We start from the raw sequence: 285,082 nt of genomic DNA on the forward strand, positions 1-285,082 counted from the left end.
TTGGGATGGGGATCTGCCCTCCATCAGCCTCCAGGGAGGGGAGGAGGTGCTGGAGCCCCGTGTCGGGCGGTGCCTGGGTGTGGGAGTATTTGCCGGGTGCTTGTCAGTGGCTGGGTCGGTCCCCAGATTGGGTGCTGCAGCAAAGCACAGCGGCAAGATGGAGCTTGTCTCCTGGAACCTCCGAAGCGAGGGGTGTGCGGGTGGTGTTCAGACACTCGTCACTGGGGACTCCGTTGTTCAGAAGGAAACGTGCAACTTGAGTCACCGAGCGGGCGGGCTCCCATCTGAAAGGAGGAGACAGCTCGGGGAGAAAATGCCATGCTTCAGCCTTGGGCTTTTCAGCCTGTGACAGCAGCAGTTTCTGACACGCATTGGGCTGTTCTGGGAGAGGGAGGGGGCTGGCACCCAGGGGAAAGCCTTATGCAAGCAGGAAAAGCTGGCTGTAAGGCAGCCATGCCCTGCACTGTATTTTCAGTACGGGCCCAGTCAAACAGCCCAAGATTGTTCCGGCAGGAGAGCATCTCCCACCGCCCCAGAGCCCGCTGCAGGCTTGGGGTTGTTGGGATTGAACAACACATGGCACAGGCACCGCCGACAGCGGGTGCCTCCCCTGTGCCGGCACTTGCCGACGTGCCAGCACCGAGAGGTGCGAGAACACGGCTGGGACCTGCTGAGTCCTTGGCGTCCCCGAGGAGTGCTCCTGCCAACGCCACCTGCTCCTGCTCACGTGGCTGCGGTCCTGGTGCTCCCCACAGCGCCAGTGGGTGCGAGGGTCGAGGCTGGTGCCACAGTCACAGAGGGTCTTTACACCCCATGTATGTCCCCAGCCAGGGCGCAGAGGCCAAGGTTGGTTTGCTGCCTCCCAAACCTGGTGCTTTTCCCTTCGGTTTCTATGGCCGGGCTCCAATTCAAGCACAGCCGGGAACACACTTGCAAGAGCTGTTCTTCCACCGTCCCCCTGCTGCCGCCTGCATCGTCACCTCCAGAAATCTGGTCAGCTTTTTACAAAGCTGCTGAAGAACAGAGCTCTCGCTCCCCAGCCCTAGGTGAAGGACAAGCCCTGGCCAGCATGCAGGGTGCTTTTGAAGCCATGAAGGACCAGTTTGTGTGTGGCCATTGCTAGTGGCAAAAGTGACTCCAGCACGGTAAGCACATGTGCTGGGGAGGGATACATGCTTCACCACTGCCACCAAGAAGCCCTCAGAGGTAGGGCAGCAGGTTAGGAGGAGACCTCTGCAAAGAAGGTTCAAGGTTCTGTGCTTGAGGAGGGATGGTGCAGGTGTAGCAAGGGGGACCTCACTCGCTTCTCCAAATGCCAAGGAGGCAAGTGTGGTCCCTGCGTTATTGCACAGTTACCATGACCTGGTTGAGGAGGGTTTTTTGCTTACTTCTCTTTGCCTGGAGCAGGCTGAGTGCTGAAGGAAGCAGATCCGCAGGAGGGAGCGTGTCCCTCCCCCTTGGCAGGGTGTTTCCACCAAGGACAAAGTTTTCCTTCAAGTGAATCAGCCAGAAGCTGCTAGCAAAAGGTGCAGCTGGGGCTTGCATCAGGGAAAAACAGGAACACCAAGCTCAAAATGACCTACGTAAGGTGATGTGCAAGGAGGGCAATGGGCGACGTGGCTGCAGCAGGAAATGCTTCTTTCATGGGCCTCACTTGCAGAGCTTGGCAAACTCATGCGAGGACCAAGTAAGCAATGCTTTCCTCAGCAACAGGCAGTTTGTGCTTCCTGATGTTTCTGTGGGTAGGTTCAGTGTCAACACGTGCTGCCCCGGGATCCCACAGAGGCCTGAGCGATGTCTCAGCAGGCCTCAGGTGCCTCTTCAAAATCTACCAAGGTCACGTCCTGTCCCTGCATAACATGAAAGAGGGGAGACTGAGATGAGATCTGAGGCAGAAATTCTTCCCTGTGAGGGTGGTGAGGCCCTGGCACAGGTTGCCCAGAGAAGCTGTGGCTGCCCCATCCCTGGCAGTGTTCAAGGCCAGGTTGGACGCGGCTTGGAGCAACCCGGTCTAGCGGAAGGTGTCCCTGCCCATGGCAGGGGGGTGGAACTGGGTGAGTTTTAAGGTCCCTTCCAACACAAACCATTCTGTGACTCTATGAAAGGAGCAGCAGAGGTGCCTGGAAGACACGAACACGAGCCAGGGAAGGACCGAGGAGCAGAGGGAAGTAGGACAGCACCCTGGGGACATCGAGGTGTTTACGCTCCTTGGAGAGGCGAGGGCGGGTGGAACTCCTGCCTTCACCACCGGTGGAGTGTTCCTGGTGACCCAGCATGGGCAGCAGCCGCACAGGCTCCCTCCCAACCCGCCTGCCTCCCCGCTGGCCACGCTCGCACGTGGGATCATCCTCACACTGCCTCTGGGCTGCTCCCAACAAGGTGGTTCCCCTCTGGGGACACTGCCAGCTCCCGAAGGGTGCCCGTGAGTCACCGAGCTGTCACTGCCGACAGCACAGACATGGAGGCGCCGAGGCTCGGGGTGGTGCCGCGGCTCCTCCTGCTCATGGGGAGCACGAGTGCTGGGCTGGCACCCATCAGGCTCCCCTGCCGCCTCCACTGATCCCACCAGCGCCAGCAGCTGCTCCCGGTGGGGCAGGAGATGGTGCCGTTGGAGGGGATGGAGACACGCCAGGGAGGACGGCTTATCCCTCGCAGCCATGCCATTGCCGGCCTCCACCGAGGAAGGGAAAGGGCTTGACAGACTCAGACAAACATAGGATCCAACAAAATAAACCCAGAAAGGGCACAGGTGGGCTGTGATGCTCTGAGGCAGAGCTGAAGGTGCCCAGTGGTGCCAAGGAGAGCAGTCTTGTTGCGCAAACAGTTGCAGTTGGACAGGGTGTTGAACTCTACAATCCACCACCTAACACATCAGCACAGGGAAGGAACCACAAATGGCTGATTTTGGAAGGAAAACCAAAGAAACCATCCTATATTGCAGATTATAAATCACAGCACAGATCAAGTGTATAAAACCTTTCAAAAGAGACCTCACTTGATTCTTCAAACTAGAAACCTGCCCATTGAGACTAACTGGTTGATACCAAGCCAGCTAAGAATGCTTATTTTATTCTGATGAAGCTTTATTTTTAATCTTGGAGATACTCCTTTCTCCAAGACACAGCGCTCTTTGAAAAATGTTATTTTCCTCCATGGAGATACTTGTTCTGAGAACTTTTTGACCAGCCAGTGCACGTTAGTAGAGAATAATACAGTACCTAAGCAGCATGTACTCCATCAAAGTCATATTAGACCATTATTTATCGCAGGAGGAAGCCAGTGACAGCATCTCTTTGTCATTCAGACATCCAGCACACAGACAAGATCACAGCTGAGGTTTTCTGACTTTGTATTTTTAAGAGAAAACCACAGCTTTCCCAATGTGCACCACAAAATGCCTCAAAACGACTCAAGTCCGTCCAACCCTGGCCCCAGTGTTTTACATCATGGGGTGCCTGAGACCGAAGCCTTGACTCCTCTGAGTGCATGGAGTAACTGCTAAGAGCTGCTGTGGGGACCCATGGGTCTTTGAGCAGCACAGGCCTGATCTCTGCCCCCTGTGAGGAAGTGTTCCTGGGAGGGGATGAACTGGTTGAACGAGGTTGCCTGGGGACCACAAGAGTAATCCGAAAAGCATCACTAGGAAGTGGAGGTCTGTGTTAGTAACTGTGTGCTGATCCTTCCCTTGCCTGGCCAGTAGAGCTTCATAGTCCAGAACTGGTTGGGGCTGGACATCTGCCTTTAACATACCTGGAGCATCCTGCAAAGTTGCGCAAGTGCCTTCCCCAGAGCTGCTCTGCCCAAGTAGGGCTGCATGAGCTGCTGGGAGCTGCCCGTGGCCATGAGGCAGCCACAAAAGCAAGACCACGGCACCCCACTGGAGTAGCCCATGTGGCCTCAGTGGTGTGGAAAAGCTTCCTGCAAATGGCTGGAGGTGTCTTTTGGCTTCCACAGCCAGGGAGGTAAAGGCGGGGAGGTCACCGTGTTGGCCTGGTTGAAAAACCCCACCAATTATATCCAGTCTTGTTGACTGTGACAGAATTGGGTACGGGGAGCTGGCTATGATCTCACCAAAATACCAACCCCTCCACAGGTATATTTTGGTGCTACAACTCTGTTGAGGAAGGTACAATTAGCAAGAGGACCCCATTTACTTCACTGTCTTTGATTTTACTCCCTCTCCCTGCAAGGTCTGCAGGCAGAAAAGGAAGGCTGTGCGAAATGCACAGGGAGCTCTTCCTCTCCTCCCGTGCCTGGAGAGGCTATTGGCAGCCCTGTTCTTCACCTGAAGATATTGGTGTGGGAATTAGGAGCTGCTGCTCCTGGAGGGAGCCACGTTTCCTCCAGAAGGTGATTGTCACTTGGCAGGATGTTACTCACCTTGTGGTGGCAGTGGCTGGCTCTCCAGGCTCTGCCACCGGCAAAGCAGGCTGCGGGGCCATGGCTCTCCGCTTCCCGCCCAGGGGCACAGCTGGATTTGCTGCTGCCTGGAGCCTGCCCTGACAAAGCATTTGCTGGCGCTGGGTGAATGCTGGCCTCTTCACACCTTGCCACGCAAACAGGTTGGACTCCAGGAGTTAAACGCTCACGCTGGCCTGCAGCTGAGTTTGCTCTCCCTTCCAGGTGCTCTTCACCAAGCAGACTAGAAAGGAAGATGAACAGATGGAGCTGCATCCCTATAATGTTTGCCATTACAGACATCTGCCGCCAGAGCCTATAGGAAGACCCCGAGAGTGTGGAAGCATTTCCCAGCTTATTGGCTATGATACCAGCTAATGTCACCATGGGTGCTGATATTCCCCAGGTGGGAGCTCATCCACCTAGGAAACGTGGGTAGCATCCTTCTCTAGAGCCCCAGCCTCTTCTCCTTCGCCTCTCTATCTTCCTTGCTTCGAAACAATATTTTCCCTAGATGCTATGTCCTGATCCTGGGAGCAGACAGCAGCCAGTAGTAGGGTGCAGGGAGAATCCTGCCACCAGTGAGCTGCCACATCTCTTCCCACAGTACCTTTTCCTCCTGCTGGACCCATCTCCCCTCTGCCATTCACCTGTGATCGTCTGATTCCTTTTTCCCCTCTCTGCAGCACCTCCTGGTCTTCTCTACTTCCCACACGTTCCCTGCCATGGAAACAGCTGCCCTCCATGCAGAGGAACAGCACTGGCAAACAGACCCCCAGGGCACGTGGCTGTGGGAGCCCATCACTGCACTGTAGTGCAGGGGCCTCAAGCGCAGTGGGTGCCGGCTGCATGTTGGTGTACCTTGGAGCAGTCAGCTCGGCTGGCAGAGGTGTCCCAGCGTGCCAGCGCTGCTGCCATAGCACAATTAGCACTTCAGGTGTTGCCACGGCCTTTGGCTAGGGCCCAAGAGCTAATGGGAGAGGAGGTGGCAGATGCGAGAGTTGCAGAAGCATGGATGGAGATGACGGGAGCTTGTTCTGACCAGCCTGTTGAGACCAGTCTCTGCTGACCAGCTGGGACAATGGGTTTTGCAAAGTGGATTCTTTTTATTTCTCACTTCTGGCTTTGCAGATGTCTCCAAACCCCTTCAGCCTTTGAAGGTGTGCTGCAGCCACACTGGGCTCTGCCGCCCCTCCCAGCATGTCCAGAATTGTGTTAGGATTACCGGAGTGACCGTCCCCATGACCGCCGGTTTACAGCCGGAGGAAAACTCATTAAACCCCAGGGGTGTTTAATCAGAAACAAAGTGGCAATGCGGCTTTGACACACCATGCGCATTGAAGCAATATGGTGGTACGAGGGCATGGATGTAATTGTCTGATGGAAGACAGGCTTGTCTTACCAAATTCCTGTGCTGTGTGTCGACCACAAATGGCCCGAGGCACTTGGTTAACTACTGACCCCAAAGCAAAGCTATGGAGGGAAGCTGGGACAGGAGAGGCTGAAGAGTGGCAATGGAAGCTGTATGGAAGCGTACAGGCAGTGCAGCGAAGAATGTGCAACGTGACACACAGCAAGAGCTTGAGGAGGTTTTTCCAAGGAGGTTGAAGAACTGGTTAAAAAGAGGCTTAGAGCTACAGGCAAAGAAGCTGTTGATGCAGTCTGACTCCTGCTGTGCTTACAGAAGCAGGAGTTTGTACGTTCTTTGTAGGCAAACAGGATTATGTCAAACTACCCAATGCCATCATTCAGTTCACTTACTAATGGAAACATTGAGTACGGGCTAATTGCTCAAGCCGAAAGGGAGGCAGGTTTTTGTGATCACCATGCTGTGTTATCTACGAGTACAAACTGCTCCCGCGGTGCTCTGTATAAAGCAGGAGTACAGACGCAGCTCTGGCTTGCTTATGCACACAGAGGACTCATGGATACATGGACCCTCGGAATCTTTTCCATCTCTAGCTCTTTTTGTCACTGTCCTTCCCCTAGGCCTACTTCTGATTCTGTTGTGCTCAATCTCAGACTTGACTTCAGTGGGAGCATTACACCCCTTGGGTGTGAGCCCCTAACTGCAAAGAAAAGGGGTCAAAAGATCTGCTCTTGGGTCTGTGCCCTCTATGTTGATGCTTTTTTCCTCCAGTGACTCCAAAAACACCTTCAAGACCACCCGCTGCTGCTGCAATACAGCCCCGTCGTGCAGGGAGCTGTGTGACAGGGCAGCCATTTTGTACTAATAACAATAATTTTGTGCTAATACCGTGTCACAGGAGGGAAGGCAGAAATGACTAATTAAAATGTTGGGGAGATAGTAAAGTCATGAGAGCATTACTCAAGTGCAATTTAGCTGGGAAGCTGCAATTCACAGCTCTGCTATTACAGAAATACCACAGGACTTAATTCACCAGACGTTGTTGTCAAGGTATCAGGCGATCATCCCACCTGAAAGCAGCTCCAGGCTACCCACCACCCATCCCAGGCATCGGCTCAGAGCCATCCGCCGAGAGCAGACCCAGCTTCAAAGTGCTTGGTGCCATCTCCAGCAATCAGCATTTCTCTGGCCTAATACCAGGCAGGCCCAAGATGTCTCAGCTTGCAAACAGGCTTGTAGCTCTGGGTGACACTATCATCATCAATGGGAAGCAGAATCCCAAAGCCCTCACGTAAATACTTCATGCCCTATGTAATTCTGCAACTGTTGATCTCTGCCCTAAGCCCTCTCCAAATCCTCTAATGAAGATGATGAAGAAATTACTTCACAGAAGGGAGAGACCTGAAAGAACAGTTTGGTGCTTGTTAGCTGGAGGTCAGGCCAGGCACACAGTGGACCCTACAAAGCCACTGAGCGTGTCCCATCACTGCAGCGGGGGTCCCAAGTTGTGCAGGGTCCTGTGGCACATGGACTTCATGCAGCAGAGAGAAGACAGGCAATAAACATCAGCCTCTGTGGGCTTGATATAGATTAACAGGGGAGCTGGCGCATGAAGCACGTGTTTTAGCAGCTGCGATCCCTCCCCTGCTGTGTCAGTCCCTGCTTTTACAGCTGTAGCAACAAGGAGCGGAGGTCTAATGTAGTGGAGCTGCGTAGGAGAAGGGCTTAGCTGAGAGAGGTGTGAGCTGCAGATGGGCCTGGAGCCCACGGTCTCGGGTAGGAATGGTGTTTGGGGCTGTAATACAGTCTGTAGGAGTTGGAGGGCCCTTTTATTGACAGCTCCGGCACTGCTTTGTACAGCGGCCACTGCTGACTGGTGAATGAAGGGGAAGAGAGAAGGGGCACTGGTGGGGAGAGGGAAAAAGAGCAAAAGAAATGTAAAGATCAAAGTCTAGCCAACAGAAAATTTAAGTGTAGAAAGCAAATGAGATGGAGCGAGGGGAAATCAAGGAGTAACACAATGGGAGAGATGGAAGAGAGACAGCAGCCCTCCAACAGGCCAGAGAAGGAGCTGGGCATGGAGAGGACAACAGCTCCCATAGTTGGCACATTTCTCTCCTGCTGTTGCTGTCTTGGAAAAGATGAGCCTGGCTGTAGCTGGAAATGCTTAATGAGCACTTAGACAAATACCTTCCTTAATACCTTTTGTGATGCTTTGAAGCTGAATGACGTATGTGACAGGAGAGAAAAGTGATCTTGTGCAAGCTCAAGGAGGCATCGCGCCCCTGTGTAAAGACCCTCCCTGAGAGGTTAATGCACAAGAAGCAGCAAAAGCAGCCAGGATCTGGAGAAGGGCTGCCTCGGCCCAAAGAAAGGGGAAGTTTGGACGCGTCCTGGCAGGTCGATGCCCTGCAACCAGTGAGAGCGGCCCTGTGCTTTTGCTGCCTCAGGTTGGGAGATCACAAGCACTTCCCCTGCTCTGAGCCAGAAAAAATCTCTTTGGTGAGGAAGCAGAGCTGAGATCTTCCGTATAGCTGGCCTGCACGTGGTGGCCCCACAGAACTGCTCTGCTCCTTCAGCTCCTCATGCTGACTGCCAATGCAGATGTCACGCTCACCAGTGATGCCTCCTTTTTCCTACGCCCTCTCTTGTCTCAGCTTGGTCAGCAGCAGCTCCTCAAACCTCTGCCAGGGCACAACGTAAAGGGCTGGAGATTGTTACTGCCTCTCCTCAGCAGGGCAGGATGGGGTGGCTATGGTGAGGCTCAGCCTAAGCACGATGTACGCCCAGGACCTCAGCTGTTGAGGGCGGGATGCAGAGGAGAATGAGCTTCCCTAAGCCTGGACTCATTCATAGGCCAGTGGCTTCACAGCGGGTCTGGTTGAGTGATGCAGAGCCAGGGAGGACATGCACCGGGACTTACTCATTACTCTGTGATGTCAGTCCTAATGGAAAACAGCAGGGAGTAGTTAGAATACGCCATAAATATTTACTAGCTAAGACATCCATTGCCCCAACATTTAGAAGTCCATAGCTGCCTGAAGGTTGGACTCTGGTCCCTGTTCTAGCACCAGGAGAACCCAACCACCATCCCAGCAGCTCCGGGTCATGCCTCCTGTGCAGCAGGTGGCTGCATGGCTGCCAAACCAGCCCCAGGCCTGCTGAGCCCCAGGGGAACAACACAGTCACCTCCTGTGAAGCACAGCTGGTTTGTGGTCATGGAAATAGCTCAACACTGTTTGAGCGTGAGATGAGCTGCATTGCCCTCCCCTCTTTGGGGGGGTGCGTGTGTGCTGACAAATGCCAAGGTTTCCCTTTGCTCTGGGAGAAGCTGACCAGGTACCAGCCTTTTGGTGTCCTGCTCTCTGTGTGTGAGCTCTGGGGTCCGACTGTGCTTCCCTTGTCAGCCTGCGCAGCACAGGCACGTGGGTAGCGCTCAGAAGGCACACTTTAAATAACCACAGTGACTCATGCCTATCCCAAGGCAGTCTGGCTGCTGGCATATAAAGCGTGAAAGCCAGTGATCTTTGGAAGAAGAGAGGATCCTACAGCGAGCAGGCATATGGCTCAGTTCCTGGCCAGAAGGTGGGAGGGGTGGAAGTGTTCCTAGATGAGATAGGCTGAGGCTGGTGTCCCCACTATTGCCCAGCTCTGTCCTTCTGACCCGCCACCACACACACAGCCCCTCATCTCTGGAATTTTCCTGAGTCAGCAGTTTTTGGAGCTGGAGCTTGGGGCAGTAGGGAAGAGGCATGTGGGAGTAGTGCCCGAGCCCAGTGTGGCCGACATGGGAGGATGTGGAGTGCTCTTTTGCCCTTTGCAGTGTTTGGCCTGTTGCACTCAGGAGGCAGGCAAGGATAGGCAGTGTGATGGCTCCAATGGACCTTCACCTTTCCCTCAGACACGTGAATCATCCTCCATTTCCCCAGCCCCGCCAAACCCAGCAGTGCGCTTCTCACCCTGCCACCCTTCCAAAACCCTTCCCATCCACTCAGCCCCCTCCTCACACCAGCTCCCCTCAGTACTGTCCTTCCCTGCACTGCTTCTCACTCCCCTTCCTCTGCAGACCCATCCTCCCATGCTCTCCCCTTCCCAGTTTCCAACCCCTGGGAGCTGCTCTGCAGCCCCTGTTCTCCACCTTCCAGTACCATCTCTGCACCCCTCCTCCTCCTCTCCCTGTGCCACGTCTTCCCCTCTGACAAACCCCATATGACCTACTGTGGCATTTCGCAGCCCTCCCCATAGCCTATGGCCCCTTCCCACAGCCCTTTGCACTGCAGCATGCAGCAGATCCTGCCTGCTTTTCTGCCACAGGGCCAGCCTGTGCCCTCGGGCTGCCCCTGCTGCCCTTGCCTCCTCCCCAGCCAGCAGGCTGTTTCCAGGGCCTGGGCACCCGGGAGCTGCCCATGAGCTTTGGCAGGGCAGCGTGAATGTCACGTCCCTGGCTGTTCCCATCCCGAAGCGATGCCTGCCTATCTCCCATTATGTAAGGCGCAGTGTGGATGGGAGCAGGGAGGCCTCGGGCTCGCTTACGCACCACGAGTGACAGATACAGAAATGAGAAGGGGACTATTTTTAAACCTCACCCCTCCTTCCTTCTTCCCCACTGTGCAGATGTCCAGCCTGTGGGGCAACTGGTACTGCTGGGATGTGCTAAACTGGTGCTGAGCAATGCTTTGTACTGCCACAGAAGTACATGCAGCACCTTGGAATGGGGCTGGGATACCTGGAGGACATGTCCTCTTCCAGCCCTCCTTACCCATTAACAGTCCCCTGACAGCCTCTCCTTCACCTCTCATGCCCCTGCTTGCACTTTCCGCCCCGCAGACTCTCCCTGTAACTTTAGAAAGGTCATTCCTTCCTCCTTGAGCCACAGGGTTATCACAATACCTCAGAGCAGAGTGGAAGGGAAAAAAACCCTACCTTCTGTGGAAATGCAATACCCCAGCATCATCCTGTCCCTCAGAGCAAGCGCAAGAGACACATGGTCCGGAGCAGGGGACTGCATAACGTCTCATTTCCCATTGAACACTGCTGCACAGGAACTGGCAGGGGACAGGCAAGGAGAGTGAGAAGGTGGTGTTGGTCACAGGAAAAGAAGAGTTGTCAAAACTGGCAGTGTTTTGCTCCAGAATGCTGTAAGACAGGCACCCCTCAGGCTGGAGCAATGGAAGAAGACAGGCAGTGGGTGGATGCTGCCCATGTGCTGCCACTTTAGGTCTGAATAAAGACACTCAGTTCAAGGACATGCCCATCAAAGAATTGTCTGGAGAGACCAGCAAGTACGAGGTTCCGCTTCACCCAGCACTGTAAGTGCTGCTCTAGACATCCCTCCTCAGGAAGGACGGAGCTGACCTGCAGCAGGTACAGAGCAGGCTCTTGAGTGGCCATTGTGAGTGTGCAACTTGTTTGATCTGACCCAGGAGAGGCCGAGGAGGGACAGGATCCATACACCATAAACACGTGCTGGGGCAAAAGTCTAGTCTGTTCTCCTAGAAGCTCATCTGGATCAGAAATATATTTAGACTTGAAATCAGAAAGCAGTTCCTAGCCAGCCATGGTATCAACTTGTGCGACAGCCTGTTGGGCTGGAAGGTGGGCAGAAGCAGCCTAATTTGGTAAGAGATCCAGCCGGCTGGTAGTCACCGCATGGCAGGAGAGGAGGGTGCCCATAAGGAGCCATACACATGCCTGAAATAAAGCTTACAATCCTGTCGCCAAGCTGGTCCCCAGGAGGACTGGTACAGAGCTGAAACCTCAGCGTGTTGCATCCTGTTTAGGTTACACGTTATGAATCTGCTTCAGGGTCTTTGAAGAGGCAAGGAAGAGGTCACCTCTTTTCCTCCTGGACTTTCAGGAAACTCTTCCATTTCCTTCATCCCTGTAATCCCTGTGGCCAGGGCTAGCCACAGGGTTGGGCTGACGCAGCGAGGAGGTACAGGGCAAGCCCTGCTACTCTTAGTCACGCTCAGGGTGTGCTGGTTTGCCTTGCTCACAGGCTCAAGACAAAGCCGGCTCCAGGGCCAGGAAGGCATTTCCCTTGGGCTTGGTGTGCTGGGGCAGCCTGGGGAGCATGAGCTGCTGCCCGCTGTGGAAAGCAGTGCCCTTCTGGGGCTCCTCAGCTCCATTCTCCTTGGTGCAGGAGCTAGAGGCACTTCTGCTCTCTTCCACTTGCTCCCTCTGCTGTGTTCCTATCTTTAGGCTTCTGTGGAGCTTCACCACGGGCAGTGAAAGGGTCTCTTCAGGCTGAGGTTGTCAGGACGTTCTCTGGATGGTCCTTACACGTCCCGTATGCTGCCCTGTGCCCAGGTCAGAAGGACAGGAACCAAAAGACCCAGGACCATGTTTCCATATGCACAGCGCCTGTGTTACCACATCACCATGACAAGCTCCTAGCCGCGTGACCAGCTATTTTTGCCTGCTCCAAGCCCTCCTCCGTGCCAGGGGCAGCTGGGCAGCGCCGTCCTGCAGCGGGAGCCTGGACTGGGGCTCCGGTGGGCTCAGCTCAGGAGGCTGTGGAGAGCAGCCACAGGACAGCAGGTCCCTAACAGGAGGGTAAGGCTGCCTCCTCCACATCAGTTCGAAGTTACTCCCAGCCGGTGCCTGTGTCGCACCCAAGCCCTTCGGTGTGTGCGGGTCCCTGCCGCTCCGTGGGACCCTCCGCGGGGCCGCCCGGGACCCCCAGGGCTCTGCGCCTGCGGGCGGCCCGGTGCACACGGCTCGGCTGAGCGCCTGGCGGTGCTGCCGTACGCGCTGCCGTAGCGCCACCTCGCGGCGGCCGTTGAAACGGAGGTGCCCGGCCGCCATTTGGGGCAGTGCAAGCCGAGGGGGGGGGGCGCCGGGCCGGGGCTGGTCACAACTGCGTGCAAGGCGCCGGGCTGGAAAGCTGCTCGTGGAAAAAGACCTGGGGGTGCTGCCGGACGGAGCTGAATATGATCCAGATTGTGGCCAGGCAGCCAAGAAGGCCAACAGCATCCTGGCCTCTATCAGCACTAGTGTGACAGGGCAGTGATCATCCCCCTGTGCTGGGCACTGGTGGGGCTGCACCGTGAATCCTGTGTTCAGTTCTGGGCCCCTCACGACAAGAGGGATACTGAGGTTCTGGAGCAGGTCCGGAGAAGGGCAATGGAGCTGGTGAAGGTTCTGGAGCACAAGTGTGATGGGGAATGGCTGAGGGACCTGGGGGGTTCAGTCTGGAGAAGAGAAGGCTCAGGGGGGACCTTATCGCTCTCTACAGCTACCTGAAAGGAGGATGGAGAAAGGAGGTGTCTGGTCTCATTTTCCAAGTAACAAGCAATAGGTTAAGAGGAAATGGCCTCAAGGGGAAATTTAGATTGGATATTATGAAAAATTTCTTCACCCAAAGGAGTGTGCTTTTGCAAATGTCCCCACCTCATGGATTCTGATGAGGCTTGTGCTGCACCAGGCAGTGAGCAGATGTGACAGCATCTTTAGGATGAGAAGGACTTAGAAAATGGTACGTTTTCATGGGCTGCAGCAGTGTCCCCCAGCAGGAGAAACCACTGCTGCTGGATTGAGGCAGTGTGTGAATCTAGGACAATCTGAGGAGGCTACTTCTCCTCAAATTACCTATTTTATGTTTATAGATAGCGTAAGGAGCCTTAGCAGCAAAAAAGCAGCCAGCAGGATAAAATGATGGCACTGCTGACTGATGACATAGACTGAAGCTGGCTGCAGCAGGCAACCTTCACAAGCAAGAGTGGGTCAAGGAGCACTGCAGCCCAGGGTGTGTTCACAGCATGAAGTCTGGAGCAGGGCAGTACCTGCTGACACTGCACTGCCACCATGGAACACGCACAGGGATCAGGCTCCAAGGCTTGCTGCACCAGGGTTGAAGCAGGGGCGAGGTGCAGAGCCTGCTCTCACAAGCTGGAAGCACATTTCAGGATTAAAGCATTCAAGAGCTAGTTTTGACTAAGGACAAGAAGGGGTAAGGTACATGAGCTCACCTCTTGCCACTGCTGGAATACTGCCACCACCTTTCTGCTGTACTCCACCTAGATACCTCATGAGCCTGCCTTGTCTGCCTCCTCCCCTTTCCAGATGGGAGGAAGGCTGGTCCCACATTGGCCTTTTGCAATTATTCCCCAGGGACACCCCACATACCCACCTGCAAGTCTATCATACCTGCCACTTCTGGCTCAGTTCCCTTCTGGTCACTTTGCTCACACTTTCCTTCCATTGCCCTCACTCCTCAGCAGCTTGCTCACGTCCGATGTGCACAGCACATCCCTCCCAGCATCACAGGCTGAGCAACTGAGGCAGGGCAGAAGACAGCCTCTTGCTCTGTGAGAGCTCTACACAACGGCATCTCTAGCCCCTGTGTCCCCTACTCCCCAGGCAGGAGGGGGGCTCTAGTGTCATGCTGGATGGGGGTGTCTGCTTTGTACACAGGGTCTGTGGCCATATTTCACCCACATCCACAAGCCAGACCTGTTGCAGGTCCCAGCCTTGCACATCAGCAGAGAAGGTGTTAGCCTGCTCTCCACTCATCTCCGTTCCTTCTTGCTTGGAACAGTCACACAAGGATATGATGCCATGTGATGCCTGAAGGGGAATTCAGGGGCAAGTGGAAGCTGAAACCACTTTTGCAGCCTGGTCACCCTGCAGATTTAGCCTTTCAAAGCCCAACCATCTTCCCAACTGTAAGGGAATTGTATCACCTGAAAGACACATAAGACACTTGGAAGTGTTTTCTCAGTGGCCATGTCTAACCAACAACCACAATCAACAGCAAGCAAAAACCCAGAGGAGCTTGGTGGAAGCACTTCTTGCTCATTTCTCAACCAAGGCATTCCAGTTGCTGCTACAGTGCTACAAATCAAAGAGCAGACAGATCCCTTCCCCGCTCTTTTGTGGATCCCGTGTAGCCAAGAGGAGCAAAAAATGATTAGAAATGCATTTAAGGTTCTGAGGTCAGCAGATCCCCCCAACACACAACAGGAAGGAGGTTGAGTAAGAGATTGCCATTTTTTCCATTGCCATCTCCCAGATCACCAACGGCTGCAGATTTTCCTGAAGGGAACTAACAATACAATGTGCAGAGTTAGCACATTTATAAACTCGCTCAACACCCACCCAAGAGAATACACAAGCTCCCTGAAAAGAAGGCACTGTATAATGAACATTGGTGCAGCTACCAGATGCCACCACAACAGGGAAAAGATACCAAATACCGTCCAGTCATTCTACTTTAAGGCAACATGACATGAGAAGGATACATCCAACACATCCTTGTATCCCCTCGGTTGCTACTGCAGTTCCTTGTTTCAGCTGTGTCAAACTCTTGATCTTCAGTACATGGTACAAGTCAGGCCTCTCCCTCTAAAGAGGTGAGCTTTTAGCTTTCATACAGATTGCCTGGGACATTCATCATACCATGGCTTTGGAAGGTAGCCAGAGAAAAAACACCCAACTAATTGACACTTAATTTCTTCCTTCTGCAAAACCATATTATTTCTTTCTTTGTCCACTATGGTAGGTTGCACGTACTCATCTTCATACATGTTTCAGAATTATACTGCTGAATAACCAGGTGAGATACCAACCTGGTCTTCATAGATCTTTTACCACCTGCCCTAGATACTTCTTCCTCGAGTGTCATAAAATGGCCACTGTCCCTGCAGGAAAGCCCAACCTGCAGAGTCAGATGAGAAATTCCATCTTCCCCCCTTCTTCCTGTTCAGAGTTTTATTTCCTTGCACCTGCATCACTAATTACACAAGATACCTTTTACAAAAGCAAATAACCACAACAAAATCTGTCTTACTACCATTTCTAGATATGCTAAAACACTTCAGAGAAACTGAAACACCAGTGACCTCATCTCCCTTGAGAGCATGTGGCTCAGAAGTATCACAGACTGTGAGGAGCAAAAGAAGTGAACACAGCCTTCTCTGGAAGCTGTCCTTTCCACTAAGATGCAATGAATATATAGAAGACATACATTTCTTACCAGGTTGATCTTCACCTGTCAGCTCCTGAAAACAACACAACCAACCACCTAACCAAGGTTTAGTAAGAAAATGGAAAGGTATGGAGAAAGCTGCCCGCACGGTCAAAACTTATTTAAACTTTATTCTTCTCATGAAAGAACTTAAATTCTGATTATTTTGTTGTCAGCCGCAAAGTAACAGACAATGTGAGGTCCAACTGTCTGTGGCTGACTACTAGTTCTCAGGATTTTTCCTCCTACCTACCTGAAAGAGCTCAACCTGGAGTCACTGCAGGACAAATGCAAAACCTTGCAAAGCTTTTGAAATCAATTAATCAAGAACTTAGAAGTAGGGAATCATGTACCTGTTGCCAGCACACCTAAGAGTTCACACATGGGAAATGCACAGCAAGAACCTAATCCTGAAAAGTGATCAGCTGCTTTAGCATCTTCCAGCTTTGTGCAGATCGCAGGTGCAATGCTGGCAGTTGAGGTGTACAGCAAAGAGTCTGCCATCTAGAGAACAAAATTACTGGATCTCAGCATAGTGGAATATACATTTTATTTCTTAAAAAGGAAGGGTACTAACAGAATTTAATACAGTCAAAATTTTACATTTTAAACAAAGCTTTTCTTTTTCTTAAAAACCAGTTACGAGCAGAGAGGTGAGAGGATTTAAACTACTCACAAAATCCAAGCTGAAGACTTTGAGAATTCAAATCTGTGGTTTATACATTTAAAAAAGTGTAATAAATGGAAATATAAAATAATACCAACTCTGCAACAGTGAAATGCCCTTTTCTCATTTGATTGCTGTTTAAGCACCTTTATTTTCACCCATCAGCTGCCAGGAGTGTGTAGGTTTATGTACAAAATAAGCAGTTTGGGATAAAAGATTCATATATAAATTAAAACCATTTATGGCAATACAGTTTTACTCAGCTGCTTTATAATCTTTATTATCTCTTTCACATCTATAGAATCTCTCAGTCAAGATAATCTCAAATGCACTTGATGGACTGCTTCAAAAAGCAGCTACATTTACAGGAATTATACAGACAACCTCAAGGAACAGACATCCAAGAGATTAAACTTAACATGCAGTAAAACTAAGATCAGATATATATCTTTAAATATAAAAACTGTGCAGATTTATCACCCATCCCATTGAATGAATGGGACAGATCAGTGTCACATCTGAAGCCAAGAAAATACTTCTATCCAAGAGACATCAGAATTTCAGGCCAAATATAGCAGATAGGAGTTCCCTCAAACTATTTAGTTAAAAAGCTTTACAGGATCAGTTTTCTGAATAACTTGCACATATGCTTAGCTGTTTTATAGCCGTTTTACAGCCAAGAAACACTGAGAGGGGAGGAAAAAAAAAACATAAAGGAGAAAATAAAAACCAAACCAGAGATGCCACCATCTCTGCCACCTGCAAAGGATGTTGTGGCTTTTGTCATTTATGGAACACTGCAGACACAGCTGCTGCTATAGAGGAGACTGCTCCAGTACAGCATTAAAGACAAACATGTTACATTACGGCTGGATAAAGCATCATCACAGCCTAATCTCTTTAGATGAAGGCTGATGGATCAATCTTACCTCCGTCTCAAAACCCAAGTGTCTGTATTTCCTAGCAGACTGCTCATGATTCTCACTCCACTGTTTTGGTTTTTTTTTTTCCCTTTTAACACGAGATAGAAAAGGCCATGAAAGCTGATGAAAGTTCCAGCTGTGCAGCATCCAGTGAACATGTACTCAGCAAAACCTCAAGTCATTAATCACTTTCTGTCTCTCCACACCACAGCAGGATACCTGCCTCATCTATGTGCATAACAGAACTAATGAAGATGTAGACTATCTAGGTTACAAATGAGCTTCAGTAACAGTCACTCACTGTTTCATTGCAACTTGCTGCAGTCTGGCTGAAGGGTGAAGACAGATCTGTTTGAGCCAAAAGAGAGAATAGTTTAACAAAATAAAACAAAACCAAACAACTTCAGTTTTCCTCAACCACTAATCTTCACAAATGATTTAATATCACCACTTTCCAAATACTACTCACAAACAAATCCACTGTCCAGCTAATGGGACGAGAAGAGTACAATTATGAATGTAATCAGTAACTACTGTTAAAAAAAGACTGGAAGAGAATCAATTCTCTCAAATTCTCAGTTTCTCTGCTTAAGTAGGTCATTATTATTTTCAAAACATTTTTTGTTGATAGAAAGCATCACAACTAGACTAGAATTCCACAACATCAATCTTTGTTTTGATTTTTGTAGTTCTCTAGGAAAAAAAAAATCCCAAATCAAGCTACATGAAGCATTAACAATATTCAGATATTACAATGGAAGCACTTATTTATTACTTCATAGAACAGATTAGTTTTAAAAGTGTATTTACATGTTCTAGGTTATACAAAATACAGTATTCCAATAATCATGTTAATCACCATATTTCAGACAACTTCACATGAAAGTGCAGAGGATGCATCCATCCATGATCCTGGCCAGTAGCAAGCAGTCAGCCACAGCGTGACAGATGAGAGCTGCTATTGTGCCCCCTCAGGAAAGCAAATCCCACCAGACCTTCTCACCTAGACATAGCTGCAGATCTAAGAAAACATTCAGGCAGGTACACGAGAAAAGTTTGAGACCCACAGACCAAAATCACATGCCTTAATTTACTAGACATATGTGAAGTACTTTTTTTTAATACACAAGTTGCACAGCAAAGGGCTTCTGCTCATGCCTTAGTTGGGAACATGAAGTAACAAGGGTTTTGGCTATGTAACAGGCACCCAAATTACATTTATTATCAACAGCCTTATAACTACAACTGATCACGTGTTAAGGACACAATTCTGCAGTGGACCGCCTGGGCAGAGCTTCACATTCAAAAACAGATCCTGTGAAGTCCACATGGTTCTCTATGGATACCGGGCTCATCCCACACAGAAATGATAGCAGAATTAAGGCCTTGAAATACTGGGGCCTCAGATAGTAATTTCCTCACAACACAGCACTATCAGTTCACATCAGCAGGTCAACCCCCAGTGCAGCAGCACAGTTACTTAAAGCAACTGCTATTTTTTCATGCCCTTCTGCAGCAACTCTCCTCCCTATCTGTATATTCCTTTCACCTTCTTCTGGACTGTGGAAGTGAAATCAAGAAAAGGAGATTCCCAAAACCTGAACAAATACCTATCTTCTGTATGATGCTAACCTGAGGGGATCCAAATTGGCCTAAAATAAACAGTGAGCCTTTAGTTTTAGAGATCTTGCTCAGATCGGACTCTTGCATTATTCTTCTCTTCCTGCTTTCATTCCTTATTCTCCTTGCCCAGTATCTATGTCTGGCTATACACGTATCTTCCTCAGAGGATTCCTTTTTCCCCATAGCTGCTTGACCTGTAAGAAGTCTGCATTCTAAAAGTGACTAACAAGGGGATAGCATACTATCCAACTGACAAATTACATTTTGTATGACAAATCTGCATTATCATGAGTTATTGTAATTTCTCAATTAGCATTTTGTTAGCATCTCCACAAATGTTAAGCCTATTCTTTCTGCTTTTTCCCTAGTCTTTCACTGTGAGTTTATCTATCCTCACCATGTTACAGTGGCAGATATACAGATCAGAGTAATTATCTGAACATCTAGAAAGCCGCTCAGTGTCCTGCAGTACTGCAAATGCAAAAGACTCTAGCATTAAGAAATGATTTTGCTGTTTATGGATTTAGATGTAGGCTGCCAAAATTATGAGATTTACGCATTTCTTCATCTTGTGCTCAGCAGCTAAAACCGTAAGGATGAACAAAAGCCTGTGTGGATTTTAGAAAGGTCCAACATACCTTCACTCTTAGTGAGGGCATCTGATCACAAGGAACCCTCTTATGCTGAGGAGGCTTACAAGGCTGAAGCAGCAATATTCTCTTCTGTGCAAGTCCATTATTTCTGCTGTCTACACAAAAATATTTTTCCACACGAGTGGTTTCATTACAATATTCCCAAAGCTGCTGGCCTTCCACCGCTCCCCTCATTCTTGAAATTAATTTTGTACAATTAGTAGCAGTCCTGCAGGTAATGCTGAAAGCGATTTTTACAGCTAGGGCACCTTGGGCTTTCCAACAGCACAGCAGGGAAATAGAGAATTGTCAGACCAGACATAATGTTACCAGATGAACTGCAGAAAGCCACATTTAACTTAAAAACCCCAAAATAATTCTTCTCCCAGTGCAAGCTTATAGTGCACTACTTTTTCACCCTGTCCATGCAGGGTGGAAAAAAAGAATTGAGATTATCTGAATATCAAACCCATCACTAACTGTGTTAATGAGAAAGGGATAGGAGCAGTTTACTAACATTACTCCTGCAGTCTGAGATATATCCACCTGATCCCAGCACAGAACACTTCAGAGTAAAGCAAAGGCACCCATGACTCCAGTGCTTACTAAAACTTTACAATAACCATGTGAGAGTACAGACTTTCCTGCAGGAGTTAATGAGGTCTTTGTTACTGGTGTCAGTGGGAGCAGATCTTGGCAACTGGTGAAAGATTAAGCTTCTAGGGAAGTTTTAAATGCAAGCCCACATTATTATAAGGAAATACAACTATGTGTAGACTAGAAGACCGTGCACGAAAGCAATACTGTATTAAATGCTGCACATCATTTATTCAAAGTCTGTTTCTTTTGCAGAGTAAGACAATGCTCATTGAACACAGATCTCATCAACAGTTTATATTTTCGAAGTTAGTACTGTGAAATGGCCATTTGGTGTCAATCCACTTCCTAATGAATGTACAGCTCTGTCAAAACCTGCTCCCTTTACTGGCAATCCCCGCAGTGATGCTGAGAGGTGGACTCCCTATATTCTTTCCCCTTGGAGATGGTCCCTTTATGGCTGGAATGGGGGTACACTGGCATCAGGCACGTTTATGGCCTCTAAAGAGCATGTTCCAAGACTAGAGAACTTCAGACTCTAGCAGTGTCAATTCAGTGTCTTTTAATGTTCAAATTGAGCTAAAAGAACATCAGTTGTCGTATGACCACTATGAAAATGTACACAAGTTACGCCTTACGGATAGGATTGTCATCCTAGTCAAAGAAACGAGATTATATAGTTAATCTTTCTGAAAGGAGCAGAGAGCTCTGAAGCAGTAAGCTTAACTTCCTGAGACTGCAAAAACTGAGAAAGGAATTCAGCATTGCACATTATTTTTTGTCTGGCAATACCTATACTCCTTTAAATAGTTGCTACCTTCTCATCTATCTTTAAAGATGGTGCTTCTTCACAAAAAAATAAATCTCCAACTACAAAAGTTAAGCCACACTCACCCTAAAGTGCTAGTTTCCAGTTTTGCAACCCAGACACACAAATCACAGAATGTGCAAATCTGCGCTACAGGGAAGCACAAGAGATTGCTAACAGTCTTCTCTGAAAGAAAGGTCTGATGAACATTCACTGTTCGTTTCCACTGTGGAAGCTTTTAATACAACAGAAAAAGCTAACAGAATTGCACATACTAATCTCACTGACTATTTTGCTGTTAAAATAGCATGATATACTGCAAACCCAAATCCTGTATACAATATGTAAGTATTTATAAGATATTCCTAAAGGAGTAAGACAGCAAGACCCAAATAAAGGCCCAGCAACTCCTTCCCCAATTACAATACCCTTTAGCTTTGTGATTTAAACAGGAAGACATTCAAAGTTAACTGAAAATTTAGAAATGATAAAATGCAAAACAGTTGCTACATTTACATGCTGTCAGGGTCTTTTTTTTTTCTTTTTTTTTTTTTTTTTTTTTGGTCTTTTTTTATCTTTTTTTTTAAGTCTACGTTTTAACGTTTATCACCAAAATAAAAACAACAACAACAAAACAGTACATATCAAAAATATCAGTCCAAATCAGCAATACTTGATAGAGATATATGCTGACATTTCAGCAACATGGAGCTAAACTATTCATCTACTTGAAGAGAATACCCCAAGATTATCTCAGAGCTTTAGAATCCCAAACTATATTAATACACTCGCAAGTATACTTTTGTAACCAGCAAAAAAGTTGAAAGCGCTTTCTTGACTTCAGAACATAGTTCATTAAAAATAATAGCTCAATAAGTACATTTAATGTATACGCTTTTTACAAAGGTTGTATCTTCAGAAAACTGGTTACGAATTCTGGGGTTTGAGATTTTTTTCCTTATATTTTAAGTGAAGTTTACAACATCACCTGCTGCTTTGCGCTTTTTTGTCTTTCCTTACTGCTCTGAAATTAGAGGTGGAATCTCTTGGGTAAATGCAAAGTCAAAATACTTGTTCAACATGATAGTGTTGAGCTTTGCTGGTAACAAGTTGTGCCTCAATTTCAGCACTTGTGCTTCTGAAAGCTTTCAAGATTGTTTTTCTTGAGGTGTATGCTGTTTATAAATCTCCAGACATGAATACGCTCCTGTCTTACAAGCTCCATTTTGGCTACAAGCTTGGCCCTGTACTACTTGCCCAGAAATTAAGTACTCTTTTTCTTCCCACACAAATTTAGCTCCTAGGGTTCCTTAACATAAGAGTAGATTCTTGTTATGCTGATGATACTCTTATAAAGGAACTTCCACCTACTTCCTCCATTTTCTGCACACAGTGAACATCCCCACAATCTGTCCAAGCTTTCATCTACTCTCCCACACCAGCACTAGGGTCTTGATACTTAAGATGCCCGCTGTAACTGTGAAAAATCATTGGCTGTTTCAGTTTCGTAAAACAGATGAACAAAGTACTCTTCCACCACTGCAGTTCTCATGTAGTCAAGAGACAGAAAATTGTAATATGGCACCAAACAGCCATTGTTTTGCTGGAGCTAATACTCATTCGGTAGTTGCAGACTGCCAAAAGACACAGGCATCAGCAGCTCAGACTAGCACCTTTTCTGTGATTGCTGAATTGTTAACAGGAGAATAGATCTGGTTTCAGCAAGATACCATAGAAGAAAGTGAGCCTCATGAAGGAAACAAAGGGAAAAGCAGGTTAACAGCAGTGGAGCAGAAAAGCAACTGAAGTGTTTTACTATTACATGGGCAATAGAGGTTTATTACTACTCTTTGTATGGCACACTGTGATGCTTTCTGGATTGTTTCAATACATCTGCTGTACTTTTCTGCACTGGAAGTCTCACACATCACAAACTGCTGCTTTAATTCTGCACTCACAGTACTCCACAAGATGCTACACTGTACTAGAAGTGAGCTACAGTATTAAATAAAATTCATTCTACTGCAGGGAAAAGAGTCTTAAAGTATAACAGTTCTTAGTATGTACAGACACTCTCATTTAAAGCTCCCTATTTTATTCCACTTCAAGTGCCAAAAAGTCTCTATTCACACAGGCTGTCAACAAACCTTGAGACATGAACTTTGAGTGTCTTGACAAAACCCCAGTAAGTAAGCTTATTGTAGCTCATAGTTACAGTGAGAAAGACAGATAAGAAAGCCATTTACAGAATTAAGGAGACTTTGCACTTTTCATCATGCCCAGCCCTGGGTAGTTCAGATGGGGTACTTGCAGGCAAGCAGGCAGGCAGGGTCATCGTCAGTTGTTTGAGTTGGGACACCTCATAGATTTCACTGCTCACTCTGAAGACTGGCGACTCATGTGTGCTTTTTAGTTTCTTTGTTTTTAAAAGTCTTTAAAGTTGCATCACTCGGAATCAGATAAGTCACTTTAAACAAAGCAAAGCATTAAGTGTGACAATTTATTTATAACATACTTCCCACCATCACCACCACACACCACCCTGTGAAAGAAAAACCCCTGCTGAAAGGGTGACAATTTTTAGTATGCTTGAAAGAAATTAGACCAACATTGCATCGAGAGCCACTCTAATCAAAATAAGAGCATAACAGAGGGGGAGATAGGTCAAAGCATACATTTAAGCATTCTATATTAGCCTGCTTCTCCACTTCCTTAAAACGTCAACACACAATTGGTCTAAACTCATACCAATTTCCACATCATGTTTAAAAGACAAGCTAGGCAAGTCTTTAGTATAGAAAAGAAACTCCAATGCTTTTTTAATATATTTTTCAGATTTCAATGGGGAACTGGAAACTAGCCTAAACATCATCTATCCCACATTCAGTCCCTAATATAAATATTTGCCCAGGAAGTACAGCTTGAGAGTTCTGACAAAGCCACTATCTTTAGATAGCTTCTCTTGTTAAGAGGACTTCTAGACATATACTTCTGTTAAAGCTTCTGGTTCTTGCAGTTGTAGGTCACAAAGAAGGTCCCAACATCACACAACATATTTTTTCTTTTAACACCACACAGTGTTGAAGAAGTGCTTGGTGATGAGAATGGATTACTTCCAAGAGGGCAAGTCTTGTGTGCTAATTTTATAACAGGAAGCATGCTGGAAAGAGAACCAGCAGGCATGGAGAGGCCAGATATGCTGCTACACAGGAGACAGAGGTAAAATGTTCATGTTTAGAGTGGGTGTAGTTTGTTCCATAGACTGTTCACGAGGCAAAGGACCAAAACTCTTTCCTCAAGCTCTTCTACAAGAAAGGTACAGTAAAGTGAAAGTGGCTTGTTTGCTTCTTAAAAAACCCAAATCAATTTCTTCCAAAGCATAATGTACCGACAATTCCTTAACAGATGGGACTCAAGGTTCAGCCTAATATGCCAGACCTCTTTTTCTAAATCTTCCTTACTTCTCAGTTAAGTGTAATATGCTGCTTTATCAGCAGTTAAAGAGGGAAGTCCCTCTAAAGAAAAAATAGGAGGGGTGGTGGTAGAAATTCTGAACCCCACAGAAAATTTTTTTGTCCATATCTAAAGTGAGAGATTCCCTACTGTTCTCTCTCCTTGACTTCTGGAAGCTATCCAGGATTAGAACCTACCAAGACATTTGAGCAGTATTTTAATCAACACTGCACCGATTCTGGTGCAAGTAACACTTGTGCATTAACCTCAAGATACCTCCATTTTTACAAGAGATTGAATATTTTCCTGTCTTCCTGTCTTAAACATTCCCCTATTCCTCTTCAATAGGAACAGAGTTCTATACAACAAGTACTTTCTAGTGCCTCTGAATGGGAGGGGAAACAATTTTATGATGCTGCCCAGCAACATCTACTTACATTTTAAAATTATGTTTTACGATTTGACTGGGAAGGGTGGGCAGGGAGAAAAGAGCAGTAAAAAAAAAAAGGCAAGAAGAGTCTCCTAAGCTCTTCCTCCACATAAAATGGAGATTAGAACAGATAGCAAAAGCCCTGTCCAGTCAGGAGGGATCCACATCTATTCCTTCAGACAGGTGAATCTGTTCTATTGTATGACATCAGAAAATGCTCTATCAGTGTTAAAAACAAAGTTGTAAATATGGACACTAAGATTTTGGGCAACACAATGATCAGGAAAGGGCCTGAACAAGCTGTGCCAACAGAAACAGGGTTTGATGGTGTGTTTTTTCTTTTGTGTAGATGCAAAATAGCAAAGCCTCACAAACTTTATTTCTGGAAGTCTCTACAGAAAGCAGAGAAGCCTAAGAGGCTAAACCAAGGAGCCCTGACAAGGAAAAGGGGTGTGCTTACAAGGGTCCGTATCTGGTCTCGTATTTAGAAACAATGTTCTTGCATCGTCCCACTTCCTTGCGCAGCTCTGCAACCTCCGTCCTCAGGGCTGTGTTCTCCTTCTCAAGAAAGGCTGCCCGAATCGTGATCTGATTCTCCTTTAATCGCCGAGCGTCGCGGGAGCGCTTTGCTGCCACATTGTTCTTCTTTCGCCTTGTCCAGTATTTCTCATCCTGTAGCAAAAAAAGGAGAGGGAAAAAGAAAAAGACAAAAAGAGCCAAGCTGACAACTCTATCAAGAAAATGCCTCTTCATTGTATAATGACGTTCACACTGACTGCTGTATTGAAGAATCTCCTTCGCTGGTTTGCAGGGATCTGACACCAACACGCAGGCAACAGTAGTGTAAGATTTCATCCTTACACAAGTCTCATTGGAGCATAAACCAAGTGTACTGCTAGAACGAGGGAGATTAAGAGACTTAGCTACTAAGAAGCAGTCCAACTGAAATGCTCCCTTTACTTATTTTCAATTCAGGAATGAATTTTCACAGAAAACGACCTGTTCTGTTGCCTGGGCTGCTTAAAGCCAGATCAGACCTAATGCTGATACATTACTGGCAAATACATACAAGGGCCTTTGAAAGTGCAGTTAATGAGGATGTGATTCAATAGTTCTTCTAATTTCCATGTATATCATAAGTTGCTCCTGCCCAGTAATTATCTCATGAGACCAAACCAGCAAGAACAGCAGCTGACTTGCCAATTCTATTCTTCATGGTACTTCTGCCCAATCACATAAGTGCATTCGCTTTATACGTCAGAATGTTCGGACAAAGAATCAGGAACTTTGATCAAGGCCTAGAGAAGTTTACAGCAATAAATCTGTTACCTTTTGCTCATCTGGGACAAAAACCTTCTTGGCTTTTTTAATCATGGGTTGTGGTTTCAGGTCCTCTTCAGTAAACTTGTGTTTGCGAGGATTGAAGAGCTCACCACCAGGCACACTGGACAGCACTAAATCAGCAGGGTCAGGGTTAAAATTCACCTCAACTTCTACGCAGTCAGGATCAATGGGGCTGGGAGTATTTCTCTCATTTTGTGGTGGGGACTCTGGCAACAACAGGAGAAGTTACAATACATTCATCAAGATGAAGAGAATTAACTAAGAAGCCAACTTGGGTATCTATTTATTGCCCTACTGTGGGCAGTATTTAACAACATTACTTGGTATTTCCTTAAGGTGTGCTTGGTGCTGTACCACTGCTGGCACAGAGAAAAGCTACACAGTCCAGTTTGTAACACAAACTCTAGGAACATATGCCAGACTAACAGACATGAGCAGACAGATGCAGGACGAGAGTTAATACTTCCTTGGCAAAAAACTACATGCTTTGCACACTTAAGCAGCACCTTCCACAGCAGGAAGAAGTACAAAACTTGTATCAGCCCGAGTTTTGCACCACAGAAAGCCTTACAGAAACAAGCCTGCCCAATGACCCCCATCCCTGGGACACTCAAAGGTCAGACAATTTTATTTCCAAACAAATGACTAAATAAAGGTGGGTTTGTTACAAACGCAATAGTGTTCTACTTTACCACATGGAGAGAAATGTTCCAACAAGTTGTCTGACACTGACAGTGTTCATATGAACTTTGTTAATATTTATCTCTTCTTTGCAAACTTCATACATGTGAATTGCAAATACCAGTCCATTTTGAAGTAGTGATCAACAAGCAAGCTTTTCCATATACCACCTAGAGAAAAGCCACACCCTCTGCCTGACTGAGGGAGTTCCACATTGACCTTTCTCTTGCAGATTACTCAAAGAGGCCCTGAGCAAAATGTTCTGTAAAGTCTGCTCATAAAATAGCACTGTCAAAGTTCAGTGGCTATGATGTTTAAACTCCAAATCCAGGGCAAAATGTGCTGCTGAGTTCTTTAATAGAGAAGATCTCCATATTGCAAATGAAGAGTAGAAGTTTCCTAGTACCATTTAAGAACAGTTTTGTTTCTTTATTCCTCAGTTCCTACTTCAAAGCACTACAGAACATCGAACTGCATCATTAACACCTTTTCCAAGTGTCTCTTCTCACACTTCACAGGCTAGCGTGAAAAACTGCTTCATTGTTTTTCTGTTAAGCATTGTTATTTGAAGCACATTAAGTTAGCTCACCAAAGAAGCAGAACAAATCACCAAGGTAGCCCAAACGACTTCTCAAAAACTATCAAATCTGTTGTAAAATAACCCGAGAAACTATTTTCTCAACATGCCTAACTTCTCACTATACTAGCAATACCAAGAAAGCAAATACTTGGTGTTGGTGGTTCAGCTCTTCTAATTTAAAGAGAGAGACAAACTGCACACTGAGACACTCAAGTAATTTTTTTCAGGAAAGGGAAAGGGGAAGAAGAGGACAGGCAACATCTTCACAAACTGACACACACAGACTAAGGCTCTAGATTGAGTATGTTTGTACTAATTAACCTGCCACAGCTACCCCTGACAGGTTAGCACGTCTCCTCTTTGATCTAAAGAGGCACCTTTTAATAGAAGAACAACAAAAGTCCCTCACAACCCCATATTATTCCATCTACCTGTGCTGGAGGCTGCTTCAGACTGCTGGTAAACTGCAGTGGAAGAGGATGATGCAGGAGAACCAGTGGAAGCACTGGCAGACTCCTTTCCTTCCAGCTCAGCCACAGGCAAGAGTGGATTCTGGTTCAAATCCAGGTGAGTAGGGCTGGAAGGAATTCCATTCTCCAGCAGGAACTCATCCAGATCCATGTACTCCAGGTGGAAAGACTCGCCATCGTAAGGAATAGTTTTGTCCCAAATGGGTGGCATAAGGGAAGCTGAGACTGCCATAGTGCTGGCAGCTGCTGCCTCATCTTCCTCAAGCTTTATCTTCTCCTTCTCTTTATCTGAAAGATACAAGTAGGTCACTGTACAAGCTGCAACACAGGAGAGACTCACGGTTTAAGAGCCTAACAAAATCCCCATGAAAGGAAATTCAGTAAGCTATAGTCCTGCCTCATAACATGATCTGAAAAATCAGATGTTGAAAGGCAACGTTCATATGTAACTCATTATGGAATGCTCTGACTCCCTGCGACGGCTGGACCACAGGCATTTGAGTATCCTTGAAGACCAGCATCCTTGCTGTGGTAACTTACTGAAGTTTGATACAATACTGCATCTAGCTTATTAACTAGTCACTGCAAAATAGCCTGTTTTTCACAGGTTCATCTTGGAAGACATTACAAGGGAATGTCCATAATTAGGATTACATGGGAAGCCACTAAGAAAGCTCCAAGGAAGCAGTTTATTCTATGCACAAAGAATGTGCAGAAGAATAATCTAAATACAAACAAGAAAAGAATATGGGTTTCAGATTATGTTTGAAAATTAGTCAAAAGGGCCACAGGACACCAGCGACCTGGATGTCTGCTGTTCAGTATTTTAGAAGCTTTTCTTTCTGAAATGACTCAGCATGTCCACACAAAGCAATAGCTCCAAATGCTGTTCACTGTAGATAGCTCAGAGTACCTACATACAATTTTCACTCTTTGGGGAGATGTCTAATAAGGCATACTCCCACATCCCACCCCCAAGCCACAAAAGACTGATGAGATTTTCTCCATTTACCGTGCTACAGTGCACATATTACAGGAAAATGGCTGTTTCTATGTTCCTCATAGCTACTGAATCTTAACAATTGTCTGGGACAGAATCCAAGCAGAAAACTCAAGTTATGGAATAATTACATAATTTAAGAGACAAAAATAAGCTGGCAGAAAAAAAAAAAAAAGAAATCCAAGTAATTTTCCTGATCCAGTTCTCCATGCAGCCATGCAGCTCTACCAGGGCTGAAGAAGGCATTGCAGAACCAGCACTAGCACTGCCATCAAAAGGAATGTTCACAATCCTACCCCAACCAACTGCAAATCGGGTCTTACCATGGAAGCTGATAAATACTGAGTTCAACAGAACAAGGACTTCAGGGACATACACTGGACTAGTTCAGATCTAACTGGATCCAGCAGCCACACAGGTCAGCCCAACAAAATGCACAAATCTTTGGCATTAGTTTTCTAGACTGGCTAAAATATGCTAAAGGAGTATTTTTCTTTATTGGGGGTGGGAGTGGGGGTGAAACTCTGCTCTAAATCAGAAAAGTCTATTTATATAAAACCTATTCCAATAGAACTGGCATTCCTTCCGCTGTTGCCTTGGCTGGTGTGGAACTGAGACTGAAAGAGCTTTTTATGGCTTAAAGAACAGTGCTGCCATACAAAGTAAATTATCATTTTAATCTACCATACCCTGAACATCTTATACAAAAGATACCGATTTTGTACTAACCAATGGGGAAAACATTCACCAGTCACCAACTTGGGACTAAGAGCACACGTTAAATTCAGACCAGCGGCTCCTGAACCTGAGCTTTGTTATCATCTTGCAGCTTTTGGTCTTCCTCTTTGCCACTTCACACTGCTTCCTCTGAACTGCCATCTTCCAACTCCCATCCCTGCTATAAACTCCTTTTTTCAGGGAGTTCTGCAAATTTCCTACCTTTTGCTTAGGCAAAGCAAAAGTACACGTTAACAGTCATGATCCAAATAACCTGAATGTTTCTAACCAGCTTCTACTTGAAGCTAGGAAAGAAAGAGCATCCACTCAACTTCACATACATGAATGATTCTGGTTACTATTGAAAAACACTCCACCAAATTAGAACCACCATTTTACATCTGACTTCTGAACCAGGGATTGTGTATTTTCCCAAGGTTTGCGCAGTGCCCAGCACAATCAAACCCAGACTGACACCGGGGCTTGTGGGTGATATCCTAGCAAAGACATCACCAAAACAAATGCAAGTAACAATAATGAATTTTTGATAGATCACTGTTTTTTAATCAACAAGATGAAAATTGTGAATGTTGCATCAAAATGTTGAATTAAAAAAAAATTCTTTATCCTTGGAAAAAAACAGTATTCCATTTTAAGTTATGCCAGGTTTAATGCAAGCCAGCAATGCTTTTGTTTTGCAACATCTAATACAACACCTCCAGGAGGAAAAAAGAAACCTTAAGTGATTAACAGAATAAACATGAGGATTAAAAATACTTGTCAGAAGGCAGTGCCAAAAAGACTATACTACTGCTGTAGGTGGACCTTCTTACATCTTTTAATGCCTTTTACACATACACCATCATCCTGCTGTACTGTGGTCCCCCCAACTTCCTCTTGCTATTCTCCCTAGCTCACACCCAATTAAATCCTTCCTTCACACGAGAAGAACATCTGAATTTTTCTGTCCTTTTGCTATAAGCTGACAACTGACAAGCACTGGGCTGCCAGTGCTGTCTTTGCTTCACCATGCTGCCTCCCCCTCTCCCTCCTCACTTCTAACATCTAATATCTGAAACATATTAAAATAGCAGAAGTTAACATGCACATGTTAAGAAGTTAACAAGTCCATGGGACCTGATGAAATCCATCCGTGGGTCCTGAAGGAGCTGACAAATGAAGCTGCTGAGCCACGGTCCATCGTGTTTGAAAAATCATGGCAGTCAGGTGAGGTTCCCGATGACTGAAAAAGGGAAATATAACCCCCCTTTTCAAGAATGGGAAAATGGATGACCCAGGGAATTACAGACCAGTCAGTCTCACCTCTATGCCTGGCAAACTCTTGGAGCAGATTCTCCTGGAAGGCATGCTAAGGCACATGAAAAACAACAAGGTGCTTGGTGACAGCCAGCATGGCTTCACTAAGGGGAAATCCTGCCTGACCAATTTGGTGGCCTTCTATGAGGGGGCTACGGAACTGATGGACAGGGGTAGAGCAGTTGATGTCAGCTACCTGGACATTCGAAACTGTCCCACACAAAATCTTTGTCTCTAAATTGGAGAGACATCAATTTGATGGGTGGACCACTCAGTGGATAAAGAACTGGCTGGATGGTGGCACTCAAAGAGTTGTGGTCAATGGCTCAATGCAGAGCTGGAGACCAGTAACGAGTGGTGTCCCTCAGCGATCGGTGTTGGGACCGGTCTTGTTCAACATCTTTGTTGGTGACATGGACAGTGGGATTGAGTGCGCCCTCAGCAAGTCTGCTGATGACACCAAGCTGTGTGGTTTGGCTGAAACCCTGGAGGGAAGGGATGCCATCCAGAGGGACCTCGACACGCTTGTGAGGTGGGCTGATGCCAACCTTATGAAGTTGAACCATGCCAAGTGCAAGGTCCTACACCTGGGTCGGAGCAATCCCAGGGACAGCTTCAGGTTGGGCAGAGAAGAGATTCAGAGCAGCCCTGCGGAGAAGGACTTGGGGGTGTTGGTCAATGAGAAAATGAACATGAGCCGGCTGCAGTGTGCGCTCACAGCCCAGAAAGCCAACCGTATCCTGGGCTGCATCAAAAGGAGCGTGACCAGCAGGTCGAAGGAGGTGATCCTGCCCCTCTACTCTGCTCTCGTGAGACCTCACTTGGAGTATTGTGTGCAGTTCTGGTGTCCTCAACATAAGAAGGACATGGAACTGTTGGAACAAGTCCAGAGGAGGGCCACAAGGATGATCAGGGGACTGGAGCACCTCCTGTATGAAGACAGGCTGAGAAAGTTGGGGCTGTTCAGCCTGGAGAAGAGAAGGCTGCCTGGAGACCTCATAGCAGCCTTCCAGTATCTGAAGGGGAGCTATAGGGATGCTGGGGATGGACGCTTCATTAGGGACTGCACTGACAGGACAAGGGGTAATGAGTTAAAACTTAAATAGGGGAAGTTTAGACTGGATATAAGGAAGAAGTTCTTTACTGTAACAGTGGTGAGGCACTGGAATGGGTTTCCCAAGGAAGTTGTGAATGCTCCATCCCTGGTTGTCAGGTTGGACAGAGCCTTGGGTGACATGGTTTAGTGTGAGGTGTCCCTGCCCATGGCAGGGGTGTTGGAACTGGATGATCTTAAGGTCCTTTCCAACCCTAACTATTCTATGATTCAATATTGGGTGCCCATTTATTTCAAATGTGATACATAAGATAAAACCTTTTTATGATCATTTTTGCACTGACATTTTCCCACTGGCTTCCTTTCAATTCATTTTATCTTTATTTCTGCAGCACAACATCCTGCTGGGTGCGCAATATCTAATGAAACACTAATTAACTTCTTTCATCTTGAGGGGGAAGTTTCCATCCACCCCAGCTCAGGGACCTGAAACATTAATTCTCTTAAGATATTTATAGTGTAAACAGGTATTACCTGACAGCAGAGCTGCAGTATCCTAAGAGGCTCCATTTGCAGTGATTCAAGGTCACCCTGATAAATCTGGCCTGTACTTTTGCAGCTGATAGCTGTATGTCTGATTTAGCCCCCTCATTCTGCTCCTGTGACCTATTAGCTAGGCTGTACATATGCTGTTAACAGAGAGGTCACTAGTTCATGCTAAGTAATTTAGGCAGAGCATTCCAGTTCTTGAACTGTTGGAAATATTGCTGTTTGAGCCAAAAGCAGCAGCCTGTAAAAAGCTTTAGTCCACATCCTGGTTTTTCCTCAAGAAAAAAGAACAAAAACCAAACAAAAAAACCCAGCCAACCAACCCCAGACCAAAAGACATTTTGGCCACAACTGTCAAATGCTATCCCAGCCACAAACAGAACAAACATTTCTTTGACAAAGTTCCCCTCGCTCATCAAAAATATTGTCAAATTGTACTGAGCACACTATACAGACTAAGGCTGATTGCTCCAGAGATCTTCAGTCCCACTGGTGACAATGCAACAAGACAGGTCATAGGGTTCTGTATTCCTGATGTCCATTACTGTAATGCTTGTTGAGGCATTTCTCTGGCCACAGCAGCACGCAACTGGTGATTAAAACATCCTTTGGAGAGTATGCAGCAGCTCATTATTACTAGGAGAGACCTATGCTTCTGCTCTAGAATATTAAATCTCTTCCTTTACCCCACAGGGCTTTTTTTATTAAGAGATTATTTTATTTAACCCCTACAATGTATGTGACAACAACTTACTGCGAGGCCGGTCTGACATACTTGGTACATTGCAGGGCATTTCAAGATGACGGTGTTCAGCTGGAACTGGATGTCCTCCTCTGTTGCTTAGAAGGATTAGAAAGCCTACTTGCTTACTGGGTAGTCAAATTACCTATATGTCGAATTCCAGCAGTTGGAAAACCCACAGGTAGCTCGTGGAGACTATAAATGGACACTGCAGCTAGTTGATACAATTTCTTCTTGCAGAGTAAGACAGAACATTGTATTTTCATCGACAGGCATTACAGGCAAAAAGAATAGGGTCTTTTCTCAGAAAACTTGCTGAACACACCACTGTATTAAGTGAGTTAGCAATTATTTAACGTTTTGGCTGTCACTATAATGGAACAGAAGATAAACACAGAACCTCTGAAGTCAGCTGAGTCACAAGCCTACTGACAAGTCTTTTGTAAAATTAGGAGTAACTACCTGCTAACACAGAAGGCATTCTTTCTTTTGTCTTGCAAATACGCAAGCAAGAAACTCAGAGATCAAAATAAACAGAAAGCAACAAGTTCCACAAAGTGTGAACTGAACCAGTACAAAGTGAAGTAAGGAAACCCATGGAGAAATTTAAGAATGAGAACCTCCTGAACTTCATCACAGCATGAATGGAGAGGGGCAATCAAGATGAAAAGGACTCGCTAGCAAGCTTTAGAGAATCAAGCTGAACACCTCCCCAAGTTAGAATGGGATCATCTAGTAAAAGTAGCAAATGTTTCTCATTTTAGAAAACGCAGTACCTCAAAATGCCATTAATCTTAAAATTTTACATCTCCATAGCCCAGATCACATGATTCTGGACAAGAAAACCAGCCCCAACAAAAAGTCACCCTATCCCAGTCACCTACCATCATAGCTTCCACACATGAACTTGAACTGTTTCTGCAGGCTAACAGCACCTTTGAAGAGGACTGGGTGCAGAAATACCCTCAGAAATCCCATAATGTTGCAGATTCAAGATTCTACATACTGCAGCATGCTGCACCATAGCAACATAGCCAAAACCTTTATCAAAGGCTCACTTTCTTCTTTTTTTTTAAACAGAAATGAGAAAAAATGCTTGCCAGTATCACAAGATGGATACATTTACACAGCATTGTGCAATGTTACACATACAAAAGTAAATGGATCTGAACTAGGATCCTCATTGGAAACAATCTTGCCAACCCTGCTGGCACTGTGTTCACCCTGGATATTATCTGATGTTCCAAAAATGATTCTCAACCTTTAAATGCCCAAATGCAAGGGCTAATTTAATATACACTGGTACACTGGGCACTACAGCAGTGGAGATAAACTTAAGGCTTGCTTAAAATCAGACATACTCAGGCAAAAATACTCCCAGGTGAAAGGTGAAAAGAAACCAAGTCAACAAAAAAGACCACTGCCATCAGCACTGAAGACTATAAGCACCAGCCCTATTATTTACACAGCTGTTGTCTGCATAACGAGTGGGAGACCGACAGCTCCAGCCTGTACAGGACTGCATGTGCAGCGGCAGCCCGTCATCCCCTCACGGATTATCACCAAGCCTAATCTGAAGAGATTTGCCGTTTATGCGGGTCCTCGTACAACTTTTCAGCAATTTTAAGGTCAAGGAATTCTCCAAATCTTTTCGTCGCTGTTCCCAAATCAGGGTCTAAAGGTAGGGGAGGCTGCTAAGTGAAGGAAACCAGCGTGTCACCACCCGATTCCTGCCTAAACCTCGCACCTGAAGCATTTAATTTCGCCCAACGCCGGCACTCAAATACACCCGAGAGGACGACGGCAGCATCTAAATTTTCCAGTCGCACCGGATCACCGGGGAGCTCCAGCCCGCGGGGCGGCCACCGCTGCCCTGCGCCTTTGAGGCGGGGAGAGGGCAAGTGAAGCCGAGCCCTTTCTGCCAAGCCCGGCGGGCCGGTATCCCGTGCTGCCGGCGCTTGGCACAGCGGGCCCGGGGAAGAGGAGGGAGAAGGGGCGCGGGGCGTACGGGGGGAGAGCGCCAGGCCCGGGCATGTGGCCTCTCCCGCGGGGACACCCGCCGTTACCCGGCGGGTCCCGCCCTCCGCGGCAAGGGGCGGGAAGACTGGGGTGGGGAGGGAGAAGGAGAGAGAAGCGGGGGGAGAGTGCGGCGGGCTCCCGCGGCCCCCGCGCGCGGTCCCGCGCTCACCCAGGCGCGCCTCCCGCGGCGGGTTCTCCATCAGCTTCTTCAGCACCAGCGGGAAGGCTCCCGCCAGGCCCCGCTGCTCCTGCTGCGCGGCGGCCCCCGCGCTGCCTCCGGCTGCAGTGGGCTCCGGTCCTGCCGCCGCCGCCGCCGCCTCCTGGTGCGCGGCGCGGCCGGGCATGCTCCCCGCGAGCCGGCGGGCGGGCGCGCGCGCTGTCAACAGTCGCCGGCGAGCCGCGGCGCGAGGCTGCGACAGCTCCCCGGGACCTCAGCGGCCGGCAAACGACGGTCTCGGACCGCGGACGGCGCGCGGGAAGGGCGCTACGGCGCATGCGCGACCGGCTGACGCCTGGCGCGTGCTGCAGTATTCGTGAGAGCCGAGCCGCCCCCCTCCCGCTCCTCCCAGCGCCGATTGGCCAGCGCCGCTCGGGGGGCGGAGCCCCGGGGGCAGGACCCGCCCTCCCGGCCGCGGCGGGCACGCGCCCCCCGCCCGCCAGGGCACGTGCAGGGGCAGGCGCCGGCGGCTCGTTTGCATGCCGTGCCCCGCCCCCCCGCCTCCTCCGGGCGCTGCGTCACCGCCAGCTGCTCCGTGCGCCTGCGCTAGAGGCGCCGCACACGCCAGCCCCCCTGCACGGTCAGGCGACCGTTAGCGCTGAGGGGACCGCGCGGGGGGTCCGCGCCGCCGGGTGCCAGCGCTCCATCCGGCCCCTCAGTACCCGCCTTTGTCCCCACATCACCCTCCCATGTGACACGGAGGTAATCTCCCTCTGTCCTACGTGATGCCTGCGGCGGCGTGCCCTATATAATGTAAGCGGGCAGAAGGGCTTTACTGCGGATGCCGGCATGGCCCGGCTGCTGCGGGCGGCGGGAGGGGGCAGACTGTCCAAGTTTTAATGATCACAGGCAACCCTTGATGATTCTCCAGCCAGACTCCCCTGTTCCAGCAACAGGGATGCTGTGCTGGGATTTAAGGTTCTGAACATACAAAGGGAGCAAATGTTGCCAAATCCATCCCCAAAGAGCACAGGCTGGGGAGCTTCTCCTGCTAACAAGTAAGTCTGATGAAGTGACAGAAGCTACAGCCACAGGCTTCTCCTGTCAGCAGCTGCTGCCTCTTAACGCAGCCTCTTGACTGCAGCAAGCCCGCTATGTCTAGAGCTACGGGCTGGAAAGGAGAGGAAAGGGTGTGCAATCTCCCTGTCATGGTCCCATCCGTACCCAACTGAGCCATAGGTGTCAGGGTGGAGATGTCCTCCTGAGTGCCAGCGGAAAAGGGTCCTCCTCTTCCTCCCAGGTAGACACTCGGGCATCTGCTTGGTTCTGCTGCCCCTCCACAAACCTCAGGCATTTCATTCTGTTGGCAAGGCACAGGTTGACCTGACTCTTGCCAATAAACCCTGATGGTCTTTGTGACACAAAATTGGGTCTGGAATCCTCCCCTTGCGCCCCAGGAAAAGGAATGTATTGGAAGGCATGTGGAGTAGGTGCTCTCCCCCGTTGCCTTACTGCAATGAGAACCAGGGGATGTCTTCATGCAACGTGGGCAGACAGAGAGCTGCCCTGCCTGCCATCTACTTCTCTTGCTGCCTCCTTCACAGAGGACCAGAGTGGAACTCCTGGTGCAACTCCTGTGCATGTGCTGCCTGACAGGGAGCTTGGGAAAGGGCCATCTTGTGAATACAGGCTCGAACAGTGCAGGTTAATGAATCGTTTGTCAAGGCTGATAAATGCAGCTGCAAGAAGCAGGCAGAATAGCTCATGCTCCACTGCTCAGCATGCTCCAGGGCTGCTGCTTGTGCTCCACAGACTCCCTCCGCCTTGCCAAGCTCAGCTGGCGGAAGAAAAAAGCACATGCGTGAAAGGGAGATGCCACTTCACACGAGGCAATGAAACACAGATGTCAGACCACACATGAGAGGTGGACCACGCAGCTCGCAGCAACGATTTTCCCTGGGAAACAGCCAGTGGTAGGTGGTAGATAGAGAATACAGCCAACTGAGGTCATGAAGGAGCAGTTTCTAGGAACAGGGAGAGGGGATGTAGCCAAAGCAGAGCAGGCTTCAGTTATGGCTCTCATGGTTGCTTTGTTCCATTATTGTTGATGCTGGAGGCCCTTGGGATGATGCTGTGTCTCAGTACTGTACAGTGTTCCTTCAAGGAACAGGCTATGCATGTATCCCCCCCTCCCCCCCCCCGAACTCAATGGAAACTGCTTGCTGGGTAATGTCCATATGAATGGAGGTTATTAAAACCACTCAGCAGCCTCTACTTCAAGGCTTTTCCCTTTAGATCAACCACATTCTTCCTCCAGCCCATTTGCACCCACACTCCACTCTGCTAAGGATTGTTCTGCACCACCACTGGGTTGTGACTTCGATTGGAGAGAGATTTTAGCCCGTACAGTGTTAGCTGCTTGGCCTGAATGCTGGGGAGCATTCCTGTGGGTTCCCTCTCACATCACCCTGCTTGGGCACCAGCTCTGCCCTGCCAGCTAGGAGGAAGGCTACTCCAAGAGCCTTTCTTTGCTGCCTCTGGGGATTAGAGGCTCAAACCACTGCCAGCAGAAAGCGGGCACTGCACCATTGGCTCTACCTTGTTGTTTAAGCTGAAATCTGCCTGGATTTTTACAACTTCTCTTTTGCTCTGCAGCTGAGAAGGAAGAGAGGAAGACAATGAGATGTAAGGAGAGGAATGCAGCCGTTACTGCTGGGAGCCTTGTCAGGGCCAGATGATGCAGAACAGCCCAGCTCTGATGCAGCAGGGAGGCGAGAAGCAGCCCAGCGCTAGGCATGGGGGAAGGGACACACACACACCAGCCTCTCTGGGAGGTTTGAATTGCAGAACACATTTCAGACGGAGGCCTGAGACCCAGCAAATCCAGACGAGTGGTGCGTAGGTCTGGAGACCCAGGAGGGGTGAACTCATCTCTGTGGGAAAGAACGCTGGTCTGGGGAAGGAGGCAGCATAGTAGGGACAATTCTAAGGATTACAGGAGGTGATGCTGAGAGGCAGGGTGGTCCTGGGGCTAAGGAAGAAAGTGCCACAAAACAGTACCCTCAGCAGCCAAAGCCACAGTGAGTTAAGGCTAAATTATTCCCTCTGCAAATCACTGATCTCCCCTCTAAACCCCCGCTCCAGTTCTTGCCAAACAAATACATCTTGCCAGCACTCCTCCCTTGGATTAATTCAATCCACTTGGCTGTGGAGCCCAGAGATCCCAAAGCGGCAGCCAAACTTCAGCTTAGCCACAGTAAGGCTCTGCACCACGTGAGCCTCCCTTGGCTGTTACTGCCTCCTGCCAGCCAGGTCCCCGTTTTACCTGGTATCAGTCAGCTCAGAAAACATGCCCTGTTCCCCACACGCAGCTTCATACTGTGTGATGTGTAAACACACCCGTCAGTGGGCAAAGCCTCAGCAAAGGAGAGAGCCAGCTCACAGGTGGCAGCAGCAGATCGATGTGACAAAAGGAGCCCTTAGGGCGTATGGCAGCTACCCTTGCCCTCCTTCTCCTTCCCACAGGGAGCTGTGCGGATGCCATAGGGTTCACTATATGCAGCTGCCTTTAGTGCCACAGCAGCAGCCTTTTCTCCCATTGACCCCAGGGCACGAGCAGGGTCCCTCTCCACATGGTGTGTCTGGCTCTTCTGCTCCTGGGTCATGCTGCCCCTCAAGACGACAGAGCTGTCTGCATGCCCTGGTTGCAACTCCCTATGGAAGAGCAAGGTCCAAGCATGTTTGTTTCTGTGAGTTCAACTCACTCATGCCTAGACATGAGCTTGTTGAACCAAGGTGTTCCCACACACCTCCCCGGCACTCAGCAGCGAACATTAAAACACAACAAACAAAAAGCAGCTTGCCAAGGGCTTGTGGCATCCAGAACCAGACTTGTGTGATGGGCACTTGAAGCACACCCAGCAACGGAGAAGTGGTCAGTTCAGCAAGGGTGAAATGTTCAGCACAGCAGAAGCCCAGACTAAATAACCTCATGGCTCCTTTCCATTTTTTTTTTCTAGGATGCTGCACGGAAAGCAGGACAGCCCCAGAGTACAGAAGTGCTCGTGCAAAGAAAACACCACGTTTGCTATGTTCCCTGCTCCAGCTTCCCACTGATAAACAACTGCAGCATCAAACACAAAGTTTGCACAGAATCTGTGGGCTGGGCTCCATGGACAGTCTGCGTCTGGGAAAAGGCAATGTCTGGAGGCTAAGCAGTTGTTAACCATGGGACAACCCAAATGGCAAGCTTGGAAGTCACTCCTATTGTGAGCATGGAGATTTGTGCCCAAGCTGCCTCTGTGCACAAAGCTTTGAGTGTTTCCAAGAAGTAGCTGAACCTGGAGATTAAAGGGATCAGGAGCTCAGCACTCTTGATTGATTTTGTAATCAATCCATTGCTGCTGTTTTTACTCCTAGCTGCACAACACACTCCGAGCCAGAATCCCACATCTGACTTGGACACATGGGAGAAACACACCCTTGAAGGGCTTGCAGCAGACAAGATCATCTACCCCCTTCTCGCCTTGCAACTTAAGGAGGGGAAAGAGAAATCAAAACAGAAACCCAGCGATGCATTCCCTCAACCCTACCTGTCATCTTGTTGGTCCAGGGTAAGGAGTACTCCAGCAGGGACTTCAGGACTTCCGGGAAGTCCAGGGCGGCAGGGCCCCCAGTGCTGTTGCAGCTTGACATGTCCTATGCTGAGTCTGTGCCAGCACTGCTGAGGCAGGGCCAGACTCCTGGCTGCCAACCCTGAGCGTGGCAAGGAGGGCTGGGGGGCACCCGGAGCAAGCTTCCCAAACTACTCCGGCTGAGAGCAGGAGAGGAGGAAAGGAAGCAGCAGTGTGCCCAGCTGTCTCCACCTTCCCCTCTCCCACTCTGAAGTGGCCAATTGTGGAAATGGCTCCAGGCTCACAGGGCTGGGCCGGGCTGCTGGCCAGCTGGTTTTACTGGGCCTCTCCCAGCCAATCCGGCAGCAAAGAACTGGGCCAGTTATCTAACTTTGCGAAGGCAGCACCCTTTTCCTTCCTAAGGTGTTATAACAAATGTACACGACCGGGTGGGGGAAGGAAGCAAGCAAGCACTGTCAGGAGTACACATGTCAGCTGCAAACACAACAGCAAAAGGATCCTCAGCATGGCTCTTGGAAAACTCTGAGGAGCTCTGAGCTGTGCAGGCTGCCCCTGTGGAAATGCATACGCTGTCTGCATCTGCCTGCTAACTTCATCTGAGATGCAGATAGTGACAGTATTTGTACATCATGCGACAGTTAGTGTGTGTCCCTCCTAAGCCAACACTGATAACAGCATAAGGCATTTTTCTCATCAAGTGTGGATCATCCGCAAAATGCAGAATTTCTTTCTGTAAGTGGCACAGAGTTTCCTCAGAAAGCCAACAGCCTCCTCTCAGAGCAGTGATGTAAGGCAAGAGTTCATGCACCCTGCAGATACTCTAACACCTGGTTAAGTAAGATCTTGAGCATGCAAAGCTCCTCCTCTCTCATTAGTGTCACTTTTAGTATGGAGGGAAGGATTGGAACCAGGAGAATAAAGGTCTGGTCTTCTTTATCAGTGTCTGTCTTGGGAAGAAGCATCTTACACATGCTGGGGGGTTCTCTTTTGCTGGGTATGGTAATTAGAACAAAGTGCCTTTATTGCTCGGTCTGCTCCTGTCCGTTTTGCCAGGCTCAGCCTTACAGCACCAGTATGTGTCAATAGCAACCAGGTACTCCTACATTGCTCTGTGAGCCCCAGCTACTGGGGACAGCCCAGCAAAACCTTGCATGGCTCTAAGCATGGAAGTGGCCTGAGCAAAGTCATTAGGAATTTTCTTGTGCCTGAAGTGAAGCATTTCACTGACCCAGCATTTGAGGTTTTAAAAAGTGATAGGGTTTTGCTCACTCAGAAAATGCATTTGATTCAACCCAATAGAAAACAAAAAGAAAGAATTACCTAGCCAGGTTGGGTGTTGGGAATTTCAGATTAGCTGGGGTAGTTTCATGATCTAGATCCCAATCTAATCAGGCTCAGAAATCACACAGTAGATGCTTTGGCAGAATTCTTAATTATGATAGAACTATACTACAAACTCTTGGGATTTTCCCTGTTGTTTGCTCCTCCCTGTTCCCCAGGGAGAACATAAGAAACCAGCCAGTGATAACCATCAGTGGTGAGGCCATTCAGGGAGAATAGTCCCCTACTAACTCCAGGGGTTCTCCAGCCACCCAAAGCTGGAGCCAGCAGACAGCCCCTGCAGACCAGTCAGTGCATCCTGGCTGCTGGCAGCAAGAGAAGTCATTGCATGTCTCCCTCCTGGAAGAACTGCCTGCCAGCCAGGAGGTCCACGTCCTTTCCCAGAATCTTCTGGTCCATACTGGCTGGTATCACTAACATTTGGGACAGCTACCATCATATATGCCTAGGTAAAGTGATTGGGAGTGTGGTAGCTGCCCAATGCCAGGTGCAGCTGGACCTCCTGGTTTTGCCCCAGGCTCAAACTTGTCCTGAAAGCTGGAAAAACATCTGACTACATGTTTGGAGGAACCCAAGGGCTTCACAGCAGCTGCTGCAGCAATTGACTGACACTTATGGCTTCAGAAGATTAAGTTCACTGAGTGGAAATTCATAGAATCATGGAATATGTTAGAAGGGACCTTACAGATCACCCAGTCACTTAGCATTTTGGATTATCAGCCTGTGCATCAATCCAAGTTGCCACCTTTCCCTCAGCATCAGGAGTGCTCCCTCAACTCCTTCAAAGAGCCACACCCAAAGTTTCTGGAGCTGCCTTTGCACTACCTCCCCTCCTACTGATGTCTTGGCAGGGTCCTCCTGGACCCTCAGACCCAAAACAAGAGACGGTGGCACACCTGGGTGCCTCCTTGGTCAGAACTCCTGCAGATTGTTGCTGTGGATCTTGTACTTGGTGGCGGCACTTGGCTGCACACCGGCTTCTGAGACCACCATTACAGAAGGGAACTTAGTTGTTTCTGAAAGCACAGCCCGTGGGGAACCCACCAGCAGCAGTGACACTTGACCAGAGAAAGTCTTTACTGGTTACTGTTACTAATGGCTGTTAGCTTCCTCCAATGCGATGAAAGCTTGGCTTGATTATCTAATGGAAAGAAAATAAAACCCATTTTTTGTCTGATTTTCTAAGGACACAAAGCTTACACAACAGTATTATCCCTCCTTCTCTGCCTCTTTGCAGACATCCATCACTGGTTTTTGTTCTTGTACTAGGTCTGAGGACGAATGCACACTCCACTGACAGCTTTCAGGTTTAACTCTTTCTTTGTGTAGTGCATTTGGTTTGATAGGGATGTTTTTCACCTGTGCAGGGCCCAGCAGGCTGAGTTTCACCATGGCCTTTCTCAAAGGACGCTTGCCCTGCATCCCACCACCTTGTCTTCTACAGGGTTGAGGTGCTGCTGCTGGTGGCAACAGGTATCTACAGAGCAGCAAGAATACCCAGAATGGCAGCAGCAGGCCCCACCTCTGAAGGAGCTGCCCCTTCCCAAGGCAGGGTGCCACATGCGTACTCCTACGTATGTGTCCGTGCGTGCCCTTCTCCCTACGTGGAGCAGCAGTGCTTGGATTGCCGAGTGTGCGGCGCAGTTGGGTGGATGGAGGCACCTGCACCTCCCCTCCCACCTGAGGTGAAAGGATTTCTAAAAACTAATACCCCCAAAGGAGTGCCAAAAAGCTAATGAGCTTTGCTTCCCCACACACCCACCCCCCCCCCGGCCAAGACATCTCCCCCTTCTCAAGACTGCTCACGTGGCAGCTCTACTTCTCTGCACGTGGCCTTCCTTTGTGAGGTGCCATTTGCTGGAAAACTAGGTGCTAGGCAGGGAGAAAAGTGAGAAAGGCTCTTGGGATCACCAGGAGTTGTGCTGCCCTCGGCAGGAAGGACACCTAGAGCTGCCTTTGTGCATTTCCCTGCTCTGGAAACACTGGAAGCCTGGGCAGAGCTGGCTTTGGGAGATCTCTGAACAAGCCTTGGCAGGAAACGGGGCCCAGGAGGTGCCAAGATCAGCAATAAACCGAGGTGTTTAAAGCAGGATGGAGAAATCCAAGGACAGTGATTGCTGGGCCTCTGCCAGGGTCTATGGGAGACCACTGGGTGGGACAGCAAGGAAGACACATGCTGCTTTGGCTGCTTCCTTCTCAAAACGAAGTTGGCTGTAAGGACCTCGGCCGTCCCTTGGCTCTCCCTTCCCAGGCTCAGTCACCTCCCCAGGGAATGACGTGCCTCCCGGCAGGAGCAGGGATCCTGCAGCGTCATAGTCCAAGAGGTCAGAGCTTGATGGATTGATACAGGGGTCAGCTGAGCCTGGGGAATACATGTAGGACTGAAGAAAACAACCTGTCCTCCAAGAAGCATGGGCAGTTTGGCTGCTGCTGATCCCCCAAAGCCAAGATATGAATGGTCTCGAACAAGAGAAGATCCAGCCTGCCAAGAGCTTCTTTTGAAACACTGCTTCTACTGAACCCCCACCACAGCAACGTCTGGTCCTGCTGCAGTTACACTCAACCCGTTTGGCTGAGGAAAGCTGAGGCTATCTCACTCCCGTGGAAGCAGGACTCTCCCTCACTGCCTCTGAGCTTTGCTGAGGTACAGACGGGGGAGCATGCGTTGGTATTCAATTAGAGAAACTATGCAGCGCTTCACTCTTCCCAAACGTCTGCTGGAGGGCCCCAGCACTACCCAAAGCGCACAGCTAAGGCAGACAGAGGAAATCCACAGAGAACAAGGGAAATACACCAAAGAGCACCTCCAGCATTATTTTTCCAGTTCCAAGCAAGCCAAACCTACTCTGGCATCTGGGTTTAGAGATTTCCATTCTAGCCCTGGGTAAGTGTCATTTTTGGAAGGATTAATCCAGCTTGTAATGAATGAGTCTATTTCCCGGGACTCTGTGCAGTTTCTGTGCCTTCCAAAGCTCTCAGGAGAAAGTAAGAATTTCTTGGGGTGCCGCCATCCATAAGCTAAACTGCAGAGAGGAGAACCCCTGAAAGGGGCAGTCTTGGGAGCTGCCAGCGCCAGGACTGTTACAGTGGGGAAGCAGTCGGACAGAGCTGTCATCTCTCCTCATCTCCACTCTTCTTACTGCATCTGGATCTGCTTTCAGGAAACACCAGAACCTCCTGCTCCTGCCTGGAAGGGGACCCACAGAGAAGCAGGAGGAGACAATAAAGCTGGGGAGGGAGGGAGGTTATTGGGAATGGATGGGCCCCATCCTGTCCCCTCCCATCCTGAGGAGAAAGGGTTGAAGCTGGATGACACATGCTGCAGAGCTCTGAACAGTGCCCATGGCTTTCCAGGGAGCCCAAAGTGCTCCACAGTGTTACCTCCTCTGTGCCTTCCACCCCAGCCAGTGGCCAGCACTGCTCCCCAGGTTACAGCTCCTGCAGGACAGGAGCTCTGCTGCTCTCCATACACAAGACACAACACAACATGATGCTGTTGTTGGTTGCAACAGCTGCAGCGACACAATTAAGAGTGATGACAGCATTTGCACCACCTGCTGTCACTGCCCAGAAACGTTCCCCTATAGTGTGGGCAGACAGACTCATTCACAGAATTGCTTGGGAATCTTATCTGCAGCTTGCATGCTTGGCAAGGCAAACCCTCTGCCAGGCTGCTGTGTGATGCCATTAAAGGTCTTTAGGATAAAGCCATCCTCCTATCTCTCATGAGTCTTTACGCTGCTACTCCCAATTCCCCACTGGACCTGGATCCTTCCAGGGCGAGCTGGAGCTTGTCCCCTTGACTTTGTATCTGCTGAAGTTCCTGTGAGGATCTGAGTACTGAAATCACCACTCCTTTCCCTGACTCTTCAAAATACAAGTTTATTTTCTTCAATGAAGAACTGCCAGTGAGAAGGGGTTTACATCAAACCTGCAAGGAAAACACTGTCGTTTTTCTCTTCATGCTTTGTCTGCCTCGCAGTTTGCTCCCTATTGTACTGGAAAACTACCCTCACTCTTGCCAGCATGACCTCAATCATCTTTGGAGCATAGAACTAATGCCTCTCACATTGTGTAGATGCACCTTAGAAGTGCACTGGGTCCTCATTCCCTCTGCACTACAAGCTTGTATTCAGGCCTCTCCTTTGACCAGAAGGACATCAGTCCTTGTGGCTGTAGCTAGGCACATGGGGGAGATGCATCATAAATCTCCTCTCCTCAGGTCTGGCTGCAGATCACCTTCTGGTCACACAGTCAGTTTATGCAGTGGCAGCAGGGTGTCTCCATGGGACCCCCTTGTCTTTGCACATCTCCAGTTTTGGCTTCATCAGGAATCCAGATCAATCTGTATTGAGATGGATTTGAAAAATTAAGAAAGTAGTTTTATTAATAAATGTTTTCACCTTGATCTGTTCCCCCAGATGCAACCAGCACTGCACAGCATCCTCTGCAGGGGGATCTGCACAGACACTGCCTATGACTCGGTGGGTAGGGCAAAGCAGGGAACACACTGGTGGGCAAAAGAACTGGCTGATCCAGTTGAACAGAGCAGCCTACACACTGGAACAACCTCTAAGTGAAGGTGATGACAAGACCTGATTACTGGAGGTTTCAAAACACGGGTTACCCAAACACCTGAAACTGTGCTAATGCAGAGCATATAGATTCTTGATCCTTGGGGGAATGAAAAATAGAAAAAGTCTTAAATACACCTAAAGCTCACAAGAACTGTGCACCTGATGGAGAACTGCAGAATCTCTTAATGCATGAAGAGGCAATTTTCCACTCAGCAAGAACAGCAGTAGCTTATACTTAAAAGATGGGAGAAAGCAAAAGCAATCCAGTGCTTCAAGTGTTCCCTTTGCTTCCCTCCTTACAGCAGGGAAACCTGAAACCAGCACAAAAAGCAGGGCATTTGAAAAATGCAAACACACACTGGATCAGGAGAGGGTTTAAAGTGCACACTTTTATTTTCTATTACAAAGGCTAAAAGAAGCAAGTTTGGTTGTTGGGTTTTATTTATTTATTTCTTTAAGAACAAAACCAAAAATGTTGTTAAAACATCTACATTATTATCTTGATACTAGACCTTATGAAAGATACTAAGTTCTTTTTTAATAGTAAAGCGTGGTATTCTTAAATTATATTAATACAAAGACATATTAAAGGACTCGAAGTCATTACTACCCAGCTCAGAACTGCAGCATCCCCTTGCTATCTTTTCCTCTCACTTGCTAAAACTCTTCCATTTTTGACATACAGTTTCATACACGCTAAGTAGGGTATTTTTTGGTTTTATACTTCCCCCTGTGAAGGTCAGGTCAGCTCCAACACCAGTGTCACTGAAATCCCTGCCCCTACCAAAGGATTTGGGAAAAGATTTTCACTAAGTCCTTCAGCATTTGACAAGCCCCTGCTCTGAGCAAGTGTGTGCGTCTGGGGTTATTTTACAGGATATGAGATTTTCTTCTAATGTTATAAAATTAAACCATCACTTGTTTTGTTAATAACCCTCGACTTTGGTTCTGTGCTGCGAAATCTTTTTCTCTCACGTGAATGAAGAAGAGAGAGCTGTCACAGGGTCAGCAGCCCTACAACGCGTGGTTTTTCTGCAGCTCTGCTAAGAGTATATAACGTGCTGAAGAAAACTGTCTGGGCTTGGTAAAGCCAGCCTGGGAAGTCAAGTGTGAAGCTTCCTGCCCTTTAAATAATATAAGCAAAGCCTTTACCATTAAAACTTTACTCGCTAGCTAGCAGTATAATCCTCTGCCATCGAGATAGGACTGCGAGGGCATCCTAGGGGGTTTCAGAACGTGAACAGGGAAACCTGTCCCATCTCAAAGTTTATACCTATCTGTATAAACCCTCCCCTCTTGGTTATTTCCCTTTCCCTAACCAAAATAAAAGTCTTCATATTTAAAATGGAGATGCTGCGTTTCCTTGCCCGAGTCCTTTTCCTTTACCCTCATTTAAAAGATTCCTTCGATACCACACACATATAATATTATATAGAGCGATATATTTAATACCTGTGTATATATGCTTCATGGGAGGGGTCACATATATACACACTAAAACAAGTCTGGTGACAAAGTACTGCAACACCACAGACCAGGTTATCATACCAGGGAAAACATAAAGAGATACTGGACGCAACCCCCATGACTGTGGGCCTCCCTCACATCACCTCACCTCACACACCTCTCCCTGCCTAAGCCCCGATCCAAACCTCTGGAGCGACAGGGAGAGGGGACAGCGACCCACTCTGTACCCTACAAAGTTACTGTATGAGAAATCATGGCGCAGTGAACACTAGAGTCACACTAAGAGATGCAGTTTTGATTTAAAATAAAAACACATCCCAATGTTCCACGATCCAGATCAGCTTCCTTGGCATCTCTGCCCGAGAAGAGCAGAGCAAGACAACCTGGGAGCTGATGCCAACCTCCTCCCCTGTCTCTCTCTGTCTATGAAGCTGACCACTTAAGCACAAGGAGCACCAGGAGAAGGTATGATCCAGACAGCTACAGTGAAGGGCAGAGGAGAAAATACACCACCTGACCACTCAAACTGCCATGTTTGATGCTGCGCCACTCTCTCCTCGCACAGCACTACAGATCCTTCCCCATCTTGTCCTTCTCCCCACGCATGGGCAGAGATGGAAATAGCCACTTTTCTCCCCACCTCTCCCAGTGAGCCGCCTGCGTATCATCAGATCTTATGGTCCTGTCCCCTTCCAAACCAGATCTCAAGGTGCTGAACAGCTGGGAAAGGAAGCTCACATCATTCACATTTTAAAGGACAGGAAATAAGCTCTACAGGGCAGTGGCTGAGTTGCCATCCCTGGAGGTATTTTAAAGACGTGCAGATGTGGTGCTTAGTGACACAGTTTAGTGGTGGACTTGGCAGTCCTAGGGTAAACAGCTGGATTTGATGATCTTCAAGGTCTTTTCTAATCTAACCAATTCTAAGCCCAGGGGCACATTCAGCTTACTTAGAGCATAGAGTATCTCTGAAAAGACCCAAGACCAGCACACTCTGCTCCTGGCCATAACTATCCCAGTGGAGCTGCTAGACCCACCTGGAGGCTGGTTTAAAAAGGTGCAGCTGCCCCCACAGCAGCGAGGGAAAAGGAGTACCCAGCAATGCCAAAGCACAAAGCAGTTCATGGCCAAATTGTATTTACCACGGATACAGCACTGCCAGCCCCAAGGGCTCTGAGCCTGCTGTCCTGGGAGACTCTATATGAAAAATACATCCCCTAGAAATGCTGGGAAGGAGATGTGTTTGTGTTTGAGTGGATGGTGCCATCCATGCATGCAAAACTGCAGAGCGCAGCTGGACTGTGGAAGAGAGAAGGAGAGGGAAGCTCAGGACAAGACATGCTTTTTACTGCCTATGGGGTGAGACCACCAGAAAGGACAAGGCTGGCATGCAGAGCAGTGCTGCCTCTCACTGCTGCCAGTATAAAAGCCAAAACTCCTGGCCCAGAGCTCAGCATCACTGTTTTCCATGATGGCACACATCAGGTGAGACAGGAGCGGGTGCATGGCTGGGTCCCATTGTGCCACACGCTCCACCACAGCCCCTGCCCTGGGTCACACCCTGGCTGCACTGTGTGTCTGCAAGCTCCCTGCCTCAGCTCTGAGAAGAAGGGGGATAGACCTCTGGTGCTGGTAAGCATCTTTCCAGCTGGATTCCCATCAGCAAAGCTCTGCCTGTGCTGCTCACTGCTGTCCTTTTGAACAGGTCCCCAGTTCTGGCAGTGCAGGTTAAAATGCAGCTCTAAGTAACCCAGAGTAAGAAGGGAACCCCATTACCTCCCTACCTCCCTTCAGGACACAAGAGAACACAGACACACAGGCTCCTTTTGGTTACAGCCTTCCTCCTGACTAATACTGCTGCACAGACTGCAGTGACACAGGTTGTGCCACAGCCTCCACTACACCTTCTAGATGCCTTCAGTCCTACTGCCACCAGTCACACCAGCCAAAAAAACAAACCAAAACCTGTTGCGCACTGAGAAAGACATCTTAATGAGGAGTCACCAATTTGCTTTCTGAGTACAGTCAGCTGAAACAGTCTTAAGTCATCTACAATCCAGTTCCTGCTGCTGCAAGTGGTTTTATTACTTTGCTGCTCTTAGCTATAGTCTTTATACGACACGGCTGTTACTTCAGCCTCAGTTGATGCCTCAGGGCAATACAGACAGCAGAAGCTTAAGTCTACATGTTTTAAGCCAGATCTAGTGGTTTTCCCTCTTTGCATCTCAATTCCTGATTTTTCTGGTACAGAACTCCCAGGAGAGCAGGCCAGCCGCAGCAGTGTTAAGTGGGGCTTGCTCTGCAGCACTGAGAAAAGGAGTACATGAACTTCATGGTCACCTTTTCACCAGATGTCTGGCCCTTCCTCTCAGCTTTGTCCTCCAGGCCTCCGCAGCCACATCCTGAGCTGAGAGGCAGAAGAATGATACAAGGAGAAGCTCTCAAATTTGCAGCCCAGTTCAGACTGGATTCGTTTCTTTGAATGAAGGACAGTGAAAACAAGAAGATGAAGAGGAAGGAGAATTTGGAGGGAAAGAAGAGAGAGGAAATGGATCGCAAACTCGGTGAGCACGGTGTTCGCTGGCCAAGGAGAATCAAATTCACGATTTCATTCACCACTAATAAATCATCATTTCATAATCTTAAAACAAAAGAAAAGAAAAAGTTCTCTTTGAGAGACACAGGCCTCGCTCTCCCTGCTACTGCCACCCATGGAAAACCCGCCCTGTGTTTCTCCAGCTGACAGGCTCTCCCCTAATCCCTTACTATACGCCATCCCGCAATAGGAAGTTGTATTTCCCAAAGTCGTCATCCCTGGGGCACAGCAGCATGTCCTTGCGGGCTTTGGCCAGTTTCTGCTTGAGCACCTCCCTCCGGTCCAGCCACTCTGTCAGCTCATCCTGGCCGTGGGCAAAGCGGCATTCCTCTCCCTCGGGGCAGGTCTTGCTCTTCTGGAACCTGCCGGCACAAGGAGAGCGATCAAGAGGGCACCCCTGGGACAGGGTTTTTTGCTCCCCATCTGGGATACCCGCTTGGAGCCCACTGAAACATGCTGCCAACTCTGCTTTCTAAGGGTTAAATGATTCTCCTAGAAACCCATGCACAGCCAGGGAAGGCAACATGGAGGTTGTGCAGAGAAACAGAGCAGCAAACACAGCAATGTCTACGAGGGGATTTAGTCAACAGAACAAAACAGTGTGAGCTGGAACTGGACCAGCAAGGATGAGGAGAAACCACCACACAATGCCACATGGTAGCCATGAGAGACAGAGCCTTCCCTTGAACCAAAATGGCACTTCTAACAAGCCTTCTGAAGACACCTCAAGGCACTGATTTGGAAGGTGCAAAGCACAAACTTAATAAAGCACCTGGGATTCCCCAAGGATCGGGCCAACCAGACTGTTCAGCAGCCAGAGAGCCAAGAGCATCCTGGCTACGGAGGGCACAGGTGCAGACATGAAACCCCCTCTCCTTTTCTAAAGACGTGCTTGGGAATGTATTTTTACCACTCAGTAGAGTGGCTGAGCATCCCTGGGATCCAACTGCAGCCTCACTGTCACCCAAACCTGCCAGTCTCACTCCTCCTCCAAGCAGAAGTCCCTGGGGACTCTGTGAGAGGAGGCGGAGGGAGTGAAGGAGGAGGAAGGATGAGGTCCTTGGGCCTGTTGCCCCATCCCTGCAGCAGCAGCACAGAGGGGAGATGAGACAACGGTACCTTTCACAGAGCCGGAATTCACCCATGGGGAAGCGGTAGTTCCAGCAGCTGGAGTCACTGTCCGAGGTGAAGACCTTCTCCTTGTGCTTCTCTGACTGGATGTGCTGCTGCCATTGCTTCTTGCTGTTGCTGTTCTTCCCGCAGAGCCAGCAGTGGTAGCCCATCTAACCGGTGCAGACATGGCAAAGGGCCAGTCAGTGCATGAACAGTCACAGCCACAGCCACCGGCCTTCCCCATGCTGGCACTGCCTCTTCCCCTCTCTTTCCAGAGCATCCTGGAAGCTCCACTCAGTCTAAGACCTCCCACACTTCCCTGCCATGTCATCTTTAGGACATCATGCTGCTGCTAAGGGGGAGCAGAGGAGATACTCTGTCAACATCTACCCTACACCTCAAATAGGCTTAGAGAACAGTTCACTGACATGGTCCCCATGCCCCTGCTGATGGCACCCAGGAGCACAGACAATGCAGGACTCTTCATACACCATTCACAACTCCTGGCCTAAGGAGACATATCTGCCTCTAGTTTTCCCAGGCCTCTATGCTCCCAACCCAGTTCTTCTCCAAGTTTCTCTACCTTTTCCAACAGGCCAGCAATGACTTTCCCAGCTTTCCTAGGAGCCGGTAGGAACCTTGTGGAGAGGCTGAGCCCACGCAAAAGGGAACCTAAGGTAGACTCCTACTGACTCGAGGATTAACAGAAAACCCATTGCAGAGCCTTACTGATGCCAGGTCAATCTCTTTCCACCTCATCTATGCTGCCCTTGCTGTGCTGCTCCAAGCTGCCCACCTAACCTACATTAGCACAAGATCTTTCCCACAAAAGCAATGCAGCTCCTGCTGTCTCACACCTGGAGTACTGGGGAGGGGCAGGCTGTCAGCACAGAGGAGGAGGGATAAAAGGTAAGAGATGAGCTGATTACCATGATGTCAGCATAGTCAGTGGGCATCTGGATCTGTTTCTCCCCTTCTCGCGAGGTGAGTGGTGTCCCCTCTCCAGGCTTCCCAGGATTGTGTTTCTTCAGCCACATGTCGTAGGTCTGCTGCATATCTAGTACTGCACAAAGGCGATCCACGAGGTCACTCAACCTCCCGCACTGCACACAAACTACAGGACAAACACTGGGGCAGCCCTTCCCTTCCCTCCCCGTCCTCTGCAGCAGCACCAGCCACCACACTGAAGGCTTGGGAGGCCCCACGTCACCTCCTCAGATCAGACCCCTGGGGAGAGGAACCAAGTTCGCACCACGACCACATGGGGTAGGTGTCTTCTGTGAGTCAAGTGGCAACCTTGACAGCTTGAGCTATACAGAGTGTTCGGTAAGGAGGGGAAGTGCCCCAAGATCTCCATGGATTTCCCTCACCAGCTGGTTCTCCATCAGGCCTGATGCTGCTTGACTCAGCAGACATCTCACTCCAGCCAAGGAGCGAAGGCAGGGGCTGGATTCAGACCGGTTCCTTTTCCCTAAGCCTCTAAGTGCTTCATACTCAGCACTTGAGAGGGAGGAGAGGCCTTAAGCAAGCTGGCTACAGGAAACACTGGGGAGGGGAAGAAGACCTAATGATAGCTTGCCCCAAGTTCAAAACCTGCCCAGAGGACTGCAGTAGATGTCTCTTGGTGCTTTTGTTTTAAAAGCCACTCAGCACACTAGTGGGAAGGGAAATTTTGGGTGGAAGCTTTGAGTGCACATCTCCTTTTTCTCCTCTTTTCTCCTGAGAGAGGCTATGGAAACAAATGTTTGCAGCACCAACATGATGCTGTAAGTGTGTTGGTAGTGACTTAGTCCTTTCTAAATGGGTAATTGAGGAACTTGTGGCAATTTGGGATAATGAATGCAAATTCCCCCAAACTGAAACAACTCTTGTCATGCGAAGATTCACCTTCCTGCTTGAGCAAACACACCCAGACTGGTCTGATGTGCTTTAAAGGCCTCAATAACAAAATTACTTGGACTGCAACAAGTAACAGCATCTGGCTGGCAAAGACTCTGCATTCATATGCAAAGACTGAAAAAAACTCAGGGCATGCCTGAAACCCTCCAAGCTTTCCAGCATCTCCCAACAGAAATAGGTGAGCACCTGGACAACTGGGCTTTGCAAAGAGAGTCTCTTTTCCCAGCTCACTGTTGGGCTGAATAAACAAGGATTGCTGCCAGGGAGCTGGCTGTCCAGAACATGGGTATCCCACAGAAGGTAAGCTGGGAGCCTCCATAATTAACTCCAGACAAACCACTCCACAAAGGCACCACTCAACGACGTTCTCATTCGGGATCTCAAATCCAATCCAATGAATACAATGCCATGAGCAGGGAGTGCCACAGCCCAGGAGGAAGGGATAGGAGCAGAAATGAGCAAGAAAGCTAAGGCAGATACAAGACAGACAAGAAAGATACAGGAGCAGCTACAGGTCAGGACGGGTGCTTTGGCAGAGCTCCATACGGAGTCAGGCCTGGGACAGTACAGGCAACCAGAGGGACAGCACAGCATGGATTCAACAAGCTGCAGAAAGGAAGGGCAGCAATGGAGCAGTGCAAGACATGGAACCAGTGTGCACTAGTCCAAAGCGAGGGACTCAAGATATATACATGTATGTTTCAGAAAAGAGCAGCTCTAAATTACTATAGACAGACCTGCCCCATAATCCCACCAAAGCTCATGGTACCAGCTCTGTCCAGCTCTCTGCTGGCAAGAATACATCCTAACAAACCCTGCATTCATTGCCCAAATGCCCTCTTCCCTCTTCCCAGACTCTCTGGTCCGTGTTTCCCCCACTCACTTTTATTTTCCTTCATGAAGGTCCACATGTCTCTCTCCTCAGGGCTGTGGGCGAAGGAGCAGTTGCCCACATACTGGCATTTCCTGCCATTTTGTGCATGGATACACAACTGGTGAAAGAGAGCAAAAGTTAGCATCTGCACAAACACTCCTTGCTAAAGGTAAAAGTGGGTTCAGAAAAACAGCTGGGGCATTAAATTGCACACAGGAGAGGTTGCAAACTGGACCCTCCGTATGTTAACTCATGAGTTTCTTTTCCTCAATGATGACATGAAGGGTAAGTTTCCCTATAAACATGTGGGTAGCTCAGTTCAGCCCCTGGCCTCTCTCTTGTTGCCATTGCCAAGGTGACTGGGTGCAGGTACACTCAGTGCTGGCCCTGGGTGAGGCAGCAGGGAGCAACCTGGATGGACCCAATGTTGCCTCCTGCTGGTCAAGTTGCTGATCCCAAAAGGTGCTCCGTTGTCCACCCATTTCCAAGTGGATGAAGAGTGGCCTTACAGGTTGCTCAGACCACGCTATTGCACACACAACTCTACCTCACTGCTACCAACAACATCATTGCCAGGGAAAATGAGCAGCTTTCTGAGCATCGTGTTTACTGATGGTTCCTTCTCCCCCAGTCCTGTCACCAGAGAAGGACACCAGTGTGGACACCAGCTTGCCCATTCACACCTGGGGAGAGAAGACAACGCTGCTCCTCTCTGGCTGGGGCTGGGTGGGAGCTCAGGCAACGCACACTCAAACTGCTTTGCTGCATGATCTGTGACTCACCTGCTGGCTTGTTGCCTGCTGTAGCAGCTATAACTAACTCCTGTTCCCTCACACCAGCTTCTAGCAACTGCCCTACAACTGGAGAGTGCTCAAGGCCTTGCACCTGCCCATGGACTAGGGACCAGCAGATCCCATAGGGTAGGAGGAGAGGTGCCTTCTACTTTCAGGGAGAAAGGAAAGGAAGAGAGAAACTATCAATTGCTGTATTTGGGGCTGGGGTTGGAGATTGAGTATCTGTAGCTCTCAAAGAACATGGCATTTTAGCCGAGTTCTCAGTTCTGCTGTCAAAATACACTATGAGGCAGTTTCACAATCTACAGCAGCACAGCCATAGAGACAAGGCCTCTCAAGTGCTCCGTTTCGCCTCTCACCCACATTGAGAAACCCTGACCTAAAGCGAGAATCAAATTGCATTCCCAAACCCCATGCCATCCACTTCTTGAGATGGTCACTGCATTAATAGCAATGTCAGAAACTCCCATATGTGTGCAAAGTGGTTTAAACAGGTGCTGCTCCTCTTTCTGCTCCACCCTTTTGCTGGATGTGTTTGAAATCTTGATGCCATCAGTCTGTCCTTCCTTTCCACCTCAGCCAACACATGCTTGCATTCCTACCAGGTCTCCAAGGGACCAGCCCTCAAAGCACTGCACCATGGTGAGAGGGAAGAGGAAGGGGCACCTGGCTGTGCCAGGCATGGGGCTTACATCATACTGCTGTGGGAAGTTGCGGATGGAAGGCAGTGGTCGGACAGACACCCACTTCTTCTTTGCTTTGGACATCACCAGCAGGACGCGACGTTCCTTTGTCCAACTGAAAACCAGAGAATAAATCAAGAGAGGCAAAGGAAGAGCAGAACAAAGCTTTGTTTTCCTCAGGGACTCTTAAATACTGAGAGATGACCAGATCCTCCTGTCCAGCTTGTCACTTCACTATTCAGCTATTCCTAGACATGCACATCTGTGATAGAGAAGCCTCAAGAAGGGTGTTTAGGAGGATTTTTCCTTGTATGTGCCACATATTTCCTGGGGTATCTCTTCTCTTAAAGTCACTAAAGTCTTCCCCAAGTCTTACAGGGCATCTTCAAGGATTACTAAACAGCTGCTTTCCACCCTTCTACACAGCCAATTCTTGTGCAAACAGATCCATGAAAAAAATTTGGGAATATTTTCTGCCTGAAAGATGTAGTAGAAATGCAAGTCATTACAAGCACTGTTTTATGAACAGGTGCCAGGAAGTACCAATTCTCCTGCAGCTCCAGCAAGTGATCACCAGGAGATACCCTGGGCAAAACCTCAAGCTCAGCTCAGCAGCTGCACAAAGAGGTGCTGTCCTTCCCATTCCAGGAAGCGATCCTCACCTGCTCACCTCTTCCAGCAACTGCTGCTTCTGTCTTTTGTTCAACAAATGGCTTACATTTGCAATAGGATGCTGGACTGTGCCTTTGCGGCTTGTGTTATGAGATGTGAAGCCCAATAAATCCTTCTATCCTATCATGCCAGGCTGCCTTCGTGAGATGGGCCAGCTTCCATGACCCAATGGTGATTTCCAGCTGATATTCCTCTTCTAGGGGGCTTATAAGAAAGATGGGGACAAACTTTATAGCAGGGCATAGAATCATAGAATCATAGAATAGTTAGGGTTGGAAAGGACCTTAAGATCATCTAGTTCCAACACCCCTGCCATGGGCAGGGACACCTCACACTAAACCATGTCACCCAAGGCTCTGTCCAACCTGGCCTTGAAAACTGCCAGGGATGGAGCATTCACAGCTTCCTTGGGAAACCCATTCCAGTGCCTTACCACCCTCACAGTAAAGAATTTCATCCTTATATCCAATCTAAACTTCCCCTGTTTAAGTTTTAACCCATTACCCCTTGTCCTATCACTACAGTCCCTAATGAATAGTCCATCCCCAGCATCCCTATAGCCCCCCTTCAGATACTGGAAGGCTGCTATGAGGTCTCCAGACAGCCTTCTCTTCTCCAGGCTGAACAGCCCCAACTTTCTCAGCCTATCTTCATATGGGAGGTGCTCCAGTCCCCTGATCATCCTCATGGCCCTCCTCTGGACTTGTTCCAACAGTTCCATGTCCTTCTTATGTTGAGGACACCAGAACTGCACACAATACTCCAAGTGAGGTCTCACGAGAGCAGAGTAGAGGGGCAGGATCACCTCCTTCGACCTGCTGGTCACACTCCTTTTGATGCAGCCCAGGATATGGTTGGCTTTCTGGGCTGCAAGCGCACACTGCAGCCGGCTCATGTTCATTTTCTCATTGACCAACACCCCCAAGTCCTTCTCCGCAGGGCTGCTCTGAATCTCTTCTCTGCCCAACCTGTAGCTGTGCCTGTCATTGCTCCGACCCAGGTGTAGGACCTTGCACTTGGCATGGTTCAACTTCGTAAGGTTGGCATCAGCCCACCTCACAAACGTGTCAAGGTCCCTCTGGATGGCATCCCTTCCCTCCGGCGTATCAACCGAACCACACAGCTTGGTGTCATCGGCAAACTTGCTGAGGGCGCACTCAATCCCACTGTCCATGTCACCGACAAAGATGTTGAACAAGACCGGCCCCAACACCGATCCCTGAGGGACACCACTCGTTACTGGTCTCCAGCTCTGCATTGAGCCATTGACCACAACTCTTTGAGTGCCACCATCCAGCCAGTTCTTTATCCACTGAGTGGTCCACCCATCAAATTGATGTCTCTCCAATTTAGAGACAAGGATGTCGTGTGGGACAGTGTCAAACGCTTTGCACAAGTCCAGGTAGATGACATCAACTGCTCTGCCCTGTCCATCAGTTCCATAGCCCCCTCACAGAAGGCCACCAAATTGGTCAGGCAGGATTTCCCCTTACTGAAGCCATGCTGGCTGTCACCAAGCGCCTTGCTGTTTTTCATGTGCCTTAGCATGTCTTCCAGGAGAATCTGCTCCAAGATTTTGCCAGGCACAGAGGTGAGACTGACTGGTCTGTAATTCCCTGGGTCATCCATTTTCCCATTCTTGAAAAGGGGGGTTATATTTCCCTTTTTTCAGTCATCGGGAACCTCACCTGACTGCCATGATTTTTCAAATATGATGGACCGTGGCTCAGCAGCTTCATTTGTCAGCTCCTTCAAGACCCGCAGATGGATTTTATCAGGTCCCATGGACTTGTGCACATTCTGGTTCTTTAAGATGGTCTCGAACCATCACAGTGGGCCTAAGGTCTTCATTCTCACAGTCCCTGTGTCTGCCTTCCAAGACTTGGGTGGTGCGGTCAGAGCCTTTGCCAGTGAAGACTGGGGCAAAGAAGTCATTAAGAACCTCAGCCTTCTCCAAATCCAGGGTAGCCAGTTCTCCTGATAGCTTCCGGAGAGGGCCCACGTGGTCCCCTACCTTCCTGTTATCCTTAATATCTCTAGCCAAGTTTAATTCTAACTGGGCATTAGCTTTCCTAACCTGGTCCCTAGCTTCCTGGACAACATCCCTGTATTCTTCCCAGGCCGCCTGTCCTTGCTTCCACCATTTATAAACCTCTTTTTTCCCCTCAAAGTTTCCTCAGCAGCTCCTTATCCATCCAAGGAGGTCTTCTGGCCCTCCTGCTGCACTTACTTCTAATTGAGATGCAACAGTCCCGATCTTGTAGCAGGTGATCCTTGAATATCAACCAACAGTCTTGGGCCCCCCTGCCCTCTAGGGCTATATCCCATGGAACCTTACTAAGCAGGTTCCTGAAGAGGCCAAAGTCTGCTCTCTTGAAGTCCAGGGCAGTGAGCTTGCTGCACGCTCTTCTCACTGTCCTGAGGATCTCACGTTCGACCATCTCATGACCAAGGCTGCCTTGGAGCGTCACATTTCCAACCAGCCCTTCCCTGTTGGTGAGCACAATGTCAAGCATGGCACCTCTCCTTGTCGGCTCCTCTATTACTTGCAGAAGGAAGTTGTCTTCCACATAATCAAGGAACCTCCTGGATTGCTTGTGCTGTCTCTCCAACAGATATCAGGGTGGTTGAAGCCCCCCATGAGGACAAGGGCCTGTGAGCATGAGGCTGTTCCTATCTGTCTATAAAGCACTTCATCCACAGAGTCTTCTTGATCAGGCAGTCTGTAACAGATCCCCAAATGTCCTCCATTGCTGTTCTCTCTTTGACCCTGACCCACAGACTCTCTGTTGACTGCTCACCTGTCCCCAGACAGAGTTCCATACTCTCCAGCCTATCCCTAACATAAATAGCAAGTCCCCCTCCCCGTCTGCTGGGTCACTCTTTCCTAAAGAGCCTGTAGCAATAGAACAAGGGGTAACTAAAAGAGGGGAGTTTCAGACTAGATAAGGAAGAAACTTTTTACAATAAGAGTGTTGAAACACTGGAACAACCCACAGAGGTGGTAATGCTCCATCCCTGGAAACATTCAAGGTGAGGCTGGATGGGGCTCTGAGCAACCTGATCTAGTTGAAGATGTCCCTGCTCATTGCAGGGGGGGTCTGGACAAGATGACCTTTAAAGGTCCCTTCCAACCCAAACTATTCTATGATTCTATGATATTATCACACCGATCATCCTCATGGGCCCCAAGGAGCTAGGGGCTGCAAAAAGACAAGACATGCCTCAGAAAAGAGCAATCAAAGCAATGCAAGAGCCAAGGAAATGAATTTAAAAGGAAGCAGAATACCTTGAATCATTGCTAATAGTGACCTGAAAGACATCTGCAAACAGGTAGGAGTATAAACAAGTGCAGAGGAAAACTATATTAGTGACCTTTCTAAGAAGAAATTATAGCAACTGGGAGAAAAGGGATTTGTGGGAGCTGGACTGCATGCACCAGGAGTAATAGCCTGCACAATGCTGGAAGCAAATACAAACAGTAAAGAGAGCTGGAAACTGGAAAACAGCTGTTTGCGATGCTTGCTGTAGTGACAAACACCCTGAGCAGAGAGGCTGCAAGGTTTCCTAGCAGCCTCTTCCAGAGAGGCCAAATGAAGCCCTGGAGAAGGTAAGAGGAAAAATTTCTGCCCTTGGGGAGGGGTGGGGGAAGAGAAGGCAGCATTGCTCACCAGTGGCGGGCTTTGGCACTACAGTACTTGAGGTCTTTGTCTGGCTCCACCAGCTGCCCATTCCTCCAGCACTGGCCACACACAAATTTCATCTGGAGGTCGAAGGTGCTTGACGCAGGAGCCCGGGGAGAAGCCTGAGGAAGAGAACCACGACCTCAGGCAAACTGATCCAAAATGCACCCCTCAAGCTGCATATCAGCAACAACTCAGGTTAAATCAGAGACAGTCCAGTTCTCCTCTGCCAGTGTTAGCTGCTGGCCCATTGACATACTGGACAGGAGCAAAACCACTGCTTGCTTCAGCATTATTTCTTGAGCTTTGACAAACGGCCAAAACACAGCCACCCTGGCAGATTCAAGCACTGACCAGGCCCGGCTGTGAAAGGCCTGCAGCATATCTCCATGTACAGATAAGCTCTGTGAGACCTGCACCAGTGCCTAATCCCCACCTCCCTGAAGGGAGAGCAATCCACGTCCCCTTGCTACCATGGCTAGAGCTCAGTCACACAGCTCAGAGAGCCCTGTCAGGCAGCAATCAGGCTGTGCCACAGCAGTCCAACACCACCGCTGCTGGACTAAGAGGCACATTTGACACCATGAAGTCAGAGCTGGGTCCCCTTCCAATCTCTTTCTGGGCAGGTTTCCATCTCTCACAGTCCCTTTGCACCAGGTTTCATAGGCAGTTAATTGTGATCACTAGGCAGAAATATACAATGCACGTATTTCAAATCCTCTCAGCCACTTGATTGGCCTTCTACTTGTCCCCATGAAAAAGCTGTTTTGGGATTATAACTAACTGGCTGAGGATTAAAAAGGAGCCAGTCTGCCCATCCCATATCCCTGCTGCCTCATGTTTTCTGAACAAATCTCTGGAAAGCTGTTTGCATTCTGTATCCCCACTGGAAAACACGTGACTGGTGTCTCCAGTTTATTTCCAAGCCAAAGAGCAAACCTGGCTGGACACCAGTGGTCCTGGGCATGGAAATATGTGAGGGTACAAGAGAACACCCCAGTCATCAGGCTGACCAAAAGCACAGAAGTTGTCTATGGATGAAACAGGTCTCTGATTGCTAACACTGCCCATCCCAGCTGTCATGCCTTGACTTCTAATCCTGAGCATCTAACAAGGAGAAGACAGGAAAACCACATCCCCCAGGAGCAGGCTTCTGCCAGCAATTGATTAGCCGCAGCATGGACCCTATGTGCATCCCTTTGGCACAGGGAAAACAGCAAGCATATGCAGTGCAGAATCAAAGCATCTCCCAGGAAATGCCACATAAGCTATTGACTACCACTCTGCATCTCCAGAGCTGACATGTGAAAGGTACTCAGTTGCTGTGAAAAGCTGACCAGAACGCTGTGCTGACTCCAGGAGGCCATCACTGCCCTGGATGTCCCAGGAAAAGGACTCTTCCGGAGAACCATCATCTCTCACGAAAAGCAGCAGCAATTCTGTCCTACTCACCTCCAAGATGGCCTTTCTGGTGGCATCTGGCACATGACTTGTGCATCTGTCAGCTTTCACCAGTGCCGGTGACCACAAAGAACCCATCAAACTGGCTGGTTGTGGTATGAGCAGAGTTGAGACCTGGGATATCAAGAAGGCAGCAGGGTACCTCCCTCTCAGATGCATGGCCTCTGAACACTAGTTTTAATCTGCATTTGGTCTCCAAAGGAAATTACACTACAGCTTGCCTCTGACCCACCAAACTTATAGATAGGCTTAAGGTAATAAAATGGCACTGCTGGCATATTCCTTTTTATCAGTCCCATGCTATCTGCATGTAATCCTCCAGGCAACAGATCTCTCAGCACAGTCAGGAAGCTTGGCTCAAACCTACTGACATAGCAAAACCAGAAACTGAGTGGCTCCAGAAGGCACAATAGATCAGAGATAAAGAGAACGTTTCCCAGGTAATTCTGGTGATCCTGGCTGCTTTTCCCACAAATCCTTAACCAAAAGAAGCCTTTCTGTATGCATTTCTTCATCAGTCATGCAAATTGCTGGTCAATCCAGTGGCCATGTATGTTCCCAGGGGATCAGGAGCCAAGTGAAAAATCAAAGCTGCTGCTGTTCTGTTAAATGACTGTATTTGTAAATGCAAGACACATACCTGGCAGGCTGCTGATAACCAACAGTGTGGAAATTATATCACATGAGGCTCTAGCAGATGAAGCCAGGCAAAACTGCCTCAGGCTGGGGCACCACCCCTTGCTATGGAGCCAGACAATATAGTGTTAGCTATGCACCATGGCAACCAAATAAATAAAGGTCTTTAGCACGACAGCTCTCCACTTCAGGCTTTGCAGAAAGCAACAGCCCCAGCGTGGCCACTCGTGTTTCCTAGCTTCAGGAACCCCGCTCAGCAATACTTGAAATGCTCTCTGGAGGAGCCACATGTCTCAGGGGACTATATGAGGGGCCCAGGTTACTCAGCCACCTGACCCAGTGAGCTCTACTCAGGTGCAGATACCCCTTACTAGAGACTTTCTGCTCCATGCTGAAATTGCTGCTTCTGAGGCCACTTTATTTTTACTCCAACAAGCGGAGTAAAATGAGGATAGTCCTCGAAAATCAGATAAAATGAGCACTAAGTCCCCTCAATTCCTAAGGAGGTGATGGGAGGACACCCAGCTACCTGCAACAGTCTCTTCTGCTCACTGCCTCTTCAATCTGCAGCCACTGGTTTTACTCCAACAGCAGCCTTTACGAGGCCAAATGCAAGATCCCTGACAGGTCTTTAGCAAGCAGCATATCTTCATTTTCCACTTCTTGCTAACTTCCACTCTCCTGACCTGCAGCATCACAGCTGCTGGGTCCCTGCATGCTGCCTGCCTCTTTTCTCCAGAACTGGATAGCCTCAGTTGGTCCAACTGGAAGCTGTGACAAAACTGCAGCAAAATCCCTGGGAGTGACTTTGCTTCCGCTGACCAGAGGGCGCCGGGGTGACCATGGATCACACGGGATGGTGGGAAGGAGGGGTCTGCTTTTACAGCACTCCTGGGAAATTGTCATTGCCAGGCAGCCAACTTCGAAAGCTGAGAGGATGCTGAGAAAACTCTGAGTCACATCAGCCTGCTTGGACGGGAGAAAATAATGGCAAAAGTAAACATCTCTCAACAGATATGTTAGTCCTGCCCCTGAGGTCTGTGGCAGCAAGCCAATGTCTCATCCCATAGCAGAGCCCTCTGGCTGAGTACGTGCTGATGCCAAAGCCATGGTTTGCTATTGCAGATGCATGAATTTGATTCTGTCTCCCTGCACAGTGTCAGTGCCAGGCTGCCAACCCCTACAAACCATTGATGGTGCTGCTGGTAGGCACTTTCTGACTGTAGCAACAAGGCTGCTGCTTTGCCTCCGCACAGCATAACAACCTGGAAGGGATGGAGGGTGCAGTCCGGCTCTGTGAGCGGCATCTGTGAGGCACAACCAGACTTCGTCATTGTCCATCAGCCCTAATACTGCCCAGAGGGCCCAGAAGCTGTAGCTCACTGCTCACCCCCTGACAGCTGATGTAGCAGGCACTGGCATATCTTTTCCTGATCCACTGCCCCCTGCAAGCCCCAAAAGCCAAAACTAAACCCTTGCTCAGCATCCAGATCCCAAGTGCTTCAGAGGACACGCTCTGACCGTGCCTGCTGAACAACTTGTTCTTCCAACAGCAGCACCTCCAGACAAAGGTGAATTTGAAGGTGCAAGGGTTGCAGGACAACAGCTGTTCACCCATCTTTCTTTATCCCCTGATTATGCACAGAGAATGGCAAGACAGAGCTTTCTGGAAAATGCAGATCCACAGCAGGCAGTACAGAACCAGTCTCTAGACTTCTCTCTCCATGCGGCAGGGATTGCTGATATATATCCAACTACTGTCACAAGCTGCTGCAAATTCACACTTTGTTTCCTCCACTATGAGGATGCAGGCAGCTGCCTCTGTGCTCATATCAGGCAGAAAGAGATCATAGCCAGCTCTGTCTGCAGAGGCCATTCAGGTCATTCAGGCTCACTTCTCATACAATACAGGCTGCTGAAATTTGTCCTCTCAGCTTCCTGAGAGGCTAGAACATATTCCTTAAGCAAGTCAGACAACTTTGAGAACTAGAAACCTTGGTTCCTCTGGACTGCTGCTTCACATTCTTCTCCACCAACCATGTCAGACCACAACAGCCGAACAAGCTGCACAGGTACATTGCTGAGCATCTCCTCAAAGATGACTCCATCTCATTCAGCATGATGTGGACACAAAGCCCACTGCAAGCATCAGTGCAGTCACCCAAACTTTTCCCGCTGGGCTTGCCCATGCCCATCAGATCTGCTTTTCCTCAGCATCAGTGCCCTGGAGCCTTCAGAACACTTCCGCTGGTCCACAACCAGCAAAAAAAAGCTGCTACCTGCCACGCTGAGTGACTCATATACCTTTCCTATGAAACACCTCCTCTGCAGGGTGCTCACAGGCTGCACTCAGTGCTGTTCTCTGCAGAGGGACTCCTGGGTGAGGGGTCCCAGACAAAGGTAACGCACCCTTGTTCTGACAGTAAGGCACAGGCCAAGGGGTGGCAGCTCAAGCATCCACAAGGAGAAAGAAAGCTGTCAGGTGGGAACAAAAAGGATTCACAGCACCTTCCCCAACATTTTGCAGGGGACAGAATTGCTCCTATGCCTAAAGAGCTTGCTGAGAGGCATGAACTTTCTCATGTCATCAGACAGATTTTCTGAAAGTAATGAAAGAACAACAAACTTCCTGCTCTAATGGCAGAACTGCTTTAGTTCAATCTCAGGGCTGGGTTGGAAATCATCCTCACTGGGTGGGCTCTGTTCCTACACTACAGAATACCCTCTTGGGGAAAAAATAAAAAGGGATGAGGCAGTGCCACCCATAGCAAACAGGTTGGAAGAAAGCAAAGAGGTACCCTTTGCTTGTCACACACCTCTCCAGAGAAAGCTGTTGGCAGTGCTGGTGGGTACAGGCAGAGAGGCACATTCTCCCACACTGAGAGACCGGTGGCACAAAGAGAGGCAAAGCTTACAGGCTCCTCCTGGCAAGGCGCTGCTAAGATCTCTGCCCAGCTCCAACAGCACCTGAGCTGGAAGTTCCAGCCACTCCTGCGTTCAGAGCGGTCCTGAGGATCATTTCTTAGAACCCTTCAAAGTGTCCTGTCGTCCCTTGGCCACTGAAGGGCAGCAGGACACCTTTGGTCCCCTTTCTGTGTGGCCATGGTCTCCAAAGTCTCTTGATTTCAGTAGCAAGGTGTCACAGGAAGCACCATGCTCTGCACATTGCCCTCCATCCTCTGGAGGCTTCATCCCACCACTGAACAGCCCAGATAACAGTGCTGCAAGACAAGGCACAAAGCACGTCACTAGCACTGCAATCAGGAAAGCTCTCAGGTGTCCTGCTCCTCAATGGCCAGCCTGGTCTGCCTGGGACCTGTCATGCACTGCACTGGAAGTTAAAAAGAGAAAGTGCTGGAACAGCTGGGAGCAAAACTAGGCTGCAAGCAATAGACGCACCTTACTTACCATGCTGTTGGCTGGTTTGCTGGCATGTGCCTCCATCTGCTGCCAGTACTTCTTTGATTCCTGCACGATATCTTCATGGGTCATTCCTGGGAACAAAAGGGGACAGAATTGAGCTACCCTGTCTTGGCCAAGAGAGGGAGGGAGAGGTTTCAGGACTTCCTATGTTGGGGCTTACTAACCCCTGTGTGACTGACAGCTCCCTATGCACCTACTAGTAATGTCAGGGTTGTAAGAGGACCTACCACAGAATGTATTTAAGCTGGTCTTAGGAGGACCAGCTAAGGAAGGTCCTCTCTCCACACAGGGCAAATAGAAGGGGTAAGAGTTTGGTCTCCTAGGCTCACTCAGACCTGATGTTCTGCACACATTATCCACAAAGGACCCAGATGTTGCCTCCAAGATGATGATTCTTGGCATGAGGTCAAGAAGCCGTCCCTCAACACTGTATCAACAGATCCTACCCAAGACCTTCAAGACAATGCTTTGTTACTGTTGACCTACTGCATATTGGAGTTTTGGGCACTAGCTTGGAAGATCACAGATATTCCACTGATATATCTAGCATCTCCAAGACCCGAGAAGTCTCACCTAATCCCTGCTGGCATTAATTAACTTGTTACTTCATTAATCAATAGGTGAAGAGGAAAGTTGAAATTGAACACAGACAAACACTAAGTGCAATCAAGGTAGCAAGGAAAGATCAACAGCACAAAACTAACCAAGGAACAGCTACGAGTACGTAATCAGCAAGGAAAGATCTCCAAGGTTTCAGAAATCAGAAATGCAATATCAGACAACAAGAAAAAGGGTTGTTCAGACCTTATCTAAGGAATTAGCTCCTGACCAATTCAAGTGGTGAGGGAAAAGCCCCTGCCAGCACCAGTCAACTAGATGGGCAATATGAATCTCAGAGTGCTAAACAGCAAGAGAAAAGTATGTAAGAGTAGGAACTGTCTGGTCAATGTGAGGTCTCTGTTACAAAAAAGCCATGTTATTTAACTGCTATGAAGACCTGAGGTAGCTGCCAAAACAAACTGAAGCAAGTATCTTAGAACAACCAGCTGATTGCAACAAGTGGGGTGCTGAGGGTGGCCTTGATGCAGCACCCCTGGCACAGAGAGGTTGCAAAATTGCTTGCTTTGCTTTTGCCTATAGCTTTTATTATTGAAGTGTTCCTCAGAAATGCCACATGGACATGATCTTTGATCTGAGAGCCAGCAAGTTGCAGAACCTAAAGGCCAGCAAACACAAGTTTTCATCTCGGCTTAGGCTGTGTGTAACTTGGGTAAGTCACAGCATTCCTGACCTCAGTTTCCCCACCTGTGATTTCAGCTGTCCAGGTCCGTGCCAGGCAACAATACTGCTGTTTGTACAGGGCTTGAAGAGAATGAAAAGCATTCAGGGAACTTTACCATTCTTCAAGAACATTTGCTCAGGCCTCCAAAATGGCAGCTGCTGCAGAGCCAGTACTACTCCCAGATCAGAGCTGTTTGTGGATTTTCTTCTTCTTAACCATTAATTCCAGAAGAAACTGTGCAAAGTTAGGAAAACTGCAACTCCCTCTTCCGTGTCCAAGTATTCCAGAGCTGGACACAACACTTATCTGTACATTTTTTTGGGACAAAAACTATAAAGCTGGGAAAAAGCACAGTAAAAAGTTAACTGCACTGGACCTGGCCCAGAAAGGGCCAAAGCAGCTCCTATCTTCTCCATTCTGTACACCTGTGATCCTTGGGGTGCAGAACTGACAAGAGAAGTATATACAGCTCTTGTCAGAGGACTGAATTTTAGGTCAAGTTCTTAGCAAGTGACTGCCTTCTTCCAGTCCCAGAAATCTGAATTAACTCAACAATACAGTCTAGAAATGTGGTGTCTGGGAAAAAAAACAACCCTCCCAAATATGAAAGGATGTTTTTCAATACACCAGCTCACAATAGCATGAACTGTCCCTGAAGACATGATCTGGGAACCAAAAGACCCATGTATTGACTACTTATATTTCAGCTTCTTTTGCAACATCATTAGTGAGGACAAAGACCCTGTGATTTCCACTGATGGAAGAAGATAGTAAGATATGTCTGTGAAAAGCCACAGTGAACAAGAAAACAGTCCTGCCTGCCCACATTTTCATACCTTGGGAACCTTTACTCCACTAATACAATCCTTTATCCCCATGAACAAAGCCACAAGCTCTGTAAAAACTCAAATGGCTGTGAAATGCAGCAGACCAGAGGTTTTAAATGCAAGCTGCTATGAAAGATGCCTCCTTCTTAATCTTGCCAAGCAATGGTGCCCAAATCAAACTCTCTGCTCCAAAGCTAAAGCATTCACTGAAAATAGCAGCAACTACCTTTCATCTCTGTTTCCATCATGAGGGATATACTTAAGAGAGGTAATAAATTACCACTCCAAGAAAGAAAACTCAGACGGAAAGCAGGCTCATATATACAGCCCTGCAGAAACACACAAACAAATAAAATCACACAACAAACAAAAGAAAAAATATGATGGCTCTCCCGTTGTTGGAAAAGATGGGAATTAAGTACAAGGCTTACTGACCACCTCTGCCGCTAAACTCATGGCTTGTTTCATCTCCTCAGCTTCCTGTTTGGAAATCATTCTTCAAGCAAAGAAGGCAAAAAGCAAAAATCAGTCTAAACAATTTCTTCCTCAGTCTGAGAGGAAGGAACAGGGAAGGAGGGAGCACAAACACTTTTTCTAAAAAAATTAAGTAAAACATCACAAACATAAACCAACCATGGGGTGAGGAAAAGAGCAAGGTGCTTGAATGTTAGAGTGCCCAGGTTACTACAGGCAGTATCATAAGCATGTAGGGCCACAATGGTGGCTTATGGCTCACAGGCAACATAGTCTTAGAAACTCTGGTGGTGTCATTTTTAACTTCTTGTGGCCACAGGCAAGAAGAACAGAAGATGGCATTTGCCACAGCGTGGTATTTGTTCATCTGTATCCCCCAGTGAGTCAAGCCAAGGACAATGACTGAGCTAAACAACAGTGACAGGCACTTCACAATAAACTGAAGAAGTTGCCCCCAACTGTATCAAAGAGTGGTGAGAAACATCCATAACATGTGTCCTCTCTGAAGTACTCTGGGCTGGGTCCTGCACTAAACAAGACCCTGTGGTTAAAAAAGATGTAGGTAGCATCGTGGGTGGACCAGGACCTACTCAGTTAACAGGAGAGCAGTAAATGAAACCCTCCAATATGTCAGAAAGAGAGAGAGAAAAAGAGAGAAAGGACTGAAGGTGCCAGATGTGGGATTGTCATCATATGAGCGACCTGAATATAATTTCTGCAATAACCTCTTCAGAGCCATGTCATCAAAGCCTCTCTGGGAAACACTGAGTATCTTGTCATTTTCCACTGGTGGTGAATTTGAAACTGGAGATGCACAGCCTTCATTTGTATAACTGCTTTGTAACCTATGCATGCTGCCATTCTCACTGCACCAGATGCTCACTCAGGGATCCAACTGCTACTTAGGGTCCTGCACAGGATTTATGCACCAAAACACCTCTGGGGATTCAGCCCTACCTAATAATCATTTCAACTTATGCAGCTGGTCCCAAGGGAAAGGCTTCCTGGTCTGCAAACTACAATAGCACATGTAAAGTAACAAGGGCCAAATCAGAATCACAAAATGGTTTGGAATGGACCTTAAAGATCATCTACTTACAATCCCCCTGCCATTGGCAGGGATACCTTCCACTAGACCAGGTTGCTCAAAGCCCTGTCCAACCGGGCCCTGAATACTTCCATGGATGGGGCAGCCGCAACTTCTCAGCCACAGCCTCTGGTGCCAGGGCCTCACCACCCTCGTAGTGAAGAATTAACCCTAATATCTAATCTAAATCTACCCTCTTCTAGTTTAAAGCCATTCCCCTTGTCCTATCATTACATGTCCTTGTAAAAAGTCCCTCTCCAAATCATCTCACAGAACACCTTGGTCCTCTTTTCTGTGTCCCTGAGGACAAAAAGTATACGCACAAGTTGAGTGACAGCTTCTCAGTACTCCCAAATCACTCTTTTCCCCTTTCAAATGGCATGGGGTACACACTGGAGGAAACTCAAGTGCACACATCACCAGCCCTGCACCAAGTCACACTCACCTGAATATTGCTGCAGCAGCCAGACCTTGAGCTCGATGAAACTATGAGCAAAGTGGCAGCTGTCCTCGCGCAGGCAGCCGTACCGCACCTCATGCCGGCACACATCAAACTGGAAGTGCTCCTGGAACTGTCGGATTTTGGAGTACTTCAAGGAGGTGGAACGTACGATGTGGACCAGACACCTGCCCATGCCAGAGAAATATGAAGCACCTGAGGAAAAAATCTTCACTCCCTCCTTGTATGTGACTTTCAGACATTAGACTGGGCAGACAAAGGTCCTCTGAGAAAGACAGACTCCACTGGGAAAACCAAATCCCTGCCCTCCTACCCTATCAATGCTAGGTAAGTACTTTCAATCTTCTCAGCCCATGGGTGATACTCCGCTTAAGTTCGCAGATCAGACACATTTCAAAGTATGCAGCAAAGATATCAACACCTCTGGCTCAGCAAGTCCCTAAGTCTCAGGTTGCCAGGAACCAGAGGGTTGTATTACTGTGTACTTGATGTGTTTCTTATACTTGTTTTCCTAAACATTCATCACCAGCCAGAGGTAGGATTCTGAGCTAGAGGATCTTTGGTTTGACCTTTATGTAAAAGCCAAACTGAAAGGCAAATTAAGTCAAAGGCTGACTTCAAAGGGCTTTGCCAATGCCTGAAATCCCTTAGCACCAGGAAGAAACAGGCAGAGTGAAGCACACAGTGCTATTTATCATGCTTTGAGCTGCCCTATGATTGGAACCCAAGGGGAGGAAATAAAGAAAGAGACCAGTGCCCTGGAGTTAAACTGGCTGGACTTGTGAGAGATTGCTCCCATCAACACAAAAACATTCACTCACTTGTTGTCATGGAAACTGTGTTTGGCAGAAAGGTTGGAGCAGACAGATGGTGTGTCCTTGGTCCCTTTGCTGATAATCCGGGGTTTGCTGTCAAAGCAAATCTAAGAGAAGAGAAGAATTAGCATGCTGGGAAAATCTTAGAGAGCAGTGAACCAGAGCCACTTCACTTGGAAAAAGAGCCAGAACCAGCCTATTCTAATGTTCAAAGTCAGAAGCAGCCTGGTGAAAACTTTGTGGTAGGGCTTTAAAATAAAGCAAGCAAACTTTTGGAAGAGCTTCCAGGCAACATTTTTTGGCTTATTCTCAACAGTATTTTCCATTGTGGTTGGAAAACTTTTGGTCAGAGCCACATATTCTTTCCCAGTTAGCCAACACAGCAAGAACAAGGGGGAAACGATGGGGAGAAATAAAAGAACAGCCAGTTCACAGCAAAGAACATGTCTCTACGCGTACCGCTGCTAATGTGGGGCACTTTCTCCTGCAGAACATCAAGATGGTACAAGTCAATCCTTAACTGCCCCTCTCAGTTGCTCAGCAGACATCAAGCTGGAATTTGCTGATTTACAGGGTTCTGGTTTCTAAAGTAGCTGGGGCTAAATTACAATTCAAAGCAACATCTCAAGACAGAGAAAGAGACGGGTGATCCCATGAGGCTGTGTGCACCTGGTTCAGCTGCAGGAGGAAAACTACCTCTCCTTCTACGCAGCTGTATCCATTACTCACTGCCCTTCTGGGAGCAGGACAATGGCTGGGACATATAAAATCATAGAATTTATTAGGTTGAAAAAGGCCTTTAAGATCATTGAGTCCAACTGTTACCCTAGCACTGCCAAGTCCACCACTAAACCATGTCCCTAAGCATCACATCTGCAATTTCTAAATGCATCTACACCTTCTAAATAGCTCCATGTATGGTGACTCAACCACTTTCCTAGGCAGCCTGTTCCAATGCTTAATAATCCTTTCGGTGAAGAAATGGTTCCTAACATCCAGTCTAAACCCGCCCTGGCACAACCTGAGGCCACTTTCTCTTATCACTTGTTACTTTGAGAAGAGATGGACTCCACCTCACTACAACCTCCTTTCAAGTAGCTGCAGAGAGTGATAAGGTACCCCCTGAGCCGTCTCTTCTCCAGACTAAACACCCCCAGTTCCCACAGCTGTTCCTCATCAAACTTGTGCTTCAGACCCTTCACCAGCTTCATTACCCTTTTCCGGACCTGCTCCAGCACCTCAATGTCTCTCTTATAACGAGGGGCCCAGAACTGAACACAGGATTTGAGGTGTGGCCTCACCAGTGCCCAGTACAGGGGGATGATCACTGCCCTGGCCCTGCTGGCCACAGTAGTGCTGATACAGGCCAGGACGCTGTTGGCCTCAGCTGCATGGGCATAAACTGCTCATATTCAGCTGCCTGTTGACCGACACCCCCAGTTCTTTTTCTGCCAGACAGCTTTCCAGACACTCTTCTCCAAGTAGCATTGCATGGGGTTGTTCTGACACAAGTGCAGGACCCAGCACTTGGCCTTTTTGAATCTCATACAACCGGCCCTGGCCCAATGGTCCAGCCTGTCCAGATGCCAAATTGGTGCTGTCTGCAAATTTACTGAGGGTGCACTGGATCCTCTCATCCAGACCATTGGTAAAGATATCAAACAGAATGGGCCCCAGTACCGAGCCCAGGGAACACCACTTGTGACCGATCACCAATTGGAGTTAATTCCATTCAGCACCACTCTTTGGGCCTGGCCATCCAGCCCGTTTTTTACCCAGCAAAGACTACACCCATCCAAGCCACGAGCAGCTTCTCCAGGAGAACCCTGGGGAAAGTGGTGTCAAAGGTTTTATTGAAGTCTCAGCAGACAACAACCACAGCCTTTCCCTCATCCACTCAGTGGGTCACTTTGTCATAGGAGATCAGGCTGGTGAAGCAGGACCTGACTTTCATAAACCCATGCTGACTGGACCCTATACCTTGGTTGTCCCGTATGTGCCACGTGATGGCACTCAAGATGATCTGCTCCATAACCTTCCCTGGTACGAGGTCAGGTTGACAGGCCTGTAGTTCCCCAGATCCTCCATCCAGCCCTTCTTGTAGATGAGCATCCCATTTGCTAACCTCCAGTCAACTGGGACCTGCCAGGTTAGCCAGGACTCCTGAGAAATGATGGAAAGTGGCTCAATGAACACTTCCACCAGCTCCTTCAGAACCCCTGGGTGGATCCCACCTGGCCCCATAGACCTGTGTGTATCTAAGTGGTGTAGCAGATTGTCGATCATTTCCCCTTGGATTATAGGGGCTTTGTTCTGCTCCCCATCCCTGTCTTCCAGCTCAGAGATCTGGGTACCCAGAGAACAACTGGTCTTGATAATTAAAAATTGAGGCATTAAGTACCTCACTCTTTGTCACTATGTTTCCTCCCGCACCCAATAAACGATGGATATTCTTCTAAAGGTCATAAACTCTCCTTATTTACCCAAGTTCCAGCCAGAGTTCTGTTCAGTCAGACTGTTTTCTTCCCCACCAGCCCAGCTGTCAGCACATGGAGATGCCCTGCTCCTGCACCTTAAAGATTTTCTTCTTGAAGAAGGTCCAGCCTTCCTGGACTCCTTTTCCCTTCAGGATTGCTTCCCAAGGGACTCTGTCATCCAGGTTCCTATACAGGCCAAAGTCTGCCCTCCAGAAGCCCAAGGTGGCAGTTCTGCTGACCCCCCTCCTTACTTCTCTGTCATTTTGTGATTGCTGTGCTCAAGACAGGCTCCAACCACCACATCACCTACAAGTCCTTCTCTGTTGAGGAACAACAGGTCCAGCGGGCACCTTGCCTAGTTGTGTCACTCACCAGCTGTGCCAGGAAGTTACCTGCCACACACTCCAGTAACCTCCTAGGCTGTTTCCTCTCTGCTGTATTGTATTTCCAGTGGACATCCGGTATGTTGAAGTCCCCCATGAGAAGAAGGACTTCTCCCAGCTGCTTACAAAATGTTTCATCTGTCTCTTCATCCTGGTTGGGTAGTCTGTAACAGACTCCTACCATGATTCCTGCCTTGTTGGCCTTTCCCCTGATTCTTAGCCATAAACACTCAACCCTATCAACACCATCATTAGGTCTAGACAGTCAAAATACTCCCTAACATACAGGCCTACCCCACCACCTCTTCTTCTTTGCTTATCTCTTCTGAAGGGTTTATAGCCATCCACTGCAGCACTCCAGTTGTGCAAGTCATCCCACTATGTTTCTGCGATGGCAACTATCAACGTATCAACGGTTCAGACACATACTAAGGAGATGATGAAAGATGCCTGCTCCCTCCTGCCAGCTCTGTACCTCACAGAGGAAGGTGAAGATTCCTTGATGTTCCTTGAGGAGCTTGGCAATGGTGAGGCTGCTTTGCTTGATCCCACCTAGCGGGTCAAAGAGGAGGTCACGGTTGAGGGTCCCCTTCCTCTCCTCCGTCCACACGTCGATCTCTTCCTGGTGGTACGCGAAGGTGCAGTTATCCCCGTACTTACAGTCCTGCTTGTTTAGCATATCTACAAAGCAACAAACAGCACACACCACCACACAGGGAGGGCGGCCCAGTCAGAAACTAAACTCTCTCTTGTCTCCTCCCACTGCCCACACCTCACAAGGAGCTGAAAGCAAGAAAACACAGAGTTACAGAAAAAAGAAAAGACATCTCCCCCCGAGTTTGCCTATACCCAGGACATTCAGGAATGTTAATGCAAACTCCTGAATGGTGACAATCTCAAGTAATGACATCTCCTGTGGAAACTGTCTCAAGATGGAGGCCTGCTTTAATGCAGTGGCTGGCCAGGGACAGACCACAGTTTAACCAACCCCTTTTAAAGCCAATTTCGATTAAGCTCTCCTAGCAGCCAGCACTGAGAAGCCCTGTTATCTTGGCTCTTGCAATCTCCCTACTTCTTTAGGTACTTTGTAAAGACACTGCCTTAGTGACCAGTCTGGTCACATTGCCTGCCCATACAGAGTGATAGGCTGGAGCAAAGCAGCAAGCAGAGCGAGCTTTTACCTAGGCAGAACCACAGCTCTGCCACAGGGCTGCTGGGTGGAGCAGGACTAATGCAGGCACATGTACAGGAGGCAGGTTCTCAGCAAAGCCCATGTCGACAGTGCAGCTCTGAGTGCCTGGCTCTGCACAGCACCTCACTATGCCTTTGCAACATTTCTGCTCCACCACTTTAAAAGCTGCTTGTTCTCCGCAGCAAGGGAGCTCATTGCCTTTCATTGTACTCAGCCTCCTGGTCCATGAGCTACTGATGGGACAAGAAGACCCCAAAGACAGCACATGATACCAACTGAAGTCCCCTCCCAACCTCCCCTGGCACATGCCAAACAGTCCCTTCCCGGCCACTGAGAGCCCTATCCCCTCCAGATCACCTTTGCACAGGTAATAGGATCCTACAAAGTTGGTTTTGGTTGGGCGAGGACGGATCCTCTTCCAGGTCTTGTCTTCGGAGCTCTTCAGCCTGCCCAGAAGAATGTCCCGCTTGCACTTGTGCTCCAAGCCTTCCCGATAGGTGTAATCACCAGCCTTGGGTCCTGCAGGACAGAATAACCCTATCAGCCCAGGCAAAGGCAAACCTTAGCCTGGGCCAGTGCTCTGGGTGGCAGAGCACACGCATCACCTGTTTTGGGGTAGCAGATATGACAGGCTTGTTTGAAGACGTGAGTAGATGCCAGAGGGTTCTTCACCAGCAGGGCTGTGTTGGGCATTACTGGTTCCGGCTGGGACAGTAAGTGCTCAGTGACCTTGGGCACAGCTGGGTGACTCACTCCACCAAGGCTGACCTGAGCAAAACCACACATACCTCTGTTTTCAGTTTTGCAACCACATGGAAGAAACCTCTCCAACCCCCTGTCCCATGCCAGTCTCTCAAAAACCCTTCTTGTTTTCTCTCTTATCAAAATGCTTCCATCTGAAGTAGCATTTCCAAAAGAGCAGCATACAGCTCTTTCAAAGACGATAAACAGTGTGGTATGTTCACTCTTTCTCTTTTGGTAAGGGACCTCAGTTTTCTATTGTGAGTCACAGAACAAAATATCCCACTCGCTCCCTCTCATACCTTCCATCACAACCAGCTCTGCATTGGAGGACTCTTATATCAACCCTATCCCAAGCTAGGAAAAAGCCAAACCACTTATCAGTGAGTCTTCAGGAAGCAGATTAATTTGAGGACAGAGACTTTGCTTCACATTGATGTTAACAGGACTAGCAGATCACAGGAGCTTATGAATATAATTCTTGTTCCAAGCTTGCCAACCATAGACATCCCTCCCCCTTTTCTCCAAGACTGAAGACATGGGACAGAGGTACAAAAGTGTATATAGAAGAGCCTCCTGATAGGTGCAAAGAGCCTCAGTAGTCTGAAGACAAAGTTGGCTTACTCTGCCTCACCCTTCAGTGTTATGCGGCTGTCGGATACAGTGGACACTGGCCTCCATGATCCCCTGTTGACCCTACAACCTAGCTCACACCATGTTTACCTTGGCAACATGCAAAGTGGCAGATGAAAATGAAGACGGAACTAATGTCTTCCTACTAACTCTAGGGAAATCTTTACCTGCCTTGCCATAACATGGGAGACAACACTCACTGGGGCAGGTTAAGAGGAGGGGCCCAAATTACCTACATCACTCAAGTCACTACTACCTTGGCTCCAGAGCACCTTGGGACATCAGCACGAGGGAGCGGGTCACTCACCACGGGGGATGGTTTTTGGCTGCCAGGTGGGTGTCGCAGTTCCTGAGGACTAGTTTCTTCTGGAAAAAAGAAAGGAGAAAGAGCTCCACAAAACACTCATTTCACTTTGAGAGGCAGTTTTGCTCACAAAAAGACAAAAAAAAACCTATTAAAGCCATCTGCTTCATTTCTTTTATAACATTTTAGTATTTTTTTCCCCAAACAACCAGTATAAGTCTGAAAAACTCCAAGAAAGGCCTTCTTGTTCCCCAAACCTTACTGAACCCAAGTATAGGCTGCTGAGCACTGGCATTCCCAATGTGGCAACTCCAAGGTAGCCCAGTGCTGAGATGAATCTGAGTATTGAAGTGCTGACTGGCCAATATCTACTCTTCTCAAAATACTTCTGCTGACAACATATTGCAATACTGGGGTCAAGTAGGTCAAAAAGCCTGCCTTCCCTCTTGCGACAGGAGAGGACAGACTTTGGCCACAGTCCTCCAAAACTTTGCTCCTTGTGGCATGAGAGTGCAGTGCCACAAGCAACAGGACACTCACTGCCCTGAAAAAAGATGTGAGAGACCCACCTTAGCCTCTACCATTCTGTCCAGCGCTACAAGGTTCCATATCATCAACAGTCACCAGGAGTTTGCTCATTTGGTCCAAAACGTCAAAGAGTTGTTGGAGGAATCGTGTTATATTCTAGCAAACTGTACCAAAGGAGGGGTCCTGGACACCAAGCCGAGTTTAAATCTCATCACTCATCATTATGCACCTTTGTATTCCTTTCTCCTCTTGAGATTTCACACCATGCACATGCTGTTTATCTGGGATTACACACCTATAGCCTTCCTCATTACTCCTGAGCTAGACATACTCAGTTGCTCTGTTCAAGACAACTCCCTGCCTTACATGTACACTCCCATTCAGCAGCACCAGCAGACAAAGCTATAGACAGATACCCCCAGCACTGAAGGAAATAATTTTGGCATGCATTCACAGCTAAAGCAGCATAAAACTCCATCAGTCCTGCACTTACCAATGGCAAAGGAATCCAAGGCGTCCAGTGACCCTCTGCTTGTCCCAAAGGAGTCCAGGGCATCAAGGCGTGAGTCTGTGTAGGGGAGCAGATCCAGGGAATCCAGCGAATCTAAGGTGGAGCTGGCACTTCCTCCTGGTGGGGCCTCGAAGGCATCCAGGACAGAGGAGGAGGAAAGCTGCTTAGTGGGATCCATCACCAGCCCGAAGGAGGCAGGTGGCAGCGGGGTGGAGACAGGAATGCTGGCTGTCACAACTGGGGGCAGCAGCGGAGTTCCCCCCGGAAACACAGGGATCAGCTGAGGCATCTCTGTTGGCAGGTTGGTAGGAATGGTGCCCTGGACCAGAGACTTTGGGGAATCAGGAAGGGAGAGGATAAACAGAAATTAGGAACAAGGAGCAGAGAATGAGTGAATACAGACACAATAGGCTCCCACTCAAGTGTGTGAAACAAAAGGATACCCAGCAGCTCCATCCACCTGCAGACTTCCCACAGACCTTCCAATCTACATCGCACATGGACTGGACCAAGGTTCCGTGGAGGTGCTGGGTTAACTGAGCTCATCAGTCTGCAAGGCAGAGCCATGTGCTGGGCACTTAAACCAGCTCAGGTCAAGAAACAGTGCAGCTGAGCACACACAGTGCTGAGGTCAGGTTGACAACCGTTACTCGTGGCACCTCTCATCTGAGCTTTTTGGCTGCATGAATATGAGTACATTGCTTCCAGACTCAAGCTCACTCACATAACATCAGCAACACCAGCAACCAAAATCCAACCTAAGTATGAATACAGATTATCTCTATAGCTCCCAGACCTGTTCAAGTATCTTAGGCTGAACGCGGCCTGCACAAAATACAAGGACATTAGAGCATGCCCACTGTATAAAATACATCTCATTCCTGCTTCAGCACACTCATTTCTACACTCAGGCCTGCTGCAACTCCATGGCCACCAGAGTCCAGGGGAGAGGTGATAGTGTGGGAAGGCTATCTTGGGTACGTTTTGAGGGACAGCTCCATGAAATTGCACACAGGAAAGCAGGCTTAGCAGACTCTTTAGATACCCCCAAGCTGACTGCAGAAGTAAAGGAAGGAATGAATGAGTTTTGCCAGAGGAATAGAAAGAAGGAAAGAGTGACAGAAAGAGAGAGAGAGCAGCAGCACACATATTCACATGCTCCAAGGACCTATTTGGAACAAGAAGCAGGGGACCCACACAGCACCCACTCTTACTAGAGGGTATGGTGACCCTTCAGCGAGGGAGTCCAGGAGGGAGTCCAGTTCTTCCCCAATGATGTCCCCATCTGTGAAGTCCTCCACGCTCTCAGGCGCTGGCAAGGACATGCAGTCTGGAGACGGGAGCAGGCTGGCAGCAGGGAGCGAGGTAGGCAAGCCCTTTGCATCCAAGTCAGAGGGCAAAGGGGCCAGCCCCTCACTCACAGGGATCGAGGTGGCCACGGGAGCTGGGAGGCACTGCAGGTCCATAGAGCAGTCTATGATGAGGGAGAAACAGAGCCAGTCACCCAGGAGAGCCTCTTGCAGGGGGCAAGCAGAGCACAGCCTGACAAAAATAATATTGTCCAACTCCCTCAAATCACAAAAACCAAGTATGAGGATTTTCTGAGAGGAGAGGCTCTGGTCTGAAGATTTTTTGCCTTTTCATTCTTGTTCCCAGTCTCTCATAGCTCACTGATAGCTGGAACACACTCTAAGGGGCAGTGCCCAGACTGACTACCTGGATTTGGCAAACGTGAACAAAAGCATGTACAGTATTTAGGAAAAACACAAAACCTACAGTTGAGTAGCTACTGAGATCACTGGGTCTAGGACTAAAGGCCAGGGGCACATAATCCGATTTCTCTATAGCCCACCACCTGGTGTTTTCTTTAATGTTCCTCATTAATGGATTTGGCAGAGATCACTGCCTTCTCTACTCCTTGAAGTTTCGATATCCCAGCTGAAAGCTTGCTTACTCGTACCCTCTCTAAAACTTCAGGCATCCTAAATGGCAAAAGATAAAAAACACAAAGTCTTGCTGGGAAGGAGTCAGAGATTAGGTGCTCAGACCAGGTTGTGCTAACAGTGGGTCCCCCAAAACACCCATCAGACTCACTCAGCTGCCTTTACCCAAGTAAATTCCCTGCTCGAGTGCTTCCTGATGTCCGCAGGTGGGAGAGTGCGGCCCACACTCCCTCTCAACACCTCAGCAACAAACATCCTCCTGGGAACTTGTGTGAACCAGGGTCAGGGCAGGAGAGAGGCAGTGATTTTCCCTAAGGCTTCCTTGCCTCTCCAATACATTACTGAAATGGTAAGATGTTCCCACCATGCAATATAAACCTCTGTTAACTGAAGTTAAGGTTACAAACACATATTCTCCATAGAAGAGCATTTTATTCTCAAAAAGAATAAAGGTTAAAAAATCAAAAGAAGTTCAAATGTTAGAAATTCGGAAAATGCAGCGTTACACTTGCGGCTCTCAAACCAAGCACCCAAACTACCTTAATTCTGCCCCTGTGCAGATGTCCTGGAATAAAAGAAGTAAGACAAAGATGCTGCTTTTTCAATCCACACAGCAGCGTCTGCACCATAGCTATGATGGTCTAAGGCTGTAAGAAAGGCAAAGTCTGGAAGGACAGACATTAGCTTTTATTAGAAAGACTGATAAGAATGGGAAAGAAACTAGACAAGCCTCCCAGACACAAATCCTCATCCAGTGAGAAATGCTGCATCCTGCCTATACAAGCTCTGCTCACTCAGCCCCCACAAGAACTGAGCCATCCCTTTCTAACTGGGACTGGGTGAGTGAGCTGTGTTGCTATCCTCTACACTGCATGTTCACTGAATGCAGACTGTGTTGGTGACCTTCTTAGCTCAGAGGAGCAGCAGTTCCTGCAAACCCCCAAGTCCTGAACAGAACAACAGCAGAGACAACACACACATGCAGGCCCCCTTATCTCTAACCCCACCAGGAACACACTACCTGCCACCTTTCCTCTGGCTTTTGTTGTGAGTGGCCCACATGGATGAACCACAGCCAAGGTCACTATGCAAGGCACTGGAGGCAGAACCATGACAAAACACAGGGAAAGCAGGGGGAAGCAGCAAGGGACAGACACAGGGCCCTCCCCACAACCTCATGCATGCAATCAAAGGAAAGTGCATGTTGTACCTTATGGGATCCAACACAGGTTTTCAGTGCTGCAGCTGGAAACATTCCCCACAGGCAGCAGCAGCTCAAAAGAAGCCTGTAAACGTCCTTAGTTTTGCAGCTGCCCCTCAGATCAAGCTTAGCTCCAACCCCAAGCCCCCTTTATGTTCGCTTCTCTCAGCTCACCTCCCTTTGTGCTCAGGAGCCAGCCATTGAGCCTTCCTTGGTGATGGCCTCATCACTGGTAGCTCAGCCAGATTTCCCTCAGTACAAAGGGATGGCTTGTGCCTTCCCATTTTTCAGATGTTTAAATCTGAAGTATTGTCAAGATCCCTCCTGGGGCAAACAGGAAGTTCAGAACACACTGGAAAGGACAGGGACATGTGCAGGGCCGAGCAAAAGGGTTCACAATGACAGGGCCCTAAAGGATCCAGAAGTTCAGACCTTCTTTGAAGAATGAAAGAGGCCCCCCAGTTCCCACTCAGACTGGGGAGCAGAGGAAAGAGGCCCTCACACACCCTAAGAGGCCCAAAACCCTGAAAAAGCTGAATGTGCACAACAAAAAGGCAAAGAATGATATGGGACCCATACACACAGCTCAGTGCATGTGAAGGGCGAGAAGAGCAGGGACCAACAGGTTCCACTACTTCTAAGGGGCAGAGGGGAGATGTCTGCTCCCCTCTCCCTGACCACAAACACTGTCATTCCTTCAGTCACTTCCGCCCATTTTCTGCTGTCCAATCTTTTCACCTCTCCCTCCTTTCCCAGTCCTGCTTTCCTCTGGATACCCCATCTGCTGACCTTACTCACCAGCCACCATACCCACATCTCATGTATTCTCCTTCCAGAAAGCTCATGCACTTCCTGCATTCACCTAAGGTTTGCTCCATCTTAAAATAATAAACCAGCCTTCTTTGATGGGCAGATCACAAGCACGCACCTGAGTCCCTTTGATATCTGCCACTGCTATAACACTAAGCTCAATGAGAGTCTTGTCTATCTGCTCCTCCATCTCTCATTCCATGCCCTCCACTTGGTAGCTTCTCTGGCCATACATCTGCTTGTCCCAGAGAGGCAAGTACAGTACTTTTAAAAGCCCTGTTTCTAGCTCTGCTTTCCAAACCAGCAGTGGTTCCCTAAGCGCATTATCTGGCCAAAGGCCATCTGAGCCATGATCTGTGCAGGGCCAGGCTGACTTAACCAGATGACTTCAAGCAAAGCATGGGGGAAAGGGCTTCAGGAGTCTGCATCTCAAAAACAAACTACCAAACCAACAACAAAAAGCCCTTGCTAAAAAAGCTTTGAATATGAAACTCTCAAGGTACTCAGCATGCACAGCCCTCCTGGTGGCACACTGCTCCCAGGGCAATGGAATACCATGTAATTTCAGTGCTTTTGAAAAGATTTCCTAGCAGTAAAGGTTCTCTCTGCCTGAACAAAGGTGGTATGTTGCTCTTACACCAAATCCTGATTACATAAAGAGCTTACTGGATGCAGTCTCTCTTAACTCTGCAGTAGGAGTCCAGTTCATTTTAGCACTACAAGATAATGTGAAAAACTCTCCTTAATTCACAGAACTGGGACATGATTGCTCGTAGCATTTAGTTGCTGAGCTGATATTCAACAGAGAACTAACACATTTTCCAAAGCATCCTAATAATGGAACTATTCTTGTTCTATAAGAGCAATTGCTACTTGCAGTGATAAGTCTTCACACTTACCTTCACACACAGAGCTATCTTTCAAAGGAACAAAGACTGATGTGCTCAGAGGCACGATTTCAATGCTCCAGCACACAAGAAAGGGCAAAGCACGTAAGAAGCCTTTCTACAGGGGCAGAGTTAAGGTCACTTGTTTCCCAGCATAAGGAAAGCAAGCCTGTAGCCCTCCTTCTTCTCCTTCTGAGTGCCTAACTTTGAACACAGCTCTTCCTGGGTCCCTCCAAACTCCCTTGGTTTTCCTTCACCTCAGCACCTTGGAGGACCATTTATGCTCAGAGCACTGACAGCTGCCTACAACCTTAACTTCACTTTATCTAGACTGTTTTGCCTAGGAGCAGAGTTTCAGGAGCTTTGCCAAGCCCAGCTTTAAGAAAGCACAACTGGAGAGAGCTGTGTGCCTCAGCAGACCTTTTCAATTCCCAGATGTATCTCTCACTGGGACTGGACAAAAAGCTTTTCTGCAGGAAAACCACTCCTGCTTCCCACCACCTTTTCCTCCTCCTATTTACAAAAGCCAGGAGTACACAGAAGAGACACAAATAATGACAATGAACCCCTCAGGCCTGCCAGCCTGGTGAGATACCTTACCAAAGCCACAAAAATCAGAGAGAGATATCTTTACCTGTTTCAATGTCATCTATTGAACCCAATCCATTAGAAGTGGTCTGCAAAAAGAGTGTAGGAAAGGAGAGAGAAAAATATTACAAGATATTCATCTTTAAAAAGATATTCACACTTCACAGATGAGACACTTTACTACTTTTAAATGCATCTGGCCCCTTCTTTTCCTTTATGGCCTCTTTCAGTGCAAGAGCATTAAACCCAACAAACTTTAAGACGCCATTAATCCTAGGGCCCTATTCATTTCTACCTCCAGCAGTGGACAAACCCTGTTGCTGCAAAGCAATACCAGCCCTGCACAATATCCAACCATGTGAGCAAATCTGTACACAGACTAAGGTTTTTCATGTTGGATGAGAACGCTGTGCCCCGAGTCCCAGGACACATTAACCAGTCAGCCCCATGCTGCGTAAGATCTGATAGCCTGATCTTACACAACGTTCCTTTTCTCAGTTCACATATTTTGCAATTTAACAATTTCCAATTTATAGCAAACTCAAAACAGGAAAGGGTTTCTGCCAAGACAACTGCTGACTTGGAGCTCCAGGCAAGGAATAAAATGAGCCCATATTTTACAGAAACATAAACAGAGGTAAGTATGCGTGCCTTCAACTTAAGCTTAAAAGACACAAGTACAGGATTAATCTTGAGATGCTGCATCTACTGCAATAGTTTTTGCAACTTCTAGTTTTTCCACTGTTTTCATTTATTGCAAAAGGGAGTATTTGCAAATTAAAAGCTTGGCTCAGCTATTAAAGAAAGCTGACTGTCTTTCCTAGAAAGACGTGAAGGCAAGTTGCTGAACAACGGGAGCTAAGCTAATTCTTTAGTATCCCATCTTGTACAAAATGACAATTTTTACAGTTTTATAGTCTGTTTGCTTGAAAAGGTAGTGTGAAGTACAACACAAGGAATACATAAACTGTGTAGGCACCTTGGCTTGGTACATGGCACAGTTTCATTTTGTATATTTCTTCAGCACTTGCACTTTCTGACTTATACTTAGCATTGCCCTAACTACGTAAAAAGTTGAAAACTAAAACTTGTTTAAAATGCAAGAGAAAGCAAACATTCACAATAACTAAGGAAAACACCATCTTCAGCAACCTAATTACCAACATAAAAATGTTGCCATAAGAAGTACTTTCAAAGAAATTAATTTCCTTGGCAATATTCCTTATAAGTGGAACACACTAATTAACACATTTAAATCCTAAACGACAGTTATAAATTTGGAGGTAAAACAAATCTGTGAAGCATTCTAGTAACAGTGACATGAACAGTGACAACCACACAATGCAAACTCTACCTGGTTTGATAAATTGATTGACGTGCCATTACTGAGTAACGAGAATGTTTCCAATTCCTGCTGCAAGGAAGAGAGAGATCTTAGAACAGAGACAGCCTATGAATGCTCATAATGAGGTAAAGTTGGGTTACAATAAGGTTTCCTTCCAGGCACTGCCCTTAAATGACAGCCACCCCAAAAGGCATACCACTGTGACACAAGGGTACAGTTTTCTGAACACTGAAAGGGCCATATATTAGTTCTGGACACCTCAGTGCAAAACACCCAACATCCAACACACAATCAGGAAGCAAAACAACTTCCCTGAGAAACAGAAGTTTTTGTCTTTTTACCAAGAAATTACTACTCTGGGAAGGCATTACAGCACTGGAATGAAAGCTGGAAGTCAAAACAAGAGATAGCAAGGTGTCATCAAAATACCAATCACTACATTTCAAATAACAAAAAAACATTCTGGAGTTTTTAACTTTTATTTTTCTAACATCCAGGTGGTTTAAGCCCATCACAACTGAGTAACGAAAAGGTAGCAAGGCCAACACAGTGAGCAGCTACAAAAAGTATTTCTGCATAAAACTTCCCTTTCTTTGAGACAGAATCATTTTGGAGTGTGAGAGCTGCTACAATGCCAAGGAGTTTTTGGGGGTTGGTGAACCACAGGCGTGGTTGGTCAAGGAGAGAAATAAGATGCTACAGTGAAATTTACTCCAAAAGCTCTCTTGCAAACTGGATGCCCAAGTGATGGGTCACTTCACAATGTACTGCAAAGGTGCCCCTCTTGAGATGGAACATGCTGCCTGTTTAACACACCACTGCACATGTGGCTGAGGATGCAAATGCAAACACAAATGTAAGCCTCGACTACTATTTAATGTTCCCTACTCCTGAAAATGTATCCTGGGATTTTACGAGACCAAGGCAGCTTTGTCCAAGAGCGGATATCCAAGAGACCTAACGCCCTCTAGCTCCATCCCAGGGTATACATTTAAACACCAACAGCACTCCGGTTACAGCAGCACTTTCTTGCAGAGTCAAGTTACAGATTCAGCCATTGGCATAAATTAATTGGACCTAAAACTTGGTATTTGCTGCCTTCTTTCCTAGCATCTGACCAGATGTGTACCTGCTCTCCCAAAGCGGAGGCCTTTCCCCCACCACAAAAAAAGTTTATGCCTAGATATGGGGCAGGAACCTTTCATGACCCACAGCACTACAATGCAGCAGAGGCTCCCACCCTTCTCATCCTATAACAGGGAAAGGACTGTGATGCAAAACCTCCTTTGGGATCAGGCTATACGTCCCTCTCCTCCAAAAAAACACAGGCTTCCACTGCACCGGAGGCCTCTCCTGCAGCACCAGCCCATTTCTGCCTGGTTTAGCTAGGAACTCAGGGAACATCCTGGCAGTAGACAGAAATGGGGTTAGAAATGGATCAAGACAAAGTGAGTCAGAGGGTCAGGACAAGTAGGATAGCCAGCAGCATGCTAGAGGGAACTGAACGGTACATATGTCTGTAACTGCAGAGCAGTACCTACCACATTTTCAAAAGTAAATATGAAAAAGCCAAAGAATAGCCTATGAGAAAAAAGAAGTCATACCTGAGGTCTTTTGTATGCTTTGCGAACTCTCAGTCCCAGCTTCTGGGCAAGCTCCTGCCCCAGTTGCGTGACGCTTTCATCCTGGGGACAAAACCATTGGCAGGACACTTTCAGTTTTGCCTCTGTGGCACACACAATGAAATAAACAGGAACCCAGTTATGCACACTGGGCTGCACCAGGAAGCCTCACTTGCAGGCAGAAGCAGGTGGACAACTGCCAGAGCAGCCTTAGGAGAGTTAAATGCAGAGCTAAAGAGCTCTTGTCATCCAGTCCCACTGAGTTTCTGAGGCTGCACCAAGAGCTCTCCCCAACACTCTTTCAATGCTGCAGAAAATCAGAATCAAGTGTCTGCTTCCAAGAAAGCACCCACTCTCCACAAACAGGGTTCTTGAGTCTTGCTGGCAAGACAGATGGAGGGGCTGCCATGGCTGGCTGCTGGGGGCTGATACAACTTCCACAAGGTCCCCATGTCTGGGAAGAAGCCTGCATGCCTCCTCTCTCTGCCAGCCAGAGTTAACAATCAGTTTTGATATGAAGACAGTATTCACTAGCCTCTTTTGCTTGTTTGTTTGTTTGTTTTCAAAGCTGAAACCAAGTCTCAGTTTCCAACCTATTAGCTACAAGGCATTTTCACTGTCTCTGGCTCTGGTTAAATTGCCTCAACAGATCCTTCTGCTTTCCTTATCATGTGCCATTTACCATCCTCCTTGCTCACTGCCCATGCCCACTCACACACCACTGTGAGCTTTAAACAAAGGTCTAGGCCATGCTCCATTTCCCTTCTCCATCCTCTCCAGTTCTGTCTGGACTAACAACCTGCCATAACTTTCTTCACTTATTTACCACCATCAACTCCTTCCTTCTGCTTTCTCTTTCTCCCTGTTTGCAAAAATACTAGAGTACTTTCACAGTTTCTTCAAAGCAGAAAAAAATATCTGCCCAACCTCTTCTGATATCCCTCCTTCATGTCCCAACATCTCCGACGTTGAAGCTTGCTCTCTTCTACTTGCTATGCTGGTCTTTCCAACCTCCTTCTCCCTGCAGGTTCATCCTTTGCCTTTCAACCCCTCACTAGCCTCTGGTTCTTCCAGCTTACAGTATCAGTAACTTTTCACTTCAATTTGGAGTGCCACTTTCTGACTGTACTTGCTCCCCCACACCCTCAACATTGGTCTTGTCACCATCTTCTCTGACCTCACTGAAGACAAAATCTTGTCCATTTCTTCTCCTCTCCCCATCTGACACCTCTTCAGCATTGTACCACCTTCTGAAACTGTCCTCTCACCCTCCAGAGACTTCTTCTTGGTCAAACCTCATGGTCACTCTTTCTCCCGCCTCTCAGATCTTTCTAACGCCAATCATGCTTTCATTGCTCTGTTTGCCTTTGGTGATTCTGCCTTTCCAAACACTCTCAGGTGTCTTCTTCTGAAGTCAGCCATTTTCTTGATCCCTGTGAAAAACTCACCAGAACTACCTCTGATGTAATTTCTTTACATTGATTTCGTATTCATGCCTACCAGGCTTACCCTATCCAACTTCAGATGCTAACATAACTCTGAGATGTCTTCTCAGATTCCTGGACAAGATTAAGAAAGTATTTCTCTCTAGACTGCCTCCACTTCCCTTCCCAAAAACACATGCTTAATCACTGTCCTTTTTGTCAGGAGGCCTGAGGTTTGGGGTGGGGGGTTATTTGCTCTTTGTCATCCCCAAGATCTTCCTTTAGCTTTCCCTTCCCTCAGAAAAATGCCACCCTCAGGTGCTTACTACGTCTCACCTAAATGAAGAGATGCTCAACAAGGGTGTGCAATATGCTCTCCTCCAACATCCTAAAAAATAACGCGCCATGCCAAAAAAAGCATCCTACCAAGGAGTATCAACTTCACCAAACTGGAAACCTCTGGAAACGAAGTTACCTCTGCTAGACAGTGAGTCAACTGAGTGGCAAGTCCTTCATCACCTGAAGTTTTAATACCTGAAGTTTTAAGTGGCTCAACTGCAATGTGAAATAGAGCCAAACATGGCTTTACATGAACACATATATTAGATGGTTTTGTTTTTAAAGGGTTTGTTTAAAAAAAAAAACAAAACAATTTTTTTGAATTCTCCTAACATGACACCTTTAACATGTTCTGGTCACCCTATTCTGCCAAGTCAAAGAAACCAGAATTTACAAGCTTTACAAAAAGAATAACTAGTTGCTAACAAGGCTTCCAAGGACTGCTTCTGTAACACCAATAATAAAGGCAAATTAACTTCTCCTGCTGAAGATGTATTTTTCTTGTATTACTATGATTGATCAGAACCAAATTTAGCAAACGCAACCAGTGCTCACTAGAATCTATCTAATCATAGCCTGTTTTCCTGCTCAATACTTGGCCTAAAAGGACATGAAACAAAAGCATTCACAGGAAAATATCTACGGCCTCATATATGCAGACAGTGCCCTCTGAATGCAAAAGTTTACACACCTGTGAGTACAAAAATAAATATGACATGTGATGTCAAGGACACTTTTGCATGTCCCTCAGGAATTAAAAGCTTTATCAGCTTGCCTTAGTAATCAGCAAGTAAAATGTGAGACATTTTTATGTAAAACATTAAAAGTACGCATGTTTTCCTTCCAGTGCTCCAGTTCCCATTTGCCCCATGCTCCCAGTCACTCCTATTAGGCATATAAACCCAGCTAATTAAAATATTTTCATGGCCTTAGTTCACATTTTGCTAGCGTAGGGTTTTGCTCTTCACAAATAGGCCACCAAACCTGTTGTTTATCTCTGGCTGGCACTATCCGTAGAGGGTGACTTGGACTGAAGAAACATGGGACGCCAAGTATCTCCTTTGAGTCAGAGAGACAAAATTTCTAGGTATAACATGTTCCCAGTAACAGTCAAGCTTTCTTGTTCACTATCCTCTGGCCTCATTCGAAGCATGTTATGGAGGAGGAAGGTAGTGAGCCACGTAAGGCAAGATGAGTTGTATGTCAAAAACTTACATGTGGGAGGGACAGCAAGCATCGGCTATTGCACTCATATGCTTCTTTGTGTCTTCCAAGTTCATTTAAGGAGCGGGCTTTCCGGAAAAGTGCTCGGATGTTCTCCTTGTCAAGACTTAAAGCCTTCTCACTGTCTTCCAGTGCCTTCTCATACAAGCCCTGCATGGAAGAGATCACCTTGAATCAGCTGAGGCACAGCAGACTAACCCCTCCTTCTGTGTGAATGCTAACGTTTTATCTCTCAACAGAAAACAGGAATGTAAAAGGCAGTTGGAATGAGGTGTATTACCTCATACAAGACCAGAAGACAAATACACAAAACCTTTGTTAAGTCATGCAAGACTGAAAACACTTCAAAGTCAGTAAACGCGAGAATTGAGGCTGCTTGAGCAGCGTTATCTCGTCTCTCCCTCTACCTTGGGCATGTCACATTTGACAGTCTTTAATTATGTGACTGCTTGTTAATTTTTTTGTCATGGGACTCAGCCTCATTATGAACAGGATGGACCTGCTCTGGGGTTGTGCATAAGGGAAAGCTGTTATATTCCTTAGGAAAAGGGAAGCACACAGCCGTTTATAGCCTAAGTATTTCAGAATGCTTCTCCATGTGTGTGCCGAAAGTTCCAGCAAGACCCAAAGCCTTCTCACCATCTTCCAGTGCCTCACTTGAGGAGGCAGGAGCCTCCAGAGCAATGCTCAAACAGTATTCCAGAGAAATACTCAGGCAGTACTGAAAGGCACTGGATCATACTAACTCGTCACCAACAAGGACCAATACCTGACGCCTGGCCCCCTCTCCTTCACATCCTTCCTCAGGTCTCATAAGATACAGCGCAATACTGGGGAGATACCAGAGTGTTCTGCATCATCATCTTCTCCAGTGTTGGAACAGGGAGCAGACAAAACCAGGTGAAACCCCTCTTGACATCTTTTCCAATTGTATGGCAATGAAACCACAGCATTTTCCCTGCCCTGTTTTGGGAAGGCACTCACCATGGCAAAGTAGCAGGCAGCTCGGTTGACATGCAGCTTGCACAGGAGCTCCTTTGGGATGGTCACCTCGTCGGAGGCTGCATAATCCGCCACAGTCAGACCTTCTACATACTGCACGAGCGAAAGCTTGAAATCCTTCTCTTTAAACAAATCATTGCCCTCTGCAAACAGGTTTCTCACCAACTTCTGCAAAAAGGCCTGGGCAGCAGGGAGAGAGCAAACAGACTGAAGTGGCTATTTAAACAGGAGAGGCTTCCCAACTTCCCATTCCTTTCCATATGTTTTAGCAAACTTCCTTTCCACTAAGATTATCCTGCCTCCCCATCCTCCTCCAAAACATCAGTCTCCTGGTTAGAGGAGAATAACGCAGTCAAATCTCCTTTCTTCTTAAATACTCAAGTGTCTTCTCCTTTTCCTGACAGTTGTCATTGTCAGAACCTTAGAACTTTACGTTACAGGCAGAATTGTGACAGACCATTCCACGATCTTCACTTTTGGTATGTAAACTAATAGCTGTGCAACAGAACAAATCTTGCTAACCAGTGGGTTCCCAACTTCAGAAAACAAGTTCTTCATTACCTCATAATCTTCTTGGCTTAGGGGTAATGTGGACCTGAAAAAGAAAGAAAATGCTCATAAAACAGGCATCCATGCAAACAAGGGCTTTTGTCTGGTGATGAAATAATCTTTCTGGTCCTGTGCTGTTGACCTCAGTGAGGTACTGAACATTTTATCACTTCAAAGGCAGCTGGAGCAAAGAGAACACAATTAGGGAGCATTATGCTAGGTGATGGCCACAGTAGTGTCAAGAGATGGTCAGGTCCCAAAGGGATTTGGGACTACAGGAATCATATTCTCAGCTATTTCCTGCACACACATGATCATCTGTAATGTGCCTTCAGAGAGACAACTGAAAAAAAACATCTTTGAGAAAGTCCCATGAGAGATTGTCATGAAAAATACAAATGTATTTTAAGTACATCTGGCTCTAATGAGAGATACCAGAATGCCACTCCAAGACCTTCTCAAATACTTTGCGAGACTAAAGACATACAGTGACAAATGCAGTCACTTTCCTCCACATTAACTTAGCCAATACCTTTAGGTTTACACCACAAAAGGAAGGGAGAAAGCAATGCAGGTTCGGGAGGCCACTTAACTCCAGCTGTCTTAGCCAAGGCTGCTAGGCTATGCCACAGAACTGACAGTGCTGTGCGGATAACACCTACCCCACAACAACACTGAGACTCAGAAGAAAGGACCATTCCTCAGATCAGACCAGACAAGTCATCCAGGCTTGGTCCACATATATTTAATTTTCCTCTTCAAGGAGAAAACAACAGGCTTTGGAGAAATCCTTCACGCCTTTCATAGCCCTCCTCACTTTTGAAATATATCTCATCTAATCATCATCTACTCCTTAAGTATAGGAAATGCCATGGCTTTGCAAGAAACATTCACACTGCTCATAAAATTGGACTACCTCTTTCACATCAAAACAAGCCAACAAATGACACTGCCCCTGGTTCAGATTTCAAGATACACTCCAGAAGCATAAGCAACACACTGTCTTTCTGAATTATCGTCTTTCCAGGAATATTGAGCATTTTTATAAATGTTACCAAAATAAACCTCACAAATGCCTCTCTGAAACTGGGTTGTCAGCCCCATACAGTCTCAGACTGGGGGAAAATATCATTCCCATGCTACAGGATATAAATATGTAACATGGAAGATTTGGTGCTTTTTTTTTTCCCCTATTGTAGAGGCACAGATTTCAGCTACAATAACTGCAGACTCAAAGCAGACCTTAAAAAAGATCCCAAACCAATCTGACTACGATCTTGTTGGTTTGTTACTCACCATGCAACCTGGACCCGAGTCTGAGGCCTTTGCAAACTCCAGTACTGGAGGGAAAAAAAACTACTGTACTTTATAAGGAAGTACTTGGACTTACAACTGTTACCTAAGCAATCACTTCAAGCTCTAGAAGGCCACATGATATTCACAGAAGACTGACCTGCGCACCTACCAGGCTGGCAACTGTAAAAGAGCCCAGGTCATCTATTTCTCTTATAGGCACCATATGGGGTACCTGGCAAGTCATTTACCTTGCTTTCCCCACCTACAAAATACAGACAATATCTCCCTTCCCAAGAAAGGTGGGATGACCTTGTTGAAAGAGCACTTTGAGATCTTCATGCTGAAGATGAAGTAGAAGGTCCAAGTACTGTTGGTGCTATGCTGACTATAAAGATCATCCTGGAACTGCAGTGAAGAGCAAAACCAAAAGAAATTAAAATGATAGATTTTCAAGGTTAGAGAGCCGGCAGGACAAGAAACACCCTGAAGAATGACAGTGAAAATCCATAGGAAAAATATCTTTTTCCTATGCAGCAGACTCAAAATCAGTGAATAGGATGCACTCACTTCCAGAAATCTTTGGTACAAAGATAACTGCTTGCAAAGCCACAGGAAACAATGAGGTTGTCCACTTACTGAATGAACTGAAGTCCTTTCTCTATTTCTTGTTTCCTCTTCTGTCTCTCCATTATAGTTGCTGCAGAGGAAGAAGAAAAAGAAACAACACAAAATGAGTCATTTTAGGTCTTGCTGGCAATTAAGCAGCACAGCATTTTGTGTGTGCCTGAATTTACTACTAACAAAATGTTCCAGACCAGATGCCCTGAACACCAAAGTCCGTGATTTATTCACACTGCAGATACAGAACAGCAAGCAGCTCAGTACCAAGTATCTGCTTTTTCTCACATGCCACCACCAAGATACATGGGCAAAGAGGAATTACTTCAGATTGAGCTCTCTACTTAGGCTGTCAGTAAACAAAGCAACGTGAACCAACTGTTATCATGGCTGCCTTCTAGGAAAAGGGAAAGAAAAAGAATCAAGGTTTCCTCTGCACTGGCAGGCATTTCAGGAATTTGTGCTAGGCCCCTCCCATGATAAGGAATTCTGACCACTATTTATCAGGGCCAGATTTAAACTGGTTTACTGCAGAACATATGAAACAAGTCATCTATATACTGTATACAGAGGCATATCACAAAGAAACATGAGAAGGAAGGAGATGGAATTGCTTGCCGTGGGCCACTTAAAAGGACAGCCATGAATCTATGCAATGGGAATTCCATGATGAAAATCAGCAGACAAGAGCAGCACAGACTTGGGAAGGCTCCTATACAGAGGGAACAGAGCCCCATCACACAGTGTTTGAAATTGGAGTGGGCAGTGCCTGAGGATGGCTCAAGAGAGAGTTACCCTCACTTAGCCAGGGAAACAAATGGGCATAGTAACTTGTTTGCATTTGACCAAATCCAGTCTGGGTCTCTGTAAGCACAGACAAATAAGTAGAATGATGGAGCCATTTTGGAATAATATCCCTTTTCTCAACTAAAATGGGTTTGAATTATACCACTAGATACATGAGCTTCATCCCTGCAGTATGGAAGCACATCTTGGAATGGATCCCCCAGATGTCTCCCCAAGGTCTGACACACAACAAAAGGATAAAGAAGGGTAAACGGCATGGCACTTTGCAGCAAAATACAGTTGCTGGCAACAGCAAATTTCCCAGTCTTGCCATCACCCAGCTGTGATCACAAGCAATGCTCAGCATTTGAGGGATGGTAACTTGGGGACAAAGGCAGCAAGCACAGAAACACTGAGATGAGATGGAGCTAATGACACTGTGCCTTCCCAGCCTGGGATCACCTCTGAAGAGATCATGAGAAAAACAAAAGTAATTTCTCTAACTCTACACTACAACAGCTTTGAGAGCATTATGGCCTGGGTCTTTTTTACATTAAGACCATCCCTGTCATTTTAAGGTATCTTACAGTATCTATGGCACATTCAGTCTGGAACAGGGTGAAGTAACCTTTAAAGTACACGAAAATCAATCCTGACAACTCAGCAAGCCCTTATTGATTGTGCTCTGTGCCATGCAAAATGCAGAAGAATTGATACCTGCCCTTTACCAAGAAAGAGAGTTGGGGGAAGGGGAGAAGTTAAGAGCAAGCAAAAGACCAGAACGAAGTGGTAGCACAACGAAGTAATAGCTTGAAAGTGACACTGTGCCGTTTGTAAGTCATCAGACATTAAATTTGAGAGCAATCTGGTCCAAGCAGCAGGCAGAACATTTTAAGCAGCTGCATTTGGAACAGGATGGGCAGTGCAGCAAGAAAGGGAAAGCCAACAGACAAGGTGAGTGATGATCAGCACCTCTACAAAGGCTTTTAGCAGAAGCAACGGAGAAGAGCAGGTAGACTTCAGTAAAACACCAACAGAAGGCCTGGAATGATTTATAAATAGCCTGGATAATGAGCAATCAGGAAGAAAGAAGGAAATTTAGCAAGGAGACTGTGAGGTTAATATGATCACTAACACTACAGGCAGACAGGCTTGAGGGGTAGAAAAAGAGATAGAGATAATTCATTTGATATTTCTCCTTGTGTGAAACTCTGCAAAGACAGAAGAAGTAAGAGAAAACAGACAAGGGGAAAGGAGCAGTAGGAATCATTTCCACATAGACAGCACTGACAGGCACAACAGAGGACGGAGCAACCACAAGCACTCCAGGAGAACTGTGAGGGCTATCAGAGGCAACGGTGGGGAAAAGAGCTACCCTAAGAAATTACAAGAGATAAACTGGGTGGGAAGTGGAGAGGGGAACAGAGTAAAGCTGTCTGGTTCTTGAATGCAGTAACAGGCTTGAAATGTCTCAAACAGTCTCCCCTTGAACCTTACCCACATACCCTCTCCCCATGGTCCATGAACTCCACTGCAGCTTCAGTCCAGGCATGTTGCCTTGTCTGAGCTATACTGTATGTGGACCTGTCCTCAGTTCTATCTTCCTGGACAAACCTTGGACCTACACTGTAGGCAGCTTGCATCCAGTCCTGTCTCTGACACCAACTCCTACCGCTGGATTTGCTGAGTGGACCCAATTCACCACCTCATCTTCTTTGGGAATGTTGATGAACCCCTGCTATTAGCATCTTGTTCTGCCTGCACTCTTCAGATGAGGTAGGACTGTGCCCCAGTTACTGAGGGCACCGCTGGTGGCTGTCAGCACCTTCAGCTCCTAGCTTGTCTTCCCCAGAGGAGCAGCCCTGCTCTTGCTGCTCCCTGACATGAGCCATGCTAGGGAGAACAAAAGTCAGGGGAGCAAAGTGGCAGCCCACAGATCTGCTGAAATGGGAAGATTATTGGTGACTGTGGGGAGAAGAGTTAACACTGGCTAGTCGCCACAAAGACAATGGCTGCACTCCAAAAATCCTGTGGTGCACCTTCACAATTCTGTATGTCCACAAAACAGATCACCTTGAAAAGCTTCTGATATGCACAGCCTACCTCAACCTCTGCTTCTGAGCTCAACTTTTGAAACACTACTGCAAGGAGGGGAGATCAGTGCTTGTCCTCACCCCACTGCTAAACCACCACACACAGCAGGATGTGGCCATGGGTTACAACCAGAGCTGGTTACTGTTGCTTGCCCATAGAGAAGGGTATTCAAACCTTACTGATCAAAACTGGAGTGGAGCCAAAGGACTACAGGGAAAGGCTCCAGAATGTCTCTTTCCTGGAGTTACCCAACTCTTCTTTCCTGCTGGAGCTCCCTTCTGCTTTTGTTCTCCTCACCACCATTGCCACCACATACAACATGTGTATCTCTATCCTTGCTTCATGTGGATGGCTGACCAAGCTGCTCCATCTCTGTTAAGCCCCACAGCAAGACCCCCATTAAAAAACCCCTCTGTGCCATGCATGCCATTTATTCTCTGCAGTCCTACCCTCGTCTTCCACAGTGAACATTCTGCAACTGAAGACCCTTCATTGCTTTCTTTAAACATAAACCAGAAGCTTAATCACCCCTCCAGACTGTTGCTCCCTGATATTGCCCTGATTTCCCTTCCCCTTGCAAACGGGTGACTATCTTTCTCCACTAAAGCTCTGTCACACCTTCAAGCTTATGTCACGACTTTGCACATAAGACTCGTCTCTTCATGGCAACACCCTCAAAATGCACAACACATGCTGCTGCCCTAACAACGTCCTTCACACCTCCTTCACACCTCCTCAGGTGGCAGACCTCTCCCCTGTTCTGCCTGCCCCACCACCGCTGGAGCCTACCATTTGCACCCCTCCTTTTGCTCCTCACACCTCTTCCCTGACACCCCACCATCAAACTTGGTCACTTCTGTCTCCCCTCATTGCTCCAGCCTCCTCACCGTGTCTCATTTGACCCTCAGACCAAGCCACACGCTGGTTACACCAGCAAACCCAACACACAGCCAACCACCCGTACATGCAACACTTCTGCTGCACACCATTCCACGGCTACCACATAACTCATTTTAAGCACAGAGCCTGTTTAGCTTTTGTTTTCTCAGTCTTTTGAATATTTTTAGAAACACAGTGGAAAACGTTAAATGAAGCAGTATGTCTAAGCGCCCTTCCCCCCCAAATCTGTCTGTCCAGACTTGTCTGCTCAAACCACCAGCAGAGTTTGAATCCAGAGTATTTCTATCCACACTACAAAGTTCTTATCCTTTCAGTCCGGAGATGTTTATCCTCTTTGGTCCAGCATCTAGAAAGGACTTTATACAGAGTTTGTCAATGAGTTACAAACTACTTGCCAGACAGAAGTGCTGCAGACAGGCAAAATGGTTTTTTTGTTTTGAGAAGGAAGCACAAGCCAGTAAACAGGGTGACTCAAGCACAAACTGATATGCTCTATGAGACACTATGAGATGAACTGAAAGTCTAGAATTTACCTTATCAAAGACCTGGGTGTTATTCCCAACCCTGCCAGAGCTGAATTTATGCAAAGTTTTTCATACTATATTTCTGGGATGGCAATGAGTTCACACTTGATGTTCTTCCAGGCCTTGAGTATAACATTTCAGCCAGAAATAAGTGCACCAAGATGCAAGTGGCAGGTTGTAGAGCTGAGACAGGAGCTCAGCCCCAGGCTGTGTGTGCTCTCCTCCAGGCAAAAGACTCCAGGATGTACTAGCCTACAACATGAGAGTCTTTCACTGGCTGCAGTTTGGCCACCTCAGTGGTGCAGCAGAATGGGTCTGCAGACTCACGTCAAGCAGGGAACAAACCACACAGCCCACTACAAACATGAGCTCCCACTTGCTCCTGCAGCTGTTCTCTGCCAAGCCCCACTGCCTGGGCTTGAACGCTTCTCACAGCCATCAGCTCTGAGTCCCCACCACCACAGTGTGCCCACTGGGTCCAACAACCCTGCCCGTCCACACACAGACCACCCCAAGGTACCTCCGTGGCCACTCTCCCACATCCCAGCACCCCACTCCTGCCCCACAGCACTCTCAGGGCAGCTGTCATCCAGGTGCCACCAGCTTCACCCAGCAATACTTTCAGTGAATGCAGGGTGAGGTGGTGACAAACCCCTCACCCCCAGCTGAAAATAAGAGCAGTGAGCATAAGGTTCCCCAGGAAGGTGTCACAGGTGGTGGCCAAAGCCTCAACAGACCACCTCGGCGCCCATAACCCCATTTTTCACTCCCTCCAGCCTCGTGCCCCACACATAACACCGTTAAGTACTGCAGGCCACTCTTCCTCCTGCCCCAGCCCACCGGACCCTGCAGTGTGACGAGAGGGTGGTGGGGTGACGCTGCCCACCCCTCGGCCCCTTGCTCTTGGTTTCGTGCCCACCTCGTTTGAAAATTAAATCCCGAGGCTGGTTCCCACACGGGTGTAGCGGGAAAACCCGCTCGCCTCCTCCGCCCACCCCCAGCACTAGGCCCTCGATCCCCGGCCTTGCCTAGCGGCCGCCGCCGCCAAAAACATCACCTCGCCCGGCCGGGGCGGAGAGGGGCCGCCGGCGCCTCCCGCACCCCCCGCGGCTCGGCCAGGCGCCGGCACCCCGGCATCCCCGCCACCCTGGTCCTGCTGGGAGGGGTCTCCCGAGGCAGGAGATATGCAGGCTTCCCCAGGAAAAGGAAAACAAACCGAAACGTACTCTTCCTGCTTCCCCACCCCCCATCATCTTAAATAAAACCCACACATTTCCAGGAGCCTGGGAGGCGGCTTTAAGATTAAAAAAAAAAAAACCAAAGATAACCTCCCTTGCCACCCGGAAACTGAATAAAGCATAAAAGAATTGGGGAGGGGGGGAGGAAAATAAAATATCCCACAACCTTATTTGATAAACTTTACAAGCCCCAACGGAAAGGTTGCATCTGAAAAGCTATTTCACAAGAGCTTCTCTGCTGCTTCATGGGGTTTACACCAAACAAGAGGGGGGAAACTGCAGCCTAAATAAAGACGTGAACACAGCGCTCAAACCTACAAACCACAAACAGGCACAAACGCAATTAATACCAAGTTTTTCATATAAACCCAGGGGCTTTTCCCCCAGCTATCCACTTTTAGACCAGTGCCACATTTTTTTCCAGGGGGTGGGATTAGGATCTCTGACAATTATTTTTTTGCAAACCCCACATTTCTGGCGGAAGAGAGGGTTTGCTTCAAAATCTCACCCATATTATTTTTCTTTTTTTTTTTTTTTTTACATTTGCAATTACACAATGTTTCATCCATGCAGCTACTATTTGAAACCTTTACTTTCTAATGAAGCAACATCCAGATTTTCTCGTTTCTCAAGTCCACCCCTTTCTACATACACAAACACATACACACACACACAGAGAGAACTGGTTTAAGACAAAAATAATCCCCCCAAAATAATAATAAAGGACTCACCTCTCCTTGGGTTTTCCCTCCCACACTATGTATAAACTTTCCGTGATAAATGGTATTGTATTACTAGAGATATTATTAATGTATTATTACTAGAAGTAATAATAATAGTAAATGCTATTTAATTACAGAAGGCAGCATTCTGCTTCTGGATCGGCTGCCCCTGCAGCTCCCTCCATGTGCCTCCTGATCCCTTTACTTTCATTTCCAGGTCTCGCTCTCGCTCGCTCGCTCTCAGCAGCACCAGCGAGAGAAAATGCCTCCCTGCATATCCTCTGGGCCCTAGAGGCTCCCGCTTTCCATTACAAAAATTCACAGATTCGACCCTTGTGGTTGGTTTTGAGATTCTTTAAGGTGAATTAGGCTTAAAAAAAGGTATATTTAAAAAAAAAAAAAAATACAAAAATGAAAGTGCTTAAGCAGTCGAGGCTCCGTTCTTATTTTAATGCGACATTTTTCTTCTTCCTGTTGTCTTTGCTGATGTATAAAATACACCCCAGAAAAAAGCCAAGCTGCCTCTGCAGAGTGATTGCATGCATGTGAAGCGCAGCAATGAACTGAATTACGAGACTCCCCCCTCCCCATGGGATTATAACATATGTGAAGCAGTGACCCTGCTGCCCACCCATACATGTTTGCTGGAAGGGGGCCAGAGCCATTGCTTGCGGCAGAGCAATTATCTGTTCCAGCCAGACCTTACGTATTCCACCCCACCCTGCAGAGGGGGGTCCCTGTAAATAAGATCTTCTGCAAACACAAATCTTTAGGTGGAAAGGAATATGCAGTGTGCGTGTGTATATAACATTGTTATTACATACCACTGTGCATTACACAATATGATATTGTGTAATATATATGTATTACATATATATATGTATTACAATATATATGATATATATGTACATGCATATGTATTTTTATATTTATGTTTACATATATGAGTTTAGGCACTTCTTTGAACCAGATTTTTGCCTTGTTTTCATCCCAAATCCCTCAATATTTGCAGAAAGTGCACTGAATCCCCACAGCAGCCCATGCCATCAAAGCCCCAGGAATGAGATGCTGATGGGAAGTGGGAGCCCAGCGGCACGTTGTTCTGTCATGGGGAATGGTTGTGAAGACAGACATCCACCGACGGCCTTAGACCAGGGATCCATTCATCCCTGTCCAGCTGCACTACCATTAACTTCAAAAAAAACCCTCTGAAATGAGTTTTATGGGGGTTTTAGCTTCCCGGGTAGGATAGATTTTTCTCTCCCTAAAGGATTCTGTCTACTGTTAGGTCGATCATCTCCAAACTGACACTGGTTTAAATTATTACTCCTTTTCCAATGTAATCAGTGACATGTTTACTCTTCAGCATCTTGCTTCTTGTATTTACAGTGACCCAAGAGAGTGTTGCTTTGTGCTATGCAGCTAAGCAATGCTGACAAGATTCAGAGGCAGGTAGAAGATATCATCTGAAAGTGTACTAAACTTGATTAATATTTTAAAAGTTGATCAAAAGACAGAAGACTATTATACTGAGTAGGATTGGCTTCTGTCAGCTCTGTCAACACAGTAAAAAGATAATTTATGAATTATATTATGAATATATATTATTGTATAACGTACCATATGACACTGGAGAGCACCTTCTTATGCTCTTCACAATATATAATCGCATTGATATTTTTTTCTAGATATTACAATCCAAAGATTGATGGACACAAGCAACCATTGTGTTACAATAACCTTGTTCTGACATAAGAAAAAACACAGAAGCTTTTGTTCATTAAAAACTGACAGTACAGGTTTTTCAGATTGTGCTAAATTCCAATTTAGGCAATAAAGATCTGCCTACCAAGGCACACCCTGTGACATGAATTCTATATAATGAATAAAATCATAGAATGGCTTTGTTTGGAAGGGACCTTAAAGCTCACCCAGTTCCACCTCCCTGCCATGGGCAGGGACACCTTCCACTAGACCAGGTTGCTCCAAGCCCCATCCAGCCTGGCCTTGAACACTGCCAGGGATGGGGCAGCCACAGCTTCTCTGGGCAGCCTGTGCCAGGGCCTCACCACCCTCACAGTGAAGAATTTCTTCCTAATATCCAATCTCAGTCTTCCCTCTTTCAGCTAAAATCCATTCCCATTTGTCCTGTCACTACCTGCCCTTGTAAAAAGTTCCTCTCCAGATTTCTTGTAGGTCCCGTTTAGCTACTGGAAGGCTGCTGTTAGGTCTCCCCTGAGCCCTCCCTTCTCCAGGCCAAACAAGATGAACAATGAGTAGAGTCTATCCTAGCTGGGCCTCTGCTGTAGAAGCTGCTGAGCAAAACATACGTGAAATGGTGAGCCCTGTCAAGGGGTGTCTTTGGACCAGGTGTGGGAAAGTAAACATGGGGAGACCTGATATGCCCCAGACCACACAGGGAGGGCAGCCTTGCAGAGCCATTATGTACCAAATGATTCAGAGAGCCCAAGACACCTCCAACTCTGCAGCACTTCTGAAAGGTGAGACATCACAGCTGGGGGAAAGAAGAGGGCTTAGGAGTTGCTGGGAAAAAGAGAAGCAAGCCAAAAGTCTACACACAATTAAGAGTTATACTGGAAGAAGCACTAGTGTTTAATTCAAGAGCATTAATTTACAAGACTGCATTTCCCAATTCAATGTCATGTTATGCTTCCCTCCAGTCCTATATCCTTTGACCTGTAAGACTGAGAGATGTCCTGCAAGGTCATGGTCCAGCACACAGCTCTTCTCATGAAACATCTTGTCTCAGTGGTTAGCACAAAGATTTTCACCATTTGCAGGAGTGGTTATCGAGGTCTTGTGTGTGGGAAGTCAGCAGAGCCAGAACACTGCCAATCCCTGCTACAAAATACTCTGTCATAGAAATTACTTTGATTTGTGAAGCTATTCCTGTAGGGAGAATAAGTGTATGGATCTATGCTACACTAACAGGGCACAAATTCATTCCAATTCCAACTGCATTCACAGTTAAAGACTTTATTCTCGCTCCTCCAGCCCACGTAATTAGTATTAGTATTTGTGAGGACAACAGAGAAGGGAATCAGATATATTTGATATGATCCTGTTTATTGATAAATATTGTGAAGAGCTAATAACAAATGCCAAATTCCTTGCTTATATTTTCAAAGTTCAAGCTCCTTCTTGAGATCACCCTCATTTATTTCCTGATCTGATCTGAGTTTTCTGGCAGCTTTATGCTTCTCACATACAACCATAATCTAGTCATTGCCTCATCTTCTTGGTTTTCTTCAGTTGCAAGAGAAACTCCTCTTATTATTTCTGAGTTAATTTTTGCTCAGGTTTTCCATCTGGTTGCTGTACCAACTTACGACTTTTATTCTCTCAGCTGTCATGCTCCATAAAGAAACTTCATTGCTTTTTGTATTTCCCCTGAACAAAGGTGGTCTGTCATGCCATTCAACCTAATGCTGTCTCCCATGTCACGCAGCATTGCCAATTACTGACAATCTTGTCTTGGGTCCATATAAGCATTTGATATAATTTCTTAAAACCACAGTTTGGAGAACTGTGAGAGAATAAAAACGCCTCTTGTAATATTTTGGGACTAAATGGCAGAATAAATCCAGGCTATTACTGACCTCAATACTGATCTCGCAGGTATCTGTACCTGCCACAGGAAATGTACCCGTATCAGTGCCTGCAGGTTGGAACTCAGAGAGAACGAATTGCCTCAAGAAGACCTGCGCAATCACACTGCAGTAGGAAGCAGGTTTATACACAGCTCACCTTGTCCCACCAGACGTACTTTTATTTCTACACTCAAGAAGAAAATGTCACACACACCATACACACGAAGCAGTCAAGCAAACTGATGCTTTTTGCATCCTGAAGTAGGAATGGCTGCACACTGCTGGATGAAACGCTTTCCTTAGCGGAAAGGTTTGACAGTAACACCTGAGTACAAGATGAGATCTGCAGAGAAATTATCTAAATAAGGCTTCACAGGAGAAGGCACTCGTGTCTCATCTGTGGGTATCTGGGAAGCCTACAGAGCAACTCTGAGCTCCTCTGACCACATCCTCCCTGAGCCACTGTCGTGAAAGAGGCCTGGCCGCACACCCCAGATCAACTCGGTCCTGCGACACCGGTGGCACGGCTGCCTCGGAGCCCGAGCGGCAGGAGCAGTGGTGGCCGAGGGCAGGAACAAGGGCCGGCGCCACACGTGCTCTCTCGAGCCACAGAACACAGGTACTCAACCCAAACCCTGGTCTCCTCCCCGCACGCCGACTCCGCGCGAGGCATGCCGGATACTCCCCTCCTCCAGGACTACATATCCCGGCATGCCCCGCGGCTGAGGACGCCGCCGCGCAGGCCCTGTAGACGCACCCACACGTAGCGAGGCCGGCCGGCGGCGGCACGCCGGCCGTCAGCACCCGGCGCGGGGCCGGAGGGGGGGGCTCCAACGTCACGACGCACAGCCAATCCCTCAGCGGAGAGCAGAACTGCCGGCGTTCAAATCCTCCGCCTCCGCCGCCCGCCCTTCACCCATCGTCCCCGGCGGCAGCGGCGGCGTGAGGGCTTGTGCCGGCGACACTCCAGCGCCTTTTCGGGCTGGGCGGCAGCCAGATCCCTCGCCGAGGTGAGGCGAGGCGGTAGCCGCCTGCCGCCGCGGCGATAGGGGGCATCGGTGCCGCGACCCGGGGCGGTGGGGCCCGTTAATGGGGGGTGGGGCAGCGTGGCCGGCGTTCGGCAGCGTTCTCGGCGGAAATGGGGAACCCTCAGCCGTCACCGGGGCTCTCTGCGCTGGAGGCCAGTCCAGGACCGGCTGGAGGGTAACCTTGGGCTGTCACCCAGTGCTCCCGGGTGCCGGGGGAGCAGAGCAGGCCTCTCCCTAGGGTAGCACAGCAGGTTGCACTGTGTGGTCTGTTGGCGTGGATAAAGTGGTGTGATTAAAGCAATTCCCGTTTGGTTTTTTGGGGTTTTTTTCAGATCACCGGGCAACTTACAGTTTCATAGATTCCTTAAGTAACAAGGAGACCTCTCCAGGTGTTTCCAGTCTGTGGTTGTAGTTACTAAATGTACTAACTGCAATTTTTATTATGATCTCTTTAAAGCTTTTTCTCTGGAAGACGTAGCAGTTCAAGAGACTTCTGGTAGGTTGACAATTGGGTGTGGTTGGTGTGCTTGCAGTAAAACATGCTTCAGGATGTGATGGTGAATTTGTATGTTGAAATTGGGCAGTAGCCTGTGTGTAAGTTGAAGAAAGTAAAAGGGGATTTAAGAGAAAGAGAAGCAACGAGTGTGAGTACACCTGTAGAGTATTGAAGAGCATCAAAGTAGAACAGAATTTATTTTTTAAACAGTAGAGTGATGGGGTATTTAAAAGTAAAGTTAATAATTGAGCTAGCTGAATAGTCTGAATTCTTTGGATCCTAGCTTTTGTTCCTGTTTGGTAAAGCCTTTGTGGGTGAAAGGATGTCCTCTTTGGTAGGTGTTGGAAATGTCCATCAGTCTGGTGTCTGTGTGGTAGAAGTGGAGTAAGTTATGTGAGCGTCTTTCTACTGGCAGTGCTTACCTGAGATGACAGTCATCCTAGAAAAGTGATGTTGCTAACCTTGGAGATCTTTTTTCCCCGTGTTCAAAAGCAAATCTGAAGTTAATGAAAGTTGGAGGGAAGTTGTACTTTGTGAAGCTGAAGACTTCACAACTAGGTATCAGGAGGAGAGTATGAACATGCAACTTCTGTTTAGGGGGAGTTTTAAAGTCAGCACTTTAGAGCTCAAAGAGCTGCAAGGGTGTGGGGCCATTTCTATTTCAGACAGAACGGACAGGAACCAGTTTTCTGTCATAGGAATGAACCTTCATCCCTTCTGATGCCTAAAGTCTGTTTTATAAGTGTGTTGCTTCTAAGCAGTTAGTTGTGTGTAGTCTTTTATCCCAGCAGAGGTGCTGGGATAAGAAACATGCTCTGTTTATCCTGCTGGATGAATGGAGGCCAGTTACTTTGTGCAGTGATTGATATTCATTAAATAATGGTATGCAGATTCTACTAGGCAAGGCTAGCAAAACTTGCCTCAAGGCAAAATATTTGCTTATCCTTCATCAGTGTAAGACCATTCTGCTTAATGTGTGATGAATCTGTGTGGGATATCTCCAAAGAAAGAGGGCCCACAAACCTCAGAGAGTTTTAGATGCAACACATGATGCTTTCAGCAACGCAGCAGTTCTAGAACTGTGCTGACAAGGGCACTACTGGGGACATCACTGGAAAGGAAAAACAATTGTTTTCACTCTGGCTTGCTTTGGAGGACAGGGCAGATGTGCAGCAGGTCTAACTAAAGATTGGGGTTTGGGGAGAGAGGAATAGGATAATGGCAAAAGTATTGCCCAGAGTAATGTCTTAATGTGGCCTTAATTCATAGTTTTAGCAACTGATTATTAAGTATTACAACTCCATCAAAACCCAAGTCCTGTCAGTACTGGAAGAATCAATACCATGTGACTGGCTTTGGAATATTAATCTAGCCTACCTAGCTGCAATAAGCAAGCTACGGGGAAAATGCTAATGATTGTGGATTGTAGTTTGCTTTCTGATTTTGATAGTTTCTTTGAATTGGCAGCTCAACACTTGGAAAAGCAAAAAAATGGCATCAGAAGACATCACTAAGCTTGTGGAGTCACTTGCCAAAACGAAAGTGGGTGGTGGACAGTTGAGCTTCAAAGGCCAGAGCCTTAAACTCAATACAGCTGAAGATGGTAAGAGAAAATACCCTTGTGTATGGGAAGTGTCTCCCTGAAATTCTAAAGTCTTGTGGTAAACCTCCTGCTAATTCTGCAGGGACAGGTTTTCATATTAGCTGTGATGCAGGGGTCATTCAGCTATAGCTGCTTCTGATAGTGATGCTTCCTTCCATTGTGCCCTGGTAGTGCTACAGATAGAATTGTGGTTTACCTCCCTGGTGTATAATTCTTGTTTCCTTGGTGTTCTCTCCAAGTGCTTTTGGCAGTCACTGGGCATTAGAAGTCACTACTTTTAAAAACAGTAAGCAAGTGAATGACAGTTTACTTACTGACAAATAGATGCCTTAAAGACCTACAGAGGGAATGGCTGACAGTCTATTGCAATGGTCCAATGTCTTCCCAAATTGTGACTAATTTGTTAGACTCCTGCCACTTTTTTTCCTGGATTCTCTCTTGCTGGTATATAATTCCCAATAAAAAATGTCTTCCAGTGGCTTCTAATGTAGTAAATACCTGGAGAATATGTGTGTATTTAGATCAACATTTCTGCCCCCCCAAGAAACAGCATGTTCTTCAGAAAGGTTTTGTGTAGTGCATACTTCACCTAATTCCAAAGGTGAGGCTTTTTTTGTATACCATTTTAATAGTGTGAAGCCACTGAACTATGGGTAAAGGCTTTGGAACTTGAGAATAACTGACAGGAGAGGGTCTGTAGCCTGCTCCTGTGTCTTGCATAGAATTACTCTAAAGTTAAATTGCTCCACCCTGACATGTTTGCTAGGCAGGCATCTTCCTTTACCAGTCAGTGGGAACTTCTTCCTGTTGATGTAGCACCCATCAGCTTTTAGCTTAGTCCTTACATCTTTATGGTCACATGCACTCTAGCTCCTAAACCATGTGCTGAACACCAGAGGCATCTTTCTTAGGAAGTCAGGGAACTTACTCTTGCAAATAGGAGGATGGCTATCTGAGAATAAAACTAGAAATAAAGTATGAAAAGGCAGGATGAGGAATGGAGAATGTTCTTTTTAGTGACCTGACACTTTAGCTCTGTTCCCATTGCTGTTTCAGGATTCTTTCAGATATTGTTCAGCTGTTTTCCATAAGGGTAGAGTTGAGTGAGTATTGCTGCATCAAAGTGTTACTGTGGTACCCAAGGTGACAGCTGAAAGACCTACTAGGCTATCTGCTTTTTGCAGCTGAAGGAGTTATCAAGCAAATTGAGGAGTTTGATGGCCTAGAAGCATTACGTCTGGAAGGCAACACAGTGGGTGTGGAGGCAGCAAAGGTCATTGCCAAAGCCTTGGAGAAGAAATCGGAGCTCAAGGTGAGATCCTCAAGTGGGGGCTAATTGAAGGGGAAGTAATGTTGAAATATTGAAGGCCTAGCTATGCTTTCCCTCCAGTAGCCTGTCTTGAGTTAGGCCCAGAACTTGCTTGGTGGTTCTTCCATTAGGAAGAACAACCATATGAAAATATGGCAGAACTCGGGGACTTCAGGATAATGGGAACACTTTCTGCATTCCTAACTGTTCCTATTCAGTGGGCTTCCAATTTTAAAGCTGGAAAGCTGTGCAAGGAAGAGCCTCACTGCAGAGGCAGAATCTGTGAACAAATGACTGACAACAAAACTTAAGTTCTGATGGAAAAGCTGGGTCATATGATCTTGGGAATGATCATATTGTCTGAAATGTAAGTCTTCAGGGAATGCCTGAATTGGGAAAATATAATGAAGTGCACCATGAGGTTTTTCTGTGTTCAAGATACAGTTTCTCTACTGTGTTCTAGCCTAATGCTAGGCACTGGAACAGTTTGTCCAAAAAAGTGGTGAATGCTCCATCCCTGACAGTGTTAAAGGCCAGGTTGGACAGAGTCTTAGGTAGCATGATTTAGTGTGTGGTGACCCTGCATATGACAGGGGGGTTGGAACTAGATGATCTTAAGGCCCTTTCCAACCCCTACTGTTCTGATTCTATAATGCTGTGCTGCTAGAGGCACTGTCCTTTGCAGGAGAGGAGTGGGAAACACTGATTCATGTTAATCACCCAAGTGTGGCATTTCAAGCAAATTCAGATTGTTGAGCTTCATACCTTAGCAAAATCTGCATTCCTAATGTATCCTTCATTTTCCTGCTGCTTTTTTTTCTGTGGTAATCATCTCAGCAGAAAAGTATTCCAGCTTGAATTAAAAGCAAGAATTCTTGTATAGTGTTAATTTATGATGTGCATTTCAGTGGGTTTATGTCCTCACAGGTGAAGTAATTGTAACATTGGTTGTTGTAGCTCTTAAATACAAACAAATGACAAGCCCAGGGGAAGGCATATACAGTATTAAGATGTCCCAGTGATGTAATGCAGCTTGTATGTGTAAATTTCTGTATAACTAGTGATTGTCCTAAATATTTTAATGGTTTCTACCTGTATGTTTGTTATTTTAGAGGTGCCATTGGAGTGACATGTTCACAGGAAGACTAAGGTCTGAGATTCCTCCTGCTTTGGTAAGTGAAAACTAGATCTGAGACTGCTGACTAACTTTTTTCACCTGTCATGCTTTTTGTGGGAGTGTATTTTTTCAGCAGAGCTGGTCTTTATGCTGATAACACTGAGTGTCTCAATAGATGAATGATTCTTATTTTTGCTCCCTCTATATAAGGTGGGAAAGTGTTGGTGCAAGGTCAAATGCAAGTCCATGCTAGTGAAGCAGCTTGTCACTTGGGAAAATACCTTTGTGATAGAATGGGAGTTCAGCTTTCTAAAGCATGTGGCTGTCTCTTCCAAGAGAATTACGGAGCTCCCTGCCTCCTTGAGTCCTGTGAAATAAAAAATTATAAACTCAACAGAATGGAAATAATATTTCTTCTAGCAGCGCAGAGGGGGAAAATCACTTTGAAAGATGTGTTTGACCTGAAGGGATGGGATAACTTCTTGGTAACTTCCTTATGATTATCTTCAGCTTAATTTGCACAACTTCTTCTCTGGCCTTAGGTGCAAAGTTTTATTTCCCTGTGCAGTTTTACTGAAAGACTTCAAAGTGGAAATTTTTTGCAGCATCTCTGTCATACCTAGCCACTGCAGTGATGCCATCACTAAGAGTCAATCCACTCCCACTCACTGCCATCTGTTTCCTTACAGATCGCTTTGGGGGATGCACTCATTGCTGCTGGAGCCCAGCTGGTGGAGCTGGACCTGAGTGACAATGCCTTTGGGCCAGATGGAGTGCGTGGCTTTGAGGCACTGCTGAAAAGCCCTGCATGCTACACCCTGCGGGAGCTCAAGCTCAACAACTGTGGCATGGGCATTGGTGGTGGCAAGGTAAGGATTATCTACTTTTTGGGAATGAGGTTGGAGCCAGGACTTGGCTTCACACTGCCCTGCACAGATTCACATAATGCTTGAGGTTGGAAGGGGTCTTTGGTAATTGTCTAGTTCAACTCCCCTGCTCAGGGCAACTTGACCAGGTTGCCCTGGGATGTGTCTAGTCAGGTTTTGATTATTTCAAAGGATGGAGACTTTTGATAAGCTCTCTGGATAGTCTGTCCCAGGGTTTAAAAACACGCACACACACACACAAACAAAACAAAAAACAAAACCACTTTTTTGTGGGTTCAAATGGAATTTTCACTCTATCAGTTTGTGTGCATTCATCTGGCTTTCCGTTTAGGCCACCTTATCTTCCCCATCCTGTTATTCTGGCTGTTCTTACACATGGATAAGATCTCCCCCAGAGCCTCCTCTTCTCCAGCCTTAATTCCATCTCTCAGCACTTTCCCAGTATGTAAAATTCTTCAATTCCTTAATCATCCTCAGGACCCTTTGCTGCGCTCACCCAAGTATGTTCAGGTAGGACCCTGAAACTGGACACAGTACTTGGAGCAGAGACTTCCCTTGACCTGATGGCAGTATTTTTCCTCAAGGCCCAGTAGATTTTCTCCTCTGCAAGCACATCTTGCTAGCCGACAGTCAATTTCTTATCTACTAGGATGCTCAAGTTCTTCTCTGCCAAGTTGTTTTACCCCAGCTTATGCTGGTTTATGGTGTTATTCCTCCCCATTTGCAGGACTTCCCATTTCCTTTTGAACTTGAGATTGTTGTTGGCCCCTTTCTTCAGTCTCCAGATCCCTTCCTTCTACATGCTTTCCTGGATAAATTTCTCAAGTATGAAAAGCTTACCTGTTTTTGTTGAGCATAGGAAAACATTTCTTATCCTAAATGTTAGTTTCCCTGTCAAGGGAGCTAGTAGACTGTAGATTTGAGAATACAGTGTTACCAACCCTAGCACTGAAGGAATGCCTGTTGGAAGAAGCAGAAAACTGGGACTGCTATTGTTAACATATATATGTTTACCTGTTTAAGAATCAAATGTTCTTAGTGGGATCACTGTCTTCTAGTTTTGCGAAGTTATCGTGTCTTGCCGAAGACTGTACTGTGAAAGTGTTGTAGTTAGACAGTTTTACTGTATACCCTATTATATGTAGATCAGGTACATATCAGTGGTGACAAAAGTGTTTCTTGAGAGCAGAGTTCTCAAAACACGTTTGGATTCCTTCAGAATGGGATGCTGCGGTAGTATAAACTACTTGTTTTATCTTTAGATATTGGCAGGTGCTCTAAAGGAGTGTCACAGGAAATCAAGTACCCAGGGCAAGCCTCTTGCTTTGAAAATATTTGTGGCTGGCAGAAATCGTCTGGAGAATGATGGTGCCACTGCTCTGGCTGAAGCTTTTGGGGTAAGTACCAAACCAGAGCTCCTTAACAGCAAATAGCAGCAAGGTGTACTTAAGGGCTAATGTTAGAGGTAGTGTACACAGAGCTTGCTTCAGCTTTGAGACAGTGGCTGGTTGCTTCACTAAAGTAGCAATGTTGTTTGCTGAAACTGGAGTCTTCAACAAGTGCAGGTAGAATTGGTGAGTGTTTCTGTGACCCAAGTTTCCAAACACATAATTAGTGGCTGTGTAAAGTAGTTGCTTGAGGGAGAAATAGCTATCTCCTGAGTAATTTAATAATAGCCCTATTCCTTCTCCTCCCTCTGTGGTAATTGAGTTTATCTGGGGTTAGGTGTACCAGCTGACCTCTTGAGTGCTTCTTTGCCTAGTTGTTCAATCATCTGGCAAAAGTAACCTAGTATTTTCACTAGCATCCTCCTTTAAGGGCTCTAAATGCTTCCTGAGTTTTTTCTAGCTGTCACTGGCCAACTTGCACTGTTACTGGGGGAAGAGAATTCATTGTAGTTGAGGGCATCTAATTCTTTCTTTCCTCCATTGACACTAAAAGTGATTTCTGAATTGTAATGCATATTGTCAGATATATTAATGATATAGCAGGTTATAGGTTGCTTTTTTTTTTTTGTAAAGAGCTGTCTGGATGTGACTGACTACTCAGTAATCATGGCAAAAATAAGATTACTTAGATACATATGCATAAGTGATTCATAAGGAATTCAGACTGAATGGCATTACAAAAATGGGATTCATTATTGTGTTTTGTGACATGCTGTTTAGTCCATAAATAGAGTTCATACTGATTTTCTTATGGGTTTCTGCAGTCAAGGTAAAATGTAGATCTTAATTAGAAAAATACTGTATCCAGTGGTGCTGCTTGGTCTGTTTCAGTATTATTGAATGAAGGATGAAAAACTCCTGTCTTAAGGTATCTAGAGTAGGTGTGCCAGGAGGATGCTACTTGTGGATCTTAAAATCAGGGCTTTGTGTCAGTATGACACTTGTCATGAGCCTGCAGTTTCACTTAAATTTGTGACACATAATTGCTGGTAAATAATACTGTGTAGAAGAACTGAGTTCTGAGTTGGAAGAAGACAATTTTAAGCAAATTCTAAAGAGTGGAGCTCTACTCCTGAGTTGAAATATGTCCACTGACAACTTTTTTCATATGCAATCCTTTCCCAGATCATTGGGACCCTAGAAGAGGTCCATATGCCACAGAATGGAATTAACCATCCTGGCATCACAGCACTGGCCCAGGCCTTTGCCATCAACCCACTGCTTAAGGTTATAAACTTGAATGACAACACCTTCACAGAGAAAGGAGCTGTGGCCATGGCGGAGGTGAGTTATCCTAAGCAGTGGTTTTGGGTTTGTCTCTCTACAGATATGGCTAGCCTTAGCACCTCTGGGTGGTGGAGCCTGATGCCATGCTGTGTTGGGAAGGGATGACCTTCCAGGAGTGATAGGACATTTACTCACTTGCATATCTGTACTTTCAAATTTGTGCTGTCATGCAGACTCTGAAGTTACTTCGGCAGATTGAAGCGATCAACTTTGGAGACTGCCTGGTGCGTTCAAAGGGTGCTGTTGCTATTGCTGATGCTGTTAAAGAAGGGCTTCATAAATTAAAGGTATTGTAGTCTTACTGTTCAGCTTTGAATCTCTTTAGAAAATGCCTCTTTCTGTGTCTTACTGTCCATTTTCATACCACTACTGATTATTTTAAAGTGGGATTTACTTCAGTGCAGGCTCTGTGCTCACAACTCAAAAGCAGCTAAGCCTATTCTACATAGAGTTGTACCAGTGACTCAGCTTGATGTTTTTGAAGCTCTTGATTCAACTCAGCAAGTTGCTGTTCGAGAAATCTAATAACAGAAGTATCTGCTTTTTTAGAACCTCTCAGAAGGTCTTGAGTGAGGATTGAGTGTTACTCTTCATGAACAGCTTCAGCATTTCAAAGTTCATGCAGTTAATGCTTTTTCTTTGTTAGGACATGTATCAAAGGTCCAAATATTTTTAGCTTTTTTGGCAATACTGAAGCCTCCTACGTCAGTATTTGCATTTGACAACATTCTAGACAAGCTTAAGTCCAGTCAGTAGTGTAAGTAAGCCAGGATCTCTAGAAACACCTGCCATGGGTCACAACTGCACCAGGACAGATGCTGAACACAATTCCTTATCTTGCAGGCTTAGTCAAAGACAAAATTTCAGCCCAGTGCTAATATTTATTTACATATATGAATGTGGTACAGAAAGAAGTAGGTACTTCGTGTTAGATCACTTGCTCAGATTTCTCTTGGTTATACTGAAACTGGTCTGAATCTCCCAGGAAGCTTAAGTAAGGATTCTACTGGGAGTATTGAGATGAACTGCTAGAAGTGAAATCCTGTTTTCCAGAGGGGAAGTGGTTAAGGGAGGGCAGCATGAAGCAATCATAGCTGATTCATTCTGTTCAAGGACTGCTTCGCTTTTGCCGTTAATATTAAATCCCTTCTCAGCAAAGGATTGAGCACAGTGTGGAATGGTGGGGGATGGTATCTGGCTGCTGGATAACTTTAGTCTTATTAGTCTGTCCACACCGTTTCTCTTCTGGCTGTCTTTATCAGTAGTAGTGCCACTTACAGTTTCTTTTGAAGTCTAACCTGTGACCAAAGTGTCCAAAAGCAAATGTGTATTCCACTTTGTATAGTGTTTACCTTTCTTCGGTAAGACTTACTGGTGTGTGAGTTCTGGAATGCTCTCCTGACCCTCGAATAAGTGAAGTTCACCAGTCAGCTGACTGCTAAGGACTGAAATGTCTGCTACCTTTCAGGTGATCAGTCAGAATAGTGTGGTCTCTGTGGCTATTTTAGTGGAGTAGTACCTTCAGTAGTGCTGCTTTTAACAGTAGTCTGTATCAAAATGCCCCTTTTAGGTATATGAAGTAGGGAGTATGTCAGGTTTTATTTCCAGTTAAAAATACTTTTTTTACTAAGATCGTGTTAAGTGCGTCTTTCCAGAACTCTTCTGAGTACATGAAGCTTACGGGAATGATAGATGTTAAGAATTCTGCAAACACCATAGAACAGTGAGTTGAAAGGGACCTTAAAGCTCATCTAATTCCAACCGCCTCTGCTTATGGGCAGGGACACCTTCTACTAGACCAGGCTGCTCAAAGCCCCATCCAGCCTGGCTTTAAACACTTCCAGGGATAGAACAGCCACAGCTTCTCTGGGCAACCTGTTCCAGTGTCTCACCACCCTCATAGTACAAAGCTTCTTCCTAATATCTAAATATACCCCTTTCAGTTTAAAGCCATTACTGATTCTTTTATCAATGTTCTTCTGCTTCATAGGAACTGAATTTGTCCTTCTGTGAGATCAAAAGAGATGCTGCTCTGACTGTTGCTGAGGCTGTTGAAGATAAGACAGAGCTGGAGAAATTGGATCTCAATGGTATGCAAGTTTGCTGAATCAAAGTATGTCTAGTCTGATCCTAATGAGAAACCACTAGGAAGAATATAGACAGTATCACACATTCTAGCCTTACAGTTGTCAGCATTTAAGAAATGGAAATCTGAGAGTTGCTGAACTTGGATGACTTTACAAGAAGTAAAAATTAGGGGGTTGGCTTGTCTCCAACTGTTGTGTAATGCTGCTGAAATGGGTTTAACATCTCTGATTCTCGTAATTGAAGTCTGCCTTGCTGCCTGTAAGGTCTTGTGTAGGAATAAGTGATAATGGTTCAATTTTAGAAATGAGAGAGACAAGAATACACAGCTAAGTCCTTAAGGACAAACTTATGTGCATCTATTAGGTCTACTCTCTTCTATAAACCTAGGTAACTGTCTGGGAGAAGAGGGATGTGAGCAACTCCATGAGATTCTTGAAGGCTTCAATATGGGAACTGTGCTGGGATCTTTGAGGTAGGCAAGATACAAGAGTTTGAATTGGAAATGTTATGAAAATTGCCATAAACACTTTCATTCACTTATCAGTTTTAAGACAAAAACTGTAACATTCCACATGGATGTCGGACTGAGCATGAAGTGTGGAGCACAATCAAGGGATTCCATAAGTAGGATAAACCTTGTGTCTTGTTTTAATTGATGGACTTGGTATTGACTGCATTTCTTGCTCTGCTTGCTGTTGTCAACTGGGTGACTGAAGCCTGAATCCTCTCAATCTGTAGCTGGACATGTACCATCTGCAGTACATCTTGCAGGGGAGGCTGCTTTTTTTGCTCTCGAAAAGATGTTTCAAGTTCCAGTGTACAGGAATTGCAAGTGTGTAATGTAACATGTAAATCTCAAACCTTAGTGATGATGAAGGGGAGGAAGAAGATGATGAAGAGGAGGAGGAGGAGGATGAAGATGAAGAGGAAGAGGAAGAAGAACAGCAACAGCTGAAGGAAAGAGGACAGGGAGAACAGGAGTCACTCACTCCTAAGAAGATAATTGATTCACAGGTAAGCTTGCTTCCAGATGCATTCCTGTTTCTTCAGCTGGAGGAAAGTAAAGGAGGAGGTGTGATCTGGAGTGAATCTGAACTTGGAATGCTGGGAGGTGTTCATGTTCCTGTGTGAACAGGCAATGTAGTAAGAGGGAGATAACATGCAGGAAATAGGTGACTTAGAAACATGCTTTGTTAAAGTGAACATGTGCACCCCCGCACATGGAGGGAAAGGCTGAGTAGTGGTCATAACAAACATGAGTAGAAAAAATCTTCCCATGTTCAGAAAACAGTGGGCACCTTGTATGTGCAATACCATGCAGTTGAGCTAGCGTATTTTGTCTCTTTCAACTCTGGGCTCATTCCAGCCTCAAATAGATTTCAAATAGAACAAATCCTGACCTGGTGTACCTGTGTCCTGACCTGTCCTATGTGCCTTTGCTGCTGAACTGATTTATTTACTTTGAAGAGTAAATTGATGGACTCTGCCTGTTTCAGGATTCAACTCCAGTACCATCTCCTCCTGTGGATGTTGCCACATTCCTTGCTTTCCCTTCACCAGAGAAGTTGCTGCGGCTAGGACCAAAGTGCTCTATGCTGATAGCTCAGCAGGTAGGTGAGCCAGTAGTCTTCTGTGCTTGTCTTGAATCATTTAATCTCCAGAGGTGGTAACTTTCTCTAGAGACCTAGATTTGCATCTTCTCCCCAGTGATCCCAAGGAACCTAATGGAAGCACAGGATGCAATTAATGCTTATACTGGCACCAGAGCCTCTACCTAGAGTAATTTTGTGGTGTTTATGCCTTGTGATATGGCCAAGGCAAAACTGATGTCAGTCAGCTGAAGGCTGTAATTCTTGTCGCAGCCTTATGGGAGACCTGTTTTCTGTAGCTGGTGAGCAGTGTACTGAATGGCCTGGTTTTTGTTTTCTTTCAGACAGATACATCTGATGTAGAAAAAGTAGTTACAACTCTTCTAAGAATATCATCAGTTTTCAAAGATGAAGCCCCAGTGAAAACAGCAGTGCATGAAACAACAGGTGACTGGGCGTTTTTCCATTTCATGGTATGATCTGCTTCAGTATCAAGGACACCAGTGTGATGAACAGGGCCCTGTGGGCCAGGCCATTGGACTGTTTTGTCCCTGGGAGCAAGAAACCCAGATAACAAAGTACCAAGCTGTGCCATGCCATTGTGTGGAGTGAAAGTAGAGGTTCATTCTGAACTTAGTATACCTTGTGCTTCTAAAGCTTGATCAATGTCTGTTGTAGTTGCTGTTATTGGACCTGTGTTGCCCTTTGTCTCCTTGATACTAGGCTGTCAATAGACAAGTCATTCTGTGTTCCAAAGGCAGTTACTTTTTCAAGGCTGTTTACTTGGAGTATTTTGTACAGAGTAGCCTCACCAATGTGGTATCAAGAGAGCATGAAGAGAGGCCTCTTAGTGTCTGTTTTTATTGCTCCGAAACATTTTTAGTTTCTTCAGGAAGCAGAGATTTGCAACATGAAACAAGGCGCAGAAGCTAATGTACAGACAAGGGACTATATATTGTGGAGCAGTGATTTGTCTTAGGTCATTTCCCTATACACTAACAGTATCCCTTTGTTTTCACTTGGAAATAGGAATTTCCAAGTGCTCCTAGGCACCTGACCATTGACTTACATCGTTTTCAAATCCCCTGGCAGTTCTGTCCTACATGAGCTACGTAATGATACTGTGCAAAAGAACTGGATCAATTACTTTTAAGACCACTTAGTGATTTAATGCTAACAAATGTGCACTTCTCTAATTTGAAGTACATAGACATGGTGAAACTGTTAGCTGTTGTCTGTCACAATAATGTGTGTTCTCTACAGTTGACTATGGTTCTGATCAGCCAGAAATAGTCAGTTGGCATGTCACTAAGCCAGTGCTGGCCTTGACTTGTGCTCATTGAGTTGTCTCAAAAAATGGAGCACAGGATATTCCTGTTGTCTGAATTGTGCTTGTAAGTGCATTTATTTCAATAGCTGTTCCTTACTACTCTTACCCCTTAGGGAAATGGAGAACCTGGCAATTACTTTCCTTCCAGGAAAGTAAGCATAAGCTGACCTTGAGGTCCCTGGTTAATGTCTGACACTGTTCTACAGCTGCTCTAATAGGTTCTGCCTATTCCAAGAAACCAGAACAGTCATAGGTCAAAACAGGTGCCTTGCCTACCTTGTAGACACGAGAGGCTAAAGCACTGGTTTGCCTATAGCTTGTGGCAGAATGTTGGTCCTGAGGAAGCCCAGAAAACAGCTAAAGAAACTTTTCTCATTGTGTTCTCATTCCCTTTGGTTTCAAATGAAAGGTGAATTCTTGCTGACCTTTAAAATGTCAAGCTTCTAACTTGATGCTTTACTTCATCTGATTGTATTTATATGTCTGCACATAGCATGCATGTTCAAATGCATTGAGGAGAGCATGTTGTGGTGCAAAGGACTGAGGTCAAATAGCATTTGAAGCTTGGCAGTGTGGGGATTTTGGGGGGTTTGTTGTGCTTTTTTGCAGTTTTGTTTGGGTTATTCGTCCTTTGTATTGGACCTTATACTTGAGGACTGGGTTTTCCTTATCTCAGTGTTTCAGAGATCATACCTACTCCCTGAGGGACAGCTGTATCTTAATGGATATTGCATCCCAAAACAGATGATGCTCCATGAGATCCTGTATGATCAATCTCTACCTTTAAAATCTGTTACAGCATCCCTTTCTCTATTGTTTAATATGTGTTTATTTCTTTTTAGATGCCTTGATGAAAAAAGCCTTCACTTCTGCCACATTTAATTCAGATGCATTTGTCACAAGCCTCTTGGTCCACATGGGACTACTTAAGGTGAGGAAGCAGCAAAGAGTTAAGTTATGATCTGTTTATGCTGTTGAAAACCAGACTGGTTGGGTTTTGGGTAGTTACGCTGCTATGGAGGCAGTTGGGTGCCAATGCATGCCTGATGCCCAGGGACAATGGAAGTCTGCAGGTCCAACAGAAATTGCAAATGGCAAGGTTGCATTAGGATGAAGATGTCAGCCCTTTGTACCTCTTCTGCTTAATGTCCTGTGCATCCTTAGTCATCCCTTAAAGGAAGGGAGGGTCAGGTAAGGAAATAGTGCTGCTGTTGGACTACAGTGTCTATAAAAAGCCATGTTCAGGAGTTAATCTGCTATGTTACTAATGTGACTTTAGGACATCTCTTAGTAGCATGACTCAAAAACATGTATCCCAACTACTCATGCTAGATCAGCAGCATTCAACTTCATGCTTTGGAGTATCTTGCCAAATACTAGCGTTAAATGTGTAATTACAGGGAATAAACTTTCTTGTGAGAAAAGATGGGGGCATCAGGAAAGTTGAATGGATGGAAATTAGAATACCTACAGCTTCACTTTCAGTGAGATGGCTGGGGAGAGGTTCTGTCTGCAAACTTAAGTACTTCTGCCTATTTGTGCTACAAGGGCTAGTGTTTCTCACTGCCTTCAGACCTAGGAGCTGAGAATGGACCAGTGCTGAAGCTTTCTGTTTCTCAGAGGGGTAAATAGAACCAGAGAGCTTTTTTGGCTCAGTGCCTGTCTTGGGGACTACCAACTCCCTCTTACAGAAAATAGCAAATATGTACAAAGTACAAAGAATAGACCTGTGCTCCTGAAGAACTTTCAGGCCAGGAAGAGGTATTGATGAAGCCCTTGAGGGTTAGCCAGCTGATTGTCTTCTAATATAGAAGGCTGCTCATGGATTAAGCACATGTGGAGAGGAAACATCTTCCATAATTTTGTCCCACATAGCTGGAAGCACATGAGCAATGGTTATTCTGGAATGAATTCATGATCATACGTGTAGGAATACAGGTTTAGCTCTATAGAATGCCTGTAGATTGAAGGACTTTAGTTGAAACAGCAGTGGAGAAATAAAGGGAAACAATGTAAGAGTTGGGACATGTAGGTTAGCATCACTAACCTACAGCAGGAGTAACTTGTGTATCATGTAAGCAGTGGGATTAGCTTTATCTTGTACGTGACTGTGAGACCAATTCTGGGAATACTGCACCGAGTTCTGGAGGAAGCCTGACAAAGAACAGGAGATGGTATAAAAAGGTGCTACAGAATAATACAAGAGAAATTATTTTAATGAAGGGAACTGAATTCTTTATGAAGTCTGGAATTCCTTAAGAGAACACTCAAGGCCTCTGAGAAGATTTTGTAGTTTCACTTGCAAGTTCACTACTTTTCTTTTTGCCATTATGACTGCTGCCACTTGATAAGTAGTAGAATGTTCTTGATGCTGCTTTATTTCAGATGATGGTGCTAGGAGGCTGTGGAATTGGCTTTGTCTTGAGAAACACTGCACAATTTAGTGACCATCTTTCCTGCAGAAAGAAAAGCACTTCGTTCAACAGAGTTTGTTGCCTCTCAACTACAGTGGATTAGATAAAATAGTCATTTTCTGATGTCTGACTTCATCTTGTTCTTTTCTCAGAGTGAAGAGAAGGTCAAAGTTGCCCCAAGCCTCTATGGTATTCTTATGACCCTGAATCATATGGTCCAACAAGATTATTTCCCGAAATCTCTGGCCCCAGTTCTCTCTGCTTTTGTGACAAAGTGAGTATTGTACTTGCCATGCAGTCTTCTCCATGGGAGCTAGTGAAACTGAGGGTTATAATAGCTACATGCAAGATGTTCTGTTAAAGCCTACGAAATATCTGTTCTGAAATTAAGGATTAATAGTATAATAGGCCTCTACTTTTATCTTGTTTACTGCAGTATGCAAGGTTTAGAGTAAAAAAAAAAAAATCATCTTGATCTTAAAGAAGAATTAATGAAAAGCTGGCTTTGCAACCAGCTGGCTCTGAAACAGAAACTACTAATGCTATTGACAGAACAGCTGGTTTTGAGCTAAAGGAGACCTGCTGGGTTTCTAGCCACTAATCTTGGGTGAACTATGAGTACACTGGATCTAATTGTGCCCTCCAAATCGCCCTTCTGAGTATGAGGGTCAGCAGAGCTCTGCCTGGCTTGCCATGCTGTGTAACACTGCGAAACACAAAGGCTGAATTTGTTCCAAAATTAAACTTCCTGCTGTGACAGCAGCAAGGTTAGCAATTTTTGAGAACTAAATTGGGAGCATGTGTGCTGAAGAAGCTGCTTCTACTGCCTGCCTCTGTTTTTTGTAGTATAGGTATATAATAAATGTCCCACTAGCTCTAGGGTTTTTAATGTGCTAATGCCTATTAAGTGCAATAGCTGTGGAAGCTGTATCTGTTCTGGATGAAATTGATGTGAACTTCAGCATTGATGGGACTTGTAAAAAACACACCAAATAGACCTTTCCTCAAGAGAGGAAGGGTTAAATACTACTGTTCAGCAGTCAACAGGAAAAACAGTCTGAGATTGTCACCTAAGACAAAACAGCTGCAGCCCAAAATCCATTTGGAGCTTAGTAGTGCTTTGGTGTGAACCCTGTGCTGTGTAGGATGAGAGTTCCTTTTTAACTGGTTAGAGGATGAGCCTTAAGCCTTCTTGATTTTCATGGTATATGGGTAGCATGCAGATGCTTTGAATCTTGCTGATAAAAGGTAGAGGCATCAAATACTTGTGATCAGCACAAACTATGGGTGATTAAGGATGCAGTTAAATATTGGTAGTCTTTTTGTAGTCTGCTGGGATTGGAAGCAGGCCAGTTGCGATAAGGTGTTGGTGTGACTGAAGCTGTTAAAGCTGATGTGTAACAGTGGTACGTGGTCAGCAACCACCCATGCTAAGGTCAGTTTTGGACAATAAAACCATGTAACTAGCTTGCTTAGTGGTGTAAATCCTAACCCTAGAGGCTCTTCTGGTGGAACAGTTTGCCATCTATCTCTTTGGCTTCATTAGGCAATTACGGGCCAAGGATCATATACTTTACCAACTGAACAGCTATACCTCCAACTCTATAGGTTTAAGCAGGAAGTATCAGAACTTGCCATGTGAAGTTGTCCAGATGGATCACATTATTTCTGCTGTTTCCTACACTGCTGCCTGTGATCTTGCTTGCTGATCAAGTAAATGTGTGCAGTGTAAGGATCCAATACCAGCCCTAAAATAAAAAGGTGAAGAAAATGACTTTATCAGGTGTTAGTTATGTGGAGATCCAGCTTGATCATAACAAGTGCTGCTTGTCACCCCCCAGCCCTCCATACAGGATTTGAATCACTTGAAGCTGGGAATACAGAAAGGGGACTTTGGTTCAGTGTGTTTAACCATTCTAATTGCTTATGTTGGGTTCTAGTTCCCAGAGTAACCTTATAACTCAACTTTACATGTCCCTCTAAACAAATTTGCTTATAAAAAACACTTGTCTCCCTTTCCCTGTGTGTGTGTAGGCCTCTCCCAGGCTTCAGTAAATGTTTCTCTCTAGATGCTGCTGTACATACAAAATAAGAGTAGGAGTCTGGCCTTGTTTTTTTTATTTTTTTTTTTTCCTTTGGTTGAGGAGTTGATTCCATTGAATGTAGAGGCAATATTTCACTACAAGCACAAGAGGGAAAAGTGAGATTGTTCAAAGCTTCTGTAAAAGCTGTGTGAGAGTCAAGGGCCTCTCACAGTAGAAAGCAGATCTCTCTGCCTGCCTTTGGTATGCAAGGGTGCTAGTACCAAGTCTGCAGTGTCCCTGGTGTTACAAAATTCTTGGAGCTGAAGCGTTCTCTGATTTGCAAACCCTTCTGCTGCAAGGTCTGGTGATACCATAAATTTCCCTAGGTCCTGTGCAGCATAATGATGTCAATGCTATATATAAGCAGTATACTTGTGTTTTATAAATACATGTATTTCTTAATGTTTTCCTTGAGGGAATAAGGAGAGCAGCTGTTGTATTCTTTACAGTTGTCTGGAGAGAACAACAACAGTTCAAGAAACATAAAGTCCAGTTAAAACAGCGTGTTGTAATTTTACCCCAGCTAGCAACTAAGCACCGTGCGGCTGCTTGATCACTTGCTGATAGTGAGAAGGGGGAGAGAATCAGAAGAGTAAAAGTGAGAAAACATGGGCTGAGATAAAGACAGTTTAATAAGTAATGGAAAAGTTGTGTATGCAAGCAAAGCAAAACAAGGAATTCATTCACTTGTTCCCATTGCTGGGCAAGTGTTCAGCCATCTCCAGGAAAGCAGGGCTCAGTCACACATTACTCTGACAACTGCTGTAACTCTGAATGCCCCTCGCCCTTTCTTCTTCCACCAGCTTTATATGCTGAGCACTGTATGGTACAGAATATCCCTTTGGGCAGTTGGGATGAACTGTCCCAGCTGTATCCCCTCCCAGCTCCTTGTGTGCCCCCAGCCTACTCACTGGTGGAGTGAGGAGCAGTAAAAAGTCTTGACTCTGCCTGCCTAGAAATAAGGAGAATGTCCCTGTATTATCAACACCGGTTTCAGCACAAATGCAAAGTGTAGCTTCATACAAGCTACTGTGGAGAGAATGAACTACCCCAGCCAAAACCAGCACACAGCTTCTCAATTAATCTACGCCCCTTGTCTTTCCTTGGAATTCAGTCATAATAAAACCGCATCCTAATCTTAAATTACTCCACTCTGTCAGTCCCATGCTTCATTTACAGCAAACAGGTATGGGTTGTTTTTTTTTTTTTTTTTATATACTTTCTAGGTTTTTCTTTTGGGGTTGTAGTTCCTTTGAGCTCCTAGAGCTGTAAACTTCTTGTAGCTGCCTAGACTGGAGCTCTGCTGCCTTGTGCTGTAGAGGGCTTAGTGCTGGAAGAGTAATTTGCCTTTCCTTTGTGACAGTTTTTGATGTGGGTTATGTTCTCCATCCAAAAAGAAGAATTGTGAGCAGCATCCATCTTGCTCTGCTGCTGTCAGGCCTTATTTCCTATTTTTTTTGGACACAAGAGGGTGCTGTGAATCCACATGTGCTTTTATATAATCTTTTATGTGAAAACACTGAAAGGATGTGGATGTCTACCTGCCCACTGGGGGAGGTGGTGTTTTTTTTGGGGGGTGTTCTGCTGCTCTTTGCAGTGGGATTGGATCCCATCACTGGCCTCTTTCAACAGTCCATAGCATGGAGTGGCAGCAGTTTAACTTCACAGCAGATGAAGAGGCTCTTGGTGTTAGAAGAGGCTTGGGGTTAGGAGTGAAGGTTGAGGGAGCTTGGCTGTGATCAGCAGCAGCAGTTTAGATTCCCTATTTCCAAAAATGGGGAGCTGCCCAGACAGAATCAGCCTGCTCATTACAAACAGGGCTGTGTCTTCTGAAGATGACTGAAATACCTTACCCAGCCACTTTGAAGATAAACTGTGAGTTGTGTCTGTTCAGTGTGGGGCATGGAATGGCTCTTGGAGAAATAAAAGGGGTTAACTCTCCTTGCCAATACTTCTATTAAATTGCAGCGGACATGGAGCCCTATACTAACCAAGCACTGCAGCTATTGCTTCTTGTTTTTTACCTAGGTATTCTAATCTTTATTTCAGCTCACCCTTCTTTCCCAGGTTGAATAGGCTTCACTGCTATTACTTTTTAAAGTTTATTTTGATATGGTGGGAGAGGTAAAATTGGGTCATAAATAGCAGATGACTTGGTGAGTAAAGTTTTGAGTAGGAACAGGCTTGTCTTCTGTGGTTTAGGGCCTTGAACAGTGGATCTATATGGAAAATCCCGTTGCAAGAAGGGAGGGAAGGGGGCCTTCACCCTCACCTGTGGTGTTCTACCAAAAATGAGATACTAGCATGCAGAAGCCAACAATCTGTTCCTGGCTTGTGTACCTGTGGAAATAAATGGTCTGACTCTTGGTTGTTGTCTTCCTGACCTGGACGCAGCAATGGGAGAGTGTTTTCTGCGAGAAGCAGTGATTTGTGCAGTGGTGAGGGAATTGTTTCGGAAGAGAGAACCGAAGGGAAAAGATGTAGGCTTTTGGATGTGCAAGCCCAGTGCCTTTGAAATACTGTTTATTTGCTCACTCAAAGTCAAATAGAAAGCAGTTCTTAAATTTAGTGTTTTAAATCTGTGTCTCTCGTCTTCCCACAGACCAAACCGTGCTCTTGACTCCTGCTCGTTTGCTCGCCACATGCTCTTACAAACCCTCCACCAGCTGTAGGAGAAAAGAGACATGCTGCTGTGCCCTTCCCTCCTCGTAGGACTGTCATCAGCAGAGAACGAAGAGCTGCATGGTGGGAGAGGATCCCAGAGCCCATACAGACACACTGTCCATTTTTCTTTTCCCTTTCTTTTTCTCCTCCTCCCACCCCCTGTAGCTCTGTCCTTCCTTCTGCTTTCATAAACATGGACAAATCATGCTGATTTTTTTCTCTTTATACTCTTCATGAAGTGACTCCCTGACCTGCAGGGCAGGTGCTTATGCTAGAGTATGTCAGGGCTGCTCTGAGCTCTGCATGAATTGAAGAGTTCTCCACTTTGGTCGCATTGGCAAGGGTCTGTCAAGACTAATACAGGGCCCAGAAGTGCTGTCATCAGGATCAACCCAGTTGTGAATTTTATTTTATTGGACTGTGACTCCTGTCTGGTAGCATTCAGCATGGTGCAGGAGGGAGGTGATAATGTTCCTGCTTCTCCAGGCTGGGGGAGTGCTTGACCCCCTTCTGCTGCTGCCAGGTCAGAGGGGCAAGCTGTGCTCCCCTTTGCTACTTCTTTCAAGTCCATTTGTCAATGGCAGTGTGTGGCTGGTTTGTATTTTAATATACTGCTCCCTTTCTGCTGTGGCTTGGAGTATCTGTGTAGTGTGGCTAACACTGGTGGCCATTGCTTAGGGAGCAAGTGTATTTTTATTGTAAATTTTTTTGCCATTGCCTGTGTTCTTCCTTCTTCCTGCCCTTTCCCTGTTCCTCTCCCTTCTTTTCCTAATTAGATAGGCTTGGCTTGGAAATGAATACAAAAATCCTTGTGGAATACGTGTTTGCTTTCTCCTGCCTTGACAAAACAGTGGGACTGCGTGTGCTGTACGTGTGTTTGAAAACTGAGCACATGCAAGAGTATGAAGAATTAGGGCTGTGCTGACCATTCTTGGGTTGGGCCGTTCTTACTTCTTGCAATGGAGTAGCAGCAGATGCCCCTCAATCTGGGTGGAGGATTGTCCATGGGCCTGCGTGTGTTTTGTGGCATCTACCTGTACGACTTCCAGGCACCCAGGCTCATCCTGCTCCCTCTTCATTCAAGCCTCTGAGAATCAACTCATCTCTCTCTTCAGGTAGCAAAGAGTTGTTCCTTCCCTTTCTGTTTTCATTTAAAGAATATTCACCTCCCTTAACCAGCCTTGCAGTCAATGTGTGCAGTATAAATGGGGCCAGTGCCAGGAAAGGAGGCCAGGAAATGGAGTTAGGTGCCCCTTCCCTGTGAGAAACATAGAATAGTTAGGGTTGGAAAAGACCTTAAGATCATCCAGTTCCAACCCCCTGCCATGGTCAGGGACACCTCCTGCTAAACTGTGCCACCCAAGGCTCTGACCAACCTGGCCTTGAACACCACCATGTTCCACAGCTGGCCTAAATGCAGGAAAAGCTGGTGTCAACTCCAGGGTGTGCATGGACAATAACAAGGCCTTGGGGTACTGCATTAAAATACAGTATGCGGTATGTGCAAGACCTGCTTGCATGCACTCAAATTCTTCCAGATTGTGGGCCTGTTCAGGGCAACCACTGATGTAATGGGGGTGGCTGTGGGAGGGTTTTTGTGGCTATGATCCCATCGGGAAAGTAATGTCTAGCCTGAGGTGTAAGAGATGCTGCTCTTCATGTAAGAGCAGTGTCCTTTGTTAAAACAGGACAAGGCTGCCCCAAGAGCACAATGCGTCTTTTCCTCATTTCTGTCACCGAAGCTGGGAACTCCTCTGTGTCCAAATGGGTGAAAAACAACTGAAGTGAAGGTACCTGCACCTACAGAAGGGAGCTTCAATCACTGCAAACTGAGCCCTGCCTCTTTCACCTCATTCCTGGCTTGTTCCTTCAGGTGATGCACAAGCAAATCTGTAGTTTTGCCCTCAGTTTCAGGGCAAAACTGGGACATAACAAAAATCTGTGTTTTCTGTAAGTCTTGAACACAGCTTTTCTTGAGGCTCCTTGGTGCCTTGCTGCTGTTCGTGCCCCTCTGCTCTGGAGGAGGGTCATGGAGAAAAGGATCATGATGCAGAGACCAAGCCAAGGGGTTATACTGTACAGGAGGTCATCTGCAGTGGGTCTGGTGGAGCACAGTGTGTGCGTACAAAGAGACTGCTAAAGGTCAGAGGGATGATGCTGCTCGCACACAGACCTATGGGCCAGGTTGTGGGGCGAATGCGTGCAGGAAGCTTTGAGTAGAACAAGTTTGGGATGCTGATCCCTAAGTGTTTTTCAAAAGCAAGCAATATTTAGTAGCAGGATTTTCCTGGTCCTCAGTGTCAAGGTCAGATGTCTATAGGAAAAAGGGGTGTGTGAGGGTAGAATTTATGGTCTGCAGAAACCAGATTGCTTCTAGGTAGGACATGGGCTCAGAAGTCCCTCAAAATTGGCTTATGCCTCAAGATTAGGAAAAAAGAGGGTGGGAATTGTTAACTGTTGTTTCCAGCAAAGTTGGTCCCAAAGGAGGACTGGTTCCCAGTGGTACCCTGAAGGAAGACAGGGTCATTCCAGTACTGCTTCAGCCTGTCCTGTGCAACTATCTGACCCCAAAAGCACTGCTGTTGTCAGTAGCATTTTTAGTTTGAACATAGCCCGGCCAGGCAGCAGTGGTGCAGAGCTTTGTCTGCATGGAGCAGTTTGGGGTGTCGGACTTGATGATCTTAAAGGTCTTTTCCAGCCTAGTTGATTCTATGGTGTGTGAGCAGTGAAACCCTATACTGGTAAATAGGATTGGCCTCCGTACCAGCAGAGGTAAAACATTTTCTTTCATGGAAAGCAAAAGTATCAGACCTGGTAGAGGTGGGTTAAGCCACACCAAGTGGAAGTTCAAGTCTGCTGCCATGCCCCATCAGGCAGAAAGCAAAGGCTGGCTGCCTCTATCCAGCCTTGGTAGAAGCTAAAGCTCTGCTTTAGATCACTGCTGGGTAAGCAAACAAACTAAAAGCCTGGGTGAGGCTGGGGAAAGGGCAGACATGGCTCTTGGTGCCAGGGTGCTTGGTTACACACCTCGACCTCCCTGTGGTCCTCCAGCAGAGCCAGGGAGGTGTTAGTGCCTTCAGTCAGCCATGCAGGGGTGGGAGGACTGGGCCAGGATAACAGGTGGAAATGCCACATGGTGGGGAGCTGGGTGTGCTGGGCAGGGAGCTCCACATCAGCTGGCAGATGGTGTTCCACCGAGGTGCAGGGTGGTCACAGCAGAGGCTGTGGTTCAGGTTCCCCAGGCACCTCCAAGTGGCCCTTAGGCAGAGGGTGGTGATGCTCATCAGGTCTGTGAAGAAACCAGCCTCCAGCATGGGGAAGAGGCAGTTCTGCAAGGTCATCTGCAAGGTGGTAGCGCTGGGATCATACTGTTAGGTTTGAAATGGCCCTTAAAGCTCATCCAGTTCCAACCCCCTGCCATGGGCAGGAGCACCTTCCACTAGAGCAGGTTGCTCAAAGCCCTGTCCAACCTGGCCTTGAGCACTGCCAGGGATGGTGCTGAGGCACCGAGCACAGCACTTATTAGTAACAGCTCAGAGGGGCACAGAGTGAGGACCACCAGCCAGAGCACCCAGAACAGACACTGCTCCCTTCATGTGGTCCTCCACAAGGCCACCATCACTTCAGGGCGGGTCTTGGTGGTTTGGTGCAGGCTCTGAGCTGCCCAGGGTGACTCCTGCCAGCCTGAGGCAGATTCATCCCCTCTAGATCTACATCCCCAGCGGTCCTCCCTGTGTAGCAGAGTGGAGATGAGCACAAAAGCAGTGCCACAAAGGTGCAGTTGGGTCACTCTGTGCCATGGGAGCAATAAGCACCCTGGGAGCTGCAGGGATGAAAAGGATGCTAGCCCAAGGCCACAGCTAGGAAGGCTTTGGCCATCTGGCAGTGGGGAGGTTGGCAGACCCCATCCAGCATGTCCATCACCCACAGGTGGCACCAGGATGGGATGTACTGGTTCTGGCAGCTGAGGTGATTGGTGAACAGGGGAAGGGCTTGAAGGGGAGAGAAACATTAGTATGAGATTTTTGTCAGGCTGCAGATCTGCTCGGGTTCCCTGGGGGAATGAAGCCTGGAGCCAAACAAGGGAAATGAGAGTCGGGGAGGAGAATGAAGGCCTCCGTGCTCTTCTGCAACTTGTTTGTTTCACACAGGCACTGCCACCCCTGGCCTCTTGGAAACAGGCAGAGAAGCAAAAGGAAGAGATGGGGGGGCTGTAAATGAGGCACAGCCCCGTAGCCAGCCCTGCCAGCTCAGGCTTACTGCTGCTGTTGCCGTTTTGGCTGGATGTCACCTTTCTGCCCCGCAGCTCTGTAGCTCCTATGACTTAGGCAGCCAGGAAAGAAGAGGCAAAGCCTGGGCAGCAGCAAGTGCAAACCTCATGTGGGCTCTGGTTGGGCTGGTGCTGGGGTGCTCTGGGCTTGGGCTCCCCTGTGCTGGTGCTCCTGGACCCCTGTGATACAGGGAGGGAGGTGATGGCTGGGTCTCTGTCCTCTCTCCAAGGTTGGCCTCCCCTTCTTCCCCACCTCCTCCTCCTTCTCCTCCTCCTGTGTTTCTGGCTCCGTGCGGCGAGCGCTGCTGGGAAAGCGACACAACGGGCCCCTTTCAGCTCTTGCTTCTGCAGGGAGAGCAAATACTGGCACAGGCGCTCGGCTGCTGCTGCACAGGGTGGCCGGCTGCTTTTCCTCCCTTTCCTTACCACTCCTTGAGGTCCAGGTACCCCCAGGCCCCAGGTGGGTGACCCCCCAAGGTGTGTGGGACAGGGTGGGGGGTGATGCTTGGCATGTGGATGGGGGCTGACATGGGGACATTGCGTTGGTGACACTGGCCAGTGGCTGCATGGAGGGCCTGGTGACCCCTGTGTGTGTGTGTGGGGCTGAGGAAGGTCTGGCTGTGATGGCGGGTGAAGGGCAGATTGGGGATGGAACAATTGGGTATGAGGAGCCAAGCTGGGCAAGGGGATGGGCACCGTGTGGCTCTATGAGTTACAGCCTTGCAGACCCCACTGCTTCTGCTCCGCAGAGCTTACGGGGTGTGCACTGACCATAGCTGCAGCCCCACCACCCCCTCTGTGTTCCCCCAGCCTCGGCCTCTCTCTGGCACCTCCACCCCAGGGGCTCACGTCTGCCTGGCCAAACCAAACCCCTCCTTCCTGCTGCTGAACAGTGGTGATTTATTGCAAACCCTGCTATGAATAGCTTGGAGAGGCACAGGACTCTGAGGTGGGAAGTGGCCAGGGTGACAGAGAGGAAACATTTGCAATCAAGAGGTGGCAGCTCAGCGTGATCACGTCCTGTGAATACCTGCTTGCCTTACACAAAACCCAAGCTTCTCATAGGGGGCATGTTGATACCTTGTACAGATCAAGGCCATTTTATGCTAGAGCAATACAAAGAAAATGGGGTGGGGGTGTATCTGCTCCAAGCCAGTTCCCCACAAGTGACACCAATGTTCCTGCCAAGCCCCTTGTAGGTGCTCCCAGATGTCCCTCAGGGAGTTTAGATTTCAGGTCTCCAAGTGGAGCTCGGCTGTCTGTGCCCTTCACTCTTCATTCTAAATGTTTCTTTTCTCCTTTTTCCACTCTCTTCCTTGTTTATGACCTGTAAAATCACTGCGTGAGAGCAAGAGGCAGTGAGACCTGCCCCACTAGGTCACAGCAACAGCCTCCTTGGCACCTGGTGCTGGTAGACCCGGCTGTCTGGGGATGCTTCTGGCTTCACCACCCTGTCTCCACAGCCACAGGTGCCCTCTGCCATGAGGCTGTCCTGGGGGCTCTTCCTGCTCATGGTGGCACTGGGGGAGACGGCTGCCACCCGCTGCCCCGCACCCTGTGTCTGCGACAACCTTCGTGCCCATGTCCTCTGCCTCAACGGGAGCCTGACGGCTGTCCCCAACACCATCCCGCAGGTGGGCAAGGGGACAGGGAGCGGGTGGTGGTGGCAGCCCTGTGGTAACTCAGTGTTTGTTTGTGTGACCGCAGCTCACCAAGAAACTGGACCTTCGGGGCAACAGCTTCACAGTCATCCCAGCGGGAGCCTTCCTTGGCACCCCGTACCTCACGCACTTGGACCTGCAGCGCTGCAAGGTGGAGAAGCTGGAGGAAGGGGCTTTCCGAGGGCTGGGGAGGCTGCTCTACCTCAACCTGGCCTCCAATGACATAGCCATCCTCTACCAGGAGTCCCTGGATGGGCTGTCCTCTCTCCAGCAGCTCATTCTGGAAGGGAACCGCATTGAGGAGATCCAGCCAGGTGCTTTTGGCCATCTGGGGTCCCTCACTGTCCTTGACCTGAGGGCAAATGCCTTGGTCTACCTTCCAGACATGGTCTTCCAGGGCCTGGTGGTCCTCAGGTGGCTCCGGCTGTCCCACAACACCCTCCATGTGCTGGGCAGTGAGGCCTTCGCCGCCCTGCCAGCGCTGCACAGGCTGAGCCTGGACCACAATGAGCTGCAGGCGTTGCCTGGCGAGGCCCTGGCCAGGCTGGATGGGGTGACCCGGCTGGACATGGGCCATAACCCCATCACCTGCCTGGCTGAGGAGGCGCTGGCCATGGCCTCCCTGAAGCACCTCTTCCTGGACCACGCAGCCCTGCAGGATGTGGCGGCTGAAGCCTTCACCCGCAGTCCCTGGCTGCGCACACTGGACCTGCACGCTAACCAGCTGCAGGGGCTTCCAGCCCTGGCTGGGGCTGGGGCACTGGTGAGGGTCAACCTGGCCAGCAACCCCCTGCTCTGCTCCTGCCTCCTGCGCCCCTTCCACAACTGGCTGGTGAGGGAGCGGGTACAGGTGGAGGGGACCTGTGCAGCACCCACTGCCCTCCGCGGCCGGACCCTGGACTCGCTGAGGCCCCTCGAGATGAGATGCGGCCACCATGAGCTAACCCCCACCCCTGCCACACCATCAGAGCAGCCGAGGGCAGACGGCAGCCCGCAGTGCCCCCGCGGGTGTTCCTGCTCCCCCGATTTCCACCACGGGTCCTGTGAGAACAGGGGCCTGCAGGAGATCCCCCAAGGCTTCCCCAGGGACACCCGCCTGCTCGACCTGCGCCGGAACTCCTTTGGGATGGTGCCACCGGACGCTTTCCCTGGCCTGAAGGAGCTGGTGTCCCTCCACCTGCAGAGCTGCAGCATCAGGGTGCTGCACCCTGGGGCGCTGCGGGGACTGGAGAGCCTGGTCTACCTCTACCTCACCGACAACCGCCTCTCCACCCTGGCAGCCACCGCCTTCGAGGGTGCCTCACGGCTGGCCTACCTCGACCTGGACCGTAACGCCTTCACCCGCCTGCCCACAGGCGCCTTCCAGCTCCTGCCCAACCTCATCTCCCTCCATCTGCAGCACAATGCCATTGGGGAGCTGGCAGAGGGTGACCTGGCTGGGGCAGGGGGGCTGTGCTGGCTGTACCTTGCTGGGAATGCCATCAAGCACATTGCTCCCACCGCCTTGGCTCCTGCCGTGATGCTGGAGAAGCTGCACCTAGAGGGAAACCAGCTGGCAGAGGTGCCCACGGCAGCCCTGCAGGGCCTGCGTGCCCTGAGCGAGCTGAAGCTGTCCCGAAACCCTATCAAGCGCATGGGGGACGGAGCGTTCCTGCCCGTGGCCTCCAGCCTGCAGCACCTCTACCTGGACAACATGGGCCTGGAGTGGGTGCGTGGGGCTAGGGACCCCTGAGAGGCAGAGTCACCACAGGGCACAGCCACTGGTCCCATCTTGTTCCATTGCCCTATAGGGGCTGGTGGCCCCTATAGAGGCATCCAAGATGTGTCCAAATCCCCAAGGCTTCAGGGTTTGCTCCACAGCCTGGCTGGGAAGGCTTGCCTGAAGCATTGCCTTGCTCCTACCTTGCCTCCAGCTCTTCTGTGATAGAATTATTGCCTCCAGCCCTGAAGGACACCCTATTTCAGTGGAGTTCAGACCATTCCCCAACCCCCATTCCCCCATCCCTAGCCATATTTCTTCTTATGGGCTGTCCTGTGGCTTCATTCACTATTACTCTGAATATGTCCATTCTCTCAAGAAAGTGGTATTAGCAGCACTCTCATAAGGGACACGGAGCTGTAGGAGCAAGTCCAGAGGAGGGCCATGAGGCTTGAGCACCTCCCATATGAAGACAGGCTGAGAAAGTTGGGGCTGTTCAGCCTGGAGAAGAGAAGGCTGCGTGGAGACCTCATAGCAGCCTTCCAGTATCTGAAGGGGGCCTACAAGGATGCTGGGGAGGGACTATTCATCAGGGACTGTAGTGACAGGACAAGGGATAATGGGTTAAAACTTAAACAGGCAAAGTTTAGATTGGATATAAGGAGGAAGTTCTTTACTGTGAGGGTGGTGAGGCACTGGAATGGGTTGCCCAAACAAGTTGTGAATGCTCCATCCCTGGCAGTGTTCAAGGCCAAGCTGGACAGAGCCTTGGGCAACATGGTCTAGTGTGAGGTGTCCCTGCCTATGGCAGATGGTTGGAACTGGATGATCGTAAGGTCCTTTCCAAGCCAAACCACTCTATGATTCTATGAGCTTAACAGCATGCAGGGATCACTTTAATACCTCTTGCATGTCACCTTATTTATTTCCAAGAAGGCTGAACAGGGTCTAATGAGTCCTAAAACGTGATTGAAACCAGTTGAGTTTTCACAGTCCCTGCTGTTTAAAATGGCTCTTTCATGTGGCCGCCAGGTTGAGGAGAGGCTCGCAGCCCCCCCAAGCTAACTGGTAGCTGAGGGGCAGAGATTGGCTTTCCTGCACCTGCCAGCACCCCCTGACTCACTCTCTCTCTTCGTTGCAGATTTCCCCCGGTGCCTTCACTGGCCTCGGCCCCAAGATCCGAAGCCTCTACCTGGAGGGCAACAAGATGAGCAGTATCCCCAATATGAGCAACTTCACTGGGCTGGAGATCCTCAACCTGCGGGATGTGCCTTTCCACTGCGACTGCCAGCTCCTTCCCCTGCGCCGGTGAGTGCCACAGGGGGGGAACGGCCCCAGGGGACATCTGCACCCTGCACACTGGGGGCCTGTGGCACGTTGGCTGGTTTGGGTCATGGTGGTGAGATGGAGCATGTGCCTGTGTGCAAGGATCGAAGTAGCCTGCGCTTTCCTGGCACATATTCAGGTATTCAAACGTCACACGGGTGAGACCCTGAGCAACATGGCATGGCTCTGAAGTGACCTGTGCCCACTCACAGGCACTGAGTTTCATCTCTCCCTTTGCCTCATCCCATTCCCTTCCCTGATCTCCTGCCATGTTTCCAGGTGGATCGACAAACTCAACCTCCGTGTAGGGGCTACCTGTGGGTCCCCTACAGAAGCCAGAGGGCTGAAAGTGAAGCTTTCCACCACCTTCCAAACCTGCCCTGGCTGGGGAGACAAGACCAAGGCTGCAAGCAAGCCCAGCAAGAAAAAGAGGTCGGGAAAATCACCAGCCAGAGGCTTCAAGAAGAGTAGAGCTTAGGAAATGTGCAGGTTGCAACAGGATTTCTAGACTTGTCCCCACCAGAGCAACATGGATATGGAACAAGATTCAAAGGAGAAAGGCTGGTGCCACCAAAGTGATGCTCATTTGCCAAAGATATGGGGTTTGGTTTTGCAGGACACAGAGACATAACCCTGGAGAGACCTGGTGCAAAAAGCTTCTGCAGTGTTTGCAGCATGCTTTGATGACTTAACAACAAAGACAAATCCTTGCTTTTTCTTCCCGAGGCTCCCTCCAGCCATAAGAAAAAGCTGAAATCCACAAGCTTCATTTTGTTTTTATGGGTGGGACTGCAAACAGCATCAGTGTAAGATCCTGCGCAGGCTCGGGTCTTAAAAGCAGGAAACACAAAAATCATCATGAGTGAAAACATAGCCTGAATTCCCAGCAGCGCCTCAGAATTAAAACATAAGCAGAACAAAACCTTTCTATGTCCTGCAAAATTTGATCAGTGTCCCCATCAATTGAATGGGATCACTGATCCCCTAACTGATCCCATCATAAGCATGTGCCCAACTTATTCCTCATGGCAGGCCAGGTTGGGATGCCCCAGACCCATTTTTAAGTCAGAATTTTGTTCAGATTGAGAAGGCTTTAAAAGACAAACTCTTCTAGCCATTGAACTACCATGGCTACAGCAAAAAAAAAAAAGAAAGAATCATAGAATGGTTTGGGTTGGAAGCGATCTTAAAGCTCATCCAGTTCCAAACCCCTGCCACAAGCAGAGACACCTTCTGCTAGACCAAGTTGCTCCAAGCCCCATCCAACCTGGCCTTGGAACACTGCCAGGGATGGGGCAGCCACAGCTTCTTTGGACAACCTGTGCCAGGGCCTCACCACCCTCATAGTGAATATCTCCTAATATCTAAATCTACCCAATATCTAATCTAAATCTAAGAAAGCTAAAGGCATTTGGAAATTATCATCCTATGAAGAAAGGTGGCTCTCAGGCCCAGCTGTTTGACAAGAGAAAAATGCAATGGCTTCACCCCTGCATTAAGCCATCTATGACCACTCAGTGAGAAGAGGCAGAGGTGCTGGGAGAGGCAGCAGCCAGAGGCAGGTGGGCAGGGAGGCCCCATCAAAAGCCTTTGATAAACCTCCCTCCCCTACTGTGCTCACCCCACCACGGTTTCTCTCTCCCAGGAGGCAGTTAGGGGTGGGCCAAGATGGCACATCTCACACCTGCTTTGACATAGACCCTCCCCACTTCTCCCACCTGTGTTCCACTGCTGCCCCAAGGCCCTGTCTTTCCTCTCTGGTGAAAGGCTTTGTTTCCCTCTACAGAAGGGAAAGAAGAGGAAGACTGTGTTAATTACTCCCAGTCTCCACCCCATGCTCTGTAGACAGCTTGCCAACATTTATTCTTTTTGGTCATGAAAAGCAGGAACTATTTTAGCATGACAAGCTCTTGCCTGGGAGCTTGAGGGAGCACGGCCAAGGCAGCCATTTCATGGCCAAGGCCAAGGCTGTCCCCACAGGATTTGACAAGGAGGCACTTGCTTGCCCCGCAGTGGCACTGCCAGACACATCCTCACCTGCAGATAGTTCACAGGGACCTGCTCCAGATTTAAAACTGGTTTTCCTCACTGTTGCCATATCAACCTTTCTCATTTTTCTCCTCAACTTTGAGGCCTGTCTGGAGAGAGGAATATTACTGTTTTGCCCTAAAACGGGAAATGACATCCCTTGCTTTAAGTTATCTAATGTCATATTCAGCCCTTACGCAGAACTGGCAAGTTAACAGCAGCAAGTGCACAGAAAAATGCTATTACATCCCTCAAAAACCCTAAAAACCCAAACCCAAACCACTCCAAATCACTGCCGACTTCTACTGATGCACTTAGAGCCCTCTTCTCCTTCCCTAAAACCTGGTATTTTGGTGGCCCAGAAAGCAATAAACAAACCTTTGGCCTCTTCCTCAAGTTTAATTCACAGGGCTTTAAGGTACAGATTTTGTAGATTGTGTTTACAGTAGGACTGCTAAAAAAATTTAAAATTCAAACTGTGCACCATGTCCTCTGCAGTTCTGGGTTCAAACCCAAGGAATGACGACACTCAAAAAGGTCTCTTGCTCCCCCAAGAGCCATCATCATCCCTTTTTGGAGTTTTTTTCACCTCTTTCTACTCTTCCTGTGCTGACTTTCTAAGGGTATCAGGGCTTAGAACAGGAAGCACAGCACTGATGTCCTACAAGGGCATCCAATTTCCTGACACATGTGACCTGCACACATCATCTCAGACTGCAACTCATCACCTCCAGCCACAGCCAATAACCCAAACTGCCCCTTTGTGCTCTGGCAGCCTCCTTCCCCCTTGGGAGCTCCTGCTCAAAGGCACCTCCAAAGCCAGGCACACACAACCCCAGCCTGGTCACACTCCTCGGTGCGCCTGTGGTCCTTGTGGAGTCTGGTTCCCAGGGATTAAAACTACAAATCTGGTGGAAGTTTTCTTGCACACCAGGAAAGCAGAGTCGTGCTGTTGCAGGGTGATCTGCCTCAAAGAGGGAAAGCCCTCGTAGTCTCCTGCTTCCCTTTGCCAGGACCCTCCCCAAAGAGCCACGAAAAGTGAAGTGCAGGCTGCTGTGGGCAGCTGGGGGATGCTCCAGGATCAGTCTGTGACCTCCTCCTGCTTTATGCTGCTGATAGGAACGGGAAGCTCTGTGTCTTCAAACTCTGCTATTGAGGGGTCAATTGTTTCTTCTTTCACCTGCACGGCAATGACTAGCAAGAAACAGAGAGAGGAAAATAAGTAAGTAAAATGAGCCCATTTTGCCTCACTCTACTTGCAGCACCCCAGAACCTGATCTGTTCATGCAGATGCCCAAAACTCCCCAGAATTCCAGCTCACTTCTTGAGGGTCTCTTACTATAGGCAGCCATGTCTTGCCAGCACAAAGCTATCCACGATCACAACAGCAACCAGGATGGGACTAAACCCTGGCAGTATTCAGCTGCCTGCTCCCAACAACAACTTCTCCTAGGGAACAATAGTATGGGGTCCATTCTCTACCTGCCTGGGTCCACAAAGGGGAAATTAACCCTCTTTGAGCAACAGGAACCTTCATGAGGCTTCATCCCCATGTGTGCAAAGTGCCTCACCCAACCCTCTTCCCCAATACCCATTATGATTGGCAGGTGACCCAGCTGCCAGATGCTTTTCTGGTCACCACATCTCCTGATGGTCAGCACAACAGACTGTGTTCACATGCTGCGACAGCCCTTAGAGGGACTGGGATGTGACAGCACACCTTGGAAATGTCCATCTTGTCTCTCCTCCCAAACTGACCTCACACAACCAGACTGCTCAGTAGGGCAGCCAGGCCCCCTCAGTGGGCATCAGCAGTATCAAGATATCTAGCTGTACTGGTGCCACCAAACCTTCTCAGGAGGCAACCCTTCCCAGGGAAAGCAGGCAAGGGCTTTCTTCCACTCTGTCTGTCTCTGAAGGAGTGAAGACTCCTTTCCCTGCCTACACAGCCAAGAAGCAGCACATGCCTTGGGAGGGCTGGCAGTATGCAGGGTGTATGCAAGAGAGCTGCATGCGCCTGCTGGCTAGAGTAACTCACTCCCTTACTCTCATCAGGTGATGGCTCTGGCAAAGCCTTGCTGGCAGCTTTTGCTTCTCGTTTCGCTTTCGTAGCAGAAGGCTTCTTGGCAGTCTGCTTGATGTTGCGGGTTTTGACCGGTAACTTTTTTCCTTAACAAAGAGATAACAGAGCATGGGGAAAAGCGTGTTTCTTGTTCCCTGGAAAATCAGCAACCCTGCTCCACTGAGAAACCACAGGCCAGGGACCACCACAACTGACCAGCAAGCTACATGGTCATTAGCTGTCAACTGGTTTCTCCACAGAAATGCCCTACTGGAGAAAAACTCTACAGTTATCATCTCAAGATACACTCCTCCAGGTTCTCCATTAAAGGCACTTCAGCGTGTGCTTAACTTCCAAAGAGTGGGTCCTGTTGGAATCAGTCTGGAGTCAGCTTTGCTTACCTGTCTGGGTCTAGTCCTAGGCAATGGGCATGTTGACTGCAAGGCATGGACATTGTAGCATTAATAATTTCATTTTTAACTGACATTTTTACTTAGGTTGGATGTCTTTAAATTCTTTATATGTCCTTTCCTCTCCACCCCCCAGGAAGGAATTTCTTGTCTGTCTACCCATGATTTGCCACAGCTACTGCAACAATGATCACAGCAACAACAAGATTAAATAGTAACATGGTGCAGCCCTGCTACTGGCCTCTTCAGCCGTCTTAAGGCCTTCTTTCCCTCAGCACAAAGCAGGCAAGATTGCTCTCCAGCTACCCTTCAGCTGCAGCAATCTCCCTCCGACCGCAGACACAGTAGGGAAAGCAGCATAACCTCACACCTGGAAGCAAGCGCCATCTATACCTCAGCCAACAGAAAGTAGACTGTGAAACAGATCCTTCCCACACACAGAGCTCTCTGCTCTTTTAGGTAATAGGGCAGTTAAGAAAGATGAAGCTGTGTTGTCAAACCCACAGCTGAGTGAGAGCATCCACAGCAAGATAAGGCCTCTCTCTCCTGCTCTGAAAGGACATGGACAGGGTTCCTCTAACTGGGCCCAGCCTGCGAGCGAGCGGGAGGGCATTAACCAAACATCACTCACTCTTCTTTCCATAGGGTTTCTTCTTCTTCTTGAGCACCTCCTTGGCCTTCGCTGGAGTTGTGGGCTCTGTCATGGAGACGAGAGGGAAACGAAAGCCAAGTCCCATAACCAGTAGGTAACTGGGATGAAGTGACATAAGTGAGAAACAAGATACACCCGTCCCACCGAGCTAACGCCCTCTTCCCAAGACAAGCAGCTGAGGGGAAAGCATGGCTCTGGCATAGTTGCTGTCTGTGCTTCCAGGCCCAGGAGCAGGCTGGGGCAGCACAGGCGAGAGAGGCCCAGTAGAGGTTTGGCAGGGGCAGTAAAGAACCAAGGTTTGTAGCTTGGGAGAAGAAGGAAAACAACCGAAAAGGTGAGGCAGTGTCCTCTTCATGAGAAGGGAAGGAATAAACTCTTGAGAGGGATGCTCTTACCTTTTAACAGACAGAGCCAGAGAATTGATGAGAAAAGAGAGCAGGGGCCAAGCTCCCCTCTGCTACCTGGCTGAGGTTGTAGGTAGGCTTAGTAAAAGGGAGCTGTGCAGGGACAGGACCACCTGGAACTCTACCCAACTTCATCAGGAGCAATACTCTGTTGGTGTGTAGGTGGGGAAACAGAGGGAAAACAGAGCCAACCTCAAATCTCAAGCTGTTTTCTCCCTGCCACAGACTCCTCCCTCTGCCAGCTACTAGAGTGTGTGGCAGCAAGAAGACTTATAGTAGCCAGCACAAATCAAAGAGGCCATTTTCTCCTCCCTACAAGGCCCAAAAAAAAGGAGGACCAACTCACAGAGAAGGAAGAGGGAAACCTTCTCCACTAGTGTTAGAAACCACAGTAAAATCTTCCCTCACCTGGAACAACAGGTGGCTGAAGCTGGTAGCCTGTCAGCTCACACCACCCCACAGGATAAATGTCTGGAGACTCGCAGTCCACCCACTGGTCATACTCGTTGTCCCAGCCATCAAAATGGATGCTAAGGAGACGGTGGACCACACGCTTCACTGTGGCTACGCAGATAAGCCGCGGCTCCATCAGGTCCACTGCTTCCACCTTCATGCCTGCCTTGAAGCCATGGTTTGGGTAGTCCTGGTGGCAGAAAACATGAAAAAAGAAAACTCAGGGACCCAGTCCAAACCCACATTTGACCACCAGCACCCTAGAACAAGCTCGTCTCCAACTTAAAGCAAGCACAGAGAGAGCAATCCACAGTGGCACAAAAGAACCAACCAGTCACACAAAAGAAGGGGGCACACGTAAACAAATCCAAGGCCAGCTGTGTCCTTCATGAGTCTCAGTCCAGCCTTTGGAACCAAGATCCCAACCTAGGGGGAGCAGCAGACAGTAGTTAAGGAGCACCTGATCACACCCATCAGCCTCATAGCCCTGGGAGATCAGAAAGACCAGGTGCTGCAGCAGTTTTGCTGATGCAAAGCTGACCCCCACTCACTCACATATCCACAGGCAGCAAGCAGTGCAGAACCCTAGGAGCTTGGAGATCTTGAAAGCACTACAAAATCACAGGTGACACTCAGAGGGACCAAGATACCATTACATTCACAAATGGCAAGACACTGCTCATCCCAATCGGCCAAACAGGGCTTTTCCTCTGCTTAGCACTGGTGAGGCCATACGTGGAGTGCTGTGTTCAGCTCTGCCTTCCCAGTACAAGAGAGGCATGGACATAGTGGAGAGAGTCCCAGAAAGAGTCATGAAGATGATGAAAGCACTGGCTCATCTTTTATATGAGGGGAGGCTGAGACAGCTGTGACTGTTCAGCCTGGAGAAGGCTCAGGGAGATCTTATCAATGTATATAAATGCCTGAAGGGAGGTGCAAAGACAGATCCAGGCTCCTCTCAGTGGTGCCCAGGCACAGGACCAGAGGCAATGGACACAAACTGAAACACAAGAGATTTCCTCTGAACATCAGAAAACACTCTGCACTGTGAGGGCACCTAAGCACTGGCACAGGCTGCCCAGAGAGGCTGCAGAATCTCCATCCATGGAGATATTCAAAAGCTGTCTGTACATGGTCCTAGACAACCCCCTAGAGGTGACCCTGCCTGAGCAGGGATGTTGGAAAAGATGACCTCCAGAAGGTCCCTTCCAACCTCAACCACTCTGTGACAGCCAGAGCTCTCGTGCTCCTGCTTGCTGACTGCAAGCACCTCTACACCTCTCTTCTTCCCGGCAGCACTCACTGTATTGAAGAGTCGTGCTGGAACAGGTCTTGATTTAGTTTTTTCCAGGTAACTTTCCCAGTTGAAGGTCCTTGCATCTTGCCCTGCAGCAGGAAGTGGTGACAGGAAAAAGGCAATCACTGAAGAGACCAACTGGGGGAAAAGGCAGAATAGGCAGGAAGGAGGCATAGCAACTGATTGCAAAGCAGTTTCATAAACCAGCATGTGCAGACTGATCCTGATCTTGGACACAAATCTAGTGCACAGGCTCCGTGGCAGTCCAGCATCCCCTTCCAGCAGGCAAATACAGAACACTGCAAGCTGTAACTCTGAACATCCATGTCAAGTCACACATCCAGACCACAGAGAAAGGTGAGGAGAAGCAGCAAGCAGGAAGTATGTTCAAAGCACACCACTAAGACCAGTCTTTCTCCCACCAGCAGATATATCAAAGGAGGACAGAATAGCACTGCACAAAAGTGGTGCAACACAGAAATTCAGAGCCAGCCTTTTTGGGTATGGCCATACAAAGCAGTAAAAATACTCCAAGGGTGATTGCCTCTCAGGATTTTGCAGAAATACTGGTCTCAGATTTATTCACACAAGAATAGAGGTAACTCCTGCCACTTTTAAGTACTGAGTCATGCAGCAATGGCTCTACTTATCCCTTCCCACCCTCCTTGTCCTTTAAACTTTCGATTCTGTTCAGTTTGGGGATCTTACACCTCTCCTGCTGATCTGCCAGGAGCTATCCACCATGCCATTAATGCTCTCTAGAGATGGTACTTCCTTCCACAATGCAGTAAGACTTGGCGTATGGGCAGAGCAAAAATGGACTGGATCTCTGAACCAGCCCTATCTTCCTGAAAACAGGCAGACTGGGACCTTTTGGTTTTGATTTGCCTGAACCTGACCCTGCAGGTTTGTACCATAGGGCAGAGTCCAAATCTCACCTTTCGGAGGGGTCAGAGCAATGTTGTTCTTCTGACAGAAATTGACGGGGAAGATGGCATGTGAGGAGGCATGATAGCAGAACCAGTCAGAGCAATCATCAGACGTGGCTCCATCAATGCTGATCATGAGATACCCATCCAAGAGGACCTGAGATGGGAGTGAAGAGCGTAAGTGTAGAGCTTTGCTTGCTCTAAACCCTCTCCTTTCAAAGGATCCCCCCAGGAGTCCCCACAGAGGTATCACAATTGCCACTAGAGAGAAAAATGCAATGTTATATGCTCCAGGGGATGCAGTAGCTTCTCCTTATATGTCAGTCAACACAAGCTAGTCCCCAAAGCAGCAGCAATTTCTGCAGGACTGGGACCAAGGCTAATAGCCTACTGAAAAGGATTCAGCCATGAATGGTCATAAGCTCTGGTCTCCCTCAGAAACAGACTTTATTGGCAGCCCGGAGACCCACCACAATGGCCATGTCATGAATTCGTTACCAAGCAGAAGGGAAGAGCACCACCTTCAAACTTGCTACTCCTACAGCAACAAGACTTGTCCCATCCCATCACTCCCTGGTAAATGGTTCCTACCAAATGTGATAGGCATGTCTGCCCCAACCTCTTCACATTTCCAAGCAACGGCTGAAGGGAATATTTTACAAACATAAAGAGCTCTCCTAGTATCTCCCTGCCAAACCCCAGGTGTCAAAGCCATCTGCTTGGGTTCTACAAGGGCAAACAGATTCTGGAGGGAGCAAGAAAAACCCGAGTTGATGTCACACTTTCAGAACATGCAGTGCACCTTGCTGAGGAAACCTGACCAAGCAATTTACTTCCTCAACACTAGCACAGGAATAGAGCTCACTACCACCTCATCAAAGGAGACTGCAGGAGAGACATCCATCCCCAGCTTCCTATATCAGTGAATGCATGCCCATGAAGATACACTGTTCCCCACACAGAGGTCACCCTGCAGCTCTTCCGCTGTTCTCTCTCTCCTCAAGACAGCACTACAGGCCTCTCTTTGTGCATGCCAAGAACTGGAGAACAAATCTTTCCTACTGCATGCCCAAAGGTGAAGGAAGGGTGGCTACCAGTCACAAACACTGGACAGTCAGCTTGCAGATTAAGCATGCTCATCTTCATGCTGTCCACTTAGGTACACATGGACAACAGCTGGTCTCATCAGCTCCTCATAACCCTCAGGTAACACCCTGATTCTTTGCACACAGCCGCTGACCTATCTCTCTTAACAGCCCTTTCCTAATGCAAAATCCTACCCAATCTTACTCCTTTGCAAAATCCTGAGGAGAGGCTGAGTTCTCTCAGCTAAACAAAGTAGACACCCTTCTGCCCACGGAACTTACCTTGCAAACAGTGGCCACACAAATGTTCCCCAGATTCAGGGGGTCAATGGCCTCCAGCTTCATGCCTTCCTCAAACCATCCACCTTCAGCATAGACAGCTCGTACCTAAGGGAGACTCTGGTATACCATGTGCTGTCAGGGGTATGGGACAGTCCCATCCCGACACCAAGTGCAGATTAGAGCTTCTTTACTTGGCTCAACCCAAGCTGGGAAAGGAAAGAAGTATTACAAGAAATACAAAGAGGCAGGCAAACCAATGCTGTGTTTGAGCCAACAATCTCCCGTCAGGGCTCTGGTCAGTCAGAGTGTCAGGCCCAGTACTCAGCTGCTGTTCCACAACAAAGGAAGTCTCCACATCTCAGTCCTTACCAGTATGATCCAGCTCCTTGCTGGAACTGGTCTCTCCCACGCAATCATCTTCCCTCTCCAACTCAAAGTTCCAAGCAACTGCTTGCCCTTCACCTGAGCCCTTCAATCTGTCATTGTCTTCTAGTTCTTCCATCTTTCTATCTTGACCTGCCCCTGCCCAACCACAGCCTTGACACCCCAAACACCTTCCTGCCCTGTAGCTGTAAAAGACACAAATAAGCCATTCTCAACAACCCACCCAGCAGCACAAACACCCAAGGAAGGAAGCAGTATTATTTGCTATTTGTTCTACCTTCTTAAACAGATAGGGGACAGCATCACAGTAAATCTTCCGGAAGGTGGGATGATTTGCCATTTCACTGCGTTTTTCTTCTGTGAGGAATGAAAGAAACAGAGGTAAGAAACCTGCAGCAACTGCAGTAAGAAAACACACTGGTTATTAATTCCCTGGTGAGAGCTCAGCTACCATAAAAGATCTAGACCAGAGACCATGAGGGGAGTAATAAGAACAGGTCAGTCCCTCTACACCTTCTCATAACATGGGCTGTGATGCAAGGCTTGCTTAAAAGCAGATCGCTGAGCTTCCTGAGCACTACTACTAACACTTCTACATGCAGCTATAATCACTAGGGTGCTGCAGCAAGGAAGAGATGGAACCAGAAGGATCAGCAGTGCTAGAGTCTTGTTTGGGGCTTTTTCTCTATCAAACTAAGCTGATCAAAAATTTTTCTCTGCGAAGTCCAGAAAAACACAACCTGATGGCATCCAGTCTTGCAGAAGCCAGCATGAATTTCCTCAAAAAGACTTTCAACACCTGTGATGTTGCAAACTCTGCATTCTCATACTGTGGAGATAGACTATCTGCTTCAGGCAAGAAACCCTACAGGCCCCCTTTTCCTGACATGTGGCAGCAGACCACTGGGCTTTTATCTATCCAGGGGGAAAAGCAGCAGACACATGACTCCATAGACTTTGTCTGTCAGATCCTGAGGCAACTGCCTGACTCCTAATATGTCAAGACCTGTTAACAGCAAGGTCCAGACAGTTCATAGCAAATCAGAAGATGCTTGTGGTGCTATGATCCCTACCTGTCTTCTTCACGCTGTGGCCCACTCTCCGTGACCAGCCCACAGGATGGATGAGGGGACTCCACATGTGGCACCAGAAGTCATCATCACTGTCACCGTCCTCATAGAGGAGTCTCAGTCTGCCCCCGATCACCGTGTCCACCACTGCCGTGCGTGTCCGGGACACGTGGTTCTTATCCACCACCTCCACCCGCATGCCCTGCCGGAACGGGTACTTCATGCTCTCTGCCATCTGGCAACAACCAACAGAGGAACTGAGATCAATCACACTTGATGTTTTCCTGCTCCAAACACTTCAGAGGACAGCTTTCCCCTTAGACTTTACTGGCCAACACCCTGCACTTCCCTCCCAAAGCTGACTGGGAGACACCTCTGGGAAGGGATGCATAGGAGCAGGTTCATCAGGGAGCTGCCAAACCCACATACAGCAGCACAGTGGGGTACATGCACCCATAAGTTTCCCCTGTTCTGTGGCCCCGTAACAGTTACCCCACCCTGGCCCAGCAGCCATGCTCAGCCAGCACCTTCTATCAATGTCCTGAGTGGGAGAAAGAGATGTCACTTCTTGACAACTCCAGCTGATCAAGAACTGACTGAGGAATCGTGTGCCTTTTTCAGTCATGAAAAGACCACAAGGGTTTCAAGGCTGGCTGCAGTTAGAGGTGCAGCGGACAGGGCAACAGGATTTTCAGTTGACTTTAAAAGAGGTCAAGTCCTTATTTTCACTTTTTCACTCTGATCAGAGGTTGAGCAACATGATGATCTACCTGCTCCAATGCCAGAGTTATTCTGCAGACTGACCCAAAGGCGCAGGCACATGAGTCACTGGCTGCCTTTTAACTGATTTGTTTGAGACTTTCAGTTTGCTGATCCAGCCTGGCCCTACTCATCCACAAATGGCCAAAAGTGTTTATAGCACTCCCGACATTTTGGTACTGTGATCCCAGAATGCTGTGCAGCAGCTAGGAAGTACAGCTCAAAACAGACTCAGACAACCAAAAACCAGCCTACACCTGAATCTGAAATTTTTAAGGTAAGATCTTTCCCTTTCACTTCCTGTTCATTAGAGGGGAGTTGAGACGCAAAGGGGAGACAGAAACTGACAACATCTGTCTCCCTCCACCACTTCCTTTCCATGGTATGAGCTCTCACCTACAAGCTGTGGCCCAGGACCAAGAAGCTACAAACATCCTTTTGACTTTGAGAAGCAACAAGAGAAACACCAACTCTTATCAAGGTCTCCAGCCCAGTGTCACCAATCACCTCACACACAGGAAAACCTACCACTCGTCTGCTGTCTCTGGGACCATCTTCCTTATCTGTGGTTTCCAAAGCTGCCAGGGACAAAAGAGCCTCTTTTCCCTGACAAGGTCTAACCCCAGCACAGGCTCAACAGCTATAAAGCTGCCAAGGCTGCTTTTTTTACAGCTGCTTCCATGCACTGTGAGGAAACCTGCACCCCTCTCACTCCCCACAGGCTGCTGTGCTACCAGTACTTAGGGCAAAGGTTTATGACTCTCAGCACTGAAATGAGGCAGGGAAAGTTCAGGCTGGAGCTTCATTGGCCTTTTCTTTCAGCAAGAGGGTAAACCTCATCCCCAGTACTTCCCAGCAGACTACATGATAACAGCTTTAAAGCCCATCTATGACCCAAATGAGAAAAAGTTGTGCTGACAGGGCCTGGAGGCTTTAGCATTCCCCACAGCATCATGACAGGTATCTTAGGAGCATGGGGAAGCACTTACTGTCGCTGTCATGCCCAGGTTTCGAGGAGTCACACAGGAATTGCATGGATCAGAACCAGAAGAGACATGTTGCACATGTATCTCTTGGCTTCAGCTTCATTTCCACACATAAAATGACATCTCTCATATTTACCTTAATGTGAAAATCCACTGGGATTGTCCTGGCTCCCACCAGTTTTTTCATGAGGTAACTTCTCCAGTCAGTGTATTTGGCATGGATACCTACATACGCACAGGGAAAAAGCATATCTTTATGATCAAAGGAATTACAGCATCACACTACACCCTTCTTCCTCTCTGAGAGCCCGTTTGCCTTAAAAGGGCCTTTTCAGACGCAGATGCTATACCTGCTCTCAGTTCTGCCAGCTTGCTCCCACAACTGGCGGCAAAGGATGGCCACTACAGACTAGACTGGGCCAAGCAGACACCCAACTTGACAGATTCGGATGTGGAAGTGATATTAGAGCAAAAACATGTGAGCCACACCAAGCAAATCTCAGCTTGCCAGAATTTTGCTAAACTGGCATTCGTGTCTGAACTGCCAGCTGAGCAGTGACTGGAGCCCACTGCTCTCCCTGCAGACACTGCCCAGGATGTAGGACCAAAAAGGTCCTCCCAAAGGTTAAGCCTAGCCACTGTCTGGGTCAGGAAGAGGAACAGCAGCTGCATTAGTTTTTGTCTGTAGGTCTAACACCAGCTCTGTTTCCAGCACCCCCAGGGTCAAACACAGGGAGATGCAGAGGGAGCAGTTCAAGCAGTCTCCAGATTCTCAAAGAATTAACTGTTCCTTGTAAGTCAGAGCACAAATGGACCTGTGGTCCCACACACACTGGGAAGACCTGGCCTCCTGTTCTAGGCATAAACCAAGGATCCTCCACCACCCCTCTCATTCCACACTCACTTTGTGGTGGTACCAGGATTTTGCTGTTGATGGCACACCAGCCAATGGGGTGAATATCCACTGTGCCCAAATTGCACCAGAAGTCATGGCTAGCATCATTCTCAAAGCCCTCATATCGCAGAAGGGCCCGGTACCCTGCCAGGACAGAGCAGACAACCACAGCAAGGCATTAGAGACCAGGAATTTCCCCTCTTCCTGTTGGGCAGCAGAGGCTTAATCCTGACAGCATGGCCTTCAGAGCTCTGCACGGGTTATCAGAGCTTCTCCAGCCATTCTGGAGGCAGAACCAACCTTGCAAAGAGCCCAGCAACCAGAAGAGGAACCAGATGCTGGTTTCCTCCCACCCCCACTCTGTGGTATTTCCTGTTCCAAAATCTCTCAGCAGTTGCAGAGCTCCAAAGAGCTGATGTTTTCCTTGACCAGCAACACTCAGCTCCCCAGAGACTCCCTCAGAGGTCAGCCATCCCTAGGTGTCACGAATTCCATTGCAGACATACCTACAGTCTGCATGACAGATGCAATCCAGTACACACGGCTGGGGAGCACAGCATCACTGTTCAGCACTTCCACTTTCATACCTTTCACCACATCATCCCACTGATCGAAGAGCGGCACCTGAAGGATCGAGGCAGCCACATGAGACATGGACAGTTAGAGCAGGGCTCATTCTAGCTTTCAGAAACATGTTTTAGGCAGCCACACTTTCACCTTAGGCACATGCACGCCTTACCCTTCCTGTATCTGCCAACAGCTTGAAATGCAAACAAACTGTCCCAAACATCTCACTGGGGCATTCACTGAGGATCCCAAAAGGCAGAACACTGTATAGCAATGTTTAACTATTTCACTATCAGCTGTCCTAGTAGCCCAAAGTAACTGCTGCCATTCCTCTATGGTATCAAAATCCCTAACCATCAATAAAACTGCCGAGTCTTCCTGACCTATCCTCTAGATAAAGGGCATTTTGTTAGTATTATCACAGATCACAACTCAAAAGGAATATAACAAGTGAGTCTTATTACATAGAGAATAATATTATATTACATATAATACCTAAGAACTGCCATTCTTCCACATATGTGCCTCAGCTACTTGGCCCATAAGGACTGCAAACCCACGACCACATCAGCTGAGTTTCTCTCTGCACATCACCCTGGGCTGTGCTCACCCAAACAAACTGCAACCAGGAGCTGTCCCCAGCCAGCAATGGGCTATCACCACCAGCAATGCTTCTACCAAGTCTCCCTCTGCTTCTTCCCCCAGAACTCCTGGTCCCTCTATGGGACTCCCATTCTGAGCTATGAGAAGCCCCAACTTCCTTCCCTGCACCAGCTCCCCAGGCCTCTCCCCTCCACTTGTAACAGGAGCACAGGGGAGCCCCATGCATACAACATGCCCCATGCACGCTGCAAGGCACAGTAAAGAACTCACATGTTTAAAGCAGCTGACAGGAGCTGCCTTGAAGCCATGCTCCTGCAGGTACTTTCCCCAGTCAAAGCCCAGGACGAGTGCTACAAGCAGACATGAGAGCAGAAAATCAACTGAGATTATAGAAAAGACACAGAGCACCCTGTTACCTGGGACAGATCCCTCTGTCCACACAGCAACTCTGCATTCCACCACATTTTCCCTGGTGGGAAACTTGATCCTACAAGCGCACAGGGACCAGTCCCCCCCAGGAGGCACCCTATATTATTAATTGATTCTTGCTGTCACGTGCTTTTGGCAAAGGGGGGTGGGGCAGGAGGGTCAAGAAAAGGGGCCAAATTCAGCCCACGGCTCAAGCACTCCAGGTAAGAGTGGAGAATGCATTCTGTCAGTGTTAAACCACTTAGCAGCTTTGCTTCTCAGCAGCAACACTGCAGGGTCAGATCAACAGCATGTGCTTCCCCAAAGGGTGCTTGGAAAAATCAAAGTGAAGCACCGAGATATTCATTTCACAGCTGCTCCTGATCCAAGGCTACAGATCTGCCCTAGCAGCAGCCTGCTCAGGGATCAATCCCTGCTGCCACCTCCTGGGGCTCATTTCATCCTAACACAGCAGCTTGCTACTACTTCAGCTGCAACAACTGGTTGTTCCTCAAGTTGATCCATGAGTGACTTGGGTTAAATATACCTTCCCACAAAGAGTGGGGCACCAAAGGGCTGGGAGCAGCAGGACACCTTTAAGTCAGTTTTGCCAGCAGAAGTCAGCACCTTGTGGGACAATGACTACAGAGTTTGCACTCCACATCAAGTTGCACAAGGAGTGACGAAGGGGCTGCAGTAGTGGATGGGCAGGAACTCACCAACCATTAGCAACAGGGAGAGACATGTCTCGTGTCTTGCCAGACTGTGTCAGAGCAATCCACACACATCATTTCCGTACAAGGGAGTGTAGCAAAGGGGACGAAGAGGACTGTAGAGCTTACAGCCCTCCAGATGTCCCCTCTTCTACAGCTCCAGCAAGCTGCACCTCCTCACTGTCATCTAAACTCACCATCCTGGCCTGTCAGTGTCCCATCAGCCAGCTGCCCTGTGCCCTGCGAATGGAGGAAGGCCCCGATCTTGGCTGACCAGGCTGCCTTATGCAGAACTTTAGCTTTCTTCGTTGGTGGCTTCCCCTACAAAATAAAGCACATGAGGAACATTAGTGGCACAGGAGAGGAAGCCAGTCACTGCAACTGGCCAGCAAGGCATGCATCTCTTCCTTGGGGTGATTTTCAGGCTACTACAAGTTTTACTAACACTCACAGCAAGAAGAAACAGCAGGTAAAATAAATGTGCCCTTCCTCAGCTTCTAGGGACCACCACCCTTCAGCTGGCATGCCCTCTCTGGGGACTTCAGGCAGGAAGAACAAGCCACTGGTAATGGCAGTCTGATTTTTAACTACAGAACCACCACCAACTCTTGTGTACAAGGCACATCCTCAGGGAATAAGGGAGGGAATAACGAATTGACTCACCTGCAGTCTAGCCAGGATGCTGGCCTTCTTGGAGTTTGAGGAGTAGCTTCTGGAACAGGAGACGCTGCAGAAACGTTTGGTCTTGGAGAAAAAAGCCTCCCTGGTGCCCACAATCCCACACATCTCACATACAGCTGAGAGAAGGAAGGCACAAAAACGTGAGCAGTTTGTATGGTTGATGCATCACAAGAACACAGCTGAGCCCAGGCAATCCTCATTACACACAGCCGATCTCCCACATAGCCCAGGAACTGCAGTGTCACTCTACTACTGCTCCCAAAGCATACTCATACATACCCTTCAGCTCCCCTAGCCCTTGTAGAAAGGTAGAAAGGGATCTGGGGGTATTGGTGGATGGCCAGTTGAATATGAGCCAGCAGTGTGCCCTGGTGGCCAAGAAGGCCAATGGTATCCTGCATTAGGAATGGTGTGGCCAGCAGAAACAGGGAGGTTATTCTTCCCCTGTATTTAGCACTGGTGAGGCCGCACCTTGAGTACTGTGTCCAGTTCTGGGCTCCTCAGTTTAAGAAGGACGTAGAAATGATTGAGCGCGTCCAAAGGAGGGCTACGAGGTTGGTGAGGGGCTTGGACCACAAGCCCTACGAGGAGCGACTGAGAGAGTTGGAGTTGTTTAGCCTGGAGAAAAGGAGACTTAGAGGTGACCTTATCACTCTCTACAACCTCCTGAAAGGAGGTTGTAGAAAGGTGGGGGTTGGTCTCTTTTATCAGGCAACAACTGATAGAACGAGAGGACACAGTCTCAAACTGCGCCAAGGAAGGTACAGGTTGGATATTAGGAAGAAATTTTTCACAGAAAGAATAATAAAATATTGGAACGGTCTGCCCAGGGTGGTGGTGGAGTCTCCATCCCTGGATGTGTTTAAAAAGAGATTGGATGTGATACTTGGTGATATGGTTTAGTCGAGGTGTAAGGCATGGGTTGGACTCGATGATCTTGAAGGTCCCTTCCAACCTGGTAATTCTGATTCTGATTCTGACATTTTTGTTCCTTCCATCACACACGTGCTTTAGGTAGAACAGGCAGCGTAGTACCTGGCTCGGAGCCACTGTCGTCTGGGAGCCGGCCTGTGGATGGCTGGTGTACAGGAGAGATCGGAAGCTCTCCAGCTTCTCGGTCTGCCACCTCATCATCACTAGACTCATCCAGACAGGAGCTGCTCTCACTGCCCATGCTGCTGTTGTAGCCCCGGAAGCTGTCATAACCTCCAAAGATGTCCAAGTCCTCATCCTCCTCCTCATCATCACCCGCCTCCTCTGTCCGCTCCAAAGATGAAGTTTTGTGACAGAAGGTAGACACCAACTAAAAATAAAGAGTCAGCCTGCATTAAAATAGACATTTTACACCACATCCCAAAGTAAACCTGCCTTCCTTGACATGGGGGACCAGGGAGAAGCCTCAAGGTGAGCAAAAAGTCCAAGCAGCGCCAAAGGCAGGAGTCTGAATCCTTGGCACCACTCGCCGACCGATGCCCAGCTCATCCCCCAGCAGCAATCGGTCCCTTCCAGCCAACTGCCCCTGTTTCTGTACCAAGCATGACATGCTGTAGTATGGAATACCCCTTTGGCTAGTTTGGGTCAGGTATCCTCTCTCTGCTCCCTCCTGGCTTCTTGTGCCCCTCCTCATTGGCAGAGCATGAGACTGAAAAGTCCTTGATCAGAGTGGGTGCTACTGAGCAACAAATAAAACATCAGTGTGTTATCAGCATTAGTCTCAGACTAAAGTCAAAATACAGCACTGCACCAGCTACTAGGAAGAAAATTAACTCTATTCCAACTGAAACCAGGACACTCTCCCGACACAGTTGCACAGCACAGCAGTGTAGACACCCTCAACATTAAAGTCATAACCTTACAGCACGGAGCACAGAACTGCATACTCTGGCTACCATAGCTCATAAGACCAGTACAGGCTGGATGTCAGCAGAACATACTTGACTCTGGGGAAAGGTCATGTTCTCTGGAAGCTGCAGTCCACAGCTGACATCAGTTCAGAAACTGCATCAGCAGGAAGACAGAACAACGTTAAGAATTTCTGCCTACAACCAGATGTCTCCACAACTACACATCTTCCCTAACTCCTCATACTTGCTGTTACAGCAAGAGAGCAGAGAGGCAGTGATTGAAGAAAGTACAGATATCGAGTGTCTGTTTCTCAGATTAGAAGAATCTTGAACTAGGCTCCAACTAAGGCAAAACGAATTGGGAAAAGGCGTCAGCAACTCATGAAACACCAGCAAGAAGTCAGCATCAGCACAGGGACTGACAGAATAGAAAGGTAGACTGGAGCAGCCACACAAGGCACCAGGATACAATTGTTCACTCAAGTGTGAGACAACAAAAGATGAGCAGCAAGTCTATCAATGCTAAATTCCCTCCGATCCCTGGCTCCTGGGTAGTGTTATAGGCACACAAACAGGAAGATCAGACTTCACTCACTGCTGTCTCCCAACATCCTCTCTGGCTTTCACACAAAACAAGACCCATGCTGTTCCCTTGAGACTGAGTTGCTCTCCTGCAGATCCAGCCCTCAGACAGCATTCCTGATGTCTGAACACCTCAGTAAAAAAGCACATTAATCTCTCTCGCCGTAGGAAGTGAGTATCTTCGGGTCATTATGCTTCCACTAAATGCAAATGAAATAGGCTGACAAACAAGGACAGCACCACCGGCAACCACCACAGAGAGGAGAGGCCCATGCCTCCCGGGTCAGCACCATCAACCCTGCAGCACGGAGGGGCGCGAGGCCACCTCACCACGGCGGCCGGGAGGAGGCGGCCCAGCAAACCCTCTCTCCCTGCGGGGCGCGGGCAGCCGTTACCTCAGCACCACACCACGGCCGATACCCCGCTGACGCTGCCCGGGCCTCGCGCCCTCCCGCAGGGCACCGGGCGGCCCAGCACAGTGCCCTAACGCTTTCCTCAGCACCCTGCGGACACCCGGAGCCGACAGCATCGCTTCAGCCCGGTTGCAGCGTAGTTCCGGCCCCAGAAGAGGCCGCGGCCCGTCGCCGCTCACCTCTCCCTGCTTCTGCTCCATGGCTCCCGGGACGCCGCCAGCCCGCCTCACACGAGGAGAGTGCGTCCCCCCCCTCAACGGCGCATCTGACTGGCGGCTGCCGGGAAAAGAAAGCCAATCAGCGAATAGCTTGTTCTCGCCGTGAGGCACGATGGGAACTGTAGTTCTTTGTCTGCCGCGGGGGCGAAGGGTGGCATGGCGAACCCAGCTGAAGGTAGTGAGAGGCCGGGCGCCTCTGGCACGGCCTCATCTTCTCCAGTAGCTCTGCGTTGTCGTTAGTTCGACGAGGCACAGAGCTTTGTGCAAACAGAGCAACAAAGAATAATAATGATGATGATAATAAAAGCAACAACCCCCGCAAACTTCCACCCCACAAACTGATTTGATGCCCAGTAGCCATCAGCATGCGGGTGTGAGTGTAGCGGCCCTGAAACAATGGGAGTTGTGCATCTTCAACGTAAGGGAGGAAGCACATGGCTTCCTATGCACCTTGGTAAGTGGGAAAGGATCTGGGTTTGAGTGGGAGGAATGCCTTTGGCATGGCAGGTACCTAATGTCACACTGGCAATGCCTTTGTCCCTGTTCCACACTGATAGCAGCAGTGTGTCACCCAGGCTGGGGAACTGCCACTGGATGCTGTGAGAGCCGCCAGCCAAGCAGAGAGGAGGACGGAGAACTCAGGATGGAGAACTGGCCATGCAATCCTGCCCGGCCCTGATGTATCTGAGACTCACACGGTGAGTAACCCCCATGAGTTAGTGCTGCTCCTCCCCATCTCCTCATGCAATCAGTCTCAGAGCTTTCATGCAGAAATAGATATTTTATTTGGCAAGGACAGTATGACCCTACACAAAAGAGGCCTTGAAGTGCTTACTGTGATATGTAATTGGGTTTAGAATTTTTATGCATTTATAGCATAGTTTCTTCATAGTACAAATTATTTTCTCCATTTGGGAGGGGTTTTTTGTCCCCATGGAAAAGCAATGTGATCATAGTGGTACCGGTGGCAACATCCCTCATCCCAGCTTTTTGCTTTTTTCAAGTGTCTCGCTGTACGTCTCCGGCATTGATTCTCTTTTATCCAAAAGGTAAGTCTCCTGGAGTTAGTTCTGTTCTCCACTTTACCTTTTATTTTCTTATCACCTTCATTGTGTCAACACTGTAAAAAGAAAAAGCTGTACCGTACAGACTGTGTAGTTAAACAAGTAACATGTGAAGCATATGCACGGTCCCCCTCTGGTGCATATAGCACAGCTTTGGTTGCAGGTGAAAGTAAGGCAGCATGGCAAAGGTTCTTTCAAAGGCTTACTCATGTCACAGATACACACAGATCACATTGATCCTCCAGATGACCAAAGGGCTCTTTTAGGAGGTGGTGGCCTGTCAATCAAACGCAAAGGAGTGTTCCTGTCACACTAGACCTTGTCACCCAAAACTCTGCCCAACCTGGTCTTGAACACTGCCAGGGATGGAGCAATTACCACTTCTTTGGGCAGCCTGTTCCAGTGCCTCACCACCCTCACAGTGAAGAGCTTCTTCCTTATATCTAACCTGAACTTCCCCCTGTGTAAGTTTAAACCCACTGCCCCTTGTCCTATTGCTACAGTCCCTGATGAAAAGTTCCCCTCTCTGGCATCCTACCAGCTCAGACTGAGAAAGCAGCAAGCAAACACAAAATCACCTGAGGTCTTTACTTTTTAACTCATGATTTTGGGGTTCTAACTTCTGGCAGCTTTAACTCTGCCAGTGAACATGGCTACAGACCCTGGCAGCATGGCTGCTGTAAGACCCAGGTCACACCTCAGGCCTGAGGCTGCCCTGGCTTCAGTTGACAGGCCTGGTGAGATGTCTGTTGTGTGGCTCCCAAACCTCTGCTCACCAGAGAGACGTACTGGGAGGTCATTTCAGTGCCACGCTCCAATCTTCACATCCTATTGATGGAAAAAGGAGGAGGGATAAACCCTCAAAATCATCCTGGAAATAAGCTTCTGATTGTAATTCCCCACCGTATCCCACTGCTGAAGGAAGATTTGCTTTGGAATAATACATCTTGTTCTCCACTTGATTCCTTGGAGCTGAGTGAATTGTGAGAGGAACAGGTATGAGCTTCTGTAATCAGAAACTGGCTGAGTGTAAGAGGGAAGGGAAATGCATGTCTCACTTTCCTGCCATATAACAACTTTTCAGGCAAGACACAGCACATCCACAGTCCAGGAGAGAAACAGCAGGTTTCAGTAACAGGGTTACAGTATGTGGACTACAAAAACATGTCCAAAATACCTGCCTTAAGGGTTTTCTTTAGTGAAACTTGAGCTTACCAACCTGCTGCCAGAACAGCAGAACACACCTGCACAGGAAGAACGTGGAACTCCCCGACCACTGCTATTGCCTTCGCTGCAATCTCAAGAAGCACAGGAAAAGCAAACAGCCAAAGGACTTTCAGCTTAAGGATCTGAGATTGCTATGAGCAGAAAAAGTGGCCCTGGCTTCCAGTTCTGTGTTTGCAGACACCACAGCCCTCAGCCCTGCAGCCACTACCCCTGGCAGTACTGCAGAGAGTTGGGCCCTGGCTGACCAAGCCTCATTCCCAGCCAAAATTTAACACCCAAGTCCTGCCTTTCAGCCCTTGGAGAGCCTCTCTGTGTCAGCCCAGGGATGCCTCCACATCTGAGCTCTTGCTTCACTGGCCCCAGGGTCCCATGCTGCTGTGACTCTTGCTCCACAGGGTATGCAGCAATAACTGCATCCTTTCTGCATTTTAAAAAGGCTACAGCGGCACTGTGGGGAAACAAAGACAATAAGAAGTGAAGAAGGAAACAAACCTAAGTGAGGACTCCTTGCTTTTCTGGGCAGCAGAAGCTATGCCCTTTCAGACAGAGGAGTGGGTTGGCAAAGAGTTTTCTTCTTGCAATGCCACTGTCACTGCCTTCCAATCCCTGCTATTGCCATGGGCCTGTGGGGGCATGAGAAGCAGCAAATCACCCACTGACAGAGCTTGTGGTTGCATCCCGCATAGCTCCCTGCTCCCAACATACGTCAAAGCCTGACACCAGCCAGCACACCTGGGGAAAACAAGAATCTGGGCCATGCCAACTTCACCAGGAGCTCTGAAGGGCTTCAAAGATGGCTGTGGCAGATGGTGCCAATAGTAGTTCCTCCACCCTCCCTAAATCCACCATGTTCCCTACAACAGGAGCGTAGACTGGCTCCTTGGGTGATTGCCCATCGGCTACCCACAGCACCAGTTGCAGAACAGGTTTCCCTTTCAGACCTCACTATGTACAGGATCCCTGCTGGGGAGTTACAACCAAGACCCTGCTCGAAGAGACAGCAACTCAAGCACGTCGCCAAACCCCTGTTTTTCTAGATGAAGTGCCAGATCAAAGTTGGGCAGGCAAACACCAATGCATGCAATGTACCTATGAGGCTGATGGAGCAGCTCAGCAGCTCTTCACCCATGATGCAGGCATAGCTTGCTGCTGAAACCACTGCAGATGGAGCCCACTGTGTTCTCAACATTTCAGGAACTGGGCTAGGCTCTGTCTTAGGCTGGGATCTACAGCACGTGATCTGTTTTGGCAAGTCAAGGGGGGAAATGGCTGCTTGTGCAAACTGACAATTACCCAAGGGTGGTGTGGTACAAAGGCAGCTGCTAAAAGGGCTTATGACAACAAACATTCCCAAACCAGGGCAATCTCTGGCTGTTCTTCAAATAAAATCTCATTTTAAGGGTAGGAGGAATTAGGAACAGATGCTTCTGACCACTGTTGTCTTTCAATACAGGCCCCGCACCAGGCTTTCCAGAGTCTGGGCCAGAGTCTTGGTTGTAACTGGGAGCAGCACAATCAAGGACCTGGTGTGTATAAAAAGACCACCTTGGAAACAGGAGGAGGAGAAACTAAGTGTGTGTCAAGCACTGGAAAAGGAAGCAGAACCTGGAATGACTGTCACTATCACATCATGCACCTCAGCCTTGTGGTGCTGCCACCGCTTGTAAGAGGCCATGAGCTCTGCATTATGTGAGTAACTCGGGCCCTGTCGACTGATTTGTCTGGACTTGTCTTGGCCTGCCAGGCTTTGCCTGGACTTGCCTTGGCCTGCCAGGAGCTGTGAGGTAGCTCGTTTCACTGTTACAACAGTTGTCTAATGACTAGGGGACTGTTACCAACATTGTTTTAGGGTTTGCACAATTATCTGGTGTGACACTTGCTGTGTATGTATTATTGTAAGTAACAGATGACAGGTACTAAGGAGAAGCCTGTGTAACTGCTGAGTCCAGAGTGCAGCTCCCAGGGAGCAGCTGAGAGATGGACACAGAGGCTCCCAAGGTGATGAAGCTGCCAGCTGTGTCCAGTGAAACATCTCAACTGCCTGAGCCATGCAACAGCACCACACTGATGGGTGCTGGCGGTGACAGACTCCCTGCTGCAGGACACAGAGGCCATCATCTGCCAACCTGCCTAAGGAGATGTGCTGCTTGCCAGCTTCTAGATGTGGGAGGTTACGGAGAGGCTGCAAAGGCTTGTCCAGCCCTCATACCATTAGTACCCACAGCTGCTCTTCCACATGGGCATTGATGATGCTTCCAGGGGAGACCTGGAGCATATCACATGTGACTTCACAGCTCTGGATGCAATGGCTATGAGTATGTGGGCTGAGTGGTCTTCTGCTGGTGAGGGGGAACAGATGCAGCCTGCAGGTCAACAACTGTTTGTGCAGCTGCTGTCAATAGCGATTCAGTTTTTACGACAATGGGACCCTCTTCAATGATAAAAGGCTGCTATGAAAAGATGGGATCCCCCTGACCAAGGGAGCAAAACCACCTTTACTAAGTTGAAAAAGGCTGTCCAAGCTGTGGAAAAGTGCTTTAAACTAGAGTCAACATGTGAGAGAACTGACAATCAAGTGATGGACTAGCTTGGCAAGCAAAGATTGCACTGTGACATGGACAGGAGAGATCTTGACACATGGCAGCCCGGGGTCCAGCCCACATGTATGCATGAAAACAGGGATGTTCTGGGAGGATAGCATCCTACAGAAATGTCTCACAGCTTCTCTGTGAAATCAGCACAGCTGGGTGCCTCTCTGAAGGTCCCTGTGTTCAGCAACCCCAGCTCCCTGGGACCAAGGGGAATGTCTGGAGCACTCTCTGTAAAGTAGAATCAGGTTAGAGAACATTTAAACAAACTAGACCTGCTGAAGTCCATGGAACTTGATGGTTGCACACCCAAGTGCTGAGGGAGCTGGCTGATGTCAGAGCAAGGCTATTCTCTGTTGTCTTTGGAAGGTCATGGTGACTGGGGGAAGCTCCTGAGGAGTGGAAGAACAGACTCCTGTCTTGAAGGAAGAGAAGCTGGGGAACTACAGGCCAGTCACCCTCACCTTAATCCTTGGGAAGGTGACAGAGTAAATCTTCCGAGAAACTATTTCCAGACACACTAAGGACAAGATGGTGAATGAGAATAATCATGGATTTATGAGGAGGAAATCATGTTTAAGCAACCTGACAGATGATAAGATGACCAGCTTGATGGGTGAGAGAGCAGTGAATGTTGTTTATCTCGAATTAACCTAAGGCTTTTGACACCATCTCTGACAACTTCCTCACAAACTGAGAAAGTATGGGCTAGATAAACAGACAGCAAGGTGCACTGAAAGGCTGGGAACACTGGCACAAAGTCCAGGGGAAGCAAGTCACTGGGGGTTGGTACTGGGGACAATACTGTTCCACACCATCTTCATTAGTGACCTGCATGATGGGGCAGAGTGCATCCTCAGGAAATTCACAGATGCTACAACACTGGGAGAAGTGGATGATACAGCAAAAGGTTGTGGTGCCATCCAGAGGGACCTCAACAGGCTAAAGGAATGGGCTGACAGGAACTTCAACAAAGAGAAATGTGAGGTCTTGCACATACGAGGGACAACCCCATGTACCAGCACATGCTGGAAGACAGCTTGGCAGAAAAGGGCCTGGTGGTGAATCGAATATGCCAAAAATGTGCCCTTAATGGCAAACACAGCCAACAGCCTCTTCAGCTGCACTAGGAAGAGTGTTGCCAGCAGGTGGAGGAGGAAGGGGATCCTTCCTCTCAGCACTGTTGGGATGCATCTGCAATGCCATGTTCGGGTCTGGGCTCACCAGTACAAGAGAGAGACATGGATATAGTGCACAGCCTAGCAAAGGAGATAATGAGGGGATGGAGCATCCATCAGATGAAGAAAGGCTGGGGGTGCTGGGACAGTTCAAGCCTGGAAAAGAGAAAGCTCAGGGTAATCTTATCCGTGCACACATATACCTGGTACAGGGAGTACACTGAGAGGCTGTGGCACATCCATCCTGGAGATACTCATCTGGACATGGCCCCATGTAGCCTGCTTTAGGAGGCCCTGCTTTGAGCAGGGAGGTGGACTAGATGCTCTGCAGAGGTGCCTGCCCACCTCAGCCGTTCTCTGCTCCTGTGGTAACAAGCGGCTTTGCACAGAAGAGAGTATCTATGATGCTGGAATTAAGAAAAATAAATAAAAAAAGCAGTGTAGACACATACAGCCACAGGATGATAGCGCAGGCTCAGAGCTGTACGCAATTCACCATTGCCGAACCATCAGAGTAACCAGAAGCTGGACAAAACCAGTTTGAGTAACAAAGAACAAGTATGCAACATATCTAAAACACTCCATAAACAGTAAATTTGTCCATAATGTGGAACAATGAAACAGAGAAGAGCAATGTGTAGAGTATTTTTAACAAACAGATGGCCCCAAGACAGAGGGCAAAACCATAAACGTTCCTCCCTGTAACGAACTCACCATAAGCCCTCCCTGCCTGCAACTTCACGTCATTGATCCTGGGAATGAATGGGGCACTGGGAGGAGTAGACACGAGAGAGTTTGCATCACTGAACTGCCTGTTACTTGACTATAAGCATTAGCATTGATATCTTTTTGCTGGTCCAAGAGTCTAACAAACACATGGTAAGTGAAACAAGCTACTCTAACTTGGATGCAGCTGATTGGCAAGAGCACACAGCAGTGATACAGATGACATCTGAAGTTTGTTGGCATCCTGAAGTCCCACCCCATCCCCATCAGCCATCGTACTTCCCCAAGTGGTAGGTTCTGGTTTTCCAGTAGAATTGGGCAAAGCAGAGGCAGAAGGATGTAAGGGAAAGAAACCCCATACAAATTCAAGACCATTGATCATCTACACCACCTCAATGAACCAGTTGAGCTTAGCTCAGCTCAGAGACAGCATCTACAGAGAGGGACAGAGCAGCTGTGCTGTCACATAAAATGCCTTGTGGCATCTTTTAAGCAAGTCACTATGTTGGCATTCAAAAGTGGAAGATCTATGTCTCTTTGAATCATAGCTGCTCTGAAAAAGCTCAAGGCTTCCCCACTTCAGCATAAGCCAGATGCTCCTGTGCAGGCTGAGACAATTTCAAAACGTATTCTGTGTGCTAACAGCATAGACGGGCCCAGGTAAAAGTGGTTTCCCGGGTTGGGATGCACAAAAGCATACAAGTCAGAAGGCCAGGCACAATTTACATCTCACTAACCAGTATGTGGTCAGAAGGGATTTCACTTATATTCCAACCCAAGAAGTCCCCTCAAGGCTGAAAGCAAGGCTAGGCTTTGCTTAGGTGCAGGGAAGGAAGAGGAAAGCATGCCCATGAGGGTTATGGAAAACACAAACCTGAGCCATCCCAGGCATTCAGTATGTGGTTTTGTGTTTCCTGCTCTCCCTCAGAGCAGGTCAGATGCAGCCCCTCCCAAAGCAGCCAAGGTAACTGGGGGCTTGGTGCAGAGCTGGTCTGCATCATGCAGGTGTGATCAGTACAGGGATTATCCAAGGGAGAATACCAAAGCACAAGGCTGCTTTCCTCCAGCCTTCCACAAACTTTCCACCATCTTGCTAAAGGATGGTTACCAACCCCCTTTTTTAAATGCAAGATTCATTGTCCTCCTTGTGTTTATATCTAAACATCAGGCATTTCACTCCATTTTTTTTAACAGCCTCTAACATCTGTGCACATTGCGATACACCATTCCTTTTGTTTGGCACTCAGTTGAAGCTCCCATCCATTCATCCAGGTTGCCCCCCCAATCTTCCACCAGCAGTTTCCCAAGAGCAGCTTGCTCCCATTGTTATTTGTCTGGGATTTGTGGACACACTGATGCTCACTACATAGCTGGTGTTACAAAGATGAGGTGCTCTGGGTATTCCAGGTGTGTAATGCCCTGGTACAAATAATTCCCAAGACAACCAGCACTGCATGTACAGCACACACAGCAAGGCTGTATTGTGGAAAGTCCTGCATGGACTGGCTGCATACATACCCAGCCAGTGCACAGCACGCACTCAGGATTAACTCCATGTGCACGCAGCTATGGACAGCACACAACTGTGCTTACTACAATGGTGCTCCACAGACAGACCATGTTCAGTAAATACCCTACATACATCTGTCAGGTCACCAGATTCAACACAGGGTGACGGGGTGCCCAGCACCTATGGGACATCCACACAAGCTTACCTCATGCTGACGCTTCGGTGCCAAAAGCTGTACAATATATTCTGAGTGAAAGAGGATTTTTTTAATATCACATATCCAAACAATAGCTCTCATTTCAAAATGCAAAACAGGTCCGTTGAAGATGAGCTGCTCCCAGGCTGGGTGAGCTGGTGGGGTACAGCTGCCTGGCACAACTGCTGAGGTCAGACCTCTGTTCTTTGGTAAGATACATGCCGGGAACAGATGCGAATGCAGAGCTGTATCAAAAGTGTCCACGTAGAAGACTAATTATTACTCCATATCCCTTATTAGAGATTTACACTTTAAAACAGTCATATACATTAAATAGCTCTCCAACATCTAAGTAGCGAATGCTTGAAGCAGCACCTACATTCTCCTACCCCCACCATCTGAAGAATAAGTAAGACATGGGAGAGAAGGGAAGCATTAAAAACAGGCTGTCTGTCTCACACAGTTTATTTAACAATAGGTAATAAGAAATCAATTTTTAACAGTCTATACAGTGATCGAAAGCTCATATTTATAAGTAATCAACTTTAATTGCATGATTTACAACATTTGAGGGCCTTTTTTGCTTTCTATTTTCAAGTTTTACAGAAAGTGGAAGAGGGTGGGGAAGGGGCACGGGAAAGAGAAAGCAAGCATAAAGAAGAAACCCCAGGGACTTTTTCTCAGGTTAAAATCATCCCTTCGGAATTGTTTCTTACCCTCTTTTTTATTTTTTTTTTCCTTTGTTAGATGTAAAAATAACGAAAAAAATTCTTTCAAGAAAACAGAACCCACAATATATATACTACATCCATTTGGCAGCTGCCCCTGTGTATTTGCAAAAATGTTGTTTTCTCTCTACATGTACAAATTAGTTTAATACTTGAAGTTTTTCTTTTAAGCTCAGACTCTTGTATAGAAAATTCTTGGAGGACAAAAGTAGACTTCAGGAGGGGACCGAGTTATTTAATATTTTTACACTTCTTTTTTAATTCAAAGAATTGACATATTTCCAACCGAAGAGGAAAAAAATTGGTATTTATTTTTTAATATATATAATATTTATATATGTAATGTATTTTTAAAGCAACACTAACCCCTTTTGTCCTCCGGTTTTAAGAAAAGGTTCTTAGTTTTGTTTCTGGTGTGGTGTGTTTGGTTTTTTTTCAGTGACATGAAGAAAAACCTGGATAGGGAAAATGTTTACCATCTGCCTCAGTAAATAATAACTATCAATATTACATATTTTCATTAATTTAAAAAAAAATCCAACAAAAAAAAAAAACCCTATTGGAGGCATGAAGAGGGCCCAGCCTTTGGTGAACAGCCCAAAGACCACCCTCATCCCGACCTCCCCAACGCACACGAGGAAAAGAAAAAAAACCCAAGAAAAAGGACTGGTCAGGACTCCAGCCATAACAAAAATATATTCTTTGTACTCTACTGTCCCTCAGGTTCGTTGTTGGTTTGTTTGTAAACCCACAAACTATTGTTGCAGAGTTCAGATGTGTTCCAGGGAAAAATGTTGTTTTAGCTAAGAAAGATTCAAAAAAATTTGTCTTCAGTACAAAAAGTCTTGAGAAAATAAGTTTTTTCTTTTATTTTCATTTTTTATTTCATTTTTCTTTTTTCTTTTTTCTTTTTTTTTTGCTCCCAAAATGCTACAATGTGTCTAGTGTATGTCTAGTGTACTCTGTGAAAGGTTTGAATTCAAGTCTGAGTTCTCGGAGCTGAGCCCCAGTTCCGTGGCGCTTGTACCATGGAGGCCTGCCATGCCAGGATTGCTAGCAAGCTGGGAAAGCATTGCACTCTGGTCCGGGCTGGCAAAGTGCCCTTGATCCATGGGGTTAGCCTGGGCAGCTACCAGTCCTGGATGTGGGGAGCTGGTCTGCGGGGAGACGTGGTGTGGAGAAGGCTGAGGTTGCATCCGAGGGGACGGGCTGGAATGGGGGGGCTGGGACTGGGGCCGTGGTGAGGGTACAGGCTGTGGAGAACGCACTTGATTGGTGAGCGATGAAGGGAGCTGCTGGCCCTGTAGGTGCGGGGACTGGGCCTGGCTGGGGAGCATGTGCTGTTGGGGGCTCATAGGATTGGGCTGAGCGGGGGACCCCATCTGCTGCTGAAGTAGCCTCTGCTGGAAAGCCTGCTGCAAGCTAGCTCCCGTCTCTGCACTCATTGCCTGTGGAAGCTGGCTTATTTGTCCCATGTTTCCTTGCTGCATCTGCTGCATGTGGTGCTGCATCCGCTGCTGCTGCTGTTGGGGATACCCGACGCCCTGGGGCTGCTGAAACTGGCTGTGGTTGGCCATGCCTGGCCCCAGTGCTGGTCCTGCTCCCTGCTGCTGCTGTTGCTGCTGGTGGCGCTGCTGCTCAATCATCTGGTGCCGCCTCATCAGGAGGTCTCGGAACTGGGGAGCCATCCCCGAGTGATTCATATTCATCTGCTGCGCCTGAGGATTCATCCCAGCCATGGCCTGCTGCGGCTGCTGCTGCGGCTGCTGCTGGGGCATGCTGGGCCTCTGCACTCCTGCTTGCATGGGGTTCATGTTCTGCATTGCTGGGTTGGGGTGCACGCCTCCTTGCTGCCCTTGCATGGCCTGCTGCGGCTGGAGACCCGGCTGACCCTGAGGCATGCCAGGCTGGCCCGTCATCCCTTGGGGGTTCTGGGTCCCTGCGTACTTGGCAGCCCGCTGCTTGATGAAAGCGGCCAGCAGCTGAGGGTTGGAGTGAAGGATGTTAAGCACCTGCTGCTGCTGCATGGGTGAGCTGGGAGACCTGAGAGTCCGCAGCAGGTTTTGTAAGGCTGCCTGGGGCAGAGGTGGTTGTTTGGGCTGAGCAGCACCAGGTACCTGACCCATCCCTGGCTGAGGAGCCATATTCATTGGCTGACCTGGCTGGGCTACGGGCATCATAGATGGCCTTTGCATTCCTGGCTGCAGTTGAGCTTGGGGTAAGGCCCCCTGCACCCAGGGTGGCTGCTGCTGGATTCCTGCTGGCCCCATTCCTTGATCTATGTGACCACCAGGACCTCGGCCTATCTGTGGAGGGTTCATTCCCATAGGTGGCATCTGGGGCATCTGGTGCTGAATCGGCCTTTGGAAAATCTGAACCTGCGCCATCTGACGCTGGGTCTCTGCTGCCCGCTGGATCTGCATGGCCATTTCCACTGCTGCTGGAGGAGGACCCTGCACCGGTGGTTGAGGTGGCTGGGGTGGCGTTGGAGGAGTCACCTGGCCACCTGCCTTGCCCTGGGACACAGCGCTGGGGGGCTGAGTTCTTGGCATGGTGTAGGGTGGCATGCTGTTGGGAGGTGCAGGTTGAGGCTGCGAGGCAGGCTGGGGTGGAGGCTGGGGCTGTGGGGTTTGTGGTGTTGGGGGCTGCTGGCCTGTTGGAGTTGTCGGGGTGGCTGGCGTTGGGGAGGGCAACCCTTGCTGCTGGCCTACCACACCGGTCCGCTGCATACTCGCCATCCTCCTGCGGAGCATCTGTGCCTGTTGCAGGCGGTGCTGAAGCTGCTGTTGACGGAGCTTGTGTTTAATGTTGAGGCAGAAGGGCACTGGGCACTTGTTCTCCTGGCAGTGCTTTGCATGGTAGCAGCAGAGAGCAATGAGTTGCTTGCAGATGGGGCACCCTCCGTTGGTTTTGCGTTTGCAGCCTTTGGTGTGTTGGACAACCCGTTTCATCTTCTGACAGGACGGCAGCGAGCAGTTGGCATTACGGCACTGGCAGGCGTGCACCAGAGACTGGATACAGCGCTGAATGCTCAGGCGGCGTGAATCGCCAGGGCTCTGGGTGGTTGCAGTCTGCTGGTTGTTGCTCTCGTCATCTAGACCAAGGCCTAGTTTTTCCATCTTGTGGTCATGGTTTTTAGTGTTATAGCAGGTGATGCACAGGTCATAATCCTGGAAAGACAACGAAGGAGAAGTTACCGGTGTTCCAGAAACTCTGTACAACAAATAAGTGACATTATGCTACCTTAACAAATTACCACCAGTCTGTTCCAGGCAAATTGTTGCTCTAGGGAAAAATTCAGTCTTTCACACCATGCTGAGTTACTAGAGAAGGAATAAATCCAAATTATAGCCTGGGTAGGTGTGTAGATGTAAGGATGTCTGAAATCTACACAAATATATATAGCTTGAAAAACAAGTTTGCTCTGAGCTACTAAATCGCACATTATTCAGCTGGGCCAGGAAAATCCCTTTCTTTCCAGATAGGAAAGGAGAAGAAAAAGGGAGGGAACAAATAGCTGCCTATCTGCTGCTGCCTTAGGAAGGCAAGAGTGGCAGGAGAGGTACCAATTTTCAAAGAAGAAAAGAGAATGAAAGCTGCATTTTCAGTTTTCAGGCAAGCTAAAAACCAGAGTACGCTGACTGAAGTAACAGAACAGCATTACATTCCGTGAAAGCAACAGCGCATGAGTTTGGGCTCAATAATTGATCTTTAAGAAGAAGATCCAAGTCCTCAGGATTCATTAATCCACAGAAAAAAATTAGGATTTCTTTTCTGGTATATAAAAGGAAATGTGAGCATCCAATTTTAATCAGACCTTTTCAGAACTGAATCTGAGACAGTAATTTACTTCCAGCAGGCTAAAAATTTACATTCCAAACCAGATTCAAGGTTAGTCCAGCTTCTGAAAGGCAAAGAATTGACCCACACTGGTGCACTCGGATGTTCAAACACACTTGCAAACAAAGATTTCTGAAAACAAAAATGCTGTTTGCAGCATCTACAGAGACACAGCAGAGTAGTGGAAAAATCACCCAAGTACAAGAATCTGACCTCTAGCATAGCAAAACCTTTATGCCAGTAAACCAATGGAGAGTCCCATTTACAGAAATACTGCAGCACAACAGTTCAAACTCTGGGAGAAGAAAGGATGCACCACTCTTCAGAAAAATCAGCTGATCCTGATTATGGCTGAAGCAATTGCTACAGTTCCAAACTGCTTAAGCAGCAGCACTTTAAATGAACTACAGGAAATACAGGAAATTCAGCTCTCCACAGCTTGAAAGTAGAAGACAAAAGTCACACCAAGTAGCAGATTAGTAAAATTGCTTGTTACGGAAACTGCTTCCTCTTGTTTCTTTCTGAACTGCCAGAGGATGAGCTGTACAGATCTTTTTTCATCAGTTAGTACTGAAAGATCAGTTCAGGTAAAGACACGGGGACACAAGTAGGAAAAGCTTCACCAAGCGTACCTCACAAACAGTGCAGTGCCATCTGGTCTCCACATGATGCTTGCATTCATTACAGGTGTAAACGAAGCGGTCTTGGCTCTGGGTATGCAGTTCGACCAGCATGCACATGGTTGACCACTGAGCCCTTCGTAGTGAGGAGAACTCCAGGTGTTTGTCTCTAGCAAGGGTTAGGAAAGCATCACGCCCATCCATCAAGTCACATGGAATGAGGGGGTCAGGCTCAACGATGGGGGGCAGGGAGTTGGCTGCAGGGCCAGCAATGAGACGGATGACAAAGAAGACCTGAAAGATAAAAAGACTTAATATGCCAGCACTTGTCAAGATGTTTTGGTTGCCAAACTTCATTACACAGAGAGTACAATTCCAGGACCAGCTAACACTTCAACGATGAGCACCAGGCTTGTAAGACCTGACGAATTTCAAACCTCTAGGTGCCTTGCAGGTTTCACCTTCTTCAAAAGCATTAGGTAAGCAGCACTGGACTGAACAGCAAAACTGTTGTGACAATCCAGACTGTCAGGAAGTTCTGTATGAGCACAGTTGTATTTATCTGCGCTGCCCTCACAGCAAAGAGCCCAGACTTACTGGTGCGCCACTCAATTCTCCAGTCAAACCTATATAATTTACAGGGCATGACTCTGAAGTATGAAAGCTTTGCACACCTCTCTACTGGAGTAAAATGCGTAGATCTCATTCTATCAGCTCTTACCTCCTTGTGCTTCTCCATAGTGGCATACAGCTTTTGGGAGAGGTCATTGGACACATTGGGCATGCCAGGCTTTTTCTTATTGCCACGACTCAAGCTGCTCTTGTTCTTACTTGTCTTCTTATTGTTCTTCTTTTTGGCATTTTTGCTGTCTCCCTTGCTCACCTATTAATTGTAAAGGCATTTTATGTCAGGTATTTAAGCCACATCACATCAGCATTTTAGTACTTTCACATCTTCCATAACTGCAGCACAAAACACACTTCACAATCATTTACTCCAAAGACACATACCAGGGTCCCCCGAAACATTAAATTAATCACATTAGAATCACTCCAGAACATATAAAGATCGGCAGTTATAAAAATATTAAAAGCATAAATGCTCAGGAGGTGCAAGAGAAACGTTATTTACTGAATCCTGTTTGTCTGCTATAGCTGAACACTGAAGAACCTCTTGGATAATCACAAAGAGGTTCAGTAGATGTCTTCTTGATGCAGTTCAAAACCCAAAATAACTGAGAAGTACAACTGATATTGCATAACCAGAAGAAAAACTTAATTCACTTAGATTTAGCTTGTTACAGCTCTGACAGATTTATTTTTATTTTTTAATAGACTGCATTAAACTGATTTTGATAAGAGGCTGTTCTTCTGATTTCAAAAAGCATTAGTAGTGCAATTAATAGTATGTACCTTCCTCCTGTCATATCCTGCAATAGTCAAATAAACCAGGTCAGCTTAATTTCAGTTATCACCATTTAGCAATTAATGGTTTATTCTTCTCTGTGCTTCTCAGAGGGCCCCTCAAAATACTACAGCATGTGATGATCAAGGATCAAAGTAATTCTTATCCAAACAGGCATTCTTCCTAAGCTTAAAATAACTTTGTCAGGACAGAAATTTCCAGTGAACATGAATGACTATCACTTCATTTGACAGTACAATTTGTTATTGCCTCATTTTCAAGAAGTAAAACATGGTGTCAATAAAGAGTTAAACCTCTTTTTAATAGTAAAGGTTAAATAAAAGGTTTCTGCTACAATAGAGAGATGGGAACTTGCAGCTATGCCAAGTAGAAAACAAACCTTTAAATAACACCTTCCTAAGTAAGATGTTAGTTAATGCAAAGTCAATATCAAGTTGCCTCATTCACAGGTTACTCTTGCACTTAATTCATTCAAAGTCCTTGAAAGAGCAGCACAGGAGAACCACAAAATCTAGCTGTAACATTAAACCTAACTTTTTTGATCCAAAGGTCTTTCAGGAAAAAGATTAATTCCAAATCCCAACAAAAAAAATCTAGTAAGGTAACAAAGCAGCAGTGCTTAAATGGTTAAGTACTACTGCATGAGCAAAAGTAGTAACCTTATCCTAGATTCATCACTTCCTCCAAAAAAGCTCAGAAGATCCAAGGATGGGCAGATGCATAAATTTAGCATCTGTTAATTTCAAATTTGTTATTAAGAGGCATAGCTTTTTTTTTTTTTTTGGAAGGTGAAAGCACAGTTGGTGCACATTCTCCAAGAAAATTGAACAAGAGAACAGCAAGAAATTTCTCTAAGTAGCCCAGCAACAGTCCAGCAAGAATTTGTGCTTCAGATTCGCAATGCCTTAAAGCTTTCTACTTAAAAAAACCCAAACCCTATGCAGTGTAAACTACTAAATCAAAGCATTCTGTCACTTTCTCAGAACATTATGCTAAGACTGGCATTATAAATAAGTTATAAAGAAAAGACTTAGCCAGTATTCAAAAGCTAAACTTAAGGAAAAACCTTTCAAATCAGGCTAAGGTTGCAGCATGAACATTGATAATAATTGGATTTTAGCAGTAAAATATTCCACTAGCAGCTGTTTCAATCTAATTGACTTTGGTCATTAATTAGGTTTAAACCCATACGAACAGTCACTGCTCATACCAAGGTAGCTGAGTGGTATTTTAACAGCTGTAATTTATGAAATGTAAAATTGAAATTTATATTAGAGTAAAGCTGGAAAGGTGAAAAAGTCACTTAGCCTGGCCCTTTTTTTTTTTTTTTTTTTTTCAATATTAGCCACACATAATCACAACTTTTACAATAGGTCATGAAACAGCAGAAGCATCCTTACATCCGTGCTTTCATTACTAGTGTTTTCCTCTCTCTTCCGTTCTTCTTCCTCTTGCTCTAGTTCCTTAATGCTCTCCTCTAGAACATTAGGCCAGAAATCTCCTTCGAAGTAAGGTAGCTCTTTCGCACTTGTTAGACGATCTTCCGTTGCCTGCTTAAATATATCCTGAAAAGAGCAAAACACTTGGTTAGCACTGTTTCAAGTCACAGAAGTAAAGGCAGCCTTTTCAGTATGTGATAACAAAGGCAGATCGAAGAGCAGCTTAATATTTCATTTTGAGAGCATGTTCTAAATGCAGATTTAACACTGCATCAGTTACAGACAGTTCAACAAATACATTTAAAACATATGCTAGACTCCAACACACATACTTACCAAATGGTACAAATAACCACTATATTATCAACACTAGTTAAAGCTCTGGTGACTCCAAAGATTTCATATATTTCTAACTGCATCAGCAGCCTAACCCTGAAATTTTATTTAACAGAAGATTAAAAAGTCCACATAATTTCTTTGTATTAATGAAATGAGATTTATGCTCTTTTACAGTATTCCTCAATAATTTAGTTTGTTCTAAGAAGTTATTTCAAATCTCTTGCTAAAACCATTTCAGTAGCTACATGCTTTGAAACGGATATACTTTAAACTTTAAGAGTTCAATTTGTTTAAAGCTAAAACAGCAAGCTTCAAGAATCAGGTACAACACAAAAGGCAAGGAAGAAAGCAAGACAAGACTGGGCAAGCCCACCCCCAGTACAAACATACACTTCACAAACCTTGTAATCATGTACGATCCGCTCTGACACAGATTTGTCCAGCATCTTCTTGTACCACTCTTGCAGTCGTTTGGGCTTGGGTATCTTTTGGTCAGGAGGATGGCAATGGAAGATGTAGTCATCTCCTTCACTAGGTGGGCATGCCCAGATATGTCCAGTAGTATACCTAGCATAATTTAAAAAGTACATGTAGACTCTGATAATTGAGACTAGAATTTGCTCTCCTCTCTGCCACGAGATGGAGCTACCACAGAGTTGGCTGGTGTTACCAGCTGGACAATAATTATAGCTCTCCAAGATTTTAATTCTAGTGTTCATCCCAGCTTCATTAATGCAACAGCACTACCATCTTTTCACTAATTTTTTAAAATTCAGCACTATATGTGGAGTAATTTATACACAGCGTGCATGTTTTTCAATCTGGATACAAATCAAAGCCTCATACAGACATACAATTGCCACCTCCCAATTAACTAACGAGAGAAAGAGGGAGTATTTCTACTTAGTATTACTAAGTATTTCAGGAGTTAAAGCCAGAATTTTTTTTCTTTGAGACAGTGCAGTCAGAATGGTTTAGGTTGGAAGGGACCTCAAATATCACCTAATTCCAGGGCAGGGACACCTTCCACTAGACCAGGTTGCTCCAAGCCCTGTCCAACCCCGCTGTGAACACTGCCAGGGATGGGGCAACCACAGCTTCTCTGGACAGTCTATGCCAGTGTCTCACCAGCCTCACAGTGAAGAATTTCTTCCTAATATCCAATCTAAAAACATTTTAAAAACGATTCACTGAAACACACAATTCACTTTTTCTACCACAATCCTCTGGTTTTTAACTTTGAGAATCAGTATTGAAAGGTTTCACAATTTTATCTGGAAATAAAGAGTCACTATTAACCTATATACTATTGGGTGTACAATCTAAGTATTACGAAGACAGACAACATCCAAGTAGCAGCAGCTGCAGAGAAGATGAAACCACAAAGAACACTTTTTCATCTTCAGTTCTTTATTAGTTTTTGAAAAGAACTCCAGTAGGAGGAATAATCAGATCTCAAGTTGGAGAAAAATAGCCATCTTTGCCATGTTGAGAAACAGCTCTGCAGAATCCTACCCAAACCCTGTAAACTGCAGCCAGCTGTCATTCCTTCTGCCCGAGAAGGGAGAGATGATACTGCATGACCAATACCGGTTTCCCAAAATGAGAACCTGATGTTAGCCATTAACACAGAAAACAGCCTTAAGTAAAACTGAGCTCTGAGCGTTAGGCAGCAATTTTTTTCAGACTCACAGGTTAGAAAATACACAATAAAAAGGGCAGAAAAGCCTAATATAAGCCTCTAAAATCCTAAGGAACATACCACCTCACTGAGGTACTGAAGAGAGTACCATCCACCTTCATTCCGACCCCCCTAATTTTTCTTATGCAGCTACTCTAAGCATAGTCCCTAACAATTTCTTCATGAATAACTCTGCCAAGCTACAACAGACACCTTTGACAATAGATTGATGTTTCCTTCACTGCCTTTTCTACTTCCATAATCATGGTAGTTTAATTTCCACCTTTCTCATTTCTTCAGTTGTTCCATGTTCTCTTTTGTGCTGTCCAAAGTATACTCTCCTTTCTCATCTAACTTTTCAGTTTCTCACAGATTTCAGCTGTTCATTCTATAAGAGATTTCTTAGTGGCCTTACACAGCTGTTAGAGTAAATCAGTACAGACAAAATACACTTACCTTTCTCCTTATAAGCATGGGTAAGGACTTGCCAGCCCAAACGAATGACCTGATTAAAGCACTGGCATTACACAAGGACTGCACTATCAACATAGCCAGCAAAATTTTATGGTCCAGATAAAAGGCTCACTTTTTCTGTTCAGATTTAAAAAAGTTTTACGTAAGTTTGGAAACCTTAAAGTATCTGAAGCATAAGCCTCTCCTGAAGAAGAGGCTTTGCCTTTTTGTCTCTTCAACTACACACAGCTGTGGGCAAGTTATCCTATCACCAGCTGATATTTAGACACCACATTCTGCACAATAGGATGTAGTTCCATTTGCATTGAGAACTACCTAGCACAAACACTGCACAGAAAATAAAAAAAACCCCAAACAAACCCAAACCAAAAACACTTACCCTAGTTTCTTGACATATTCTAGATATCCAATTAGTATTTCGTGATAGACAGCAGTCCTCAAGCATTTAGGGCGGAAGAAATGAACACTGTCAAGGTAAGATATATACACTCGCCTAAAAAACAAAATGAAACCCAAAACAAACAAAAGGCATGATGAGAAGAAAAGATTTTAAAGCAGTTCTACAAATTTATTCACATTATTTTTATGCCTTTAAAGCATCCAATATAACCGCAATCTTTAAAGCCTCTGATCCTTATTTACCTCTAGAAACTCAGCCTTCTTTTGATATCCTAGCCTCCTCTCTAAAATTATCAAATCCCTTCCTTGAGAATACTTACAACTGATCTTTGAGACAGTGTCTGTCAAGCCAGCATCCCCAGTGAGAGCGACCCCAACTGACATATTTCCTACAGAAGCTACTTTGTTTCTAGAAGGTAACAGCACTAAGAGTCTTCACAAATGCAACACTGAAGCTCTACACACAGAAGGTTCACCCAACTGAAACAGTACCAAAATAAAACAAAGTTTCACACAGCTCCTCACCTTTGATTGGGTGGAGGACAATCTGAGCCATACTCCTGTACATGCATCCCAAAGAAGCACAAGTCTACACCATCAATCTCCTCAAAGGCAAAAAGCGCTTTTGTTCGATAAGGGAAAGACTCTGCCATCTCTCCACTGTCTACGAACCTGCAGATTACAGAGGGTAAACAGGAATACCAAATATATTCACATATTAGAGAATACATGTCACTAGGTAAAGGCAACACTGATGCAGGCTGCTGTCTTCACTAAATAATTTTAGTACAATTTTAAATGCTTACAGACTATTCAAATATAAGACATACACTTATTGTGAAAAAGCTGACATTCATCACAACTAAGGAACACATTGCTGTAACATACATCTTTCAAGAGCTGGTCAGTAGTCAGGTTTTGAATAAAAAAGTATTTTTTCAGAACAGCAGCATGTAAGTAAATTCAAATAGCTTCCACCTCCCCCCAGAAGAAGCAATATTAGAAATGGAAAGAACATACCTTGCTTTCATTCCAGGTTTTACTTCAACAGTCTTGTCAGACGCATGTACCACCCTAACTGTAACCTCTCCTGCCTCAGGGTGGTTCTGTCGTCTTAAGAAATCATTGACTCTGTTCTCTAAGAAGGTACCAAGTCTTGTAGCTGGTAACCCTGCAGGAGAAAAATACAGCTCTAAATATACACAGAATTGGAACTGTTCAAATGTGATTATTCAGAATTTAATGAAAAATTACTTTTAAAGTATGCAGTATGCAATTGTAAATTAGAGCTTTATCCTTATAAACACTAACACTTCTAGATGGGGTGAGCTGCTTTTCACCTGCAGCCATGTTTATGGTTTATACATTATTTAAATGAAGACTCCATATTTCAACCCAATTTCTATCTGTCTTAGAAGTCAGTTACAATTTAGGCTCCTCCTAAATAGAAGCTCTTTGTTACTTCAACTGGATTACAAAACACTGCTCTCAGACATAGTGTCAAGAGCTGACGTTGCATTTGGAAGTGTATTCTGCCTATGAAGCCACACTAGCCAAGTTAGTTTCTGCATTTACCAGAAGAAAATATCTCAGTAATGGAAAGAACAAGTAAATACAACTGTATCTGCAAGTAACATAGTTAGTTAGAAGTTTCTCATTTTCAAACAAAACAGACAAAAACCTGAAGCTGAAAGGGAGTGTAAGACTTCCGGTGTAACAGGGCCTGACTCATTGCTGCACATTACTTTTGGAAAGTGACACAGCTGCCAATCAGCTTCTGGTTTTCCAATTTGACACCTTTCAGTAACACATCTCTATACTATGTTAAGTATGCAATACATACAGGTTGCTCAAAATAAAACCAGATACAAACTATAAGAGAACCGCTGTATTTTTCCTGTATTCTTGGTGAATCTCGGGAGTTTTGATTTTGGAAAAAGATTCAGACATTGAATCTATTCAGTGACTCATTTGCTGAATCTTGATGCTATTGGTTGGCCAGGGATATATATGTATGTATTATTTTTTTAGCAGAAATGTAAATACTCACTGTAAGTACACCAACCCAAAAAGATTCTGAAAGACTTACTTGGTCTATAGAACAGACAGTGACTGCACCAATTTCTTCCTACAATGCCTTCAAGTCAGCTGCCTTGATCAAGAGGAAATGTCTACCGACTGGTTTGGGTTTTCTTGTGATTGAGCCCTTTTCTCTATTAAAGCTTTTAAGAGCAGCAGTAGCATGACAACTTGGTACACGTTATCACAAATTTAAGTTAGACTGCAGTCACACAGTAATAACCCTTTCCTAATGCTCTATGACAACTGAGATAAAAAGATGTGTATCTTGCATTAGCAGTGCTCTAAAACAGTATGTTAACCCTCTACAACAGGCTACTAACCAAAGACATCAGCTGTGAATGCAAACATTCTGAACATCACAGAACGGATGTTCAGAACTGATCAAAAGTACCTGCCTTTAACTAAAAAAAAAAAAAAAAAAAACCACACCCCAAACCAAAAAACCTAAACCAAACGCAACCCAACCCTGAAATACATACAAAATGCACCTAAAATCCACCTCTTCCCCATTCTTAAATTATTTAAGATGTATTGGTGTAAATGTCAGAATCTTACTTTTAGCAGAAAATTTGTTCTCCTTCCTGGTTCGTCCTGTTTTCTTTAGGCAGCCATCACAGACAAAGCTGAAGCAAAAGGAGAAGAAAATGAAAATCCACTCCAAGTCAGACCATGAAGCTCCTTAGCATCTTAACATTAGAAGCCAAGTCTCTCACCAGATCTCATCTGGTCTGGAAAATATGTTAACTCAGATTTGAAATAACAGTGCCAGCAAAAATGGCTCAAGTGTTTCAGAGCTGCAGAGGGGGATCTAAGCTCCATGTGGTGGAATCTCCTGTCAGTCACCTGCAATCTGAGGAAACTGTTTCCACTGGCAGGGCAACAATACTGGCTTAACATATTCTTGGAACAAATAGTTTAAAACTGATGAAGATGAGATACCACAACACAAAGAAAAAGGCTGACTTTTTTCTCTAAATATCCAAGCATGGATGGGCAGATTCTTCCTCAGTTACAGGACATCTACCCTCTTCTGCAGCGATTTGGATGGGACAACAGAATGGTAAAAGACATGGCATATAAAGGAAATGTTTAAGCTCATACAGAGTTTATCTACACTTATCAGCTTTTTAAAAAAGCTTTTGAAGCAATCAGAATAAAATCCAGCTGTTGATCATGAACCATGGAGTATCTGAAGAAGATCAGATTTTTAGATTTAATCTGATCACCAAGGTCAAAAAAGTGAATTCACCTGCTAAAATTCTTTCAGTAGTTCTATTTTTTTTAGATGACAAAGCAGTGATTTGTATAGAAAACAGACCATATCAAACTGTTACTATAACTAAACATATCTTTTCATGAAGGACTAGAATCTTTAAACATAAAAAGTTGAAACAAAGCTGAAAGACCCCCTTGCACACAAAGGAAAGCTAGAAACATTGAAGATTAGAAACAACTTTACACACAATGCAGTAGGGTATGATGTCATCCTAAAGATTCTGTAGAATTTTCAGCCAGGAATGCAACTTCTTCCATTCGATGCTCTTTTATAACCAACGTAAGGACATGCATGCACTAACTCTAGTAAATCTATCATATACTCTCTACTTAAAGAGAGATTTCTCACCCAGAAGGCCAGATTATCTCATTGTGAAGAACACAGATCTGGTGCATTTTTCTTCCACACTCTATACATTCAACAAACCTGTAGAAGGAAAAAAGGGGGAAGGGAACAAAGGTTAGTAGTATCATTATTTGCTTGCATAGTATTTTATTAGAGAATTTCTAGTATTTAGGGTCTTGAGCCTATTTACCACAGAGGGCACATCTATGCTGAGAACTGCCTCCAGAATGCATTAAAAATCTCAGGTCAAGTCAGGTAGACTATGCAGGGACACATTATTATTACTACTTGCTTGCCTTATTGCCATCCACTTAACTCTGTTTTGTGGTTTTGGTTTTGATGGGTGGTTTTTTCCTTTTTCCCTAAAGTGAAGGCCTTCTAAGGCTAAAAATCTGTGAAGTGCTTGTTGCTATAATGGAGAGAGGGGAAATAGATTCAGAGGTGTCAGAAGCCAAGAACCAGGGGAAGTAGTTGGCCGTTACTTGCCCCACTATACTTGAAACCTGGGGTATGTTTCAAATATACTACAGAAGAGTGGGCAGGAAGAAAACAGTAGCAACATCAAAGTCACTTTCAGAAGACTAGCAGAGATTAAAGGACAACTTAGGTAAGTGGTAAGGTTTACTTCAAATATTGGTGAATATAATTCTTTAAAATACCTAAGATTGCTTCATGTGTCAAGACAATCTGACTCCTTTTGAACGTGTGTATTTGTAAGAGTGAGATTTTGAATGAATAGCTGTCATTTATGTTGAGCATATGATACCATACTGTAAACTAGGCTTGTATTCTACGTTAAGTTGTATCTTCAGTGTAACTAAGGGAAAGGAAAGTTATGAATCAAGTTACTATTCTCTCCTTCCCACAGGCCTTGTAAACCAGAAGAACCGACTGACCCGTATGCCCTTAGAAAGATGGTGTGGGAAGAATACACATCCTTTTTGCTCATTCATTTGAGAATGAAGGTAATTTTCGCACAGTATCGGCACAGGTGTATAATGCAGAACCATGTAAAGTGGCTTCAAAAAAACCCCCTCAGGAATATAAAGAAATGCAGCTGGGTCACCATGATCTTAAGTTTACTGGACGTCTACAGTTCTGCTTCCAAAGCAGTGTAGAACCACTGACTGATTCAAATTTAGCAACTTCTTCTACTACAGCTGTCTGTAAAATATAACAACTAGAAAAGGCAACAGCACTCAAAGAGCTACTGCCAAGTGACTCAAACCAGCTCTGAGACTTTGCCACAACAGGGTTTCAAAGCAGAGTTATCTGCATTCATCCTTCTGTGAATCCACATTCAAGACAACAAAATGGAATAGTTTTGACCCATACGTAGTGTTATGTATTTCTTAAGTACAGCTGTGGTCGTTTGGGTTCTCAGCACAGAATGCTGCTTACTGAGCACCCCCTGCCCACTAAAACAGAGCTACATGAAATTGGAAAACACTGTAAAGCAAAGCTAATAGAGAATAACATCTTGTTATAAAATAGTAGTAGTAGTAATAACAATAATAATAATAATAATGATAATGATCATTCAAAGTGTGACAACATTACTTACAGTTCAGGGTCCAGTGTATCATTTTTCCTTTTTGAAAACTGTTCTTTGTTTATTGTGCTACGGAGAAACAGGCAATAAAATTCAGTTTTAACACACAACACATTTATGCCGTACCACATGTATTAACATATCAAGACAAAACTTGCAAGCAGGTTTTTTTAAACACTCACTGACACTACAAAGAAAGCTGTATTTCACAGTGACAGGCAACTGAAGTATATGCCACCCTTGATGCATAAAATGTGGAAAATGTTCTTTTTCTACAGGACAGTAGCTTGTAAAGAATCACATTGCTTCCTTATTCAGTTTTACTACAAGGATAAATGTTAAAACTTGCTGACATAGAATATTTCAAACTTCTGTTTGACTAAGTGCTTATTTTTCACCACAGTTCAGTCACTCCAGATTTTAAAGAAAAAAAACAAAAAACTCTACAGCACAAGCCCAGGCTTTTATGAAGAATACCTTGTCCACCTTCTACTAGCCTACAAACAGCAAGGGTTATCCAAAACTAAACTTCCCATTAAGAAGGCACTATAGATGATGATATAGCTTATGAATGCACAGCCCAAGGACACAGAGATAACTCACGTTTGAGGTTGTGATGGGTCATCTCCTAGAGAAACGCTCTCCCCTTGGATTTCATTGAAGCACTTCTCACAGAAATGATACCTGTCAGCAAGAAGGTCATATTTGGGTGAACTGCTTCCTCCACACAACAAAACCCAAGTCAAGCAATGGAGCCACCAATCCCAGCAGGCCAAGGGACAAGAGCAGGAGAGCAGGTCATCAGCAGCAACAAGGCTGTTCAATGATGCAGACTTATGGGGCCCACATTGTGTTTGGTTGGTTTGGGATTTGGGGACTTTTTAGAGTTTGGGGGCATTTTGTGCTATCAGAGCCAAGTGCAGACAATGGCAAGCATGAAGGAGAAATAAAATAACACAAAAAAAGAAAGAGGGGTTTGCAGGATAAAACCAAAAATACAGAAACAGGACTTCATGATCTTAAAGGTCTTTTCCAAACTAGCTGATTCTATGACAAGAAAACACAAAGCAGAAAGCTGAGGCAAAGCACAGATTAGCATTAAATCTCTTAAATGGGTTCACAAGCAGCAAATTATTAAAGCAAATTAAACAAAAGTATTCCATTTTAGCATACCCATACCCTCTTCATTTTAATAATCTATGCCATGTACAGCAAAGGATTAAAAATGAGAAAGGGGAAAGAGCAGAAGGAACGAAAAACTGCTACTCTGACTTGTACGTCAGCACAGCAGTTCTGTTGGCAGAGAAGCAGAAGGAGACCAATGGAAGAGGGGTAGTCTTCCAACTTAAATGTGTAAATGCTAAAAGACCACATTCTCTCCCAGTTGAAACAGAAAGCTAAATATCAGAAGCCTCAAGAACAATAAAACATGTCCTTGAAAATCTTACAGACATTATAGGACAGTCAAACTGCATGTTAACTAAATGCCTAATGTTAACTACACACATAACACTCTACAATGACACGATTCTGCCACAGCCCAGTCTGAGTGTAGAACAGTCCAGGCACCAACACAGCAAGCATCACAGAGAAAGATTTCTTTCATACTTTAATAAAATAGTGATTAATTCAAGACTCTACCCCAGCCCTCAAAAATATTCTAGAACTGTAGCCTCTCCATTACTAAGGCATGTTAATTGAGTGCACAAAACATCTAAAAATAGAAAGAAACAAAAGAAAATTCAAGCAACTTTATAATAAAGTCACACAAACCAACATTATAGCAGCTGTTAGGCTACAAAGACAGGTATCTTAACCCTCTCACATTTTTCATCTGAGATACTGCAGAGAACAGTACTTTTAAAATTGTACGTTTTGGTCTAATATATGTGTGTGTATACAACATAATTTACAAGTCACATGTATGCACCTGTTATAGTGCAAACATTCCCTTCTAATGTTTGAACACATGTAAAGCACATCACATTTGTGAGTAATAATGTTTTGGTCCATCTAGTGCTTGCACAGAGATAAGTGGAAGATACACAATACGAAAAGCTCTACACTACAGAAGTCTAAAAGAATGATAGTTATTATGGGATACTATAAGCTTATTTTCTTCTTATTTTCCACTCCTAAAAACCTTCATTCACTGCTATAAACCTTTATGAAGCCTAAGGCGGTCAAGACTCAACTTCTGTAGCTCTTCAGTTGTTTTCACCTGACCAGGTGCTTTGGTAAGCTACAACTCTTGCAAAACATTCTTGGCTTTCAGGTAAAAGCCTTAGTTGGTTTGTTGTTCTGGGTATTTTTGTTTCAGATGTTGGAAAGAATTAAGAGTGGGAACTAAATTCATGGAGGTGACAGTCTGGAGGTAACCACAACCTAACAGGCGCATTCTGGTGACAGGATACAGGAGTGTTAAAGCATGTTATTTCCCTGCTTCTTCCTGCCTCGCTTCCCCAGTTGGCAGAGATGCCTGGCAAGAAACCTTCCTTCAGAAGTCAAATTAAGTTTAAATCCTTTAATAAACCCCAAGTAAAATGAGAAAATAATAATAAAAGGATTTAAAATAGCTGTAGAAGTGACAGCAGTTTAGAGAGCTGCTGACAGCTACTGTGAGACAACTCCCATAAGGAACCTTCAGGAAAAAAGCAAGCAATCAATCTGCTGAAGATCTGAATACACAGAAATAAGTTTTGCTCCTCAGTGTTAACATAGTGAGAAAAACAAAGACTTGTCAAGTATAATATGTATTATGAGCACATATTTGCTGCATAGCTTACTCTGTGCTCTGCATGAAAAATAGTGCTGCATAATAGGAAGTAAAGACAACAGACTTGTAGATAACTGAAGAAATCTTAATTAACTGCAGGATACAAATTTACTAAAACATTACATTACTGCAAGCAAAAGGAGGAAGAGCAAAGGCTGCAGTGAACCTTTGCAGAAAGAAATCATTAACACAAGGTAAACTATTCAATCTGCACTTCCAGCAAATTATCTTAAAATACAAAGCTGTACAGATATTAAGAGGGTGTATATGTAAATACATTCACGCCTTTAACAGATTGATTGCAGCATGCACAAAACAGCACTGAGTTTTCCTTACCTGTTCTGGTAACTGTAGTAAGTCGCATCTCGAGGGATTGTGCATAGCTGTTTGCCATAGCAACACAAAGTCTGTGGTGAGAACTCCAGCTGCAAAGAGGAATGGATTGTCTTAGTACTTATACATGGTTTCATTTGCTCTCCAAATGAAGGCAAGTGTGACCCAGACAACTATCATTTCCACCTTATTCTGTACACAGATCTCACAGTACATCAAGTGTATGAAGTGCTAGTCATAAAAACAATGTTCAGAGGGCTGTTGCACTCCAGTTAACTCTTCTCCAAAGATGAAAAGCGTATCAGAACAAGACAATGGACATAGACAGTCTCAATATACAGTGAAGCACTTCTACAATAATGAAACCTCATCTGTTTAATTTGAAAACAGGTTTGCCCCAATCAAAAATAAGTCTTCAGTTACTGACTTTCCCCTCGTCCAAGGGCTTATACAAAAATAGATGACATAAACACTAGAAGAATATCCATAAAACCCTCAAAATTGGGTTACTCAGGTTTGCTAAAACCTGGTAAACTCTCAAAATTTTTGACACAGCAAAAGTACTAACAACTATAACTACTGTATTTTTCCCCCTTCAATACTAGGAAGCAAACAGCAGACTAACATCAATTTTCTTACCTTTCTTCCACAGCAATAACCAAGGCTCTGCATAACTGGGTCAATTTCTTGCTCAAACACCTCAGCCAGTTTGGAACAGTACTTGTACACCCGGGATGTTTTGCGGTTATACAACCAGGCATTATTGAACATGAGCCAGATGTCATCTACATATTGCCAGGGTTCCTGATACTGTCCTGTGTCCAGCTTCCTCTTGATAGTAGAAAGATCCATGGGGTTCTTCACTATGTCAAAATAATCCTGCAAGAATATGCAGTGTATCAAAACACCGCTATAGAGCTATGTTGTGACATGACAGCATGTGCATTCTCAGCATATAAATTCATCTCAAGCACATCAAGAAAAACAGGTTCCTCCCTGACTTGACTGTCAAACTGCTTGTGACACACAGTGAAATCTCTAAGTAATACCATATCACTCCCCAATGCTTTCTTTTATTATTCCTTTATTTCTCAGGTGTTATTGCTCTTCCAACACTGATGAAATATAGCCACTCTCCTTTTAATCACCAAAACAAGTATGACAAAAAGTAGTAAACGGCAAATTTTTTGCAGCCTGTAAGCTGAGGTTATACACAAGAGCATTAATAGAATGTGACTCTCTTTAGTAGATCAGACAACTTAATAAACAAAAAAAGAAATATCTATCAGATGATTAAAGATATCATGTCTCCTCTAAAGAATGCCTTTTGCCAATCCTCACCCCGATCAGTTATGGGACCACTTCTCCTACTAAAGTTCTTGTAATATGATAGCCAACTGAAAGCTTGTTAAAGAATATCAGCAATATTTATGCCTGCTTACAATACAACAGGCCTTGAATTTCTGCAGTATTTATCCTAAAAAAAAAAAAAAGGACACAAAAAAAACAACCCACAAACCAAAAAGAACCTTTCAGCCAAAAAAAAAAAGCATTGCTCAAAGCACAACTTCCATGTATAGATATTTGGATATATAGTAAACTTATGTGGTCAATCCAGAGAGGTTTCTTTAACTGGCCTTGATCAGCTTGATTTCCCACAAATTCAGCTAAGCTTTATATGTGATGAGAAACTCCTACAGAATTCAGCAACAGAAATACCACAACATGAAGCAACATCCATAAAAAGCCCACACAGCACTGGAGAACTGGGGATCCGTTGGTAATCACTTTAATGTATGGCATACCTGCTTATTTATCAAAAGGAACACAGAACCAAACAAACTTTGGAAAAACACCCCCAAAACTTTCCTAAGCCAGACATCACATGTTCCACTGCCTGAGCTAAACCCCTTCAAGTGTATCAATAGATAAAACGTTAACAAGATGGCCTTAAGCTGTTCTCAAATGGGTATACCATAATATAGTAGTTTCAAATCAAAGCCAGCAAAGTATCTTGCTAAGACACTCACAGGAATTCCCAGCAGTTGGGGATCCACAGGCTGTCGAAATGGAAGAGACTCTGGATCCTGACGGTAAAGTGCCTCCAGTGTTGGCATAAGCGCCTGCCGCAACTCTTCTGGCTTGAAAACTTTGAAAAACAATCAACATTAGAAGGACAGCAGAAACAGTGGTAAGGAAGAAACATACTGGAAAACGTGGGGTCTGTGGGGAAAAAAAAACCACTACAGACAATGGGTTTAAGGTATCAGCATGCCTTGTTTGTCCTCTGCGCTACAGAGTTCTGAGAAGGATATTAAAATGATCACCTGGACACAAGGAGCTGGCCAAAATATTAAAGAGAATCTTGTTTTTATCATAGGAAGACACTGCTAAGTTTAATAAAGCCAGTTTACATGTCAGGTACAGCCCCTTTCTGAGATCCCAAGAAAATCTCGTTTAGAAATTCTGTAACTGAAGTATTTCAAATCCTATTGTATTGGCAGTTTTACTAAGGCTTACTGTCCAATACTAAAGCCTTAAAGAACTTGTCCATAGTCAATTACAAGCACATGTACTATTAGGTATTTTGGTCCAAAAGCCACAATCCATATAAGTCTACTGAGTACCAATAAAGAAAGCTCAGGGTTTCTTTATCCCCCAAGATTTTTCTAGGGAGGGAGATGGGAATTTCAGTCAAAACTCTTCCTGCTTACTTTTTTTCTTGGATTGACCAGCTGCTGGAGAAGACTGAGTAGCTGGAGTAGTAGGTCTTTCTTCCCCCTCTGGTATTTCAGTCTTCACTTCAGATTTCTTCTCATCTTGCTCTATTGGTTCTGGTTTACATTCCTCCACAACTGGTTCTGCTTTAACCTGAAAAGCAGTTTGGAGCCTGTCACTCAGTCTCTTGTGAAGTCACCCATCCACATTTCCATCCTTTAAACCTATCCACCATCCTGCCCACCACTCTTTCCCAGGATTAAGGGTATCTACTTTGTAGTCACTTGCCTATAACTTGAGCAGATGTACTAGAACAAATCTTTAAACACTGCCATGTTAGCAGTAATAAACTGTTAACCAGTTTTGAGCTGAAAGTAGACACACAGGTACACATCCAGCTCTTCAAGCAGGTCTGACAATCTCTCATACACTGTGGCTGCCAGGATGACACTACTGGGTAGCCACGCTCCTAGTCATCCCCAGTGACAAGTTGTCAAAGCCCAGTAAAGCAGCTAATCATGTACAATCAGAATCACAGAATCATTTAGGTTGGAAAACACTTCAAGATCGTAGAGTCCAACTGCTACCCCAGGACTGCCAAGTCCACCACTAAACCATGTCACTAACCACCACATCTACACGTCTTTAAAATACCTCCACCAGGGATGGTGACTACACCACTTGCCTGGGCAGCCTGTTCCAATGCTTGAAAACCCTTTTGGCGAAGAAATGTCTCTTAAAATCCAATCTAAAACTCCCCTGCTGCAACTTGAAGCCATTTCCTCTCATCCTAGTATCTGCTACTCTAACATTTAGCAACCACAAATAACATCTGACAGACTGACCAGAGTGCCCTTGTACACTGGCATTTAGCAAAAAGCCTCACAGCTGTAACCACATTATTATGGTCTTTTCTGCTTCTATCACCATTTCAGCAGAAAATAGAGATGCTTATTTAGGAAGAAGTAGAGGAAGACAATAATTAAAACAGCAGCAGCAGGTAGCACCCACTCAGGTGAACTCTGGAAGGAATGGCTTGAACAGAGACACAAAGCATCTGGCAGTACTAGGTATTCTACCCAACAACTAGCTGACAATCTCACCTCAGACTTTTCCTCCATTTGCAGCTCTGTTTGTTCTGGTTCCCCTTCATCTGTTTTAATTTCCATTTTTACTTCCTGCAAGGGTGGCTGCTGCTGCTCTGGTACAGTTTGCTGAGAGTTCACCTCTGTGCTGCTGGTAGATGGGGGGTTGGATACCTGCCCATCAATGCTTACAGCTGGCTGTGAAAGCTGAGGGAACAACACCACACACATTATACACAGGCTTCTAATAAACTTAAGCCTTCTTTCTCCAATCTACCTTTCACTTGTGCTATGTTTCCACCAAGTTTAAATGCACTCTAGTCCTTCTACTTCCTTCACCTGAAGAACATACTGCTACACAACTCCAATTATAGAAAAACATGCAACAGAAACATGCACTGGAAGGTCTTAATATACAGAAAGTTACATATTGTTTCCATATTATACACCATCACTATGCATATGCAGAAGTAACTAAAGATCTCATACATATTTCAAAGTAAATTTCAAAACATGCACTATAATTCTGAAAAATACTCCCTCTGGAAACACCTTGTCTCAATGAAAAAACTATTACTTCCCAGTTGCAAAAAAACCCCTCTTTTGATATCAACCATGCCAGGAGCTACCTCCATTATCACAGACTCACACGAAAATAAAAGACCAACTAAAAATTAAACCTTAAACATTTGCAGGGAGAAGCACAATTAAAGTATTTCCTTACAGGTGTTGTGGGGTGCTGAGGCTGCAGTGGTGCTGTTGGTGTGGGAACAGATGCAGTCGTGCTTTGCTGTGACAAGGGCTGCTGCTGTTGCTCTGCAGACGGTGTAACTGGAACTGGAGGCTGAACTTGTGGAGGCAGCTGTGCCTGCGGAGGTGTTGGAGTCTGCCTTTGAGGGGGGTGCATAGTTTGTGACTGTGGTCCAGGAGGCATTGCCTGAGGAGTAGGTGTGGGGGCAGTGGGAGCAGCTGCTGCTGCCTGCTGTTGCTGTGATCCCAAGCCTGGGGGTGTATGGTGAGGTGTTGGGGTTCGGCTAGGTACTGGAGAAGGAGAGTTTCGGTGTATAGGAGGCTGTGGAAGAGGTGGACAGTGAATATGGCTCCCTTGAGAACCTGGAGCCATTGCAGGAGAATTCACAGGACAGGAAGTGCTGGTCATTTGTGCCTATGGAAAAACAAGACAAGTACACATTTGCAATGACTTGAAATAGAAAAAGTCAGAGAAACTACTGTCAAATGGCTGCTTTCCCACCGTTACTGCATACTTTAAAAAATGTGACAAACTAATCTGTTTTGTTTTTAAAAACTCTTATTTCAAAAGGAGAAATGGTCTATTAGATTTATTTTGCTCCACACAAACAGAAAGCTGATTTATTTATTCAGCTCAAAGAGATGTTTCAATAGAATAACTTCTACTTCTTGGTATATTTAAAGAATGGCACACCTACACTCCCAGATCACAAACCACTTCTCTCTAAAGCTGCAGATTTGTACATCCTGAATGAGACAACGCACCACAGTGAAAAATTGCTTTCAAATACACTTAGCATGCCCATGCCCCCACCCCAAAACTAGAAACTGAATTTATCATCAGAAATATGTACAGCTGTAACTGCACCATTACAAGATAACAAAAGAAAAAATAAAGTATTGGTCAAGGAAAAAAGCTGTCACTCCACAAGAATCTTGCCTGCAAACTAGGAAGAAGCATCAACGAGAAGCAAACTGACGTTCCCTATTTCTTCCTGGCCTGAAAGGTTCTTGCTGAAAAGGGAGAGGGAAAGGACAGAAAGGAAACTGCTAGACCGCAGGTTCAGATCTTCAGTAGTGACAACCCTCCTATCCCCCAAAGCTAGCAACATACATTCGTCCTGCACAGACATGCCTTTTTAGTACTTATTCGATCATTTCTTAATTTTTCAGCCTTTACCGCTTTGCTGTTCAACAAGAAATTCTTAACTATTGCATTCTGCATAACAATTTCTTCTTTGCTCTGTAAAAAGAAACTTAGAAATATTCCTTTGTCACACTTAAACTTAAGCCTGAGAACAAGCCAAAAATGTTTCACTCTTCCCATTCCCAGTGCTACATCAGGAAAATGCAGTGTCTCAATAAATGAATTTAGTTGACTATAATTCCAAAAGCATATTGAGAAAAGAAGTTATTCTCCACTACAAACCGAACAATGAAACCTGTACATGGCACAGCCCAGTGACACCACTTTCAGAAATCAGAAACTTACTTGAGAAACTGGTGTCTGATTGCCAGGCTGAGTCATAGGCATGCTTGCCGTGTTCATTCCTGGGGAAGAAGCAGGGAACTGGGTCTGTTGTAGAAACTGATTCTGACCAGAAGGCTGGCCAACTCCTGGCTGCTGCATGCGTGAAGGAAATCCCATCTGTTGGAAAAGAAATGAAGTCGTATCACAGAGTGTGCATATAACTCCGTAACATTTTACACAAAACAACATTTATCTTGTTGCGGAAACTGATGCTTGCCACTTATCTGTAGAATATAATATAGAAAGTCTGCTTACAGCTCCTCTCAAAAAACAGATATTATGATGATTTCCCTTGTAAGCTAAGGAAAAAGATATTGATTTCAGTTTGGAACTGTGATTTAAGATTAATTTTCATTCCTTTTGCTAAGGATGCAACAGCACAAAAAAACCTTCCATTTTTAGGCAATATTTTACTACCGAGATATAAAGGCTTACCATAGTCCAAACAAATCTTTCAGAAGAGATGCAAGAGGAGGAATCCAAAGGGTCAAAAGAATGAAGAAATAATACTTGATTCTTTAAATTCTGTTTATTTATCTAAAAAAAACTATAGCCAACAGAAGCAAACCTGCAAGCTCATCACCCTGGGCAGAGGGAACACCCACTGACCTGGTTCATGGCCCCAGCCTGGCTTAGCTGTCCAGGGTGCTGAAGAGGAGGGGTTTGCCGGGGTCCCATCGGTGACAGCTGCATGCTCATCTGGCTAAACTGATTCATTCCTGTGCATTCATGCCAAAAAAAACAACAACCCGCTTATAAACAAAGGAGGCTTAAATTCTCCTTTGGGCACCATTCAACATTTGGTGAAGAAATTCTGTTAACTTCTTCCAAATTTTGTTTTCTATCAACCAATTTTCTAACATGCAATAGTACTATAAAGAAAATAATTCTTTCTGTGAACCAGTTACATGAAATAATTTTAAATATAAAGTGTCCAAGGTACCATACTCCTCCAGAATACAGACCAATCTTCCCCCCCCACCCGGAAAGATTTGTTTCCACTGTTACCAAAGCTTTGAAGTTTGAGAACTATTGGAGTACATAACAAATAACTAAAAGTGTCACTGCTGAAGATCAACTTTCTACAGAAAGTTGCATTATCTTAATTACATATTAGAAATTAACTCACTGAATCCCAAACTCTTCATTTAAGTGCTTTGTACGTTGGCTACAATACTTCTTGAATATGTAACAAAGCCTCTTCCTTCTAAGTAATAAGTCTCACCATCTTCCCTTTGCTACCATGTCCTCATCTAAGCCGGCTAAGAGCACCATGTTTGACTGACCCTGCTTGACCAATCTATGTTCACACAATCAGAAATGTCAAAAGCACAGAGTTCTTTAATTAACCAAGCAAGCAGCTAACATGCAGCTCAAATCCATAAGATCATGAAATGCTACCCAAGATTTTTTTTTACATATATAATGTATAGTTATATAAGTATTATACGATATAGATTGCTATTTTCTCAATCAAATGGGAAAACTGCAGGTGAAGCAGGAGCTATAACACTTCAGCAAGAGTTGCCCAATTCCAAAATTCCTTCAAAATCACAGTAGCTAATTTTCTTCAAATATTTACCTGGCTGTGCCTGCATGCGGTTCATCATCTGGTTTGGCACATTGGCACGTATCAGGGTTGGGTCAGGAAGAGGACCATCTGGATTAAAAAAAAAAAAAAAAAGATACTGGAATGAGATTATGGCATTCAGAAGACCACCAGGTTTTATCCAGCAAACATACATAAAACCTCATGTGTAAAACAAACAAACAAAAAGGAAGGACACAGTCCAGTAACTCTAAATATTCTTAAGGAGTCCTCAAAATGTGAAGCAAAACCAAAAACTTCCCTGAAAATGTAAGCATGTCCCATTGACAGAAACATCATCTGACACAGAGTCAGCTTTCAGAAACTGAGGACAAATGTGAAGTATATTATTGAGGTACAACAACAAACTCAGTCACTCAGACCACAAGAACTTCTACAGACCACCCTAAACTGTTACTGCATGTCTAGGTTTAAAACAGTATGAAAATTATATGGTTCCACACAATGTTTATCAAAGCTCTGCAGTTTGAGAACTATTGAGTATATGGTAAGTAACTAATATGGTAAGTAACTAAATGCATCACATCTGCTACTGAAGATCAACTTTCTACAGAAGTTATACAGCAAGTGAAGTCACGGTATCAACCTTTAAGAATCTTTCTTGGATCTTGGTATGCACCCTGTTCTGACTTCAAGCATAAGAAGACCTAGAGCTGGATTTACCAAGGTACATTCAAATTTAAGCAGAAGAACTCAGAGAAATATTCTTGCATCATATGCCTAAAGCTACTGCAGTGTTATGAAAAAACAGGAAGTTTTTTTGTCTCAATTGACTAAATCAAATTTTGACCCAAACTCCTTTGACAAGTTTTTAGAGTGTCATTGAGAGCTGTATATCTAGTTCCATGAGCTGTCTTTAAGAACTCCATTCTTAACTGTAACGTATCTAAGAACATGCAAGACAAAGAATCAAGGAGAAAAATCCTTTCCTTCTGAGAAGGAACCTCTTAAAAGAAGGAGTCATTGGAAGGCAGAGAGCTCTACAAAGTAGGTTTGCAGAACTGTTGCACTTATTTTTAAGACAGACTACTTCAGTGGCCAGAGCAGGGAGGCTGGAACTAGGTAATCTTAAGGTCCTTTCCAACTCTAACTATTCTATGATTCTATGGGGGTGGACAAGAATAGTCATCTTAAAACAGATGGTGGCTCAAATAATGAAAAAATATTAGCTCTCTTCTACAGTTAAATCAGGGTATGGAATATAATTTTATTTAGAAATACACTTTAAAATCCTGTATTTCAGTTATTTACAGGACTTCCTTGGAAATACAAGATTACAATATCAGCAGACACTTCTACTTTCTAACTAAAAAATATCACCTGCAATAATTTGTATTACCTGTTTTTTATGTTACCCAAGTAAAAATACTCTAGATACTTGACAGCCTAGAGCGCCTTGTCTCTTCCTATTGTTAAGGAGACATTCCACTCTTTAGCAGCGTGATAGTTTTGACCATTAACTCCTCTACAATTTTATTCTAATATACAAATACATGGTTAGCAGAGGGGGAAAAAAACCTCAAAACCCAAACAAAACAAAACCAAGCTGTTTAGCATTAGGAAGGTCAAGTCAAGTAACAGAACTACTGTGAAATACAAGACAGCTGCACAGGGGATAGAAGCAAAATCTGGTTTTCACTGCATGTTTGAAAGCCACTTGCCCAAAAAAACCCAAATGTGTCACAGAACAAGCACGAACTTCTAAACAGTGAAAGGCATAAATACCTAAGCACGGCAATCATCATACTCCCTTAGCAACAACAGTAATAGTAGTGATAATTTTAAAACCAAACTAAATATTATGAAAATACGTATCTTACAGTAACTGAAGTCATCTTTACATCAATGCATTCTAGCAGTGAATCTAGTGAGACTGAAGCTCTACAGTCTTAAGGATGCAATTTAATCTCCACTCCCTCCACCCTCAAAGTAAGTGAAAAGGTTTACAATTCTTTCATTTGTTCAGAAGACTAAATGCTTTTACATAATCTATGGTCACTAACACTTAAGCAAAGAGCTTGCAAATACTTCAGAATAAAGAGGGAAAAGTTCTGTTTAACTCTGAGAAAGCCAGGTACCTGTGAAACAAGGGCAAAATGATCATTAGCTTACTAAAATGATACTACAGGATTCCCTTGCACCAGGGAGTCCCAACTGCTCTTACTTGCAGACATCCCAGGCTGGGGCTGTCCCATGTTTGGCCCTTGATTCATGGGAGCCTGTGGCATGCCTGGAGCATTCGGGATCATGTTCTGCTTCTGTAGCCTGGTTCTTCGTTTCTCCTCCAGCTCCTTTTGTATCTTATAGATCTTCTCCGCTAGCAAGTGATAGTACTCTGCCTGTTGGGGAGGAAACAAGTCAGGATGGAGACGCCACACTACGTAAAGGCAACAAGTCACAGTAATTCAAGCTTGCAAAGCAACCTCACACACGCATTTTGGCTTGGGTGGGAGTGGCTCTCCTTTTGCAAGGGCTGCCAGGCAGACAGGAGGGCAAAAAGGGGGCACTGCTGGCAACCATTAAACCAACACAAGACATTTCTTGTGTCCAACACTTCTCTGGGAGAATAACAGTGAAGAGCTTCATGCTGCCTTCAGGAGACCCAGAGAAGTCTCAGGCACAGCAGACCTCGACAGGCACCACCCCAACTCCTGGCACTTCCTCAGACTGGCAGTCTCATCTGGCCTTTCACTCCTCTTCCTTTCCAGTCACTATGGGCTGGAGGAGACACACACACGACTGGATGGCAGAGGATGGCATCTCACCCTGCTGTTTGCCGATTCATACATATCACCTTCCACTTTCCGAGCATATGCCACCAGATTCTCCATACGCCGATCCTTCAGTGCTGCAGGATCAGGAGTAGGAAATATGGCTTGAACCCTGAAGGGAAAAAAAGCACACAAAAGATAACGGGACACAAGTCCAAACAGGGACCCAGAACTAACCCCAGTGATCTGAACACAAAGCAGCAAGCAAATTTTCTGACAAAGTACGGCACTGCTACTGCTCCCAGGGGACACTACCACCATGTTGATGCCATGAGTACATAGTGGGACACTTTCAATACAACAGCCCCAAACCAGCAGATGCACTCCATCTTTCACACTTCTGCTTTCCCTTTTCAGGTACCCTGACAAACCCCATTTCCTGGTGCCCTAGTTTTTGCTAACACCTCTGATGGCGATTCTTTGAGCAACCCTAAATCACTCATTTAAAACTAAACCACGACACCCTTTTCATGCACCCTGACAAGATGCAGTCCCCAGCCCCCTAGTTTTGGAAGCCAGGCTTCCTCCTGCCTCACATGTGCACCTCAGAGGCGGCAACTCACTTAACAGGAGATTGTTTTGATGTTAGCTACTCACAGTTTATGAACAAGGTGGTTTCGGAGATCCTGAGTAATGTCTTCATGCCACTGCTTTCGAATTCCAGTATTGGATGGTTGAGCCGTTGGCATGGCTCCCAAACTGGCAACATTGGCGCTTTCACTCATCATGGGGCTTCAAAAACAGAGCAAGAATTGAGAGCAGAAGTCTAGTCCAGGCTTAGTCATCTTACAGTCATAGCCTCTTTTAGAATAATGTTAAGACAAAGTGCCAGTTCAGCCATTCCCTAATCAATGGACAAACTCTACAGAAATAGCTGCACAGACACCAAAACAACACCATGAACGAGTACATGCTGTACTATCCAAGGATTTGGAAAACTCTGACAAAAGCTACAGAATCCAAAGGGAGAGATAGCCATCAATGGCATTTACTCCACTGCTTATGCAACAAGTGCCATGAGATCAAACCAAAATCACTGGGGTACAAAGAATAATTCAACTTACTTTTGAGAATTCATGGTTGAATGTAACATTGAGTCAGGCAGCAGATTAGGAGCTTGAACCCCGACACCTCCATTCACTCCCATTGGATTTGCACCTAGAAAACAGAAGAATAAGCATTCTTAAATGAATATCCCATTTACTGTGCAAAATCAGTAATTGCTCAGCAGCAACAAGGGTCTAGACTGGCAAGTACTTTGACTTCTCTGAAGTGAGTTTAATTACCCATTGCTCTCTTTACTTTCTTCCTTCTACAAACTTAAGATAAGTCTGACACACAACAGTGGTGACCTCCAAGCGAAGCATGACATCACACTACTGTTCTGCACATAGAATGGTTGGAGTTGGATGGGACCTTAAAGATCACTTAATTCCACTATCTTACTGTACTTCTCAACAAGCAAGCAATTTCAATTTGCTGCAAACGTTATGTACCAGAGTCCTTTCCTGTGACACCTCAACTGAAGATGCAGCAGTACCAACCACTTCAGGTTTTTTTGTTTAGAAGCAGTTGGGGTTTTTTGTCTAGAAGCAGTTGGGGTTTTTTGTCATTCAGAGGTTTAGGAAGTATATTCCCAAAGGCTTTAAAAACTTAAAACATCAGCTACCACCTACATCTGACAAGGTCCACTCTCACCCATTCCATAATCCAGGATCCTATAACCAACACCAATGTCTGTACTAGGAAGGAAAACCTGACAATCCTTTGCAAGAGAAACCTCTAGTAATTTGTTACGTATCAAAAATCCATTTTTTCTGAATCAGAGCAGATCTTAATCACCATAAAAAATCGCCTGTTTTCTTCACACACTACAGTTAAAACTTAAAAAATGGGGAAAAATGAAGCATATTTCTGCCTGGAGCTCCTGAATAGATCATTTTGTGAGGTTGAGAGTAGCCTGAATGCCATTACCAAGCTTCACACATATTGAGGACACCTGAATCCCCCAGAATCTGTATTTCAAGCAAAATTTGACACTGTATACAAGAGAAATCTACTGAAATTAAGTATATCAAGCCTAATACAAGCCTCTGGTATCACAACCAAGTGCTTAACAGCCTTTCCATAAAGCTGCTTCCAGCCTCCCTTCCCTTAGTCACTTTCTTCTCCTTCCCAAATTCGTTTTGTCATTTGACAGCAAGCTGATGTAGAAGACATCTGTCAACTTTTGCCTTAACTCTCCCTTTTCAAACTGCCAAACCCAACCATTTGTTTGATCTACTTAGGACTGCCTCTTTTCACATTGCAGTCCTCACCAAATCCTGCCGTTTCTCCTAAACCAGCCCTGTTGTCATGTAGGCCATGACAACATAAATCTGGTAATTCCTCTTACCTGTTGCAATTCCCTCCTTAGCCACCCTCTCCTAATAATGAAACAACAGTCAAAAGTCTACACTCTCCATGCTTGTCCTTTCTACATTAAGATTCAGTTCTCCACTCTCCAGGAGCTTTTGAACCCCATCTCATTGGATTTTCTTATCAGTGCTACAAGGAGCACCCAATGAGAATGCAGAGGCCAAACTCTATGAGTCTATAAATAAAATATTTTAAAACTCCACACAAGAACCATGCTCTTCAGAAAAGGAATGACATTTTGCAATAAGCTACCCATGCAATTTTACAGTTACGTACATCCACATGACAGGATTCAAAGAAAGTGTTATTTACTACTTTTTATTTTTAAAACAAACATTACTTATCTGAAATACAGCTGTGAAATGCTGCCGTTTGAGTGACAAGGAAGTACACTTGAATACAGGCATTCCAACACATGCATTTCCAATTAAAAACTCTTAAAAAGCCCTAAACTTGCATTACAGTACAATTACAAAGCTACTAAGCAACATTAAATAAAATGCTTTAGAAAACTGGTTCACAAACACCCAAACTCTAATCATCTTTCTGAAGAAAATACTTTTCCCAGAGAACATCTTCTCCAAGAGAAGATATTTGGTCCCTCTAATGTTCCTGTTCCACTGTGCAGCTTGCTATACCAAATCTAAAATATTGCAAAGCCATGCTTTTTGCAAATCAACTAGCAGTATTAAGCTAGTAGGTTAAAAAAAATCTGCATTAGATAATAGTACAGGAAAGTTGTCTGTAGTTTGTATTTTAACACAGATAAACTTACTCATAGGATTCATAGGGCGCAGACCCTGGGGTGTCTGTCCTTGTTGCTGATTCTTCACTTGAGCCTGCGGCTGTGTCTGCATCTGGTTCCCTTGATAGGTCAGGCCAAGGGCTGCATAGGCTCTCTCAATGGAGCTGGGGTCTATCTGACTGGTAGTGTTTATGCTGGGTGTTGTCTGCTGCCCCACACCCACAGAGCCAGTATTTGCAAGTCCTACTGCAGCTCCACCCAGCAGCGCTGGAAGAAACGTACCGGTATCAAGTGAGTAAGGGCAACAGGAGGCAGCCCAAAGACATCCACAGCAACAGGAAGAGAACCTAATGAGTTCACTAGATAACTACACCATCTCCTTCTAGGTACGTGCAGAGGCCAGATCTGGAAACCTGGCATGAAACAGGGAGACAAGTTTTGACCCAACCAGCCATTCCAACAACATGCTAATTTCCCTTTGAGCTGCTGAGAGGAAATCTCACTCAAGTATTTAAGACACCTCTGTTTGCTTCAAACTGAAAACAGAAGCACACCGAGACACAGAGGTTAAAGGCAGAAGGGTACATACAGCTCTTCACCAGTCACTGTAATGTTTGTTTTGGTTTTTTTTCTTTTTAATTTTCTTAAAACAAGAAATAGCTCACATTAGTCATGAGAAGAGCCCAAAGTACCACAAAGGAGAGAGAAAACAAACAACAAAACCAACCAACCAAACAATGATAAAAAGTCATGCCAAAGATTTTAGCAGGAAGACCAAGGGGACAACAAAGAGACGGGGGAAGAGACATTTGATAGAAACAAAGGATGAAGACAGAACCAAATATAATCAGGGCTGAAATGACACAACAGTGTGTGTATATGCATGCCTATCTGTCTCCAGAATCTGGCCAGCTGGAAGAGATGGTAGTGAAAAGCCAATCATGTGGTAGAAAGATCTTGACTTCTTCACCTCTAACACTCTCCTGCTAGGAAAATCCAGTAGTGTTATAGATCTTCCATAGACACTAGCTATCAGACAGAAAAATATTCTGTAACTCTAAAAGCAAGAGGAAAATCATATTACATGTTCCTAGATACCAAGAGCATCACCACTACCATCTGGGTGCAAGAAAGTTTAATTCCCAATATGCATTTTATGGTTTATCCAATACATGGAATTCCCCAGTAGACTTACATTGTTGATTTCTTTTGTCCCCAGCATTTTTGAGAGGCAAACATACAGGACAGTCATGTCGTGTGCAATTCTTCCAGTGCGAGATGATTTGTCGTGAAGATGCACAATGTGCCACTGAGAGAGGAATGAAAAGCTTTACTACCAGTATCTTCACATGTTGCATACAAACTAGGTAGGGAGCAACTACTTCTCTCAGCGAACACATCTACATCAACACAGGTCAGTACAGTATTACTTGAAATAGCTCTGAAAATGTAGCTAGATTTCTTTAAGTACTATTGGCTCAACTAAAGCTTACTTCAAAGACCTGCGTCACATACCCCAGCCTATGGCTCAAAGTACACCACCATATACATCAGGCAGACTGTACTAAGCAATTGAGATGCCAATAGGCACAACCCAAATAAGCCTAGGCTACCAAAAAGGTATCATACATTTTCCCTTGGTTGCTAAGATAGGCTAAGAGTTCATCAGTGCCAGTAGCAGCTTAACTCCTGGCTAGCTACTGCTTGAAATTTGTCTCTTCCACTTAAGAGAAACAAGTAGACTACTACTTGCAGATTGCTGCTTTGTGCCTACCCTTATCAGAATGCAGCATTCAAAAGGTATTGCAGTGAGTTACAGAGCTAAGCAAAAGATCTTTACTCATCTCTCTGCGCCTAACCTAGACATGAGTGCTCTCGTCTCTAACTTGCCTGAACTTTAGAGGTTCAGAAGTTGCTTATGATTTCCATTCTTAATGGGAGAGAGAGCTTAAAATTGTACTTCCCAAGCCACCCACTAGTTTTCCATCTCGTTTGAGAAGATATCCTTTTCATTCTGCAAATGATGACTGCATCTATATAACCACTCCTCCACTTACCCTGGCAAGATTTGCCAGCCTGACAGTGTGTCATATGGTTTAGGACATTCTTCATGGTTCGGCAGTGAGGGAGGTTGCACTGTCGCACTTCCCCATTGGCCTGTTCTCGCCGCTGACACTTGTGAGCATGCAGGAGGAGAACTAGTTGTTGCTGAATAAGTTTCCGTTTTTCTGGATCTGCTGTTGGTGCTCCAGAACCCATTCCTTGAGAAGCTGCTGGCCCCATCCCAGCTTGCTGAACTTGAGGAGCCTGCTGCTGGCCCTGGAGGAGATGGAAAGGAAGTTCCCAGAAATAAATCTATTTTTGAGAATAATTCATTTAGCAATGACAAATAAACAGCAGCAAAAATAAAAAAAAGAATTGAAGCAGAGAAACAACTACCACATTCTGCAATTAAGGGAATAGCCCACCTATATGTAGCTCTGGATGACTCATTAAATACACCCCTTAGCAACAGTCCCGGAAATTCTCTCCCCAGTCACAATTTCCGCCCCATATCACCATCCTAGTCCTAGCTCTTGCCTTATCAAAGAATAGCAGAACTTTGCACATGCTGACAGGTTAATTTGCAGTGCTAGATGAACCAGAAAATATTAATAGCACTTAGACCTCAAATCTCCTCCTCATTTTGGATGCTAGAAAGTTGCACCCACAATTCCTGCATTAAGGAAAGAAGGCACCTTTTAAAGTAAACAGTTTTCCCTTTATTTCAGTATAAGGTGCCTCAATTTGACTGTTCCTAGAAAAGGAGAATGAAGGGGAAGTTCTGGGAACCTTTTTCCATCAGAAAACTTGCAGGTAGGCATTCAAAACAAGTACCTCCTAGTCTCTGCTACAGATGAAGCACAACTTCAGGATAATATACATGCCACAGAACTAATGTCAAGTATGGCAACATCTAGTACTACTTCTGTTTACTTCTTCAGACTTCTTTGTATTTCTTCCAGGAGACATTTGAGGAGTACTTCGCAAAGAACAGAGGCTAGGGGACTCTGTGTTGCTTGCACCACTTCAGTTCAACAGCTTTCAGTTTTTAACAGACTCTTCACAGAGGGTTTTAGAGGATGTTTCTGGAGATATCCAGATTTTTAGAGCTCAACTACTTCCATTTGTAAACCCCAGTTCTCCCACAGCATTTCAATATTAGTATTAACCTTTCCTTTTACAAGGAGACTTTACCAATTACTCAGTCCCCTCAGGGTTTCTGTGTGTTCTGATATGACCCTACCTGCCTTGTTTGCAGCCTGTCATTCTAAATGATAACTGAGATAGCAGCAACTTCTCACTCCTAGGTTCAGCTGGGGTTCTGAACAGCAAATTTTGGCTGCTGCTTTATCAGTTCATATAATCAACTGGTTTGGAGACTTCCAATGTTTCATGCTTAACTCCAAAAAAAAAAAAAAAAAAAGTTAAACTCATAGGATTGAGCTCTCTAATTCCAAGGTACAAGTTACCTGGAAATGGTTTTTCAGCAACACTGAAAAGTCAAGAGACTAACCCTCCCAGAGGAGGGCATGGGGGGGGGGAGAGGGCGGGCATGGAATTTGAAGCAAAAAGAAACATAAGCTGTATTTAGAAATGTGAATTTGTTTCCCAAATTAAAAAAACCCACATGTACATAGGGGATAAAAAGGGAGGACATGTTGCACGTATACCCCTAACCAATTTAAACTTCTAAAATGAGACGAACACAATCATCCACAAGCATTAAGCTCAAGCTAGGGAATCTAATGTTCAGGCCTGTCATTTTTAAGCTTGCATCATCCACTATTTGCCGTCCACTTTTCCTACTTCTTCTTTTCCATTCCTTAAGCCCTGCTTCAATACAGAGTGAGAGGAAAAGGGGAGGCACAGGGCTACTACAGCAACAACTGCCAAGGAATATCCAGCATCAGGACTGTTTGTGTTCATGTAATTCAGAACAGAAATGAACACACAACTGGGGCTGGTAAGCACTATCATTTCTGTTTGAGAAGGGATACTTCTCTCTCCAAAAATCAGTGAGTATAAACAGGAAAACAAGCCTCAAAACAAAGCTACACTGAGAAGAAGAGGCCTAATAGAGCAACTTCAAGAGAAAGGATGGGAGAGGAGAGCAGAGGTGGCAAATCTCACTTCAGTCAAGGAGCTTAATTTAACTTTCTCTGCTAACAGGGTTTGAAGGGCAAAGAATGGAGGTCCAGCTTCTCCAAAAGAGAAAGTACAACTCAGCTTTCTCTTTCAGATCAGCCTTTTTAAGAGTTAAGCAAACACATTATGGATGGATTCAGAGCACGCATTCGCACTGGGTATGACAGCTGCGAAAACTTATAACATGGCAAGAACAGAGCATACTGCTTGCTCCATTTTAGTCTACTACAACATTTTCTGGAGGCATCTTTCATTCTACTTACCATGTTAGGCATTCCTGCCCCAGGAACTGGCTTCTTGTCCATTGCAAACTGCGGTAAGCTATTCTGCAGTGCAGCTTTATTCTGCATCTGAGGCCCAAGTCCACTGGCTCCAAGCTGCTGCCCAGTATTCTGACTATATGGCTGGCCGTAAGGGCTGGGATTGCTCATCATTCCCATCTAGGAATTAAAATGGTAAAATGTTCAAGTAAGACAGCTTAAATTCACAATGTCAAAGGCAAATGGATACTTCAGAGAAGCAAGGGGGATCACAGCCATGAACCAGCTGCAATGCAATACTGATCCACATGCTTCCCTGTTCCTCCATGTGCACATATTTAACCCATCACGCAACATCAACTTCTCAACCAGACAGCTCCTGTAAACACAGTGAAGCCAACCTACCAAACTTTAAGGTCAGTCTGGTCAAATTGGCCTGATTATTTCTTTTTATAAAGATTTTGTGCAACAGATTTCTCATTTCAGCTTTCCCAACCACAAACTTGTTCCATGGGCTATGTACCTCACCAGTCAGAGAATTTCTCTGCTCCCAGTACCTCCACATGAAGACAAATACCACCTTCTTTCATATCAGCAAGGTTTATCCCCAAAACATCCCACCTAACTGTCAGCACTCTCACAGCTCCTCTCCAGACAGCTGTAACAATGCATGTCTGTATACAACCTTTTTCTATTTAAGAATATACCATAGGCATAGGTAAAACCACACACTCACAGTAACCCATTTGCAGTGAGCAGTACTAGAGGTCAAAAGAAGATGTTTGCAGACAAACAAAACATATCTACTGAACCATTCATCCATAAGGGATGTAGATTTCTAGATCATACAAACTATATTCAACAGACCTTCTAGGACCAAAACAACTAGCCATAGAAGATCAGGAAACATGGAGATCTTTGTTAAGATTACCAAGTTCTCACCATTACTCAGGTAGGATCCTCAAAGAGCCATAACTCATAATAATAAAGGCACAAACATACTTTAAAGAGCTGCATTGTTTCAATTCACATTAGCATTTGACTAGACAATGTTCAGTCTCCTTTGATACTTCTTGGTTCAAGTCTAGGCATTTTTCTGCATTCAAAAAGTACACAAGCTCCTATGGTAGGTTTGTTTCCAATCATTCCTACATTTATTCTCAAAGCATCCTCCCCTAGTAGAAACACCTTGTTTCTTCTCTTTAACCTTCTCCTTATTACAGAGAAGTAATATACATGCCCAGCAATTACCTGTGATTAGTCAAACACTTTTTCAGGTTGTAACATCTGCCAATCCACTATAACAGTTGCCTTCAATTTGCATTTACAAAGTAAAGCAGAATCAAATCCAAGCTATAGGAAAAGAAACACAAAATTCACTAAAGAGCCTGCCACTTCAGACATCCGATATGTACAACTGAATTCCCTTGAGGACAGTGCCTCTCTTCCACAAACAAGGAATAACAATAATCACAGAGCAGTAATTCATTAGAAAGCAAAGCAAAGCATCTCCACACATGGAAGATAAACTGCAATGATTAGGCAGAATCAAAAAAACCTTCCTTTCCTCTGTCTCCTTTGGCACTACCCCTACTGTGTCTCAACTGCAACGAATACACACAGGGTGACCAACGAGGCAGCTGCTGCCAAAAAAAGGACAGCTAAGACTCAAACCCTTCCTGCTTCTCCCTCAGAAAACTAATAGGATCTTATTTGCAAGCTGAGCAGAAGGGAAAGGAAGAAGAAAAATGTAAGGAGTCAGCAAACATTTTCAGGACTCTTCCCCATTGTCACTGCTGCCTCAAATTGACCAGCAGTTGGTCAGATTTAAATAAGGACTAACCATGGGAATAATTTCCTTAAGGTCTATTTTCCTGTAAGATAGCCTGGATCCCATTGGCTCCAGAAAGGGTTTTGAAAGCAGGTACATCCCCAAACCCAGAAATTTCTAAGCAAAGTTTTCAAGTTCATTAGCAATCACAGCTCCCAAAGTTAACTGACACCTGAGAGTACCCTAAAGCAAAGATTATGTCGGCCATCACTAACGCTGCTCTCATAACTTCTGCAACTTACACTGCTATCAGCCTCGAAAAAAAACCCTAATCAAATAATTCAGAATTGAAGGCTCAAGGCGCATTTTCACACCCTGGTGGCACAGTGAGAAATTAAGATGCCCAACACAGACATCTCTGGGGACTTCACACATTGATAAAAAAGGATTCAGAATAACTGTGGCCTGAAGAGCTAGCTCTGTCCTGGCTGTAGGGCTAGAACCCTAAACCCAGACTTTAAAAAAAAAAAAAAAAAAAAAAGCACCTTTACCATCATTCATAATAGACCTTTTCTAATGAATTTCAGGGATGAGGTTTAACCATGCCAATCAGCTTTTGTATCTGCCACACAGCTGGACACAAGCTCTATGTGAAGCAGCTGGCTTTTTCAAACGTACTAATCAAGCTGGCCCAGCAAAAAGTTCTGGTATTTTCTTAAGCATGAGCCATTGGAACTGTTTGGGGTATAAAACCAACCCTTCAAACAAGGCTGTCTTCATTGCAGAAACACAGGGCTCCACTCTCCCAGGGGCTGAGAACCATCATTCACCCCACCAACGGGACTTCCTCCACCCTGCTGTACCCAGGGATCTAGCAGCAGAAGACTACATGCCCAGCTCAGCTGCTTCTGACAGAGGTAACCCTCAGTTCCCTGTCTCAGTCTACAGGAGAGGCAAAGACCAGAGAAGCATAGGCCAAGTTGGGAGGGCAAACGTGCCAAACTGACTCCAAAAGCCACAGACTCAAGGAACATCTAAGGAGGATGCTAAAACCCAAATGTCTCCAGGTCTCTTGGAATAAATCAGCAGCCATTCTTGGTCCAGGTGAAACAGACACCTGCCAGATCCACAGCTGAACCTGATGGCAATGCCTCCTAGTTTTGCTATCACAGACCCACTAACCTGACACAGTCAACCTGCACGCAACTCTAGACTGAGTGAAACGTCATGTGTGAGGTTCTTCACCTGGCACAAGGTGGCCTTGTGACCCTGGCACAAGAAGCAGAAACACATGTTCATGTCATTTCCTGTGATATGTTGAGAAATATGGATAAAAGAAAACACCAAACAGGAAGATATGGATGGCCTCATGACTACTGAAGTAAGACAAAAATAACCTTGTATAATTTTATCAGTAGGAAACAAACAGACTGACATAGTTCATCATTGCATTCATGATCTATTGGGACTGAGGGGTAGATAAACAATTAAGTGCAGAAAAAACAGCCAAAGAAATGTGATATTAGTACCATTACATGAGACAAGTACAAGACTTCATTTGCAATATCATGCAAAAACGTACACAACTGAATCATAGCTAGAAGTCAGTGAGTGCAACCTCTATGCACTCCTTCCTGGCCACCTCCTTCCATTGCTCTTCCCCTTTCTCTTCTTATCCATCCCATCTGTTGTTTCTCTTCTCCTCACAGCCTCAACTTTCACAGCACATATGAAAAGACTTAGACACAAGAAGAGCAGAAAGAAAACCACAGCACAGTAAAGAGGAAACAAGGAAAACTGCAAAAATATAATGCATGGCTAATAGATGGCAAAGATAACCTCAAATGGTTATACCTTCTACATACAGTGAAAATCAACTTGACTTCCCTGCCTCCAATGGAAGCAGAGGCTATCATTACCAGGTGGAAGGTGTGCACTTCCCACCACGTAAAGGGCATAGACAACAGAAGTTCAAGAAACATCCTAGTTCACAAGCACAAGCAGCAACAGATAGTGCTGTTCAGACACTCCCTCCCATCTGAGAAAAGCAACTACAAAGGCTGAGGAAATTCCCTGAAGTTTTGTTCCAGTACCATGAAACGCAAGCACCTTCACTTTGGTAGGTCAAGTAACTAACTCTGATTGCCATTCTACTTTCAATACCATTGAGTACAAATTGAGGGGAAATACCTGTTACAGCTATGCACATAGACATTAAAAATATTCTACTGTTTCTCTATAAAAGCAATTGCTTCATTGGCAGTCTAGGATTTGAAAGACAACTAGGTATCAGTAGTAGTATTGAACAATGACCAGTTTTAAGATATGCAGAGATACATGTAAGCATGGAGAAGTGAAGAAATAGAATTAGTATTAGTTACATTTTTTTCAAATCATCCAACATTTGCAGCATCAACTATGTATGTCTCTCAGGGTAACTGTAGTGCATGCACTAGTTTAAGACCATACTGATAGCACCTAGTATCTTTTCAGATTAAACATGTTCACAAGTGTAAGTTAAAATCAGGAAAGTTAGTCTTAGAAAATTCCAGCTGGCTCTTTAAAACCAAGAATTTACGGTACATCACTTCACAGTGCCATTCTACTGACTGGTAGAGCATCCCTGGACCTAGGCATAACGACAAAATTTTGCTAGTGGTATCCATTACATTCTTTCCAATGACTTATTGCTCTTCTTTGCACCTGACTGCATAATGTTTTAAGATACCTATTGCAAGACACTAGCATTATTTCACTGTCATCTGTGCAAAGAACTCCCCTAACCACCCCAGAAACTTTGATTCAAATCCATGTCTTTACTGCTCTGGTTCTCCCTCACGAACAAGTACTCCTCCCTTACGCTTGGATCAAGTGAGCAATTTTCCATTTTTTCACCTTGGTTCAAAGAAGAAAAAGCAAAGGACCAGAACACACAACTAACTTTACCTGTTGAATCAAACAGCTAATAGGCAACCAAGAACATTGACCTCCTACTGAAAATGTGATTTTAAATATGCTAACACTATGGAACATCATCTGATTTTACAATTTGAGAGTGACATCATCTTCAGTCTCTGTGCAGCTTTGAACAGAACTTTATTCTGAAATTTCTCCTTGTTTTACTTAAAGGAAGTTATGGAAATTCTGAAGAATTACATTTGTCTTTGTATAATATTGACATTGATTCTTTTAAGAATCATAGAATGGTTTAGGGTGGAAAGGACCTTAAGATCATCCAGCTCCAACTCCCCTGCCATGGGCAGGGATGCCTCATGCTAGACCACATCTCCCAAGGCTCTGTCCAACCTGGCCTTGAACACTATTTATTAGAGGTTAAACCAGTAAAACCAAGTGTATCGATTACAACTGAAGTCTGTATATACCCCAATAGTAAACCAAATGACAAATTACTACTGGAACTCTAAACATTTCATGTAATTTCACATGCAAGTGTGTAGAGGTAGTAGTAATGCTCTTATTAATCTGAACTGCCTTCATATCCATTTCATTACTTGAGTAAGGTAGAATTTCCTGAATCAGTGGGAGATGAAATCTCAGTGACCTGAAGGCCAGGTTGCTCCGTCACTTCATGATAGAGCACTGCTAATACAGAAATGCACAACACAAAATACTCTCCTTCCCTAATAAAAGGCTGGACAATAAGACAAACTGGACACTCTCAACAGAACCCAGTGGAATAACAAACTTAAGTAGATAAAACTGCGAATGAAGAATGGCTCAAAACAGGAAATGTGATTTTTTTCTCAACCTAATACAGTTCTTGAATTCGCTGTTTACTTTTCAATTAATTCAAGTTGTAAAGCTACCTAGCGAAACAAAAAGCCCCCAAAATACTTAAACACTGAAAGAATCAAGGCTTTACAAACAAATTCCAAGCTTCCATTTTAAGAGTAATAGGCAGGTCTGTCATCCTCCTAACTTGCTCCCAATCTAGCACACAGAAAACAAAAAGCTATTCAAGAAAGCAAAACTGATGACAATTCCTTTCCCTTCCAAAGTTCTCAGTTCCTTTCAGGCTAGACTTCCACATGCATTTTTAAGCTGGTACTGTCACCAAAGCAAGGTCCACACCTCCTCTGACTGGCAACATCAATTCATTTAAGATGACCGGTCCCTAATATCAGCATCAACTTCCGTACTGAGGACCATAAACTGGATCAGAAAAACAATGCAAATGAATCTTATTTTTAAATGACCATCTGAGTTTCAAGCTTGGATTAGTTCCTCAACAGTCTCATGCAACTGGCACAGAGATGGCATGCAGACAGAATTGCTTCTTTGTATGTTAGTGGCTGCTTCCAGCATACGAAAAGCTACAGCATTAAGCCACAGGATGTAAGTGGCACATTTTGACAGTACAACTTTATGTATACCAGGTGACCTTAAATCAATCATTTACATTGACATTTGGGATTTCAAGTCCTAAAAAGTAGCCATACACCTAGAAAAGCTTGGAAGTACATGGGTAATAAGTAAAGCAGGTGTTCCACTATTGCTAGCCAGTTTTGGGAGGAGAAGAAGAATACACTTCAGTAACTCCACAGAACAACAGAACAAAACAGAAATGTAACCAATTTTGCTTTCCAAATTGACAAGCCACTTGTCACAAGCTCATCTTTACTGTTAGAGGAGTATAACACCCTCCCTCCTAAATAGTTCACAGCACAGGAAACCGAAGCTATTCCTCAGTACAAACCACTGCAGACAACACACCTTCATTTTACTGCGATGGAATTCACAGAGGAAACACTCCCCTCCTCCTCCCATCACCTAAAGGGGCTGACATGGCAAGGTAACATGATGAAGCTGAACACAACCAAAGTGTTTGGTCTGGTTTTTTTTTTCCTTCCATTGAAGGACAGCTCCTGGATAATGCACATTTTTGCAGTGAGGAAGGAAACCTACAGAAGTTACTACACAAACTCCCACATTAACAGCAACATAGCACCAAAATTACCAATTAAAAAAAAAAAAAGGCTTTTAAAAAACAACTGCTGAGGGTCCTCTGTTTTCATCTACTTTTTGAAGATTTGTAGGTGGGAAAACACAAAAGCAGATGGGTGGAGAGCGAAAACAGTCAGACATGACTGTTGTCAGATTTTGCTAACTCCAGTGCATGAAGTGAAACACAGGCTCTCTGCCAACAATCAAGCCAATTGAAGACATTCTGGAATTTCAGCCTCCATTTCAGACTGTTCTCTCTCATCCGGCAGTTTCAACTCCTGTGCAAGGGCTATACCCACCACGCTCAAAGTCACCAGGTTTTTTTTAATCAACAGTTAAAGAACTCTGAAGTATTTTAACCAATCTGGGACTGCAAACTAAACCCTAGAAGTTTTGGTCTGAATATTCCCAAAGGCACAAAGTGTTCTTACTTTTGATGTACAGCACATTTCAGAATTTAAGTAAGCAAAGAAAACAATTTAACTTTGGGCTACATCAGCCAAAAGATTGATTTTGTGTTCTTCTTGCAATTCTCCTAGCTAAATGAGATTACAGTGCACAATCTTAGAGCTCTGGTAAGTAAGGGTTAAGAAGTTGCATTTCACCCAATACATCAATTTTTGACCTCTAAATACAGTTTTCTGAGGATCAAAGTAAATTCACTTTTTTTCACAGCCAAGGAATAATGAATGAAAGGCCATGTCATTCCAATACAAGAATACTTCTAAGTAGTTACATATTTCTTTCCACAGCAAACTGCATACAAATTTGCTACTGTAGCAATGAAGCTTTGCAACAACTTGCCTATCAGGCAAAAATATCTAACATGACCAGGTCAGACATTACTAGACACATACAAACAGATATCTATCTGAACCACTGAGCTTAAGCAAACAGCTTAAGAACTTTATAATTGATAGCATTCACAAGAAAATTTACTACATTAAAGTGTATCAAAACCATTAATATACAGCATAATTTTCATTTGAGTTTCAAATACATTAAAAGACTATGTTACTTATTATTCCAAGTCCTTCAAATGGACTTCAGGCACTCCAATATAGATCTATTCAGGTATTGCAAAGCATGCTGGAAAAAACTGCCCCCTCATCAGCCAAGAAGCAAAATATCCACCCCTAAAGTGAACCGAAACATTGAAGTATTTTCTAGGCTTTTGATCAAAACATTGAAACTGGAGAATACATACTTAAGTGGCTCTCTACACTAAAAAAACCTAATTGTGCATGACAAAAATTCAATGCAGACATCTCTTAGTCATTTAAACCACTAGGTCTTCTCTTGGCTTCTCAGTGACTCATGACAACAGCTTTTTCTCCATTGCCTAAACCCTGTAAGGACATTTCCTTCTCCAGCATAAAAAAGATTTTTTTTACCCCAGCTTTCTGGTTTACTCTCCTATTGACAAAGCCTTTATAAAGTTTGAAACTAGAACTGAGTTGGTTTAACAGTCTTTTAAGAACGCATCATTTGTCTTCAGGTGTCTACACAAGCATTCATTCTCCATCCTTAACTCACATATCTATTTCTTAAAAGGCCAATGTATGTGTCTTAGCGCATACAGTGTGCTAAGTCTATTCAAACCTGAAAGTGCCTCTCAGCATCTGCTACAGCACATCCATTCAGCTGATTTCAGACAACACAAACTCTCGTTAAATGTCACAAACAGAAGAGCATCACCATATCTAAAAGGATTCCTGTCACACTCAGTATATCAGCATCACATTAGATGGGAAAGCACATTAGTGGATGATGCATAAAACAGAATATAACCATGTTACTTTCCAGTGTTGCTGATAAACTATACTACCACAAGATTTCTACAATAGACTTTTTAATCTAGCAATAGTCTTATTTGTTGTGAAAGACTCAATTTTTGCCTCCCATCGCTTCTCTAGATTCCACTTTAGCAGCATATAAACTATTTACCACATGATCCAGGACTCTTTAAAGAAAAAAGGTCCTATTCTACAGAACCCATACCGCAGAGTAATAAATCTTACCAAAGTCAACAACAAGAAGGAAGGTAATAAAGTCAAGTTTAGCTTGTCTTACCTTGTTCATAGCTCCAGGCTGTGGCCCTCTCAGTCCAGCCTGTCCTCCCATCTGTGGAGAGCCTTGTTGCAGTGTCTCGGCCAACAGATTACCAGGACTACCCATCCCTGGGTTTGGGTACGGCATATTAGGTCGACCTCTGCCTGCTCCAATTGAACCGTTCATGACTTGCCCCTGCATCATTCCCTGTCCATTGCCTGCTGCCAACATCCCAGGATTCATGCCAGCATTCATCCCTGTGTTCATTCCCATGCCAGGCTGGTTAACTGGACTATTTACTGTTGGCATCATCCCGGCTGTGGATTGGGCTGAAGGACCCTGGTTTGGTCCACTTGCACCCATCGCCATATTGGGAGAAGTCAACCCAGCCTGTGCCATGGGGCTTTTCACCATGCTGTTTAACATTCCCATTCCAGGACTATTTTGTTGGGTTTGACTGGCCATGCCTTGGCCAGGGCCACCTACCCCCATATTGAGATTTGGGGAGCTACCAGCCCGTAAAAGTTCAGACAGCTGCTTGTGTTTAGAGGCAGCATCTTGTGCCAGGCCAAGGCTGGTCTGCAGCTGATTAATGTCACCACCATTGGTGAGTCCCAGTTCTGTGGAGCTGATCAGTTCATCTGGCAAGTCATGTTCCAGATCAAAGAGTGAGCCAAAATCTGAAAAGCAAAACAAATTTTATATGAGGTCAGAGCAATCAGCAACATCTTTCAGAAGAATCTTTAGTTTTCATTAGTTTTTATTTTTCTATTTCAAGTTACTAGCAAAACTTGACTTTTTATGTTCAGCAAAATTCCCAGATCAGTCATTACTGAAAGCTATCCAAATTGTCATGATAAAAGTAATTTCTAAACTTTACAGAGTCTAAACTAGAGAAGACCATTCTGCTTCATTCTCCTACAACAGTTTCTGTTGAAAGATCACTGATCAGTGATCTGAGTAAAGCTCAGACTATCATCTCTCAACTTGAGAAATTTGAGAAGAGAGAAAAAACCTGTATTAAAATCCCACAGTTAGCCAAAGGAATTAGACAACTATTATAAAGGATTAAAAAAGGTTGATAGGAAAGCACTGTCATTTATTTTTAACTTTCAATGAAGTCTGTCACTTTTGGAACAAAGATAACTAATACATGGTTTTCCAAAAAGTGTTTACTATGTATAAAATAATTAATAGAGGTTTAGTTGTGGCGTTTGAGGTTGGTTTTGTGTAATTTTTTTTTTTTTTGAGGGGGGGTGGGTGTTGCTGGTTTTTGGGGGCACAGAATTGCAAAATTCCACTAAACTTCACTGGACAGTCAGTATCTTCCCACAAAGAACACTGTTCGAAAACAATCATATAACCCTCCTGGCCACAAAGCTGTGAAAAAAAACCCACCAGGATGAAAGAATCCAATTCATATCTCAAGAGCCCACGCAAAGCAATCCCCAAGCTAACCAAGTGGAAAAAGGTTACTATTTGGGATATATAGAAACAAGAATATTGGACAGCACCAGAATTAATTTGCTCAAGAAAACAAAAAGTTCTTATGTCCTCAGAAGGGGCATGCATCTTGAGTTGTATATTTAATCTATGGTAGTTAAAACAAACATAACCTAAAAAGGTTATGGCTAAAACCTGTACCACCATGTGATGTTGCTACACATGTTTAAAAACTTAATATTTGGAAGAATACCTAGTAAAGAAGAGAGTATTTTAATCTTAATTATTAGAACATTTCAGCACCACTTCTGCCAAAAAGGTCATTTCATGGATGCTCTGTAGGAGGTATTGCACTCACTTTCAAAAACTTCAGATCCAGCAATGACCCAAACTACTACTCATTATCTCAGCAACTGCATTTAAAAGAAAATCTCAATTACACTGAATTCTAGAGAGGCTGGCAAGATGACTTGGTCCAAATATTAACAGAAAAATACTACAGTTAAACAGCCTGTAAGTCAGAAAAGCTCAGCAGCATTAGAAATCAGCTCAAAATGTTTCACACGATACTGTACCAAACTGCCAAACTCCAGTACTAACAGAGTTTCTACAACTATGTAACTGTTATCACAGATGAGATCGTAACTTAAGAACTCAGAAAATAGAGTATGAGGTTGGCAAGAACGCAGGTAAACCACAGAGGAGACTCTGTAACTCCATTTATATATTCTTCATTACTGCAAAGCACCAGGGACAGAATGATAACTTCCACTAAAAAACTATGCTTTAAACTATTGAAATCAGTCAGCCCATTTTTCATTAATGTAAATCTTGTGCTAAAAGTTATGCTTTGCAACACATACTAAGGACTCAGCTTTTATTTGCATCCCTGGTATTCCTTAGCATGACTGCTATTTTTCAAAAATTCAGAAGTGAAAGATGAACCAGAAGAATAAAGCTTTGTCCAAGTTGTCCCCCATTTAAAATGATGAATTTGCAGTTTGTGTCACTAGACTTATTGCAACCCCTCCAGCCCCTAAAAACCTTACATTACTCAGTGGTTAGCTTAAGAATCAAACATTGATGAAATGGGAAGAGTTACAGTGGAAGAGATCTTTGAGAGCCCCTCAAACTAGAGGGGAGATCAGGCAAATGGGGAAAGCAATCAAAAAGAAAAAATACAAGACAGTTTAAAATAGCTTTTCAAGATGCCTGTTAGGATGCCTTTAACAAAGAAATGCTGAAGTACTACATCCAGAACACTCTGACAAACAGCCCATGAGTGAGGCAGAAGTACAAAATATGATGAGTAATTCACAAGTTATTCTGCTACCCAGAAAAAAAAAAAAAAATCTCCTTAATGAGGAACAAACAAAAGTGAAACTGAAAGTTAAGTGTCTGAGAAGAACATGAGCCAGCACAAACCCTGTACCTACAACATAACCATAATGGCAGCACACAGCAACCTCCTGTCTGCAAATGAAAACAGCTGTGGAAGCAAAGTACGCAGCTCAAAGACCAGTTCTGCAAGTGACTGTAGCCTGGGTAAAGAACTTCTCTTGAACAGATACAGCCTCCAGAAGATGGCAAGTGCTAAAAGAAAAATCGCTACTCATGCCCTGAGATCATATCACTGTCTATTAAGCCTTTCACAAAACCACCTAGAAAGCAATCAGTAAACATCTAGGTATGACGACCTAATTTGTTTTCAAACGACCACAGAATATTTTCTCCAAAAAACCCCTTTAGATGATTTCAGATAACACTGCAAAGGAGAGGCAGTGTAATTCTTGGTTTGAGAGACAAAGACTTGCTCATCTTTCTTCACGTGAAAATATTAAGCTGCTTCTCTGAAGGCTTCATTCTTTTTGAAATTCCCCTTCCTCATAATTGAGAAAATAATTCCAGCTTTAAGGCTTAGTCACTCATATCCAACTGGAGTATCGAGATACAAGCTACCTGAGCTCCTTGGGCTGGTCATTCTGTGCCACCCATGGATAAGAAGAAAAATGCCACTAAAAACTCTTAAGTGATTTTAACTCTTTTTATTACTGTCTCAAAACACACCAAATCAACAGCCACATTAAAAAAAACTCCACACACAAAAAACAAGCCAGAACTAAATAGTTGAGAGATAATCAGATTATTTACATCAAAATAATGCAGAATGTTCTTTTCGTAAAACTAGGATTAAAAATCCTAACAAGTTAAAGATAACGCAACAGAAGATTCATCATAGAAGAATACTACAGGCTACAAGCCTAAGTTTTAAGTCCTAAATACCAAAATTGCAACATTCTGGTGTGAGTTTACTCTTTTTATAAGTCCTTCCCAAAACTTCAAAGACTTCTTCAACCAGTAGATAACAAAACTGGACAAATACTCAGTTGTCTGGTCAACTACGGAAATTACATTTTCAGTCAACTGCTGAGAAGCCGAAGTTTTCAGACACAGGACTGAAACATGAAGAGTCTCAGAAGACTAGAAACATCAGTAAGGCTTTGTCTATCTCTAGCAACACTCAAAATTCACTTCACTATCTTCTACATATAACAGGTACTTTAAAGCCTACGGTAGAGATTTCTACCTATGACCAACCAAAAAAACTGGTAAGACCGGGCCAGACAGCTCATACACCACACAAAAATAACAGCACATACACAAAAGCCAAAGGTATAGCTTAAAACAATGGTGATAACTGTTCCTGGAACTGACTGACTTTTCAGTACACAGAGTCCACTGATTGCCTTGCATTCTGTTTCATTAAGATTACACACACAGATTTCTTACTAACAAAATAAAGCTCATGGGAAGGTGAAGGAGGCGCATCAGTCCTGCAAAGGTTTGCCTACCTGAGTCATGATCCCTAGAGACCTTAAGGTAAAATCAGACACAGAAAAACTGGGATGCAATAGAACAGCCAGTATCTGGTCTAGCAGCTCAAACATCCAGTAACATGCAGACATTAAGTGGTAGAACTAAACCTTGATCTCCATAAAGAGGCACACGGTAATTCCACATTATGTTATTTATACTGTGTTTCTTTCCATGGGTAACAAGAAGATATAGAAAAGATTGCTACTGCCAACTAAGATTCAAAGGAAAGAAGCAAAGTACCTTAACAAAACAACATCTCAGCAGGTAATCAGAAAGTCTTAACCTAAGGTAGTCTCAACATCCAAAGGCATATAAATAATTTCTCTTAGGAGCTCTACCACTAGGTCTTTTTTGGTAGAGTTAAGAAACTTGCTTGATTTGCACTGGCTACATTAGATCTGCAGTGACGAAGTGGATCAGAAAAGACAGGAGATGGAGCAGGACCATTTCTTTCAGTGGCAGTCAAGTCAGATCGGATTAAGTAGTATGAATTGCAGCCTAAACTGTGAGAAAGCAACTTCAAAAACATCAGCGTGCTAGTTTGTGTTGCATATTATGGATTACTTCCTTAGGTTTAGACCCTACTTCCAAGAAGTCTGCTTTTGACAGTGTCTGATCTGCAAGATGCACGGAACTTGCCAGCCTGGGTTGGAAACCCACCTGGCACCAGAATGGACTTTAAGCTAGTACAGATCCAGAGTGTGCCATCAAAACCCTTAAGTCAATAAGACATGGAAGCCTTATCAAGTGATTAATTTTCAAATGAATCAAAGTATTTATTTCAAGCTAGTATTACTGCAAGAGCACCTGACAGCACCAGGGATGTAACAGTGCTCAAAGCAGGCAAGGTAAAGATTTCCTTGCTTAGAACACAAGGAAAATCATAGAATCATAGAATAGTTAGGGTTAGAAAGGACCTTAAGATCATGCAAGCACACACTGCAGCCAGCTCATGTTCAGTTTCTCATCGACCAACATCCCCAAGTCCTTCTCCGCAGAGCTGCTCTGAATCTCTTCTCTGCCCAACCTGTAGCTGTGCCTGGGACTGCTCCAACCCAGGTGTAGGACTTTGCACTTCGCATGGTTAAACTTCATAAGGTTGGCATCAGCCCGCCTCACAAGCTGCCCACCTCACAAGCGTGTCAAGGTCCCTCTGGATGGCATTCCTTCCCTCCAGCATTATCAACCTATTCACACAGCTTGGTGTCATCAGCAAACTTGCTGAGGGCGCACTCAATCCCACTGTCCGTGTCGCTGACAAAAATGTTGAACAAGACTGGTCCCAACACTGACCCTTGAGGGACACCACTCGTTACTGTTTTCCATGTGGACATTGAGCCGTTATATCAATAAAATACATCTATACTACCTACTTAGCAAAGAAATCAACATGTGGGTTCAAGTAGCACATGCTAGTTTCTTTTGCGTGCTTTCTAGCTTACAGTCATGATTCAGTCATGTTCTCTCTTCTGGATTAAGACAACAGACCTCTACTCGCCTTTCAGCATAAAACAGGCATTTCTGTCAACATGAATTACCTGTTTCTAGCAAACACGCTACAGTGAACACCACTAATTTTCTAAGAACTTGCCCATGTGCTAAAAAATAGCAAGAACGCTTTACTCGTGTACTGTACCCTCAGACTCAAGACACTGAAGCAGTCAGTCTCAGAGAATAGTTGGTACACCTGCACCAACAGTGTCACATGTGAAAAATGATGCCTGAAGAACCCTGCATGCCAGACATGCAAGACAACAACTTACTCTAGTGCTTACCTCATTGCTGATCTTGCAGAGAGAGGTAAGAGACTTTACAGTTCCTGTCCCTGCATCCCATTTATTACATTATAGCCTGAACACAGAAATATCAAATTAGAAACTGCTGAACAGTAACCTTTTTGCGCAAATGTTTCTGGGCTCGAGAAACCTATCAATGGATCAAATTATACCACAGTCGTTAGGTTCACAATGAAACAAGTGGACAAAGCTTAGTACAGGACACTGAATACAAAGTGTGCATGTGACAGGGTGGACAGGAGCCATAGAGGATGTTGGACTACACAGGAGACATAACACCTTTGCTGCACTTTCAGACAAAGAATAACGATAGGCTGCTGAGGTCAGTCTCTTCTCCGCATGGCAACACAAAAGTTCTCCAGGAATTGACCAGGGCCTTGATGTAACAGAGAAAGTATCTGGAGGATACAACAATATTCCAGAGAAATGAGCCATTTGGGCTTGCAGTCCAGCACCTAAAATGTGCTGTGTGAAATGCTCTTAAAACACAAAAAAGCACCCCCACACCCAGAACTCAAACCACACAAAAAAGGCAGAACAAGATAAGGAAACTATTCTCACAAGAGAATTCTCTGGTATCCATGAAAATGCAGACTCAAAGATGAAGCAAACTTGCAACCAAGTTCTAATAAAGAAAGCCATCAATTCCCAAGGCCTCTGCAATAGCAAAAAATTGAGACAAGTTCAGTTTCATTGGGGAAGGGAACCATGTCTGAGGCAAAAAATCTTAACATTCTTACCAGGCGGGTGTGAGAGAACTTTGCTATAGAGCATTTTGGAGGTCAGGTTTATTCTTACCAATAAAGCCCATTCAGGAGAAGGCTTTTCATGCAGATCATCTACAAAGCCACCATTATCCAATGGTAACGCAAATTCTGTCAAACCACTTTTCCTAACTTAAAATGTAGAGTTAATTTAATTAGTCTCCTAATTTGATGGAAAACAAAGGGGCAAAAAAGCAACATAAGCTTAAAAAAGGTCTAGATTCATCATCGCAACTACTGATTCCAAAATCCTAGCTCATCAGGCCCTATATAACCCAAAGTAGAAGTGTGATATAGCAGTCTTCACTTTTTCATTTATTCTATTTTCATTTATTTTAATCATTTACACAACAGCAAGTGAGAATTCTTATGCTGTATTATGCTATTTCGGTAACAGTCTAGAGCATTAGACTTTGATATTAATTCTGATCCCTGCAAGAAATTATGGAAGCACTGCCTCCTTATTTCCCTGCTAACCCAGACAAGACCTGAATTTGTTCACTGCATCAAGAAACTTGGTAATTTGAAGAATGCGAAAAGTAGAACACACAGCTATAAAGAACATACTCAAAATCCATGGAAGACAAGAAACACAAAGACACAAAAGGCGTCAGCACATCACAGCAGCACACAACTTCAGGCAGAGATGGTTTTAAAAACAACTAAGTGCTTGTTGGTCGAAGTCAAATTCATCATCTAGAATACACATGTCACTATCAGTTGTGAAAAACAAGCATAGATATAAGTACTTACAAGTCTAAACAAAAGGAATCATTCTAAAGAAGCAATAACTTATCATTAAACGTATACTGAAGTCCTAAAATTAGGACCTCACAGGCTACGTTTCTTTTAGCTATCCTAATTCCTACTCAAACACTGGTGTCATCAACTCTAGCTCAAGGGAAAAAAAAAAAATAAAAAAATCTCCATTTCATTAAGTCTCAATAATCTGCAAGTTTAAGTCAGACTCGTCCCAAAGCACTACCAACAGAAATACCAATTTTAGTAGACTCTGGCTGATTAATTTTTGCCACTTCAGAAGAAAAATCGTATTTACAACAAACTGCTTTCATGATCATATTCAAAATTCTTCAAAACCCAATATTTAGACCTACAGACAATAGTAGGTGTTTATCACTGAAAAACCATAGCAAAAATTCAACGGTTGTGATTCTGGAACACAGAATTGTAGCTTGTCTAGAGAAACAAAAGTGGTGTAATCATATGGAAAAGACTGGGTGCAAGAATCAAGACAGGGTATGTTTGATGGTTTTGACATTACTTATGGGGGAATTTCAGAGTCATTGTTTGTGTCCCTGCCCAGTCACCCTGTCACTTAACAATGCAAAGGTATGAACGAGTCTTGCCATCACTGATGACCCAAATAAGGTGAAATTTTGTCACTAATTCCAAAACGCTCAAGTCACACAGTTAATAATTTCCTTGTGAAGATGTTGCTATTTCCATAGATTTCATTGAGCTACCTTTAACTTTTGTGCAAAGTCTCTAAATTAGCACTTCTATTCCCAAGACTACCCTGCGTATGCCACTGAAACTCCCATAAGATCACCTTAAGCTACCTAATGATGGTCTGTGATATTGTTATATAGTAAGAATGGCATTTCAGCTAGAAGTCTGATAAATTGTGGACCACTGTGCACAGGGAAAGTTAGGGATGCCCGGCGGTCTGCTGTACTGGTGGGCAAAGAATGGGTACAGGCAGATAGGAAGTGAACACCCCTATGTGCACAAACACACAGAATCAGTTTCATTTTAGAAGCAATTATAAATCAGTTTCAAGAACAGAGTAAAGTTCACTTCATTGTCAAGTGAATGATGACTCTGAAATGATGCAATTAACATACAGAATTACCGAAAAGTTCAGTCAGTTTTCTTAGTATTACTGACTTAAGTTTGCTCAAAATTACTCCTGAGTAAAACCAAAAAACAATGCTGTATTTATGTACAAGTAAACAAAAAACCAAACATCAGCAGATGAGACTCCTTTATCCTGAAGCAGTAATTCCCCAGGGATCCTGAAATTATATTCAGGAATATGTAAAAGGCAGGTTAGTTTCAGCAGACTAAGCCAGACACCAGCATTTTGCCAAAAATTTTTTTTTTATTCCAATTCTGAAAAAGGAAAATAAAACCTGAGAATTGGATTATTCTAGTTCATTAACACAGTAAGAGTATGTTCCAAGAGAGATTTTCTATTCACTTGTATTTGGGAGTTCTACAACACAAAACCCAGTAACTCATGATTCTTCACACAGACACAGTTCAAAGCTGTACTTATATCTGGTATGGAGATGCACCAAAAGGTATACCACAGAGGTGTTCCACACCATCAGGTAGAAAAAAGCAAAATCTTTCTCTGCCCCATCTCACAGCCATCGATAAGAGAAAATAACCTGTGCTGGTTTTGAGAAAGTAACTTGTGCTGTACCTAACTTGCACTTTTTAAATTAACATCTTGGTTTCTACCACAATTTCATCTCCTTGCTGTTCCTGCAAACCCACCTGAGATCACCAACTGAACCACAAATTAGTATGATTTGAGTTCAGAATTCAACATTCCATTTTCTGATTTTCTTCAAGTTTTGGAAGAAATGTGTGCTTGAAGAATATAGCAGGTTACATTTTTAAGAGTGCTTTAAATATGTCCATATGACAATCCATTTTAAGGAAACTTGTTGCTATTTAGGAAGAGAACAAAGTCATACTGTCAGATACTTACTGCCCAGAGAGAGTTCTATCAACTGCTCTAGTTCAAGTTCTATTTGAAATTCTACAAATTCAACGTAACCCCATGGAAGCTTTTTGTCAGTGCATACAACCATATGCAGAGACAGATGTATTTTAGTTCAGCCTCCTGCTATAGTTTAAGTAAAGACAGAAAAGCCAAATCCTTGGAGACAGGTGCATTGTTTATCTGTCAGCTAAATCTACACAGCGAAATCACTTCATTTGTCAAATAATAACTTTAAATTACTTTTGCCCAGTCCCTCTCAGAGGGGGCACTAATTTGGGTGATGAGAAAGCTCATAGTACTGTTGCGCAGTTGGAACAAGCACTGCTAAAGCATCTACGCAAGACACTGAGATGAGACACTGGATGTAATCAAGCAGTCTACAGAGAAGATGCAAGAAATGCATGCTAAAGCATACAAAATTAAAATCTAATAGTAAAAATGTTTACTCCAAGTTGTAAAGGTTCAATAAACCAGAATTCCTACAGTAGAAGTTCAGTGTTCGTCCTTAGTAGCTTCTGAAACCCAAATGCCCAAAAAACATACACTAAACCTAGGAGTCCCACTAGACCCTTCCCAGATAAACTCTGGCTTTCTGCAAACACCCAACTGACCAATAACCTGAACTAGGGACCCTCTAGACTAAAACCAAACCCTGCTCTAGGGGGACTGACAAGATGCAAAAGTTACTTGTCTGGGTTTTTTTCTTTAATCTAGGATTTAAATTCTCAAGTTCAGTAACAAAGGTTTTCCCTGCAATATCAAACTTGTGACTGTGTATTTTTAAATAGCAAAATGGCTTTTTGGTCTCGAGGCCTTTTTATTGGTAAGTGCTCAAGATTCAGTTTTAGATCACAATATGTACAGTCCTCGCATCATAGTAGATTTTTTTAAATAGGTATCTTTCTAACACTGTTCAGAAAAAGTACATACCTGAGTCAGACATGCACAAAATCCACCTGGTAAAGGGGGCAAAACCAGCAGATGCAGCAGTTCAGAGATCTACAATGTTCAAAAGTCTGCAAGATTTTCTTTAAAAAGTTACTAAGCACCATATGACTCATCAGCTTTCTTTCTAAAGAAAGTCTTGCAGACTTAAATTTCTCTTAAATTTATTCCTAATGCAGTTACTTCAAGAACCTACTTAGCTACAAAGTAATGATGCCCATTTTTGCCACACAAGCATGTATTACTGCAGTAATCAATTTACAGTGTATGCCACCTATCAAATCGTATTTTAAGGCATCTCTTATCTCACAACAGTTAATAGCTGGGGGGGGGGGGGGGGGGAAGAAAAAAAAAGTGGTGCTCAACAACAGGATAAAACTATGTAACTGATGACTAAGTATTAGCTAAATGTAGCTAATCACTTGGTCTTAAACATTAGCCAGAAAACAGATTTGTGAAAAGTATTTATTTTTAAAAATCATATATACAAACACTAGGGAAAAAACATAGCTGCCTGAAAACAGAATTAAAAACCATGCACGTGCCTCTGGAAAAGGCAGTGAGACATGGTCAATACGATTCATTTTGAGCAAAAAAAACCATTCAGATACATTTGGAACAAATGAAAGAAGAGTATCAGTTAAATTGGTGAGAAATTTTGTCACAAGTCTTAGACCCTTGATGTGAGTAAAGTTTTGAAGGTCAGAAGCAGTTCCTGAGGAAAAAAGGAACATACAAACTTCATAAAAGGAAAGACTGAAATCTGAAAGGGAGATTGAAGATGCGCTGTTACTCAGAAAAATGTGACTTTTGGATATAGCGAACTGAATAAGTCACGTATCACAAAAATACATACACTGATCTCTGATGCAAAACACATGCCAATTAACTGTAGAAAACTGACTTACAATGTTATAGCAAGCCAGAAACACTAAGCGCTTAAAATCCTGTTTTCAGATCTAGCAGCCCAAAAATATGACACCATATAACCACGCTGCAGCAGAGAGTATACTCCATTTTTATTTCCTCACAAAACACAGCAGTTCTGAACCAAGAGTCATAAAATCTTTCCTAGTTCACAGAAATCAGGTTATTTCTAAAAACGGGAAGGTGGCTATAAAACATGATTAAACCACACAGAAATCTGTATGTGGCAATTTCAGCACACCTGCATTACTGCAGGAAAAATTGAGGGGCTCACAAATAAAAAGGTCAAATAAAAAAAAAAAATAAAAATCACTGGTTTAAGGCATCCAGTCAAAAATGTTTCTTTACGAAAGACTTTCACCCATTTACTCAACAACATAACTCTTCAGGATGCACTCAAATTACTCTGGTACGGGGGAGACGGGACAGAGCAGCACACAGCAGTTTGCTAATACAATGTTTAAGGAAGTCTTGTTAAAGAGTAGTTTCAACATATCGAAACAGTGTTTCTAGCAGTAGAGGAAAGGTAAGAAACTGAGCCATAGTGGCAAACCGCTTCTGACACTGTAACCATGCTAGTACAGAAGAGCTGTGCACCCAGTGTAACAAACTCATGTCCCATACTACCAGTACTGCACCAACAAAAGGTACACATCCCAATGTAGGGCTGTATTTGACCTCAGAAGAGTAAACTCCTGGATAAGATGTATATATAATTATCACTCTTTTTATCACCCAAATGAAACAAATATGTAAATAGGAAAAAAGAAAAAGTTGTAGAAAAACCGCTGGCAGTTTAAGGGAACTCACACACACAGTCCTGTTCTGAAGCTATTCCAGAAGTACACAGTATTAAAAAGGAAAATGAGACCATTCAAAAATTCTAATATACTACACAACACTGACAACACCAAGACTTCCTAAATTACTTCAAAATGTTTATTAGAAAATGGGCTACGAACATTTCAGTTTCCATGTAAGTCTATGTTATTCTTACGTCCTCAAGAAGGAATTAGCACCAATAAACCAACTGAAACCTACATTAACACAGCATGTTCTATGGCAAAGCAAATTCTGAGCACGGAACACACAAATCATTTAAGACTTTCAAGACAGAAGGAGATGCAGCACTGCAACAGTGGGAAATGCAGCTTTATTGAGTTTAGTACATTCCAAGCGCAGTATCATCCAGGTCCACTGTGAAAACACACATGAATTAGGGATTCACCTTAGTTTTCAATATAAATAGACAACATCTTCAAGTTTGGGTATAAGTAACTACAGTCAGTCATTGTTTTTAGGTATCTGACAAGCTAAAACAGTATTTCAGATTAAGAAGTAAGTCAAAAAGTTAACAGTAAAAGAAACACTGAGAAAGCCACTGTGTATGTATGCTGTGAAAAGTTTCATAAACACTGCAAGTTTGTTACCTTTCTTCTTCCCTCTTTCTAACAATGCTGTGAACAACAGTTTGAAAAACAGTGCTTGAGTAAGTACATAAGCACCATGTTATTTATTTTCTATAAATAACTAAGGAGTGAGGACAATACAACAGATTCTATAAGTGGAATTTACTTATTGAAAGCTGCCTGCACTATTTCAAAGCAAACTTAAGGAGCAGATAGGTTAAAAACGTAAACTTAAAGAAGTTTCTCACAACAGCAAAAGTGGGACAAAAAAAAAAAAAATATAACCTACCAAGCAGCAAATGAAAAAACACCCTCAAATCACGCATACTGGTTAAGAGGTTTGATTTCATCTAAATAGAGAACAAGTATGATATCATGTTCGAAAAACACAAAGTGGAACTGTCACAAATCCAGGTGTCAACAACAACAACAAAAATCCGACTCAGAAGAGTAAGACTCCTTTAACAGTTTTTATGTAGCATATATCTAAGTCTTTGCACCACTATAAACCTCTGCATAGCTATCTGGTGAGGACTATCTCCATCACTTTCAGACAAATTACCCCATTTGTGCACTACTGAAGCTGTCCCACAACCCCCAATGTTTCAGCATGACTGCAAAAAGTTCATTAAGCTGTCCAGTAAGCTAACTATTAAAATAAACTAAGTACTCTGCAAAAATCTGCACCTGTTAAACTGACACAGATTATCCAAACCTTATCTGATCACAAATGTCCGAACTTAGATATGTGAGTTCATCTGAATTAAAATACATCTTTAAATCAGGACTTCTCTCACAGCATGTATTTTTAGTTCATCTCTCTAAACAGAGCAAGCTAACCATTATAAAGACAAATTAAAGCTGGTTACGACTCAGTTAAGTACTGGTTTCCAAGTCTAGCACAAAACTCCCAATAACTAGCTCTAAAGACCAGCATCTCCAACACTCTTCTACTCTCTTACTAGAGACCTGTTGATATGAGGAACAGTCATGTCCTCCAGCTACAGCATAATATTGCCTGTACCTAACATGCATTAAAAGTTTCACACAAACTTTTTCAAAACTAATACATCACTCACCCAGACCAGAGAAGGCAATAATCAAAATTTGCCTGATGATTCCAAGTAGAATCACATACACTGCTCAACCAAAAATGGCTACTAAAGCCTTCTGTTCACTGCCAAATGAGAAGCATTAAAAACAAATAAAACAAGAAACAATTCTTTTTCTTGCCAGCAGTTAACAGCATCAGGCAAGACCATCGGTGGCTTCAGAAATACCACAACTCAGACTCTGGCAAGAGGAAGCCTCCTCCATGTGCCACAGGATAAGAAGATCTAAAGTGAGTTCAAAGAAAACTCCTGTGGGACAGGTAACCAAGTATTCTCATCACAAAATGACACCAAATACTCATCTGCTTCTCAAAAAGCATTAAAAAGCTGAGCAGCCCTTTGTTACTCCCTCCCTCTCCCAGTACAACCAGTTTACATTGGCTAGGGATTGGGACACCTAAGATTCGCAACATCTAGCTTGCCTGCACAGCATCATCGAGGACCTTTGCAGGACTGGAGAGGATCTTTGCAGCTCTTAAGTCTACAGGGGAATTTCAGACATTTTAGCCTCACAGCAAAGAAATGTGAGATGCAAGATGAGCTACACTCTATATTGATTCTTAATGCAAATAAGATGAAATAACACATTAATTCTAAGATTATAAGAGCCTGATAAGAGCCTCAATAAACCTTACACCCCAAGCTTGGGATATGGATTTTGGTTTTAGCTGTTTTTTCTTAAAGTCGATGGTCTCTTAGAATCAGGAAAGCAGTTTTAAGATATTCTTCTGCAAGGAAAAATAAGGAGAACTGTAAAAAGTGAAGCAAATAAGAAGACTGCATGTAAGAATTAAAAATGGAAAATAGCAGAGAAGTAAATCTCATTTCTGAACGAGCTGTAAAAAAACCTCTTGTATATGCAAAATAAGAAAGAAGACACATACATGTGTACAAATATATATACGCAATTTAGCAATAAAGTGTACAAAAGCATCATCCTCAGCACTTTCTGCGACAGGCACTAAAGATATATGGTTTGCAAGGAGCTCAGTAATAACTACTACTGTGAAAGACACGAAAATGACAAACTGTTACATCTTATCTGCAGTTGATCAAAAGCACAATAAACTGAACAGCTTTGCTTTCAATCACTTCCGAAAAAATAGAAGGGCAGAAACATCCGAGCACTCTCCCGATGCCATTAAACGCCAATACGTTCAAATGGAGCAAAACCGAGAGAAACAGACAGACGTAAAGGACGAAGGCAGGCACGAGTGAAGAGCGGCGAGAGGGAGGAGGAGATTTAGGCAGAAGAGGGGAGAAAAGGGCAGTAATTGCGGCACCGAAAGGTGGGGAGAGCCAGGGCCCCCGAGACTGACCTGTGCCGTCGCTGGCGGACACGGAGAGCGCCGGTGAGGAGAGTTTAGGCCGCTTGGCTGAAGGCGGGCCCGGCTCCACCACATTCTCGGCCATTTTTAATTCTTTTTTAGACAATCACTCAGAGCAGAGAGACGGGAGGTGCGGGGGGCTGGGGGAGGAGTGAACCCCAAAACCTTCTCCTTCTTCTCCGGCCCCGAGGCAGCTGAAGAACAACAATAACGCCGAGAGCGAGCGAGGAGGATCTGGCGGAGGGGGCCAAGTTCCCCTTTTTCTGCCCCTCGGGCTCCGGGAGGGCGGCAGCGGAGAAGCGGGGAGAAGGTGGGAGCTGGCGCGGGGTGGGGGAGAGGAAGAGTCCTCTTCCCCCAGGCAAAAGGGCTGAGCGAAGATGGGGAAAGCCGGTAAAGCCCCCACCAAAAAAAAAAAAAAAATTAAAAAATAAAAAAGAAAAAAAAGCGCTGTTGGGGTTTTGGTTTTGTTGTTTGATTTTTGTTGGATTTTTTTTTTCTTTTGCAAAATTAATCCCGGCTGTTGTGCTGCTGGTGCTTCCTCGCCGCCGCCACCATCATCTTCTTCATCCTTCGGGGGGTCTCCTCCTCCTGCTGCCTCCTCACCGCCGCCATCAGCCTCTTCCTCCTCGGCGCCGTCCTCCTCCTCCTCATCGCCACAAGGAGGCGGGCGAAGGAGGGGAGAGGAGGAGGAAAAAAGAAAAAAAGATCACCGTCCTCTAGCAGCAGCTCCTTCCCCCTCCAACACCACCCTGCAAAAAAAAACCCACCGCCAGCGACAGGGCTGGGGGGGTGGTGGCGGTGACAGAGGCAAGGCGTGCGCGGGGTCCCCAGCTCCACTCGCTTCTTCCTCGCCCGTCGCTAATGGCTGCAGAAAGGGGAGCTGTAAGGATGAGGAGGGTGAGGATAAGTCCCAGGAGTCTCCGCTTCACATCTTGTTGTGCAGGGAAGGAGGAGGGGTTGTTGTCCTGATGGAGGCAGCACCGATCGCGGAATGGGAAGGTGGGGGGCGGGTTTCAACACCCTCTCTGTTCCCCCCACCCCTTCTTCTCTGCTTTCCCCTTCCTCTTTCTCTCGCTTCAGTAGCAGGCTGCCCCCCCCACTCCGGTGCAGGCAGAGGGGCCGATCCCACAGCAGCAGCAGAAGGAGGAGGAGGAGGAAGAAGCCGGCCCCTCCCCCCCTCAGCCTACCTTCCCTCTTCCCGGACGGCCGAGTACGGTTGGGAGCTCTGGCGCCGGGCAGAGAGGGGGCTGCCTGGTCTCCGCTCCTCGCGGACCACAGGCTATGCGGGGCGCGGAAAGCCAGGGAGAAAAAATCCGGGCGCGGCGGGGACTCCCTCTTCGCTTATGCGAGGGTGGGGACGAAGCGAAGAGGTTGGTAGTCGAGGAGGCAAGGAGGCCGGTCAGCGACCCCTCCGAGGACGGGGAGGGGGGAAAAAAGCTAAAATTCAAATAATAAAATAGAATAAAAACCACGCCGGGGGAGGGCGGGGGACTGGCCCCGGGGTGGGTTAAATTAAATGGCCGGGAGGGGGAGGGGGGTCCCCGGCGCTGCCCGGCGGAGGGGGGATGGGGTGGGGCGGGACAGCGCAGGCAGCGCGGGGGCCGAGCGCAGGCTCCCTACTGCCCCTGCCTGGCGCTCGGCGGCGGCCCGGCTGCGGCCGCTGCTGTGACGTGCGTGGCGGAGCGGGCAGAAGCGGGAGCTGGGGAAGAGAAAGAAGTCGGGGAAAAGGAGAAGAGAGGAAAGCAAAAAGAGAGAAGAGAGCGGGGACGGGCAGGGTGGGGGGCGGGCGGGCGTCTCGGCTCCTCGCTTCTCTCCCCGTCCCCTGTCCGGGCCCCTGGGTCTCTCTGCGCTGCCCTCCCCCTGGCTCGCCCCGTCCGGCTCGGCCTCTCGGTCTCGCTCCCTCCCTCAGTCGCTCACACACAAACAAAATGGCGGCTGTTGTTTCTTCACTCTCCCGAGTCCTCGGAGGGAAGCAAACGGCGGCGGCGGCGGCCGGAAATGAGCCAAGAGGAAAAGGGGGCGGGGCCAGGCCTGGGGGCGGGGCCCGGCGGGGCTGGCGCACACAATGGAACGCGGGGGGCTGGCGTGCCGCTGGGCGGGCGGCGAAGGGGCGGGGGGGGTAGGGTAGTGGAACCGCCCAGCCGCCGTCACGAGACTGCGGCCGTCCAATCAGCGCCCCGCGTGTGGCCGGGCTCTTCCGCAAACTCCCCTGGCCCCGCCCCTTAAGGCGACCAGGGGGTTTAAGTAATAAAAAGGAGGCGCCGTCTTCCTCCTTCTTCCTCCGCCTTTTTCTGTCGGCCGAAAAGTGCCGGACGGGGGGGGAGGGGGGGGGCGCGGCCGCCTCACCGCCCGGTACCCACTGCCTGGGGGTCCGGCGGACGGAGCGGGCTTCCGCGGCCCTCCCTCCCTGAAGGGTGCGGACGCCCGGTCGGTTCCCCGTGGTGCTGTGGGGCGGGGCGCTCCTCCCGCCGGTGGCGGGCCTTGCTGCGCCACAGACATGGCAGGTCTGGCAGGCCGCGGGGCAGCGCGGTCTGCTTCCGCCCCCCCCCACCTTTTCCAACCTCGGCCTGGGTGAAGCGGAGATGGGGCTCAGCGTCCTCGTCCTCCGGCAACCAAACGGCGGCCACACGGACCCGCAGCGGCCGGCGGGCAGTGAATGCACGAAACCCAGACACCCTGCGTGCTGCTTCACTCGGGTATGGGAGAGCTGCCGCGGGTTTCCATCTGCGTTACAAAAGATAAATAAAAGCCACACCAACACCACCTCCAGTTTATGCCATCAACCCACAAACCCCACACTTGATGCCATACCCTGCTGGGGAAGGAGGCAGGAGGTATTATATGGTATAGCAACGTCCTGAAACCGGGCCGGCGCTCCTGAGGCTGGGCATAGGCTGACCCTTAGGCTGCAGGTAGGGACAGGTAATATTTGCATGGTCCTTCAAAAAGTCTTCACAGCCTTTGAGCCTTTTCAGAGCTTAGTGAGGATTACTGACCCACCGAGAGTTTTCTTCAAATCTTTAAGGACTGGTCAGTGAGGAAATACCTCATCACAGCTTTTCCCTTTGATGTGTTTGGGCTCTTTCAGGCCAGACACCATTACAGAATAGGAGTGGAAAGGAGACACAGGCTTGTGTATGCATCTAATGGAAAAAGCAGCAGGATATTTGCCCACCCTCAGGGCTGAGCTCTACACAATCTTGTGTGTAAGAACTAAAGCAGGTAGTTGGGAAGAGTCTAGCCTAAACAGCAGGATAAATACACATTGAGAGAAGGTATGAGCAGAGATTGACAGCCCTGTAAACAGCGATCCACCCGCTCCTTCACATACACTCCCACCTTTCAGCTTCCGTTGTTTGGGCTTTATTTCAAGCAAGATTCTTGTGTCCCCCAGCGCAAAAAGGAAAACACAAATAGGGTTACATTCAAACAGCTCCAGAAGTGCTTAAAGATTGTACATGCATTAGCCTGCTAGAGAACTCATGGAGCCATAGGCAGTGTGCAAGTCTGTATGTTTTAGAAGAGGGGAGGAGGGAGCCTTGAAAGAACAAATAAGCAATAGGAAAATAGTCTGGAGAGCACAAAGTCTCGGAATTAAGGCTGTCAGGGCTAGCAGCATCAAAACCAGCAGTGTCACCTTAGAAACAATGTTACGGTTCTCACAGGTTTTTTGCCTCTCATTGCTACTTAAACCCTACCAAATATTCCAGTTATATAAGTCTTATATTACCTCAATTTATTTATTTTGTCAGATTGACTTCCCCTTGCTTGTGAAGCACTTTTTTTAAACACAGCTGAGACTAACTTTATTTTTAAGTCTCCTTAGAATTAAAAGTTGACTGAACTAAGTCTATATAAGGTTTTCAGACTTTCTAGAGGCCCTTAATCCACCATTCAATAAGGAGTTAGTGCCAGCTTTGTAAAGACACCAAGGTGCACATAAACACCTAAATGTCAGGCCCTTACTAAAAAACAAGTTTGGAGCAAAGCAGATGTTTCAAATAAGAGTTTAGTGACACTGGTTCCTATCTAGAGACTTAATCCTACCAATAGTTACATGTGTGCTTAGTTTTATATAGCACATAGTTCCACTGAAATCACACTGTACTACTCACCATAGTAAAACTAAGCACATGTGTGCTTGCTGGAGCACAGCCTGAGAGATAAAAATTAAATAACTGCTTAGTTGTTTGCTACTCCATAGAGTATTGTATGGACCAGTTAGTTTTGTTAAGTTCCAGAAAATTCTGATAGACAAATAATGTCCTTTTTCCTTGTTGCAGCTTCCCCTCTGCTCTGGGTACCTGTCTGTCTGCCCTTCAAACAAGTTCAGGAAAGCATATCTTAGCTGTGGGAAACATACTCTTTGCTAAATGCTACCAAATCAACATATGTCTTCTGAATATGAATTATAGAAGCAATTAACTAATATATTAGTAAGACCATACCTCCGCCTTACAAGCATCATAACTAGTAGAATATCTTAGTTTTTTACATATTAGAAAGTCATATTCGGTTATCCTTCCATATTATAGACTTAAATGCAAGCTGGAGTATATGGAAAATAAATAGGAAAGAATGCTACTTGTATTTTTTTCCTAAAAATGAAGGTCATCTAAAACAAAAGAAGGAGGATGAAAAAGGAAAACCCAGAAAAATAACATTAAGATAAATCATGTATATATATAAACAACAAAAAAGAAAACCTCTTCAGCATCTGTTAATTTTTCTAAAAACACTGGTGTTTTCTTAAGTGAACCTTAGTACATACACATAACCAACTGTTTCTAAATGCTATCTGCCAAAACAATAACAGACAAAATTACTGGAAAGCAATAATAGAATGCAGAACATACTATGAAACAAATATGTAAAGCTATAAAAATAAAACCAGGAAAAGATTACACTATTAAAAGTAAACCAAAGCTATTTACCCAACAACTGCTCCTCCTTGCCTCAGTTTCTCACTTCTTATGGCAAGAATAGCAGTATTTATCCCTTGAAAAATAGTACCTAGAAGAACTGATTAGCTCATTATTGCTAGTAATTACAGCAGTCATTATGTACTTTGAGATAACTGGACGAAAGTACCTTAAGTCTGATTAAAATGAGAATCTGCTCAGGAAAGAAGTAAGAAGAGGAAGGCAGGGCCTTGAACTTCTATCATGGGATCTCATTTGGCCTTAGCTGGTACTTACTGAAATTGGTAAGCATGCCCAGCTGCTTTGAGTGCTACAGGGAACAAGATGCGATCCTCTTGTACTGCAAGGGTCAATGTGACACCCAGAGCTCAGCATCCAAGCTTCAGTGAAATGAGCAGGCAGAAAAGTAATCATCTCTGTCAGCTTGGAGGGAGCAAGGGCTGTGGCCTTCAATTCCAGCTGCTGGATGGAGAAGCAGTGTGTGATCTCAAAGTTACCTGATCAACCTCCTCCCCTCACCAATGCCGCTCTGGAAATCACTTATACTAAGTGAAGCTTCCCTGCTCTCCTTCAGCAGGATTTGCCCTGCAGCCCTGTGGCTGCGCAAGCATCTCCGAAAGAGGGGGACTCAGATGCGGGGAGCAGGAGCCGGGAATGGGGCACTCCCATCTTCTGGTCCTGCTTCTGCCTGCAGTTTCCAGCTGTATTATCTTTTTTCCTCAGCTTCCCAGGGCTACTGCTTGTGTCTGGCAGGTAATTTCTGCTGTTCCCCAGTTACCTCCTGCCACCGCAGCTCTCTGCTCTCAGAGCACCACTCCTGAGGAGCAAAGGAGGAACGACCCCCTTCTCCAAACCAGTGGGGAGATCTGCATGTGGAGGGTCCTTCCTTGCACAGGTCAGAGGGGTGAGGAAATGATTTAAGGCTGCAAATTTTGCAAGTAATGCCAGAGCACAGCTATATTTTTGGAAAGCAAGAGCCAGCTGTGCTGGAGCACAGAACATTGCTCAGTGCGGCATCAACATTAAAACCCAGCAGCGTCTTGATACGAGACAAATTTTATTAAAACCATAAGAAGTAACCAACCAATAGCTGGTTCTTGCATGTAGCGTATACATAAAAGAAAGGGCTGGCTTTCTGACAGCAAGCAAAATGCTTTCAGTCCTCCTTCCCAGAAACGCAGGCTTCCTCAGTCACACAGTGTTCAATAGCTGCAAACACAGAGTTATGTTGCTAAATGTTAAGGGCTCAGCTGTTTACCAGAAGAATGTTTCCTCCCTGGAACACATGGTTTTGCTTAAAAGAAGTTCTCCAAAAAAGACCACTTTATTTCATTAGCAAATGCAACATTATAGTCCTAGCAAACATGCCATCCAGTCTCCCCTTGCAAGAACGAAACAGAAAAAGACAAAAATTGACCTTTCATTGTAAGAGAGGGGCAGAAGTACACTCTGCCTAGGAATACTACAGCTTTCAGTCTGGTGAGCTAGAGCCAAATCTTGTGCTCTGAAATGCATGTATCTTCATACAATGTTTTCATATTCCGGTTCATGTTGGAAGCACAAACATGGAATAGAGCGAGAGGCTTGCATGCTCTCCCAGCTTTACCAATGGCTGGCCAAATTGCTGCCTTTCACTTCCTAGAATCAGCTCTCCCTTCTGTAACAGGGAGGTGATTTCCCCCTTACAGAAAGCACATTTGAATCGTTAAATGAAAATGTAGTACTCTTATATCTTCTAAATGAAATTACACTGCAATTAATGCATTTACATCAGCACTTATTTATCCCAGAGTATTACAGGGATGCAAGCAAGAGGTTCTAGGATGAAAGTATATTTTTAAGTAAGAGCCCTTGAACTTGCCACATGTTTTGAGCTTGTGGAGAGTGAAATGATGGCAAATTTCTGAACAACTTGGTCAGGTCAGCACTATATTTACAATGATCTGCTAAAAATGGTCATCGTGAGATGGAGCTCAAGCTAACATGAGAAGTCTGTGCTGAAAGAATTAGAGATACTGTAACGACCCGGAGGAAGCATGCTGTTCACATTCCTCCTACTTCTTTTGACTCTGGTATCCAATGGGAAAGTTCTTGATAAGCTTTACTGCACTGCAGAAGGTATAAACAATGTGCTTTGAAATCTGGTGAGCTTAAACCCAAAACTTATCTTTTCATTTGTTTCCTGAATTGTCCCACGGATACAAATCCATTGTCAACACATGTGCTTATAAAGAACAGAATACACTTATTTCTCTTGTACCTTTCCTTCCTTTGCTTTTTTTTTTTCACATGGTATTCCTTAATTAATTCTTTTTCATTTGCTACAGCATTATGCTGAACTGCAATGTGGTGTTTGATGTCTGCAATCAAAATGCAAAAAGGGGGAAAAAAATAACATTTTTGTCTGATTTATTAGTTTTCATGCTTCAAGATAATAAAGGGATTGCTTCGATAGGGTCAGGCAGGAATTTACACTGCAGCAGAGAAATTTACTGAATCAAGAGGTTTTCAGTACAGAGGGTATTGGTCTGAGAGAGCTAATGAGACCCTGTTGTTCACAGTATAATACATTTAGTTAATCAACACAATCTGAGCTGTTTTTACAGTTGCCATGAAGAAAATTTTTCCACAAGAAATGTAGGTCTGGTTGGTTTGTTTCTTTTCTTTTTCTTTTTCTTTTTTTTTTTTCTTTTTTTTTTTTTTTCCTGCTATTCTCTAAGAAGATCTTGTACTTTTTTGGCTTTTTGGCATGCCAGAAAAGGCAATCCCTCCACAACTGTTTTCCTTCTATATCCAGATAGAAGTCAATAATTAACCACAAACACTAAAAGCCAATCCATTCTAAGGTGACAACTCTGCGTAAAACAATAGGGTTAATCTTCGGTTCCTTACCTTCCTAATTTATATGGGCTTAACACTTCTCTTCCCAGAAGTTCTCTCATGCACTCTCATGTTTCAATGCCTGTGAAGTTTTTTTTTCTCTTGGTCTTTTCTAGCAAGGGACATCAACATCAGGCAGCCCTGGACTTTCTGTTTGCATCCTCTGATTGCCCCGTGCACAAGACCTGTCTGTGAGCCTTGGAGAAGGAAGCATCAGCCCCTGCTAGTGTTACACTATTAAAGCCACTGAGAGAGCAGCAAGAAGGTAGAATCTGTAATGGGCCCTCCATACTTTTCCTCCTGGTGCTCTCACATTGTCTGAAGCCCTGGCAAGATAATTTCTGCAGATCAGGGCTGGTGTATGAGCTGATTTATGAGCCCATTTGACATATTTTGTGATACTACTCCAACCTCTTTTACCATCTCAAATGCCTTCCCTTTGAACTCTGGACAGGCATGGGAGAGGGATGCCACAGCGCATTCTAGATTAAATGCATAGAGGTGGACACAGCCTGTCAGTGGAATGTCAGGGGAGGGCTGTCTGCCTGGTCCAGCACAGGCACTGCAATAAGGATGCAGCCACCTGGGATTAAAGCTGAAAACTTTTGGCGTGTCTGGACTGGCCGTTAAAAAACTTTCATATGCCAGCAGACCCCGGTGAGAAGTCAAAGTTGTGGTTGGCACAGTATTTTGGCAGCAGGGACTTGTTTGTCTTTAGTTAGAGCCAGAGAAACATTTAGGTAACTTTTGGGGGAGCACAGAGAGCTTTTCTAGTGATCAGAAAAGTAACCACTTCAAGGCTGACGTTCCTCCTTTTTTTGTCAGTATTTATACGACTGCAAATTTGTTGCTATTTACAAACTGGCTTCAAGAAAGCAATACACAAAGTGTGAGAGGCACAGTTGATATCACAAAATGACAGAAAGTTTGGTTCTTTCACCATTGTTTGTGTGATGAGTGGATGTTTTGTGCAGGTGTTGTTTGGGTCCTGTAGGGAGAGGTTTGGCCATGGTCTCTCTGCGTGGTGCTGCAGGGCCAAGCACCAAACCCCAGGAGAAGCTTCCCTGGGCAACCAGGGCACTGTTTTCCTCTGGACAAAGGAAAAGCAGTTGTCTCAGCAAGAGAAAAAAGGTTTTAACATGGACCTCACAACAGTGAACAGAAGGAATTCTGCCTGGACACGCTCCCGGCATGCCTGCTGCCTGCCTCCCCCAGGACATCTTGGTGATGATGTCCCAAACAGCTGCTCTGGCAAAAAGGATGGTGCTGGTGGGCAAAGGGAGATGCAAAACTTAAACCACCAGAGTGAGTAGCATAGTGAAAAGTCTGTGGCTGGATGTGCCGGTTGTCTTGGCAGCTATGCAGGTGTTTTTTCTCTTGTTCGCTTTGCTAGATGTAGGCATCTAGCAAAGACATCCTACCAAAAAGAAACAGAGGTGCCCGAGGCCTCTTGTGATTTTGCAGTTTGCTGGCTCATGTGTATTCATATATGTGATACTGTGACAGATAAATATGTATGAATACATATGTATGTTTACATGCCTCAGGATATAGAAATTAAATGTGTTTTGTCTAGAATATTCAATCCCTCCTGGCACATTTAGCCCCTGAAAGAAAAATCTTTAGAAATTATTTGCACTGAGATGAGTGTCTCTCTATTCACAGAGGAGTACGTCAGCTTCCAGGTGAGATGTGTGGAAGATCTCCTGTTCCCATGTGAAGGAGCCAAGCCAAGGGCTAATAACAGTGGTCTGACGCTACAGTACAAAGGGCGAGTCGTCTATGCTCGTGTAGTAGTATTCCTTATCGGTGCAAAATGGGCCCATGGATTCCTCCGTCCCTCCTGGGTATTTCAATTAAAAGCTGAGGAAGAAGTCCAAGAAAATGCCTAAAATGGCTTGAGTCCTTCCTTATGATCTGGAAATGGAAGTTGGCAGTGACTAACTCCAGCCCAGCCACCAAACCCCTCCCTCCCCGACTTTGCATCACTCCATTCGTTCCCAGCTCCTCTCCTGCATTTGCAGTCGAAGTGGAAACAGTGAAGCAGCCTGGCTTCGAGTGCCAGGAGCGCACGAGCAGCGTGCGACTGCAGCAGTGACTGTCATCCGCCTGTCCTGGTGCCTAACCTAGGCAGAAGTGATCAAAATCTGATGGAGACAAGTCTTGATTATAAGCAGAGGAATGATTTTAAGAGGCTGCTGCCAAGCCTGAAAACAAAGCCCAATTAAATCCTACCATTGACTTAAATTGGCTTCAAACCAAGCCTCTAACAGCTACTCAAGTAAAAAGAAATAAAAAATGCTTTTTTATCATTTTTAAGCCAGTTTAGGTGGTGTCTTCTGACCTCCCAGCAAGGCTAACATATAGCAATATCTGTAAAGAACAAGATTAGCTGACTGATCAGGAAAGCCACATCCCTTACTCCATCATGGTGTGATGGCCTCTGTAATATGTGAGGTTTTTGCTGCTAATTCTGTCATGGTATGCAGTTAATCTGAATTTGAGATCATCAACCCTAAAAGAAGAGTCACCTGGACACTGAGAGCAGAGGGAGCATGTGCTCTGACAGTTACTCCATGAGCACCAGCCCAGTTCATTTTTTCTCTGTTTGTTCACTGCCATCCTGTGCCAACCATGAAGTCTCATTCCTTCTGCTCAAAATTTCTAGCTGTCTTGGTGCAAACACCCAATGAAGAGCCTTCCTGTGGGATTTCAGATGCTCCTTTCCTTCCACCACCCATCCATCTCACATAAAAGTCCATCAAGACTTACTCTTTGTGTGGTACTTACTCCAGAAAGAGTTGTGATCTCTCTTGGTATCCAAGAACTATGATAATGCAAAAAATAAAGAACAGAATGGGATGCTTATGATCCCAATTGTGTGTTATTAAAATCTCACCTTCTCTTTCAGTTTACTTTGGCACAGTTTTTTCCCTAAGAACTTTAAGGAGTCAGAAGCCTGTGTGCTCACCAGTGTAAGCTAAAGAAGGATAAATCATTCAGTGCGGGGCACAGGATGTCCTGTTCTCTCCTCCTTGGTGGTACAGCATGCAGAAAAATGTCCTGGAAAAGTCTGACTTCTGAGATGAAGCCCTCCATGCCCCTTGTTCAGCAGTGCAACAGGATGTCTTTGAGAGATGCTGGAGACCAAACATGCCTGGACATGAGTTTATTCACAGGGTGTGTGAGGTGTTGGCTGGAGAGCTGCAGAGATGAGCTGCCTACATATGCCCTACCCAAATTTGCCGCTGCCCTCAGGTTTGTGACCTCAGTGACTATTTGATAGGGTAAATCTACCTTGTGTATTCACTGCACAGGAAATTAAAAAGGATGAGGAGATGAAGGCACACCTGAGCAAGAATATTGTTAGACTAATTCATTATTTTTACTAAGCTAATTAAAGACAGATCAGTGAAGAGATCACACTGAGATAATGATTAAGAGCAAATCAATAAATCAATAGATTCACATGATCAGTCATCAGATTATATAGCCGTCCATCAAAGTGATTTGTGAAGTTGCCACTGGAAGAATTACTTAGATTTAATCTTTTCTAGGGAGATTTCAAGGAGGAGGAAGGGTGTTTTCAGGCTAAAACCCTAGCAAGCTTTCCAGCAGATGCAGTGACCCTTCTGGTGAACATAGATCTTTGAAGGATAAAAGGATATATATCCTCCCTTCTAAGGAGATATCTCCCCCACTTCAAAGGGGGATCTCCAGTCATCTTTCGTTTTTTTGCCACGCTGTATGACCCAGCTTGCGTGGTAATCTTGTTTTAGCTCTGTTTGGGGAAGTAACATGATAGGTATCTCCACGGTAACTTTCCTTCAACACATCTTCCCTAAACCTTAAGCTTTTTTAATAAAAGCTTAAAAAGATTTATTGTCTGTATATTCCTTGTTTCACAAATGGCCCAGTTTTCCTCCACTACTAAAGCAGAAGGGGTGGTTAGGGTAAGCCCAGCTTCTTATGAATAACCTTGGTTTCAGCTCCAAAGACTGCCACCCTAATTCACTTACAACTTCATTTTAGTGGTCCTCTAAGGGTATTTTTCACACCAACACCCTGATCACCCATTCATACCACCAGAAAATCAGAAAAACAGAAAGTGAGGGAATCAGTTCATTAAAACAAAGGTAAAAATGTACAATACCATTTCTTCTGCATCTTTCTTTTAGGGTTTTAATTCATATATGTATTTCTTTGTTATGCTGAGGACAGCACTGAAGGCTTTCTCCAAGTGCACAACCTGGAGTCTGACGTGGTCCTGGAGCAGGCTGCAGCCTGCCCAGCCTGGTAAGAGCCTTCACTTGAGGCCGGTTCATCTTCCTCTGCATGGATTATCCAATGCAAAGCAGAGAGGTGTTCTAATTTTGGGGAATAGATGATACAAAAGAACCAGGTTCCCACATCATTATCATTTGTATAGGTGTATCTTCTACTTAGCCATGGGTTCAAGCTGTAGGGCTGGCAGACCAGTTGTGAACCCTGGTGTTTCAGATGATATCTGTCATCCGGGTCCCTCACAAATTGGGGTGGAAAGTCCCATCAATAAGTGACCTTTAATTTTACCTGATCAAATCTTCATTGGTAATATAAAATACAGACGTGTATGGGCAGAAGCCTTGCCAGTAAGGCAGATGCCGATCTTGCAGCACAAGTGAAGGGAGTATCACATGCTGTCAGCAAAAATCAGCTTTCAGAAAAATACCTGGTATCCTGCTCAGCACACTTTCTCCTGAGCACATTTTCCTCATACCAGTTGTTAGAATACTGTGAACATTTTTAATGGAAAAGAATTTGGGACCTTACTTCGGGTAAATTTTTTACTTACTTTTATGGCTGATAACCTAAAATCTACAAAACACTGTTACATTAATCAGTATTTGACCATTAAAGTTTCCTCATGGTCAACTGTAATTTGGGCCTATTTTCATCCCACAACCTGCAGTCCAAGCGAGGGTCAGAATGTATTTGAACTCCCAGTTCATGGAGACTCTAGGCCTGCTGGTAACACAGCAAAGGCTTTTCACATTCCTTTCTCACCCATGTGAATTATAGTGTGCCTGAGGTGAAATGGGGGCCTTAAAAATGAAAAATGAAAATGTGAAATAAAAGATGCTCTGGTTCCCCTTTGGCAGAGACAGCACAAATCAGGAGGTGAGCTCTGCACAGTGCTCTGGTAGGAAGCAATTTCCTGATTTAGGGTGATATGTAGCTAAGGATTTTGACTGATCTCATCTATATGTATATTCAGTCTCTCCAAGATGCTATTAGTAAGCATACCCAAAATTTGAATGCCTTATTTTATTGTATAAAGCGTCTTTTATATTTTTTTTAGGAGAGTTATCTGTGTTACTTGGAGCCCGGCACAGCTTTGGGTCATCTGCAGGTTTAACAAACCTGATCTTTCTTCTTTCAGGCAGATGATTTATATGAAAGCCGTGTACAGGACTGGGCTGGATCCTGACTCACCCTCACTTGGTACAGCCTTTAATTTTGAAAATGAAGTACTGATGAAGACCAGAATAGCACAAGGTCTTCTACACCTAGTCTAGACTAGAACTAGTCTTTTACTAGTTTCGTTCAGTAGGGTTTCTGCGTCTGGCTTAGGCACGCAGTCGTGTGAGACTGTGCTGCAGCTGAGCTGTGGCACCTCTGGACTTTTTCCTTTCACCCCAGAGCCTGCTGTTAGTGTGCTTTAGGGGGAAAGCAGGTTGGTTTGGTATGGCTTTCTCTTGACAAATCCAAGGTGGCTGCTTCTCATCTTGTTGTCATCTGCTGGATGTTTACAAATAAATCGCTTATTTGTTAAATATAAAGTTATAATTTGTTAAAGTTAAACTGACTGGTCTGTGGTTCCCTTGGCTCTTCTTGTCTTCCTTTTTCTGTTGATAGGAACTCCTTTGCCCTTGCTTAATCTTGGGCTGCCCTGACGTGTCCGTCACGACTTGGTGACTGTCCTAAGGTCACGCTTCTGAAGGTTCCTTTCCAAGATCCCAAAACCCCTACATCTGCCCAATGACTCTTTTGGCAAGGGGACAGCAGGGAGGACCCTGTCTGCACAACCTCCTGCCTGCCCCTACACGGATGGCTCCCTGTGAAGGGCAACCCCAACCCCCCTTTTAGGATGCTCATGCTTCTTCTGGCACTGTGGATGCTGGAGATGCTCCCGGAGACTGAGGATCCCCTGCATCCTTTTGGAAGCCTGGTCGCTATGGCGACTGTGTGCAGCTTTGCAATCTGTTTGTTGTCCACCTATTTCAATCAGAAACACTTCTGGAGCTTTTATATTTCCAGTGATTTTAATTCAAATTGCTAGTGGGTGGTTTTGAATTCAAGAAGGAAACAATATGCTGTGAAGAAAAACTTCCAGAAACCTTCGCAGTCTGCTGTTGCATCCTTCTACATGTTAACAATTAAAAGTGACTTTTTATCAATTTTATATCCATTTTGCATCATTGTCGCAGTCCTCTGAGTACATTGCTGAGAAAGAGAAAAATCTTTACTTTGCCACCTGTTTAGGATGCAAACCCCACCAAATTGCTCATTATGAACTAGCCAGGATGGCCTGCAGCAGTGAGAGGAGCAGCAGGGCTGCCCAGGATGGACAAGGACCCTTTCAGGGTCTGCAGCACAAATGCAGTTTTGGCCTCCAGCAGATCTGTGGGTGGCCATGGGGGGATCCCCCTTTTGGTGCTCCCAGCCCAACTAGGGGATGAACAGAAAGGAGAAACAATGAAGGTGAAGCCTAAGAGTATGAACATGGCAACCCCACGCACCTTTGCCCACCTGAAGATGCAGTCGCTCCTCCTAGCTAAGGAGTTAATGCTTTCACCTGCCAGATTGCAGCACTTCTGATCTATGACTACATTAACAAAGGTTCACAAGTTGCATCTGCCTCCTTCTTGGCCTGTCCCTCAGAGAGAGGTTTTATTCCTTGTCTTCTGCATGTTCCTCCAGCTGCTTGAACCCCAGCCACAGCACTTCCCTGGCAACCCCCCCGCCCCCAGCCCCCCGAGTGAAGGAGGTGAAGAGCTGTTCAACTTTGACTAATGGTAGTATCAAAGGCATTGAAATCTCTGTCTGCCTTTGCTGCATTTCAAACTTTTGCATCCAGGTCCTGACATGGGAAGAGCTGTTTGAATGGGAAATCATGGTTTGCGTTGTAGGTTTGAGATGATCAATGAGTAAATCCTATTTCTCAGCATGTGGTTTAATAAGAGCTACCGGATGACTAAGAATAAGAATGTAAAGATATGAAATCAAGAAAATACTGGGGAGGAAAACTGAACTCTGCTCAGAATGCTTTCAAATAAAGGAAATAAGGATTGTGGTTTTAGTTGTGTTTTCATGTAGTTTGGTTACTAGTGTTCATTCATTCTAGACAGCCAAAACAAACTACTTGTTTTAGACTTTGTAACATTTTTACTTACAGAGCATGGCATGATGCTCTTGGAGTTGGTCTTCTAAAATAAAGCTGCTTAGATGGCAAAGGGCTTCCTAGGGTTTTGATAAACCTTCTCGCTTTATGGACAGAGCCAAAACATTAGGAATCTGTTTGCTTGAGTCCGTCTGGAAAGGACCTTTCTTTTTCATCTAGTCCTAGGTGTGGCAGTGAGAAGAGATCTGGGACAAGGGATGGAGGACAGGTTTGCACCCAGCACCAGGATGCTCCTCTCCTCCCTGGGTACGAGGCAGATCCATGATGGGAGCAGAAGGTCACAGCAGCTCGTGCTGCTGAGCGATCTTTTCTGAAGGCTCTGCTGGGACAAAAGAAGAGTTCTGTGTCCTTCACCATTTTCAGTCACAGCTAATGGTTTGCAGGCAGCTTTGCTCTATGTTGCTGAGCTTGCTGCAATCACAGCCTGCCCCAAGCCCACCTTACCGCCCGAGCACCGTGATCCCGTAGGGCAATGCTCAACTGCAGGATAGTGGTGGGCAAAACTGGCTCCTTGAAGGAAGTCTCTTCCTATTTACACCAGCAAATACCTGGCAGAAGCCAGCCCTGATGGCTGTGTGCCTCCTCAGTGTAACCTGCAATTGCAAATGAGAATGTGGAAAAATGGTGGTCTTTGAGCTTGCCACATGTTTGAGACCAAGGCCAAGTGCTGCTCCTCAGAGAGAAAAGAAATACTGAGCTGGCACTGAAATGCTCAGAGAGAAAACGTCACCTTAAATTACTAAACAGCACAAATTCAAATGTAGAGAACCTGATTGGATGTCTGGGGTAACTAGGACTGGTCTTAGGTGCTTTCGTTGATCACTCCACACACCTTGGAGGCCCAGATGTGCATCAGCAAGATGAAGGGTAATGGTGTTAATGCAGTCCAGCCCTAGACTTGAGGTTTGCAGGGAGCAATGCATGGTGTTTGCCTCACTGAAGAAGACAGCATTGAAAAGCCACCTCCCTGTTGTGGTGGCACTGTGCTGACTTTTGGGAGGCTGCTCCTACCAGCAACAAGCACGCTCAAGCTGGCCCAGACGTTGCTAAAAAACTATTCCAAGCACTCTGGCTGGCTGCACGTGTTAGTGACAAGATTATTAGCATCAGAGGAAATCCCAGCTTTTGTTAGGAAGAATGTAAACAACTGCTGCTCACAAAAGAGCTGCTTCATTCATCATCCAGGAAAGAAAAAGAAAGGAGAGGAAAAAAAATGCTCTTGGGGCGTTGCTGCATGGCCGGCTTCTGTTCAGCACTGCCCTGCTCCTAAGCAAAGGGCCTCAAGGCTGTTTAGGGAAACATAGCAGGGAGAAACAACAAGCTGAAATGCAGCATTTCACATGAAAAATGCCTGCGTACAGGTTTAGATGTCACCTCACCCCAAAGCCAGTCCCTGCTCCACATCAGTTGAGCTTGGAGCATCATTTCCAAGATATCTATCTATCTATCTATCTATCTATCCACTTATAAAAAAATGTACAAGTGGACACGGTGTTTTGTAAGCTCCCAAAGTTCTGGGATATCTGAAGGACTGTAAATATGAATAGTGTTGAACTCGTTGCAGCCCGGGGTCCCATACTGGGATTAATATCTCTCCCACCCCACAGTTATCCTGTGGCAGAGCTCAGTACATTGGCTCAGCATTGCCCTTATCCTCTACTATGAATAAAAGGAGTCAGTTTGAAAAATCCCTATTTTACTTGCATTTCCATCTAGGCAGTTGAAAGATAAGCAGTTGAATTCAGGACAAAACAATGAATTATCACATCCTTGAGTGTTATTTTAATCTCTTCTTATAAATAGTGCTTTTCCAGCTATGAACAACAAACATCTTCTGGTTATCTGTCTTTGCTGAAGGACCCAGCTTCAAATTATCGATCGCCACCTCAACCCCAAACCGCCATTTAACTGGGCTGAGGCACAAGCTCATCCTGCAGCAGCTCCTCAGATATTTGTTTTATGGAGCTTTCACGGCACAGTGGGGCACGAAACAGTCCTGCGGATCCAGAGGGTGCTGTGCAGAGCACAGGAGGTCACATCTCCCATCCACTGTTTAGCAATGCATGTGCCAAGGAGTCATGTGCAGACTGTTGCTGGTGGGAGACCTCAGTGATGACTGTAGCAATAGGACAAGGGGTAATGATGATCTTAAGCTCCTTTCCAACCCAAACCATTCTATGATTCTATGGTTTTATGATCATGTTTTTCTGCCCAGAGATGTGTGCTGGTTTTGGGGTCATTTATGCTACCAGGACAAAGCAGGGATGAGCTGGGATGCTGCAGCCTGGTCCCCGAGCAAATATCTATGCTCAGCTCCTTCAAAGCACCATGTGGACATTTTAAACCTCAGCACCAGCCAGCGAGGCTGCCCACATTGCTGCACCAACAGACTGCAGAACTCGCCGAGATTTTCACCTGCCTCTCAAGCTCACCCCTACCTTGTGATCCCTGTTTCAGTGCTCTACTGAGCAAGGCTGATCCCACAGCCCTTTTTACTCCAGTTCGGAGTTTATTGCTTTTAGGGTCATTGAACCCCTTTGCCTCTCTAAAGAACGGTAGTATCCAACAGGGACAGATACAGCTGTCACAGAATTGCCAAGCTCAGGGTGACCTGGCACTAGTCTAGAGACCCCTTTATAAGACCTCCCAGCTAGAGATTCTCTCTCCTATTTTTCTGGTGCCATCAAGTAAGTCCATGATGCCCTACTATACCAGCCAGTCTCTGGGCATCGTGCTGGAGCCATGAAGTGAGCAGAGCACTTGTGGCTCTACAGTACCCACACTGCTGCTGCTGGATAGAACATTGCCAGGAGATGGGAAGGGCCATGGAGAAGGTGGTGGTGAGGCTCCGGTGGCTGCAGAGCAGCTCATTTCCCACTTTGCTGCAGCTGCCAGAGGTTGCAGCAGCTCCAGGGTGATTCATTCCGGACCAGGAGTAATTGATTGCTGAAACACCGAGCCCTGAAACTGTTTCATTAGGGTTAGCATTTCCCGCTATATGACATGCAACTTTGGTGTCTGCTCTGTAGCAAAGCCCTTAGTCACCTCCTGGTCCCTGCAGTGCTATGTCGGTCCTGGGGAAGGAGTAGGCAAAACAGATCATGCAGGAACAGGCTAATTACTTTCACTTGCTCAAGGAGATAATAGTAAAGAAAGAAGCTATTAAGAGGAAGTGAATAGTCTAAAGAAGCTGGATCCAAAGTGAGTTCCTTTACCATAGAAAAGCCTGCATCATCCACCAGGATGAAAAGGGGTTTGCAAGTACCCAAGTGACCACTGGGAAATCCTTGTGAAAGAAGACTCAGATACTGATGGCAAAACAAGTGATCAGGAGTTCTTAACTCCTTGCTTTGGTTTTAGTTGACAAGGCTCCTCACTCAGAGCTAAGCAAATGACTGCCCTGAGGCTGGCTTTCCCCAGCAAACCTCCATGGCCTGAAGGACTGACACATCCAGTCAGCACATGCTCAGAGAGGAAGATCAGAGAATCATAGGATGCTTTAAGTTGGAAGGGACCTTAAAGCTCATCCAGTTCCAACCCCCTGCCACGGGCAGGGACACCTTCCACTAGACCAGGTTGCTCCAAGCCCCGTCCAACCTGGCCTTGAACACTGCCAGGGATGGGGCAGCCACAGCTTCTCTGGGCAACCTGTGCCAGGGCCTCACCACCCTCACAGGGAAGAATTTTTTCCTAATATCTCATCTGAATGTATCCTCTTTCAGTTTAAAGCCATTCCCCCTTCTCCTGTCAAGGACAATGTTCTTGCTAAAAGTCCCTCTCCAGATTTCTTGGAGGACCCCTTTAGGCACTGGAAGCTGCTCTAAGGTCTCCCCAGAGCCTTCTCTTCTCCAGGCTGAACAAGCCCAGCTCTTCACAGCAGAGCTGTTCCAGCCCTCTGAGCATCTTCAGCACCCTCCTCTGGACTCAATCCAACAGGTCCACGTCCCTCTTGTGTTGTGACTCCAGATCTGAATGCAGCTTAAACCAAACTTAGAAAGCAACCCAAACACACGAGCACTAAATAATCACCGTACATGTTTAGCACCTAAATAATAAAAGCGCTTGCACTGCACTTTGCCAGTCGGAGCACTGTAGACTCTGAGTAATCGTTTCTAGCCCCGTGCTACCAATGCTCACGTTGCTTTCCCAGGCCTGATGATGAGGAAGCTGAGGCGGAGGGTGAGCCCCACGTCCTGGAAAGGCCACAGAGTCAGACTGAGAGAGCGCGGGTGTTGCTGAGATGTTCAGCTCTCCCTCCTGCACACAGCCCTTTCAGAAGGGTAGAGCCAGGACTCGCTGCCTGTATTTCTTTTCCTGCTGCCCTTTGAACACCACTCTGCACACAAGCATGTCCGTGAATTAAGTATCTCAAAGCTCAGCCTTTCCAGGAGATGTACATTACTTTGTCTTCTCAAGCCTCTGTATGTTTTATTGTCTTGGTTTTGGCTGGGATAGAGTTAGGTTTTTTTCCCAGTAGCTGGTGCAGTGCTGTGCTTTGGCTTCACTCTGAGAACAATGCTGATAACACACTGATGCTTTAGTTGTTGCTAAGTAATGCTTACCCCAACCAAGGATTTTCAGTCTCTTGTGCTCTGACAGCAAGGAGGGGCACAAGAAGCAGGGGGGGGAGCACAGCCAAGATGCCTAACCCAAAGTAGCCAAAGGGGCATTCCATACCACATTGCATCATGCTCGGTATAGAAACCAGGGTGTTAGCAGCAAGGAGCTGATCGCTGCTCAGGGATGAGCTGAGCATCGGTCAGTGGCTGGTGAGCACTTGTATTGTGCATCACTTGTTTATTACTTTCTCACTCTCTCTCTCCTTATTTGTTCTTATTATTGTACTTTACTTTTACTTCAATTATTAAACTGTCCTTACCTCAACCCACGGCCTTTTACACTTTTCCTCATTCTCCTCCCCATCCCGCTGTGGTGAATGAGTGGCTCTGTGGTCCTTGGCTACCAGCTGAGATTAAACCACAACCCTTCTGCTGCAGCTGAACCCAAAGCAGTGGTGTGGGGGAAAATGGCGATGAAAACAACTCAAGGAAAGAAGGGCGCCAGAGCAGCTCTGCCAGCTTTTACATCCCCTCCTCAAGGCAGGAACACACACGACTTGCAGGAAGCACATGCATCCATGTTCCTCACTCATAGCAGTTTTAAATGGGGGCAGGAGGACCCATCACCCCGAAAGCAAGCAGTTTTCCTGGGTGTGCTGTGTCGGAGGTGATGCAGCCTGGCCCAGCGTGGTGCCCATTGGGATGCTCTCTGCATCAGCTGGTCCCTGAAGCTGTTGGAGATCTTTGTTGTTTACCTTCCAGAGCCACCTCCTGGGGCAGGCAGGTGCAGGGGGTCTTGAATCAGTGCCTGTAAGTGCACAGGAAGCAGTGGAACAGGGAGGTGTGGAGCAGGGCGGATGGACCCAGTGCAGAGCACACAGAGAGGAACTTGGAGTCCAACTCGGGGACAGGTTCCTCACTTTGGAGGCTGTTTGAAGAGCTGCTTTAACAGATCCCTGCAGTGGACTGAGGAGGAAGAAGATGTCATTTTAGATGCTTGAAGTACAGCACATGTTGCTTTTAGGTATGTTCCTGGGGACAGCTTGAACTACTGAAAGTGCAAAAGATAGTCCAAGATAGACTGGAAATCTGGAACAAACCCAAAGGACATTATGTTGTTGCAACCAGATAAACACTGTTTCTGTCAAGAATAAACAGATTTTACTGCAGATCTTTCTACTTTTTTATCTTCATGTTTTGTACATGAAGGCAACCTCTCTACATCCGCATTGCTGGGGACCTGCTCCAGGTCCAGATGGGGAATGAAGTCTCCTCCTCGTAAGAAGTTATCCATAATCAGGGAAAAGACTTCTCAAAATTGTATGGAGAGCCACTTAATGAAAACAAATAAAACAAACCAAACCAACCTGGTTATGTTAGTCTCATGATAAGGAATTCAGCCTACTCTTACTTCACTCTACCTGCAGCTCTTCAGTTCTGCTTTTTCAATGGCTGGGAATGGAAACACGGATCCAATGCCGGTTCTGGTTCCAGAACTGTAGCCAGTTCCAAATACAAACTCTCCTCAGTTAATAGCTTTAGTTCTGGCCTTTGGTCTCCAACCTTTAAGCATTCACTTGTCAGTGAAGGCCAGAGTTCAGCCCCCAGCTCTTGTCTGGAGGCATCTCCTCAGATTTGCGCATTCAGAGGTTGGATAAAACCCCACTTTCCAAGGAGCCTCTCACAAACCATTGGAGCTTCCTGAGCTTATTTTGTCCAAGAAGAATTATTGTAGATCCATAACAAGGAGTTTACTCCAGGTCCTTTTCTGTTTAGAATGCAATATTTTAGTTCTGGCTCTACCCTTGCCAGCACCGTGAGCTGCTATTTGGTTGTTGTTGCTGCTAATGAAGTAAACAGCCTTGCATTCCAGCTCATGATAATAACACAGCTATATTCCTAGCTGGCCTTGGCCAAGGCAAGCTATTAAAATGAGATTTGTTTGGTCACGTTTCATTTTCTGAATCACCTTCAGGAGGCGTGGAGCTGGTGGAAAGCACCAAACAGGCTGAGAGGCAAAGGCAGGAAAAACATCTGAGATGAACCCGCTGCACCGGGCTCCGCTGGGACAAAAGCAATAACTCTGCTCGTCTCCTGATGCCGTGCAGAGACACATGTGAGAAAAGGCTCATTTCTCTGTGTGTGTTTGAAGCACAGCCCCTTTTTCTCTTAATCTACCACTTGTAACTCGTGGTGTGCAGACTGCCTGCCTGCTCTTGCTGCAGGGAGGTGAAAACGCGGCGCTGGGTTTTGTGGAGCCCTTCCCCGTTCGCTCGAGTAATTTTGCTCAGTGGCATCTGTCCTGATAGGGGAGAAAAACTAATAATAAAAAAGGTGATTTCACATGAGTTGAACTCTGCAGCCTGAGACAATCATTAGGAAGCTCTGACTGTGTTTTAAATAACTTTGGATGCTAGCAAAGCTTTGTACAGGCTCCTCTCTGAAGCTCCTACCTTGGCAGCTTCTCTCAGTAGCCTCACCTAACATGGGGGCATCCCTGATGGCAGTCGCTGGTGGGGATGGTGGGTTGGAAAGATCATCTCTGTGTTCACTGTATGGAGCTGTTGCTTTCTGGGGATGAGGAAGGCTCGAGCCCTTTCCTCACACTCACCACCCATACGCTCCTTGATGTGGGCTTGTTTCTTTAGCTATGTAGGGTTGCATCCACACCTGGATCCCATAGGACTTTGGCTGGATGCAGTTCTGGGCAGCCTGATCTAGTTGAAGATGTGCCTGCTCATAGCAGGGGCTTTGGACTAGACGACCTTTGAAGGTCCCTTCCAACCCCAACTGTTCTATGATTGGTACAGATCCGGGGTCACTCATTCCATGGACAAACCTTTTTTGAAAGGGAGCAGCAAATTTCAGGGCAGCCAGGAAAAAAAGCCTTCTCCTCAGCAAAATGAGCCTCTGAGCGGCTGCGAGTTTGCTGCTCAACAGATCGAGATGTCAGGTAGTGTTTGAAAGCCAGAGATTTATAATCCAGAGACACATAAAGTCTATGGCAAATCAAATCTGTGATGAAAAAAACAAAAGCAGCCTGTAATAAAAAGATTCAACACAGGAAGTCTGATAAACTGTTAATTTCACTTAGGATAATTACAGTATTTACATCGAGGTAGCGCTGACAGTTCAGGGCTTTGATATGCTCTAATGTGATTTATGGGCAGCAGAAAGGAGCTGGGTTGAGGTCATCGTCTTCACCCCGAGGAACATCCGCTCTCCATGCAAAGCTCTGATGAGCACGTGCTGCCCCAGCAGACCACAGGTGCCTCTCCTCTGAAGCAGGGCATCTTCGTGTGCTGCTGCTCCGTTGTGCTGATTGAATGCTAATGAAGATACTACATTTGTGGACAACCCTAAGAGCTGGACAAAAAGCCCAAGGGAATAAGCCAAAAATGGTGTGCTGGCCCCAGAGGAGGCAAGTGGGAAAGGAGGAAGGAAATGAGGCTGCCTTAACTTCGAGGAGCTGCTTTTGGTGCTTGAGTAGACAGCTCATCAACAGCAGTCACAGCCCCAGGTATAGAAGAGGCCACCACCATCATCACCCACATCTCCATTCTGCCAACGCAACCTACAGTGTCAGGCTGAGGAAACAGCCACAAGATAAACAATGGGCAGGGCTCTAACATTGATTGTCAGCACAAACGGTGCAGCTGCTTGTGCGTTTGAGGATTTGCTGTGTCCCTCTTTCATGGATCACATCCTGCCCCTCGGAGGTCTCCAGCTGTAATCAGGACAAGCCACTTTGCAGGTGGTGGAGGTGGTCATAAACCAGGACAGCAGTGTTACAGGAGCACAGTGGTTGCAGAAACAGTAAAAGCAATTTTGAGACATGTCATGCATAATACGGGGAGAGACTAAGGGTGGGCTCCATTTCTCCATCAGCAGAAGCAGCACCTCTGGGCACCAGTCTCAGGTTTTAAAGGTTGGTAGCATCTGGACCAAAAAAGGAGACTGATGTTCAGGGTTGTCAGCAGCTGGTGTCTGAAATGAGGCTGATGCTTGTGGGTGACACCAGTGGGGATGGAGACAAGGGCTGGGAAACAGGCAAAAACCTCGTGAAGCAAACCCAGCACAGGCCTTTCTGAGTTCTACCTTCCTGGAGGTGGTGTCCTGCAGATCCATTGGGACTCACATCTACCTCAACCCTCTCAAGAAGATCCCCCACGGATAAAGCGAAATCTGTCCCAGAATGCCTGAAAAAGGATGGGGTACCCCATTCTGCCTCCTACGTGGGAGCAACACCTCTTCGCCATCTCACCACCCTGCAGGAAAGCTACACCCTGACACCAAGAGAGACCCAGAATACCAGCCTGGGAGGACAAGTCCGAGTTGTTCCTCACACCAATCCCTTCCTTAAGGCACTGGTTTATCTTGTTGGAAGCTTTCTGGAGACACCAGAGGCTCAGGGAAGGTCCTCACGGAGCTGTCGTCTTTCTCCATAGACTTTCACCTCTGAACGGCTCAGGGATCAGTGATTTATGAGTATTAAATGCTCAGTCTCTGCTTAGCTGGGCAGGGAGATGGATGGCACTCGCTTCATGTGGAGCACAGGGATGTGAGAGCCTTGGCACTGGAGCCAGCTCTCATTCCCAAAACCAGTGAAAGGGGTTTGTGGCAAGCATTAATGACCTACACACTGGAACTGGACAAAACCAAACTCGTGTTTTATGGAGAAGGCTGCAGCTCTGGGATGAATTCTGGCAAACACTCTCCCTTCAAAAAAGCCGCAATACTGACATTTGGGGGGAGGACACAGGGCATCCAAGCCCATGTTTTTCATTACAAACCATAATGCTTCATGTCTAAAATGTCAAAATGAATAAATTCAGTGCATCCAGTACAACCAGATGAAGAAACTGCTCCAACAGCGTGCACCTCTCGCAGTGAGCACAGGACACTAATGTCCCTCTTGACTTGAATTGTGGCTCATGTCTCCTAGGACATGGAAGAGGAAGGAGGATGAAAAAGATACTAAGTGGGTTGCAACTCCAGAGAAGAAAACCTCCTTTAATCCCCTTCCCCAGCACATAATCATCCCCTTGAGACCCAGGGCAGGAGGATGAAGAGAATGACCAAGGAAGAACAGCACAACCAGAAGAAGGGAACATGTTCCCAAAGGCACCGCCAGCACACTGCCATCTAGGATCATCTGCCATGGCAGCAGGTCATAGAATCATAGAATGGTTTGGGTTGGAAAGGACCTTAAGATCATAGAGTTGCAACCCTCCTGCCATGGGCAGGGACACCTCACACTAAACCATGTCACCCAAGGCCTCATCCAACCTGGCCTTGAACACCGCCAGGGATGGAGCATTCACAACTTCCCTGGGCAACCCATTCCAGTGCCTCACCACCCTCATAGTAAAGAACTTCTTCCTTATATCCAAACTTCCTCTTTATATCCGAAAAGGTCAGCTGAAAATACCCATCTGATGCCCCATGGACAGGAAACCCTGGTGTGCCAGGGTCGTACTGCTTTGCAGTCCCATCTTGAGTTTTGATACCTACCACACTGATAACCCTGGTACCTTTTCAGAGACAACTGCCATGCCCTCCTCCTGGCTGCTGTGCTGGAGCAGTGAGGCCAGGACCCACTTTTCATGCAGGGACCAAGAACTGGGGTGTCTGAGCCACGTTCATGGTCATATGGAAAGAAAAGGTGGCAAAGAGGCAAACTCCAGGCTGCAGCAGCAGAGCGGGTAAGTGCAGCAAGGCAGCAGGCAGCAGTGCATCCCCACACCCCCATCCGGCCCTTCTGGAACCAGCTGGTGCTAATTTTCAACAGATTTTTTAAATTTCAAGAACAAATATTTGTGATTTTCCCTTTGCAGCCAGGGCTGTCCCTGGTGATGGCATGAGCGGAGTCCTGGCGAGCCGTGCCACCGCCGGGCTGAGCTTTGGGCATCATTCCCAAAGGACGTCCCATGGGGAGAGGCTGGAAAGCAGCAGAACAAAGCGAGACAACAGGCTGATGTCCTGTTGTGAGGGAGTCAGAGGGGCAAAACCGACCTTCCCGCAACTTGCACCTTGACTTCTGGGGCTGGACACAACTCCAGCCCAGGTGAGCCAAAAATCATCCCATCAATCGCCCTCAGTCAGGCTGCAGAGGGAGGAACAGCACCATCAGTGCCTTGGGATCTCCATGGGAACCAGATCAGAGAGGGGGAAAGTGAAATAGGAGAGCAGGGAGCAGACTAGAACAGGCAGCAGGGAATGGGGAGGGGATGGTGGTGGGGGGAGTCTGTCTGTCTGTCTGTGTACCTGAGATGACCCACGATGAGCAATAACGGGCTTGCTGCAGAACCTGGAAGGAAACGAGGGATGTACAGAGCGTGTGGTGGAGGGAACGGTGTGTTTCCTCACAGCAGATTAAAGCTGGCAGCAGTATTGGCAGAGCAAGCTTGCAGGGAAGAGCAAAAGCAGGCACAAAGAGCTCGCTCTTTCCACAGGTTTTGTGGGGAGCAAAAGAGCAACATGAGCAAAGCAGGGAGCAAGGGATGCTTCTCCACACCCACCCCCTTCCAGCCTTCCTGCCCCCGGGGGTACTGTGGTAGGAAGATACCCCCAGCAGTGTTGTCTCCTCCATCTTCTCTCAATCTATTGCCTGGGGTTCTCCGGGCAGTGGTGGCTTTCACCCAGGCTGGGGTGGGCTACTGGGGGTGCCAGCAGCCACTGAGCCCACCCAAAACCTCATTGTCCGCTGCTGAGGGGTTCATCCCTTTGCTGGGTGGCAAAGCAGGTGCTGTAGGGCAGGAGCATGGGGTTCATAGCAGGCCAGGGGAAGAACCGGCAGCAGGCTGGCCAAGCACCACTCACAGGCATCAGCTCTGCACCCTGCAAGTGCCTGTCTGCTGTCCCACGACAGCACCACATTCCTGCTGCCCAAGAACCATGTGGAAGCATTCCCATGCTGCTGAGGGGAAGGGTTTGTGCTCTCCACCAAGGGTAGCCCCCATCCTCCTGGATATCTCCTCTCTTGCCTGCTGATGTGTCTTGGGCAAGCACAGGCATCGATTAAGCCTTGATCTCTGCCTCTGCCCATCTCTTCTTTGGCTTACCTTCCCACCCATTCTGCTTGGCAGCTCCTTTTTAGCTCAGGGAATGCAACCCACAGTGATGTCAGGGAAGTGGTGTTGCTGCTGTCCTCTGCACTGATGCCTTTGGAGGAGGGAGCCTTCCGGAAACACTGCAGATCTCCCTCCCCACATGGGTGCTCCCTTCCTGGAAGCTCAGCTCTCTGCCTGCACTGATACTGCTCCAGCTCGCACAACACCAGTGCTGCTTGGCTCATCTTCACATCAGCTTTGCCAACAATTTGTTGCCCCAGACCACTTTGGGATGCTTCTTCTACCCCTTCTGGGGTAAAGGTTTGACTTGATGATCTTAAAAGGTCTTTTCCAACCTAGCTGATTCTGTGATTCATTAGGAACTAGTGGGAGAGGGCTAATGGGTGCTGATGCCTTTGCTTGCCTACACACACAGATGCAGACAGCTACTCCAGTCTCTCCTCTCTAAGGTGTATTTTCTCATGTGGGAATCATCACTCCTGATCTGATCACAGTGGTGGGAGCTCCCAGTGCTCCCCTACAAGCGGTACATGCACGCAACCACCCAAAGCAGTTGCAAAGCTTCCTCATTGCAACCCAGACATCTGCATCTCCACACATACTCCCCCTCTGTATGACTGGGGCAGGAGGACACAATCATGCAGTTCCAATGGTGTGCTGCTACAAGCCTGGCAAACTGGTTGAGGCTTCAGGCATTTCTCCCAGTGAACAGACACCTTTCAAGCAGCAGGCTCCTGAGGGCCATTTGTTTAAACCACAACCCATTGCATGATTTTGACAGCGAAACTTCCACCCATTCCCTGCTACTCCCGCACAACCCAACGTACTATCTCAGCCCCACATTGTCCTGATTTTGTCCTAATGTAAGAGCAGCAAGGGATTTAGCACAGGAGGCACAGCACCTGGAGCTCATTGTCTCCCTTCCAAAAGGAAGAGAAGGAAGCCACTGTCTGGTCATTCTGGCCTGCCTGGAGCACACTCCACTAGGCCCTGCTCAGTGATGAGTCTTGCTTCAGCTGACAAACCCATGGAAAGCATCATGAATATCAAAACTGCCTTCTGCTCACAGCAGGTCTACCACTGATTTGTTTTTCTCCGAGCCAGGCAGCTGCAGGATTCGCTGCTCTCTGCAGTTTTAGCTGTCATTTTCTCCTGATTTTATTTTGGGGTCCGCAGTTCAGATGCATCTTCCATTTATAGGACAGGCAAACAGCACAGGCACGATCGTCATTTCTCCCCTACACACCTACCTTCCCCCCAGGATGCTTAAAAACGTGTCCAATTCCTCCTGCCACCCTGAAAAGCTCTCTGTATTTTGCAAGAAGGGGATGCTGTAGTTAAAAAAACAACAGAAAAAGGCTTTGGGTAGGAATGGGCTTAACCCCTCCCACCAGCACCACATCCAGCAGAGATGGAGGCTGAACTGTAAGACTCAGGATAGTGCAATACCAGCCTGAGCGAGCAGCCATGCCCCGAGGAAATGGGGCACTTCATGCCTTCGGATGAAGTAGATCCCTCTTACCTTCACTTGATGCTGCCTGTGCTGTGGAGCTTCTCTCCTCAGCCGTTTGCTGAAGCTATTCCTCCTCCCCCGAAACACAACCATTAATGTGCCATGGGTCATCACAGAGCCTAGGCCTCCTGTGATGGGGGAAGCGGTAGCAGAGCCATCTCAATGGGCAGCAGCTGAAAAGGGATTTTCTTTCCTGGGACTGTCAGCAATTGCTGCTTTACAGTTCATATTTTCCCATTTGGGAAAACCAGGTTTGGGACAGATGCTACAACAGCAATCTCAAATCAAAGTAGTCAGGAAGGGCTTTACCCACTGTAACAAAACACATGTTCAAAGGGTATGGGGGGGGGGGAAGAGCGCCTGTAGCTGCTGTTTGGAGGGATCCTGAAAAAAAGCAATTAAAAAAAAGCAATTAAAAATATAAAACCCCCCATCTTCTTGCAAGCACAGCCTCAAGCAAAAGCACATGAAACCACAAAGGAGGGGGAAATGCCTGCACTGATGTGTCTGTCCCCAGCCAAAAAACTATGATCAGGGTAATATGGACAGACTAAAGGGAGACAAACCAGAATGATGGAGTTGGACCCAGAACAAAGTTCTCAAGGAATTAAACTCCCCGATCCATGAGCATCTGGATTCCAGGTCCTGAAAAATCCAATACTGCAAACAAAATGGACAATCATAAACAGGGACATCTGGCATTCTGCTCATCTGGACAGGACGTTAAATGGGAGTTCGAATTTCAGGGAATGGCATCTAACCTGGACGTCCCACTGCCTGGATGAATGCTCTGACCATTGCTGAGGTCATCTTCCCCTCCTCTTCTGTTCCATTCCTGCCTCCATCACCAAAATTACCTTGCAAACTCAGGATGAGCTTTATATCCACTAAATCTGGTAAATGAGCTGTCTGACTACAAATTCGCCCAATTTTAGTTATTCCTCTTTTCTTTTTCAAGGTGGAAAACAGCAAATCTGAGTCCAGCTGATAAAATAATCCCAACACTCGCCTGCTGCAGATTAAAGAAAGCCCCGTAATTACTGAAAAACTTGCAACTTCTGCTTCTGTCAGTGACCATCTTTATTCCCTATCACTGCTTAACACCAGCTATCAAACTTCTCATCCTCAATAACTAGCAAAAAAGTGGGGACTCAAAGGTGGCATCATGAACAGCCCATGAAAGAAACGTACTGCATATGCGGCTGCCAACATGAAGGGACGCAGCCTCTTGTAGCCAGAAGAATTTCTTGGGCCTCATTTGGGTTCCTGGCATGTTAACATAGCGGCCAAAATTTGTTGCAGGGAGGAGGATACCAGACCATGTGGCAGAGGAGACAACAAACATTATGTGGCTTTCAGAGTAACAATGGTCAGCCAGTGAGAACTACATCTTGGCCTGAACTAACTGGGAAAATACCAGTAGGAAGCCAACCAAGAATTAAGTTTGTTCAAATGCTTACTTTTTGCCTTCCAGCCAATCTAGCATGTGAATTTCCTGAGTTTACTTTCACCTGACACATGAAAGTGCTTTACGAGCACTGATAAAAACTAACATTCAGTTAACGTCCCCCAAGCTAAACAGATGAAACTGGGAACAATTAGTGAAATTTTGCTTTCCAGGGAAGCTGCTTTGGTGAAAGCCAAAAGCAGAAAGGAGAGTAGTTTCTAATGACACAACTCCTAATTGTACAGCTCATCATTTCAACTCAGCTGCAAGAAAGTGTGTCCATATGAAATGCTATTTGCATAAATCACACTTAGCCAGGCCAAGTCCTGCACCCATTGCACTACACGGTGGAGATTAATGCTGACCTCAGTGAGCCAGAAGTGTGGCTCAACCTTGTGGAAGTAAGACCAAAACACCCAGTCAAAAATTGGGCATAGCAACAGGAAGGGTTACTCATCTTAAGAGCTGCCTCGCCTAAATCCCTGGTCTGCAGGTAACTCTCCTCTCTCGTTCACTGACTGCCCACTCCTAACACAAGACAAAACACTTTGACGGGAAGCTCCAGCAGGATTTTATTCAATACAACAAGATTGAAGAAGAATGGTGTACATTACTGATTTTTCAAGTTGCTAAAACAAACCCATAGTGACAAGAACAACTGAGGCTGATGACATATGCAGCAGCGTGGCGACCATCTCTCTAGTGCCCGTACCTGCAAACAGGCAACATGTTAATGCTTTTTAAGAAACCATGTTTCATAGTAGCGCAGATTTATTCTCATTCTACCACGATGTAATTAACATGTAACCCAGATGAAGGTGAAATGCCACGCTATGGAAACCTTCCAAAGTTCTCCATATTTCACTTCCCCCAAAAGTCTATCCAGACACTACTTAGAAGAAAGCCTGAGCAATCCACAATATTACATGCACAAGACGCTCAGTATCATCATCATTTGCCCTGAACCTCTTTTCAAATATATCCTGCATGAAAACAAGGCTAGAGCTTGTTGTAGCCCCCGACGTATTACTGAGCACCTGAAGACAACATTCCTTCATGCCTCCATTCCTCATCATGCTGCCCATGCAGTATTAAGTCACGGGCCAGGCAACATGGGCTCGAGTTTTCACTACTTTGCTCAGTTAGGCAAACATCTTAACTTCTCTTAATGCACAATTACCTCTCAAAATACAATTATCCCTCAAAACCTCATCTATTGTTATTCTAACATCAGACCTTTGAAAAACACAAAACAAAACAAAGAATACAGAAATGATGAATAAATGGTCCAAGGCTGTAGCAATGGCTACATGGACATTTGATTTCCAGATGCTATTAAATCAGCTGTAGGAATCTCTAAGTCTATTAGAGTTATAAAACAAATCACCAAGATACAGAGGGACCCAATAAGATGTCTGGCACCTCAGCAGAAATGCTTTGGAACACAAGCAACTAAATTCACATAATTTTCTAAACCCAAGTTACTCATGTTGCAGCACAATATTCACCTGAGGCCCACTTTCAGTGAATTCCATTTCTTTCCTGCTCTCTATCCTTCAGAAAAAATGTCAATAGAAATCACTACTTCCTACCAACTGCCACTTACCTTGCAGTGTATGGGCTTCCTTCAGAGCTCATTTAGCACCAGATGACTAAGGAAAGGTCCTTATACAGCAAAGGTGGAGAAAAAAAACCCTTTCCCAACAGTAACTATGCCTTCAGACCCACAGATAGGAGACATTAATATCTGACATTGATAATTTCTATTAACAGAAGGATAATCGGATATTTCATCTTAAAATCTGTGCAGGATACCTACTTTTGGAACTCCCATTCCCTGTTGTCCAGCGGACATACTTGGCGAGTTTTGAGCCAGCGAGAGATGCAGTGGAAGTGGAAAGCATGCTGGAAGAGAAAGTTCACATCACTTCAGAATACACAAATGTATCTCAATGTGAAAACTACCACTGAAACCATTAGGGTAAGAAGACAGTAGCAAGTGTTCGCAGACAAAGGTGAGGAAGACTACTCAGCCAGCTCACTGGTAAACGCCAGGGAACTGATCCATATTTTCAGAGAGGAAGCGAATATTAGTGAAATGGCAGCAGAGACCCTGTTCCACAACACATGCAGTGCTAACAGACTAACTTCTGATGAAGGAAAGAACACAGGGTTTAGCAGCTGCTAAAATTGGCAGATCAGATGCTGGTAAGAAGCATAATCAGAAAGACAAGAAAGAGGATTTCACAGTGAGTAGCAGGGATGATACGTATGTATACATGCTTAAGCTTTCTGCCAGTCATCTGGACAAACCAAAGCCCAAATTAAAAAGGAACTTGCAAAATTAGACAGAAAAACAGAATCTGTTTGTATTTAATAAAATAAGCTCACCATTTTCTGTACCGCATACAGCTAGCTAAAAACAAGGTTCCATTTGTGGTAACTCTTGCACACAAAGATGTAATTTTGACACTAGAGTATCCTGGCATGGTTAAAAAAATTGCTCTTGTCCTCTACAAACAGAATTGCAACACTTACAATCCTGTTCGGGCATTATCACACTGTGACTTGATCCCACAGCAGAGTGAGGATGGGACTGAGGAACAGGTAGTTACTTCATTACGGAAAATTTTACCTTCCAACTCAGGCCCAGGCTAGAGAAGAGATATGTAAGTCTGAGTTCACATGGTAGTGGGACCATGTATGAAGGAATGCATACAGCAAAAAATTGAAGAGCTGGAGATTATACTCTAGAACTGATTTGATCTTTCTCCAAAACAGAAAGCACATCACCTTGTTACCCCATACTGACTCCTCAAATCAGCCTGCATAAGGACAAATGAAGCATGCTGAGATCAAAATAATCCTATTGCCAGGAAAAAAGAAGGCATAGTTCCTAGGCAGAGCCTTGATCAGGAAAATCATGCTCAAAGATCCATTATTATTTTAAAATTAAAAAAAAAAAAGGCCTATTTTCCTCCCTTTTCTTCTGTGTCTTCTATATTACACCTCTCCAACTCTCACCTCCTCCCCACCTTCTCTCCTTTCTACACTCTACTAAAACATATGGTGTTTAAGGTTCTTTTTTTTTCCTGATGGATTATCTGAAACATTTTATAGAACTCATTTTGTCCCAAGTTGTGAAAAAAGGGGATAGCGTCACCACACATGAGCTCTGCAATAGAACAGTCTTCCTTACATTGCAGACACCCCATGCAACTGTGCACTCTTCAGAGGTAGCTGATGCTTGGTTTGCTTGACATTCTATGCCTGTGAAAACAAAGATTAAACACATATATGCAGGAGTAGAAGATGGACACGGAACACCAACTGGTAGATTCCTTCTCTGAACATAAACTTACTGTTTTGTCAGACATTATGTAATATCAGTTATATTTACAAATTAATTTGCTCATGCAACCCTGGGGCTTGCCTGTCTTATCTTCTATAGTCTTGTGACAGGTAAGTACACACCAAAAACACACAGTAGGAAATACAGTTTACAAAATCACGTTTTGAAATTTTTATACCTTGGAATTGAGTACCCAGGAGGATCCCGAAAAGCATAAAGACTATTTATGGGTTTAGGTTATCAGGGGGTTAGGTTTCAGGGGTTTTGTATAAGGTGACATGGATGAAAAAGACAAGAGAAATTGAGGAAAGAAGGAAAAACAGCACTGGTAAAATAAATCCGGTAGCTTGGTTCTCCATTCTAGGGCCTGAACAATTCACTTCTGCTCCAGCTCAAGAAAGAACTTCAGGAGAAAATAGGGATTACCAACTCCTCCCTCCACAGTCACCAGCACAAACCTACAAAACCAACATTTTACTTCCTAAAGTATTAAAGGAAGTTTTAATAACTTCCTTAATAAATAGTTTTAATAAGCGTCAAAGGATGCTTTCTTTAAATGTCAAGGCCAAATTATTTTAAAAAGACCCATGCTAATAGAATGCTAATAGCATAGTAATTTAAAAAAAACCCAGCTCAGAACTCAATACATGGGCTTGTTGCTGGCTTGTTTTGCAGATCTTGGCAAAGAAAATGGCTGAATGAGCTCCAATTGTCTCTTCACTGTTCGTGTACCCAAATACGCTCAGAGAAAAAGCAATCTGATTCACCAATTAAAGATTCAAAAACTTTCAAACCCCACAGGTTTGGCTGAAAAATGTGATCTTTAGTTGCTCTGTCCTTTCTTCATTTTTCACTCTCTTTCAGGTGTGGAGATGAACAAAATCAGAGAAAGGCCTGTTTTTCCTGAGATGTGAGAGAGATCAGTTAACCTCGGTAAGGAGGAACTACTCAAGACCGAGGTTTACAGAAACTCAGTAGCAATGACTGTTCTGCAAGAACTTGTTCAATGAACAAGTTAAATGAACTTGTATTTATTATATGTTTTACATCAAGATACACGTAGGTGGAAGTCCAAAGCTGGCCTGCCTATAGGAGAATAAAATCTAGCGCACCTGAAAAATCTGAGGTCTTAATTCCTTAAGCCTTCAATACAGCAATAAAACTAAATCTGGTTATGAAAATGGGAAATGCTCAAGAACCTTGAAGAGTTTTCAATTACTTTGGACATTTGTTTAAAATTTGACACCCAAGATTGACAAAATACTGTTACTGCAGTACAGACTTAGGATCCTGCTGAGTATCATGAGGCATATGATATTAAGTATTTGGCATGAGTCTGTACAATAACAGAGAACAGAGAGAAGATGAGTAGTGGGAAAAGGAGAGGAAACTCATTTGAAGGAAGAAAATTTAACTCCCTCCCTCTCTAAGTGGACCTAACCTGTGAGCTGTATGCTTTGGAACACAGTACAATTATTTGATTTTTTTAGGCTTTAATTGACTTTATGACCGGGAGTGAGAGGAAGAAAGGTGGTTTAGATAAGGAAGAAAAGCAGCACTGAAATTCATTTCAGCGTTACTCAAACATTTGCCAAGAAGTAAATACAGTCCCAAAAGCTTAAGAGGACAGATGAACTTTTGCAAACATAGCCGAGGAGGAGTTCTCTGGTGGTGATATAAGGCTCTTCCAACAAGACACCCAGATTTAACTCCCTCATCAAACAGGCTGAAGACTACTGCTGGCATCACTAAATCTGGCTGCCAAAAAGGGCCTCCCAAAAGCTGAAGCACTTTTGAGTCTCCTACTTGCCTCATTTCAGAAAAGGACAGTATCTTAACAAAGAAATGTAACAAATGCTCAATTGCTGTCGGAGAATGAAAGCTAATTCTGACTTTTGAAAGAAAGAGAAGCCTTTACTGCCTGCTGACCCAAAGAAGTGGTAAGACAGTAACAGGTACTGGAGGAATACTGAAGAACTCTTCTGTTGCCTTGCTTTTGACAAAGTATTTGTAGGCGTAAGCAGAAAGATACAGCTAAAACCTGAAATACCTGTAAATAATTGTGAAGGATGAAACAGAAGCATTTCAACTCAGGGAGTTACAGAAATGCTTGCTATATAATGGCAACTTCTGAATCTTGGCATCTATTAAGAACCATTCCTCTTCCTATACATTTTCTGTTGCAGAAATCTTCTGTATATCTAACAAGAAAAGTAACCCAAGATTCAAGTAGCCATAATGGCAAGTAACAGAAGTATCAGTCTTTTACTCGCAGCTACAATAGCCCACCGCACTGGTAAATTTGATGGTAAAAGCTCTTTAAAGTGGCTTCCACTTGAGCAAAAATAAGCAATGTATAGGTTTCTCCTTCTCTTTACGTGTAGCCTTCTAAAACTATGTCATGAAGGGATCAACTTATTTGGGAAAAATAAATACACATAGCTTGACTAATATGACACATCATGTACTCACTCAGAAAACAGAGACAGAAAATACCAATAACCAGGCAAATAAACTTCAAGTACAATTCTACTTGTCCTGTGAGGAGTGGCTGAGGAGTTTGGGTTTGTCTAGTTTGGAAAACAGGAGGCTGAGTGGCAACCTCATCGTTCTCTACAGCTTCCTGAGAAGTGGAAGTGAAGAGGGAGGTGCTGAGCTCTTCTCCCTGATAAACAATAATAGGATGCATGGGAATGGTTCAAAGCTGCATCAGAGGAGGTTTGGACTGGACATTAGGAAGCATTTCTCTACCAAGAGGGTAGTCAAACGCTGAAACAAGCTTCCTAGAGGTGGTGAATACCCTAAGCCTGTCAGCGTTTAAGACATTTGGAAAATGCCCTTAACAACATGCATTTGGTCAGCCCTGAATTGGTAAGGCTGTTGGACTAGATAATGGTTGTAGGTCCCTTAGAACTGAAATAGTCTAGTCTATTCCCTCAAAATGCAGAACGAGCTCTTCAATTTAGTTTTTCAAACTTCTGAGGAACTTCAGAATTTTCCCCTTGCAATTCTCTCCAATTTCTTAAGAATTATCTGCAGATCTTACTAAATCCTTACCCTAAGTTCCCTCTATCATATCATCATATGATTCCTTCTACTTATAAACCCCTTGTATGACACTCAGCATTTCCTGTTGGTATCACACTCCCAAAATACATGTACACCGCTATCATCTTCCACTCCTACTTGTGACTTAGGAAACTATATATACTTAGTTCTGTTCTTTTATTCTTCTCATAAATCCAAGCCCATTCTTATGACCAAATCATAATGTACATGCATGAGGCGAACTGCACGACACCTTAACATTGATGCCTGACTGTAATGTTAACAACCTTCCATTAGCATGGCTGATGTTACTTATCACTCTTTCAATGATTTCACTTTCGAAGTTTCTCTTCATCACTAGGAGAGAGACACTAGTATGCTGCATTTTATCAAATTGAATCTTGTGTTGTTCTTCTCTGCATATTCTATTAATTTTTCCTCAATTTCCCATTACTTCACATCTTACGTTTGAAAATCTAATTAAAGTGCTGTTTAACAACATTAATGGTCTGTAACAAGGAAGTAAGTAAATCTAGAGCCAACACTGATCTCGGAACACCAATTTAGATACCCCTTCTACTCTGTATACTGTCAATTGGGGTCTGCCATTTGCAGTCCAGGCTTTTTCTAACGTTGCTCATACCCAAACTAATAACATGTTATGCTTGAGCAACCAAAAAAGAGAGGGAAGAGGAAATCTACCTACATCCTCTTCCTTCACTGTTTTGCCTAGCCTACCTATACACACTCAACCCCACCTCCATTTTGGTAGTATCTGTTTTTCCCTTTTCCGCCCCCCAAGAACTGATGCAAGAAGTTCACTACTGGAAAACAACATTGATCCACTCTCCTTCCAGTTCCTCCACACCTCTCCTTCATCTCCATGCCCTATCTGCTATTTATAAAAAATAACAAACATTTGAGACTGTATTTAGTCTGTCATGGGAGGCACTATTAATTTTGAGGCAGATTCATAAAATGAAACATACCAGCATCCACTATCCTACAATATATCCCACTTGTCACGAATAATTATCTTGAATTACAGGATTTTATATCCTCATTCTATACGTTTGGAAATTCTGTGGATGTAACTTATATCCTAACAAATGTTTAAAATCCCATTTGCCTGTCAGTGACATGCTTTCCTCTCTAATATATCATAAATCTCAGACACTAAGTAGTAGCCAAGTGTCCACCTCCTTTTGAAACTACTTTTCAAGATGGTACAGGTTAGAGGTACTTAAAAAGAAAACCTTTACTTCAAAGAACATCAGCATACTTCACAGTCCCTATTCTCCCTTGTTTCTCTTTAGTGTTGTCATTCTCTTTCTAATAACCAGCAATAAACTGAGGCATGGAAAGGCATTAGTTGGCCCAAAATACAGACGTATCTGTCCCAAAGCCAAGAAAAGAAGATGCATAACCCATTTTCAGCCTTGTGTGTCACAATGTGCTTTCTATTAAAAAAAACCACAAACAACAAAAACCCAAACAAAGAACAAAAACTTATGAAAGTAGTTTTGTAATTATTGTTTGCATGTGATGTAAAACCAGGTCCATCCCTCACTAGTTGTTACTACAAACTTAAGGTCTCATTTTTCTGAGACGATTTATTTTCAGATAGGCTCACTGACAGTAAATCACTATGACCAGTAGTTCCAAGGATGACTGTGTAAAAACAAAGTGCAACAAAACTATCCCAATGGGATCATGACAGGCCATTCCCAAGCACTGTAGCTGTACATGCTCCAGTTTAGGAGGGTTCCACAATCCTCACATTCTAGTAATAAAGGCAAATAAGGTAAATTTCTGCCTGGGGTATACTAAAAGGTCTTCTGTCCCTCATGACTGAAACAAGACGGACAGTTATGCTGCCAGCAGTACCCTGTCATTTTTGAGAAAAAACCAAAATGGCTTTGTACTATTATCAATCCTTTAAGGGACTGAAACCAGTGACTTTATACATGCAAACCTATTTCATGACAGAAATTTGTATACTTAATTCCACTATCTCTTTATTTCCTACATAGCAAGCCTATATGTTAGTTGAACCATCAAAATTTTACAGAAAACAAAATCAAACCAATACTAGCAATACTATTTTTTAAATTGTTATTTAGGCATTATGTAGACTCTCCTTTGTAAATGAACAATTCTCCAGGTGGCTACAGAATTCCCCACAATATAATATGAACTGATTTATTTAGGCAAAGTAGTTTTTGTAGAATGAGGAGTCAGACGAAACCACTGGTCCAAAGCCTTTCCTGGCCAGACACAGTGTTAAAAGATTTCATCCTGATGAGTATCATCAAGAAGTGGATACCTATATCAACATGACTGACTCCAAAATCTAATACCTCTCTTTGTGAGCAATACCCCAAATAATTTCAGTTCCTTCTGGCTCTTTACTCCTTTTCCTTTGTTGTATCCCCAATACACTCAGCAACATCACCTCATCTATAGCTGTGGCTCAAAGTGATTCTACTCTTTAAAAGAAAAGCAGTATAGTTGACAAGGGTCACAAAAACAGGTTATAGGACTTCAGCATTACATAAAATAGAGCTTAGTATTTGCACTGTGAAGACTTATTTCCTAACTGAAAGCTGCATGTGCTGAATTATACCCTCAAATTTTCAGCTGTGCATCACATACAAGTCAAAATTGCCAATGTCTTCCCCACCATTTACTTACATAGATCCATAATATGGTTCCTGCAAATGGCACAGTTATCAACCACAATGTCCCATGCCCACAGAGCTACTGCGTTCCACTAGAGAGAAGGGGGAAAAAAAGAAAAACATAGTTTTGACTGAATTTACAGCACACAGAAATCCTTGTTGTTTCTCAAAATCACATGTATTTTCTTAAATGGAAAAGCTGGGATATTTAAAAAAAGATACCTTAGAAGTCCAGAGTAATTCTTTATCATGGGTTCAGGTTACTAGAAAGCAGTAGTACATTCCTCTCACATACCTCCCAGACTCAATGTCTCCTTCCAACTTCAGAAACAAGGTAACTCTCATAGTCCCTTTTTGTTAAACAAATGCAAACATCTGCATTTCTATTCAAGATCCAGAGGCAAGGTTGCAGCTCAAGCCACCTCTCCAATTCTGATGGAAAGGACAGTGCCTTACAGAAAAGCCAGTCCAGGTGCTATTTTAAAAGGAATTTCCATTACTTGCAGCAGTTCTAGTAATCACCTCCCTCAGAGCAGCTGGGGTCAAGATCTAAAATCATCACTAATGCTACACTTTCACTGACTCCTGAACAATCTCCTCTGTTCCATGCTACAAATTTCCATGGCAATTTTAGAAAAATGATTCAGAATGAGGGCTTTAAGATAAGCTATGCAGAAAAGCATAATGCCTTTTCATTCCTCTGCATAAAACCCCCAGTAATCAGGTCTTTTGTAAATGTATGAAAAAGGTGGGGTTGTCTTCAGCATTCAAAGCAAATCATATTGGTAGCCAGGATAATCTTCATTTACTATGTAAGTAGTCTAGATATTTTGTTTCCTTCCAATTTTTTTTTCAGTATATGATTGCATTGACTCTACTACAGTAAATCTTCTCTACTCCATTCCGTTTCTGGTTTAACATTCTCATTGCTTCCCCTCAGTTTGGGACTCTGAAGGAGAAACGTAGACTGCCAAATATTGATAAGCAGTAACAATTTGGATCAGTACTTCAATATTTCATTAGTGCCGATATAAAAAACCATCAGAATACTACTATATCGTTTAGGAAATGGGTCAGTAGTTGTCTGATTTTTTTCCCCCCTGCCTTCCAACTTCAGGTCTAGCCAACCTTCTGGGTCTCAAGGACTTCATCCACACCCCAAGGCAGCTGGGATGAAACTTCCCAGCACCCTTCTCTCTCCCATACTCTCAGGAGATTTCATGTCCCATCATAATCTACTCCTACAACCAGAGCCACACACACACAACAAACTGCATGCTGGTACCTTGCTGGGGAGGATAGATGCCACTGACACATAAAAGGTGCCACTTCCTGCGCCTCTCATGTGCTATTATATCTGCCCCTATTTCCTAAGGACAAGCAATCACGTCACCCAGACACCTTATTCAGCATAGAGCTGCAGCTCTGTACAGAGGCTTCCATAACCAGTGATGACAGCTGCATTTCAAACAAAGCACAGAGCACTGGAAATGTTTGCTGACAGCCAGCCCAGGAGTCATTTTCTGTCAAATTCTACCTCAGCACAAGCTCACACAGCCTCCCCACCTCCTCTGCTCCCTCCTGCAACAGGCCGGGGCTATTATCACCATCCACCTGACAAACCGGTGGCACTAGGCAGAAAAGCAATATTATGGCTGTCTGGGGGAAGCAGACAAATGCCGAGTGACAGCAGACCGTTTGCTGACTACACACACGTTGTTATGGCTCGATTTAAAGAATAAGGAAATAAAAATGAGCCACATGGATTTGTGAAAGGCGTCTTAACGCAGCACACAGTGCGGCGGGCCAGAGGGGCCGGGGCTGAGGAGGAAGCGGCAGCACTGCACCATTGCTCCTCGGCCCCAGCTGCCCAGAGGCCCCAGAGAGAGCACAGCGCGGCCGAGGCGCGCCAGAGCTGCAGCACCCAACCCTCCAAACCCTCTGACACAGACAACCCCTTCAGACCTCCCGCCAGCCGCGCCCGCTGATTGGCCAGGCTCCGCTCCACGTGCAGCGACCCGCCTCAACTATTGGCCCGCGGTCATGCCAAGGCTTCCCGCAGGCACCGCCCCTCCCCTCCCGCCGCGCCGGTGCGGAACCGAGCGCCGGGCTCCGTGAGGGAAGCAGGAAGGACTCCTCTCCCCCGCCCCGCTCGCCAACACCAGGCCGGCCCCAGCCACCCCGCTCGCTCCCTCGAGGAGCCTGCCGGCGGTCCTCACTTTCTTCACTTCGAAGCGCTTCTTGCCCGCCCCGCTGTTGGTGCCGCTAGGGGTGTCCACATCCATCGCGGCCGCCATTTTTGGTGCGTGAACCGACTGCCCTGCCCTGCGCGCATGCGCGGAGCGGGAAGCGGCGGGGGGAGAGCGGAAGGGGGTGGGCAGGGCCACCCCGCGGCACGCCCCCCGCCGACAGGTGCGACAGTGTCACGTGACGGTTGCGCTTAAAGGCGCCGGTCAGGGCGGGGTCGCGCGGCGTTACCTCATCCTGCGCCATGGTGGGGAGAGGTTAACGGTGGCCGGGAACAAGCACGCAGGCACGGAGACACGGGGCGGGGAACAAGCGATGGTGTGGAACCGAGTCCGCCTGCCTCTGTTAGTGATCCCTGTGAGCCTGCCTGCCTGCCTGCCTGAGGGGTCGCCTCTGAGTACAACCGCAGGCCGTGCTTTGCCCGCTCGGGGTCTCGTTCCTCACTAAAATCACCTGGGAGTTGTCCCTGCCCTCATATGAAGGGCAAGGGCTTCAGCCCTTAGTAAGCGTTTAGTTTGTTTTCTTACATTTAAACTGGTGTCCAGCAAGTGCAGACCAAGGAAGGGCCATTGGTGTTAGCTGCTTTAGCCATTCTCTTCACTAGCAGTCCGTTTATTTTTTTTAAATGAAATGTCAGGTTGCTAGATAGAATTCACAGTGTCCAGACTACTCTTTTGGCACGCAAATTGGGCTAACAACAGTTATAACTAACACGGGATTTACTTGCAGCTGCTAGAGCTGCCTGAGCCCTGCCTATTCTGTTGCAGAGATGGAGACGACAGGCATGGAAGTTAGTACTGGGAGCTTCCTCTCTCCATCAGCACAGCTCAGAGTACTTCTCTGAGGTGGTCAGTACCAGTATTCCCCAAGGTACGGAAGCTGGGGGGAAAATATCTCCCTAGCATATCTTGAAATGTCTTTAGCTTTGCACATCCTGGTAGGCGTGCTGTCTCTGGAGAGTCAAGCCTTTAAATCAGTTTGTACACCACATTGCTGCATGGATGTGGGAAGGAGGAGGTAGTATAGAAAAGCAGAGAAAGGGCATTCTGCATATATACAGAATCACAGAACAGTTTGGGTTGGAAGGCACCCTAAAGCTCATCCAGTTCCAACCCTCTGCCATGGGCAGGGACACCTTCCACTAGATCAGGTTGTCCCAAGCCCCGTTCAACCTGGCCTTGAACGCTGCCAGGGATGGGGCAGCCACAGCTTCTCTGGGCACCCTCACAGGGAAGAATTTATTCCTAATGTCTAATCTAAATCTTCTCTCTCCCAGTTTAAAACTGTTCCCTCTTTCCCTGTCACTTCATGCCCTTGTAAAAAGTCCCTCTGCAGATTTCTTGTAGGTATTGGAAGCCTGTTATAGGGTCTTCCCACAGCCTTGTCTTCTCCAGGCTGAACAAGCCTAACTCTCTCAGTCTGTTCCCAAGGAGAGGTGCTCCAGCCCTTGGAGCATCTTCGTGTTCTCCTCTGGACTTGCTCAAGCAGTTCCAAGTCCTTCTTGTGTTGTGGGCCCAAGAAATAACACTGATAATAAAATAAATGCACCAGTAAAGAAGGGGAACAGCTGGCTAGACCACAGCACTGAGGGAATGGATTGAGGAGTTACAGGACCATGAACTGAATATGAATTGCCACTGTGAAGGTATTGCATAAAAGGGCAAATTTCATCCTTGGCTGTACCACTAAGGCATACTGCCTGTAAGACAAAGGAGGCAATTTTTTGTTTTCTCAATACCCCAAGTTAGAGAGGCTCAGTCTAAGTTTGGACTGGAGGAAGGTAACACCAGTATAAGAGGTGCAAAATGCATAGTGTTGAAGGAAGAGGACTGAGTCCAGCAGGGAGAAAACAGAAGAAGAGATGATACTAAACCTCAAATATATAAGCTTGTAAGAAAGATGCTGACCAATTGTTCCTCATGTCTCTTGAGAGCAGGTCAAGATACAACAGGCTCAATACAGGAAGCAGTATCTGTACTGTACCTGTCATAGGCATTTGGGCAAAACAGCACTGTTCTGGTCTGACTCCACCATCTCCGCCTTGTTGTATGCACACAGCCTTTACCAGAGATCTGGTGCTTGCTGGGATGGGATGTCTGGCAATCTCCAAATAAACTTTAAGCTCAAGTAGGGGCCTGTGGTAAGCACAAGGTGATGCTGCCATTGGATGTGTTGGGATAATTTTCAATGGGGTTCATATTTGAAAAACCTTTAATACTTGTGCCTTGAGTGAAGCACATAACTAAATGTTTGCAGTGTCAGGCTGAGCCTGAAAGTTATATATGCAGAGTAAAGGTAAGTTTGAAGAACAAAAATGCCATCTCTCATCTATACACCTTCTAGTTATCAACGTGGAAATCTCCCATTTCACCTAACTGCCCCTTTCCCCAGATGCTGCTCAGTTGTGGTCAATATCTTACTGCTATCAATGAAATGAAGCTGCAAAGATTCAGGGTTTTGTCCTGTTGCTCCTTATTCAGGACGGTAGTGTGAAGGCCATTGCAAAGGAGTATCTTGAAAATGGGATGTGGGTGCTTACCCCTAATGACCCCAGTAGGACACTAGTCAGTAGGAATCCAGGATGGTAAACAAACGTGTAGAGCAGGGCAGATGCATGCCAGAGAAATGTTAACATTCATTTTTACTTTAAATTACTACTGTGATATAAAATTATAGTCTTCCCACCTCAGCTGATGTCACCACGAGGAGATGGTTGCCAATGGGTAAAAGCCATGCAGCGAGCAATCATGTGATCTAGATTGATCTTCTTATATCTGGCAGCAAAAGGAGTGTAGCAATGCAGATCTTGCTAGAAAGGTGGAGGTGCTTTCAGAAAAGAAAGATAACAGACATGGTGCAGAACAGAACCTATGCTTATTTGGTTAATGTTTACTGATTTGTGTGTGCAGATATATATTACTGACAATGGGAAGGACATTAAGAGAACTCCAGTGTGCTTCACTGAGTGAAATCAGTGACGGAATTCCCCAACAGTCCTGCACATCATAAAAAGGTCTAAGGTACCCACTTTACTGCACACAATCTGTTTTCTGTCGATTTTAGTGCATCCTCCCGTCTCCTCCTAGGAAAAGTGCAGCCCTTCAGACCTGTTTTCCCCCTGCTATATGTTATAGAGAAGTGTCAGTGACTGCTGCAGAAAGAAAGGCTGTGGATTTGAAAAGAATCAGCCTCAAAAGAAACACAACACTGCGGTCCAAATTACCAGGGATGCTTTGAAGAATGGATCATTTTTCCAATCACTGGGACATGCAGGAAAAAAAAAGAGGAGACTGCCAAGCTGAAAAGGCAGGGAGACAGACAGCCGAGGTGACACATGACAACTGCTCTGAATATCGTTAGTCCCAATTAAAATGAGACAAACTCCTCCCAGTTGTCACAAACCATTCCAACAGGCAAGTTACCAACAACCTGGTGACTAGTGCAATTACCTTCTAAACCCAGTGTCTCATGTTGGTTGTTGCCCTTCTCCTTTATATTCATTCTGTAGTCTTTTGGGGTTTTTTCTGCAGCCAATATTTTCTTACATGGGATTTATCCCCATATGACTGCCTCACTCTTCCCTCCATGCATTCACCCTTTGTACCTGTGTTCAGGCCTGACTGGAGTGCTGTGGAGCTGCTAGTGGAGGGGCAGCTGCTGGCAGCCCTGGCTCTCTGTGACTACACCCACATAGGGACCAGGTAGAAGGCCTGGTAGCAGTGGTACTGACAAAGCTCGTTCCTCCAAGTCACCAGAACAGAGGGATCCACGCAGCAGCAGTGTGGATCCATCTATCCCAGAACTATCCAGATCAGAAGGAAAATGCACACAGGACAGGTTGCTTTGCTTTCCAGTCTTCACTGCCTGAGCCTTTCGCATTTGGCTTCCCAGCCCCTCAGACAAGTTGGGCGTCCTCTGTTACCACCACTTGTCCTCAGTGCACACACCAATGCCACAGGATCTCTCTGGGACATGAGGGTCACTCTCAGGAATGAAACTGTTCTGAAAGAGAGGAGAGAATTTCAGCACTTTCAGACACTCTAGAGAAAATTTCCTTTTCTGTACAGTCATGAGAGTAGGGATGGGCCTTCCAAGACAGCCAGCAGCAAAGAGTGGGGTGAAAAAACAGGAGGTGGCCCCTTTCTAAGTGCTTGCAAACCTCAGGTTTTTCTGTTGCCTTTCTGTGCTTCACCATCTCAGTGCTGCCTGCTTAAGGTGTGGTTTCAATGGTGCCCTAAGCGGTGTCAAGCAGGAATTACCTGGTATGTGAGACTAGTTCCCCTTCAGTGGTTATAAAGGAAGGAGTAAAACTCGAGTACATTGTTCTACTTTTTGAAGGACTGTAGAGCTGGCCGGCCACCCTCCAGTTGCTGATGCTACTAAAACCGTTTGAATTGACTGAATTGGGATTTCTAGCACCCTTTGCTTTTGGATGCCCAAACCCACACACAGCATTCATGAATTGGGGCAAAACTGAATCTGCTGTCTTTCCATGTTGCCACAAAACTTCTCAAAGCTCATGAGTAAGCAAACATCCTCCCACCAAGGCTCTGCAGCATCTCCAGCTGATTCAGTGTTCTTGGATGGCACAGGGAAGCTGAATTCAAAGAACAGAGACAGAGGGGTATATTAAGCAATATATCCCATGGATTTCTGGACCAGGCTGTGCCTGGTTTCTGTACAAACCCAACCCCCCTGCATCTGTGCATGTTTTCCAGATGATGATCACACTGTACCCCCTATAGTATCCCTGGCTTTGTGATCCATTACTAAAACCTCAGGCAAGAACCAGAGCTTCCAGGCTCCAGAAATCTAGCTAAAAAGAACAGATGAGATTCTGAGAGAGGAGCAGGTTGTAGCGTTTAATGGGATGGTGACTAATCATTGCTCTTCCTTTCTCATGGCATTTTACCTAAAGCTGCTTGATAACTTGCAGATAAAACAACATACAAGCATTGGGGCAGCCTGCAGGTAAGTAGGTGCTTACAAAAGCCATGCTATGTAACATCTGTGCCCAATTTCCTGCAGACAGCCTTTCCCCACACATGGGAGAAAGTAGCTAGGGGTCTTGCTCCATGGCCACCAAATGACATTGCCCCTACAGCAGAATCCCAGGCCTTCACCATACCTGACAATCAGCTGCAGCTGATACAAAGAAATGTGATCAGGAGAGATGGACCCCAGTGTGTTACGGTGAGGATGTTGGGCTGATTCCGCTCCGCTTCAAGAAAGGGTTTGAAGCTATCTCTCCTATGCATCAACACCCCCATGCTCCCCATCCTAATCCTTGCCTCCAACTACGGAGCTCCACCTTCGGAAGGAAGGAATCCCACACCAACCCCACCGTCTCCCTGCCGCCCCTTTGCAGCTCTGGCCGCCAAGCTGCAGATGCGAATCGCTTCTGCCTGTGCTGCCACCTCCCGAGAGAAACCAGCATCCCAGCTCCTGCTCGGAGGAGAGGACATGTTCTGCGGCCAGGCTTGCAGCCTGCGCTGGAGGTCCCCAGGGGAGCCAGGACTTTCCATGCTGCCCATAGCCTGAGGAGACATGACTCAGGCCCGGGAGTCACCATACCTGCAGCCCCGCCGCCTCTTCTATTCACAAGGCTGAAAAAAAAGTGGGAGATTGAAACTGCCTACAGCAACCACGACAAAAATGCGTACTCAGGAAAGAGTCCTGCTTTAACCTGAGCTGGGATCCCGAAGAGATGTCAGGGACAGAGGCTGAGATTGTAGTTCAGAAAGAGGGCAAGTCTGTCAGAGGGTAACAGGAAAGCGGTAGCAGGGGAGCAATAGTTTTTAACCCAAATATCCCAGAAGAGCTGTATGACATGACAAGAGTCTATGGGATAGTCCAAGTGCAAGATACAGCACCACTAACCACACTAGAGACATCGTTTGAGTACCAGGTCACAGTCTGGACCTCCTTTATTGCTTAGACAAGAACCTTCAAAGTGCCTTTTACCTTTAAAAGGATGATGCAAAAAGAAAAAAAGGGGATGTTATGATAGCTCAATACAGGTAGCTATATTCATCCAGTACTGCACGTAAGCAACACTGGAAGATCTGACAGGCTAATTAACAGTATCCAGGAAAAACCATGAGAGTAACCAGAGTAGTAACACAAGCGTGCCTGCATATAAATCAATGAACTCCTACTGATCTGGGAAATCTATGAACCTTCAGTAACACAAGGAGAGGCAGTTCCAAACTGCTGTGTGGGAGACACTAAATATGTTTATAGTTATTCTTATCCACCACTTCTCCTTGACAGTCCTCAATGTGGGGAAAGAGTCACAGAGAGGGAATAAGCACTAAAATCAGAAGGCAAAAAATTGCAACATTATCAAGAAAGAGAGGTCTGGAAACTAACTCCACTGAGTCAAAGGTTTTAATGCTGTTTGAAAGGAGATAAAACCATTGGGCTACAGCTTTGCGTTTGTCTTCCCCCATTAATTCTCTGTCCTTTTTCCAAAAAAATAGTACCCCAAAATCCCTCCGAAGATCACTTCTAACTGAAGCAAGTTGACAGGGGGATTGAGTGCGCCCTCAGCAAGTTTGCCGATGACACCAAGCTGTGTGGTTTGGTTGATACGCTGGAGGGAAGGGATGCCATCCAGAGGGACCTCAACACGCTTGTGAGGTGGGCTGATGCCAACCTTATGAAGTTCAACCATGACAAGTGCAAGGTCCTACACCTGGGTCGGAGCAATCCCAGGCACAGCTACAGGTTGGGCAGAGAAGAGATTCAGAGCAGCCCTGTGGAGAAGGACTTGGAGGTATTGGTTGATGAGAAAATGAACATGAGCCGGCTGCAGTGTGCACTTGCAGCCCAGAAAGCCAACCGTATCCTGGGCTGCATCAAAAGGAGTGTGACCAGCAGGTCAAAGGAGGTGATCCTGCCCCTCTACTCTGCTCTTGTGAGACCTCACTTGGAGCATTGTGTGCAGTTCTGGTGTCCTCAACATAAAAAGGACATGGAACTGTTGGAACAAGTCCAGAGGAGGGCCATGAGGATGATCAGGGGACTGGAGCACCTCCCGTATGGAGATAGGCTGAGAAAGTTGGGGCTGTTCAGCCTGGAGAAGAGAAGGCTGCATGGAGACCTCATAGCAGCCTTCCAGTATCTGAAGGGGGCCTACAAGGATGCTGGGGAGGGACTATTCATCAGGGACTGTAGTGACAGGACAAGGGGTAATGGGTTCAAACTTAAACAGGGGAAGTTTAGATTGGATATAAGGAAGAAGTTCTTTACTGTTAGGGTGGTGAGGCACTGGAATGGGTTGCCCAGGGAGGTTGTGAATGCTCCATCCTTGGTGGTGTTCAAGGCCAGATTGGATGAGGCCTTGGGTGGCATGGTTTAGTGTGAGGTGTCCCTGCCCATGGCAGGGGGGTTGGAACTAGATGATCTTAAGGTCCTTTCCAACCCTAACTATTCTATGATTCTATGAAGTTCCTAACTGCAGGCCCTGCTAAACAAGACACCATTCATTAGCCTTTGCCATCCTTCTTTGACACAGATGCTGTTATTTGTAAAAGCATTTTCTTGAAGCCCCTCATAGTAATAGGAAAGGTACCATTTGGCAATTGAAAACTGTAAAAGTCCAACTCCAAGCTTTTTTTATTTTTTTTGGGGGGATGGGAAGGGGGGAGAAGGAGGGAGGCAGAATTTGAAGGTGCAGCTCAGATGTGATTTCAGGGCAAAAACGCCCCTAATTTTACACCACTTCTTCTCAGAAAGACACAAAGGAATTGGAAAAACAGATCAGGTGGCCCACAGAACTGGCAATTACCAGTGTGAAAACTATATGGGTATTACAAAAGAAACCAAGAGTGAGGGACCCAGCAGTCCCCTGCCTCCCATACCAGCGTAAGCCAGAACAAAAACTGTGGTGCCTAACTTGGATAGTTCTCAGAAGGCAGGATTTCAAATGTTTCTGACATTGAACTGCTCTCTGTTGTGGATGCCTTGGTAAAGACAATATACTGAAATATACTGAGTTTAGCCTTACGTTGGACTCCACTGGGAAGTTCATTATGGCATCTCGGTCAGCAACTCCCACAAGAGATGGTCTGCCTGCCAGTCTACACTGAGCAATAAAATAAATTAACAAACTGTCGTACTTCTTTGCAGGTTCATATACCTTGAGTGTATCTGGCTGTGTCAAACATCCTCTCCTTTAATTTCAAAGCTCAGCACAACTGGATCTGCAGAACTCCAATGGAGAGAAGGGCCATGTGAAGCAGTGAGCTTTCACTGATCAGCTTTCATGGATCTTCCCAATCCTGACTCTTTCAGGAAATGCAGAAAATAGAAGTGTAAGGTGCAGGGCCTAGTGCTCTGGTAATTTTTGCTTTTTTGTTGTGTAGCACTGCAAAGGATGTACTCCCTTCTCCCCTCCAGTCACTGTGTGCTTGTTTGTTTGTTTTTCTTCTTTCACCACATTCATAAATTGTATTTCTCAACGCAGTTTAAGGATTCACTGATTCCTATCTGTGCTACGAGGAAGAGAAAAGAGGCATATCCAGCACTAGGAATACTCTCCCACCTACCTGCAGTATCAGCAAGACTTCTTAAAAAAAGAACAGAACAAGATGCAACAGCTTCAGGGAGGTTTTAGCAAGATACACAGATAGTTCTATATCAGGTGAGTGTTTACTACAACTACCAAGGAATTAACTCCCTTACCTCAATATATAGAAATACTCATGAGTTTATCATGGATGATCCTTATGTTCAAGTTCATCCGCATCCCGTAACCTTCTTTTGTGAGCCTGCAATCATTCAGGACAAGCAGTTGCACAGGTATGAATAGGAGTATTATAAGTAACTTTGAGGAACCAGGAATGCTGTTAAAACGAAGAGGCCAGAGGTCTGGCAATGCCACACACAGCCAAACCATCAGCAGCTACCAGCCCTGATTCCCTGGAGGAGAAAAAACAAAGCCCGATTCTCTTAACTTCCTTTATTCACACAAAGACTGACAAAGTACCTACCTTTGCATTTAGATACATTTCTCTTGCTGGGGGTTGGACTGGCAAAGATAGCTTCTGCAAATGCCTGTCAAACAGCAGCCCTTGGTTAGAAAGGGGCTTGAAGCCAAGGAAGAGCCCTTAAAACTCTTCTTTCATACAGCTAAACTGAATTAATGGAAACACTTTGGAGAGTTTAAAGAAAACTGTTAATTTTCTTTCTGCAGTTCTAGCACAAGGGAAAATGTGGCAGATGACAATTTATCAGGGCAAGAGCGGGATGGGAAGGTTGAGGGACCAATAGCTCCTAGAAGCTTGCATAAGCGTAACTTGAATTCCCATGTTACCTGATTAATAATTTAGTTGCTTATGCTAAACTAGATTTCCCTCAATTTACCCTACTATTCCCTTCTGTTTACTCATTTCATTCCTGCTTTCTCTCACAGTGTGTTCTATTGCATGTTTCTATGATTGTATGTTTGTATTTCACTGTATTTTTAAACTCAATCATTAGCACCCAGGTTGTTGTTTTGTTGGTGTGTAGAAATTATCAGGTAATCATTCCCTTTTAAAAATACCCATTTGTATTGGGTTTGTGTGGCAAGGTTTTGGTGGGGGGGGGGGCTACAGGGGTGGCTTCTGTGAGAAGCTGCCAGAAGCTTCCGCTGTGTCCAATAAAGCCAATGTCAGCCAGCTCCAAGATGGACCAGTGCTGGCCAAGGCTGCGCAATGGTGTTAGTGCCTCTGGGATAACATATTTAAGAAGAGGGAAAAGTTACTGTGCAGAGCAATTGCAGCTGAGAGAATCAGTTCTGCAGACACCAAGGTCAGTGCAAAAGGAGGGGACGAGGTGCTCCAGGCACTGGAGCAGATTCCCCTGCAGCCCATGGTGAAGGCCATGGTGAGGCAGGCTGTGACCATGCAGTCCATGGAGGTCTGTGGTGGAGCAGCGGGATGCCTAAAGGAGGCTGTGACCCTGTGAGAAGCCCCCGCTGGAGCAGACTCCTGGTAGGACCTCTGGCCTCTTAGAAAGAGGAGCCCATGCTGGAGTAGGTTTGCTGGCAGGACTTGTGACCCCATGGAAGGGACCCACGCTGGAGCAGTCTATTCCTGAAGGACTGTACCCATGGAAGGGACCCATGCTGCAGCAGTTCATGAAGAACTGCAGCCTGTGGGAAGGACTCACATTGGAGAACTTTGTGGAGAACCATCTCCTGTGAGAGGGACCCTACACTGTAGCAGAGGAAGAGTGTGAGGAGTCTTCCCCTGAGGAGGAAGGAGCAGCAGAGATGTGGTGAACTGACCACAACCACCATTCCCCATCCCCCTGCACTGATGGAAGGGAAGGGGTAGAAAAAACTGGAGGTAAAGTTAAGCCTGGGAAGAAGGAGGTGGAAGGGAAAGTTTTTTTAAGATTTGGGTTTATTTCTCATTATCCTATTCTGATTTGATTGGAAATAAATTGAACTAATTTCCCCTAGTCGAGTCTGTTTTGCCCATGACAACTTTTGGTAATTGGTAAATGATCTCTTCTGTCCTTATCTTGCATCATAAGCTTTTTGTTCTATTTTCTCTCCTCTGTCCAGTTGAGGAGGGAGAGTGAAAGAACAGCTTTGGTGGGCACCTGACATCCAGCCAGGGTCAACCCACCACACCATTTCATTCCATCTTATTTGCATTATGAATTAATATGGATTATGGTTTATTTTCCATCTCCCATTTCTTCGATGCAAGAGCAGAAGTCTCTATAACTCCCCTGTAGACTAATGGGTTGTGAATATAAAGGGGGTCCTGTGCAGTCCTGCAAAAGTCTCTGGTGAGGCATCAGGAGAGAGGAATAATCTACTCTGTAAAAACACCAGACCTGTTGGGAAGGCAAGATGAAGGTTGGAAATCTTAGGTGTCCCAATCCCTAGCAAACATAAACTAGAGGAAGTTTCCTTTAAACTCACTTCTGAACTTATAGCCTGTGGGATATAGAGGCCTCCTCCTACCAGAGACTAGTGAGTGCCACCTATCTTCTTCACTGCAATTATAGCTGTCCAGAGAGAAAAGTAAGAAACATCCATCTTTTGGCAGTGTACAGGTTTATAAACGCAGCTTTCAGCTGAACCTTGGATATTTGTTTGTAAACTTCTTACCATGGTTTATAATCACCTCTCCCTTCCTGACAGAGATGAGCAGATTCCACTCCATTAACTACATCTCCCTCAGGTTTTCTGCTCAAGTTAAGAAGAAAGTTCTCATAGAACTTGGAGGGCACATTTGGGACTCGTGCACAACACAATAGTGGTTTGTTTGCAGCAGCTTAATTTAAATTGGATTTCACATCAATTTGTTGAACAGCTGAGGAACCCCGTGTGGACACACTTATTTGCCTTAAAAGCTGGCTTAAAATCAGTTCCTTATTGATTTAAGCTCCACTGATCAGATTTAAATATATATTTAAAAGGTCAACACAACCTTTTGCATTGATTTAATGAAATGATATTGAAAGCAATGCTTGAGTAAACTGGTGCAGCTCTGTGTAAAAGCTGTCCGAATTAGGGTAATATGGATTGTCAAAAGATGGAGAAACATTTCTTCCCATCAAAGCTTGCAAATTCAGTCTCTTGATTGTATGCTAGCAAGACAGAAGCTGATGGATGTCTCCTCTGATGGAACCATGTATTGATTTTATCATTAGATATACAAAACAAATGCCTAATTTGGTAATAGGCACATTTTATGCCTTCCCTTGATGGTGTTGATCTGAGCCCTAAAATATATTAGCTCAAAACCACATATATTGCCTCTTCAATATGAAAGTTCAAAATTCAGGCCTGGATATGTTTTAAAACTTATGATCTTTTTAAGATTATAATTGGTAAAGATAGGACCTTTTAAAAAATTTAGCTAAATAACAGTATGAAAGGATCATTTATGTCAGGAGCCTATTTCACTGTTTAACAGGTGCAGATATTCACCATAAATTAAGTCTCATTTGTGCTGATTGCTTGAATTGCTGAGGAATCACTTTACTGGTATGTGAAATATTTACTATGCATAGGTGGACAGCTTCCCAGGAATTCTGATGAAGCACATTAATGCACAAGAAAGAACATCCTTTCCTCATAAGACCCATGAAAACATAAGCTTTGCTCCTCTCAGCATCATATACACAGGCTTTTCTTGAACTGAGTTGCCCATGCAAATTTATCTAGATAACTATTAAGAAAGACCTTTCTAGATAGAAAATTCTCTATCTGTTGGGTGAAGATGCTGTTATAAACACGAATAACCAAAATAAAACACACTTTTACATTTTCCTTCACCCTAGTTAGAAATCGCATTTTGTTTACAGGAGGGTGAAAAACCACATGTTGCTTTAAACCATTTCAGGTGCCCAAAAGCGAGAAGTGATATTGGGATCACTTCAAAAAGCACGTGAACTCAAAAGCCAGTAACTAACATTTGGCTGGGAATTATTTGCACGTGTCCTTTGAATAAGGTGCACTACTTGCTAAGAATGATTTATTTAGACAATTCAGCTATGGATGTCTGGATCTGTGGAACATCCAAAATATGGTACAAAGGTAGGAGAGATTTCCAGTTACTATCTAAAAGTTCTGGGTTCCCACCTGTAATAGGAGATCTGGGTTTGCTATGTAATTATCTGCATGAGAAATATAGCCAAGTTTAGGTCTTAGAGAGTGTTACAATATGCAAGAATTAAAAAGGACATCAATACCAGGTTTACACAGACAAGAAAAGTTTCAAACAAGCGTAGGCCACATTCCTTGCTGTTGAAAAGCCACAAAAAAACCCTCACCCAACCTAAATTAAACAGCAATAAAAGCCAATATGAACTGTGTTATATTAAAAAGCTAATACTGACAGAGCCATGAAATCTCAAGAGTTTACATGAGCAGCCTATAAAATGCTGATGTAACTAGCACCAGGGAACTCTGTAGAAACCATCCCTCTGCAAATACAAAACTATATTAAAAAAACCCCAACAAAATCAAACTACTTTCAGGGGCAGGAATAACAGACGTACACAAACTCTCAAGGTTAAAATTTGTTCTCTGTTCCTAATTCACAGGTGTGTGTCACCAAAGTGTTCATATGATTTTCAAGGATACCCTTCTCTGAGATGAAAGCAAGTTTCCTGTCCTGCCTGGTATAAACTGCCTCTGAGTTTAAGTTCAGGCAACACGAACACAAGTAGTACAATTTCTTTTCCATCCTGTGAACATTTATGGCTATGCAGTGGACTGCTCATCATGGTCTGAAGAACTCCTTTAGACTGGCTGTGAACAACAGTACTTATTTTTTTCACAGATGCTTGTGAATTTGGTGTATTTTGAACATTCATGCTTTATTCAAAATACACGGGAAAGATGAGGTGCACAGGGTAGCGTGCATATGTGTGCTCTGGCTTTGACTCCAGTGTGAGGACATTTCATTCTCTGAACAGCTAGTGAAAGAACGTGAAAAAGAGGCAACAATTCTGTGTTTACTTACTATGATGCACAGCAAACTTCTGGAAGGCAGTCAGGAGTCAAACCTTTCATGTCTCTTTTCCCAAGAAGATAGAAACTGCCAAAGTCATAAGTGGATGAAGCTTTTCTCCACGAACATTACCTGCATCAGGCTAAAACCATTGCACTAGTTTATTTTAAAATTGCAGAATAAGTGAGAAAGTGTCTTTTTATTATAACATTATTTTAATTAAAAGGGGAATTGTGGCTTCTGCCATTAATGTAGTGCAAGTCATACAGATTTGCAAAAAAGAACTTACTTTCTTACAAAATGGAAGTTTCTTTCTGGCCCCATATGCAAAAGCTCATAGAGAGCTTGCAGTTTCACTATACCCAACTAATAGAACAGCAGTTACATGGAGAATGGTCCTTTGAGTAAAGGAGAAATTTTTTCCATAATTCAAATGCACTGTTCATACTTAACAGTTCAAATACTCATTAGAGTGTGACAGAGAACACCAGTCACTTCCATCAAGACTGGAATTCATGAGAGTAGAAGTCCTATCCTAACAACTAAAACATTGCTGGGATAACACTGGAAAACACTTGTTCATGTTTCCATAGGCTCAGCAATAATTCAGCTGGCCTTTTTATGAAGATCAGATGAGGATATGATAAGCAGTAGCAGAACATACAGAAATCATACTTCCAGTTCAAGGCTGGAACGTGCCACTTCAAGACCTGTCTAATCTCAACTATTTACTTAGGAGATGTTACAGCTGGGTGCTGTGAATACGATACTCTAAAACATTTGTATATTAAAAAGATACAAAATTAATCAAAATTAATATTATTAACTTTTCTACAAGAGTTCATCTTCTACTTAAAAATATTATATTTTTCTTATAAATGTGTTCCTTGAATGAAAACCCAAAAAATAAAGAATCTATTTCCATCTTCCCCAGATTTTTAAAATAAGAAATATTTTTAGTCTTCTTATTTATATAACAATTTCAAAATTGGGGAAGAGGATACAATGTTTGCAACAAGCATAAATGTCAAGAATGCTTCTAGTTGCCAAGTGGTAGTTAAATAATATTATTTTGAAAAACCTAATACACATAATAAAGGAGATAATGCAAATTGTTGGTCCTTGACACTGATGACCTCTAGAAACTTCCCGAAACAGATGATATGTTATCATCAGTCCAGCTATCTGCAGCTAAAATGAAAGGGTGATTTGTGCACATGAAGATTCTGAGAGACTGAATGTAAGATCCTGAAAAGCACAATTCAAAATGTATCGAGGCAGACTGGGTGCAAAATCATGCATAATATGACTGACTTGAAAAGAAAGAGGGTATAATGAACTCAAAATAAGCAATATAGACTGCCCATCACTGTGTGCTCAATTTGCAAGTGCTGCATGACATAGTCATTTCTCCTGTATTAATTACTGAAGAGAGGAAAGTAGAAGTATATCTGCTTCCCCCTGTCTGAACTGAAAAGGAAGCATGTAGAAAAACACACAGTGGGTGTACACAAGCTCATACCCTTTCTCCCCCAAGTGTGGAATAAAGCTCTCAAAGAGAAACCATTCCAGTCAGTGTTTGGGGTTGGGACAGGCTGCCTAGGTCAGTCTCCTCCAGACTTCTCCAAACTTCTTTCAGAGCAAATCTGGGTTATGGACACTGTAAAAGGTCACCCCTCCTTTTAACTCCACTGAGTGTCATTCACATTTTTCAGCATGTAATCTGGAGCAAGCTTTCCAATGGAAATGTTGTCCTGAAAACATCAGCTGACAGGATGAAGAAGTCTCCTGCCACAGTAAGTTTGTTACCTAGTAGATATATTAGAGCTAGATCAATACAAATTTACAAAGTGGGCTGGGAAAGAGTTGGAGGTACATGCAATTTGTATCAAGCCTGTCAGATTTCAAATGAGAAGCAAGAACAAAAGACACTGAGGATTTCAAGGGAAGAGCTTTGCTACCGCTACCGAGGAGGTTAAAGTGATCAAATGTAACAGAGCACAGTTTCAAGACCAGGCTTGAAACTGAAACACCCGATCCTAAGTCCAGAATGTAACCTAACAAGCAACATTGACTCACAGAATTGCTACTCTCCCACTCTTCAGGATGTGGATTTTGTCTTTCACTTTGTATTGGCACAAATAGTCCAAAGCCAGGTGCGTGAATCAGGGAGCAGCTGGAAGACTTAGATAATATCTGGACTATGCTCATATCCTGTACAATTTCTTGTTTTATGGGAACAAACATGATGGCAAGAACAGGGGGAAGCCCTGGGGCAGTATGGATCCAAGTCCAGAGGAGTCACTTTGCAGCCCCCTTCCACAACCTTACATTTAATTTTTTAAATGCACAAAGATTATGTTAAGTACCAGGGAAAAAACTGAATGAAAAGAGGATGACACTATTTACTGGAAGACATGATCTTCTTTCATGTGCATGTATGTGTCTAAGATCTTTTCTGCCAGAGGAGTGTCATGCAACATGTATGTCTCTCCGCTGCTTATTTTCTTCCTTTCCTTTCTCGTTCTTTGTCCTTATAGGTTTGTTTCCCTTGCTAAACTGCTGTGTAGCTCTGGGGACTCTGAAAAATGCAACTCCATGAGGACATGCAGTTCAGAGTTGTAGATATTTTTACAGTAGTACAGTCACAGTTCCATGGTCAAGGCTAAACTGTACCCAGAGCAGATATCCAAACTCCTCATTAAAGGTAAAGTTGCTTCTTATTCTCCCTATGCTTGTTGGGAGGCAGGAGGCAGGCAAAAAGAGGTGTGTAGATTTTTAATGATGGGGTGTTAAGAAACAATTCTCCACTTCATCCTTCTCCATCCCCCATCCTTCAGATCAAGGCTTGACGCCTTACTGAGGGTCTGCTGCTGTCACACACAAGCTACCAGGCTCAGCACTAAATTGAGGAGGTAAAATACAGTGGTTGTAATAGGAAGGCGCTCAAACTATTTGATCAAAGGGTGCCTCGTACCCTCTCATTCAGTCACTGTTAAGCAAAGATATGCAACATTCTAGAGGATTTTCAACTCAGTCTTCTACTACCTTGTGACTCATTAAAAATGGTTTCCTTAAGAAAGGTGGCATTTAGTTCATTTCTTGTCTTAAATGAGCTTAGAGAAACAGCTTATCAGTCTTCTAATTTATTATTAACATTCACTAGAATTTCAGAGAGAGTTGCACACCAGAGGAAAATAGCTCTCATATCTAATGGCTGAGATTAATTTGCAGTTATCAGTATATTAGGAATTTAGTTTTGCACTACAATCCTCTTTTTCATTAATTGCTACACTTTTCTGTTTTATTTCCCTAAGAACCTAAGTTAGAATGATACATTTGGGTTCAAAACTTATGTAGTTACAACTGTGAATTTTAAGGGTAATAATCACATCTTTCAGATAGCACATTCTCACCTTTTTTTGGAAAGGCACTCAGGTGAGAATCACAGAATGCTGTCTTCTCAAAAACCTCATACTGCAGGGAAATGACATTATAAGACTGAAAAAAAAACCCTGAAGATGGAGGAAATGTTAAGGCTGCAAAGCAGTGATTTACAGTAAAATATATTACAGAGATATTCCTATTATTCAAAACCCAAGAATTATAAACCCTGAAAATTCTGAGATAAACAAGAAATCAAATAAAGCATAAAGAAATTAAAAGTATCTAAACAATCATAACTAAGCTTGGAGAAATGTCTTCTAAATCTCAAACTAGCTAAAAGTCACATTTGTTTGCATAATACGTCTGTGTTTGTATACATATACACCAATAAACACATGCTTTTGAAGATGAATCATACTTTTCCACTTTATAGTGTGCAACTGAAAGCTCATGAGAAACCTCTCTCTGTTCTGCAATGAAAGGGAAAAAATACAGCATGCCTTTAAAAATCTCTTAATCATAACCAAGTCCACAAATGTAAAACTATCTCTATACAAACTGTATGTTTTTGTCTGGTTACAGTCACCACAGTAACACCCATATAGCTGTCAAAAAGCTCATCTGGAAAAAAAGAACAGGGTAAAGTCTAAATTAGAAAGCAATATACATACCAGATAGCTGCAACACATCACAGAAGCCTCAGCAGCAAGTTATGGACTCAGACAAAAAAGTCATTACAACGAGCACACTCGAGGCTACGGCTGTTTCAGCTGCACTCTGGTACAAGTCTGGAGGGGGAACAGTCAAAAGAACAGTCGGAGACTGAAGGCCTCCGTGACAGGGGCAGCTGCATGGTGATGAGGACTGCAGATTCCTGAGCCATGTCTCCCTGCCCCTCTGAAAACAAGCAGACGTGCAACTAGGCTGAGGGAGCATATGCACAGTGTGCAAGGAGTCAGCCAGACCTGGCTCTGCAGCAGTTTCAATCCCATGATAGGAACTCTTTGAATCCCTGATGCCATATCAAACCTTGTCTATCCAAGAAGCAAGGTTAAACATGTTAAGCGGTTACCAGATCAAAATGGAATCCTGATGGCACATTAGGACAACAGCACGGAAATGCCTACACAAACGATGAACTTGACAGAGGCCGCTTGATAGTAATGATCAGTCTGCCAAGTGGAGGCAAGAAAGGTTGCTCATAGGCAGTAAGGAACACCAGGTTTTGTAGCCTGGAATGAGACCTGCACTGAGAGAGCTTAAACCCCAGCCCCTTTTATGCCATTAACAGCTGCACTTTCTCTGAATGACTACAATGTTTGCTACCTGTACACAACTGAGATGTAATATTTATTACAGAGGTATTGGTTGTAGCTCCCATAGGCAAAACTGATGCGAAATGTCACACTTTATGTGCACACTAGACTCGAAAAGCAAAGTATATTATCCCCAAACTTTAGCATTACTTCTCTGAGTAAAAGATTCACATGTTAAGAGATTATCTGGCATCTGCTAAATATTTCCTGGTACAAGAGTACTTACAGTACAGTACAATACAGTGCTTAATCTCAATTTGGATCAGTGACCTAATCCCATTTTGCATTAATCTCCCAAAAGTGCATGTTGAGGCAGAAGTCTTGTTCTGCCTGGGAATAAAAAGAACCTGAGCTTGTCTCCCTCTCACATGCTATTTTTCATATTCACCTGATTTACTAACAAAACACACAGCGAGCCAATTTCCCTAGGAAATACTGCATTTCAACCAGTTTTTGCTGGACTGCAAACTTTCAGTTGATGACTGAATCACAGGCTGAGTTGTCCCAACTTCTACTGCCAGAACCATGAAATCCTTTAAAAAGCCACAGGCTCATGGTCTTGAGAGGAGAAAACCAACAGAGCTTCAACTATTGTCAGTTTTGACCAACACCACCATGCTGGAAACCAGCATTTGCAAGAAGCTCCCAAATTGACACTGCACATGGCCCCTTGCAGTGCTTCTTGTTTTCCCAGCATCCAAGGAGGAGGAACAGGTTGAAGGCTACAGCAGCCATTCTCACTCCTGGGCGTACAACCGGCTTTCTTGTTAACTTCTCATTTGCTCGAAAATCTCAACATCGGACTTACACAGACAGGAAACATTTTCTTTTTCTTTGCCATTGTTAATAGATAACTGTCATGGTAGTTCAAATGGCATATGTGGTATGAGTCAGCAAGAGAAGGTGACACACATGGAGGACCTGGAAATTCTTCCTTGCTCCTTTCTGCCCATCTTCTGAAGAGTCTGGTTCTGGTTAGCCAGATATCAGGTGGTGTTTCAGAGAAACAACCGGCTGGGCTGAGGCACCATAGCTTGTCTCAGGAAGAGAAGGGTTCGTTGCTCCACTTGCTGCTAGTGAGGAAGGGTTGCGGCTGGCAGCCAGTTAAGACAGCAAGACAAAACTCTGAGAAGGAGAAAGTAGCTGAAAGGAGAAATTGAGCACCATGGAGCTCACCATGCTTCGCTGTCCATCTCAATTATAATTCTGCTTTAAAACATAACTTAATGTTACACTTCTGAAATACAGTGAATTTTCTAAGTCAGATCCACTCCTAGAGCCAGCACTGTGACAGTATCCAAATGATGATTTTTAATCAAATGGAGGCTGAACACACGTGTAGGGAGCACATTTAAGAGAGATGCTGTAATGACCCCAGAAAATTATAAACTTCAATGCAGTTTAGATCTCCATGCTAATGAAGAGATGCCTAGATGGGATTTGGGACAACTCAGCTCAAAAGAAATAAAAAATGTCAATTTATTGCAGTGTAGAGTTTTGTTATCCAATTACGTAAAGTATTAAGCATCTCATCATTATTAAAGCTTTTTTGTCACTTATCTTGTATAGATTTTTGTCTAAATTTAACCCTAACTCTTTTTGCTTTATGGTAATTCTCCTGGGAGTAATTACTAAATTTCCACAGCAGTAATTTGGGTAGCACAAGAGCAGGTAACCTCAGCCTTGCTCTCTTCATCATAATGAAGATTCTGTCTAGAAATGTACTTTTTCTCCTTCACATTATTTAAAATATGACACATAATCAATAACATGAAACTGCAGAAAACTTTCTCATATGATAATTCTATTGATTTTTAAAAGAAATAATTAAACTAACTGTTAAGACCAAGTTCATCAATACAATCTGACTCCTTTGTTTCCCCCTCCTGAGTAGGACAAATCGATCAGGGCCTCCTGGTTAACCAGTTTCCTGAACCTTTCGCACCACGCTGACAACACACTGCATAGCCATTTTATACCCTGTTGTTCTCTGCTTGCTCTTGCATCCACCTGTACACATCCCCACAGCTTCAGATCATACTCTTTCTCTGAATCTTCTCCATTGTGTTGTATATTCCCCAAAACCTGCACCTTCATTTTCTTTTACATGCTCCCTCAATTTGCCTCTTCCTACACCACCAGGTTCCTTTGCAAAATTCAGTTTTAGGAAAGACATACTGTATTCTTCACAGATAACAGAATGCCAAATTGTGTAAAATGACAAATTTCTTTCCACTTGGATGACAGAAGCATACCTGCAAATTAGCACCTCTGCTCAGACCATATGTTAACAACAGGATTTTACTACTAACTAGTTCTCTGCAGGGCAAAGCAGTCCTCTGGTAGAAGGTGAAATGGCAATGCTAAAAGCCTCCCGGGGCTTCCTCTGAAAGCAAAGCAGCTTTTCCATAGGGATGGCTGGCTTTCATTTTCTCTTACTCTGATATTCTTAAGACCAGCTGCAATAAAATCTCTCCCCAGGTGAACTTGCATATACCTCAGTTCTCCTTTCACTTCCAGTGATCGCACCAACGCCCTCATGAAGCAGCTGGTGACTTGTGCTGCCACCAAGAGCTGCTTCTGCACCCAAGTGGTTGGAGTGAGGAATCTCTTCTACGGCAGAGAGACTAAAACTGGCAGCATGGGATCGGCTAGCGAGGAGGAGGTACACACGGGTACCTGCTGCTGGAGAAGGGATTCTTTACAGTTTCTTGATGAAGGTCATGTAAAATGTGCATGGATTTGGTTGTATTCAAGGGACACTGCAGCATATGTGTAGGTCCCAGATGATACTCTGGTTATCCACCTCTGCAATGACTGAGAAAAAGCCTTCAAAAAATGCAGGTTGATAGGACTCAAATTTAATACATTCTGCAAAATGCACTTTTCTTTACCATGACGATGGAACAACAGATTCAAAACATTAGAGGCAGCTTATGCTGCAGAAATGGCTGAGTGCTGTGGAGAACTACAGAATGTGGAGCAATGCACAGCAAAATCAGATACATGTGGCACAGTGGGGCACAGCAGCCCTAGCAAATCCATTACTCCCCACTCAGCAGAGTCACAAACACTTCTTTACTGGCAGAAACATTCGTCCATAACATTCCTAAGATCTAATGGTGTCTGCAAGTTGCAAGATTTTCCTGAGAGGAGTAGGAGCTAGTGTGTGCCTCCATTTGACAACGTTATTTCAAGTTCAAGACAGGTTACAGATAATTCATAAATCTCCCTGGAAAATACTCTTTCTGGAGGTGTTTCTATCTATTCAGTAGCCATGTATCTTGATGGCTTAACAAATTACATTCTACAAATTGTTTTATTTTAAAAATAAGTTTTAAATATGTATTTTGAAGTGTTATTTATAGTAAGTACAATTATTAACTTGACTAGGTATACGGGCAGACGTGCAGATCAGCACACACATGTAGCTCTCAGTTAATGTTATTTTAAGTCACACACGTAATTCCAAAAGCCAATTTTTGTCTCAGTTCACATGGCTCTAATTGAAACCACAAATATGTCACAGACCAGAAAAACATCAAAAGTATTCATCAGTTCTGTATCCACATTTAACATGCCTTCCTGCTAACAATTTACACTGTATGTATCACCGTAATGCATGAGCACCAAGCAGATTCCATTAGCAGATTCCCTTAACCAGGTGAAACTTGATACAGTAAACTCTGTAGAAGCAGTTACTTTTCATCATGTTTGAAAAACAAAATTATAGCATGCCTTGGCTGCCCTTCAAGCGCCCAATTCAAATCCCAGTGCATGCACCCAGCTTCCACTAAAAGTAATGACAGACAAAAGACACTGTCCATTTGGCCTTCACTAAGTGAAATGAAACACTGAGAAGAATAAAAAAAGAGAAACCCCCCAGATTTTGCTCGAGGTTACATAGCAGCAGAGAC

General features: G+C 45.5%; 7 protein-coding genes across 25 annotated transcripts; 2 read left to right on the forward strand and 5 right to left on the reverse strand.

The window, feature by feature from the left end:
* Positions 1-16,299: 16,299 nt before the first annotated feature.
* TEF (TEF transcription factor, PAR bZIP family member) lies at positions 16,300-40,426 on the reverse strand. 3 transcript variants are annotated; one of them, XR_013956777.1, is made up of 6 exons: positions 35,510-35,817; positions 27,904-28,230; positions 26,197-26,417; positions 25,328-25,539; positions 18,184-23,451; positions 16,300-17,672 (listed from the first exon to the last, which is right to left on the reverse strand). XR_013956777.1 is itself a non-coding variant. In XM_080617262.1 (5 exons), exons 1-5 carry the CDS (start codon positions 40,190-40,192, stop codon positions 23,430-23,432), a joined length of 885 nt encoding a protein of 294 aa, XP_080473388.1. In that variant the 5' UTR covers positions 40,193-40,426; the 3' UTR covers positions 16,300-23,429. The 3 variants fall into 3 exon arrangements, 2 of the variants coding, with proteins under 2 accessions (XP_080473388.1, XP_080473387.1); XM_080617262.1 differs by lacking the exon at positions 35,510-35,817 and adding an exon at positions 40,090-40,426 and having other exon boundaries at positions 16,300-23,451; XM_080617261.1 differs by having other exon boundaries at positions 16,300-23,451.
* Positions 40,427-46,420: 5,994 nt separating this feature from the next.
* ZC3H7B (zinc finger CCCH-type containing 7B) lies at positions 46,421-98,886 on the reverse strand. 9 transcript variants are annotated; one of them, XM_080625401.1, is made up of 24 exons: positions 98,186-98,886; positions 91,931-91,991; positions 90,011-90,044; positions 89,432-89,629; positions 88,439-88,597; positions 85,443-85,523; positions 83,848-83,904; positions 82,540-82,582; positions 78,279-78,538; positions 77,047-77,395; positions 75,975-76,087; positions 74,953-75,115; positions 74,705-74,866; positions 73,631-73,836; positions 70,302-70,402; positions 69,466-69,647; positions 65,336-65,421; positions 61,283-61,405; positions 59,819-59,952; positions 55,485-55,590; positions 54,008-54,116; positions 52,155-52,288; positions 51,232-51,395; positions 46,421-50,474 (listed from the first exon to the last, which is right to left on the reverse strand). In XM_080625401.1, the coding sequence occupies exons 2-24, from the start codon at positions 91,981-91,983 to the stop codon at positions 50,282-50,284; spliced, it is 3,210 nt and encodes a 1,069-aa protein (XP_080481527.1). In that variant the 5' UTR covers positions 91,984-91,991; positions 98,186-98,886; the 3' UTR covers positions 46,421-50,281. The 9 variants fall into 9 exon arrangements, with proteins under 9 accessions (XP_080481527.1, XP_080481528.1, XP_080481525.1 ...); XM_080625402.1 differs by having other exon boundaries at positions 76,029-76,087; positions 83,848-83,907; XM_080625399.1 differs by having other exon boundaries at positions 83,848-83,907.
* A 3,682-nt stretch (positions 98,887-102,568) lies between these two features.
* RANGAP1 (Ran GTPase activating protein 1) lies at positions 102,569-129,237 on the forward strand. Of its 4 annotated transcripts, XR_013956741.1 has the most exons (18): positions 102,569-102,797; positions 103,273-103,311; positions 104,779-104,914; positions 106,099-106,226; positions 107,336-107,395; positions 108,030-108,209; positions 109,490-109,624; positions 110,801-110,959; positions 111,136-111,249; positions 112,953-113,052; positions 113,438-113,522; positions 113,917-114,064; positions 114,547-114,660; positions 114,984-115,086; positions 116,812-116,900; positions 118,536-118,657; positions 123,070-123,212; positions 128,865-129,237. XR_013956741.1 is itself a non-coding variant. In XM_080616963.1 (17 exons), the coding sequence occupies exons 3-17, from the start codon at positions 104,803-104,805 to the stop codon at positions 128,884-128,886; spliced, it is 1,671 nt and encodes a 556-aa protein (XP_080473089.1). In that variant the 5' UTR covers positions 102,569-102,797; positions 103,273-103,311; positions 104,779-104,802; the 3' UTR covers positions 128,887-129,001. The 4 variants fall into 4 exon arrangements, 3 of the variants coding, with proteins under 3 accessions (XP_080473089.1, XP_080473088.1, XP_080473087.1); XM_080616963.1 differs by lacking the exon at positions 123,070-123,212 and having other exon boundaries at positions 128,865-129,001; XM_080616962.1 differs by lacking the exon at positions 128,865-129,237 and having other exon boundaries at positions 104,762-104,914; positions 123,070-123,342.
* On the forward strand, positions 128,883-133,607 carry CHADL (chondroadherin like; the record flags this gene model as incomplete). Its single annotated transcript, XM_080616912.1, has 4 exons — positions 128,883-129,035; positions 129,109-130,770; positions 131,903-132,069; positions 132,367-133,607. 4 exons carry the CDS (start codon positions 128,883-128,885, stop codon positions 132,563-132,565), a joined length of 2,181 nt encoding a protein of 726 aa, XP_080473038.1. The 3' UTR covers positions 132,566-133,607.
* A 168-nt stretch (positions 133,608-133,775) lies between these two features.
* L3MBTL2 (L3MBTL histone methyl-lysine binding protein 2) lies at positions 133,776-151,843 on the reverse strand. 4 transcript variants are annotated; one of them, XM_080616924.1, is made up of 17 exons: positions 151,774-151,843; positions 149,791-150,058; positions 148,738-148,871; positions 148,272-148,395; positions 147,224-147,303; positions 146,290-146,407; positions 145,793-145,927; positions 145,025-145,113; positions 143,147-143,378; positions 142,351-142,430; positions 141,690-141,794; positions 140,332-140,479; positions 139,400-139,482; positions 138,052-138,286; positions 137,219-137,284; positions 136,162-136,284; positions 133,776-135,309 (listed from the first exon to the last, which is right to left on the reverse strand). In XM_080616924.1, exons 1-17 carry the CDS (start codon positions 151,792-151,794, stop codon positions 135,197-135,199), a joined length of 2,154 nt encoding a protein of 717 aa, XP_080473050.1. In that variant the 5' UTR covers positions 151,795-151,843; the 3' UTR covers positions 133,776-135,196. The 4 variants fall into 4 exon arrangements, with proteins under 4 accessions (XP_080473050.1, XP_080473051.1, XP_080473052.1 ...); XM_080616925.1 differs by lacking the exon at positions 137,219-137,284; XM_080616926.1 differs by lacking the exons at positions 136,162-136,284; positions 137,219-137,284.
* Positions 151,844-161,452: 9,609 nt separating this feature from the next.
* Positions 161,453-223,814, reverse strand: EP300 (EP300 lysine acetyltransferase). 2 transcript variants are annotated; one of them, XM_080611030.1, is made up of 31 exons: positions 221,822-223,814; positions 206,496-207,154; positions 197,690-197,866; positions 195,296-195,557; positions 194,434-194,547; positions 193,269-193,505; positions 191,140-191,233; positions 190,673-190,807; positions 190,070-190,187; positions 189,469-189,643; positions 187,278-187,355; positions 186,305-186,414; positions 185,657-185,812; positions 184,139-184,579; positions 183,433-183,621; positions 182,326-182,482; positions 181,642-181,760; positions 180,251-180,490; positions 179,615-179,703; positions 177,106-177,186; positions 176,515-176,571; positions 174,954-175,031; positions 173,885-173,952; positions 172,268-172,418; positions 171,773-171,919; positions 171,228-171,341; positions 169,095-169,260; positions 168,316-168,480; positions 166,211-166,372; positions 165,502-165,783; positions 161,453-164,199 (listed from the first exon to the last, which is right to left on the reverse strand). In XM_080611030.1, exons 1-31 carry the CDS (start codon positions 221,913-221,915, stop codon positions 161,971-161,973), a joined length of 7,344 nt encoding a protein of 2,447 aa, XP_080467156.1. In that variant the 5' UTR covers positions 221,916-223,814; the 3' UTR covers positions 161,453-161,970. The 2 variants fall into 2 exon arrangements, with proteins under 2 accessions (XP_080467156.1, XP_080467157.1); XM_080611031.1 differs by lacking the exon at positions 183,433-183,621.
* A 28,410-nt stretch (positions 223,815-252,224) lies between these two features.
* RBX1 (ring-box 1) lies at positions 252,225-263,065 on the reverse strand (the record flags this gene model as incomplete). 2 transcript variants are annotated; one of them, XM_080620373.1, is made up of 5 exons in its annotated part: positions 262,969-263,065; positions 260,763-260,841; positions 254,868-254,938; positions 253,488-253,573; positions 252,225-252,380 (listed from the first exon to the last, which is right to left on the reverse strand). In XM_080620373.1, the coding sequence occupies exons 1-5, from the start codon at positions 263,044-263,046 to the stop codon at positions 252,368-252,370; spliced, it is 327 nt and encodes a 108-aa protein (XP_080476499.1). In that variant the 5' UTR covers positions 263,047-263,065. The 2 variants fall into 2 exon arrangements, with proteins under 2 accessions (XP_080476499.1, XP_080476500.1); XM_080620374.1 differs by lacking the exon at positions 252,225-252,380 and having other exon boundaries at positions 253,484-253,573.
* Between the last annotated feature and the right edge of the window lie 22,017 nt (positions 263,066-285,082).

Source organism: Psittacula echo (genome assembly GCF_963264785.1).
Source record: "Psittacula echo genome assembly, chromosome: 1".
NCBI classification, from domain to species: Eukaryota; Metazoa; Chordata; class Aves; order Psittaciformes; family Psittacidae; genus Psittacula; species Psittacula echo.

What these genes read in the sequence shown, in the direction of transcription:
- TEF (XM_080617261.1), bottom strand. Translation starts at nt 35,684, where the DNA reads ATGCCCGGCCGCGCCGCGCACCAGGAGGCGGCGGCGGCGGCGGCAGGA. An exon ending in TGAAGCAGCCTCCAGCACAG is followed by an intron (nt 26,418 to 27,903) that starts GTAGATGGAATA and finishes TGTTGTTGCCAG; the next exon opens with AGTCCCCACCACAAAATGAG. An exon ending in TTGTCCCAGATGAGCAAAAG is followed by an intron (nt 25,540 to 26,196) that starts GTAACAGATTTA and finishes TTTTTGCTACAG; the next exon opens with GATGAGAAATACTGGACAAG.
- ZC3H7B (XM_080625399.1), bottom strand. Translation starts at nt 91,983, where the DNA reads ATGGAGAGACAGAAGAGGAAACAAGAAATAGAGAAAGGACTTCAGTTC. An exon ending in CTTGGATTCCTTTGCCATTG is followed by an intron (nt 76,088 to 77,046) that starts GTAAGTGCAGGA and finishes TCTTTTTTCCAG; the next exon opens with AAGAAACTAGTCCTCAGGAA. An exon ending in CCAGAAAGGCCATCTTGGAG is followed by an intron (nt 59,953 to 61,282) that starts GTGAGTAGGACA and finishes TCTCTTCCTCAG; the next exon opens with GCTTCTCCCCGGGCTCCTGC.
- RANGAP1 (XM_080616962.1), top strand. Translation starts at nt 104,803, where the DNA reads ATGGCATCAGAAGACATCACTAAGCTTGTGGAGTCACTTGCCAAAACG. An exon ending in TGGGCATTGGTGGTGGCAAG is followed by an intron (nt 108,210 to 109,489) that starts GTAAGGATTATC and finishes TTTTATCTTTAG; the next exon opens with ATATTGGCAGGTGCTCTAAA. An exon ending in AGCAGTGCATGAAACAACAG is followed by an intron (nt 115,087 to 116,811) that starts GTGACTGGGCGT and finishes ATTTCTTTTTAG; the next exon opens with ATGCCTTGATGAAAAAAGCC.
- L3MBTL2 (XM_080616924.1), bottom strand. Translation starts at nt 151,794, where the DNA reads ATGGAGCAGAAGCAGGGAGAG. An exon ending in TGGAGCAGAAGCAGGGAGAG is followed by an intron (nt 150,059 to 151,773) that starts GTGAGCGGCGAC and finishes CTTTATTTTTAG; the next exon opens with TTGGTGTCTACCTTCTGTCA. An exon ending in ATCTGTCATGCAGACTGTAG is followed by an intron (nt 145,928 to 146,289) that starts GTATGTCTGCAA and finishes CTGTCCTGGCAG; the next exon opens with GGTACCGGGCCCTTCTGCGA.
- EP300 (XM_080611030.1), bottom strand. Translation starts at nt 221,915, where the DNA reads ATGGCCGAGAATGTGGTGGAGCCGGGCCCGCCTTCAGCCAAGCGGCCT. An exon ending in CCAGCCTGGGATGTCTGCAA is followed by an intron (nt 187,356 to 189,468) that starts GTAAGAGCAGTT and finishes TTTTTAATCCAG; the next exon opens with ATGGTCCTCTTCCTGACCCA. An exon ending in GATACACTGGACCCTGAACT is followed by an intron (nt 175,032 to 176,514) that starts GTAAGTAATGTT and finishes TTCCTTCTACAG; the next exon opens with GTTTGTTGAATGTATAGAGT.